This window comes from Spermophilus citellus, assembly GCF_964194105.1.
Source record: "Spermophilus citellus genome assembly, chromosome: 3".
Taxonomy (NCBI): Eukaryota; Metazoa; Chordata; class Mammalia; order Rodentia; family Sciuridae; genus Spermophilus; species Spermophilus citellus.
In genome coordinates, this window is record NC_138184.1 from 187,352,531 (window position 1) to 187,640,888 (window position 288,358).

General features: G+C 34.5%; 2 protein-coding genes across 2 annotated transcripts; one reads left to right on the forward strand and one right to left on the reverse strand.

Moving 5' to 3' along the window:
• Positions 1 to 37,481: 37,481 nt before the first annotated feature.
• CFTR (CF transmembrane conductance regulator) lies at positions 37,482 to 197,131 on the reverse strand (the record flags this gene model as incomplete). The annotated part of the gene is made up of 27 exons (XM_081286845.1): positions 37,482 to 37,682; positions 38,880 to 38,985; positions 39,844 to 40,016; positions 49,023 to 49,112; positions 58,543 to 58,698; positions 66,702 to 66,953; positions 80,150 to 80,250; positions 83,650 to 83,877; positions 84,497 to 84,647; positions 94,354 to 94,433; positions 99,865 to 100,115; positions 100,892 to 100,929; positions 106,725 to 106,853; positions 108,950 to 109,670; positions 112,264 to 112,350; positions 116,074 to 116,168; positions 136,716 to 136,907; positions 141,212 to 141,394; positions 147,205 to 147,297; positions 148,961 to 149,207; positions 152,487 to 152,612; positions 153,358 to 153,521; positions 154,401 to 154,490; positions 157,686 to 157,901; positions 169,210 to 169,318; positions 173,185 to 173,295; positions 197,079 to 197,131. The coding sequence occupies 27 exons, from the start codon at positions 197,129 to 197,131 to the stop codon at positions 37,482 to 37,484; spliced, it is 4,443 nt and encodes a 1,480-aa protein (XP_081142971.1).
• A 40,631-nt stretch (positions 197,132 to 237,762) lies between these two features.
• Positions 237,763 to 285,381, forward strand: ASZ1 (ankyrin repeat, SAM and basic leucine zipper domain containing 1; the record flags this gene model as incomplete). The annotated part of the gene is made up of 13 exons (XM_081285132.1): positions 237,763 to 237,879; positions 238,293 to 238,392; positions 242,196 to 242,318; positions 244,409 to 244,520; positions 259,404 to 259,515; positions 260,096 to 260,230; positions 261,919 to 262,043; positions 262,912 to 262,987; positions 263,921 to 263,977; positions 268,440 to 268,549; positions 280,801 to 280,906; positions 281,787 to 281,900; positions 285,077 to 285,381. The coding sequence occupies 13 exons, from the start codon at positions 237,763 to 237,765 to the stop codon at positions 285,227 to 285,229; spliced, it is 1,440 nt and encodes a 479-aa protein (XP_081141258.1). The 3' UTR covers positions 285,230 to 285,381.
• Between the last annotated feature and the right edge of the window lie 2,977 nt (positions 285,382 to 288,358).

The following is a 288,358-nucleotide window of genomic DNA, read 5'->3' on the forward strand; positions in this document are numbered from 1 at the left end:
TCAAAGGGTGTTTAAGCCCAAATATAATAATATTTTCACTAAAAATCATTTTAAGCAAAAGCAGCATGAGTTGGTTCTGTCAAACCAGTTTGTTCAGACCTTTCTGACAATTTGCTTTACCCTGGCATTTTCAAGATTAACCTTGTAAGTATTGAAATAGGAACTAGTGTAATGTGCAGCAACTGTGTGGTGTAATCTGAGAGGCGAGATGATCCTGCCCCAGTATCCCTCTCTTCCTTATTTCTGAATCATCCTATTAATATGTGATATTGTGGTAGTTTGTGATATGGTAAATAGAGCATAGCACTTGAAATAATAAAACTCTGTTTTGTCATTGATCATGTGACACGACCTTCCTGGACCTAGGCTTTTAATTTGGAATAAAATGAAACTTTCAACTCCAGAAATTCTTGCTTCTGTAATTCATCAGGCACCTCAAACAGTCCAGATAATTTTTTTTATTACCCAAATGCTCAGGGAATAGAATTAGAATCTCTCAGTTAGAAGGAAAGACTCTGATATGGTCCAGGGAGCAGGACCCTTCCTCCAGGGGCCATCCCCGCTGCATATTGCTGAGAAAGGAGCAGTGAAAGAACATGCTGGAACAGGCAGTGGGAGCACCAAGCCCAGGAGAAGATGGGGCAAAAGATAAAATAGTGGACTAGAGGGGAAAAAAAAAAGGCAACCAGGCTGAAGACTAGAGTTTGGGTGAAGGGACATTTCACCCAGCTAGTCCAGGAACATTAAGAAGGAAAAGTTACAAATGTTATATATCAACCAAATAGGAGGTAAATTATTCACTACTTGAAGGCTAAGCCCATTCGTGCCTTGCTCATTTCTTTTTGACTCCAATACTTCGTACTTCTATATACTAGTATTATAATAAATGATTGACAATAAACTATAAAAATGATGATGATAATTGATAAACAATATAATGATGGTGTCTTGGCCTAACCAGGAAGTTGAGTTCAAGTTCCTGACAAGTGAAGCTGAAAGAGTGTCCACCACCACCACCACCACAGCAGGTGGTGCCTTGTGTGCAGGCTTTCAGAACCCCTGAGTCATCACGTGGAATAGGTGGATGATAGGAGGGCAAAAGCCAAAGGAAAAAAAATGGGCACTGAGGGCAGTGTGAGGCATAACTTCCAAACATTTAATCCATCACGGGTTCCCAAACACCCAGAGAATGGCCTTCTTCCCTAGCCACTGGCCAGCACCCTAGTAGCAGCTTAACTCTTGACCATGCTTCCTAATGACCCCTCTGTCCTTGGGCTCTGCATTTCTCCAAATCCCAGACACAGCTCTGTCACTTCTTTCTCCTTACCCACATCTGCACAGTCTGACATGAAGGCTGGTACGCCCCTCCTCCAGCCCACACAGAAGGACCAGAACTCCACATCCAGCCCAAAACTCAGAAAACCACCATAACAGCTCAAGTCAGCTGGCTCTCCCTACACTCTCAGTCCACTCTGAGCCTTGCTTGGGAGCCTAGTTTGCTTTCCCCAGATGACCTTATATGAGAAATAAATCTTTAGTAAATCTTTTCATACCCTCTTGGGTGTGTGCATGCGTGCGAGCATTGGTTTTGATATCTGATAAGAAGTTCTAAGTTCCACTGGGGGGTTAGCATAATACTATCTTCCTTCTCATCCTTTGAGGTGCTAAATATTAAAATATGCCTTACTTAATCCTGTAAATAATCATACATTAAGTATCTTCACCTTTAAATCTAATATTTACCCAATGTACTTGAGCATTACTGTACCAACTAATCCTTTATACAATATTCATGTCTGGAAGGTCACGTCAATCTCGGAAGTCATATGGTTTGCATTTTTTTTTAATTTTCAGAATAAGCCTACACCCTATTAAGCTCCCATCTAACAACTTCCCCATGTGTTAGAGCATTTGTGCTACCAAGATGAATCATTGTTTGATTCCTTCTCCTAGTTGCCTTGACAGATGAACTTCATTACCTCTCTCGCTTTCTCAAAAATGAAGCCCAGATTCATAGAATAACACAGCACTTTGGGGAAAGACATAGTCATTTGAATGTCTGCCTTGAGAAATGAATTACAGTAGATGGGGTAGAGAGAGAAGATGGGAGGGGAGAGGAGGGGAGGGGGATAGTAAAGGATAGGAAAGGCAGCAGAATACAACAGACACTAGTATGGCAGTATGTAAAAACGTGGTGGATGTATAACCGATGTGATTCTGCAATCTGTATACGGGGTAAAAATGGGAGTTCATAACCCACTTGAATCAAATGTATGAAATATGATATGTCAAGAGCTATGTAATATTTTGAACAACTAATAATAAAAAAAATGAATGTCTGTCTTGTATGTATTTCAAATCAAACCATATTCCCCTCTGGGAATAGCCAATTTGTACATTGTAGTCTAACCAGCATCATCTGTTTTAAAGAGACATTGACGTATTTATGCTTAGGAGACATCACTTACATAGAATTTCATGTGAATGGTGCTTACATTGTACTGGGTAAAATGTTTACCTTTCCAGGGTATCTGCCATTCATATCCAAGCTAAGAGAAACCTCAGAGGAGTAATAGATCACACCAAAGCCAAAAGCCAAAACATGCATTGTCGAAATCACAAACAGATGAAGTATAAATGATTTGGTGGAAAATCAATAAACAGAATTCTTGATCTTGAAATGATACCAAAGTCTCCACAATCTGTGGGGAACTCATATTTGCCTTTTTATTAGACACTTGAAAAAAATAACATTCAACACCAGAAGCAAGAATTTCCATTTAAGGAAAGTCCTCTGCCACTCCAAAGATAAAGAATCCTTTCCCTCATCCAATGCCTCATTTTCCCACCTCATCTCAATCACCTTGAGCTAGCCCAACAGCCTACCTGACCTACTCATCATGGGACAAATCCATCTTCTTAACCTTTCAGCAGGACCCATTCATTTCCCACATCAAGGCCATAGTTCCTGATTTGAGATGATAATTTTTATTTTTTTCTAAGGATATCAAAGGGTTAATTATTCTATCTCATCTCCACCCTCTCCCCCCATGGGTTCCTATTTCCAGGAATTCATTGTTCTCTAACACTACATAGGTTAACATAAAAATAAATAACATGATGCAATCAACTTGATTTTGTAAAACAAAACAAAAAGCCACTACACTGAGTCCTGGGTTCAATCCCAGCACCATAAAAACAAAAAAAAAAAAATGCTTTTAAACTTTTGTGAACATCCAAGATAGCTCAAAAATAAATGATAAACCTTGCCCTCACCTGCCTCTCCTGGCAGGTGCACTCAGTATCAAAAGGACACACTCATGACTCCAGACAGCTGTCTTGCTGTGGGACACAGTGCTGACTTCTGTCAAAGTAATGGTATTGATTGCATCAGAGAAAAGCAGGATTAGCCATGTCTTCTCAATACCAAAATATCTAGCCAGTTTAATCACTAGATTAGAATTTTAAAGTAGCAGAAACCTTTGTGGACTTCTGCCAGTCTGTAGTTTCACTGAATTGGGAATCAAGACTGATGGAGATTAAGTGATTGGCTTCAAGTAAGGAAACTACATAGTGACCACATTAAACTGAAGTGCAGATTGTATGACTCATGCTGCAACACTCCTGAATCATGATCCTTTGCTTTTGCCTGCTCCAAATCCATCCTTTGTACCCACCTTGATTTTCCTAGGGGAAATAATTCCTTTCTTTCTAGACAAACAGACCAGGTAGAGCAAACTCCCCCTTGAGCATCAAGAGTTGGTATATGACCCAGACCAGGCCCATCAGAGCCAATGACACTCAATTCTAGGACTGCTTCAGGCCCAGCATGAGGCCTTTCCCCACTACTAATGTGGTTGAGAGGAAATATTCATGCCGCTGGCCCGGTCTTTCATGTCACGGGACAAGCCTGCCTGGAGTGGAGTCAGCACAGGAAAAACAAAAAGAAAGCAAGATCAAGCCTTAATGGCAGGGTCAGAGCACCTACTACCATAGGAACCCTAGGATCATCCCATGAGCAATACATCCCATTTTGTTCAAGCCAGTTTCATCAGTCTTTTGCCTCCTGTGATTGAAGTCCTGAGCAACACAGCTCAACTATACTATGCCACATTTGACTAAGTTTTATGAAATGGAAAGAAACTCAATCTCAAATCCAAAGACATACTCCAAGCACAGTGCAGATGAGATATTTCCCTTTTCGATGGTGTCCTTCGTTTAAGGAAATAAACGCCTGGTATATTATACTTTCTTTGTTCTGCCTAATTTTGAAGGAAATGGTGTGTTTAGTTATAGACACTAGACCAAATGGAATGTGCAGAGAATAGGATCCAAGGCCTGTTTTGGAAACAGGGGCATCCAAGCTAGGGAATCTGTTAAGAAAACTTTATAAACTTTCCCACTGCATGCTCTTTTACAAATACTCAGAGAAAAAAAATGTAGATTAGGTATTACTCAGGACTGGGACTGAAACAGAAAGTCCAGAGGTGTACCCAGTGTGGTGGCATACACCTGTAATCCCAGCAACTAGGAAGCTGAGGCAGGAGGATCACAAGTTCAAAGCCTACTCAGGCAACTTGACTTCTTATTAAAAAATTAAAAATTAAAAATGGGTGGGCATGTAGTTCAGTGGTAGAGCTCATGCCTATCATGTGGGAGGCCTTGGGTTCAATTTTCAGTATAAAGGGAGAGAGAAAAAGAGGATAAAAGTTGCAGTACAAGAGTTAAAAGTCATGAAGTTTCTTTTTTCTCTTTTTTTATTGTTTTAGTTAGTTGTACATGACAGCAGAATGCATTTCGGTTCATTGTACACAAATGGAGCACAGCTTTTGATTTCTCTGGTAGTGTATGATATAGAGTTGCACCATATGTTTTTTGTGGTGATGCCAATGCTCAAAAATTGTGGTGCTGGTTGTACCACTCGGAATATACAAAAAAATCATGGAATTGGACGCTGTAAATGGACAAATTATATGACATCCTTCTTATGTGTTCATTTTCTCTAAGTAAAGAGCTTAAAGGGGGAAAAAAAACTACCAAAAAATTGTATTCTAGAAATTGTAATGTATTTTTCATAGACTACACATAACTATTTTCTTCCTAATACAGCAATGATGTTGTAAAAGTAGATAATTCGATAGAAAAAGTAGATAATTCAATCTTGTCTCTAGTAGAGTTGTTCAAACTTTCTTTTGATTTTTAGTAGTATAGAAAGGATTTCTCAAGCTTCAATTGTTGAGCCCCACCTGTCAATTTCTTGCTAATATGGTGCTTCTTGTTGTGGACAAGGTGGGCCATATGGTCAAGTAGACTGAGTCCAAGTAGTCTGGATCAGAGACCAAAATCTGATTAATTCTAATTTTTATCCTTTGGGCAAAAGATATGGTTTGTTTCTGGATGAGGCCTACCAGGACCGAGCTGTAGTGGTGAGGAAGCAGAGCCAGCCTGGCACCTTAGAGGCTTCTGAAAAGTGTCCCATGTCTCTAGTATGTACTGTGGCCACTGTCTTATCCCACAGCCTCTGAGGAGAATGCTTGGAAACTAGAGGTCCAGGAACTTGAGCTTCATTGTAAATTCCTTTGGAAGATTCTTAACTCTAGACCTGAGAACTGGACAATTATCTAAATTGATTTTGAGAGTCTTCCTAGAGAGGAAGGGGAAAGGAAGATGATAAAGTTATCTAAGGCTGGTGCTATGAAGAATTTCAAAACTAACTTGGGGATAAGGTAGCCCATGTGCTTCAAAAGTCCACAGAGTGGGCACTTTGAGAAATAAGTCAGGTAACCTTTTTTTTTCTTTTCCTTGTTTGGTAGGTAAGAAGGAAGCCTACAGATAGGACATCAGCCCAATGTCACATGTGTTTTTACAATCACAAGCAAACTTAAGACGTGATTGAATACTGCTCTGTGAACTTCCTACAACCATGGGTCAATCAATTACTCATGTTTTAGATGTTTCCTTGCCAAGGCGGCATGGAAAGTGTTTTGCCGTGTTTATTCACCTGGCACTTACCTAGCTGTAGGCACCATTTGAAAAATATTTTGGAAAGGACTGCCAAATCCTGGTTCTAGAGGATTACTGGATCAAAATGCAATTGCTTGTTGAAATGGATCTCTGAATGACCACTGTGTGTGGATTTGGACAGCCAGAAACTTGGAGAATTGCAAGCTTAAAAAAAAAAAAAAAAACTGAGAATCTTACCTCAAAAGAGGGACAGCTCACCTCCCCAACCCTTAGAGAATAAATTGAATTGCAAAGAAAAACTGTGATTAAATACACAAAGAATGGAAAAGAGCTCTGGTATGAGTTGGAGAAGCTTCTCCCATACAAGACTCTACCACATCTGAAAGAAAAGAGTAAATTCCCTCAGCACCCGCTCCCTAGAAACAATTCCTGCTGCATGACATGAGGTTTCCTGCCTACTGTCCAGTGTTAACACACCACATACTTTTTTTTTTTTTTTTTTTTTTTTTTGCCCCAAATGGCAACAACTCAGCCTGCTGCCAGGGAGGACAAATACATCTTCATAATCCTAAAAGTAAATACTGTTAATACAAAAGGATTACTAAAGTAATCCACTGTGTTCTGTTGACCTTGATAAAGTTTCCTAAAAGATGATATCTGTTTCTGTAAAGGAAAAGTTCCTTGAGAGACCAATGGCAGAGACTTAAGTAGAGATTAGATTTGGCAGCCCTGTGCCCAAGTTTACCTCTAAATAGGGAGCAGAACTCCCACCCCAAAAAGGATGCTAAATCACTAATATGAAACAACTACGCATCCACTATGTGAGGGAACTTTACAAAAAGAGTTTTTAGGAGGATTTATAGTGTTGGACAGAGTTTCATGACTTTAATTTCATTCATAACTTTACTGATACCTCTGAACAACATTGTAAAGTCTGGAGCAAGTCATCTGTAAAACATTTTAAATGAGTTTTCTTGACTGAAGTTCACTGTGTGGCATTAGTAATGAGGGTCATAAAACTAGGCATAATTATTTGATGGACTGTGGTGAGATGTATCTAAAAACCTTAGTAATAGCTTTGAGTAACCTCCTTACTGTACAATAGGTGCATGTCCCCAAAAAGTAATAAATAATTTTTACTTTATAAGAGAGAGGCCCTGACTATGCAATGTTAAACTTTTTGTACCTTCTCGTTTTCAATCACAAGTTACTGAAAAGGTATAAGAGGAACTCATTATAGATTTATCACCAAGGTGGTGAAAATGTCATTTAAATAATTCATTTGAAAACAAGGATCCAGATGAAAAATCAACATTCAGGATTAGCTTGTTTACTGGTAAAGGAGGATTAGATAATATATCAGGGCCTTCTCTGTCCCCTCTCTAAACTGAGACCTTGACTGTGAATTACAGACACACTGGACTGTGAGAAAACTGAGTACCTAGACCTTGCACCAACACTTTTGCATTTCAAGCATGTGTAATGTCCTGCTCAAGATTATGACCCAATAGATGTACACATCTAGTGGAGGGAAACATTTTAGTGCAACAGACAGTGTACAAATGTGCAAGATTTGTGGATGTGACAAAAGGACATGATGTGGTAGTGTCCTCTGGGGGGAAGAGATCTCCAAAGCTTCTAGAGAATATGATCATAATTATTCAGCTATTTGCAATCAAGCATATGAGAGAGTATAGAGTGAGCAGTTCACTAGCAATCTAGTTATAAGGTGGCTACCATGCAGCCCAGATGAAGACCATGAATAGGAAGATTGAAAAGAGGGGTGGTGGTAACAGCTGGTATCTAGAACTATACCAGACAGGGAAGAGAACAAACCTGTCACAGTTATCTCCTCTCTACATCCCAAACCAAAGTCCCCTCAACGAAGGCCCCTTGATTCTCTCCTCCCCTTCATCTCCCACTCAGGTATCTGCATCTCTTCTGAAGTCCCCTAGACCTTCCTTATACCTCTCTGATGTTACCTGCTACAGTCTGCCTTGCAACCTAGACATTGCTGTTATCAAGTTACAAGTTCTTCCACTGCAGAAACCCATCCTTCTAACTCTCTGTGCTCTATACAATGGTGAAGTTCAAAAATGCATATTTTTACGTTCAATTAAAGGAAGGACAAGTGACTGAAAACTTCAGAATTATAAAATACAGGCAGCCTTGGAAGCAAGGGTGCTATTAACAGTGAAGGGAGGAGTCCTAAAGTCTACCACCTTTATTGCCATTAGATCTCTCTGGAAGAGAAGCATAAGCTCGCCTGGCTTGTGCCACTATACATCCCTGTCCACTGCACTGAATCCTTTTCAGTTTCTGCTACTCCAAACCCTCCTCCCTCAAGTCCTTCCCCCAGTTTTGTTATCTTTTTTTCTCTCATTCTAACCAGACCAAATAATAATGCTTCATACTTCAAAGATAAATGCCGCCACCAGCTGGGAACTTCCTTATCTTCCTGTTCCCCTTACTCGTTGATGGCCAGATGCAGCCGCGTGGGAAAATATACTGCTCAAATTTCCTGGTATGCTAAGTGTAATGGCTGGTGACTCCAGCTGCTGCCCTCTTCTGGGTCCACCTCTCAGATGCTTTGAAGTCAGGCCTCACACACGCTGTTCCCAGCCATCAACCAAGCGTGGGGACCTGACTTTCAAGACCGTTACAATGAGATATGAAACTTCTTTACCCAGGACTGTTGCATAGGCCTGGCCAAAACTTGCTTGGATCTGTGTTCCCCTCAAAACACTTCCTGCCTGACCCTTCCACAGATTTCAGACCTCCACTGAGGTCTGAAGTGTCTCCCCACTTTCTCTTTCTCTTCCTCTTTATCCTTCATAAATATTTTCCCCAGTAAGTCTCTTACATAGTCTCCAATATCTTCCTTCAGTGTGTGTGTGTTTTTTTCCCCCTTAAGCCTGCATGTAAGCTCAAAAGCCGCCCCCCCCCGCCCCAAAAAGGACATCTCTCTCCATGTCACTTCATCTAGGCTTTTCTATTTTTTAAATCAACTAAAACGTTCTTTGTGCCCACTCTATTGGCCAATAGAGCACCAAAATATGCCCTATAGAGCTTACAATTAAAATTGGTCACTCTTCTGTTTTTAGGCAGTATGGAAAACTCATCAAAACTCCTTAATTTAGAGATGTATAATTTAGAGATATATAATTTGGACCCAGAGTGATTAATTCAAGGTCACTCAGCAGATCAGTTGTAAAAGGAAATGAAGACCTAGAATTCTGTTTTCTTGGTCCTCATGCTACATGGACAGAGTAATGCAAGGAAGCTGGGACCTGCAGCAGAGGCCGCCCTGCCATGTGGGGAGCCAGAGACATCCTTCAAAGAGTTCCTTCTCTCTCCGTGCATCTCTGAGCACAGGGCTAAATGCAAAAATCTTGTGACTGTGTAGCATCTGTATAAACAGATCAAAGGGAAACTTAACCTCATCTGCTTGCCACCTGAAACAATACCATCTCCCTAGATGATAACCAGCCACACTACCACTAAGTCTGAGAGGTCTTCTGGGGCGAGTCATCTTCCTAACATCTGTGAACATTTATGAGCATCTTTTCTCCAGAGCAACTTTACTGCTGCAGAGAAGTCCTGGGGGAGGGAGTAGTGGTTGTCTCAACTCAGCACACAAAAGCTCAGAGAATTATGCACTAAACATGATAGTGATTCCACTGGGATGTTGGGGAGCATGCTGAAGTCATAGGTTCAATTTTTAAGAGCTTAACAAATCATAACAGTACCATACAGTGAGCTCGTAGCAGAGTCTCAATGTGGACTTCTTGAACAGCAACATCTAGACTAGTCATGCAGATGAGCACACTTAGCTGAGCAATATTCAAAAAAAAAAAAAAAGAATTTCCAACCTTTCCCCCCACAGTGGATATCATGTGCTGTCATTCTGTCACATTCCATCTGATTTAATCTTTATTGCAACCTTAAAGGGATCATTTTTGCCTTTGAGGAAACTAAAGACCACAGAGATTCTATTAATTTTCCAAAGTCACATCCAACTTGCTCTATCAGGAAAGGTAAAGGTTGAAATTAAAACTCAGGTATTTCTGACCTCAATGATCTTATTCTTCTGCTATCTTCTAAGATAGGCTATAAAAGGAAGTGACCTTTTTATTGCTGATCTAATCTGTGGCTTAATTTTAACATTCATGTATGAACTAAAATGTCACCTTCTCAGGGAGGTCTTAGCTACTAGCTACCTGAAGGAACTGGTTTCCTTCCTATCATTCCCTCCATCCTGTTTGTCTGCTTTTCAGCCCTTTCCACTATCCAAATCCCATTGCTTCTGCAGTCAAAATCCAACCCACAGTTGATCCCTTGTGCACTGTTGGCCCCTACATGTGTGAGATCAGCACTCACACAGTAGCCAGGTGCCTCTTTAAAATTCAAGTACATCCATGTTCCTCTACTGCTGAAAACCCTCCAGGCCCTTGGAATGATAGCTGTCATTGTGGCTTTCAGGTCTCTGTTTGAACCCGAGGTTACTGCTCAATCCCTTTCTTTTCTGGTTTATACCAAGAAGCCACAAGGACCTCCTGCTACACCTTAATACTCCAGCAAAGTGCTCTCCTCCCGGTCTTTGTCCCTGCAGTTCCTCCAAAAATCCTACACCAAGACAAGGACCATGCCCTGGCTTCCTTCATGGCATAGATCAAAAGATGCATATGTGCATATGCATATGTCCGGCATTTACAACCTGTACTTTCTTAATAAGACTCCTGAAGCATAAGAAGTAAAAATCAAGAATCAATAAATGGGATGGAGTCAGACTAAAAAGTTTCTTCTCAGCAAAAGAAACAGTCAAAAACATAAAGACAGAGCCTACAGAATGGAAGAAAATATTTACCACATATACCAAAGATAAAGCACTAATCTATATAAAGAACTCAAAAAAAATTTAACACCAAAAAAAGCAAATAACCCAATCAATAAATAGGCTAAGGAATTGAACAGACACTTCTCAGAAGAAATGCAGTCAATCAACAAATATATGAAAACAGGTTCAAAATCTCTAGGAAGTAGACAAATACAAATCAAAACTAATCTGATTTCATCTCACTCTACTCAGAATGGCAATTATCAAGAATACAAGCAACAATAAATGTTGGAGAGGATGGGAGGGAAAGTGCACTCATACATCACTGGTGGGACTGCAAATTAGTTCAACTATTATGGAAAACAGTATGGAGATTCCTCAGAAAACCTGAAATGGAACCACCATTTGACCCAGCTATCCCACTCCTTGGTTTATACCCAAAAGACTTAAAACCAGCATACTATAGTGACATAGCCACATCCATATTTATAGCAGCTCAACTCACAATAGCTCAACTATGGGACCAATCTGGATGCCCTTCAACAGATGAATAAAGAAAATGTGGTATATAGACACAATGCAATACTACTCAGCCTTAAAGAAGAAGGAAATTATGGCATTTGTAGGTAAATAGATGGAGCTGGAGAATATCATGCTAAGTGAAATAAGGCCAAATGTTTTATCTGATATGCAGATGTTACTTCACAATAAAGGAGATCAGGGCTAGGGAAAAATAGTGGTACTTTGGATTAGGCAGAGGAGAGTGAAGGGAGGGGAAGAGGCATGGGAGTAGGAAGAATAGTAGAATGAATCGGACTTTATTACCCTATGTGCATATATGATTACATGACCAGTGCGATTCTATATCATGTACAACCAGAAGAATGAGAAGTTATACTCTATTTGTGTATGATGTGTCAAAATGCATTCTACTATCATGTATAACTAATTAGAATAACTAAAAAGATATATAGTTCCTCAACCCTGCCTTTTTATTTCTTCATAGTGGTTTATCACTATCCAAAACTATTTATTTGTGTTCTTATTTACTTATTTGTGCACTTCCTGGACCAATAGAATATAAGTTCTATGAGGGCAGAGACCTTGCTCTTTTCTCATCCTCAGGGAACAATACCTACTCAGTTTTCAGTATGTGGTGCTTGAGAGCATAAATGAAATTATACTTGTTTAGCTCTCTCTCAAGTAGAAAGTAAGCTCCTTATAAACAAGGACCTTGCATCGCTGTCCCTTACCAAGTCCTCAGCACCCAGCGCTCCTCAAGAAATATATTTGTTAAATGAACCTGAGAATGAACATAAACATGGAACCAGTGGAGCTCGGGACATAGGGGACATGGTGGTGATTGTTTATATTCATATAAATATTTGTTTGAATATTTAATTTTGTTTACAGGAATTTAGTATGTTTAGAAGAAAATATTAATGACTACTTATAAGTTGAATAATGTCCCCTCAAAATGCACATCTACCCAAACTTGTGAATGTGACTTATTTGGAAACAGGGCATTTGTGAATGTAATTGCATTAAGATGAGGTCATGCTGGGTGGAGATATCCTTAAAGAAGAGGGAAACAGGTCCACAGGGATGAAGGGTATGTGATAGAGGAGGGAGGGATTGGAGTGATGCTTTTATAAGCCAAGACACACCAAGGATTGCCATCAACCACCAGAAGCAAGAAAGAAGTGAGAAAGAGCCTTCTAGAGAGCATGGCCTCATCAATACCTTGATTTTTGAACTTTGTGAAGGAATAACTTTCTGCCATTTTCATCTGCTCAGTTTGTGATACTGTACTTGTTAAAACAGCCCCAGGAAACGAACACCCTACCTCTCATTAAAAGTAAAATGTTGTTAAAAGATATAATGGGGGGCAAAAAAACAGTAAAATGTTGTTAAGATATAATGGGGGGGCAAAAAAACAGAAGTTATAATGGCATCAATGTTGAAAAGATGCTTAAGTGTTTGTTATTGATCTGTAAGCTCCTTCATTAGGAATGTTGAAGGTTTTATAAATGGCAGGATTGTTCAGGGTAAAAACTGACCTGAACTGGTCTTGCCTCTTGGGTCTTGTGGCCTGAAGAAATTAAATATTATTTCCCCATGCCGGGGAATAAGTCCTCGGTGAATACCAGATCAGGTGAGCAAGCACACTTTGCTGCTACCTTTCCTGACAGAAAGCCAGGAATATGTAAGTAATGGAGCTATGTGACTATATTCTGAGACAGCCTTTAAGAAATCCAAAATTTATGTAAGTGTAACATGTAACACACCTATACAGGTAAAACACATCAATCCACATTCTGTAAAGGATGATGCTTACTTGGCCTATGCCCACTGGGTACCAAACCTTAATTGAAATAAGTTGAGGTCATAGATACCTATCAATAACAACACCTGAAGGAGTTCTTCAATCCAAGATACTATGAAACAAGAATTGAGAATAAATAAACACCTTATGAACAATTAATTTTATATATATATATTTATATATTTATATATATAAAGCATCCCTACCTCATCCCCATCTTCCCTTTGTTCCAGTAAACTTTGGAGCTTAATTAGGAGGGAATGTTGGGGTGGAGAAGCCTGGATCCCAGGAGAGAGCAGGCATAATATTGAAGTTGCATGGGAAACTCCAAGATATTTCTTGATACTGTAGAAGGATAGAGGAAGAGAAAATAATGTCCTGTCTGAGACAAAGTCAGGTTTACTCCCTGCTGGGAATTTCTGCTCAGGTACAGGAAAAAGAAAAATAAGAAAGGACAAAGCCTCCCTTAGAAGGAAGAGTTGCTAATTCTATTGTGTTGATCAGTAAGAAATGGATGTTTATATGGGGCAAAATGATCAAATATCAGCTCTTTCATCTTGTACATTCTGCATGGAATTTTCTGGTAGGTGGGTTCCTTCTCTACTCTTTTTGGTAGAAGGACTAACTTACACATTGAGTCCAAAGTGAGAAGAATTCTCCCAGTATGCAGAACACTATTCAACCAGTCCCTTGACTTGGACTTTGGGGGTGTGACTCTTACCTGGGAGTCACATGAGCAGAATTTAATAGTTAAATCTAGGAATGAATATCCTTAAATCAAACCTAGATGGTGATGGTATTGCTTTATATAATTTTCTCTGATTTGTATATGTATTTATTTTTAATGCAAATTTTTAGTTTATTGTGCTATTTTCATTAAAATAACCCTTTAGGTTTTAGGAACACAATAGATTATGCTCCTTTTTTTTTTTTGGAAGACAGAGAGAGAGGATTTTTTAATATTTATTTTTTAGTTTTCAGTGGACACAACATCTTTATTTTATTTTTATGTGGTGCTGAGGATGGAACCCAGCGCCCCGCGCATGCCAGGCGAGCACGTTACCGCTCGAGCCACATCCCCAGCCCCACCCCTCTCTTTTTTAACTAAAGTAAGCCAAAACAGGCACCACCATTCACGTGTGGCAGCACTGTGGGATGGGAGCTCCTGTGGCTGGTACATCTGGTTACACACAATAACCTCATCCAGAGATGTATAGTCTCACTGGTCACAACTGCTCATGAGAAGAAATAAAACATCACAGAAATAACATGCAGTTGACATAGGTATTTCTATTATTCTTGTTTTCATAGCAAAAAAGCTTGACAGCAATAACCCATCTGACCCTGAGGAAGAAAGAAGGCAACTTTCTATACTCTGAAAAGATGTAGATGGAAATCAGAAGGGTAAGTGGCACCCAAGAAGTACCAGTGCATAGTTTCACATTTATTAATAAATTCAGCCAGCCCCTCAACTTGGTATCTCTCTGTCCCTGAGCTCGTTTACATGGCTACTCTGAAGAAAAACCTGTTCCTTCTGAGAAACCCTGTGCAGGCCAATCCACCCTCTCCCTGCTGCCTTCCCAAAGGCAAAGATTCACAAGATCCAGGGCAGTGAGCTTTCAAGAAGATGCAGCGCACATTCTTTGGGGGACTGTTTGCCGTGGGTTCTCCTAACCCAGAAAGCAAAACAGTGAAAAGACAATTTGGCAGGAGTTGACAAGATAACTTAAAGGAAGTTCTTCTAACAAATGGGATACAGGCTCAAAGAAAATGAATAAAACCAAGCCCCTCTGAAAACAAATAGAACATAAAAAAGACCAAGGCAAAGGCAGAGTGAAAAAGTTAAAATCCAAATGCGAAGATAATCGTGTCGTGTCACCAGCTGCTTGAGCTGTGTCCTTGGTCCTGGCAGTACTGTCTTCTTAGAGCTGCAGTGAAAACATTCTTCCAAGCTCTTCAACTCCAGAGTGAAGTAAAATATAATCACCAAGCCTCATGTGCCTTTCCTGGCTTCTATTCCATGTTTCTATGTAAACTTTATTTAAGACTTTTATAAAGCATATTATAGAATTTTGTCTTTATTTTTACCCTCCAAGGACAAAATATTATATTAAAGACTTTGATAAACACAGGAAAAAATCCTCTAAAACAAGTGCAGAAATTACACATAAAAGCACTAAATACCCTTTTGATAAAAATTTATTTTCATTCCCCTTTTTAAAAAAGCTCAGCTTTCTCCAGGGAAGAAAACTAAGCATAATTTCCTACAAATTGTACTGATCTTTGCATGAGAAATGCCAGTGAAATTGTGTAATGTCACACCTGTTCTCAACATTTTTTTTTCCAAAAATTGTGAGCCCCTTGTGATATATGCATGTTATCAAGTCTCAGAAGTCTTTTGGTGTCAGTGAACTGGAAACTTTGGTGAAATAATTTCTCTTTACTGATCAACTGTTAACTGTGCTACAGAACTAACGAATGCTAACAAAATGAGGTTTAGTCTGAACTACGTATTGCAAACAGCACCCAACTCTCCTGTTTTCTCTAACTCGGCACAGAAACCCAGACAGTCCCCCAGCTGGGAAGGTCAGTCATTACAATGAAAGGTAAGTGGCTCTGACTTAGAAAATCTGACTTTAAAAAACAACATGAGGCATGTCACTTGAGTCAAATCAGTGATTTGAGAAGGGCATTTGGATTTTCCTTTCAGACTTGACATTGTTTTAATATTGCTGCTGATTGGGATTAAGTTAATGCTGGAAGTAGTAAAAACCCTTTTGGAAATAGTTAAAAACATACCATAGAGATTTCTGTTTGGATTGACTGGAATTCTTGAAGTTTTTATATGCCATTGTAGAATATTTGTTATTGAAGTGTGGAAGATTAACATTTAAACTGTCTGCTTTCTACAAAGTAAAAATCCTGGAATAACTTTTATTTTAACCTCAGTCCCTTAGAATAAAAACAGGATGCAAAATGCCACACTATGGAACCCATTGGTAAGGGTCTATTTGAAGAGCATGAAGGAACTTATTTGGTCATGGAACACATAAGAAATCCCGTCTACATTCTGCCACTAAGTCAGAGGTGTTGTGCAAGGGCTTGGAGACAACTAGAGGAGGATGAGGTCATTTTTGAGATGAACAGGAGGACTGGAAAGAGGTATAGAAATCAGTGTAGGGAAATGAGAGTCACTTCACACAATGTTCAGACATGTGACCAAGTGCCACAGCCATCGTCAACCTTTAGTTCAAAAGTCTCCAGCATATGGATCCCTTTTTATGGCAGTTCCTGCCTCCATTGTCTTGGGGCATGATTAAAATACAGATATGCTACACTAGCCACAGTGAATTCCTGCAAGGACTGAGGTGTCTCTAGATGTGCTGATATCGTCTTGTAAGGAAAGACCCTCCTGGCATATCATTCTGGAGGACTTGATGCATCCTCCAAGCTTCAAGTTAAAACTCTTTTTGCTAGAGAAGCTGACCATCACTGGGGTGGTTTTGGGCAACCATTTCCAGTTGGAGAGCACCATAGTGAGGAGCTGAAATTTGACTCAAATACATACTCTCCCATGTGTGAGGGAAATGAAAAGAAGACACCCTACTTCTCTGTTCTTTGACCTTAGTTGAGAAACCTGTTGTGTACCCTCCCAGCTCTGAAGTCCTGGGAATAGGAGGAATGCACAGCTGATGAGGCTATTTCCCATGCTACTTTTTTTTTTTTTATATTCTTCAGCTAAAACAGCAGAAGGGATGATTTATTGTACATGCATTACACTGGCTGTAACTGAGAAACTAATTAGTCCAGAACACCCAAGGTCCTGGGCAAAGGACCAACAGAAGCTCTTAAGAACAAGGGTGGGGGGTCTTCTCTCAGTAGTGTTCTTGGCAACAGGATGTTCATGTACATTCTAAATTCACCAAGACAAAAGCTGGACAGTAGCAGGCTGTTCAACAACTTGTACCAAAGTCCCTGGCCTCTGTCATTTCTTATTCCTCTCCTTTGGCCTCCATGGTGGACAAGCTAGTTTACTTAGATTTCTGCCTCATCTTTCTTCTTTTGTGCATCAACCTGTGCATTCCATTCACTTCTCCCTCTTCTTGGCTGTCATGGAATGGAGGTTTCCAAGAAGATGGCGCTAAGGCTGAGAGACCCATGATACCACTCTTATTGTTAAGAGTATTCTAATAATTCCTATCACTGACAGTGTTACATACAGGACTCCTTCCTGTGACCTGGAAGAGCTCAACTGTTTCAACTGTCGAATGTAAGATCGGGCATCCCCCCTGGAGTCACCAACAGCCTGTGAGAAAGCTGGCCTCTCTCTTCCCTTTTCTCGGTAGCTTCAGAGCAAAGATAAGACCAGCCCATGTTTTATCCTAGATTCTGATGGTCTTTGTTGGGTAAACCTCTTCTAGGCATGAAAGTGGGCAGTTTCTCGGCAAGTGAACTCTGAGTAAGTGATCTGGTAACTTGGAAAACAAGTGCTAACAAAAGTTGTCTAATACAAGGTTATAAAGGAGGGGGATCACATCTCAGAACTTGGATAGAATCCTGGAATTTTCTAGCTGTCCTTCAGTGCACAGTGTTTTTGAAATGCATATTTGTCCAGATGAGTCACAACCCAAAATCATACAGGTCACTGGAAATAGAAATATTATGAAGAGCCACGAAGACCAATCTGTCATATCTAAAGGACAATCAGGATACCACCAGGCCACCCACCTATACCCTCACATCCATAGCAAAGATTTGTGCCCTGTTATGTAAGATTAAGATGGACTGAGGGGGCTGGGGATGTGGCTCAAGAGGTAGCGCGCTCGCCAGGCATGTGTGGGTCACTGGATTCGGTCCTCAGCACCACATAAAAATAAAATAAAGATGTTCTGTCCACAGAAAACTAAAAAATAAAAAATATATAAAAAAAGATAGACTGAGGGCTGCTTATGATTTGTATCAATATTCAAATCAGAGAGAAGATTCAATGAAAAGCTTTTAAAGACAGTGCCTCAAGGAAAATGAAAAATCATTTTTTTCTGGATGAGTTATCTTTTTTTGGCAGGGGACACCAGGAATTTAACTCAGGGGCACTTAACCACTAAGCCACATCCCCAGTCTTATTTTGTATTTTATTTAGAGACGGGTCTCACTGATTGCTTAGCACCTCACTTTTGCCGAAGTTGGCTTTGAACTTGTGATCCTACTGCCTCAGCCTCCTGAGCTGCTGGGAAGAATGACTTATCTTAAGATAGAGAATTAGGACAAGATTTTCACATTCCTCACTTCTGGATGTGGTTATTTTGTGAAAAGTTTCAAGAAAAGATTGATTTAAGGAAAGTCTAAGTGGTTTTCTAAGTAGTTTACAGGGAAAATATTTTCTGCCAAGATATGCTCTCTGAAAATTATATTAGATAATCCAAAGTTACTTAGGCAGGAAACTGAATCTGTCTGGAGTTGTCTGCTCACAAGTAACCACAGCACAGCAACAGTAACAAGAACCTCACCATCTTGAGCTGGGCCTCATTCCAGCATTTCACCCCGTTAATCTGCATGTACCCCAGTCGTATTCCCTCTTTAAAACAGCTCAACTCCCCAGCTCTTCCCTCCTGTTGTGTCCTCCAGAGTCATAGCCCTTTCAACAAAATCTCCTGCATCTTCAAACACATGGCTGACTCTTCTCTTCACCTTGTCCTGATGAAGGCCCAACTCCCACTAAGGACACTTTGTTCCTGGGAACCCTCTCCAGTGGGCTGCGTTCTTCCTCACACATGATACCTCACACCTAGAGGCACAGGATGATGTCCTCCTCGCTCCTCGGTCACTTCCACTTATTTGGCTCTTCCTCCCCTACAAATGCCCCTCTTTAAATTTCAGGCATTAGACTCAATCATCAGACCACATCAGTCCTCTTTTCCATTGTCATGTTCTGTGTAATCATTGGGGGTTATTCCTTCATTTGTTGAAGAGTTTATTTTCAGGTTCACTGCCATGCTATGGTACTATTTCTGATTGTTTCATGAATGTAAATAATTCCTTTAATACATTGAAAAGAGTTCCTTAGCCTCTCTTCTCCCACCATCTCTCAGCTTCCCACACCCTTTCAGGTTATCACTAACCTGCATTCCATCCATGACGTCAAATTCAAGAAGTTTGTTCTCCAATTATCTTCCTCCTTCTGATATCCCAACTCCAAAAAAGCAGGGAGATCCCACCATGATCCATTGAAGGACAGGTCTTTCCAGTATTTCCTTCCTATTTCACATCCTTATTCCCCACCCAGTTTAGATTCCACGATCTTATCACTCTTTTGCATCTCTCTACTTCCTCCTCCCCTCTCCTTTCTGTTGTGTTTGCTAGTCCTGTCCCCAAACCTAGGTAAATCCAGTTCCTCACCCATTACATGACTGTACCTGTGTAGCTGAAGATGGGTAAATGTACAAAGCTATTTCCCATGCTATTTGGGAATGAGAATGAAGAGGAAATATTAAGGGTTAAAGAGAAGGAAGTATGAATTATCTTCAAAGATAATTTCCTCCAATCTTTATAAGTCATGATGCATAAAAAATGAGAATATTTGGGTGGCAATTGTCCTTGAAGTCCTGGACAAGGGACAGGAGGCATCTGGCCTGACTTGGCTCTCTCCAGATACATGAACTCTACTGACATGAAGAACTTGCTGCTACCTGGATATCTTCCTTCCCGTCTCTTATTACAAATATCCCCAAGTAATGTGCCAAACAGAGCCAGCATAGATGTAACTTTCTTCAGCCACATAGACATGTAGGCATGGTCTATGACAATGAGAATCTTGAGCCAGATGCCTCCTGTCCCTTGTCCAGGACTTCAAGGACAATTGTCAACCAAATATCTTCACTTTTTATGCATCATGACTTATAAAGATTGCAGGAAACCATCTTTGAAGATAATTCATACCTCCTTCTCTTTAATCCTTAGTGTTTCTTCTTTATTCTCATCCCAACTGATTACTTTCTAATTACTCCATCAAAAGAAAATCATCCAAAATAAAGTGTATTTATAGTCAGAAAAAAACTTCATAATTTCCCAACCCCACATCTATCAACCTACCCTTTCTCCTACCTATTACTGTAACTGTCCATCATCCACACTTAAGTTGTTCCCTCCTCTTGTTCTCTGTGTCTCTTCCCTCTCACCCACTCAAGGCATTCTTGGACATTCTTCAACTCTTCCCAGTTCCACCAACTTCCCTCTCCTGGTAACCGATTATCCTCATATTCACTATGCCAGCCAATGTTAGCTCTCCCTTTTTACAAACAAACTTCACTAGACCTCACTTTCCCATCCAATTACCACTCATTTCTCACCTTTCTTTTAGATAAAATTCATGAGAAGCAATACTGTCTCTAGCTTGTCTCTTCTCAGCAATGTGGGATCCCATTAAAATGCTTTTATAAAAATAACCAATGGCAGGCTTATTGCAAAATCCAGTAGACAGCTTTTCTCAACTCCTCTTTTTAATTGACCCATATAGTGTTTGCCTAAGTTGATTACTCCACTCTTCTCAAAGCTTCCTGGCTTGGACTAGAACACAACCCTGTCTGAATTTTTCTTTTCTATATTGTCTCAGTCTTCATTCCTTTCAGCAAGACCTCCAAGTTAGATTTTCTCAGGCTGTCAGTCCTTCTCTTCTATGTATTCATTCAGAACCTAAGTTATCTAATTTATGCACCTCAGAATTTAAAGTGCCTATAGATCTCCTGGGGATCACAATAAAAATGCCAACACTGTCAATAGTTCTGGAGTAGAGCCTGAGTTTCTGCATTTTTAATGAGCCCCCAAGTGATGTTGATGATGAAAAAAAAAAAAAAGAACCCAGTTCACCCTGGTGATGTTGGGCATCGTATATTATAGAGAGCAGGTTGTGTTCTGCTGGGAATTACTCCTTGATCTATACAACAGTAGTTTTCAGGCTGTGTCTAGCCCTTAATTACTCCATTTTATAAAGCAGCAGTTTGCCATGAGTTACTCCATTTTTATTATAATTGCTTAGACAGAATGACTCTATGCCCTGATTGTATATTGTAAGCAACCACCACCTGCCTAGCACAACCATAGGCTCAAACTGGTAAATTAATCATGCTAATAAAAATGGCTACCAGTGAATTTATTGAATTAATCAGAAGCACATAGATGCATGGACATATTCAATATATGGTGCGAACCAGGTTCATGAGCTTATCAAACCAACCACCAATGAAGCAAATCCCTCACCTAAGACTCATAAAAGGAGGAGCATCCCAAGGCTGGACACCCACTATGGCACAATGACCCTATCACCTGGTTACTTGTCATAGGTCCCACCAAGAAAATACACCACAGAAACCAGCAATGAACCTCTGAATCTGTTCCTTTGGTTTTCAGAATAGTGCAATTTCTCTTGCCCATGATGACCACACACAGTCTACTCTAAGCTGACACTCTGAAACTGTCTTCTGCCACATCCCTGGCTCAGGGTCTGTGCTTTGACAACTCTGTAGCCTGAACAAGTTCAGCTGGTAATCTTATCTGATCACCTGCAGTTACTCTCATTATAATTATCATTATTATCTGCTCTCTGCCTTTTCTCTCAGTTCAGCCTTCTGAAACCCAGCCTTAACCCTTTCTTAGCCTTTCATAGCCTTTTATTCACTTATATGAATAAATTACAATTATAGATATTAGTAGTTAAGACTGAATAAAAATAAACTGATTGCTTAATTTATGACCAGTAGGTAATCACCAGTAGTCCATGAACTATAACAGCTGAAAGTGATATAACCTATTAGAATTTACTGAACAACAATAAACTAACACTGTAATCGAACACAAACGTGTTTAGTCTATGTTAATAGCATTGCTCACTCACCACATCTACATTTTGAGGATTTCTGTATTTCTGTCTTTAACTCTTCAACTCTTTCTCTTGAACATCAGATTTGTATGATAAACAGCTCACTTGCCATTCCTCTTGGATGTCTCAACCTTAACATGTGTCAAACATTGCTGAATCCTGACCCCCAGCCCCAATTTCCCCTCCACTCTTTCCAGTCTCCGTAAAGAATCTCAGACCAAATCTCAGACCAAAATCTTCAGCAGCATCCTGGAGGCCCCTTCTCCTTTCCTACCCTACATCCAATTCATCAGCAAACTTTGTCTCTCTGTTCTCAAAATACATGCAGACTCCGACCACCTCTCTGACCCACCACTGTCACTGCCTAGGTTCAAGCAACTTGCTCTCTCACTAGGACTATTGCAATGGACTCCTAGCTGGTCTCCTTGCTTCCACACTCCCCCCTTGCAGCCTGGTCTCAACATCAGAGTGACTCTGCTCAAATATGCCCAATCACATCACTTATCTCAAAACACAGCAGGGGTCCAGTGGACTCCTGTATTATTCCCAGTAAAAGCCTCTTACAGAGACCCTCCTCCGCCCATGATTGTGTTTCACTCTCTGAGCTCCACACAGCATCTCCTTGCTGTTCCTCCAACCTACCAAGCACATCTCTACCTTTGCTGTTTGGTCTTCCCTTTGCTTCAGGCACTCACCAGGACACCCACAGGACGGACTTTCTCACTTTCTTAAGGTCTCTGTTCAATGTCAACTCACTAACAAGGACTTTACTGACGCGCCACTAGGTCAAATATCTCTCTGTTTCTCAATTTTTCTCAATCACGATTATATATTTTAACCACTGACTTTCTGCACCCACCCACTAGAACCTAAGCCTCATGAGACTGAGAACTCTGCCTCCTGCCTGGTTGCTGTACCTGAACACCTAGAACACCCAGGCAGCAATCAGTTTTCAAAGGTCTAGTTAAGAACTTTCAACTGATATCACCGCCCCCCTTTTAAATGAACACCCCTGAAGTGCCCTCAGGTGCCAAGCACTAACCTACTGTTCTTGTCCTCCGCTGACAGATGTCCATCTCCCTGCTCAAAATCCTGCTGCTTTGCATCAGTTTCCAAGCACCACACTCTCAACGCACCTTAAAGACCCAACCTTGATCAGGTCAAGGGTTTGCAACTGGCTCAGCCTTAGAATCACCTGGGGAGTCTTTTACCCTATCAAAACCTGTGGCTCAAGCGGTAGCGCGCTCGCCTGGCAAGCGTGCAGCTGGGGTTCGATCCTCAGCACCACATACAAACAAAGATGTTGTGTCCGCTGATAACTAAAAAATAAATATTAAAATTCTCTCTCTCTCTCTCTCTAAAAAAAGAAAATTAAAAAAAAAAAATAACCTTCACTCTGTCCTCCCGAGAGTCTTCTTCAATTGGTTTGGGATGGGGCCTTTATCAAAGTTTCTTCAACATTTCCCTGATGTTCATCCAAGTTTCTGAATGATTTTGACCTCAAAAGGAGAGTCCAATTCACTGGTTTTTTTTTTTTTTAATTAATGTGAATAAGAATGCCTAGAGAGTTTGTCCAAAAATACTTCCCTGGGCAAAGCTGCAGAGTTTGATTCAGGAGTTTGGAGGAAGAAGAGCATGAACTTCCAACAAGGTCACAGGTGCTGCCCGATGCCTCAGGCCACTCTGAGAATACTCTTCTAGTTCTTTCAGGTTGATTGATACCTCCTCTGGGTGGAGGAACTTCCAGCAAAACCCCAGCCCCAGGGTCTAGGATTAGGACATCTTCCAAAGTGTTGGGTAGGGCGACATCTCCAGCCCTCATGCTAGTTTTTAATATTTTTAAAATTTCCTTATCTATTTACAATCAACAGTAAGAGAGTTTAATACTTAATATTTTTAAGGTTATGGAACAATAACTTTTCCCATTTATTAATTATTTAAACTATTTTGCATGGTTGCTTTTACAAGTCTTAAGCAAAGTAGCCATTTTCTATATAAAAAATCAAGACTATAGCATTTATATAATGAGTAAATATTTGAGAATGTTGGACACCTTATATTTTTTAGTAATGATAATGTGGATGTGTGTTTTAAAAGACCAAGAGAAAAAGCTTTGGCTTTTAGAAACACATACAGTTAAAATAATACATTGTTTGGATTTATTCCAAATAATATACAAGGGAACATTGATGAAATAGACAGCCATGAGTTTATGACTGCTGGAGTTCAGCAAAAGGAACATAAATCTGTTATCTATGTCTACTATTGCATATACTTGAAATTTTTCAAAAAATAAAATTTTAATTGACTGAAGAATGTAAAATAATGTAATAGGCATCTCAGGCTCACTTGGAATGTTTAATTTTTCTTTTGTGGCACAACAACTACCTTGCTTGGCTCAAGTGCTTCCCAAATAGAAGGAAGTTGTGTCTGTATAGGACACTCTGCCTCCTACTTTGGATCCCTACTAGGAGAAAAGAGAAAACAAAATAAAAATTTCTTCCCTACAACAGGATCACTCATGATCATAAATTTGCCCACACAACTCCTTTTTCTAAGATAGTAATAACCCCCTGGCACCTATTTTATATAAAAGCCAAAAATAGTCTTGTTGATTTTGTTTAGGTTATAAAACCTTGGTGATAATGATGGCCAAACAACTATGGCCAAATATATCCACTTTTTTTTTAATGAAACAAAGAAAGCTTACTTTATTATAGTATAATTTCTGATAAATTATTACTTTATTTCATAGGAATTAGTTCCAGAGTAGATTTGTGTCTTTCAGATTTTAAAAGTATTTGTGTCAATATTTGTCAATCAAAAAACAATTCAGTTTTAGTTCCATTGATCAGAATACCTATCATTGTGGTAGTTAAAAACCATTTCTTTTATCACTATATCCGTGACAAGGATGGATGATAAAGAACACAGTTAAAGAACTACAGGTATCACCAAGATATTCAGGCTTAATTTTTAATAATAAAATGGCTTAAGGCTAAAATGTCATGACAATTCATTTAAGTTGGAGTGTGAGATTTGTATGTACTCATTTCTATGGTTGGATTGTGCTTATTTGGGAAATTGACTCCCCTCACAATACAACCAAATCTCCACAAGAGGGCAGTTCTTGAAGGGAGAGTTACACTTTTTATACAGCTTTTGTACTTTGATCAATGGACCATGTATTGGAATTGTATCAAAACTTTCAATCTAAGCAACTATTTAGAATTATTGCTGCATTTATTTATTTTGCTACATGGAATTAAAGGTCAGTAGTGGTGTATCCATTTAAAGATTTTTAACCACATTTCAACATACATTATGCCATTTTACACCTAGAGAAAATGAGTTATTAAAAAGCAAATGAGTGTTTCCATGATGAATCAAAGATAAACTGAAAAATTTTCCTGAGAAATCTTCTTTCCTTGAGAAAGTACACAGGAGTTGGTTCTCTGGCCCTGTCAATTGACAGTGACTCAGGTCCCAGACTTTATACACAGCACTAGCTTATAATTCCCAACCTATTGATTTGGAGTTCTTATGCCCCAAAGTATTTGTCTTGCATTTATAGGTTTTTTTTTTCATAACAGCTTTTAATAGGGAATTGTGATTGTCCACACCTGTTTTAACAGGTCAAACAGGTTTTTGTGCTCTTTATAAACCTCATTCTAAATTGTCTTCCACATAGTATTTGAGGATCTTTTTTTAGCCAACTACTAAAATATTTACTTTGGGGATTTTATTAGTCTTTCACTCTAATAAGTAGCCGTTTCCCAACCCTGGAAGTCCCCTGGTTACTGAGGGAAATGAACCAGTTTCAAACTTTTGCTTTTGGCATACAATAAGGATCCACAGAGTAAAAGGACTGAGAAATACATTAAGAAAATGTGTGTCAGAAGGGACTGACCACAGACTGATCAAGGAAAGCCTAAAACTCAGGACTTGAATGTAGACTGCAATAGAAAGTCTGGGGTTAAAATCATTCATTTTTTTTAAAAAATGGAAAACCTTCTTATTCCAGTATCTTCTTTGAGTGGGTTTTCATTATTTGGGCTTTCTTTGTCCCACTCAGTTTGCACTTGATTCCTTTTTTTCAACTAAAAATGAATGAAAAGGACTTACAATTTCTAGCCCAGAACTTAAGGAGTTCAGAGAAGTCATGCCTCCAATCTAACAAGTAGAAACCTGGACAAACTGAAAAACAACTCTTCTGAGGGCCATCAGAGCTCTGAGGTCACAGGACAAACCACTGCCCACAAAATTGGAGAGGCAGACAAGTGGATAAAGAGAATCACAAGTTTCCAGAGTGGAAACTACTGAGTAAAAGAAAATCTCCATAGGAGCCAGTGCCACAGTAGGAAAGCATTCACCATAATTGCTAAATTGCTGGAGGCTCAACTTCAAGGCTTAGAGTTAAAGACACTAGAGTTAAATGCGCTAGTGAAACCTAGTAGAGGGGCACACTTTCATGGGTATTGGCTCTAGGAGGTCTGCCAGGAATATTGGAGAAAAATTCCCTCTTACTTTTGCAGGGCAAGAGGAGAAGTATTCATGTAGAAATACCCCACAGCACTCTGCTTGAGGCCTTCCCTCAAGACAAACTATTATGCCAGAGGCTAAGCTGCCAAGGTTTAATCAGATCATATCAACGCAAAGAAAGGGAAATAGCAAATGCCAGCACCTTCTAGCCATCCTGCCCCACCTAAGTGGAGGAAAACCTCTGAAAATCGCTGGTGAAATTTGGTCCAGGAGCACAGTTTCACCAAAGACCAAGGCCCATTCATGTGACTATAGAGCGGCACCCCAAGTTACCACTGCAGGATGAAAGGCCTTTTTTGCCACAGTTCCTTTTTCCAGCAAATAGGAGCCTCCTCTCCACCACAACAACAAAAATTGCAAGTCTTACTAAAAGGAAAAAAGACAATTTGAGCAATGAGCACAGAGCCAGAGTCAGATATGGCAAGAATGTTGCCATCATCAAACCAGGAATTTAAAACTCTGATAAATGTGCTGTAGCTCTCATGGAAGGAGGAGACATCATGGAAAGAATATGTGGATAATGTAGGCAGAGAGATGGGATTCTTTTTTAAAAACTTTTTTTAGTTATAGTCGGACACAATATCTTTGTTTTACCTTTATGTGGTGCTGAGGATGGAACCCAGTGCCTCAAGCATTCGAGGTAAGCGCTTTCCTTCTGAGCCACAATCCTAGCCCAGAGAGGTGGGATTGTAAGAAAGAATCAAAAAGAAAATCTGCAGACCCCCCCCAAAAAAAATTCACAAAGATGAAAAAATGTCTTTGCTTGGCTTACTCATGCACTGGAAATGACTGAGAAAGAATCTCTGAGCTTCAAGATTTGAGAACAGAAACCTAAAGAACCGAATAATGAAGAGAAAAGAGAATGAAAAAAAACATCAGAATAAAATAGCTCTTTTCAGAGCTGTCCTAGATTTTGTGTTTGTAAGTAGCTTATGTCACCTTTAATAACACTATATCCATTCACAGATAGTGTAAGTACATTAAAAAATGAAGTATTTCTAGTTCCTCCTTCCTGTCTGTAGGACAGGTACAAGTGACATAATTTATGGGAGAAAGGAGGACAAGAAATATTTGAAGAAATAATGACTGAGATTTTGCCTCAAATTCATGTCCAACAATCTCTGGGTATTGTGTCTCAGGACTTGTTCATTAGGCTGGCAGCAGAGAGGCAGAGGGAAACACAGGGAAAGATGGGAGCAAGTGCTCAAAGATTTACATTTTGATGTGAGCCACTGGTGTGTGTGCATCTTCTGGCTGTACTATTGGAATATTTTAATTCACTGGGAACATGCATTCTTGCTAATATTTTAGTAGTAGAAATCTGGTAATGAAACAAGCTTGGTGTATTCTGTTGCTGTTTCATTTTAAATTGAGCATTAAGGGAATGAATTGTTTTAGTTGTAACTCTGCCAATATGTCTATCTAGAGGCCTGTTGCCATTTCTGTCTTCAGGGAAATTTTTGTCCCCAAGAAAGGATAACAGATTGAGTTGGTGTAGTGTATTCTTGGTTATCAAAAAATACTCATGTAGCTTTGGGATTTTGAATTGGTGAATATTCATGATGTGTGGAAAAGCATGATACACACCACAATCTCAATCACACAAAATGGGATATTGTGTATATATGCACACAATCTAGAGGGACACGTCCAACTAAGCTTCTTGTGACTGGATGACTTTGTTCTTTGCTTGTGTTTTTTTTTTTCTGTAATGTACAATTTACTTTTAAAAAATAAAAATTATTTTAAAAACCTAAAAAAATAATTTATGTCCAACACCAAAATACAGATCCAGCAAGATCAAAGAACAGAAAGCTGGAAAAAGGCCCCAAACTAACACCTAGGCCTTCTATATTTAAACTGCAGAAAATCAAAGTAAAGACAAAATCTTGAAAGACACCAGAGGAAAAACAGTTTATCCATAAAAGGCCAAGGTAAGAATTATATCTAACTTCTCAGAAACCATGCAAATAAAAGAGTGGAACAAAATATGTAAAGTGTTGGAGAGGAAAAAGCTACCAACCTAGAATTCTGAACCTTATGAAATTATCCTTCAAGAGTAAAAGAGAACAAATTTTATTAGACAAACAAAAATTGAAGGAACTTATTGTCAGTAGCTCTACCTTGTAGGAAATGTTAAAAGAAGTTATGAAATTAATCTACATATAAAAGAGCAAACATAAGGGAATTAATAGTGAAGGAAAAATAATAAATATAATTTTCTTACTCTTAATTAATCTGATAGATAAGTTTGTTCAAAATAATAATCATAATAGCATATTCATATGTATATATGCACATATATAAATGAAATTGATAATAGCAATGATAAAGGAAACAGGAGGGAAGGTTTAGGAATCTTTCTTTTTTAAGGTACTTACACTATCTGTGAAGTGATATAGTGTTAAGGTGACGAAGATTAATTAAAAATACAAAACCTAGGGCAACTCTAAAAAGAAATAAAAAGTAAATAGAATTGTCATGCCAAGAAAGGAGAGAAAATAAAATCATATAAAATCCTAACAGAACCTCAAACTAACCCCCACCCCAAAAGGGGGGTGGTGGTGGAAACAAAAACAGGAACAAATATGGCCAAAAATAGTAAGTTTATCAATAATCACTTTAAATGTCAATGGTCTGCATATACCAATTAGAAGATGTATGGAAGTATGAGAAAAAGAGGAAAAAGGGAAAAACTGGGGAGTGATATTTGCCAAATTATATTATTATATTGTGTGCAGGTACAAATATGTAACAATGAATTGTACCATTATATACGATTCTAATGCACCAATAAAAATATGGAAATAAATAAAAAGAGATTGTCAGGGTGGATTCAGAATCAAAGCCTAGATACATGTTGTCTATGAGAAGACCACTTACATTAAAAGCCACATATAGATTAATCAAGAAATGAATGTAATTGTACCATGTTAACAGTCATCAAGAGAAATGGAAGTAGCTATATTAATTTCAAACAAAGCAGACTCAAATCAAGAAAGTCATTAGAGATGAAGGGGAGCATTACACAATAAAAATTGAATTAACAGTCCATGAAGACAACAATTTTAATGAGTATGCACATAACAACAGTACCAGAATTCATTAGGCAAAAACTGACAGAACTGTAAAGAAAATAGACAACTCTTACTATTAGTTTACAGTTAGAGATTTAATTGAAGGAGAACAAAGTCAGAGGATTGACATACCTGACTGACTTCCATGTCTGTGGCTTAAAAGATTGAGGGAGATTATGGCATTTGCTGGTAGGTGGATGGATATGGAGAATATTGTGCTAAGTGAAATAGGCCAAACACAGAAATTCAAAGGTGGAATGTTTGCTTGAATGAATGCAGAACCCAGAGTAAAATAAAGAAAAGCAGGAGGGAAAGATACATAAAGAACCCATCAAATACAATTTAATAGACAAGAGAAAGGAAGCCTAGTAGAGTTGAGTAAGGAGAAGGCATGGGGAGGATGGGAGGGAAAGGGAGTAGGGAAAAGGGGTGATCATGAACCAAAATTGGTTTCCATGCAAGTCCAAGTTTTTCAGGATGAAATAAAGTGCTATGTATAAGCATAAAGATCTAATATTTTTTTTAATTTTAAAGAAAAGAATTTAACAATTAAAGAACAAAAAGGTTGAGGCACCATCAGAACTTTAGTTGGCAAGTTCAGTCTCCCAACTCTGCGCTTTGCTCAAAAATTCTCCCTAACTCCACTCCTTTCCTTTCCTGCAGTCTCAGAGGAAATAATTCCTCCTTGGTGTGGAGGCAAATGCCTTCAATTGCATTTGATCCCACCATCCCCTCAGACCAGTGTTCATGTCTTGTTTCCCACCACTAGCATTCTACAGAGCTTCTCACTTTCATACTCAGCCATCCATTGACTCCTACCAGCTGAATTCTATGCTCACTCCTCTACACCAAGAGACTCTCAGTCAGGGTTCTTACAGTTGGACAGGAATGCATCAGCATCACCTGTGAGGGTCCTAAAACAGACCACTGCCTCACAAGTGGCGTTTGTGATTCAGTAGGTCAGGACAGGGTTCAAAACATACAATTCATACAAGTTCTCCAGAAAGGCAGACTATACTGGTCTGGGGACCACATTTTGAGATCCATTGCTCTTGATGATGACCAAAGACTACTTAGTAGCAAACCCTACCAGGATTTTTGAGGTGTTTAACTCCCCACATTGCTTTGACTTTCAAAATTCATAATCTCTATTATCTTGCTCCAGTCTTATCTCCTTTTACTTCTTCTAGTTATTCTCCAAACTGACTTAACTAGTCATTGCTTTATTTACATGCTAATGCCTTATGTTGTATTCTTTGTCTGGAGCACCCTTGTTCATCCCCTATTCATTCAGATATACAGTTCAAGTCTCAAAGTCTCATTCTAAATGCTACTTCCTATACAAAACTTTTCCTGAATAGCCCAATTTCTACCAAGTGATACTAACTACTTCCTCCTCTAATTCCTATGGCATTTTACTGGTATATATCTTCTTCAACGGCTTACCAAGGATTTTTTGAGCCTGAACTTTATACATGAGAAAGGTAACTCTTTTCAAATATTATAAAATTACAAGTACAAAATTACTCCCACAGTCTTGGAAAGTACTAAGGACAGAGAAGTTCTTTGAAATATTAGCTTGTGAGCCTCACAGTAAATCCATCTCTGGTCTCACTGCATCTTCCATTTCCCATTTTAGATTGTCCTTTACTGACATAGACATGTTTTTGCCTGACTATCTCTTTATCTCTGTCTCTCTCTATTTCTGTTTCCCTCTCCCTCTCCCCTACCCCTTCTCTCTCATTCCATTCCTGACTGATACTACCTATTAAGATTTGGATATGAGGTGTCTCCCACAGAGCCTGTGTGAATGTGGGAGTGAGATGACTGAACTGAGAGCTGTAACCTCATTAGTAGATTAATCCATTTGATGGCTTAATAATTCGAATGAATCACTAGATGGTAACTTTAGGCAGGTGGGGCATGGCCAGAGAGGGTGGATCACTGTGGATCTCTGGGGATTATATCTTGTTCCCTGGTTCCTCCTTCTTTGTCTCTGCTTCCAAGCTTCTGTGAGCTGAGTAGCTTTCCTCTCCCTCATCCTTCTGCAGGGAAAGTATTGTAGCACCTTGGGCCCAAAGCAATGGAGTCAGCCAATCATAGACTGAGACCTCTGAATCTGTGAGCCCCAAATAAAATGTTCTTCTTTTCAGTTGTTCTGTTTGGGTATTTTGGTGACATCAACAAAAAGCTGACTAACACAGATGTTGGTGTGGAGAAGTAGGGTCATTGATATGAATAACCTGACCATGTGTTGCAGAAGGTTTTGAAACTCTTTTCCAGGGAAGCCTGGAAGTTTGTAGATGCAGGCTAGAGAAGACTTACAATACCATAAGCAGAGCTTAATGAGTGATTCTGGTGGAAACTCAGAAGACAAAAATGCTGATAGGATGTGGACAGTAAAAATTGTGCTCCTGAGATTTCAGAGAGAAATGGGGACTCTATTGGATTAGAATAGAGGTCATTTATGTTATATCCTGTCTTGCGACTTTGTGTCATGGACTAATTGATATGACAGAGGAAATTTCAAAGGAGCACAACATTCACACAGTGGTATGGATATTGCTGGCAGCTTTTAGTTAGGTTTACTGTGAGAACTGGAAGAAGATAGCAGAGAATAAGAATTTTTAAAACTTGCAATTTGGCCAGAAAAGTGCACGTAAAATGGACCAAGGAAGGTGCGGTTGTTGAAGAGATCACCACTTCTCCTCAAGAGAAGTAAAGTACTTTGCACAAAAATAATAGGAAAAAATCTCTTAAGGGCAACTCAGGAATCAGCAAGACCACACACATTGCAGACTCAAGGGCATATAAGAGGAAATTCCTTTAAAAAGAGACCCTGGGATTTGTTTGCCCAGAATTCATCTCACCATTCTTAGATACCCACGCACTCAAAGGCCACTACAGCCATAGTCCAAGTGGGCCCGGCTACTGCTCAATCTGGTGGCAGGTCTTGGTGTCATATACATGACGCTGGTTTTGCAGAAATGCAGGATGCTGTAGTTAAGGTGTCATGGAGGCTTCCACTGAGATTTCAAAGGAAGACCTGGAAGGCCAGGCAAAGTGCAGTAGGGTCAGAATACCAGCAGGCAGCTCCTGGGGGGGCAATGCATAAAGTTTTGACAAGGAAGCCAAATTTGTAGTGGAGACTCCAAAGATTAAGAGATGTCAGTAATGTGGAAGGTCTGCCAAAGAAAGCTGCTGGATAAGGACAGAGCCAGCCTAAGAGATAGGCCACGTGGGCTGTAACTGGCAAGACCAAAGGGAAGAACTGCCCAAGAACTTTGGAAATCACATCTCATGTCTTTGTGCCCAGAGGCTAGACATGGAGCTACGGGACTTGTTTGCCCAGATGAAGTTCAGTCTTGCTTTGGTCCCATTCTTTCTTTCTCTGCCACCATTTATCCCTTTTTGAATGGGAATGTTTACTCTGCCATTTTATTTATTGAATAAATGTAACTTGCTTTTGATTTTTTTATGGGGGCTCACAGCCAAAATTGTACCTGGATTCTCAGAAGAGACTTCAGACTTGTACTTTTGGGCAATGCTGGAACTGTTAAAACTATGGGAATTCTTAGAGATGAACTACATGCATTTTTGCATTGTGAAATGGACCTAAACTTTTGGGAGCCAGGGGTGGAATGTTATGATTTGGATATGAGGTGTTGCCCAAAACTCCTGTGTTAATGTGGGAGGTAAAATTGTTGGATCATGAGAGCTGTAACTTTATCCATGGATTAATTCATTTGTGGTTTACTAATTTGAGTGGATCACTGGGGGTTAACTGTAGTCAGCTGGGGCATGGCTGGAGGAGCTGAACCACTGGGCATGCTATGGGGGTTATATTGTGCCTCCCTGGCTCCTCCCACTCCCTTTCTGCTTCTCCATCACCCCGAACTGAGCAGCTTTCCCCACCCCACCCTTCCACTTTGCTGTGCTGCCTTACCTCAGGTCCAGAGCAATGGAGTTGGCCAACCATGAGCTGAGACCTCTGAAACTGTGAGTCCAAAATAAACTTTTCCTATTTTAAGTTATTCTGGTTCCATATTTTGGTCACACACTGATGAAAAGGTAACCAACACACTGCCTGATCTGACTTCAAGACTTACTATAAAAATATAGTACTAAAGACATTATGGTACCAGGAAAAAAATGACAAATAGATTAATGGAACCAAATAAGAGTCCAGAAATAGATTTGCACAAACATAATCACCTGATCTTTGACAAAGAAATAAAGATAATACCATGATGAAAAGATGATTTTTTTTCACTAAATGATGCTAAATAACCTGAGCATCATAAACCAAAGAGTCTAGATATAGACCTTAAGTCCTTCATGGAAATTTAAAAAATGAACCATTGATCAAAATACAAAATGCATGAGTATAAATTTTCTGGAAGACAATGGAAGAGAATCCCTACATGACCTTTGGTATGTCAATAATTTCTTAGATGAAATATCACAGCCAAATTCCTGGAAAAAAATAATGAATAAACTGTGATTCATTAAAATTAAAATTTTGTTTTGCAAAAGACAAAGTCAAGAGGATGAAAAAACAGGTCATATACTGAGAAAATATTTCCAAAACACATATCTGATAAAGAGCTGTTATCCAAAATACACAAAGAACTCTTCAACTTCAACAATAAGAAAACAAACAACCCAATTGTAACATGGGCCAAGAAACCTTAATGGGCACCCCACCAAAAAAGATAAACAGCAGGCAAATAAGCACAAGAAGATGCTCCAGATCACATGTCATCAGGGAAATGCAAATTAAAACAACAATGAGATACCATTACACACCTATATCCAGGTTAAATTCCAAAAACATTAACAGTGCCAAATACTAGCAAAGATATGGAGCAATAGAAACTCTCACTCATTATTGGTGGGAATGCAAAATGGTAAGCCACTCACAAAAAGCTAAACATATTTATATTATATGATTTATAAACATGCTCCTTGTTAGTTAGCCAAAGTTGAAACTTACATTCACATAAAAACCCAAACATAGTTGTTTTGGCAGCCTTTTTAAAATTGCCAAAATGAATAAGAATAAACTAAGACAAACCAAGATGCCCTTCAGTAGGTGAATGGATGAACTGTGGTATATCCAAACAATGGAATATTATTGAGCAGGAATAATAAATGAGCTATCAGGTCACAAAACAACATGGAGGTAGATTAAATGCATATTACTAGGTGAAAGAAGACACTCAGAAGAGGCCACACACTGCATTACTGAATGTCTAGATGACACTCTAGAAAAGGCAAAGGCATTAAGGTAGTGAAAACATCAGAAGTTGTTAGGAGTTAGGTCAGGGGAAGGGAGGGATGAATAGTGATGGCACAGAGGATTTTTAAGCCAGCAAAATCACTCTATAAAACGCTACACTAAAAGTAAAAGCGTGACACTGCACATTATTAGAAATTTGTCAAAACTCATAAAAAAGTACAACACCAAGAAGGAAGTCTACATGTAAACCATGGGTGATAATAATGTATCAATATAGATTTACTAATTGAAAAAATTGTAACACACTGGTGTGGGAAGTATTAACAGTTGGTTCTATAAATCATTTGCATTCTATAAGCTTCCATTTTAAAACAAAATTAACTTCAAAAGTGTCATAAGTCATTAAAATAGGGACATGGAAAGATACTCATATACCATGTTCATCGAATTAGTATTCACTGTATCCAAAAGGTAGAAGCATCGCAAGTGTCCATCTACACAGAATGCATAAGCAAAATATGATATGTATATTGTATAAAATGATATGTATAATGAATATTATTCAGGTTTTAAAAGAATAATAAGTTCTGTCATATAAAATAACAGGGATGATCCTTGAAGACATTATGCTAATTGAAATAAGCCAAATGCAATAGGATTAATGTATGTTTGCACCCCTAGAGTAGTCAAACATCACACACATAGATAGCACAATCATGGTTTCCATGGTTGGGTGGAAGGGAGAGTTATTGTCTAATGGACTTTTTTATTGTAAGGATTTTCAGTTTTTTGAGTTAAAAACTATTCTGTAGATTTATGATGGTGGTTATTTGTGCAACAATGTGAATTCACAAAATATCTCCAACCTGTATTTTAACATGTTTAAAATGGTACATTTTATGCTATGTATATTTTACCACAATTTAAAAAGACAACTTCATAATTTGTGTGCTAATTCATGTGAGATTATACAAGTTTATCTAATATATATTTAAATTAAAAATATAAAAATAAAATATATAAATAACTATCTAAAAGAAAGACTCAAAGTTTTATGTTCCATGAAGAGACTGGAGTAAGAGTTTGAAGAGATATGATTAATAAACACATCTGAGAATAGATGAGTTTCACACAAATATAAGAATTTTATTGACAATATGACATTTTCTTACAGTAATAAATATTGCAATCTTCTTGAGGGTTAGTTTGGAGTCGGGAAGTCAGTGTGCCCTTGGTAAAAACAATCAGATTTCTGGTACCACCTGCATCAGAAGGCACCTGTGTGTGGGTGGAGACTCACACAGATATGTGAAACATCTGCATCTGTTTCTCTCTACACCACAAAAGTGATGCATGGGCCCCTGATCCACATCACCCTAGGTCCCCCCCACCTCAGTGTTAACATATCATAAAAAGAGCTGGTGCCATAAAAAGTTAACATTTCAAATATAAAAAATTCTTTTATACAAATATAATTCATAATATAATCATTCTTAAAATACAGCATTGTTATATATGAGTTTGAAACATTATTAAAATAAATATTTCCTAGAGAAAATTTCATTTGCATCACAAAATTATAAAATAGAAGCATATAAAACTATTTCATGATTTTAATCTTCTTCGGGGTGTCTCCTATTTTCTCTCCCACTCAGTGTAGACAGTATGAAGCACGCAAAGCTGGCCTTGAAACACACAATATCTATAGGCTGGGATTTCATGTGCACCTCTCTATAGCGCCCATGGATTATCTACCAATGGGCTCTGTATCTGGAGCGTCTGTGGTACGCAGGGTGTTTCTGCACCATTTTGCACTCACAAGCTTTTCTAGCTGTCTTCCAGGTCAGAGGTCCTAAGACCTCAGTATTCTCAGGTGTAGGAGAGGCATGTCAATTTCCACATCAAGGGATCCATCTCATCCCTGACATGGGACTACAACAGTCCTTATCTAGGTAAAGAATGTAATCTGATACTCTGAAATATTTAAGTGTTTGGTAGATACAGATGGTACTAACCCTGATTCCCAGGATCTGGAAGTTTCTTTCTTGACCAATCATTGGATATTGAATGGAACATAACTTAATGAGCTCTCTTGTGACTCCTGCAGTATTCTAAAACTTGCTTGGAAATGAGACAGCTAGAATGCTTAGCAGACAATATATTTGTCTAAATATCTTAGAGAGGGGAGAGAAAAAGGGATATAAATTATATAATCCACTAAAATTTCCAGTTATCATTATTTAATCATATCTCTAAGAAGTATGATTTCAGTTCTTTGTTAATACAAATTAACCAGTTTCACTAAACGGTAAGGTGAACAACGAGGCTGGTTGATATTTAGCTGCCGTTCCAACAACTACCAAAAGGCAAGTGTTTTCAGGAAAACCTGTCTTGCAAAATACAAGTGGTAAAACTTCAAGAATTTGAAGTACCTTTCACACAATTTGATGACTGTAGGAAGCCATTTATCCAGACCTATATGAATGCCCTCAAGTCCTCTTAACCAAAATGTTTCATTTTTTTAAAGCATTCTCATCCTTGCTTTCTAAGGCTAAGGCAGCTGATTTCTGCTCCAGTTCCATCAGTAGATGTCCCATGTCATCATCATTTTTAATTGCTCTCTAGAGCCTTGTTTCTTGGACCTCTTCTTCTGTCTCCTCCTTCAGAGAAGCAATTTGGGACCGAGACTTGTGCTTGCTGGAGTTGCGGTGGGGGAAGAGCTTCATCCTGTCCGAGGAGCTGATCGCCTGTCGAAAGAGGCTCTTCTCACTCAGAAGCTTCTGGATGGAATCATACTGCCGCACTTTGTTCTCTTCTATGACCTGGGGAAGTGGTCATTAGTGAGATCTCAGACAGGAGTCAGGTCACACCAGAGCAGGGACAGAAACTGGCAAAGGCTCAAAGGAAAATAAAAGCTAAAAGAAAACACAGTGTCCAGAGCCTGGCATTTTGAACAATCAGGGACATCATTTAATTATTACATTTTCTTGATTTAAGGAGCTCCTACCATCTGTGAAATTAACTGTAATTTTCTATGGAGCAGCTGGAACTTCTTAAAAATTAGTATAGTACTGAGCAATGCACTTCTTAAAAGAACTTTAGATGAATTGAGGGTGCTTTGAAAACAAGAAAGATTTATCAGAGATTCTTTACATACTTTGTAAGTGAGTTAAATGCACAGCACCATAAAATACCAAACTTCTTCAACAGTGGACCTGAAGCTTAACAATTCCAAATTGGTCAGGATTTGCCTGAGTTTAATATGCTGCTGTTGCATGTTAAAGTGAACTCAAGGCCAGAGAATAGAGGGCCTAACCCAACCTGAACTTGTCTATGAAAGACAGAGGTTGTCTGCTCCCTAAATTGTCATTTTCAAGCTTTTTAATAATAATGATAATAAAAACTCACTAGTAAGGAGAGTATTTTACCTCCTGAGGGCTCAAAAATGACATGATATATTATCCTCAGAACTTCCTTGTGACTAAACCCAAGAGAATTTGTAAACAACACTTGACGGGCATCTGTGACAGTTTTGGAAGCACGTTGAGAAGGGGATTGAGAAAGGCACCCTGAGCCCTAAATATAATCAGAGAAATAAGTCTCTCAACTACCACACTAAAACCATAAATCAGATTATAAGACAAACAGGCCTGTCCCCATCCTATCCAAGGGAGATTGTTATTGAAAGAGTCAGAAAGACTTTTTATTTTTTAATGGTAGAGTGCTTTTCATGAGTTGGTCTCTAGTTAAAGGCCTCAAAAAGCATAGGTATCAGATTTATTAATTAACGTAACTTGGTCACATGCCATTGTTTTAGGAGTACTGAATTTCAACCTCAACTCATAGCTCAACTCACAGTGAAAAACTTGTGCAGCTATTTTGAGTGAAGTCTGAGGGATTTTTTGACACATGTTTTAAGTAAGAACTTGTACACTGTTGCAATTTGCAGTATCACATGCAAGATTGTTATCAAGAATTACGAGAGAAATGAGATCTTAAGTAAATGTATAAAGACTCACCAAAAATCGTTGACATTCCAACATTGCTTCTATTCTGTGTTCACAGAGGATTACTGTGCAATCAGCGAATGCTTGTTTCAGAGTTCTTCGAATTATTTGGTATGTTCTAGAAAAGAAAGAAAATACCACATACAGAATGTTTGCATACCACTTCACAGAATATGGAAAATGTGCCTTTATCTTTGATAACATGCCTATTATTCAATCAATGTAGTTCTTTAAATCACTTTTTTTTTTCTGATACCAGGGATTGAGCCCAGGGCTGTTTAACCACTGGGCTGTATCCCCATCCTTTTTTTTTTTTTTTTGAGACAGGGTGTTATTAAGTTGCTTAGGGTCTCATTAAGTTACTGGGGGTGGCTTTGAACTTGTGATCCTCCTGCCTCAGCCTCATAAGCCACTGGGATTACAGGTAAGCACCACCAAGCCTGACTAAATCACTTCTTTCTTTCAATACTTTTAATATAGCACTGGTCTAGAGTTAACTACAATCAGCTTTCCAACTACATGGGTAGATGTTAAAGTACCCATAAGTAAATAGGACAAATATTTTGAAGAAAATTTCATAAATAAGTGATTTTTCATTGTTAGAATCAACAGCAGTTCTTCATTTTTTGCATTAAAATATTTATGGTATAAATGGGATAAAGGAAAAAAGTCATAAGGATCAGAGTAGGACCATGTCTCTAATAATTCATCTTGTGTTGACAAGATGGAAGTGTTTGTATGAAATTCCAAATCACATTTATAAGAGAACCCAGAGTTCTTATCAAGGAAATAAGCATTTGTGCTCACACCAAATAGTGACTTTTCCATTGGGCAATTATTTAATATTGGGGGGAGGGGGGTTCCCCACTTGCAGACATGGCAACCTTATGGGAATTTGTATACATCTGATACAAAGGTAGCTCTCAATGATTCTATTCCCACAGTGTTATTAAGGATCAGGGTTTCTGAAACTCACATGGGATCCAAGTGAGCACTGGGTTCATCAAGCAGTAGGATCTTTGCCTTACTGAGAACAGATCTGGCCAAGCACATCAACTGCTTGTGGCCATGGCTTAACACATAACCCCCATCCAGAAGGACAAAGTCGAGCTTCCCAGGAAACTGCTCTATCACAGATCTGAGTCCAACCTGCAGGAAAGAGAGAAAACACTGTTTTGAAAGGGTCCTTGAGACAATACAGGGCTAAAAATCTCCCAAGTGTTTGAAAATATAAAAATACACATGAGAGTTCTGAAAGCTTCAGTTTCATATCAACTCCACCCGAACTCACACTATTTGGGTCTGATTGACCAAAAGTCTATTTATAATCTTGGCAGCAATAAAGGATCACTTGAACACTTGTTTGAGCCTGGTACCACCTTCATTCAAGAACATTTCAGTGAGTACCTACTTAAGGTCCAGGTACTCTCACAAGCACTGAGGAAATAATAAATGGCAGATGGCTCCTTCAGGGCTCAGGATTTATTAAATTGTATATTCTAATTACAACACAATTGAATACATGCTGGGAAAGATGATATGTACAGAAATCAGTTATTCACTCTATCATGGCATCCCTGTGCAGCTAGTCCTATAGAGGATAAAAGACAGCATAAAGGGTTAGAAGGTTTGACATGACATGGATGCCACCTTGCATTTCCACTCTGCCATAAAAGGGAATAAAAGATTTTTAAAATTACATGCAGCAATTTACTACTCATCTCTTTAATTCATAAAAACCATAAGAAAAAAAAACGCCTACTTGGAAAAACAAATGAGGTATAAAAACCCATCCTATCAAAATAAGACAAAAAATATTGAAGTCTTGGATCATATCGGTTTTTTGAATAAATGTACATTAAATGTTTCTTCACTGCCAAGTATTGCTGAGGATAAGGGACCTAAGATACAGAGATGATTGTCTCCTACCCTTGAGGAATCTGGAATTTGGTATGAGGAGCAAGATATGTCAACACCTAACTATAATACAGGCAAAATGATATAATGGTCTTAAGAAAAAATTTCATGTTTTCAGAGATGAAACCATAAATGCCCCACATTGCTGTTTATTCAACAAAGTCTGTGTGCTCATGATGTGTATTGCTGGTGATACTGCTTTCCCTGAGTAATTTCTCATTAAGACAATCTCAATTTGTGAGAATTCATTAAAGGTTGAAAAGGGTTTCTGAGATTGTAGGCAATGTAAACATGTTAATTAGACAAAGATGATTACTCTGATGTATTTCTTTTTTTTTTCAAAGATAGAGTGAGAGGGGGACAGAGAGAGAGAGAGAGAGAGAGAGAGAGAGAGAGAGAGAGAGAGAGAGAGAGAGAATTTTAACATTTATTTATTTTTTTCTTAGTTCTCGGCGGACACAACATCTTTGTTTGTATGTGGTGCTGAGGATCGAACCCGGGCCGCACGCATGCCAGGAGAGCGCGCTACCACTTGAGCCACATCCCCAGCCCACTCTGATGTATTTCTGCAGGCTCCAACATAAAACTACTTTGGGGTGCAAGTATCTAAGAACATGAATAAAGTATATTAGGCAGTTACAGGACCTGTATTCTTTCTGTCTGCCACATCTTGCTTTTTATTGCTTCTGCCTGTGAATCTGATATGGTCTTTTCCTCTTAAAATAAAAGCAAAATCCTCATTTGCCACCAGGGTCTCCTTTGGCAATCATTCAATATTTACCCACTTTGTCATCCAGATATTTCAAAAATTTAGTATGTATATGTTGCCCTATACCACAGAAGATTTTCCTTTCTGAAACATTTTGCCTTGGCATCTGAGAAATTACACCATGGTCATTTCTTATTATTATGTGTGGACAACTTTCTCTTTTTCTGTCCCTGGAATATTAATTTCCATCCCAACTTGCCCGATTCTCCTCTAAGATTTCAGTCATTTTCAGGGTATTGATAAGCTAACAATTTTCACATATTTATCTGCAGTCTTGGACTTTATCCAAATACTTCTAAAATCCTTCTCTTCCATGCCACCTCTGTTACAGTGACCTAGTCTGGACCATCATAATTTCTTCAGCATCACACCACAAATGTCAATTGATTGAATTATCAATCCATCATGTGAACACTCCAGAAATCTCCCTAAGATGCAGGTTTGACCATAATTTTCTCTGTCTTAAATCCTACAGTAGTTGTCTTTTTAGCAGAATAAAATATAAGGATCTCACATGGCACACAAGGCATCCAGAATAAAGCCTTCTCTACACTTGTTCCAGCAGAACCAGTTTTTAGTTTCCTATAACCTTGATATTCTCAGGTTTGTGCTATTGCTTAATCTAAAGTAATACCCCTTATCATCCCTTAGGGCACCCAGGCATCTACTTATGATAGTATTCGTGCAACTTTTCTTGTAAGACAGTAAGCTTCTTGAAGGTAGAAAATGAGCTCTTCAGCTCAGCTCACTGTCAGCCTCAACACATTTACTCATTCATTCAACAAATATGTACTGAGCTCCCAGAATTCCTCATCCAAACTAAACAGAGATTTGATGAAACAAAACTTAAGGGTGAATGGATGAGTGTTGGTTTCAGCTCTGCTATACGTAGTGTGATCTAAAACTTATCAATTTGCTTGTAAGTCTTGTAAGACTTGATAAACCCCCCAAAACAAATTATAAAAATAGAAGTTACCTAAAACTGATAGAGAAGTTGTTACTTTATTTCAGATCAATAAATAGGTGTTTAGTCAGTAGGATTTGAAGCTTTATTTATATATTTATGTATTTACATATGAATGGGTATTTTTTGTAGACAAACAACAAGGAAACTAATGGTTAAAGACTGAAGCAGAGAAATGAAACAGAATTGGTTTTGAACTTCCACTTATTTGCTCACAATGTGAGGCATGTTATTTTGTTATTTACCTTGCATGTAAAAAGGTGTAAATAATAGTATTGATCATGAAGTGTTATTATGATTAACTGGGCTTATTGGTGGAAAGAGGCTTCTACAGAGTATAGCGCACATGAGCTGTGGTTACCTAACCTATGGCAACTACTAGCAGAGCCTGGAAAATCCCAAGAATGCAGGCTCTGGAGAAGAAACACTACATTAGTGTGACAATGAGGTTCCAAGGTTTTCTCTTCACAAGTGGCCTCAAAAAGTAAGTTAGCAGAAACTACTACAACAGTATTCAGTTAAATCATGCCCATAGTAAGGAGCTGGAATTTGGGTAAATGTGGAGTTGTCTCTCTCTAGATTCACATAGATCATATACTAATTTCCTAACGCCACACTAGAAAAGCTATTTTACTATGCTATACTTTGTACTTGCCTGTGGTAAAAGATGATCAAAGTATGTTCTTTACTACAAGTAAATAATACTTAAACATATATCACTGTCAATATTTAGAGAACATAATTTTAAAAATGAATGTTAGGGAAGACTGCCCAATCTAGGTATTGTGCAACAATACTATCTCAGTATTTTGTTCACTGTGAAGGACAGGAAAAATCTTTTAGAATCATTGTTACCAGAGAAGTCAACATAATTTAGTGACAACTTTTTGCAGTTAATAAACATTGAGATTCTATTTTCTGCCAAATACCGTGATAGACTTTGGAGAGAAAATAAGAAACAAGATAGACTGGCAATTGGTTTGAAAAGATACAAAGATAGTGCTGATAAGAATGGTTTGAATGTGTTTACTGGTCATCTGAATTTAAATGACTGCTTAATCTTGTATTTCTTCAATAGACTCTTAATAAGAGTTTATTAAATTTGAGATACTATGACAACCTGGGAATTCAAAGATCAATAACACTAGGACCTACTTTGAAGAAACACATAGTCTGAATGAGGAGAAAAATAATTAGTGTGAAATTACTGTTCAAGAATTATGGGCAAAGAACAATATGGGCAAACAAGACTGAAATGGAAATTATTATACAGGTTATTAATTTAGTGATATTTAACAGCAGAATCACCCTCTCTCTCACACACACATGCACACACATTTATGCATGTATAATGCATGCATAAACAAACCTCTATTCCAATGTCATCTTTTTAATACTATCATTACGAATGATTTTACAAATGGTTAAAAATAAATATAAACTTTAGCTTAATTCTTCCCAAGCCAAGATGAATTCAAAACAATTAGAATCTAGAAGTTTTCAATTATTTTCATTCTACCCAACACAGCTTTAAAAATAAATACATACATACACACATCAATAAGGAGCCATACATCAAAAGAACTTTCTAAGTTATAGTTACCAACTAAGTATATGTGCTGATAAATTAGCAAAAAGTACTACAATAGTATTCAGTTAAACCATGCCAATAGTAACAGGGTTACTACTGAACTGAACTACTAAATTACATGTACTTCCCAAACTCCTATTAATTAAGCAGTATTTTTTGAAATATCAAAAAAAAATGTTTAACAGTCTGTAAAGGACCGCGTATTTTATTCAAAATGTTTGCTTTTGCTATTGGTGCACACTGGAATGTTATTATGGAGCAAGAGGTTTCTCTTGTGTCAGGAACATTAAAAAAAAATCAGAAACATGAACTGAAATTTAACTGAAGGGTCCATTAGTGTTTATAAAAATAAACACTTTTAACTCTTTTTGATACTCCTTTTGTTCCTACTCTGCAGGCCTCCCTGGACAAAATTTTCACTGAAAAGGCCACTATTTTTGCTATTTAGCTTTCTTCTAAAATGGCTTACCAGACTATCAATGTATAAAGATGAAAGCTTCTATAAAGTAAGCTAAAAAGCAAATGATTACCACAAAAATAAATAAATAAATAAAAACTAACAGCCATAGTACTTAGATTATGAATAATGCTAACATGAAAAATAGCCTGGGACCCAGAAGTCAAGGCTGTGGCTCTGGTCCTGCATCTGCCAGCAATCCCAGCAAGACCCTTGAATTTCTCAAGGCTCAGGATACTCATCACTAAAGTAGGGATGATCATACTTGTTGCATATCAATCACAAAGCTGTTTCCATGTGAAATGGAAGAATTCTTTATACATTCATTCATTCATTCATTCAATTAATATTCATTGAACACTATCTATTTGTCCAACACTCCTTTTGATACTGGAAAAACCACACTGAATAGGATACAACATCTGACTCCGAGGAACTTTTGGTACCATGTAGGGTAGGTGGTCTGGACAAGATGAGAGGTAAATCTCTATCTGCTATGAGGAGTGCTATGAGATAGGTGGAGGTATAGAACATGCTTAGGAAAGGCTTCTCTCTTGGACCTGAAGCATGAAGGCAAATTTCTAGAAGAGATGTGTAAGGAGAGTCCTGAAATTAGGAGTAGAAAGAGGCCACAAAGGGCTGGGTGGGTTTCCTAGGTACACAAAACAGCACGTGAAAAAGCCCCTGGAGATCAGAGTGTACTCAGTGCTTTAAAGAATCCAGAGAAATTCAGAATAGCTGAATCATGGAAAGCAGGCCTCATTGGAAAGCAAAATTAGAGAGGCAAAGACCGTACCATAGAGGTCCCTGTAATCCACTTTAAACAGTATAGACTTGGTCCTGCAGGCAATAAGGATCCATATATATGAAGGAAAGAGACAAGTAGTCAGAAGTAGGGTTTAGAAAGTTCACCAGGGCTGCAAAGTGGATGGAGCTGCAGTCTAATGAATAAACCAGATTCCAGGGTCTTGTCCAGTTTCTGGTCTGACACATCCAAAAATGTTACTGTTTGCACATAATAATATGATCAACCATATAGGACTAAAACTTGGGCCTTATAATCTTTAAATTTCAATCCTTTTTCTGCTTCTCTGGGCTACTGCTTATTTGCTGCCTTTGGGCTTCTTGGACAAAAATGTGTCACTAAAACTCAAAGCATATCACATTAAGATTAGGATATCATCATCGTCTTTGCTTATGAATAGCAAATTATTTAATAAAAGAATATCAGCAAAAAGACAAACCTAAATATGAACAATCAAATAAAAATGTGAACATGTAAATATCTATATTGTAGGAGTACTTTTAAGTTTTAACCACGTCTTCTAAAATTTTAGATTAGTTTATGATCCTGCTTCCCTGTAAACTTTATTGTAACTTGGCATTACTAGCAGATTTTATAAAGTCTAATGTCTTACTTCCTAAGTTCTCTCCCACCACACTGTGTTCCTATAGTTAAATCTCTGAAGTCACATCAAAGGTCTTAAAATGTGTCACTTGCAATTTAGTTAATGTTTTCTTTAAAATCCCTGCATTTGTTGGGTAATAAGGAAACTTTGGTAATGAAAATGGTTAATCTAAGTACATTTTATTAGGGGCATGTTAAGGTTGGGCACTCAACGAGTAAGTGTTTAGCACTCAGAGACATTACAAAGCTCCTGGCAAGGTCTACTTAGAAGGGAGGCAGAAAAGGGAAGAGATTTAGGATAAACAGAAATCAGGTGAGAAGGACCAAAGTACAGGAAATAGTACTATGAAATTGTTCTCTAAGAAGACCTTTGAGTCTCCACAATCTTGGATCTCATGATTCTATTCTGCCACCATTTAGTTCTATGGAATGAAACTTCAAGTTTAACAAAAGAGAGCAATTTATGGTCTATTTCTCTTTAACATAATAGCTATAGTTCTTTCAAGAAATTATCCATTTATAGAGAGGGTGTTCTGATAAAGGGATCAGGAATTTAACTAGTTCTCCCCATTCACCAATTCATCTGTATAATGCTTTCAATTTTAATCAGTCATCTGTTGAAGAAGCATAGAATGCTATTTAAATATTTTGATTCCTTTTTAATTGATACATTTCCTACAAGGCATCCTCATGACTTAAAGAGATGGCATAAGCCTCATCTAAGTCAAGTGGCATTTTGCATAGAAGTACTCATTACCACATCTTCTGAAAGCAGATGACTCCTGCTAACTCTCAGAGAAGATTCTAGTCATTCTCAAAACCTATACTTCTCAGGGAAGTGTATCCTGTCAAATTACAGCCTTCTCCTTATGCTGTGAGGGATTCAGAACTTACGGGGTACATGAGAAATGTGGAGAGGTGATCAAGGGTAATCCCAGGCACAGTAGGTGCTTGAGTGTTTCCTGGATCATGTCTCTGAAGCAAATTACTTCCAAGTAATGTTATCTATGGGTTCTGCTATAGATTGAATGTTTGTGTCCTCTTGAAATATTTATGTTGAAATTCTAACTCCCAAAGTGATGGTGTTAGGGGATGAGGCCTTTTGGAGGTGACTAGGTCATAAGGACACTAGCCTCAATCCATGATTTGGATTTGTGCTCTTGCAAAAGAGGCTCTGGAGACCTACCTTTACCCCTTCTGCCCTGTAAGGACACAGCGAAAACCCAGCCATCTATGAGGGAGCAGGCCCTCGTCAGATATTGAATCTGCCTGGGCCTTAATTTGGGATTTTTCAGACTTCAAAACTATGAAAAATAAATATCTGTTGTTTTTGTGTTATCTAGGCTATAGTATTTTGTTTAGCAGCTCCAAGAGACTAAGACAGAAAATTGGTCCTAGGAGAGGAATGCTGCTGGCAGAAATATTAAAAATGTGGAGGCAGCTTTGGAACTGGGTAATGAATAGAGGCTGGAAGAGGTTTGAGGTGCATGTGAGAGAAAGTTCACATGGTTGCCAGTGGCCCATTGGAGGTTATACTGGTGAGGGAGAGGGGGAAATTGCAAAGAAAACTATAATTATCTTAAAGATAATTATATGTCTGTCCCATCAATTTATTCTGGAAGCACACAAAAGGTCAGATTTTACATGAATGAAATGTGAGTAGAAATATGGATGGTGGTGGAATATGATGATCATTATGATCCAAAGTACATGTATGAAGACTCGAATTGGTGTGAATATATTTTGTATACAACCAGAGATATGAAAAATTGTACTCTGTATGTATAATAGGAATTGTAATGCATTCTGCTGTCATATATAAATTTATAAAAGTAAAAAAAAAAGAAATATGTATGGTAGAGGCCATTTGGATAATTTCTCAGTCACAAATGAGGAATACAGTATTAGATAATGGAGGAAAGGCCATCCTTCCTATAAAGTGGCACCTGTAACTCCCTCAGGCTAGAATCATCTATCATCTACCAGCTAGATTCTAGCCCGAGGGAGTCACAGGCACAGAATTCAGGCACAGAGCCACCACAGGAGTGAGCTGTCAATGCCATGGGGGTAGGGTCTCCACACTAGTGTGTCTGAAAGGTGGGACACCTACCTAGTGAGCCTGCAGGGCACATAGCATTGAACCAAAGAAGATTATTTTTCTTGGCACTCCTTTTTTTTATACTTCTCCCTTTTGGAATGGGAATGTCTATCATATTCCTGTCCCATCAAATTTATTCTGAAAGCATATACAAGGTCAGATTCTATAGGTGTATATGTAGAAAACAATTTACTTAAGGTCATATCATATCTTAAGTCTCACCATATATATATATATATAAAATCTTTTAGATGACTACCAGCTTTAGATTTTTAAGTTGATGCTAGAATGATTAAGACATTTGGGGTTATTTAAATAAGTGCATTTTGTATATGAGAGTAACATGTATTTGGGGGGAACAAGGGGAATTTTAGGTCTAAGTGTTTTGGTCTTTTAAAAATATTATATGTCAAAATCCTAACCTCAAACATCATGGCAGTAGGAGGTGAGACCTTTGGAAGATGCTTAGGTCATTAGGACAGTGCCCTTGTGAATGGGATTAGAGCTATTGTAAAGACCTCCCAGAGAGATCATTCACCTGTTCTACTACACAGAATGAAGCCACCATCTATGAACCAGGAAGCACTTCCTTACTAGCATCAAAACTACTGATACCTTGATCTTGGATTTTCTGGCCTCCAGAACTGTGAGAAATAAATTTATGCTGTATATATGCCATATAGTCTATGGCATTTTATTAACCTAAATGTACTGAGAAAGGACCTGAGTCCCTGGAAGAGAGAAATGGGTTAAATCCAATATATAAGGTGCTCCAGGAAGATTAGGATACTCCTGTTAAAATTGTGTATACTCACGTGTGCATTCACACACACACACACACACACACACACAAACACACAGGTGATTGCGTAAAATTATCTCAGTTATGACAACCATTCTTTTACATGTATGAACTACCACTTTCAAAAATTTTTGAGTTAGCATCCTTACCTCATCTGCAACTTTCCATATTTCTTGATCACTCCACAGTTCATAGGGATCCAAGTTTTTTCTAAATGTTCCAGAAAAGATAAATACTTTCTATAAAAATAAAGAAGAAAACATGAATGACCTAAATATCTTTTCACTTTTTCTTTATTTTAATGTGAAATGCATCACAGGAAAAAAAATATCTTAAAACAATGTATCAAACATCCATGTACCTACCATCTGGTTTTCTTAAATTTTAACATTTTATTATGCCTGCTTTATACCATTTGTTAATAAAAAATTATAGCAATATTTAAAGCCTCTTATGAACATTTCTCTAATGTCCCAAAGTTCTTATAATAAAGAAGTTGAGATCATTGTAAGTTGTGGAAAATTAAAATTTTTTATTCCTAGAAATATTCCTTATTATAAGCAAAAATAATATACAATTTTGAAGTTTAAAAACATTGTTTATGAGTTATAATTAACTTGTCAGAGCACATTCCTAAATTGTTAATGTATTTTCCTTGGATTTCTTTGATAAATCTAGCTTCCTAAGGGATTTTGAAAATGCTCGAAATTACAGGCATTTATTCAGACCAACATGTATGTCTGGTCTACACATCAAGGCACATCTCTATTTTCACCACCAAACAGGAGATGACCATAGTTAGGAACTGATGATGAAAGAGTGGAAATCAAATATTTGATAAACTTCATGTGTGTTACAGAAGGAAGACAAATGAGACTGATCTAGGTGAGGTGAGAAATGAGTCTAATTCCCTGTAAGAAGCAATGCACAGCTTTCTCCTTGTGACACTTTACTTGCCATATCACTGTCTATTTGGGTTTGCTTATGTCATAAAAGAAAATCACTGTTTTGCTAGGAAATGCTCATGTAATAAATAATAACAACAATATAAATAATAATTATTATTCCTTTGTACATATAGTTGAGCTGAGAAAATAATTTTATGTTAACGTTTAGAATAACTTTCTTTCCTTTTGCCTTTGATTGATGACACTCACTAAGGTGAATTTAGAACTAAATTTCTCAGAGTCTCAATTTTCACAAATTGTTTTAGACTAAGACAGTCTGCTCAGTGCCCGTGTAATCTGTAAGGAACCACACAAGACAAGCTGGCTCCAGATTATGGTGGCTGTACCTCTCAGGCAGAAAGAATGCATTCTCCCCAATGTAATCAATTTCAAGGAGAATCATATTAGAGGCTAATCTTTGGGAGCATAATTTATGGTCTAAAGAACAATGTTATTGCTAAGTATCTCAGGAAATTTCTAGAGAGGGCAACCAGAAGTCTTACTGTGGACGTTTCCTGACCTATATTAAAATCACCTTTCTGAGGGTGATACCAACATTTCTCTGCAGAGGTGAATATGAGATGAATGTATGACCCATAAGATCATAATATATGCGATAGATATATCTGTGCATCCACCTCCATGCTTCTAAGTACAAGAAACTAATGTACAAATAAGCTAAAGAGAGTAGACAAAGACATTTTTGGAGAATTCTGACAAACTAATGAGAATTAAACAAGAAACGGTCCTGAGAATTTGAATCAATTCATTATTTAAGCAATTGGGTCTATTTAGTAACAAGAGTTCAAAAGCTTGCCAACAGAATTTAAGATTTTTAATCTATTTCTTTTTATATTGCAGTTCCTGATTTAGAACATTTCTAGGCTTACTGAGAAGGAAGGAACTAAGAATTGTGTTGTCCAACCAAGTATCAGACAACATATCAAATGCTGCAGAAAAGTTATCTCGACCAAGTGGCAGGCAGGACACAGAGCTCCCGTTTGTAGCAGGCTTACCATGTGCCACACCTTGGGCAGATTCATTACATTTTTTTCTCATTCTATCTTCATATCAACCTAATGAGATAAAGCCCATTACTGCATATAAAGAAACAGCAGCTTGGAAAATAAGTTGAGTGACTTGATCAAGGCCAATGAGCAAGTAGGTAATAGAAATTGGAATTCAAACCCAGCAGGCAGCTGTGTTTGTCTCCAAATCTGTGCTCCTCACCATCGGAACAAGATGCCTCAAGTCCTTTTGGAGCTAGGCTAGTCCTCCATCCCCAACTCGATTTGGAGCCAGCAAAGATTAAAGGTTGGACAGGGGTGCATGAAAAGCTCATCAGGGCTTAGGAGCATACTTTTATTTAAACACAATAATCATCCCTCTAGCCAGAGGCTCAGTTCCTCTGGGGTTATTAGCTTCCTCTTCCTGTGAGGGCCTGAGTTGAAGAGCTTCAAATGTGCTATAGCCTTTTTCATAATTTTGAAGGAGGCTTATACATTCAAAGGAAGCCACAACAGAAATATTTACTTTGGCCAGATAGAATAACACCATTATCTTGGAAGACTGTGGATAGAGGCCAAAGGGGTTATAGCTTCAAAGCAGACAGTTATTAAAAGCATTGTGGCTTGCAAAAGTGCAATGCAAGGTTTGATTACAAACAGGGATCCTGCCTCTTTCATTTCCATGTTTCCTGAAATGAAAGTACCACCTTTCTTCTGAAGTTTGCTCCATCTCTATGCTTCTCATCTCAGTATATGACATCTTCATTTCCTCAGTCCAGGAACTTGAGACTCATCCATGAGTTATCTTTCCCCCTGATCTTCCCAAATGAAATTAATAATCAGTACTATGATTTTTTTTGCAAAATTGTATGTCAAATCCATTTATTTTTCAACTTACACTGCTATTGAATAGTTCAAGCCATCAGTATCTCTCTCTGGACCACTGTAAGAGCGTCCTAACTGATTTATGTCATTATGTTCCTACTTCCCATCCATTCCAGTCTCTCTTAGCAACTAAAGCAAGACATTACAAGTATAAGCTGGATCATTTCATTAACCCTTTAAAAATGACTTTCCATTGCACTCAGGGCAAAATATACCATCCTATAGATGGCCTACAAGACGGTATGTGACTTAGCCTCTTCTACTTCCTTCACCTAGTGCTCTTCTCTACTCCTTTTCCTTTTGTCACTCCAGCCACTCTGGCATTCTTTCAATTCCTCAGCTTCTTCATATATTTCATTTTCCCTGCTTAGGAATCTCATCCTCTATGTTCAACCCAGGGACAACTATATCCTTTAGATTTCAAATTAAATGTCTTTTCCTTAGGATGTCTTTCTTACTTCAAAACTAAATAAACCTTCTCAAAATACCAAGATTAAATATACATCTGTGGGCATTTTGTTTTTAATATCCATCTCTCCTATTACATTATAACTTTGTTGGACAGCCTGTACACCCTGTATTAATTCCCAAGACTCAGGAAAGAATAAAGAGATCACTATTGTTCACCACGTGGCTAATCTCTTTCCTGTCATAAGATTTGGACATAATATATAATGTCATAAATGTTGCTCGAATGAATGAGTGGGCAAAGGTAAAAATAAGAAGTAAAAATATAAAAAAAAATCAAAGTCAGATTTGGACTTCCACATAAATGTTAATTTCTTCCATTTTGAAAAACCGCTTCTACCAGCTGTTTTGTTTTGCCTCAAAGGGTGTGGGGAGGTTCTATTAAAATGTGACCTAACTGCTTACAAGTATCATAGTCTTTTGAAGAATAACACTGACAACCTAGTAAAACTTTGCTGGTTCCTTATAATAATTTAATAAATGGTTTATTTAACTTTTATTCATAACAGTCTAATAATTTATATAAACTATTTAGCAAATATTATTTATAACACATGTTATATATATTAATTTGTAATATATATGAATTAATTTTATTTAAAATAGATACATATTCACAATTATGAAGGAAGAAAGCTGGTTGTTGGAATTAGGCATCCAAAAGTTTTAAGTGTGGTGGATTTGTTACCATTCAGAAATTCTATAGGTCTTTTGTTTACAGTTTATTGTCTAGCATAAGGCAATGAGCTGAGTATTACTTTAATTTTAAAGAAAATCGAACTTAACAAACTGGTTTAGTTAGAATTCAATTTCATACGATCAATCAGACATTCCATTCCTGTAGTACAAATAGGATCTGGCACTCTCAAGCTTCCAGGAGTGCCAGTGGGTGTCTTAGTTCTGTTTTCTAAATGCTGTGAACTTTCCACAAATTCTTCTCTGCAGCTGAAAGGTCCTTGGAGGTCACCTAAAGCCTTTTCCTCTGGTTTATAAATGAAACAGCCAGGGCCTGAGAAGTTACATGGTTTGGCCAACATGGCACAGTCAAACCTATTGTGCACCCAAAAAAAAAAAAATGCACCTGAAACTATCAATCACAATGATCCTCTATCTCTCTTTTAAGAAACTATTCACTAATAAGAAAGTTAGGGTGTGCAAATATTTGATATTTATTTAATGTCATGTATGGTATAAAGAGCAATTCTTGAAAATAAGGGAAGAATAAGAGATCACCATTGTTCACCACATGACTAATCTTTTCCCTGGAACTCACTCCTCAACCCCTCTACTCTGGGGAAACAGCTGAGCCTACATGGAGTTCTCAGAACTCGTCACGTATCACTGAAACAGGCATTGTGCTCTATCACTGGATGTCAAATGAAAACAAAAAAGCAATTTGGCTTCTGTGGTGACTGAACATAATATAAATTAAATAAGTAGGAGGAATGTCTTTCTATCCTTAAACACATAATGCTATTAATTTTTGTTATATATATTTCCCTTTGAATCAGAACTCATATATTATTATAAATTAATATAAATTTTTATATATATGTATATACACACACCCATAGAGGAAGAGAGAGAGAGGAAGAGAGAGGCAGACATATCATATAAAGTTCTGTTAAGATGTGGCCCAAATGCTTGCAGGTATCACAGTGATCATGAACTTCTTTGACAATGTCTGCAACATTTTCTGATAATTTGAATCAGTACCATTAAAAATAATCTATCCAATGTAATCAATCAAGAGCCACAGTTTGCATTAGAGAATGTTTAAAAGTAGGCAAAAACAAAATACCACTTTGCTTTTAAAAGCATCTGTTACATAGAATAAGATGAATAATGTATTTCCGAGTCAGAACTATTAAAGGTTTATAAAAAATACAGACTAACTTTATAATATTAAAGTGCATGTCATGTCATATATTTACATGTAAATGCTTACAGGTAAGATGATCAAATTATTATTTCTTGTAAATAACTTGTCACATATCACTGTAGTAGGCATTATGCTCTATCTCTTTACAACAAATACAGACTAATGTTATAATATTAAAATGCATGTCATATATTTACATGGAAATGCTTACAGATAAGATGGTCAAATTATTATTTCTTGTTAAGTTATTCAGTGTTTCAGAACTTTTTTATCCTACCAAATAATAAATTTTGCTTGTTATTATATACTTTTTCAGAGATAGTATTCAAAATGTTTTCCTGATTGAAACATAGTATCAGAAATTTCAACTTTTGAGGCTCAGAAATAGTGAGACTGTGTTGCACTTTTACCTTCAACAGTTATTTTTCTCTTCTCCCTTGAATTTGACATCTCATTGTCACTGTCCTCATGTTTAGTCCAGATGCTTATCACAACACAGCTGGAGAGTTTTGGAGTCTCATTACTGCTTCTCATTACTTCCCCCAAAGTCTGTCCGCCATCCATTAGTGCTCTATTGCCCTTTCACTCTAGAAGAGTGAGCCCAGACTTTGCCTGGACCATGTCAATAATTGTCAACTCTTTCTTCTTTCTTATAATACCCCTACATGTGGCCTCTGATCTTTCTCCACCTCTGAATTTTTCTAATTCTCATCTTTGTGGTTGTTCATAATTTCCCTGCCTGGAAGCCCAAACACCCAATTTTTCTAAAACCTACACATTTTTGACACTAAAGGGCTCATTTTCATTTATCACTTTCTTTGTGAAACTATCAACACTTCATTCATCCCTACAGAACATACTATACCTTTAATCCAATACAAAGATAAAGGAGACATGATCCCTTATCTCAAGGAACTATAAATAATAATCACCTCAACAACTACCAGAATGTGGTGTATTTATATACTCAGTATGTGCCAGGGAGGAGGCAAAAACACTTGACCTCAGGTTTTATGGTGATTAGCATGATACCTATTTTATAGAAATGAAACTAAGGCACAGAGAAATTAAATAACTTACCTAAATTACGTGGATTAAAACCCAATACTGAGTGAACCACAACCCCTTGTAAAAGAGATCAAGAATTTAGTGACACAACAATATTGAGTTCCTATTGGGCAAGCTATTTTATTATGTGCCTTGTAAAAAGCAAAAGTAGTAAGAAAAAATGTCGTATTTAGCATTTCTATTGTATTTTTTGTTAGCCTGCTTCCATTTTTGATGATTTTGTTTAAATTTTGCCTCTTTAGCTAGAATGTCTACAAAGTATTTATAATACTAAGTAGAAATTAAACAAATACACAGATGATTGTAGCATATGACACTTAAGAAGTGCCAGGAGAGATATATAAACAAGGTCTAGATCCCATCTGGGACTGGAATGTGAGTGGAGTATTTTGAGTTGGAGTAAAAAATTCCAAATTCACAGAATCTGAAGGGTAGTTTAAAAAGTTTGGTTTATGGGCCACATAGAATGGAGAGATACAAGGAACAAGATGAAGAGGAAAGCCTAATACAGTGGGGGTAGAGAAAGGAAAGATACACTGATGTGGTGCAAGTGTGACAGATGGCACAGGGACTGGGCTTTCTGTCAAGAATTATCCATAGCACCCCTGATTGGCCCATGCCTTGACCAAGACTGTATCTAATTATCTATATTTTATTTGTCATTTAGTCAAAATATTTCTTCTTTGATCTGAAATATGACAATGAGGGTTACTTTGCACTATTCATTAAAACTTGTAGATCAGATTGGGACTTTACTGTGACAGATCAATGACAAACATTACCTATACATTTTATACAGCTATAGAATCTATAATATACTTAATTTTATATAAAATGGGCTTCACAATTAATTGCTCAATTGTTAATTATTATTAAATGGTGACCATAATCCCCAATTTCATCCATCATATCCATAGACACATATTTTAGCCCTCCTGACATCCTACAGAACAAAAGACATGCCAACTCTGTGGTAGGAGTCTTTAGTAGGCATGGATTATTTTTGGATCATAAAGTCTATGGCAAGAATAGGTCTAGTCATTTGCTCAGAATACCTTGCAGCCTTTCAAACTTATACCTGAAGCTTTAATTATAAATTTGAAAATTATTGTCTTTTTTTCATGAATTAAGCATTAATAAGGTCCAGGACTAATGAGCAATTTTAATCCTTGGTGTTTTGAACTGCCTAAACCATGAGGACTGTTGTCTGTAAACCTCACTGCCTCCTCTTCATGACCTCACGGCTCCACCTTGAAATCTATACAATAGCATTTCCTCTGGGCTGACGTGTTCGCCAAGATTTCTTTTTGTTGTAGGATAGAAAAATTTAAAAAAATTAAAAAACAAAACTGCAAAGACTTGCCAAAACTATTAGCATTCTGTGATTCCATAGCAAATATTTCAAGATCACTATGAGACAGAAGGAAAGTTTCTTGTTCAAAGTTCCTTCACATCTCTGAAAACCAGGGTCAAATTAACCCAGCAATCTCTGATAGGTCAATGTCAGAGATCTTCAGAACGATGCCCTTGCAGGGTTGGGAAGACAGGAGGATTTAAAAAGCAAATAAAATTAGCTTTCCTTGGATATTTAATTCCTTCTTTTCTTCCTAAAGATTAAATTCCAGGAAAGGAAAAAAAAAGTTTCTTAATTTGGACATTCCAAAAATATTATGAAAATAAAAGCATCTCTTCGTTTTGATATCAACAACATAAGAGGATTTCATCCTCTTTCTTTAGCACATAATAGCCAAAAGCTCTCAGTGTGGAAGAAATAGTACATTCTGTCGACAGTCATGCTTGTGATACTGGGAGTTAGTTCCAGAAATTAGGGTCATAAACACATATGTGAAAATATCTAGGTCAGCATTATCAAGCATCTCAGAAGGAATCTTAAAAGCATTTATTGCTTAGTTTATATAAAACTTAAAGCCTTGGAAAAGGAAAAATGAAACAAAGGCAATTTTGAAAGATTTCTTTTAGCAGAAAGACAAGGTAAGCAATTTTATAACACTGGTCCATTAGGTTCCTCCAGGTCTTGGAATATTTAGTTTCCTAAGTAGAACATGTAAGAATAAAAAAAATGTCTGCTACATGGCAGACAAACCAAAGGATCCCAGTGAGACTGAAATTGACTTTTAGAGCTTGGCTGACTCTAATGGACAGCTAGCTATTCTGAACAAAAACAAGAAAACCAAAAGCTTTATTATTGTTAGTTTAAAATGGGATCAAAAGACCTAGTTAAACTGTATAGCAACACTTCTCTAACAACCAGATTCTATTCCATGTTCTTCAGCATTTTTATTTTGTCTAATGCTATCACCTTGGGATACTTGTATTTCCAGTTTTCCTTTATCTTTAGGCCATCCAAAAATCCACTTTTTATTTTTGAGAAAACAAAACTGTTTTCAAAACTCCAGCCAGGATTGAGTTTTTGGCAACATGGCAAAGTCCAAACAAATGAATTAAAAGCATCAGTCTAGCATTTTTGATATTTAGTGCCTCATTAGTTTAAAGGAACAAATATCCCCCAAAGGTAATCTATCAAGACATACAAGCTTTTTTTCTCAGTTTAGATTTGAGTCAATCTACCTGGAGATGCCCCTGGCATTTTAATTTTGAGTTAAAAATGAAGAGGTGTTAGAATACTAGAGCCCACTAGTACTAAGGGACAAAAGATTGTTTTAAATGAAAACACCCATAGAGATGAGCAAATGCCTTTTAGTTTGGGCCCCCATAAAGACAGTTTTTGGTTTCCATTCAGATCATTTTAAAACAAAACTGTTGCTATTTCTCTCTGATACAAGAAATGCTTTTGTACAATAACACAGATAAAATAGTACTAAGCCAATGAGACTAGAAATTCTTTTTACCCAAATCAAAGAATGACATTTAAGAGGGGGAAAAAAAGCTAAGTTTAATCTGACATGGTTCTTCCTATCCAAAGAACAAAAGCAGCCAATACATTTTCTTTTTTCAATTCTACTACCTCAAGCTTCCAAGTGTTTACTGTTTTCAGGAGCACCTTTTATGCCTTACAAAGCATTTCTCAACCTGCTGTGACTGTTAATCTGGAGCTCAGACCTCTGAAGCATTGGGGGGGAAAGCTGGTAAAAGCAAAAGCCCAGGCTATTGCTGTAGACTATCTTCTGAGAAATGCTATCAAAAACTATGGGCATTTTAATAACTACATGTCGTAGAGAATTCCAAACTTCTGGAGACATTTTTTACTCCTTATGATATCTTTTTATGTCATTGCAGGGGAAAAAAAGACAACAATGAATAACAAATTGATTCCACAGACTATTGTGACTTTCTTGAGTGCAAGCATCAACTAATGGTAGACCTTCACTGCTTTCCTTCTGGAAATAATGTCACCTTCATTGCTTTCCTTCTGGCTACATCTTACGCTCACCTGTGGTATCACTCCAAAGGCTTTCCTCCACTGTTGCAAAGATATTGAGTCCCAAGATACACCATCAATCTGGATTTCTCCTTCAGTATTCAGCAGTCTCAAAAAAGCTGATAACAATGTGCTCTTTCCTGATCCAGTTCTTCCCAAGAGACCCACCTATGGAGTAAAAGTGATGGAATTACTCTCAAGGCATATAGATGCCATACTATAAATGCAATTCAGGATTGTACTTCAATAAAAACCAGTGGAATTTTTTTCTTCTGTTATCAAGGGAAGATTTTTGCTTACTCATTCAAGCCCTTTTGAACATTCCTAATTCTGATCAATTTATGGAGGGAAAAGTAATCCGAGAATGAAATGTAGAAAAAGCACTATCACAAGGAATTAGACACCTTATACTGGTTTTTTATGTCACTGACCTTTACTAATGATAAAAAAGGTTGACAACGCACATTCAACATTAAGAAAAGCAAAGTCAGAGTGTCTTAATGTACATCATTTCTAAGGATGGGCTTGAGCCAGAAGCAGAGACATATATACCCTGATCTAGTTCCAAACATGGATATAAACTTGAAAGTTAGTTAATATAAAATAGGTCTAATATTTAGATACTCTTTATAATAAAGTAAGCAAGTATCAACTTCAGGTCTGACAATAAATACGAATATGTTCAGGGAGCTATATATTCCTAAAGGAGGCGGGTGAATCCAGGAATAGATAAGCACTGGAACAGTCATCAAATCAAATTCAGGGAGCAAAAAAGACATTAGAGAAAAGGGGAGGGGAGTTATTCTTGTTGTCTAGTCTGGAAGAGCATAGCATGAAATTGAGGATGTTACACATTGTTGGGGGAGACAAGTGCTACAGGTGACCCACGGAATGCTCCAACTCTGTATTCTAATGTTAGCTCAGATTCCAGCTCTTGAGGAAGAGGGTTGGGTTGGGATGGAATGTTCCTTCAGTCATTAACTGACTAGAGAATAAACTGCATGACATTTAGTGATTGGTGATGAGATTTAATTAACTTCCTTCTCTTTTCCTTTTCTTCTTTTAATCAATCATATACCCTCTTTACAATATAGCTTAGCAAATGGTCTTCTAGAATAGTGTTTATCACACTATCTATAATGAAGAATTGTTTTTAAATTCCCAATTCATTGCAAATTAGTACTTTAAAAACATATAATAAAAATGAATTTCTAAAAGCTTACTCTGAATATTTGTACTTATTTCATCATAGACCAGTAACAGTTGGTAAACCAGAACCAGTATGTGGACCACAATAAATGTTTTAGAGTTTATAACCACCCATGATTATGATAACTTGCTGAATATTTATAGAAACTTGCTAATAAACTAGGCCTTTGGGATAAGCTGGTAAGCAATATTAACAGTAACCATGCTCTTCCTATCTACTATAGGAGTTCTAAACTAGGACTTTCACAAATGTTTTTCTCTGAGAAAACTAAATCAAGCAAGTGTTATTCACAACACCCTGCTCTGTTTCTTCACAGTATTGATTAAAATTTGTAATTATTTTTTCTTAGTTATTGCTTGTGTTCACACCAAAACGGATAAACTTCAACAAGAGTAGGGTGTCTATCTTGTTTTCCATTCTCAGCACCCGGCAACGTGGTTGGCTTATACAAAATTCTCAATTAAATACCTATTTAGATTGACTTCGAGACAGATGGAAGGACTTAAGCTGATGAATGAACATACATATTTAGTTGTTCTTACAAATAAATGGATTTAGTTAATTTTGGTCAGTTGCCAGACCACCCTTAATTTTAAACCTTGTGGAATTTCATATGCACATTTCTGAATAAGCCCATGTTGCAAAAGTACATGATTTTTCAAACACAGCAGTAGAGCTTTGTGTAAGCAATCTGAATACACACACTGCAGGTGAGATAGAAGGTAAGAGAAGAAAGAGAAGTCCAATAGGTGACAGTAATTTGCTCTAAGTTCATACCAAGAATATTGGCTCAAAAGCACCCTGAGGTCTAAATCCCCAAATTATTAGTCAGGATCCTAATGCATAGGATAAATGACCATGTTGCCTTTCCTTCTGTTTTTATGTTGGGATAAGACTGGATTAAGAGTCAATTTATAAATGTTTTGTTTAGCTTTAAAGCTTTTAGCTATTGTTCTGGTTTCCTCCTATCACTGAACTTCGAGTAATGCATTATGTATGACAAGTTTTTCAACAGCAAGAATTCTCATTGGTTTGTGCCTACCGCAATTTTCTTGTTTATATAATTGGCACATCATAATTCTTTTCCAGGATTTGTAAGAGTACGTCCCATAAATATGCTTTGAAGACATATCCTAATTTCAAGTCAGTATTTTCAAGTAACTTCAATATGCCTCCTCTCTGAGAATTTTGGATGAGGATAAATCAAACTATTATGTGGAAAGTCAAAACACTGTTGAGTTTAGTGCTAGTTGTGATCACATTATACCATGAATAGTCTCAGTACTTTCCTTATTAGTGTCTGACTTGCAATTTTCACACTGCAACAGATAGAAGTATGTTGTAATTATTTTTCATTTCCTTGTGGTCTCTATAAATCAAGATACTAAGTCAAGTGAAATTTAGATCCAGGGCCTCTGGCATGCCAGGCCAGCACTGTACCATAATTGAAGATTTTATGTGTTCCTATACCTGTTTATTAATAATAAAACTTATATGCTGCTCAAATTATTGAATGATTCAGCTATTGCGTACCAATTTTTCCCAAGACAAAAATGAGATATGTGTTAACAAACCAAATAGGCAGTTAAGTGTTTGTGCTAATTTGATCTAGAAAAATTCTCCTATGTTTCAGGCAAGAAGAAGACAAAAGTAACCATTTTGAGATAGACTAGGGCATTCTGTTCTTAATAAGGCCTTGCTCTTCTATGAATCACTTTGGATACTAAAGTATTTTGAAGGGACTACAAACTGAGAAAGCAGCTATAATCACTCCCCCAAAAAAATAGATATTAAAGAATTATTAAATATCTCTTTAATCACTGGACTTTCTAGTACTATCATTTAAAACATGCCATCTGGAGAATTAAGTCTAGGTTTATCATGAAGGACCTGACTCCAAATTAAAACTCCAGCCGACATTTTCAGGAGAGAAAGGAAAAGAAAAAAGCTAGAGGTACTCTATTTGGGGGAAGATAATCTGGTTATTAAAATTTAGACCAAAAAATTAAAAAAAAATTAAAAAGCTATTTGAGATTGAAAAAAATATTTTCAAAGTAACAGCTATATGGAAGGTGCTATATTCCTCATGCATTAAAAATAAAAACTTTTAAAGCATAATTTCTGTGAACTAAAGGTGTTTAATAGCAAATAAATTTGTAGGATATCTTTTCCATAAAGCAATTCCTATGGACAATGTGTTTTAATGTGAAGATTGAATAATTTTTCTGCACAAAATATTGATTTTTTTCATCTATCCTCCCTAGAGCCACAAACATTGAAATCCATTAAAAATTAAAGGATATGTCCATTTAAACTTTGAATTTTCAATTGCTTCTTTTTCCAAGAAGAGTAATTAGCACACAACTGAGTTTGAAGTATTTTTAGATACCCAAAATAGCACACTAATTTGAGATTGCTTCTTAATTCGGTATATAAGAAATATATTCTGTTACAGTTTGCAAGATGCTGTTACAACTCTAAGAACAAGGCAATAGAAATGGCATTTCTAAGAGAACTGCCCATAAGACATTTTAAGAATCAATTCCTATTCTAAGGAAGCATATGACTTAAAAGAAGGAATAAGCCATCCATTCATTTATTAACTATTCATTCATTCAAGATTTATTAAACTAGACAATGTGCTCAACAATAGGATAAAAAAATAAACGACTTCCAGATTCCAGTCTGACATGTGCAGAGCTTGGAACTGGTCACTGCATCCAAACAAATGAAGACTTCAGCAAAGTAGAAAATCGACAAAACTTTTCTTGGATCTACCAGAGATATAAGGTCACAATGGGAACCATGATTACCCCAAACAGGAGAGATAGACAAGCAGACACAGACAATCACACAGAGAATCAGACAGAAGCCACCAAGCAGAAACCTGAGGGAGCCAGCACACCAGGGTAGGAAAGACTAAACTATAACTGACAACTTGCTGGAATCAGTGTGGGCGAGTCTGAAAGCAAAGCAATTCTAAGGGGACCCAGTCATCAGGAAGCTCTAAACTTGCATGAATTTTATCTCCAGGAGTTCTACCATGTTCTCACAATGAAGATTAAAAACAAAATTCTCTTATGTTTCAGGCAAGAGGAGGACAAAAGTAACCATTTTGAAATAGACTAGGGCATTCTGTTCTTAGTAAGACCTATACTTAAGAAAAACTATTTTACCATGTCAAGCCTATTTATGATTTTTTTTTCAGAGCCTAACTGAACTAAGGTAAGGGAATACTTAACTCCAGTCCACTCTTGTCATTCTGTCCCACCTAAGTGTGGTGGGAAAAGCTAAGTGAAGTTCACAGTTCAAGGACACAAGTTCAGTAAAGCTTGAGACTCAGTCATAGGACTATTAAGAGGCTGCCCTCCCCCAACACCTTACCACTACATTACTAAAGGCCTGTTTATCATGGCTCATTTTATCTAGCACATCATGTTCAAGTTTCAATAAAAAATTACAAAGCAAATTGAAAATCAAAATAAATAAACTAACTTTAATAAAAAAACAATAATTTGAAGACAAGTATCAGAACCAGAGTCAGATATGACAGGGACGTTTGGAATTAAGAGAGTCAGAACTTAAAACAACTATGACTAATAAGATGAGATTTTTAATAGGAAAATACATAATCTGCAAAAACAGATGAATAATGTAAACAGAAAAGTGGAAATTCTAAGACAGAATCACAATAAATTCTAGAGATTAAAAAAAAAAAATCCTGGAATAAAAATGAAGAATTCCTTTGATGAGCTCAGTCATGATGGACAGAGGCTAGGAATGTAGTAGTGCACTTGCCTGGAATGCTAGAGACACTGGGTTCAATCCCCAGCCCTGCAATAAGCAAACACACAAACACACACAGACAAAAAAACAGAATACCCAAGAACTGTGAGACAACTACAAAAAGTGTAACATCTGCATAATTGGAATACCAGAAGGAGCACGAGAAAGGGGGAGGGGAGGGGAAGAAAGGGAGGAAGGGAGGGAAATATTTGAAAGGATAATGACTGAGAGTTTCTCCAAAATTAGTGTCAGATGCCATACCACAACTCAAAGAAAACCAAGCAGAATAATGTCAAAAGCAAACCAATAAATAAACAAAAACCAAAAAGGTCTATTGAGGCATAGCATAGTCAAACTATAAAAAAAAAAATCAAAAAGAAATTAAAGCTCTTTAAAAACGCTAGAGGAAAAAAAGTGTTTTATTTTTTAAGAAACAAAGATAAAAGTTACATCTAATTTCTCAGAATCTATGCAATCAAGAAATGGAGTGAAGTGAAACATTTAAAATGTTGAGAGAAAGAACAAGTCAAACTAGAATTGCAGAAACAAGAATTTACCCTGTGGAATTATCCTTCCAAAGTGATAAGGATAATTTTTGTCAGACAAAAATTGAAGGAATGTGTTCTTCAGTAGACCTGTCTCACAAGAAATGTCAAAAGAAGTCAGAGAATGTAAAGTCAAAAGAATGTCAGAGAAAAAAAAAATGAAACTTAGATCTATATATAGGCAGAAACTTGTATCTATCTAAAGAAAGAGTATCTAAATAAATAAGTGAAGGCAAAATGAGAACTTTAATTCTTATTCCTGGTTGATCTAATGAAAAGTAGTTTGCTCAGAATAATTATAACAACAATATATTTGATCATATACATTATATAAATGTATACTTTTATATGTATATATAAGTAAAATAAAATATAACAAGAATACTATATTTAAAGGAGCTGGTAAAATTTTGTTATTATAAGGTACTTGCACTCCCCGTGAAATGATATAGTATTATTTGAAATAAACTTTGGTTATTTGTAAGTGTATATTGCAAACTTGAGGTAAACCATTAAAAAAAGAGAATTCATTTAAAAAAAATAGAATTATTATTCTAAGAAAGGAGAAAAAATGGAATCATAAAATGCTTAATTGAAACTACAATGTAAAGGAAAAGGGTTAAAGATAAAAAGGAAATAAAGAAGAAAGGCAACAAACAGAAAACAAAAACAAATATGGCGGATATTTATCCAATTATATCAATGATCACTTTCAATGCCAACGGTCTAAATATGACAATTAAGTGAGATTTCCAGAGCAAATTAAAAAAATAAGACCCAACTTATTTTCCACAAGACACCTACTTACACTTAAGACCCAAATAAATTAATAAAGGGATGATAGTTACACCATGCTAAAGCAAATAATTTACCAAGGCATTTGTCCCAAGTTTATATCAACCTGCTGTGCTATTGTATTTAACAATTATTGCATTTTTTGGCATCCATCCTGGTGGTCCCAGCAAAAGACACTCTGGATGCCTATGGTATTCATTGATAAGCAAAGCAGAATAGAATAATTAATTATGTTTTTTCAAGGCAAGGGAGGAACCAAGGCAAATGATTAATTTTACATTATTCCAAACCATAACTAACATCTCATGTTCAGTAATGAAGAAAAAAATGTTAAAAATTTCAGACATTTCATCAGGACTCCAATGTAAATTTAATATCCATAAACAATTCCATGAATAACCCCATGCTAACACTAAAGACAAATTCAATCATCTAAAATCTTTCCATTTACACCAAGTTAAAACTGTTTTTCCGGCTGGGATTGTAGTTCAGTGGTAGAGCAGTTGTCTAGCATGCATGAGGTACTGGGTTCGATCCTCAGCATCACATAAGAATAAATAAAATAAAGGTATTTTGTTCATTTCCAACTAAAAAAAATTGCAACAAAAACTGTTTTTCCTCAAGAACAGAAAAAATAAAACAAACCCCATTCTTGATGAATTGAAAAATAATATTTTAGTGATATGTGAATTTATTTATCCCTAAGATTAAGAGAGAAATCAAAATTTCTGGTGTTCCATCTTAAGTCAGTTAGCATCACACAAGGACTTTTTGTTCATCCTATATTTATTTTTAACAGAAATTGGTCTAATGCATTAAATGTTTATCAAGTATTCTGAAAAATGAGTGCTAATAGTCTGTTTTTATGTCAGTATTTATAATTCCTAATATCTTTCTTTAAAATATACTTTTAGTTGTAGATGGACACAATACCATTATTTTATTTATTTATTTTTATGTGGTGCTAAGGATCAAACCAGTTCCTCGCATGTGCCAGGTTAGTACTCTACCACTGAGCCACAACCCCAGCCCAATTCCTAACATCTTTATCGACCATAAATTTACTTTTTGAAATCTCTATTTGAAGTTAAACACAAAACGATGAAGTTTTCAAATTCAACTTTCTCTCTTGATTAGAAAAAGACAATCAATCAAAAATATGTGATAACTTTGTTTAGATTTATAGAGTAGTACAGAATAAGGGATTTGAGAACAATATAGAACTACATTTATAAAGCATGAACTATACAGGAAACAACCATTCTCTTCTCCAAGAATCTATTCAAAAAATCTGTACGTAATGAGTTCCTTCTGTGTCCAGCACAATGCTGGGATTTATAAGAAACATTTCAAAATAACACCGTTACTTATTTCTGTGTGGTAAATAATAAAGTTATTACTTAGTAAGCAAAAAAATTACTGCTTAGTAAATAATTCTTCCATCAATTCTGCTTAGTAACAGTTGGGGAAAAATTAAATATATCTTTATGAAAACTAAAAAAAAAAAAAAAAAAAAACTGAAAAAAGCTATGAAAAAAGTTCCATTTGACAGAACATCAACCAGATAAAATTAAAGACTAATGATGGAGTCAGCAATACAATATTTCTCTTTTTGAAATATATTTACAAGTAGGAAAATTTAAAACATGTTATAATTTTGATTTAGTCAATCGCTTCCACAGTTGGTAAACTAACAATTAATTAGATATTCTGCAAGTACAGTCATTTAAAATCAGGCTATTATCTAGATTCAGGACTCTGCAAATTAAATTTCATATAGAAGTGACTCCATATAATAACAACCTGAAACAAAGCAAGCAATGTTTATATCTCACCCTCTGGCCAGGACTTATTGAGAAGGAAATGTTTTCTAATATGGCATTCCCACCATCTATATATTTCGCTGTGAGGTCTTTGACAGTCATTTGGCCCCCTGAGGGCCAGATGTCATCTTTCTTCACATGTTGATTCTCAATAATCATAACTTTTGAGAGCTGGTCATCCTTGGATGGTTTGATGGACTTGGAGGATTTACCGTCTTCTGTTGGCATGTCAATGAACTTAAAGACACGGCTCACAGATCGCATCTGAAACAAAAATATTTTATATTTGTTTGCTTAAAAACTGTAGACAGTATCATAATTAGTTTGATGTTTGCTAAAAAATAGCTTGTGAGATGTGATGCTGGCTACTCGTCACTCAGTTATTTGTCAGGTCTTTCAATGAACCAACAGGAAATAATTGGATATAATCAAAGCTTAACCAAAGAGAATTAACTAAGATTTGTAAAAATGGGCTCTGGATAGACCTGTTTATCTTTGTGATCACTTAATTCTTAGTTACGCAAGCCACACATAAATAGCCAACTATTCTCAAGAGAATAGATGTTGTCAGAAGGATTTTTTTCCTACTAGGAGGAGTACTGCACAATGCTGTACAGATGGTATATTATAATAAAATGTACCATACCTCAAAACCACTGCTGAAGATTCTCATTTTTCTTTCAAACTACTTCAATAACTATCTACAATTCTCTATGTCAGCTGGGTCATAAGTAGACTCTTGATATTTAATCAGTTTTAAATAATCTCACAATAATCTTAAAACAGATTTAAGGCATTGGCATAAATCTGTTGTTAAATATTTACATTTTCAATCCTAATTATTTAAATATCAATTTCCAGTGCTATTCAGAATGCAACTATACATAAGGGTTATATTTGAAATAATATATGCATCTGCTTTATAAATTCATTGGTATAATACTTAATAAAGTATATCTTTAATATACACAAAAGTAAAGGAGCTCTACTATTTTTAGAAGATATTTAATTAAATTTTTTAACACAACCATATTTCTGATATTTATGATTTATTAGAATTTATAATATAATTTTTAAAACAGCCTATTATAATATGTATTCAATAGATATTTAACAATGAATGAGTGAATAACATGAGTAAATAAAAATTAATAAATAAGAATTTAAAGACAGAATTCTCTCAATTTTTATGTTTTTAAAAATATCCTTTTCACTTTTTTATCATCATCTTTATAATTTGTACATCTTTATAGGATACTTTATGGTCATTCGATACATGTCTACAATCTGAAATAATTAAATCAAGGTCAGAAGCACTTCCAAAAAGATACCCTTGATCCTGTTGTTCAGCCCTTCTGAGATATTAATAGCTTAGAGGACAGAATTTTACTGCTTATTCTGAGCCTTGACACTAACTGTTGATGTTGACTTTATTTACCTTTACAACATTAACTAACTTTCTTCTTTAAAGTATTAGTATATTATCCTCTTATTTATAACTATGGCTTAGACTGTTGAAATAATTCTTTTTTTTTAAAGAGAGAGAGAGAGAGAGAGAGAGAGAGAGAGAGAGAGAGAAATTTTTAATATTTATTTATTTATTTTTAGTTTTCAGCGGACACAACATCTTTGTTTGTATGTGGTGCTGAGGATCGAACCCAGGCCGCACGCATGCCAGACGAGTGCGCTACCGCTTGAGCCACATCCCCAGCCCTGAAATAATTCTTTTTAAATAAAAACAAGTAGATAGAAATGCATTGGGGCATTTGCCTCTTTCACTTTTATTTTTTATCATGAAAAGGTGAAAATGGAAAGTGTCTTCATTTTTAGTATGGGCTGAAACATAGCAGTTCAGACATCAGTCCTTTACTGAATATTGAAAGTTCATCTTCACAATTCTAACTTTAATGCCTATTTTCACATGCCACTGATCAAGCCTGCTTTGTTTATAAAGTTCTTTCTTCTGTATAGTAATTCTGTGTTTCAGTTTCCTTCATCTTGAAAATATCTGTAAATTACCTTCAAGATTGCCTTTAAGAATTACTTTAAATCAAGATTGAAGAAGAGAATCTTTTTAAGTCAAACACACTGTTAATGGAAATAAAAAGGGTCCAAAGCCCACACCCATCATAAATAACTCAAGAGAAAGCAAATGGGATATAATTACAATTCTTCCCACTTGTAATGTTTTAAATTCTGAATTACAAATGACTTCAAGGAGCTGTGAAATTCTGATTCAATCATTGTTGATTACTTTGGAATTAAACTGTACCCTTGCATTTTACTGTCAGTAACTTTTATAGAGCTGCTAGTCTATATAAGGTCTGATAGATAAATTATGGCTATAATTATCATTGCAATAAAACTTCCAGAAAACTAGCTCAAACACAGTTAAAACACTTACTATATTTATCCTGTATAAGAATAGCATCTTTCTCTTGCAATGACTTAGAGAAATAAATATACAAAGATAGCTTAACTTTATAAAATAGGAACTGTTATTTTTGTTTGTCAATTGTGTGCAGAATTATAAACTAATCTTTGGTAAATACTATATCAAGCTTTCTTTTATAAAGAGTATTATATACCCTTTAATATTCCCAAGTAATCAATAAAGCATTTAAATATTGCTGTCTAAACTACTCAAAATTATATAAAGAATTATTTAAAAAACAAAGATTCTCCCAACCACATTTTGGCCATATTGCAATATTATACACAATTTAATAATTTTTTTTTGATCTAAGGACTTGTGTTTGAGCACTGTACATTATATGCACCATTACTGAGGCTCACTACTGAAGGGGAATTCAGAACTTTTGATGTCCAATGTGAATAATGATATGTACCTATCAAATTTAGAAAATGAAAATTTCCAACTCGAATGACCCAAAGACAGGCTATTATAGTCACTCCCAGCACGGTCAAACATGCCTGACCAAGAACGTGTTATTTCTTAACCATGGGCAATCATCCACAGCATACGAGAAAGCATTCATTCAATCCAATGAGTTAGAACATTTTCTGACAGGAAGAAAAAGTGACTAGGCAGACACCTGCATTGTGCTCACTTCAATAGCCACTGGAATACCATTATTGTATAGATGATGTGGCCAGATAACATGAATTACTCGCCAATTCCTCATACCTCACAGGCTCTCAGCTTGACTATTCTACCTCCATTGCCTTTGGAAGGAGAAGCCTGCTCAGAGCCAGAACACAGAACATCAATTATTCCAAGTTTCAAAAACTGACTTTTGAAACTCAAGGCAGATATTGATAGTTTGACATTTTGGGGTCATAGAAATATTGACTTTTAAGCTTCAAATGCCAAAGCCCAAGCTGGGCACAGGCCTGTAGTCATAGGTCCTTAGGAAGCTGAGGCAGGAAGATGGCTTGAGACCAGGTATTTGGGGCCAGTCTGGACAACAGTGAGATACTGTCTCTTAAGAAAAGAAAGAAAAATAGAATTTAAAAAAAAAAAAGAAAGAAAGAAAAGAAAGCCATAGCCTGAGACAGTCAAAGCATAGTGTCTATGTGAAAAAAAATTATCATAAACAAATTTCTGATGCCTGAGAAGCAACTACTCTCTTCACCCTACAATCTATACCCATGAGTAAGGGGAACAGGAAAGTTTAGACACCAGATTCTCTGCAAAGGAGTCCGATCTTGTGACTAAACCCTGGTTCTATCCTAAGTTGATTTAGGGAATTTAGATCACAGGAAGCCTGTGTCTCAATTCTGAGGCAAAGTCCAGGAAAGAGGTATGTTACAGAGAAGCTTCTAGTGCCCCACATGACATAGGGACAGCAGAGTGAACATGGTTGAATTGTCATTTCCAGGCACAGACCATTTGAGGAAGTTTTAGATTTCCCTGTGTTTCCATAGTGGAATTGCTAGGTGGAAAACAAATTAAAGCTTTTGACCTCTCCGGGACATGGAAGAAGCTGAGAAAAAACACAGCAAAAGGGAGCTTATGGTGGAGGCAAGAACAAAAACTCAGTCTACTCGGACCACACACCTCTAGGTCAGATAGAAACATCAGTGATTCAGAGACAGCAAGGCTGGGCAAGGGACAATGTAGGGCCAGATGCTCCCCCTCCATCCTGGTACCTCTGTTAGTTTGTAAACTCTACTAAGAACCTGGCAAAATCTCTAAATTAACTGAGATTGTTTCTTCCACTCAGTGAAAAATGTGTGTTCAGATAGTAAATGAGTTCAAATACAGCAAAGTTGAAGTCCTATTTCTCGTATGTGTGATTTTATTGCCAAAGATTCATGGCTACAATCAGAAAGGGATCTTGGCTTTGGGGATCCTAAAGTTTAGGTAATTTAGGAAGAATTCAAAATCTGCACATAACATTAAGTTTAGGGCTTTCAAAGGGGTTCATGCAAGTAAGAGGACCTGTAGTTTATGTCTCCTAGATTTGGTGGTAAACCATTCAGCCTATTACAGTAATTTTCTTCAAATCATTGCTTGTTGTATGCAACAATGGAATATTCACAGCATTCCTCTCCATCTACTGCTTAGCATCGGGCACTCAGTTCATAAATCTCTATTTAAAATGACAGAATTCATTATTTCACTCCCATGCAGAAGGCTGCTTCTACGCAGTGGGAATGGCATGCTGTGAGGACGTCAGTGTGTAGCCCAGGCTGGGATTTCACCTCTCAGCTTCTCAGCTTGAAACTGTACATTGTTAGAAGTTACAACATCCCAAACTATTTTTAGTCCAGCCTATTGTTTGCTTTCATTGAGCTCTTTCACTTCACTTAGCCCTTTTGTAGAAATATCTTCTATACATTTTTGCATAAAACATAAAAATCCCTGTTATTGTCCAGTCCCCTAAATAGTGCAAGATGTAAACTCAGAGTGGACAATCATCAGTGACAGTAGACTCACTCCTTAACCTTAGGTAGCTGCTTCCTGTGCACAGAAAAGATTTGCCAGGGGAGAAACATGGGGGCCTTCTTGATAGGAAAGTTTCATTGCAGCTCCCACCAGATAGAAGGTAGCTTTTTTCTTAGACTTTGAGAAGTAAAAGATAAAGCCAAATCAAGAGTCAGGTACTGAAACACTAAACCTATTCTTCATTAGTGGAGAGGAAAATTTGACATAACTAGTGCAGATACTATACAAGTCTATAAAATTGGAATATTGCCAAAATTAGATGAGATTGTTGCTTAAGAAGCACAGTTTAAATTCTTGGGTTCATTATTTAATTTTATTAGGATCTAAAAATTCCCCTGAACATCTTGAGAAGGAATTAATTCTTAAAACTGAATACCATTATCTTTATAAGAATGTTTAAAATTGCTAATCTAAGCATGAGTAAAACAAAGTCTTTTGAGAAGATGATGGTCTTAACAAAAACAACACCATAGCCTAATCATACTCAGCTTTACTTTATGAGGGATGCATTTAAGTCAAGAAGCAAATGATTCCTGATTTTCCTGCTCATTCTTTGATGACAAAGATGGAAGAGTTATCTTCAAAGCCATTTTTGGAATCTAGACTCCTCTCATAAATATCTGCTCTATTTTCTTACATTCTTTGGTTGTTTAGACTCCAGGATATCAAATTAATGCAACAACACATAAACATGCCATAATACCCCCAAAACCATACGATGATAGCATCACTTCTTATGCTTAAGATCTAGCTGGCAACACTGGAAAGGATTTCATAAATAGTTATAGGAGGATTGTGAGAAAGAGATGTGAAGTGATTATCTGGGAAACTGTCACAATGTGAAAAATGTTACACATTTCACAGGAGACATTCTAAAACTATAAAGTACTTAAAAGGAGAGATTAAAATGCTTTTAATCATAGATCCTTTTAGGTAGGCCCAAATTAAATGTTTTTCAGTATTCACTAACACAGATCTGAGCCCCAAGGCTGTATAGATCCAACGGCATCATCTTTAGGTCATGCATATAGATTTAAGAGATGATGGTTATCAGAAAAACAGATTTTCTAAAGGTGTGGTAGCACATGCCTCTAATCCCAGCAGTTTGGAAGGCTGAAGTAGAAGGATGCAAGTTCAAAGCTAGCCTCAACAAAAGTGAGGTACTAAGCAACTGGGTCTCTACATAAAATACAAAATAGGGCTGAGGATGTGGCTCAGTGGTTGAGTGTCCCTGAGTTCAATCCCTGGTGCAAAAAAAAAAAAAAAAAAAAAAAAAAAAAGAAAGAAAGAAAGAAAAGAAAAGAGACTTTCTGCCCAAAATATATTCTTGAAACTCGAGGCTATCTTTCTGCTTCTATTAATTATGTTCCTATAACACATAAAAAGTCAGCCAAGTATCAATTTGGTGTTAATTAGCAGCATAAATGAGTTTCTCATACTACATTACAAATTTGTACCCTTTAGTAAACTTTTATAGCTTGCTTTCAACAGAAATAGGTTATATACTCTAACTTGTGGTAAATTACATGGCAAGACAGCGTCAGAAGCAGTGGATATCATGATCTTCACATAAGGGAGAAAATATGCTGCAACTAGAGACAAAATTCATATCCCAAGCAAACATGAACCTTTCAAATATGTCACTGCCCACTTTTAATAAACATGGTACACCAAAGCCATATGATGATAGCATCACTTCTTATGCTTCAGATCAGCTGATAACACTTGAAAGAGATTTCATAACTAGTTACTGTGCCAACAAGCAAAGGAAGACTCTTAAATTTACCCTTCTTTGTGACATGTCTGACATCACTCATGGAATCTTCTGCTCATATTGAAGCTTGTTTGCACTCTACTGCTGAGGGCCATTACCAAGTAGGAATGACGCATTCGAAATTTCCTTGCCAGCGTACCCCATGTTAAATGACTTGCCTTGGAATTTCGCTGTTGACATTGCATGTAAGGTGACCTTGCTCAAGGAAGGCGGATCCGGGTTTAGAGCTGATCAGGTTTGAGGAAGTATCCCGGTCCTTGGGTTTAGGGCGTTCCCGGTTTAAGACCTTGGGTTTTAGGGAAGTTCGATGTTGAGGATTATTGCTGCTGGAAATAGGGCGTTCCTGCTACCTGAGCTCCCTTTGAGTTCTCGTGAGATTCAGAGAGCATTTTGAGAAAAAGCCTCGTGTAGTAGGTGAATTGGGTGGCAGCAGAACTGGGATTGCCCCAGTACGTGTGTGGAGGCCGGTGTGAGTTCGGGAATAAAGAATTGCTGTTTGAATCTACAAAGCTGTGTGGTGGCTCGTGATTCTGTGCCCAGCCAAGACTGCGGCACTCTACCATGTTTCATTATTTTTAAAAGCACATGATAATCGATCAACAATTGCTTGTTGAATTCAGCTAAAGTCTACATAGTTTCTACCAAAAAAATTTCAAAATAAATATCAAGAGGAGGATTCAAAAATAACATATCAAATATCTTCTCAGGGTTTTATTATTTAATAAGATATTTCTCTGAGGATCTTAACTTTGAAATATTGGGGCTTCCCAATATTTGTATTGTCATTAAACATTATGCTTTACATGTCATGTGTGTGTGTATAATTGATTGACATAGAAACAAAACCAATTTGTTGGTGATCCATCAATTCAAAAATTAATTATAGGGACTAGGGTTGTGGCTCAGCAGTGGAGTGCTCACCTAGTATGTGTGGGGCACTGGGTTCAATCCTTAGCACTACATAAAAATAAATAAAATAGAGGTATTGTGTCCATCTACAACAAAAAAATATCTAAAAATTAATTATATGACATAGATCAGAGATTAGTAGAACTATGGCCTGCAGGCCCCATTTGGGCACACCAATGTTTATATTCTATCTCTGGCTGCTTTGTCCTCAAAGGCTGAACTGAATAGTTGCCATAAGACCATCTAGACTGCAAATCTGACAGTATTTCCCATCTTATCCTTTACTGGAAAAGTTTGCTGACTCACCTGCCATTGCTCACAGAAAATCAGAGCTAAGAAGACTCTTAGAAAGCATCTAATCAAGTGATTCAGAAGCCTGGATCTCCATAGAACCACCTATTGTATTTTTAAAAATATAGTCAACAGGATCCATCATCCTGCCCACCACCAAAAGGAAAGATTTCATTGGTCTTAGTGAAACCTGAATAATCTTTGTTTTCATAAAAGGTTTTTCATCCGCTATCAGGTTGAGAACCTGTGATTTAATCTATTCCTTCATTGTTCAAACAAGAAAATATAAATACGGGAGGTTAAAGTGACAGGCACCAAGTGCGCTGAATGTTCTGAACTCTCCAAACTTTTTTTACACAGCAATCCCTGAGGGTTCTCATGTCTCAAATTAGTTCTCATGCCCTGCATTAGTTCTCTTGTACTAATTCAAGACATCTAGAACATTACCAAATTTTCTTTCTCTTTTTGGATTCTAGAAACACACTGTGTCAGAGTCCTTTGATCAGCTCTGATAAATGTAAAGGTCAAAAAAAATTATAGACTTTGGCATTCAGGGGGCAGGTATGTGACTTCTACAAAGGTCTGGAATAATGCCTTCATACTAATCAAGAGTTGAAATCTTTCATAAGAATAGGGTTCAGAAGAGAGACAATGCTAGAGATGGAAGGAACCTTAGAAAATTCCTAACCAAACTGCTTCAATTAGTAAATGAGAAAAAAAAAACCCTAGATGGTAGGGGCTATGACTTGCCTAATGCCACACAACATTCAGGTGGCCAGAGTGGAATGCAGGACTCTTCCCAACACAGCCACTCCATGGGATGGAAGGACAACGAACAGTTGGATGGAAAGAAGTCTTGAGATAGAGGCCATGAGAGGAAAATATACCACAAAGACTTGTGAGAAGAGAAATCAAAGGCATGATCAATAACCCATTAAAAGGAAGAAAAAATGAGAAATGAATTTTCTCCTCAGATTCTTACAACAGAAACCACTTTTATTACAAGGACATTAGGCATCAGAAGCTGCGATGAAGAAAAGCCAGATTCCCCTTTTCTCCTCCCACCAGGTTTCACCTGGTCATTGTACAATCAGTCACTTGATCTTTACTGGAACCCAAAACAAACACAGGCAGTGAAAGGACAAAGGAGAAACAGAGAGAGTTTCTATTGACAGAAAACTCTTCTGGATTGCATCAATCATGCAAGAACCTTCTGGAGCCTCATTAACAGGAATCTAAATGTGAGCCCTGCAGGTTCACTGTCCTCAGGCTCACTCTGGTGGCTTCCTTCCTCTTGTCTTTATTAGGGACAGACAGGCAGCTACTGGAAACAGGGATGGTTATCTGCTGCTTCCCTTGGAAAACTGAGGAAGCAAGATTGTATTCGCCTCCTGAGAATATTTCAACTATATTCACCCTGTGGTAGACAGTATTAAAAAGACATGAGTTGTCAACTGCCTCATTCAAATCAGGTTACTATGAGTGCAAGCAATTTCATAGTCACCAGATCGCTTGACATGGCTGAGTTTGAAACATTACCTTTGGTACATTTTCTGGCTTTTATTTATTTATCTAACCTCCCTGGCAAATTAAGAGGTAGAGTAGAAGCTCTGTGTCATTTTAATGGTCCCTTATGACCTGTGTGTGTTTAGGGCATGGTAACTCATGTCCTAAAATGTCAAGTTTACTGGAAGACATTTTTATGGGTGTGATTAATGAACACATGGAGGTAAGATGGTAGATGGATACATGTTCAGAGAGCAGGAGAGGCCTTCACTAAAGATATGAATTTATGATTCATCAAGAGATGGTTTGTGAAGCATGAGATTAGATAATAACAGATAGAGGAAGCATAAATAGGAGAGCTGCAACATAGCTTTTGGTTAAAAATCTGCAAGAGAGAAATGGCCCCCAAAAGGACTACAGAGGAATAAGGAGGTATCAGGGAAACAAAGTGGGAGTGGCAACCGGTTTTGCCCACAGCAAATACTGTTCAATAATTGCAGGAGGCAAGGACTCTGGCATTGGCAAGATATTGGTCATGAGTCAGGTGAGTGATGGGAATACAATAAAGCAGGCTGTAGGAAGAATGGGAGGAGAAAACAGAGAAAGGCAATCTCTCAAGAAGTTTTGCTGAAAATAGGTCAAAGAAATGATATGGAAACTGGAGATTAAGGGTGAGTATTTTTCTACTAGTGCGAAAGGCCCCACAAAGCAGGAAATTGTATATTATATGCCTGTGTATAGGAGCAGGGATACAGAAGAGAAGGCTGGGAATTGAGCAGAGGTGCAGTAGGCTGGTGCCACTAGTGGAGAGAGGTGAGTGGATTTGCTCAGATTACACCTATTTATTTCTACAAGGTATGCAGCGAAGTCATGGATAAAAGCACAGGGGATAGAATTATTGGAGAATCTGAAAGGAGATAAGAAGGTGGGAAACAGCTATCTTTGGGAATACAACAAAGAATTAATTAGTAAAACACAATAAAAATGTTGTTGTGTAGTTTTGAGTGCTGGTATTTGAGATGTGTGATCATAAATACAAAGTCATTCAAGTTATTGTTATCACCTAGATACTAGTTGAAAACTAAAGAAAGTTAGGCACCTGGGTATAAGCAGCAGGTGGGAAGTAGAAGTAAAACAACACTGCCATTTTCATGACTTCAGGTCCTGTCAGTGTTTCATTTTATGTCCATGTTTAAATGAGGCCAGATGGGTAAGGGTGAGTGAAATATTTCTTGTTCTTATTTCTACAAGGTATGTAGCAAGAACCCAAGGATTCTTTTTCCTGACAGCCCTGCACTTGAAAACTAAAAGTATGTATTAAAAAATTCCCATTTACTCCAATTTAAATTCAACTCTAAATTCAGTGAATAACTTAGTAAAGTAAAATGACAACACATGAAGTTTTCACTTGGGAAGTTCAAGGACCTTTGGTGTTAGCATCACACAAACGTGAAATCTTAGGACATAGCTCAATCTATCTCTTCTCCTCCCTCACAGCATATGCGAGATGAAAATAAAAAGGTGACTCTATAACTTTAGTAACTGTGTGGGTGACAGCAGTATAATGTGAATTGATAACTAGATAAATGCTCACAGATGCCTGGGAAAGACTTGTGCTATTTGGCAGGCACATGAAAACTCACATATTCACTTTGATATACAAAAGAACATGACTTTCTAAAAGTGAAATCAAATGCAAATATTGATATGGTTGACAGGCTATATCATAACATAATACAATCTTGCAAAGCCCTTTTATACCATGAGATGAAAGACACAATGTCAAAACACAGGTTACAAATCCCAGGATGCTTATGTGTAAAACTAATACCTTCAAGCAACTCCCATGAGATTGGACTTGCAGAATAAAAACGCACAGAACAAAAGTTTGACATCATCATGTAGAACTTCTTACACAAAGCAAGAAAATGAGTAAGGCAAAAGAAGGGAATTTTTCTACACAAGGTAAAGAGATGTTTTTAAATAAAGAAACAGGTAAAGTGCGGAAGAATTGTAAAAGGTAAAGTCAACGTTGTAAGAGCTGAACAAAGAATTTTTGTATTTGTAAATATTGGTATTGAATAAATACAAACACAATATATTTTATATTCTTCTGCTACTTTCCAACAGAAACCCTTTTACATAACTTTATGAGACCCAACTCCTAAAGCATAATGAAACAGAAGTAAGTGAGAAGAATGGAGACACTAAGAAAATGGACAGAATTTGTGACCATTATGTTCAGCAAAATATGTCAAACTCAGAGTTTCAAGGGTCCTATTTTTTCTCTCATATGCAAAACCTAGAGGGGAAAAAGGAAAAGAAAGGTCGGAGCAGATCTCCTAAAATCAAAGGGAGATCAAAACAGGAAGAGAACAAAGGATGGAAGTTGGGAAAGTACTTGGGAGTGATATTGGTAAGTACTGGGGAGTGATATTGGTCAAATTATATTGTTATATTGTGTGCATATAAGAATGTGTAACAACAAATCCCATCATTATGTACAACTATAATGCATCAATAAAAAATATGGAAAAAAGAATGGAGATACTAAAAGATCTAATCAAGTTTAAAAAAAGTAAAAGAAACTCTATGCTAAAGGTATATTACATTTTAATGAATTATTAAGATACTTCAATAAAATACAGAAAGGGCAAAAAAAAAAAAAAGGTATTGAAAGGTTTTTCCCCCTAGAGATATTGACATAATGATTTTTGTTCCAAATGATTATGCTGATTTAGATCTCCCATCAATGCAATAATGGATGAATAATTTTCAATGTAGTATTCCAACAAAACCTAAAGAAAAGTAAATCATGAAGTACCTAGGACAGCTATATAGTCTGACTAAAAATTATGTATTTGGTCATTAAATAAAAATGGGAAAAAAAATCTCCCTCTCTACTCACTCCAGATGCCCAGGGGATTTTGTGTTCCTGACATATTGCTAGTACATAAGCAACTACAGGCTCTGTATTCTATGGAACAAGAGAAAAGAAAAACAACAAAACCAAAATATGGTCTGTAGCATACTAATAATGAATATAAATCTGTGGCAAAATTGATCAAACAAAAAGTGAGGAGATAGTGATAAACACTTAAGAAATAATAAAGCTTCACTAAGACTGGAAACTTTCTAAAAATCAGAACATTAGGGCTCGGGTTGTGGCTCAGTGGTAGAGTACTTGCCTCACATATGTGAAGCACTGGGTTCAATTCTTGGCACCGCATACAAATAAATGAATAAAATTAAGGTCCATCAAGCATTAAAAAAATTAAAAGTTTTTAAAAAATCAGAACATTATGAACAAATGTTATACTATTGAATTTGAAAACCTAAGATATGGGCAGAACTTCTTAAATAAGACACTAAAAGCACAATCCACAAAGGAAATGATTAATAAGTTTATCTTCAATAAACTTAAATTCTTCTTTTCATCAAAAGACATATTCAGCCATGCCACTGACTGAAGGACTATGTTTAAAATGCACAAACTGACAACTGATCCAGGATTCATAAACTCCTACTGACCCAATTAAGGAAGAAACAAGCCAGTCTAGTTCAGAACTGAGCAATGGATAAACAAAAAATTAACAGAAGAGGAGCCTAAATGGATTTTAACATGAAATATGTAGGCTGCCCTGTCTTCCACATCCACTTAATGGCCAAAATTTAAAATTCTGACTGAACAAAAGTGTTGCTAAAGACATAGGGCTAGGAGAATTCCTGCAGCCTCTTTATGGGATTGTACATTGGAAGAACAGATTTAAGGACAATTTAGCATCATAAAGTTGAGCATGGGTGAATTCCGTCAATTCCACACCTAAGTATCTGTCCTAGAAAAATCCTGGGACAGGAAACATGTGCAAGATCTGATCTTCATAGTGACTATGTGGAGAAAAGATGAGATAGGGGCTCATTGAGAGATACTAAACAGTCTTTAATTTATCTGTAGGAACGTATTTCTTAAGCTCTGTCATGGTATATAGTTATTCCTTATGTTCTTACCTATACTTTTTGTTTTGTCTGAATTTTTTCATAAAGTAAAAAAAAATAATAATAACTTACCAAGCTATCCACATCGATGCTAGAGTTTACAGCCCACTGCAAGGTGTTCATGATATTCATGGCTAAAGTTAAAATAATACCAACAGATCCTTCTCCTTCACCTGTATGTGGAAAAAGCATATTTAAAAAACATGTCATTTGTCTCTTCTGTGAACCACTTTGTGCAGACCTCTCTTATGGCACAAATCACGTTAAATTCACATTTCAATTTTATGCTGATGTTAACCATCTTTCTTTCCTCTTAATCCACCACCACATATGCCAGTAGCAAAAATGCCCCCAGATAGTAAACTTTCAATGAATGTTTTAAATCCAAGATGACTGAATATAAGGGAAAAAATTGCCATTTTTATTTTTTAAAAAAGCTTCGGGTAGTGACAGAGTTGTTGGTCTTGTGTACACAGCATGTTTTTTCTCCTCTACTGTTGCTCTGAATATAACATTAATGACAAATATTAGAATGGAACATGGAAAAGGAAATCCTGGGTCCTTATGGGTTCCTGTACAAAGAAAGAAAGAAGGAAAGAAAGAAAGAAAGAAAAGAAAGAAAGAAAGAAAGAAAGAAAGAAAGAAAGAAAGAAAGAAAGAAAGAAGAAAAGAAAAAAGAAAAAAACAAACTCAAATCTAAGGAAGTATACATTTGAATAGCATCTGCACAATGTTTAGGTGTGCTTTATATTTTTGCAAGGATGACTTTCTCTGCTGCTCAAAGGCGGTTGGAAAGAAAATGGACTTAGCATTTGACCAGGAAGTCAGAAACAAATGGGTCTGTCATTTGGAAAGAAAGAAGCTGCTCATTACATTTTTAAAAAGAAAAGAAAAGAAGAAATAAGAAACTAGCTCACTAGAAAGAAGAATGCTTAAGTGTTTAATTAGAGTAAATAATTTTGCAGGGCTAGAAAGTACAACTAATTAACATTTATAAGTATTCAGTATTTTGGCTATAAAAATTTTGAGATGTTCTTAAATTATTATAAATTTAGGTTATCAAGTCCTAATCAATTTTAGTTCTTGAATGCATGATAACATTGTTGTAAAGTTCAAAAATTGGGAGAAATAATTCATCCTATTTTTTATATTTATTTTTTAGTTGTAGTTGGACACAAACCTTTATTTTATCTATTTATTTTTATGTGGTGCTGAGGATTGAACCCAGGGCCTCGCACATGCTAGGCAAGCGCTCCACTGCCAAGCCACAACACCAGCTCTCATCCTATTATTAATTTTAAAAGTTTTTCACAATTCCTCTAACAGAAGGTATTCCATAGACAGCAAAACTCTGCTGTTGTACTAAGTAACTCACTTTAAATATTTAAGATCCATCCAAGTCTCCAATATATTACTTGTTTTGGAGGCTAAGAATAAGATAAAATTTTAATAACATCAAGTAAAATAGCAGTTATAGAGTATTTACTGTGGACTAGGCACTATACTGATGTTTTACATAAATTACCATCTTTAATACTCACCACAAATCTAGGGAGAGGTACTATTACTGTGCCTTCTTACACATGAGGAAAATGAGAAGCTTAGAGAAGTTAATTTATGTATGAAAGTTAATGTAGCTGAAGACCAGTTGAGCCCAGATTGATAATAGCTGGGTGGCCAGTGGTTGGGCATGTGATTGGACTGGGAGGTTCTATATTATGCTGATTGTTATATGCTTTGACTACTTCCTTGCTAAACCAGAATTCAATCAAACTTTACACCATCATAATATAGCACATGATATATTGGGTTGACTTATTGTTAACAAATCCTCATTTATGTAATTCAGTCATTTTTGATCCTATTTGATCATTTAAGTTATTAAATAAAAAATTTAAATATTCTGACTCTACAAGAAACTCTACTTTTAAAAATTATTGCCAAAAATTAGTGTGCTATGGGAGATTCATTATTTGCCTGCCCATTTATCTTCTTTTCATGGAGTCACTTCCCACTGTCCAGCTGAGAGAAAAACAAATGTGGAAAAGCAACTAGCCTCATTACAGTGTGGATTGCAGGTGGACCCTGACTCAAAAAAACAAAAACAAAAAACAAAAAACAAAAAACCTGTTTTCTGTTCCCTCTGGGACTTTTTAATTAGATGGGGGAATGCTGCTGTTAATTCAAGAAGGAAAAAGCCACATAAAGTACATGTGCCCTAACCCTGGCACACCAAGAAAACCAGTCTTCAAAGAGAAAGGAATGACAGTTCTGGAATGGAATGGACAGAAGCCAGCAACTGGATTCAAAAGATGGCAAGGTCTCTGGTGCCTGTTCTGGCCCCTCCCAGGTACAATAGTGTTGCTTGCCCTTTGGATCCATAAGATTCCTGTAATTGTCCATTTGGGATTGAGAAGGATTCTGGTTTTACAACCAAACAATCCTGGATATTTGGCATTGAGTGGCATTTTCTCTCAATCTTTGTCTATTGTTATATATATAATACATATAGATGATATACAGCTCAGAAATTAAACTTCTTAAAAAACTCATTTATCTATATAGATTTGTATTTTACTTATTATGAAAAACTTAGTGATTTTTTTCCAAAGATCCTAGAATTCAGAATCTTAGCATTTGAAAACTATGGCACTTTTATCTAAAGTATTTCCCTTCTCTGGTAATGTCTCCTCATGTGAAATTAATATTAGATAAAGAATGTCATAAACCAGTGGTTAAAAGAACAAAACTTATCAGGATGGGAGAAAGGCAAGAGAGGGAGGGTGAGAGGGAGAGGTAAAGCAAGAGAGAGGTGGGGGGAAATGCTTCTTTCACCCTATTCCAAGAGCTGTTTATAAAAGAAATCTATTGATTTTGAAGCCAGGACCCTTTACCAATATCAATATAAGAAGAGTAATTTTTTTCTACCAATCACAAATTTGCTGCTAACTGACGCTCTCTGTGTCTCAGTTTTTTTCTAAAGTGTGAAAGTAGGGATAATACAATATATAGCTCCAATGCAAAGAAATTATTTGCTCAAAAATAAAACAATATAAATTAAAAAAAAATCATTTGCTCAAGAGTAAACCATCAAATTTCTGATTAATAAACTGAAAAACAAAAACCTTTTAAAGGGCCGGGGATGTGGTTCAAGCGGTAGCGTGCTTGCCTGGCATACGTGCAGCCCGGGTTCGATCCTCAGAACCACATACAAACAAAAATGTTATGTCCGCCGAGAACTGGAAAATAAATATTAAAAAAAAATTCTCTCTCTCTCTCTCTCTCACTCTCTCTTAAAAAAAAAAACTTTTAAAGACATCTACACTCTTTAACCTATAAAGAATGTCGCTTTTTATTCATTGACAATATTTTTACTTCAATGGCAGAAAAAACAAAAAAGGGAAAGGATTAGCAGGTAGGGAGAGGAAATGGGAAGGAGAGATACTAGGGTCTGAATTAGAACAAGATATATTCTATGCTTTCATAATTATGTCAAAATGGATTCTACTGTCATATATGAGTAAAAATAACCAATAAAATGTGTAGTTAAGTAGTTAATGAGTTCATAATACCTGTTGTTAAAATGGAAATGAAGGTAACAGCAATGAAGAAGATGACAAAGATAATTTCTATTCTCATTTGAAACCAGCGCAGCGTTGATAGATACAAGAACCAGTTGGCAGTATGTAAATTCAGAGCTTTGTGGAACAGAGTTTCAAAGTAAGGCTGCCGTCCAAAGGCACGAAGCGTCCATAGTCCTTTTAGACTTGTAACAAGATGAGTGAAGATTGGACTCCTGCCTGTGAAATATTCCCATTGAAAACAAGGCAAATTATGTAAACACAGAGTGCAATTTCAGGCTACCACGTTCTTCAAAAAGACTTAGAATACAGCATGCCATAAATGTCACAGGTCAGAGAGATCTTTCACTTGGGTACCACACTTTGAATAGTAGGATTGTTCATTTTTGATGAATTACCCTTTCCTTTTTCGTTGGCTACCATGGATGGCAACATACTGTAAAATCATGACCATTATTTACTCACATTTCTTGGCTATCTTTGGGCATTGTTCCTGAGAAAATGTTTTGTTTTCTCTAGGTTCTATGAAAGTCTGTAGTAACCTTTTTGAAGTTTTTAAACTTTAAATGATACAAGTAAATTATGAATGACTGTCTTAGGCACCAACTCCGGCCAGACTATATGCTTGTTTCAAAACCAAAATAAAATCATGAGTTGGCAAAAATAGTTTATGTGTGATGTAGTTTTCTTCTACAAATATATATTTCCAAAAAAAAATCATTGTTATATGATGTAAAAGTTTAAGAGCAGGATTCTTTTTTTTTTCTGCAAAGTAGATTAACAATGGAGAATTCCCAAATGTTCTTTTGGTTTTCTCCCAAGGGGAGCACTGTCATACCTTCAGATTCCAGTTGTTTGAGTTGTTGTGAAGTTCGTAGGAAATATGCCCTCAACACAATAAAAGCCGCTATCACTGGCACTGTTGCTAGGAAGATGTAGGGTTGTAAAACAGAGACCACGGCCACAGCTCCAATCACAATTAATAACAACTGTAGGATCAAAGAAGACACTCCATGAGCAAACATTTCCATGTTGTAAAGTGAACAACACATGCCAGAGATTTCTACTTTTTTCTTCTTTACTTTTTTCTTTTATTTTCTCTTGTTTGTATGTATGTATGTATGTATGTATGTATATATTGATTCTGGGGATTGATTGAACCCAGGGGGTGCTTTACCTCTGAGATATATCCCCATCCCTTTTTATTTTGAGACAGGGTCTCACTAAGTCTCCAAGGCTGGCCTCAAACTTGTTATCCTCCTGCCTCAGCCTTCCAAGTCACTGGAATTACAGGCGTGTGCCACCACACCCAGCTCAGTGACTTATATTCGACCTGAACTCTTCCTACTCTTCTTAATAAGGGGCAGGTGTGTCCCTATTGTAGGGAAGACAACTATCTCAAAGTATACTTTTTTCCTCTAGGTTCTATGAAAAAATTTTAAAATGTTTAGGATTCTGGAAGTAACCTTTTTGAAGCTTTAGAAACATGGTGTTGTTCTATGATCTCTTGGATACACCCACTTCCCAGACAAATTTGAAATAGAGTACAATAAGTAAATTTTAAATGAATATATTTTTTAGCTTGGTCTTTTAAAAAAAATAACCTATTCTGAAATAATTTAGTCTAAATGTACATTTTAAAATTTTATTTATTTATTTATTTATTTAGGTACCAGGGATTGAACCCAGGGGCACTTAATCACTAAGCCACATTCCCAGCCCTTTTTATGTTTTATTTCTTTTATTTTGAGATAGGGTCTTGTTAAGTTGCTTAGGGCCCCACTAAGTTGTGGAGGCTGGCTTTGAAATGGCAGTCCTCCTGCCTCAGCCTCCTGAGTTTCTGGGATTATAAGCATGTACTACCATGCCTGGTTTGTTGAGATAATTTTGGAAAATTAAGAACTTGTCTTGAAATCTTTTGAGTGAGAAATATCTGTCTTAAATATAGGTTAAGTCATCTAACTTCTCTGAGCCTAGTTTTCTCCTGTTTAATATTGAAAGACATCATATTTTAAATTTCACTCTTCTCCCCAACTCTCCTCTTTCCATTCTTGAAATAATTGAACACTGTAACAGCTCAATAAAAGATTTTGAGAAAATGGCTAACTTAATGTGAAATGAGATCATTTTTTTTCTATATCAGGTGTTGCCAAAATGAATTCTGCACTTCACTTGAGCCCGTCCATCAGAGGCATCTCTTCTTATTACCCAAAATTTGAACACTGTTGATAATCTCAGAAACAGATATGCCAGATTTCTTTCTTCAGGATAAAGACTTAAATTCTACAGTTCTACAGGACATCAAATATATTTTTTAAAAGATAAAAGTCTGCTAATATTTACTACACAATAACCATTTGAATACAGTATCTGTCTGTTATAAGAATTAAAAACAAACCCATTATAACATTCACATACTACTCATAAGGCCAGTTTTCCAAGTTTCCATGAAAACGTGTATTTTTCCAACTGGTTCAGAGGGATGTATAGCAGTATAAATGGGGCAAGGATGGGGAATAGAATAAGTCTTTGAATGGGTTGCTATTTTTATCGGAAACTTCAAATGATCATATTTCAAGGACCTTAAATCTCCAATCATCAATGGCAGAAATGCCAGCCACCTATCATTCAACAAGTTCTTGAATAAATTTTTACTGTTATTGACCTAGGTACATTATGACTTAATGAAGTAAATCTTGAAGAGAATCTTCCATATTCTCTTTCTGGCCTACAGATGCCACCAGAACAATGGGAAAGCCCCAAGTACCCCCAATTACTATGTGGCAAGACAGTTCATCAATGGCAAATCATTTCATCAATGACAAATCACAGTTTTTCAAACCTGGGTCAACTATTTCTAAAAAAATAGGAGCTCTTGGAAAGAAAAACAAAGACTAAGTTCCAAGTATGGTTAAGGCAGGAATATGATTTAATTTAAATGGATCATCACATTAAATATCAGCATGCCTAAAATCAATTGCTGTTGCATTGGTGATATCAGGAATGGTCAGCTACTCCATCAGGATCAGGGTCTCTTATTTGCTATTGGCAGTCATAAATTGCACTGTGTTAATTTTGACTTATGCCATTTTTACCATACAATGACACTTTGGTGAGGTTTTCTTTAAACATTGGGTGGGAAAGTGATTCTGCTTGTATAAGAAACACACTAATCTTATTTTCTATTGAAAGCATTATTTCATTTTTAATGAAAGCTAAGATGGCAGAGATCCTTAGAAACACAATTGTAACTCTCTTAACATAGAACAGGTGGTGCTATAGTTTGGATCTTAAATGTTTCCAAAGGCCTCAGTGTTAAAGGCTCTGTCCCCAGCTTGGGACTATTGAGAGGTGTCAGCAACTTTAAAGATGGGACCTAGTAGAGAGCTTTGTGTCATCAGGAGTTGTAGCCTTGAAGCAGATAGTGGAACCCCAAACCCTTTCTCTCTTTTTAGCTCCTGGTCATGAGGTAAGAGATTTTGTTCCATCACACTGTGCTGCCTCACAGGCCTAAAAGCGACTGAGCCAACTGATCATGGACTACAAACTCTAAAACTGTGAGCCAAAATAAATCTTCCTCCTTCATAAATTGATGTATCTTAGCCATTTGTTACAGTAATAGAAAGTTGTCTAAGACAGGTGGGATTAGGTAGCTATTACACTGTGCTAGAGAAGAATTGAGAAGGTGGCTGCATTTGGAATTAATTCACACAATTATCAGATTTCTAGCAACTGTAATTACCCAGAGAACAGTGCAAGCCAAAAATTAATGAAAAATAAGACTCAGTCTTATGGACTGCGGAAACAAGCAGGAGTGTCCATACGCATATCAAATAAAATAGATTTCAAGCCAAAGTTAATCAAAAGGGATAAAAAGGGACACTGCATACTGCTCAAGGGAACCATACACCAACAAGACATAAGAATCATAAATATATATGCCCCAAACAATGGTGCAGCTATGTTCATCAAGCAAACTCTTCTCAAGTTCAAGAGTCTAATAGACCACCATACAATGATCATGGGAGACTTCAACACACCTCTCTCACCACTGGACAGATCTTCCAAACAAAAGTTGAATAAGGAAACTATAGAACTCAATAACACAATTAACAACCTAGACTTAATTGACATATATAGATTATACCACCCAACATCAAGCAGTTACACTTTTTTCTCAGCAGCACATGGATCCTTCTCAAAAATAGATCATATATTATGTCACAGGGTAACTCTTAGACAATATAAAGGAGTAGAGATAATACCATGCATCTTATCTGATCATAATGGAATGAAACTGAAAATCAACGATAAAAGAAGGAAGGAAAAATCATGCATCACTTGGAGAATGAACAATAGGTTACTGAATGATCAATGGGTTTTAGAAGACATCAAGGAGGAAATTAAAAAATTCTTAGAGTTAAATGAAAACACAGACACAACATATCGGAATCTATGGGACACACTGAAAGCAGTTCTAAGAGGAAAATTCATTGCTTGGAGTTCATTCCTTAAAAAAAGAAAAAAAAAACAACAAATAAATGATCTCATACTTCATCTCAAAATCCTAGAAAAAGAAGAGCAAAACAACAGCAAAAGAAGTAGAAGGCAAGAAATAATTAAAATCAGAGCTGAAATTAATGAAATCGAAACAAAAGAAACAATTGAAAAAATTGACAAAACTAAAAGTTGGTTCTTTGAAAAAATAAATAAAATCGACAGACCCTTAGCCATGCTAACAAAGAGAAGAAGAGAGAGAACTCAAACTACTAGCATACGGGATGAAAAAGGCAATATCACAACAGATACTTCAGAAATACAGAAGATAATCAGAAATTATTTTGAATCCTTATACTCCAATAAAATAGAAGATAGTGAAGGCATCGATAAATTTCTTAAGTCATATAATCTGCCCAGATTGAGTCAGGAGGATATAGACAACCTAAACAGACCAATATCAATTGAGGAAATAGAAGAAACCATCAAAAGAAAAGCCCAGGACCGGATGGGTATACAGCAGAGTTTTACAAAACCTTTAAAGAGGAACTAATACCAATACTTTTCAAGCTATTTCAGGAAATAGAAAAGAGGGAGAACTTCCAAATTCATTCTACGAGGCCAACATCACCCTGATTCCTAAACCAGACAAAGACACTTCAAAGAAAGAAAACTACAGACCAATATCTCTAATGAACCTAGATGCAAAAATCCTCAATAAAATTCTGGCGAATCGGATACAAAAACATATCAAAAAAATTGTGCATCATGATCAAGTAGGATTCATCCCTGGGATGCAAGGATGGTTCAATATACGGAAATCAATAAATGTTATTCACCACATCAACAGACTTAAAAATAAGAACCATATGATCATCTCGATAGATGCGGAAAAAGCATTCGACAAAGTACAGCATCCCTTTATGTTCAAAACTCTTGAAAAACTAGGGATAACAGGAACATACGTCAACATTGTAAAAGCAATCTATGCTAAGCCTCAGGCTAGCATCATTCTGAATGGAGAAAAATTGAAGGCATTCCCTCTAAAATCTGGAACAAGACAGGGATGCCCTCTCTCACTACTTCTGTTCAACATAGTTCTCAAAACACTGGCCAGAGCAATTAGACAGACGAAAGAAATTAAAGGCATAAAAATAGGAAAAGAAGAACTTAAATTATCACTATTTGCAGATGACATGATTCTATACCTAGCAGACCCAAAAGGGTCTACAAAGAAACTATTAGAGCTAATAAATGAATTCAGCAAAGTAGCAGGATATAAAATCAACACGCATAAATCAAAGGCAGTCCTGTATATCAGCGACAAATCCTCTGAAATGGAAATGAGGACAACCACTCCATTCACAATATCCCCAAAAATAATAAAATACTTGGGAATCAACCTAACAAAAGAGGTGAAAGACTTATACAATGAAAACTACAGAACCCTAAAGAGAGAAATTGAAGAAGATATTAGAAGATGGAAAAATATACTCTGTTCATGGATAGGCAGAACTAACATCATCAAAATGGCGATAATACCAAAAGTTCTCTATAGGTTTAATGCAATGCCAATCAAAATCCCAACGGCATTTCTTGTAGAAATAGAGAAAGCAATCGTGAAATTCATATGGAAAAATAAAAGACCCAGAATAGCAAAAACAATGCTAAGCAGGAAGTGTGAATCAGGTGGTATAGCGATACCAGACTTCAAACTATACTACAGAGCAATAGTAACAAAAACAGCATGGTACTGGTACCAAAACAGGCGGGTGGACCAATGGTACAGAACAGAGGACACAGAAACCAACCCACAAAACTACAACTTTCTTATATTTGATAAAGGGGCTAAAAGCATGCAATGGAGGAAGGATAGCATCTTCAACAAATGGTGTTGGGAAAACTGGAAATCCACATGCAACAAAATGAAACTGAATCCCTTTCTCTCGCCATGCACAAAAGTTAACTTAAAATGGATCAAGGAGCTTGATATCAAATCAGAGACATGGCATCTGATAGAAGAAAAAGTTGGCTACGACCTACATACTGTGGGGTTGGGCTCCAAATTTCTCAATAGGACACACATAGCACAAGAGTTAACATCTAGAATCAACAAATGGGACTTACTCAAACTAAAGAGTTTTTTCTCAGCAAAAGAAACAATAAGAGAGGTAAATAGGGAGCCTACATCATGGGAACAAATCTTTACTCCTCACACTTCAGATAGAGCCCTAATATCCAGAGTACATAAAGAACTCAAAAAATTAGACAATAAGATAACAAATAACCCAATCAACAAATGGGCCAAGGACCTGAACAGACACTTCTCAGAGGAGGACATACAATCAATCAACAAGTATATGAAAAAATGCTTACCATCTCTAGCAGTCAGAGAAACGCAAATCAAAACCACCCTAACATACCATCTCACTCCAGTAAGATTGGCAGCCATTAGGATGTCAAACAACAACAAGTGCTGGCGAGGATGTGGGGAAAAGGGTACACTTGTACATTGTTGGTGGGACTGCAAATTGGTGCAGCCAATTTGGAAAGCAGTATGGAGATTTCTTGGAAAGCTGGGAATGGAACCACCATTTGACCCAGCTATTCCCCTTCTCGGTCTATTCCCTAAAGACCTAAAAAGAGCATGCTACAGGGACACTGCTACATCGATGTTCATAGCAGCACAATTCACAGTAGCAAGACTGTGGAAGCAACCTAGATGCCCTTCAATAGACGAATGGATAAAAAAAATGTGGCATTTATACACAATGGAGTATTACTCTGCATTAAAAAATGACAAAATCATAGAATTTGGAGGGAAATGGATGGCATTAGAGCAGATTATGCTAAGTGAAGCTAGCCAAGCCCTAAAAAACAAATGCCAAATGTCTTCTTTGATATAAGGAGAGTAACTAAGAACAGACTAGGGAAGAAGAGCAGGAGAAGAAGACCAACATTAAACAAGGATGAGAGGTGGGAGGGAAAGGGAGAGAGAAGGGAAATTGCATGGAAATGGAAGGAGACCCTCAGGGTTATACAAAATTACATACAAGAGGAAGTGAGGGGAAAGGGAAAAATAATACAAGGGGGAGGAATGAATTACAGTAGAGGGGGTAGAGAGAGAAGAGGGGAGGGGAGGGGAGGGGGATAGTAGAGGATAGGAAAGGCAGCAGAATACAACAGACATGAATATGTCAATATGTAAATCAATGGAAGTGTAACTGATGTGATTCTGCAATCTGTATATGGGGTAAAAATGGGAGTTCATAACCCACTTGAATCAAAGTGTGAAATATGATATATCAAGAACTATGTAATGTTTTGAACAACCAACAATAAAAAAAGAATACAACAACAAAAAAAAAAAAGAAAAAGAAGTCTCAGTCTTGAAAAAAGTAACTTATTTTTCTCCATAAAAGGCCATCTTTAGAAACTGAAGTCAGAGCCTAATAATTTAGCCCTGGCAAAATTAAAGGCACTGACTGGTTTAATATATTTGATACTCTAGTTAGAGAAAAACTATTAAATTCCATCCTAGCTTTAAATTCATAATCAATTAGATAAAAATCATTCTAGGCCATGTATATTAACGAGAGGGCACCAATCAATTAAATAAAAACACAAATAAATAAATGGGGGGACTTTAGGACAAGATGAAATGTGAGCACACGTTTCTAAAGCCCATTCATCTTTACCAAAATCCTAAATGTCCCCAGCAAACAAACAAAATAAGAAAATAGAATATGAAAACCTAAGAGGTTTTCATGCTCCTAAGAAGTGGTAGCACATTTCCACTCAGCTCAAAGCATCCTGAGCCAGGTTTAATAGCATATACCTGTAATCCCAGCTGCTCAGGCTGAGGCAGGAGGATCAAAAGTTCAAGGCTAGCCTCAGCAACTTAAGGAGACTCTGTCTCAAAATAAAAAGGACTGGGGATGAAGCTCAGTGGTAAAATGACCCAGGTTCAATCCCTATCATCAAAATTTAAAAAAATTTAAAAATTAAAAACAAAACAAAACCAAAAAAACAAACAACAGCAAACATTCCTGACACTGAAGGCCACAAAGAGTTTCTTGCAAAGTAGGAGCAGCTTTGTCAGAACATCAACAAAAGTTAAGAAACAGAGTGATGAGACATTAAGGGATTTCTTTTTGAGAAAGGTAATTAATAGCTATGCTTTATTTTGTGCACCAGATCTATTCCTAAAATATTGTGAACAGAATGATTTTTATTTAAACATAATGAACTGTAAATCAGAGAACTCTCAACATAAGGGAACCCCTATGATAAATTATTTAACAAAATAAAAATTAAATTTTTCCTGCATTTAGATTGTTATATCTTTCCATAATTTCCATAATGGACATCTTCCATTATAAATAAAATTGGTAAATTACAATAAAAGAGCTCCACCTAACTAGCGACCATTATGTTAACTGAAATAAGTCGAACTCAGAAGGTCAAGAGTGATATTTCTCCTCATATGCAGGAGCTAGCAAGGAAAAAGGAGAAGAAAAGGAGAGGGAATCTCATGAAAATCAAAGGGAGAACAGTAGAGGAAAGGAACCAAGGAGTGGGGGGGAGGGGGGGAGGGAGTTCTTGGGAGTGACACTGGACAAATTATATTGTTATATTATCTGTAGACATGAATATATAGTAACAAATCCTATGATATTGTATAATTACCATGCACCTATAGAAATGTGGGGGAATGAAAGAGCTCTGCCTAACCACTTGTGAAGGAATAGCAAATGAAGCTCAACAGCATTAGAATTTGAGCCGAAATTATTCAAACTGACATAAAAGAAAGGAGTTGAGATTTATCACATATGTCAATGTTAATTTATAAAATAAATATTTAAAAATTAGCTCTCCCAGAGGATTTTTGTGGCCTCAAACTGATTTAGAAGATGCCAAGTAAACCACAGAAGTAGAAAAATAACTATCAAGAAGGCACCATGCAACATTCATGAACACATTTGTAATCAGGCCAAGATATTCATTCCAATCTGTACCTCATTTAATAAGATTATATTTGGCACCAGTGATTTGCACTTCTAGAATGAGGAACAAATGTCCAGCATTTTAAAGAAAGACACAGGAACATTCCTTTGAATGCCCAAATTCAAAAATGGATTAAAACATTCCAGCAGGTGCTGTTCAGTTATATCTCTAAACATAGCAACTGAAGGAAATCCAAAATGCAAAAGGTTACTTGGAACAGTAAAAGTATTTGATTAGCAATCATTGCAGATGAGGCATACTGACAGGATGACTTTTCTGCATCTGCCGATGTTGTTTATGTATACACACATGCATGGTAATCTTTTTTTTTTTTTTTTAAGTTCTTTTAATGCAGCAGTACTGTACTGGGGACAGAGAATGGAGCAAGAACAGAGGACAATTCATCCCCAGATGGGCAGCATTCTGTTCCAACTGCTTCCCTAAGCAAATGCCATTGAGGCCCATGGCATTTGGTCTCCAGAGCTTCAACTAAACCAGATAGAAAGCTATGTTCAATCCTGGTCCAAAAGCCAAGAGTATCAGCTCATAACACTCCTTAGTTCTGTCACTTTAGAGTCCTAATGTATCTGTAAGGTCACTCTTATCTCCATGTCCTCTTTCCTTCTTCAACTCTCACCACCCCATCAGACTCTCACCCCAGGGAGTCAGCCTTAGCCCAGCCACGCTGCAGGTCCATTCACATCTGTCATTCCTGGAGAGCCTTTTCCTCTCATCTGTTCAGAAACTTACTATACTTCTGCCTCTTCACTTGGGGAAACTGATTAGCTAATCTGTGCCAAAGTGTTCATATGGAGGCTGCTAATCCAACTTCATTTCAACATGGACCATTTGGAGGTAGGTGAGCTTCCAACAAAAAGTGATGCCAATATAAAAAAAAAATATCATGTTTTGTGGCCAGCAATGGGGTGGGGTAATTGTTTGTTAATTATTACAGCTAGAGGTTGTCTTGGGTTTGGGGCAGGTAAATAGGTTTGCCTTGTCACTGCATTTACTAATGTAATGTTATCTTGAAGAATGTTGATGTTCAAAAAATTTATATAATAAGCAGGACTTCAACTGTCAATCAAATGAAAACTGAGCTAAAACGTATTTATTTATTTTTGTAATTATTGAAAAAGCAATATGAAACATGCAAAGATAATAGTTAATTAATAATGAATTTTTACAAACCTGGATGAAGTCAAATATGGTAAGAGGCAGAAGATCATCCAAAATTGCTATATCTTTGGAGAATCTATTAAGAATCCCACCTATAATATGAAAGAAGCATATATCTCAAAAATCAAGTAATTTTAAAAAGCATATCAATATATTCAATACTAAACTTAGATCATAGCAGAAACATTCAGGTATCATATGAGAATTGGCATGTATGAAAAATAAGGACTTTCAAATTTTAGTCTTGTTCAATTTCTAAGTAAATATGTGTTCAAGTTGTTGTCCCCTACTTTCCAAAGTTTTTTTTTGGTGTGGGGAGGGTACCATGGATTAACCTCAAAAGCCACATTACCGGCCCTTCTCTATTTTTTATCTGAAGCAGGAACTCGCTAAATTGCTTAAGACCTCACTAAATTGCTGAGGCTGCCTTTGAACTTGCAATCCTCCTGTCTCAGCCTCCTGAGCCACTGGGATTACAGGCATGTACCACCATGCCTGGCCTATGTTTCAACTGTTATAAAACACAGCTTCCTGTGGGATGCAGATAAAAAACAAATGTCTTTAATAGTTATTTAAAATAGCTATTTAAATATTTATTTAAATACAATCTTATTTGTGCAATCTTGAGTTTAAAGATCATTCACTGGATATGCTATCACCATTTCCTTTATGTCTGTATCCATAACATAGAGCTCTCCCTCTCCTCTAACTTCTCCAGGCTACCTTTCTGACACATCTCTGCTGAATCCATGGTAGTTCTCCCTCTCTTCGTACCCACTCTGTGGCTCTCCTTTGCCATGTTTTCTTTCTATGCTCTTCACTGGCAATCTACGTTTCAGCCTGTCTTCTGAATTCCAGACTCACATGATTAAGTTGGATCAGTTGGGTTTTTTCCATCAAAAAAGTTACATATGGAGTGTCTACTATGTGTCAGGCATAAAGCCAGAAACTGAGATAATAGAGGTGAATAAGCCAAGCTCCCTGCCCTTGAGGAATACATTGTCTAGAGAGGAGTTAAACAAACAATTAGATAAAATGTAACATAATACTGTACAAACAAAGTAATTCTGAACTTTATCATTCACCCACTATTAACTGCAGGATAAAGTCCAAAATTCTTAGTTTAATATTTAATGCTTTTGGGAAAACTGGGAATCCATATGCAACAAAATGAAACTGAATCCCTTTCTCTCGCCATGCACAAAAGTTAACTCAAAATGGATCAAGGAACTTGATATCAAACCAGAGACTCTTCGTCTGATAGAAGAAAAAGTTGGCTGCGATCTACAGATTGTGGGGTCGGGCTCCAAATTCCTTAATAGGACACCCATAGCACAAGAGTTAATAACAAGAATCAACAAATGGGACTTACTTAAACTAAAAAGTTTTTTCTCAGCAAGAGAAACAATAAGAGAGGTAAATAGGGAGCTTACATCCTGGGAACAAATTTTTACTCCTCACACTTCAGATAGAGCCCTAATATCCAGAGTATACAAAGAACTCAAAAAATTAGACAATAAGACAACAAATAACCCAATCAACAAATGGGCCAAGGACCTGAACAGACACTTCTCAGAGGAGGACATACAATCAATCAACAAGTACATGAAAAAATGCTCTCCATCTCTAGCAGTCAGAGAAATGCAAATCAAAACCACCCTAAGATACCATCTCACTCCAGTAAGATTGGCAGCCACTATGAAGTCAAACAACAAGTGCTGGCGAGGATGTGGAGGAAAGGGTACTCTTGTACATTGCTGGTGGGACTGCAAATTGGTGTGGCCAATTTGGAAAACAGTTTGGAGATTCCTGGGAAAGCAGGGAATAGAACCACCATTTGACCCTGCTATTGCCCTTCTGGGACTATTCCCTGAAGACCTTAAAAGAGCATGCTACAGGGATACTACCACATCGATGTTCATAGCAGCACAATTCACAATAGCTAGACTGTGGAACCAATCTAAATGCCCTTCAATAGATGAATGGATAAAAAAAATGTGGCATCTATACACAATGGAGTACTATGCAGCAATAAAAAATGACAAAATCATAGAATTTGCAGGGAAATGGATGGCACTAGAGCAGATTATGCTTAATGAAGCTAGCCAATCCCTAAAAAACAAATACCAAATGTCTTCTTTGATATAATGAGAGCAACTATGAACAGAGCAGGGAGGAAGAGCAGGAAGAAAAGATTAACATTAAACAGAGACATGAGATGGGAGGGAAAGGGAGAGAAAAGTGAAATCGCATGGAAATGAAGGGAGACCCTCATTGCTATACAAAATTACATATAAGAGGTTGTGAGGGGAATGGGAAAATAAACAAGGAGAGAAATGAACTACAGTAGATGGGTTAGAGAGAGAAGATGGGAGGGGAGGGGAGGGGGGATAGTAGGGGATAGGAAAGGTAGCAGAATACAACAATTACTAATAGGGCATTATGTAAAATTGTGGATGTGTAACCGACGTGATTCTGCAATCTGCATTTGGGGTAAAATTGGGAGTTCATAACCCACTTCAATCTAATGTATGAAATATGATATGTCAAGAGCTTTGTAATGTTGTGAACAACCAATAAAAAATATTAAAAAAATATTTAATGCTTTTCATAATTTGGCCTTAAGTGACCTAGCAAGCACCAGCTTCCTCTACCCAAATATCCTATTTCAGCCAAGCTGGTCTATTCTTTTTTTTTTTTTTTTTAAAGAGAGAGTGTGGGGGGGAGAGAGAGAGAGAGAGAGAGAGAGAGAGAGAGGGAGGAGAGAAAGAATTTTTAATATTTATTTCTTAGTTCTCGGCGGACACAACATCTTTGTTGGTATGTGGTGCTGAGGATCGAACACCGGGTCGCACGCATGCCAGGCGAGCGCGCTACCGCTTGAGCCACATCCCCAGCCCCAAGCTGGTCTATTCTTGATAAACATGTTCTTCACTTTCCTTCCACTCTTCTTTTCCCCATTTGGTTCCTTCTGCCTGGAAACCCTTTCCCCTCATCTCTGCTTGTCAAAATCTGTTTCCACATGAACTCCCCTCCTGCAAGAAAGCCTCAGTGTGTGCTATGGCTGCAGGTAAACTCTTCACCCTTGTCTGCACCTCCGTGTCATAGGACTCCATGCATGTTGTATATCACAGTCGCTTGTGCACATCTGTCTTATCTCTTTTTTTAGGTTGTCACTGCTAGGGGTCAATGGGATCTTACCACATTCATTTTGTATCACCACAGCCCAAGACAAAAAGCCTTAAATGTAGGAATTCCTCAACAAATAGCTATTGATTAATATGTTCTTTTGCATATTTCATTAAACATGTTCATATATCTTTCCATAAATGTACAAAAAGTTGAAAAAAGAGTCCATGAGATTTATGAAAATTTGTTTTTGTGAAAAAGAAATATCCTGGTGCTTACTATACTTCAGATGGTAATATTCTGTCAAAATACACATTCACATTTTCATTCATTTGATGTACTTTGCTGAGCATCTATTATTTGTCTGTGTAGGCTTAAGGTCATTCAAAAGTGACATATGAAAATCAGACAAGGAGTCAGAGAAAATCAAGGTCAATGTACAATTGCAGAAGGGCACATCTGGGAGAAATTACAAGTCCCTTTACACTGGCTGTTGCCAAGTATTGCAGAGAATAACTAGGTGAAAGAATGGGAGCTAATGGCCCACGAGTCAGCAAGAGAGAAGGATTTTAAAAGAAAGCATAACCCTTACATACAAATACAGGAGGTGACAGAGGAGGGGCAGGAACGGGGCATAGAGATATTAAGGTCAACTTACTATTTCAGTTCTCAAGAGCATAAATAAGAAGGAATACAAACAACACAGTAATGTTGAGGAATCATCCTGTATGATGCAAGTTGGGAAAGTAAGACAAATGAGAAAAAGAAAATGAGTGGTGATCATTTAAATATGAAACCAAGAAGGCGCAGAACCAACCACAAGTTGTGTGTAAAGGAAAGAGGAAATCAGAAAAGTGAAGAGGGAGAATGGGAAGTGCAGCCCCCAAGATAACAAAACTACAAAAGAAAACTGTGATGGGAAACTAACATTGATTTCATCTTGGCTTGTTAATAGGCAAGTAACTTGTCCTGTTTCACTCTCACAAGACCCTCTGAGATAATTTTTCTTTATCCTGCCCTACAGGTAAGGAAGCCAATGCTTAAGAGTAACTTGCTCATGATCACTTTTATGGGGCCAAACCAGGCCTCAAACAATCCTCGTATTCTTTCCGTTGTATTTTATAGCCCATTTCTGATTCTGGCAGAAATTCAGGCAAATCCCCTACATTCTCTGGGTCTCAGATTTCCATAAGAAATGAACTCACTGGATCAAGTGAACTGAGCATCCCATTAGGTCTAAAATTCAGAATGCTAAAACATAGGATGCCAATGAGTATATCCAAAGGAGGCAAGCCTTTAAGTGACCCATAGCCTTCAAAATAAACATAAAGATCTTCCTATGTACCAACACTGAAATTTTGTTACCCACAAAAAATAAATCTTCCTTGTCTTGATACAAATCACTCTGTAAGGCTTAATCTTGAAACATATTCCTCATTTCATAGTCAAGTATTTCTGTGTCCTCCTCTTGCTTGTCCTCCTCTAAGGATGATGGCTTATTCATCTATGTACCATCTACTTTCTGGCTTAGTGCCACACACAGAAAACTTGACAGATGGCCGTAAGAATACAACTTATTAAATCATTAAGTCTTTAGGTGTGAAGTTTTCTAAAGGGGAATCAATGGAACTCATTAATTTCAAAGTACCTTATGACCCTAAGTTTTGAAATTTTGGGGGTCCTTTATTCCACTACCATTACTTTCTATGACTTTAACTATTATGGTATCAAAAATAGTTTCAAAATACATTTTTTTATTTCTACCCTGGAAAAAATAAAATGGAACAAATTCATGATTATTCCTAAACAGGTACATAAAACTAGATTATTCTGCCCTATGAAGTGAATATTAACTTTATTAATAGAAGAATTATACATTTTCCTTGATCCCTTCAAGTCTTCTCCTTCTTGAAATAGCACTATTTAAAGATGTCTAGAAGGTGACTAGAGCAAATATTTAAAAAGTACAACTGATTCAGAGAAGACTGCTGCTGCTGCTGCTGCTGCTACTGTTCTATCACATTCTAATAAACTAACACACTCTAATTGTCTGATCTAGAAAGCCACAGGAGCCACAATATATGATTGCCTGTTATATCTGAGAAATGCACATGTCAGTCATAAGGAGGCTCAACAAAGTATAGATGACACTCTGCAAAAGCCAGTTCCTCAGACTGGGGTTGTGGCTCAGTGGCAGAGTGCTTGCCTAGCATGTGTGAGGCACTGGGTTTGATTCTCAGCACTGCATACAAATAAATAAAAATAAAGGTCCATTGACACCTACAAAAAAATTTAAAAAAAGAAAAAGCCAGTGGCTCTGCTGGGAAGTCATCTGAGCCGCAAGCCCTTCTGATGATGGATTAGCAGTTTCATTTTGTAGACCTAGTCAAGTACCTGCTTTCAACGTGTTGAGGGTTGACATGGGTGCTTGTAGAACAGAATGTAACATTTTGTGGTGTAAGATTTTTGACACTGTGATTAGTGTATGCACCAGTGGCAAACCTCTGAATAATCCCAGAGCAAGCAAAGTGTCAGCTATTCCCACATAAATGTAAAAAACATAATAGAAGCTGGTGCTGGTGACAATCACAGCATAGCTGTTATTTGCAGTTTTAGTACTATTCCCTTCATCTTGAGGAGGATTGCTGTAAAACAAAAGGGAAAATGTTATTTGGCAACCAAACTTGTCTACGGAATTTCCAATACACACAAAAACTAAATTTGTGTCTAAAGAAACATAATCTATTGGATTAACCCTTAATCTCAAAATTTTCTATTGCAATAGAGTAGATTAAGCTTTTTATACCATTGAAATAGATATAATTGATCTCTATTAGATCAAAATATTTAGAGAAAAGTACTAAGTATATAATGTTGTTTCAAATATTTTATTGAATGTCACAAAAGTTGAACATAACTAATTCCTTTAGAAATGGCAAAGAGCTGCAGGAACTACACATACTCACAAAATACAGTTGACCTATGGAACTGTAGGTCACATATCCATGGATTCAACCAACAGTAGATTAAAAACATGTTTTAAATTTCATCTATAATGAACATATACAGATTTGGGGGGCATTATTCCCTGGACAATTCTTTCTAACAGATATTTATATAACATATTGTATTAGATATTACAAGTAATCTAGAGATTAATTAAAGTATATGAGAAGGTAGGCAGAGGTTATATGCAAATACTACATCATTTTACATAAGGAAATCAAGCATTTGCAGATTTTTACACCTGTGGGGGTCCTGGAACCCATTCCCCTCAGAAAGTAAAGGATGACTGAGACTTGTATTTTCAGTTAGAAAATACAGTGGGGAAATGAAACACAGGGGATATTGTAATATTTCATAAGACCCAAGTAATCGATGCAGATAAAATTTAATTCACAATAAGACATAAAATACTCACTTTTTCAGTAGCCATAACACAACCAAAGAAGCAGCCACCTGGAATGGAACAATACACAGTTAATTTTTTTTCTAACATCATTACTTATTCTTTCCATGTATGCCTCTATCTTCAATATGACTAGCAGCATGCATACAAACATTTTCATTATTGTTTGCTTTCCTGGGTCCAGCAGCTGCAATAAGGGTTCTAAGCATCATTATTTGTGGTAAGAACACATTAAGTTTATGGAACTCAGTTTTCACTGAGGTAAATAAAGCCAATTGTTTCCTTCATTCAACAGGTACTACTCATTGAACCTCACAAAAGAAGTAAGATTATAGCTAAATGTTTTAAATAATACACTTTATTTTTTATAGATGAATCTCAGCCTACCAGCAGATCATTTATCTCTTTGATTGCCATAAATAATTTCATTTGGTGTGTAATGATTATGGGTGCTTAATCCTTGTGAGAACAATTAATTATTGGAAAATATGAGATTAATACTTATGAAAATAAAAAGTTTGACAGTGTGTAACTGCATAGTTTATGAATTAAAATAAGCTACATTCAGGTTAAAACACATTATCAGTATGAGAATTTATTAGGAATTAGGACTTTCTCAAGGTAAAGACCTTCAGCTGAGGAATAAATGTTCTATACCATACCCCCCCCCAAATTTTTTTAAACAACTTTGATTTTTATAGTCTTTTGATATTTAAATTATCTGTGCTCTGCTCTATTTCAATTTGACATTCCATTCTCATAAACCTTGTGGAGAAATCTAATCTCATTCTGATATCATCACAATTGTCATGTTAGAAATGACTGAAATGTCAGAAATCATACAATTAGCTAAATATTAACTTTATCAGAGAATGAAATAGAAAAAGCAAGCAATTGTGAGTAAGGTGGTTTTGGAAAGGTGCACAGAATAAAAATAAAGTGGGGAGAAATAAATTCACTTGGAATAAGGGTCTAGCATTTCATTCTTGAATTTACCTTAAGGCCACTATATTAAAAAAAACTCAAGGGAAAAAATTATCATCAATTAAGAAATTACACTTTCAAGTATTATACTTTAAAAAGGTTTATGCATTTTAGTTAAATTTACATATCAGAGGCACATAGAATGATGAAAAGCCTAACGGTGTTGTTCGCACTTTCCTACTTTTCTTCATTGTACAAATAGCTTCCATGCACTCTCTCAAAAAAAGAAAAACTATCTTGCTTTTATTGAGATTCATAAAAATTTCAAATGACAAGAAACCCAGGATAGTCTAGACTTTACAAAAGCCTTTGTTCCCATACAAATGTGTTCCTATTTCTTGCAACTAATCAAATTACTCAAGATCTAAGGTAAGTGTACATGCTTTGAGTCACTCTTTTATTATTATAGTTCCCCCTTTGTTCCAATTAAAGGAGTGTCAATAATGCTGGCATTGCCAACTTCTCTGAATGTGAATACATCTCAGTAAAAATATAATATTTACTAATAGAACAATGCCCAAAGCAGTTTTCTAAAGAACTGGCCCAGTCATTGTAATATAAAGCTATCTCCTGACTCTATCCACATGGAATTACAAACTCACACTGCTTTTATTGACTACAGCTAAAACATTTTCAAGAACTCCACATAGTGGTTTTAGTAAAATTATTTGAGGCATATAGAAATATTTGAGTCCATTCTATCACTTCATTTCCAAAATGCTTAGAGTTTATAAAGTTAACACAATTTCTGATAGAGTGATAGTCCCAGATTATTAGCAAAAAGGTTTTCCATTTTTCAGGGTTTTAAACATCATTTCATACCAAATAGAATGCAGTATACTTTAATACATATTTTTCAATATTTTACTGGCCAAATCATTCCTTAAAATATAGATTCATGATCAGAAAAGTGCTCTAAGAGAATTGCCATCAGTTAGCATAGGAAGTAATACCATGGGATTTCTCTACATCCTCATAATCCTAACAATGTAAAGCCACTCAGAGATTCCTTATTAACAGAGAGAAAGGAAGTTATTTAATTAAAAAAAACATAAAGCAGTTCTCTGATACTTTGCTAAAAACCATCGAATAGAAGATCTGAAAAGGACCTTCAGAAGCTTCAATCAACTACACCCTCTGATAGTTGCAAAGGAAAGGAAGACATCTCCTAGTCTATTTTTGGCATTCTTCTCTATCAAATCAGTGATGTACAGCCAACCATGTCCACTAGAAAGACAAGTGCAGTAGAAATTTTAAAGCCTGTTTGTTTGGTGTAAATATCTAAGAACTTAACAGAAGATATTATTCTGTAGAGGAGAAAATGTTACAAAAATAGAAAGGGAGACTGATTCCTTCTTCAAAATGACACACTCATGTTAAAAGTTAGCAAACTGAATGAACCAAACAAATACATTCAGTTTAGCAATCCTGAAAAAAAGAATTTTTAAATGTAAAAATAGGGGGAAGGTTAAGTATATCATATTGCAAAAGACAAGCATATTGAACCTATTCTGTAAAAACATAAATCTAAATTAAAATATTACCCTTATTAAAATTTTAAAAAGTAAGTCACTTCCATGGAGAAAAAAATATATATCTTAACATTTCTTTTCAGTTTTTCAATCATAAATATGGTGCCCTGAAGAGAGTTTAAAAGAACTACATTATCATGCTGAATTAGCATCTGTACCATGATATGGAGTATCAGTGAGATGTTCCAATGGTAATAAGAAATGGACACACTAGAATTAAGAAAGAAGCTTAGGCTAAAAAAAAATTATGTAAATTTTGATTCACAGAAAGCAACAAAATTGTGAACAATATTGAATGATCTTTTTAGATGTATAACTGTGCACATAATTTAAAAATCAGGATTTTTCTCTATTACCATGTTTTCATTATTCAAAATTTTAGAGCTAGATAACTAGCAGTGCCTATAGGATATTGGCCAAAAAGCCACAAGATTTATTTTTTTATTTCTTGTCCAGAAAAGAACACTATTAATCATTTTTCCCATTAAGAAGTAAATTTTTATAATAATTGTGAAAGGTTAACTAATATGGGTAATAATATAGCATTTATATCTTCTTTCATAATTTAGTTTCTTGCCCTAAACTTCTCTTTTGTTTTTCTGGTCCTGGAGGGAATTAAACCCAGGAGTGCTTTACTAATGAGCTACATCCCCAGTACTTTTTATTTTTTACTTTGAGATAGGGTCTTTCTAAATTGCTGACACTGACTTTGAACTTGTGATCCTCCTGCCTCAGCCTCCGAAGTAGTGGGGATTACAGGCATGCATCACCATGCTTGGCATTGTCTTCTTAAGTGAGTTAATACTATTGTATACATGTGTGGCAATTAGTTAATTACACATCATTCTGTAAGTAGTTAATTACATATCATTTTGAAAGGTACCTAACTAAGTTCAATATTATGGAGCTGCATGAGGCTCACATCTTAAAAATTAACAGAGATTACCACCACAATCAGGCACTTTTTTCTTGCATAAGTCTAAGACAATCAAGTAACGTGATATTTCAATATGGAGAGATCAAATCATTAATAAGGGCTGGTCGAGATTAAAATAGGGCACAGGCTGGGTTCCATTCACATTAATGTTAGTCATTTGGCAGGACTGAAATTAATGAGGTGCATTTGAAGTACATTTCAATACAATATTTATTACTCATATGTGGGCATCAAATTACCCAACCTTTTATTTTTGTTAAAGAGTAAAAGGAATTATTGGAATTATATCACTATTATGGACTTGTTCACCTCAAACTATCTTGAGATTTATAATGATATTAATGGATAACAGCAATTAGCATTGCTCCCTCTGTCCCAAGCCCTACATTAAGTATTTAATAATCACAATGTCTCCCACGAAATGGCCCACTTATCTGGTATTATTTCAATATCCATTATACAGATGAGTAACTAGAGTCTCAGAGAGCTTAATTAACTTTTTCAGTTTCATAGTATTAATAAGACAAATTTAGGAGTCACACCCAGTCATTTTGATTCCAGGGTTGGCACTATACTACATGTTAATTTAAGTTTCCATTTGGTTAGTTAATTTAAAACAGCATGGCAAAAAAAGGGATAGTACCAAAACTCAAAAGTCAATTGGAAACCAGTGGTTTTCTGTTGAAGCAGTATGTACATTTTTTTTTTTTGGTGTATACCTTTAGATATTTAGCACTATTTTACAAGATCATGGAAGGTAATGATACTTTATGTAGCCTTCTTAATTGAGGATGGAAGCAGACAAAAAATAGGGGGAAAATGAACAATTATAAGTTTGCGTTTCAGTTATTTACACATTTCTATTGTGGTTCTTCACCAAGGCCAATTCTTCCTCGAAGGCAGAATGGGGTAACAGGTTAGATCTACACTAAGACATATCCATGTTCTCCGGAATAAATGTTGGGGGTAATCATTCACAAGAATAATCCAATCCATAAACCTGTTTTGTCATGTCTACATGCTGTTCCTTTGTTGGTTCTTATTTAATCAACTACTCACATTTTGGGGGAGCAGGTACTGGGTATTGAACTCAGGGTCACTCAACCACTGAGCCACATCCCCAGTCCTATTTTGTATTTTATTTAGAGACAGGGTCTCACTGAGTTGCTTAATGCCTTGCTGTTGCTGAGGCTTTGAACTTTCAATCCTCCTGCCTCAGCCTCCCAAGCCACTGGAATTACAGGCATGCACCACCAGACCCAGCTAACTACTCATATTTTAAAGTGGGAAAATTTTACAAGAAAAAAATATCTGGATCTCCATCTTCACAAATGATATTTGTTAAATGAACACATGGTAAGCCCTTGGTGCTGAGTTATGTTTGTCCTCTTCAGACAACCAGAGGGCAAATTCTCTCTACTCAACTTCTCTGTCACTTCCCCCACTGATGTCTCCTGCTAGGACCCTTTGGTATTTCCATGGGTGTCCAAATCTTAAAAAAAAAAAAAGGCCTCATCCTCCCCCAGGTTCAGGAAGTGCTTGTGCTGTGGCCTGCCATGCTATTTGTACCTCCATCTGACTTTTAACTTGGTGATATGAAGCCCAACAGAAGCCTGGCAAAGAAACTACAATGAGGGCCTTAAAGACAACACAATTTCTACAAGGAAGTGTGTGATTTGAGTCTCTGAAAAGGTTGTTTAAAATTATTCCTAAGTCATTAGTATATATTTACCTTTTGTGTGTGTGTGTGTGTGTGTGTGTGTGTGTGTGTGTGTGGTGTGTGAAGACAGTTAATAAATTTAGAATTTAGTGAAGAATTATTTTTAGTACTTAATTTCAAATTATATAGGCCATCTACTCTGATCCTTTGAATTATTCTATTAAAAATTCTTCATATCTTAAGATATAATGCACAAAATGAAATTTATAGGTAAAATTATACTATTTGGGGGGTCCATGCTAAATGAAACCTTAGTTATTCTTTCCCCCTCTATCCACACACACATATACACACACACATAAACACAAAACTGCTGGGTAACTATTTGAAAGAATGGATATGCTAATTTGCTACATGATAGTAATCTTGTTACAATCTATATGAATCCCATAATAGTATGTTGTATATCTTAAATATACACAATAAAATGTATTTTAAAAATACTCTGCAATTTCAGTATGTATATTTTGGGCACATTTTATTTGCTATGTATGAAATAATAAAATACCAACAGTGATTATAATTATGGATTTTCAAAATCGAACAATAACACTATATATCATAATTACATATATTATATAAATGTGTAGACATGCATTTATATGTGTGTGTGCACATGAATATATGTACCTCTTGAAACTATTCTTAATTTAAATCACAGAATATCCTTACCTCAGCCAGAAAAACAACTAAGCACCAAATTAGCACAAAAATCAAGCTCTTGTGGATAGTGATGTATCGAAGATATGTGTTCCACGTGGTCACAGCAGGTATGCTCTCTACATCATCAAAAAAGCATTCCTGAAAAAGAGCCATGATTATTACAATGAAACAACATCATTTCATAGCATCACTGCAGTTTTATTTTGAATGTGTGGAAATAAAGGAACATTACTTGAAGCTAAGTGAATTAATGCCACATGTGATATCATACCATAGCCAATATGAAGTCCATGGAGCAACAAAGCTTTTGAGAAACTGTGAAACACTGTACTTTTTAAAAATTCTACAAGTATTTGGTATATAACTGTATTATTGTAGGATGATTTTAGTAGTTAAATGCTCAACAGTGTCATACCTTTTTAAAAAATGAATGGTATCATCAATATGAAGCTTCACAGATCTCTCCTTGATTTAAGTTGTTTCTTCCAGTATTCATGGACAAGTCATTTGGCATTTTCCTAGATACAAAGGTCTCCCAATAGACTGAAAATCAGCTTGGGTTTGTACATTTTTCAGTGGCAAAGAGTTATACCTCTTTATGGATATGATTTAAATTATGTAATTCTACTTCTGTTATATTCCCCCAGAAATTTTTAAAAACTTTTGACAGATAAATTTTAAAAATTGAAAAAAATGGGATTCCAGATAGTCCTAGAGAAATCACAGGTTTTTTTTTTCTCATGAAGTCCACATAATTTGTAAATGAAACATTAGATCACAAAGATAGGTCCGATAAAATTGTAATAGAGCATACTGGCTTGAAGCACAGATTTTTAAAGTCAGATAGGTCTGTATCTGAATTCAAGCTCCACTTCTAACATCTGCATTGAGGCAAGATGCTGAAATTCCATTTCCTCATCAATAAATGAGGACAATGATTTATACTTTCTAACATAGTAGTGGGGACTGAGTCTACACTGCGTGGTACTAGAAGTAATCAATAAATAGCAACTATAATTAGTCAAATAAATCATTCTTTCAAATTAACTTTGAGGACTCAGGTTTGAGAAATCTACTTAGATAGCTATTAAACCATGTGGATGACTTATCCATTAGAAAACATGTTTAAAATTATAGAAATACTAAAAGCATATATTTTAGGGATCATCTATTCCTTCATTTCACAATGAAGGAAACTCTGGCCTGGAGATGTTAAATGACTTGTGACTCACCAGTTCATTCTGTTCTTAAATGATCTATGCTATTAAACATGTTAATTCATTCAACTCTACCAGTAGTTAACTTCATCCAAGGTACATAAGTTTTCTAGTAAACAACAAGAAAAATCCTCCTCTTTTATATTGCTTTCTGTTTTAAGAATGAAAGCATTTTATTCTTTGAAATATAACAGACTTTCTGTCTGAAGATTGGCACTAGTGTACCTATACTATTTTATATACTTTATTTCACATATCTTCTTTAAAAGATCAAAAAGTCAGCTGAGCATAGTGGTGCATGACTCTAATCCCTGTGGCTCAGGAGGTTGAGGCAGGAGGATCACAAGTTCAAAGCCAGCTTCAGCAACTTAGCAAGGCCCTAAGCAGCTTAGTGAGACACAGTGTCTTAAAATAAAATATAAATATGGCTGGTGATGTGGATCAGAGGTTGAGCATCCCTTGGTTCAATCCATGGTAAAAATAAATTCATTAATAATAATAATAATAATAATAGTAATAATTTTAAAAAGAGAAAAAAGCCCATACTGTTAAGAATGACATCTAAGTCAGAATGTGAGTTGGTTCTGTTGAAAGACCAGATGTTTATACTCCTTATATAGTTTATGTTCATTCAGACATAGTTCTTGGTTTACACATAATTGAAGCTATTTGTTTATATATTTATTTATACTCCACTTCATCCCACAGAGGTTTCAAGCGGTAATAAAGCAGATTCTTTTTAATGTATAATAATGAATAACACTGCCTAGTAAAGAATCTAATGCTAAATCCTTGCTTTGGCTTATAAAATCTTTTATGGGATGATGGATATATATCCACTGCAATTGGAAATATTGATTGTTTTATATTTTGAAATTGCTTACATATGGACTTTGGACTTCCTAAGTCTTAAGATAAAATCCCATCCTAACCTGATAATTTGAGTAAATTTTGCTATGTAATACATATCATATTGTACCTGATTATATTGGAGGGGCACTAATGATTTATGCATACCTTTAAATCTTCTTCATTAATTTCTTCACTGATTTCTAAGCCACTCTCTTGAGACAAACGTCTTGAATAAATATCCATTTCAGTGAAGTTTGTCTGAGGGGCCAATGACATTTTTCGTGTAGTTGTTGTCCTCCGGTGGATGCTTGGCCCCTGGTTCACCGAGTGTGTCATCAGGTTTAGAACAGACTGTCTCCTTCGGCCCTGAAACGTGGGGCCAGTGTTGATCACATTGCAGCGAGGCAGGATGGCCTCCCCCTGCTCAGAATCTGGAATTAGGGACAGCCTTCTCTCTAGGGGCTCATCAGATTCATCTTCCATGCCATTTCCTTGTAATGGGGTCTTTTGTACAATTGAAAATTTTCTCATTGAGTTGATTGGATTGAGAATAGAGTTCTTCCTTTTTTCCCCAAACTCTCCAGTCTGTTTAAAAGATTGTTTTTTTGTTTCATTCCAAGAGACAGAAGCATCTCCTTCTAATGAGAAACGGCGCAATGTCTCTGTTAGGATTGAATTTCTTCTTTCCACACTAAACTGGTCAAAAGAATCATATCCCATGAGCTTTGAACTAAAGTCCGGCCGTAGATTTTGTAGTTCAGAAAATGTCCCATAAAAATAGCTGCTACCTTCATGCAAAATTAATATTTTGTCAGCCTTCTTTAAATGTTCCATTTTAGAAGTGACCAAAATCCTAGTTTTGTTAGCCATCAATTTACACACACAGCTTAAAGAACATAAAAAGATAAAAATATCAATTTCATAAATAGTTTTATTATAATAACATGAATTTCATCTTAGCATTTTATTAATGTTTCATTATATAAAATCTCTACCATACCATTTTATTATTATATGAAAAATGATTCTAAAAGTAAACATAGTAATTAATTTGGTGCCTATTGAATTATTACAGCATGAAATAGCATGCCATATTGTAAAGTTGAATGTTAACAGCTCTAGAATAAAATTAAATTGCTGATATTTACTAGACATCTGAATTTGAGTAAATCACTTACCCTCTGAGTCTTTATTTCTCTTGAAAATAGGAATTTTTTAGATAACCTTCGGTGTCTCTAGCAGTCTTTATTTCTACATATCTTATAAAGTGCCAAAGATTTCTTGTTGTTTAAATTTTCTATTAATTGAATTCCTCTTATATTTTAAATTGACCATATTAAGACTAATATGATGGTTAAAACAAGTGAAAATTAGATTATAATAAATTTGACCCTCTTCTAATAAAAATTTCTCGCAATCTAGAAATTAATCCTGACTGCAGTCTTCCAGGGGAATCTCAGTTACTTTTAACTACTAAAACCTTATATATCATACAGAAAGAGGCATCATTATACTCTCGTGTATGAAGACAACACAAATGTCGCAAAGTTTATAATGGTTAAGAGATTACTTATCATAGTCACAAGATTATCAAAATAGTATTTTGGGTGTTAATTTAACCAAATTTTGCTCTTCCTGCCATGTTGGAGTCTGGAGAGGCCTGCAGGGAACAGGATTTCTAAAAGGCAGACATCCTTGGAAGGATATGGTGCAAGGGCATTTTGCTGGCTCTAAGCGGGGTCTCCAGAACAAACCAGAACATCCTGCTCATTTTAAAGTCAAAGGGGTGTTTATGCCTGAAATGAAACTGATTTCTACTGTGTATAAAGCAAAGAAGAGCACAGTGACTTGTGGCAGCAAACTGAACAAAACCAGAGGAATCTGGGGAAAGGTAACTCATGCTCATGGAAACAATGGCATCAATCATGTTAAATTCCAAAGCAACCAGACTTCTGGGTAAGGCCCTTGGATACTAAATCCTTATGATGCTATACCCTTTAAGGGTTTGAACGCATAAAAAGTAAAATTAATTAACTTATTAATTAAGTGGGATTTATGTTCTTATAATTTTGTTGAATAACAGTAAAAATTTATTGTCCTAAATTGAGTTGCTTTATGCTTAAAAATGGTGGAGGTTATCTAACATTTTTAAGAGTATAGAAGTCAGAGCACTGTACATAATGGCCATTGAGGATAATTATGGATATTTAGAAGATAACTGGGATTTTAATGTGAGATCTAAATACAAGACCATATTGTAAGGAGTGGCTTGAATAAGCTTTAGGAAAAGTAGAAAGGTGATTGCCTTCCTTTTAGGTTAAGAATAAATGTGAGAAACTTAAAACAAACTCAAAGTGCTTTATGATAGCATACACTTTTCCATACAGATTGTGTTGGAAGTGAAAATGGGAACTGGGAATAGTTTGAATGGAGAGCATATTGATTATACTTTGCAATTTATTTAGAGAAGCTGAAATGAAACCGCCTTGGGATTTGTGAATGGACAGACTATTCTAGTATATATCACTTCACTGAGAGTAATGTAAGTTGAAAGTGTCTAAGAGAAAAATGCCACATGATTCCTCCTCAGAAAACCTAATGCCTGGACAGGTAGCTTTCCTTGGCTTCATATTTTAATATAATAAAGCATAGGGTTGAAGTAGAAAAATTTAAATGGTACTAAGCAGATATCCAGAATATTTCAAAGGTTAAGTTTGTGCTAAAATAAAAATTTGAACACAAGCAATAAATAAATAAATTTAACTAAATTCTAGAAAAGATGCTTCTAAAAATAATGCAGACTTTTACACAAATACACACACACACAAACACATACCTTGCTTTATTGCTTAAAATCTTTGTTTCTAAGAGACTATAATGACTATTTGCCCAATAAATTACTTTATAGTACATGAAATCATTTTGAAGCTTTGAAATCAAGTCATATAACTAACTGTTATTCTTAGGAACTTCAAGGAAATGTAAGTTCTAATCTCTGCATGACTGAGGAGGAGATTTTTTTAAGGAAGCACTGAGATAGATGCAAAGAATACGCATTCATCATTCAACTATTCCACGTGTTTAGTTCCTTGAAGAGTTCACTATTTTACTATTTACTGAGAAAACAGAAAAAAATCACTAAGATACAAAAGTGAAAATAAATTTTTTAAGTATAATAACAAATTAAAACAATAGAAGATACATTGCAGGCAAAAATATTGTAAAATCTACATAGACAGCAGATGTTGTAACGGTATAGCAAAGGAATAAATTGGTTTAGCATGTGATAATTAGAAAGGTTTTAAGGGAAGTAATTGCCAATCTAGGCCATGAGTAAGCTCCATGTTACATTCTGCCATCCTGAGCTGCAACAATGGTGGGTGTATTTCTCAAGAAGTAATCTGCCATCTACCATGGTATAGTCATTTTTTCTTGTCTTTTAGCATGAGAATTATAAGTAAGTTATTCAAAGAACATACCTTTCAAATATTTCCTTTTCAGTTAAAACATCTAGGTATCCAAAAGGAGAGTCTAATAGGTACAAATCAGCATCTTTGTATACTGCTCTAAAAAGAAAATGAAATTTAAATTAATTTTCTCAATAGTTTCCATGTCACTACGTATAGATGATTAAAAAAAAAAACAGTCAACTATTATGTTACAGTATGGTCATCACTTCTATTCACTGAAATAAAACTGTTTACAACATAAGGCAGATGTAGCATTGTTAGAGAATTTTTTTATTTATGTGTCTTTAATAGTGTAGGTTATTTTAAATGAGGAATAATAAGTCACAAATGATTTTGTGGCTTTGTTATAGTACTTCAAAAAATGATGAAATATTTTTGCTAACTGCAAGTGATAAAATCATGCTAAGTGAAATAAGCCAATCCCCGAAAACCAAAGGAGAATGTTCTCTTTGATGTGTAGATGCTAACACACAATAAGGTGGGGGGATTTAAATTCACTGGATTAGACTAAGGGGAATGAAGGGAAGGGAGGGAGGATGGAAATAGAAAAGACAGTAGAATGAATCAAACATAACTTTCCTAGGTTCATATATGAACACACAACCAGTGAAACTCCACATTATGTCCAACTTCAAGAATGGAGTCCTAATTAGAATAAGTCATACACTATGTGTATATAATATGTCAAAATACACTCTACTGTTGTGTATACAAAAAAAGAACAAAAAAAAGTTATAAACTAAATAACACCATATGGTACAATTTAAAATATTGTCTTAAAAAACTTTTTAACAATATTATGTATTTAAAGCCAGGGATCATGCTATGTGCAGGAATACAATTTTAAAATTATAGTCACTTCCCTAGAAGAGCTTGCATCTTGGTGGGGAAATAAATAAGAAGGTAAACGATTTTAAACTGTAAAATGTCAGAGACAGCAAATAAATTACAGTAGTGTTGTGAATTTTTAAAAAAGAAATATTTTTCAAAGTGTTCACTGCTATCACCAAGTTTATACCAGTGCTGTCATGATTATATAATTGATACAGCTTTTTGCACCTTTAGTCTTCATCTCTGAACCACATTTATAAAAGTTCCAAGTAAGGAAAGAAATATTCACAATACAAATTTTTGTCCATATTCATTTACTTTTTAAGTTAAAAGTAAAATTTTTAAGCAAGTAAAATCTCCATCAAGTTGATTTATAACAGTATTAAGATGTAGTTCCTATGTTAACAAACATGAGATGATTTCATCATAACATTTAAATGTTCAGGTATGATTATAAGTAATTATATCTCTCACCTAACTGTGTGGGATTCTGAGCATATATATGTAATTATAGAAACTTTTATAATAAAGAAAATGGAATCCAGTCAGCAAATAATGAGAGAAATAATGGAAGAATTCAGAAATAGCAAAAACTCAAAGTAAAATCTAAAATAAATTTTATATTGTAAACTATATGTTATGGTTTAGAAACCAGGTGTCCCCTCAAAGGCTTCTTTCTGTGTTAATGAAGGAATATTCTGTAGTGAAACGACAAGATTATGAGACCTGTAACTTAATCAATCCATTCTAGTTCGAATGCACTAACTGGGTGGTAATTGGAGGCTGGTGGGGCATGGTTGGAGGAGGTGAGTCACTGGAGATATGCCCTGGAAATGTGAATCTTCCCTGTGGCCCTTTCCCTGTCTCCCTCTCTCTTTGCTTCCTGGTCATCATGAGGTGAGCAGTGCTCCTCCACCATGCCCTTTCTGCCATGATGTGCTGCCTCACCTTAGCCCATAGCAATGGAGTCGGCTGACTATGGAGTGAACCTCTGAAACTACGAGCCAAAACAAACTTTTCCTCCTCTAAGTTGTTCTTCTGAGGTACTTTTGGTCACAACAACAACAACAAAAAAGTTAACACACTAAGTTTGAAGACAATGTGAAATAACTAAAGGACCCAATCAAATGTACACTTACGGTGCATTGCAGATATTTATACATGACTCTTACTTCTGTCTTTATGATAGATGGTCTAAATTTGTTTTGTCCACTCTGAAACTTTGGAGCTTAAGTTAGAAATGGAGTGTTTAGAAATGGAGCTATTCAACCGTGATTAGAATTAGATGCAGTTATCAAGGTTGAAATGTATCTAATTCTAATCACTTCTAAATAGAGGCTTAATGGGGGAAAAAAAGAGGCCAGATCATGCATTCATACACAGGCTCTCTATCTCTTGCCATGTGAATTCCTATGCTGCCTCAGATTCTGTCAGCATCGGGTCATCACCAGACAGAGGTGGCCCCTTGACCAGAACTTTGAGCCAAACCTCTTTTCTTTATGACTTTCCCAACACATGGCATTGTATTATTAACAACATAGAATGAATTAAGACACTCTCCTTCATATCTATAACCACAGTTTCTCAAGAGATTAGAAATAATATATTTATTGTCAAAAACTGGACAACACATTTTACATACAGATCAGAATTACAGAAGACATTATTTTTAGTAGGATCTCAAACTGTATGTGCCTTACAATAAGACCAAATACGCTGGTAAATACAAACTCTACATTGAATGTCTAGAAGCCATATTCCTAAGCCATATTCCTTACCTAACTCTTGGATGGAATGTTTAAGTTAAGTTGTTGATTCACACATAAATTAATCAACTTGCCATTATTCAGAATTCATTATCTTGTTTTTAAATGTCCATATCTACTACTTCACCAGTGCAAACCCAAGATAAAGGAAGAGTTTAAAGCAGAATCAGGAAGACCTGGTTCATATTGTGACTCCACCATTTCCCTGTGTGGCTGTTGGCAAGTTAATGTCTAATAGACTCAATTATCTCATGATTTCTTCTGAAAAGCAAAGATCAAATTTCTTTCTTTGCAAGGTTGGAGATCACATACATGTAGGTGCGTGCGCGCACGCGCGCACACACACACACACACACACACACACACACACACCTAGAATGGTACCAGGCAACTGAAAATGCTCAGTGTTAGTTTCTTGTCTGTTTTTGGAAGTAGGAGAGAGTGAAGGAAGGGAGCCAACACATTAACAAAGCAATGAAATTGATTTCTTCTTAGTAACTTTTGCAACACGGTAAGAATTTGTTCAAATAAAACTGGAGGAATATTTGACATCCCACATCACTAATAAAATTTTAAACTGAAAGTTATAATTTAACCACGTTTTCTTCTTGACACAAATGAATTATATGTACTTCTCTGACAGCTTCTAGATGCTTACTCCAAGAATGTCTCTATCAAGGTAACTTCTACACCCACCATATCAGATGTGTTTGTCCTATTTTACTTTGAAGAATAGACTTTAAGCCAATTGGCATAATTTGTCTTATTTTTATTGTGGAAATGATAAATTATGTTGAAAATTTTTGAAGACTTAGGTTTAGTTAAACCAAGAAGCATAAACAGAAGCCTAAACTAGGTGTATAAATTGTGGAAATAGGGGCAATGACAGAGTGTTTGATAGAATCAACAGAAATTTATATCATCTCTTTCCCTGTTTTATGTAGGATTCCAGAGCCTTCTATTTATAGTAAACTATACCATAAGACAAACAAGTATACACACTCTAAAATAAGGGAATTCATTTTGATAAAGTCATTATTTTCAACAAATGTGAACAACTGTATCATCTATATCTCTTAAAGGTGACTCAACCCATTAGCCATAGAAGCCCCCATTTTTTTTCAATTTCAGAAACACAATATAAAGCAATAGAAAAGTTTCTATAATATTTTACATCCAATATTACATCAAATAGTTTCTAGACCAACAATCAGATACTCACCTTGCTAAAGAAATCCGCGCACGTTGACCTCCGCTCAGTGTGATTCCACCTTCTCCAAGGACTATGTTGTCTTTCTCTGCGAACTTGGAGATGTCCTATTATCAAAAGCAAAAAATTAGAGAGGAAATTTGGTATGTTGAGTTTGAAATTGAAAAGTATATCTCCTTTCAAATAAAATCAGATATCAGACTACTAATTTAGCCAAGGTTGAAATTCTGAATGCTGCATCTCAATTATTTCAAATGCAAGTCATTTAGTTGTTTAAAATAACATACCTATTTTTTTAATTTCTTAAAGTAATTTTTCTTTGATTTTAAAAATTTCATTCATGATCATTAAGTAAGAATTGAAAAATATTAAAAAGTAAAATATATGTGCATTCCTAGACATATACATATGTGTGCTGATCACCCATGGGACCATTACACAAACTCAAGTGCAATTAACATCTAAATAAGTATACTTCTCTCCATTCTAAACTTAATCTTTACAGAAAATCACCAAAAATAAATCAACCTTTTACTAAGAGAAACTAAAATAACATTATATGCACCCTTTGCAATAGTGTCTAAGCATCTTCAAATGGGCTGCAATGGGTACAAGGCAATTTCTTTCCATAGTTTTTTTTCTTTTGTTTTTTTTTAAAGGAGAGAGAGAGAGAGAGAGAGAGAGAGAGAATCTTTTGTGTAGATGGACACAACACAATGCCTTTATTTTATTTTTATGTGGTGCTGAGAACCAAACCCGGATCCCGCCGGTGCTAGGTAAGCGCTCTACCATTGGGTCACAATCCCAGCCCCTCCACAATTTTTTCATTTGCTCTCTTTTTCTTTCTCACCCATCCTCAGCAACTCATTCCTGTATCCTCTCCCCCTCCATTCTGCCTCTACTGTCACATTCCTGCAGTTCCTGTCATCCTTTCTCCCAGCTAATGAACTTTCCCGTGGAAAGCATTGTAGGCATTGTATCAGAAGGTCCTTAACTACAGACTTTATAAATCTAATTTAGAAGGTAAGCCATAATCCAGGAGAAAGCAATAACAAGCCTAAAGATTTAATTAAGCATTTTAAGATGAATTCTAAAACAGTACATAATTAATTAGCAAATTAATTGTACAAATAACAGAAGTATCTACACAATAGATAGAAAAAACTGCTTGAGGTTTTCTGAAAGCGATGAGGTTTCACCTTGGCTGTGAAGAATGAGAAGAGTTAGATAAGGTCTAATCTCTCTTTAGTCCAAAAGAAGCGCGCCCTCTCTCTCTCTCTCTCTCTTCTCTTTCCAACCCTTTTGTTTCACCTCCTTCTCTTTACCCTCCCCTTAAAGTTCTTTTCCATCACTGTCTTTTTTTCTTTTGCAATGCAGAAATAATTCATCAGTGATATCTGTATTTAAAGCATTAGCAAGGTTACTTTTATTATTCATCTATTCCTTTTGTCTACCATATGAAATTAAGTAGAACCTCACACACAAAACTCCAAACACAAAGCAGATAAATTAATTAATGATCACTTGTGTTAAGAACTACTTGGCAGCTCCTGCAGGCTAGAACCAAGTCACTGCCTCCAAGGAACTGTTGCTATCAACATTTCTGACTTCAGGTGACTAAAAGCTTGGGATCAAAAATACTGGAAGTTTGAGAAGATGCAGCAGAATTTTTGTGGAATCTGACACATAGGTGCTGGGGAAATGAGTATAACAGAGAGAACATCAAGACCCATACAGCCCTGCATATGAAGAGGACCTTCAGAGATAATTAGATATGTGAAAGCAAGTACTCTTGTTGCCTTCTATCTGGACTAGTGGTCAATTATTTCAAATGCAAGTCATTTAGTTGGTCATTTAGTTTGTCAGCTCATAAGTTGGGCCACAAACCTATGGTTCCATCCAAATAAAAAGAATCGCAGCCAAATCTCACACTTGTGACTGAAATCTTTAGCTCTACTAGAGAAGCACTTCCATGAACATCTAGTTTTTTAAGCCTTTAAGTTTTTTTTTTCTTTAAGTTTTATTGAAAGTAGCAAGCCAGCTTACATGTTTATTTCTTCACCCCTGCCCTCATGTTTTTCTTCCTCCAAATCCGTTTCATTTAAAATATTTTTTTAAAAAAAATCTCTTTAAATCTTTTAGAGGGGGGAGGGAAGGAGGGAGGAATGAAGTGGGGAAAGAGGAAGGGAAAAAAGAAAAAAAATCATTCTCATATGATTAGGTTAAGAGCAATCTTTTATAAAAGAGGTAAGTTTTCTAATACATTTTAAAAGCCTTGCTATTTTTGTTATGAGGTTTTGTTCAGAAATTGCTGAAATTACATTTTCTTTATTTTCAAATATAAGTTCAACATAATACAAGTTAAATCAGTTTAAAATTTTTAAAAATTAAACTCAAAGTATCATTACTTATCCTGAGAGTATGATTATGACACTGTGAAATTCAGAGAATGGATTATGGATTCAGAGATGAAAATTCCCAGCATGATGCAAGCATTTAATAAAGATTTATAGAATAAAAGATGATGAAAGGAAGAGATATGGGAAGGGAGGTGACTCAGTCATTAAGTCACAAATAAAGAAATGTATCTATCTCTCTATGTATTTTGGGTGAGGAGGTGGGGAGTGAATCCCACCATGTTCTGGAGATCCTGATTTCCCAGGGAATACTTCTCTAATAGATCACATACCAAAACACCAATACAAACAGAAGGAGCCAGCCCCTAGCAATCTGCAAACAAAAAGGAAAGAAAAACAAAGAAAGGCATACAGAGAAGAGAAAGGAAATTGGACAAGAAAAAATTGTCAAAAGGAGTAGATATATATTTAAAAAAAGCAAAAGGATATTGGCAGAATAAAAGAGATAAGAAAACTGAAGAGGAAGAGACAAAAACAAAATAAAGATAAGGAACTACAATCTACACTTTAGTAAATATCCCTGCTGAATTTAAATGCCCAAAGACAACAAATATAATTTTATTACATTAATTTTCTTAAGATAGTATAAACAAAAGGTTATTATAAGCCAAAATTCTCCCTTAGGAGATTATATAATATCTGTATTTTAAAGAAGTCAAAATATTCACTAAATACAAAGCAATGAAATAAAATATGATAATTTAAAAAAATATTTTAGATTATAAAATAAAACTTTAAACAAAATAGAAAATATATGTGGCAACCAGAGAACAAAATGACTTCTTTTCTAGTCCTGTCTCCATTATCAACTAACAAATGGCTTGAGGCAAATCTGTTTTGGATCTCATTTCTCCATTTATAAAATGGGGATAATATAGCAGTATCTTCCTTTAACAGTGGTTAAAAAATGAGCTTAATATAAAGAAATTGGTACATAATATACACTCAAACATTGGTGAGCTTTGCAGTTTTTAAATAAGATCTTTGTCAATGATCTGAATATGACATTCCCCTTTTGCCTTGAGTAGAATGCCACACAGTGTGATAATATGCCCTAGTCTCCCATTAGAGGAAAAGCAGATTCTTTACATTGAATTACACAGCCTTAATTAGAATGTTATTATAAGGACTTTATGAGGGATGATCAATGGAAAAAGCTCTGGACTTAGAATCAAAAGGCATGGGTATAAGACCCAGGTTTGCACAAAGTTGCCAGATGAACTGTTGTTGAAATTATTATGTATATGGTCTTGGACTTTCAAACAGAAAAGAAGATATCACCACAGACATTTCAGAAATCCACAGAACTATTTTGAAAACCTGTATTCCAATAAATTAGAAAATCCAGAAGATCTTGATTAATTTCTAAACACATATGACCTAACCAGACTGAACCAAGAGGACATACAAACAAAAAGGTTGAAGCAGTAATGAAAAGCTTTTAAACAAAGAAAATCCCAGGACCAGATAAATTTTCAGTTGAATTCTACCAGAACCTTTAAAAGAAGAACTGAAACCAATCCTCCTCAAATTCATAGAAAGGGAGTGAAGACACCCAAATTTATTATATGAAACCAATATTACTCTGATACCAAAACTAGATAAGGAAACATCAAGGAATGAAAACTAGAGACCAATATACCTGATAAACATAGATACCAAATGGTACTAAATGTGAAAGGAAACATGGAGATAGGCAGGGAAGACGTGAGATTTCATGCAAATCGGAACCCCAAGCGAAGGAAAAAGGAACAGAAAGTTGGACTGGGCAATTAGAATTCCTTTTCAGTCTAAGGAAGGGTTGGAAATCTGTGAGCCAAAAATTAGCCAATAAAGTCTTGCATCTCACATTACAGATATGCTTTTATATCCCCACACACTCATTCATTCATGTGGAAGAAGTAGTCTCATGATAAACTCAGTGAAGGACTTCAATACATAACTGGAGCCTTCTTGTAATTATGTACCCTGTAGCAGAGGTTGGTAAGACACACTTCATGGCCACCACAATAACTTACATGCACACACACACACACACACACAAATAGCAAAAAAATGAAATCGGAATGGTTATCAAACATGAAAAATGTATAATCTCTCATGTAATCACAGAACTTCAAATCAGAATGATAGAGGTAAAGAAAGAAATCAAAGTTTCAACAATTAAAATCAATAACAGGAACTTTCAAAGATATGAGGAATAAAGGTTGGTAGTGCTATACATAGGTTTAGCTGCTTTAAAGTTTAATTTGGTAGGACTTAATTAAATTTAAATTTGTGTATTCTCCTGTGACATGCAATTCCACTGAGAGGATTTTATGCCAAAAAAATCTTACAAAGATTTTCGTTTCAGTATTGAACAACCTAAATGTTCGTCAATAAAATAAAATGCAATGAACTATGAGTACAACACAGTGGTGCAAAAAAGCAATGAAATAGATTTCTATATATCAGTTAGATCTCAAAAAGACAATAAGAGCCAAGAAGCAAGGGAAAGGATGATGTACACAAATTATACCACATGCATAAATTTTAAAGCTGCACAAACAAAACTACTAAATATTGTCCATAGATAACCATATGTATATATGGTTGTAAAATAATTTAAGTAGATTGGAAAAGTATATAGTTCATTCATAATGGCAACTGACAAAGCTTGGAGTTCTGTGCCAGAAAGATGATGACAAGGACAGAGTCCTACTAGGAATTGTGTAGACCCCTAACAATGTAGTTAAGAAAATAGGGATGCTAGGAAAGTTTCCTGTCTAGAATACACATTAGTAGCATTACCTTTTAGAAGTATGAATAATGACCTTCAAAAGTATAGAAATAATAAATTCCTGCATCTGAAAAGATTTGATGTTCTGTGCCAAGTGTCTGGCTTCTTTTTCTGAACTGAAACCATTTGTTAAGGGAAATGTATACGTTTGGATAACTTAATATGTATCTCAGAGATCATAATTAATATGAAATTGTTGAGACTGAAATGAAACCATATAGTGGGGGCATGGAAAACTGTGATTAAGTCCATTATTTTCAAACCAAACACATTAGTAATACCAATATCCTGCTATTAATATGAGTACATGTTCTGATTACCTAGTTTATTGTTCATTTGCAGATTTCTTTATTAGTGTTTGGATTTCTCTATTTGATTTAACATAAAGCACTCTGTCTTGTATGCACTGTTAAACATTTATCTTTGCTGATTACTAAGGGCACTCAAATCTGGTAATATATTTATCTAAAGGGTGTTGGTTTTAGACTTCACAGTAGATTTTCATTATGATGTAAGTTATAATTTAAAAAGAGTTAATGATGCTTGGTGCTATTACAAGTTTTTTAAAAGTCCATATAAGGGCATGTGCCACTAAGAGAAGCCTTACACATAGAGAAAAAATTTATATTTCTCTTTGCTCGCACTCCAAATTAACTTGAGTTCCTTAAGAGCTACCCACAAAAATTGTGGGGGGAAATCATCCATTGGAATTAAGACACTAAATATGATTTAAACTCTTATTAAAAATCAAACTACTAGGATGTTTTAATGAAAAAAATAAACATATAGTCACAAATCAAAGTCTTAAATTTCTGTGATTAATTTTTCTTTGAAAGAGACATATTTAATATTTATATTTTCACAATAATTTCATTTTCATTTCCTCAGCATAGTTTGTCTAAGGATAAAATCAAATATCTAGATTGTTAGTCCTTAAGGTATGGTTCTTAGGCATGTTATCAGAATCACTTGGGAGTTTTTTGTTTGTTTGTTTTTTAATGCTGTACCTATTTTCACTCAGAAGAATGTGGACATGGCCCATGAATCTACGTATTCCCTGTAATGATGATGCCCACCAGGGTATGAGGTGTTCATCTAGATACTTGCTGTCTGGGTTGACTTCCTTTACAACATGCTGATCAGAAAGGCAAATACCAACTTCAAAGGATTCTGTGCATGCAACACTGTGTTTGTTTGACATTGTAAAACACCTGAAAATACTTAGATAAAGAGTACTAGAGCAGGTCAAAGTAATAATATAATAAGTATGCAATAAAGATTAACTTGTTTTATTATTAAGGAGTGTATAACATATCCAATGTGATATGTGCCCTTTTCACATATTTTCTTTTTTTCTTTCCTTTTTTAATTGCTTTTATTTTTTAAATACATGACAGCAGAATACATCACAATTATTATTATACGTATAGAACACAACATTTCATATCTCTGTTTGTATATAAAGTATGTTCACATCAATTCATGTCTTCATACATGTACTTTGGATAATGATGTCCATCACATTCCACCATCATTGCTAACCCCCTGACCCCCCCTTCCCCTCCCACCCCTCTGCCCTATCTAGAGTTTGTCTATTCCTCCCATGCTTCCTCTCCCTACCTCAATATGAGTCCGTTTTCAATTTTACTTTTTTTTAAAAAAATACTATTTTATCATTCTAACATTATTCAACTGGACCAAACAAACATGAAGTTGTTCAGGAGGAACTGCTAATATAATGCTCATTAACTCTGAATTGAACATACAGCAGAGCAATGATATGTGGTATTATTAGAGAGAGAGAGAGATGAAGGAGAGAGAAAAAAAGAACTTTAAAGAAACAGTAGGGTGTTATATTTAATAGGCCTGTGTGGTTTTGCAATATTTACAGAGTACATTTGAGCTTCCTGAAACTTTGAAGGTAGGAAAACACCATAAAACTTATTTTATGGCTAGCTTATCACTTTTAGAACAACCTTGACAATACAGATGCTTGTGGCAGGGGAGGAGGGTGAGAAGTTAGGGGTACAGAGATATTAACTTGAGAGAATTGCCATTTAATATATTAATCAATGCACATCTTTAAGAGTGAGTAATTGGCTGGTTAATGCCATTGTTATTAATATTTAAAAACTACTGAATGTGTATCATGCTTCATGTACAAGGAAATTGGGCAAGAGAAGAGAGATGTGTCATAGGAGTAAAGGAAACAGGAAGATAGAAGAGAAGGATAGAGAGTATAAAAGCCAGAAATGTACTGGAAAGAGAGAAAAAATGAATTAAGCTTTTTTTCACATAGCTATTGTGTAAGCATGCATCTGTACAAATATATATACAAGGGAGAGGGGCAAACTTCCATAGCATTTTGTTATCCTAATCTTTGGTATGATAATCTCCTTTACAAATGGTAACTTCTTAGTCTTAGTGGTTTAATACTGTTATAATCATTATGAAACTATCTAGCATGAATTCCAACTAATGAATTCACAAATTAAAATTGAAGTTCTAAGCTGGATGCAGTGGTGCACATCTGTAATCCCACATACTCAGAAGACTACAGCAGGAGGATTGCAAATTCAAGGCCGGACTCAACAACTTGCTGAGATCCTGTCTCAAAATAAAAAGGGCGGGGTACCTGGTAGAGCACCCTTGGGTTCATTCCCCAGTACCATAAAAGAATGAATAAAATTGAGGTTTTATTTATAAGGGTAAGGTAATTTGTTAACTTAAGACTGAATATAAAGAGCTGTAAATAGAAATATTGGTTGAAGATTAAACCCTGCTATACAGTATGAAAAGTAAGACTTCTTAATCAACTTGAAAAATGAAGATTTTCCTTCACTGATGGTCACTAGCCAAATTCATAGCAGAAAAACTAAATTTGAATACATTTTTTGCTGTAATCAACAAAACTACAAAAATGAATGTTATAGTACTTTTGTTACCAATGTTAAACTCCTGTTTATGTGTTTGTTGTATGTGTAACCTGTGTGTATATATGCAACTCTACTAATATCTCTATATCTCTTTGGTACGAAGGTGTGTATTTGAATTTACTTGAACACTTTTGAAAGAAAAGCTGTAGAGTACAGTGATTTAGATGTTTAGGATAGGATACATGTCCCCAAGGACAAGAACACTAAGCTTTATTTTTCTGGGACTTCTCAGCAGCTAGAGTATTAAATGAAAACTGTTATATGAAACACACAAAAAAGATAACTGAAACAATCTTTCTTACTTTATTCTGGCCTGACTGTAGACTGATTTAACTATAGATTACTGAACACCATGATTTCATATCTCAAATTCCCTTTAAAAATCTAGATTAATTCTTAAAGTTTTGAGGGATGATTTGATCCATCTAGTCCAGGAACAGGTATTTAGGGGCTGCTAATTCCTTAACTATCTCCTTTAGGTCTGCCTACCCAAAATGCTGGGACAAATCCAATGTGTGAAAAAAGAGCTCTTCTCAGTACTTCACTAGAACATTACTGTGTTATCTTGAACTTGGTTCTAGTCTGAATTTCCTCAAATCTTTTCCAGTTCCCTAGTCACTAAGCCTCCTGCTTTAGAATTCAGTTCCTTGGGAGGAGTAGCAGATGGGCTTCACCCTTACCCATCCATTACCTCTGAAATTCCTTGTTCTCTCAAGAGCTAACTTTGAACTAGGAGCTGCTCAGCTTGCCCTGAACAGGCTTTAGCCCTGTGATGACTGTCCACCTGCTCGTAGACTTCCATATTTTAAATTTAAGGTTATGAGGCATGAAGAAGAGATTCTGCCCCAAAGGGAGAGGAAAATAGAATACAATTTGGGAGCAGATCTTGAAATAAAATTCCTGACTTATTTAAATTTCCAATATGTTAGAATAGGTGGGTAGTTTTCCCCAGATATACTTACTCAGTATTGTGGTAACTTCAACGTGTCACTTTCATGAAAATAAATATGCTACAAATATTTTTCAAAACTATGCCATGGAATTCTCAATACACATAGTTTACTAATCTTTGTTATCATAATCTCCTTTGCAAATGGCATTTTCATAGTCCTAATGGTTTAATACTATTGTAATCATTATGAAACTAACTAGCATGAAATTCTAACTTAAAATCAATAATGTCAAAGGATAACTCATTAGTCCAGGAGTTTATTTTCAAATACACAGCACTAATAGACCATATAAAAAGATAAATAGAAGATTTGGATTATGTTGCTGGTTCTGTCAATTTCTCTTTTTCTTTAATATGAGATAACAGTCTTTCATACACATCTAACCATAACATCTTAATTATTCTTTAGTTAACATACTGATTCTATATTAACCTTCCTAAAATACTGTTTAGGTTATGGCACATCCCCAGTAAAGAAAAGCTACTGCAGATTAAAGATCCACTCACTCCCCTCCCAGGGTACTTTCCTGTGCACCAGCGTTAAAATGGTTTTTTAAAATTGAATTTTTAAGAATAAATGGCAGAAGAATGCATTACAATTCTTATTATACACATAAAGCACAGCAGTATGGAGATTCCTTGGAAAACTGGGAATGGAACCACCATTTGACCCAGCTACCCCTCTCCTTGGTCTATACTCAAAGGATTTAAAAACAGCATATTACAGGGACATAGCCACCTCAATGTTTACAGCAGCACAATTCACAATAGCTAAACTGTGGAACCAACCTAGATGCCCTTCAGTAGATGAATGGATAAAAAAATGTGGCATATATATACAATGGAATATTAATCAGCAATAAAAGAGAATAAAATCATGCCATTTGTAGATAAATGGATGGTATTGGAGAAGATAATGCTAAGTGAAGTTAGCCAAACCCCCCAAAAATAGGGTTAGAATATTCAACACTGTTTCCCAGACTCCTCTGTTGCTAGAGTTCTATATGAGAATTGGATTTCACCAATTTTATAACGTGTGAAAGTGAAATGGAAGGAACCTGAAAGTGAAGTGGAAGACCTTCTGTCTTTCTACCTTTTTTATTGTTTGTTTGTTTTTGTTTTCTAGAAAGCATGAGGACAAACATCAGCATTTTCATTAGGGAGATGATTATGATCATGTGATGTGTACTACCTTTAAGACATAAATGAAGAGAAATAGTAACTCAGATGTTGGAGTAGAAGGATGAGGTCCAGTGAAGCATTTTTCTTCTCACTCCATACATCACTATCTTTTACTTGTTTTTACTGTACCATCACTAGAAAGAAAGAATTATTGATTTTTTATTATAAACAGTTTATAATAGTTTTGTTATAAACTATTATAAATTGTCTCCTCTAAGTGGAATGTAAGTTTCATAAGAGGAGGTACTACCTTGTCAACTTCTAAAACAATTCTTGACACACAGAAGTAGCTCAATAAACACTTTTTAATAAATGACTGAATATGAACTCACTCAATTTCCCAATACACCCTACCTCAAATTTGCATCCACAAGGACTTTTCTTTATCCATTCTAACTCATAAGAAGTGGGCTCCATGCACCTGCCTGAGTCTAGACCTCTGAACATGTTCTATGGTTTGGGCCTCCTCATGCTATGTATAAGTCAACCTTTTCTCTTCTGCACTGAATCTTCAACTGCTCCCTCTCATCAGCCTCCCTTCTATTGTCATTCAGGCATGTTGATGTTTTAATTTAATTATTAATCTGATTGAGCATTTTTTACATATCTTAATAAAATTTCTGCTCATGTACATTGTTCATTTTTAATGTTAGATTATCCATTTATTTTCTATTGTTTTGTACAAGTTTTGGAAAATTTAAAATAATGAATCTAATAAGTTCTTACAAATCTCACTTGACATCTCCAAAGAAGATGCCACTATTAAGCATTCCCTATTACTTAAAATATATTCTCTTTCCTTCCCTTCCATATTCACCCCTTCTCCTAGATCCATCCCCTGTCAGTCTTACCCTCCATGTCCTCCATGGACCCCTTTCACTCTACTACCTCACAAATATTGGTATTCTGTCCTCAGTCCAGTCTTCTCACACTATACTTGTTTTGGTGACATCATCTACTGTTATAATACCATTTCCAATCCACAGGGTAAGAGCTCCCTCATGTCCAGCTCTAACGCCAAAGATCTAGACCCATAGGTCCTCTCCAGAGTTCCCTAATCACTTCAGCATTCCAAAAAGAAGCACCTGGTTTTCACCTTACCAACATACCTCAGCCAATGCTATTGCTGTCTACCCAACTGCCCACAATAGAAACCTGACACAGGCAGGGGAGGAGAATGGGAAGGTGTTGATCAAAGGGTACAATGTTTCAGTTAAATGGGATGAATAATTTCTGGAGATCTATTGTACAGCACTGTGACTATAGTTAATAATAATATGTTACATACTTGAAAAATACAAATCTTAAATGTTCTCACTACACATACACACATGCACAAATGACAACTACGTGATTGGTGGATATATTAACTAGCTTGCTTGTGGTACTCATTTCACAATGCATATGTACATCAACACATCACATTGTACATGTCAAATATATACAATTTTATGTGTCAATTATACCTCAATAAAGCTGGGAAAATTCAAAAAATAATTAAATAAGTTTTAAAATTGAATTTTTACAAACTTGGCATCATCTTTGATTTTTTTTTCTCTCCCTAAATATCTGTAAGCCAAAACCTCATTATAGACAGGGGTCCTTGTTATATTTCAGGTAGATCTAGAGTTAACACAGAACTGTTTAGAATAGGAACTCAACAAATATTTGTTGAAACAAATTTTTAATTCATCAAATTTGAACCAAAGATTTATTTAACCCTGTAAACTAAAAGTTGGTATTATAGATGTGGTTCTGAAAGGCAATAATGATAATACAATCTTTCATTAAAGAGCTATTTTGTTTAGAAAAGTCTTGTACTCATTTTTAGAAACACCAAATTTCCTTCTTGGGAAGGTCTTTATGAACATTTCTCTGTGGCAATAAGGTCAAAACATAATGAGAAGCCCAGAACCAGATACTGATTTTAAGTTCAGCTAGGGATTATTGAGGATGCTTCTATGTCTAAGGTCTATTAAAAAACAAGGGTAAGATTTTCTTAATTTACATATATCTAAAATATGTAAAATTATTTGAGTTTAGAATCCTAATTCTTCAACTGATTGAAACATCAGGCATATGTAATATACACTTTTTATAATACAGCTTTGCTCTTTGTAAACTTCATGATTTTTTATTTTGTGTTTTAAATATTTAGGTCTGGCTTTAGTGTCCTAATTTCATTATCGTAGGATAGTTTGGTCCCAGACAGTTATAATTATATTTGTATACTACCTTTCTGTTGACTTGCCCAAATCTTAGTAGGAGGGGCAGTCTCAGGGCTATTTTGGTTTTAGAGACGTAAGAACTCTCATTTGTTAACCTAATAATTAGCTCTAGAATTTTCATCTTAACCCCTAATATATAGCTCACACTTTTGGAATCAGCAAATTTCCACTTGGACTACAAACTCTATGCAAAGTTGACACTACATAACTGAAAGTGAGGGTTCCATGGATCAATTCATATAAAGTGCTTAGCACAATACTGACACGTGTACTCTGTTCATAGATGCTAATATTTATATTTAACTCCCATGATTCAAATGAAGCAAGGTAGCAATTTAGTTCATGAAACTCTATGGCATTCTTGTTTGATTCTGGTTCAATAGTTTTACAAAATAAATGTTCTAGTTCCATATTATACTAAATAAGTATTAATGCTTCAAACTTTATTATCTATCAGTGGAAAATTAAAGTTAGTTCAAGGTAGAGTCAATGTGGTTTATTCTGGTTCAGGTAACATAGTTCAATGTGTTTCAAATATCCGTTTGAGATATCCATTATTTCTTAGCTGATACTAAATGTAAATGCTAATTCCTATAGCACCTTTATCATTTCAGTTATTCCAATTGAAAAATTGTGAATTCTCCTACAGTGGTGGGTTGACCATTTAAAGGTTAAGCCTCAAGCTCCTACAGGTTAGTTTTGCCAGACCTGAAGATCCAGAGGTCAAATTCAAATTCAATTAGTCATGTGGTATCTGCATGATGGAATTTATTTTCCAGAACAGTCATTAACTCATTTCTTTGCCTACTTCCCTCCCGAGGTTTTTCATATTCCTTGCCAAATTCCCTCCCAAGTTTTTTTTTTTCCCTTTTAGTTAATTCTTGCCAACTTCCCTCTCAATTTTTTTCTTGTAACTTAAATCTGAAAACTCTCAAGGAACATTGAAATAAAAAACACATTCAGAGTTTACCTTTTTCAACACACAGTAAATATTTTTATTACAATGCATATGTAATGGCTGTCATGGCAGATAATGAAGATCATTTTGTGGTTTCAAAAGTATCGCAACAACTTTGTGAATACGAATTACATAACCCAAGCCCCTGACCTCCTTCTCACACTCCCTACCCATGTACCCCACCACACACTATCATAAAAACCAATTACTTCTCCAGGTCCAGGTACTCTTATAAGAGAGTGAGTCACTGAATAAAGACAGTCCAATTACTCATTACCCAAACACTGGATGCCTAGAGTTCTCTTCCTCTCAGCTCTGGAGCTATGTGGTAGACTGTGATAAAGGTGACATGCAGGAGAAGTGGTGTTCTGGAAATAAAAAGGGCATAGAATAGTGTGTCTCTTCTCTCTTTATCTCTCGCTCAATAGTGAAATATGATTATAATTTTATAAGAGAGAAGTACGTTAACCAGGACTCAATTAAGTTGATTCCTCTTTTTAAGCTAGTAAAGTCTCTAGTGCTGGTTACAGTAGCTACAAATGTTTAGGAAGACTCTAAAGATAGTTTTTGTACATGGGGAAAAATATGGGAGAATAAATTAATAGCCACAGGGATGCAAAATAATATTTTTAAAATAATTATAAATTTTCCTAGGAATCCACACTGGTGCAATTGAAGTTCAAAGTAGGTCTTATAAAGCAGGACATGGAGATATTTTCAAAAAGGAGGGAAAGGAAAAGAATCTGAACATGGCTTGCCCATCTGTGGCTGCATGTTACAAATTATTCCATCATCATAGAACTATCTCTATGCCCTTCCCTGTGATAAAGTCTTTAAGGTATCTTACTGAGTGAATAATTTCCAACAACAAACTGAAATCAGAAAACTATGTGAAATATGTTGTGCATGACAAATTTACACAAACCTGCCTACTCCTGTGACACTGAGCATCATTGCATACACAAGAGCTCTGAAGATATTAGGGCTGAACAAAAACAAAAACAAAAAATTGAGGAAGAGAATATTCAGTTCTCCTCACCAATTCCAAGTCTAGGTGTAACACATTAAGAAACAGACCAGCTTTTTCATTCAAAATGAAAACAGATTGAATCATGAATGTTTGGAGACAGGGACAACATAAAGATTATATTTAGGGATCGTTCAGCCCATTACCAAGGACTCTGTAATATCTCCTTTTCCAGTGATCAAAATTACTCTGCACTTAAAATATAAAATCTTCATTTGGCACACAGGGATTATATTTTATGGAGATTATAACTTAACTTTATCAAAGTAGAGAATATTTATATAATAAACAAAAATACAAAAAATAAAAATCCTCAAGTTACTGAAAATAAGGAAAACTTCTGATTTTTGACTGTGAAGGTAGAGAAAACCTCCAGTTATGTTTGTGTTACTCCTGTCAATCGTGTGCTGTTGTGTAATAATCTTCTCAAGCTCCAAGGGTGTGAGGCACACAGAAGAACATTTTCCAAGCAAAATTCTTGTAGGCAACATGCAACTTCAAAACATTTCCAAAATAATTATCCAATAAAAATTTACTATTCTATCAATGTACTATGCAGAATAAACCATAATAATGTCTTTGGAGTTGCTGTTCCAGAGGAATTTGCCTTTTATTTGGATAGATAAGAACAACATATATGAAACATTCAACACAGAGAAGAAAATGGCATATATTAATTTACTCATTATGTACACTACATTTGCTAGTTTGAAGGACAAGTAATTTAATAAATTCCTGGGTGCTTTTGCCTATCATAGAAGGAATAAGAAGGCAAAATACAGTTGCAATAATCAGCTTGACAGAAAGGAGCAAAGATTTAGGGATTCTTTGAAATAAAAAAACAAACAAATATATCTTGACACTTTAGGCAAAGAATAAAAAAGAACAAAAATGCATACATTTTTGAAATGTATAATTGAGATTATACATTTCAAAAATAATCATAGCCATTATTAATTAAATCCCACCCAGTGACATCCTCCATTGGTTCTTTCTCAGCTAAACTTGGATTTCCCTGCCTTGATCAGATATCTCAGTTTGTCCTTCCTTTCTGAACCCATAGCCTATTTACCTGTCGCCCTCTTTGATTCCTCTTGTACAAGAAATCCTTAATCTTGAACCAATTCCTCTGTTCCTCTAATTTCTTGAGGAAACAACTCACTCTTCCCTGAAAGGCCATTTTCCTGATATCTTTCCGTATTGATTTAAATAGTACTTAAATATGATATTCCTTGGTATCTCACAATTCCTCTGCTTAATTTTTATTTCTTCTTATTTATCATGAGCATTACTGAAGTGGGTTACACCTAGTCGGAGCAGCAAATAGTACTGGCAATAATAATCATAGCTATTTTATTCATTAAGAACTTTCTGTGTGCCAGAAAAACCCACAAAACTCCACAAAAGATGTAGTTCACTTAGTGTTGTAGAGCATAAAAGTCAGTATATAGCAAGGTAAAATGACTTTCTTTAGTAACCTGGTCTTTCAGGTTTTAAGACCTATTCTTTTTTGCTACTCCACAAACATTTTAATTCTGCTCCTCATTGTCACAGTCAAAGTGATATACCTAAACTTCAAAGGGATTACATTGTTCCCTACTTAAAACTCTCCAAGACCAAATTTCTGAGACTAGTTTCCATGATATGGCTCTCTAACTCCATTCTTGCCCAGTCATTGTTCCTGCATTACACTCTGGTTTTATCAATATGCTTGAGGCTCCCTGAACAAACTAAGTGACTTTATGTTCTCTATTTCTGTTCATACAGTTTCCTCTGTCCAGAATATGCTTCCTATCTTTGACTCATCCTTCAAAGTGTCCACTTTTGGGGATAGCTCAAGCAGGCTACAAGCTACTGGGATTCTGCAGTAATTTAAGAGTATTTCAACATGATTCAAATCATTCAAATCATGATTTGAATCATGTTGAAATAGGCCCTTAATGTTCATTTTCCCCCAAATCAATCTATAAGCCCTTGGACAGAGGGGGGATGATAATACTTTCATTTTATGTCCCCGCTGCTTACATGACAGTGAACAGTGTCTGAGATAACCACACAAGCAAATTGACATAGAAAGTAGGATCACTTTCCAAACCCATCATTAATTCTTCATTGTGCCCTCAATCGAAACTTTCAAGATCTTATGCCATCTTGTCTCTCTCTCTCTCTCTCTCTCTCTCTCTCTCTCTCTCTCTCTCTCTCTCTCTCTTTTTCTCTTCCAGGAAGCCATTGGTTTCTTACAGAGAACATCCCAACTTTTGTGGATTGGGTCATGCAGACCAATTACCATATTTATAAATGAACATCTTTATAATTCTCTTATAGCCAGTTTTGTCAGCAGCAAAATTCACATTGATGATGAAAATAAATGTTTAATATCTTTAGCAATCAAAATTGAAATGCAAATCAAAATTACACTAAAATTTCATTTCACTCCAGTTAAAATGGCAACCATCAAGAATATGAATGCTAATAAATGCTGGTAAGGATATAAGAGAAAAGGAATACTTATACATTGTTGGCAGGATTGCAAATTAGTACCACCACTACGAAAATTAGTATAAGGATTCCTCAAAAGTCTAGGAATGGAACCACCATATGATTCAGTTTTATTATTCCTTAGTATATATCCAAAAGAATTAAACTCATCATACTATAGTGATACATGCATACTCATGTTTATAGCAATGCAATTCAAAATGGCCAAGTTTTAGGAACAGCCTATGTGCCCAACACCAGATGAATAGATAAAGAAAATGTAGTATATAAACACTATGGAGCTTTATTCAACTATAAATAAAAATGAAGTTATGTCATTTACAGGAAAATGAATGGAATTTGACAAAAATTGTGTTAAGCAAAAGAAGCCAAACTCAGAAAGTCAAGGGTCATGTGTTTTCTCTCATATGTAGAAGCTAGAGATAAAAGGGGGAAAATGTGTGTTTGGGGAGACTTCATGAAATTAAAAGGGAGACTAGGACAGTAGAGGAAGGGAACCAGGAAGAGGGAAGAGGAAAGGGAAAGGGAAGTACTGGGAATGATTATGCTATGTGCATGAATGGGCATTCCCAATGAATCCCCCTATTATGTATAATTATAATATGCCAATAAAAATTGAATTTTAAAATCATTTTGATGGCTTTTCATTGTTAGGCTTTCTGGTTCTCCTTTTCCTTAAGGATGCTAATCTCCATCTTATCTCTATAATAGTCACTCACTCACTGAGGAATTCCCTGCCATCACCTCCCCCCATCCCCTGGCTCCTGCCCTCATGCTCTGTAACAGTATTCTCTAACTCAAAGGGAAATGGCAACTTAATATTTACTAAATGGACTATAGTGCCAGAAGCTGTGTTAGGCACCCTATATGTATATATCATTTAATCTTCTCAACAATTCAAGAACATATATTCATTAATCTCCTATTTCTGTACATCAACCCAATCTTCACTCTACTTTATGGGTAGCTCTAATGTTCTTAACCTATTAAGTCCCAGTTTTCCATTCTGAGAACCTAATAATCATTTCAAAATTACCATAAGTGGTACATTTGTTGCTCAAGTTAAGCTTTTATAGATGTTCTACCTCTTGGACAATGGGACTAAATGGATTAATCAAAGATCGTTTAGAGACTATATATTTTATTCTTTCACCATTGCAATTCCATGGTGAATCATTCTGTCAGAGGAAATTAGCTTTGTATCCATCTGGAGGTTATTGCTTACCACAGGCAGACACAAATGGAGTCCATGTTTCTTCATTTTATTTCTACAAAAAAATTTCTCTTTCAATTTGTATTAGGGTACTAATAATATTCTTTTATTAATATTTTTTTTTAGTTTTAAGTGGACACAATATCATTATTTTACATTTATGTGGTGCTGACGATCGAACCCAGTGCCTCATGCATGCTAGGTGAGCACTCTATCACTAACCACAACCCCAGCCCACTAATAAGATTCTTTATTAATATGTTTCTCTCTTCCCCCTAGTTCATCAACTCCTGAAGCAAATCATGTTCTATTTGCATCCATATTCATCTCCCGTTCCTGCTACACTGTAAAAAGTTTAGCAAGTCTTAATATGTGTTTGCTAAATGCAGACATTACCTTCTCTACTTTAAAAGTTTGTTTAGACACAGAAGATCTATCGCACATTTTCATTTATGTGAAATGTTAAGAACAGACAAATTGATAGAGACAGAAATTAGATTAGTAGTTGCCCAGGATGGAAGGAGGTAAAATTAGGCACAAGAAATGTGAATTGATTAGTAATGGATAAAGGGTATCTTTTAGAGAGGTGTGGTAGTAGTATAACCTGTGAATATGCTTTAAAAAATTAAGGCTGGCCATGCACTCAGAAAAAAAGGAAGAATATGTCCTGTTGTTTCTTCTTCTTTTCATTATTTTCAATAGCTTATTGAGGTACAAGTCAAATGCCATATGATCCTTCCTTATTAATACAGAGCAATCTGCTACAAACCTTTCAAAAATAGACTGTTGTATTTAATTTAGTACCCAGGGTCTAGCACAGTATTCCAAAGTTGGCAAATGCTCACTTCATGAATGAGAGACCCACAACTCTGAATTTATTACTAGTAATATTCCTAAGCTATATTTGGGCTAAATATATTTTGTTTACTTGGGGGGCTCAAACCACTATTTATAAAATAATTTCTGTAGTAAAATTTATATTCAAAGCAAAAAAATAAAATCTACCAGGAATCTTCTAACACTTTCTACTCGTAAATAAATAATTTATTACCAACATCCCTGCTACCTTCCAGATAAATATCTGTGTTCTTTAAAAACACTTCATTTTTTAATTAAAATGTCCAGAATGTTCTACCATCTGGGCTGTGAAAAACTATTCCTGAATGAAGGACTTTTGAGGATGATGGACATCTTCAAGACAAATTTAATACTTTTATAGGATAGCTTTTCTTTTCATTAAGCTCTCAGAGTAGACAGAAAATAAAAGATTTAGAATTTTAAGAAAACTGCTGTTGAATAAGTCAGTACACCCATGGAGAGCCCCTTACACCAGTTCACAGCTCTCTCTAATCCACAGGCAGCTTTTTTCCATATTTTGTATACTGTACTTTAAGTTCCATTGCAATTTGTTTCATAGAAGGTGATATAAATGAATGCATTAGTGTCAAATGTCATCTATCAAAGATACCAAGTATTTCATTAAAAAATTATTGGTGCATTATATTTATACATAATAGTGGGATTATTCATTGTGACATATTTGTACATGTACTATTGAAGTAATATTTACAATAAACCTCATAATAATATATTCTATGGCCTAATGTTAACATCAATAATTATTGAACCCAGCATCAAACAATTTTAAGATCTATATATTGGCTTCACTTGGAATATGGAATACTTATGTAATTTCCAAATAAGTAGCCCATTACTCAATTCCTAGGAACTAAAACAACAGCATCATCTTTACTTTGTTTTAGAGAATTTCGGTCACAAGGGATTACATCAAGAGATTATATGGTTCCTTGTCCAAAGTCAAAGAAAAAATTTTAATATCATTTGGCCAAGCACAATGGCCCATGCCTCAAATCCCAGAAGGCTGAACCAGAAGGATTGAGAGTTCAAAGCCAGCCTCAGCTGCTTAGCCAGGTCCTAAGCAACTCAGCGAGACCCTGTCTCTAAATAAAATATAAAAAAGGGTTAGGATGTGGCTCAGTGATTAGGAACCTCTGGGTTTAATCCCTGGTACAAAAAAAAAGGTAATTTTGTCTCTAATTCTCTACTATCAGATTAATATTCATTTCATTAGGTGATGGTGTTATTAAAATTGTTAAAATCCTCTTATGTAAATTTGGAGCAAAAACACATGCCATATAAAAGTACACTGAAGATATTTATCTCACTGATGTGTGAATACAATTCTTACCACTTCATAAAGAGTTTTTAATGTGACAAAATTAGTCCATCATTTAGAAAGTAACTTTCATCTATTTGATGTATTTACAAGCTTCTTCAGGCAGAGTTCATGTGTTCTATTGATCAATTCACCTACAGTGGCTTACTCCTAGACAAAACTTTAATGTATATAAAATGACTGATTGAATAGATAAAGAAAGAAATAATTTGGGTACTTTGAAGGTTTAAAATGCATAATTGGCCATTTTTCATGTAATTGCTTACCTCTTCTAGTTGGCATGCTTTGATGACACTCCTGTATCTATACTCATCATAGGAAACACCAAAGATAATATTTTCTTTGATGGTACCAGGCATGATCCAGGAAAACTGAGAGCAAAATGAAATTCTTCCACTGTGCTTAATTTTACCCTCTGAAGGCTCCAGTTCTCCCAGAATCATCATTAGAAGTGAAGTCTGGAAATAAAAATCATTGTTATTAAGTTACTTGATCAAATCACTATCAGTATTCACTTACTTTCAAATGATCATACTAAACAGAAATATATATTCTGATTTCTAAAGATTCAAACACATTTGATTTAAAATGTTCTAAGTACTACCTGTTTCAGGTAATCTGCTATGCACAAAAGATACAAAGGAATGAAAGAGACAATGACAACACACAGTGTCAGTGTTGTGATAGAGGATCTTGTAAAAGGGGCACCTACTTCAGATTACTGGAGGAGGTCTAGGAAAGATTAGTAATAGCTGACACTTATTGAGTGCTCACTCTACTGGCTGCTGGCTTTAACCACTTGTGCTTTTAATTTATTCATTATTTGCAACAGCATTACAAAGTAGATGCAGTATTATCATCTCATAAAGGAGAGACTAGGCAAAAAGAGGAAGAGTCAGGTAATGTTGTTCCAAGAGACTTCTCTGAAGTATACAATTATTCAGAGATGGTAACCCAAAAGAACTATCAGTGAACAAAGATGTGAACTAAAATTGAAACTAATGGGAAAATTAGAGTTGAAGAACAGAAATCAAGTAAGTTATACACCCTGACAATAAGTTAAAATTAAAAAATATAGAGAGATATAAAAAACAAAGGAAATAGGGCATATAAATAGGGCAAAGGAAAAGTAGGGTATAGGGGAAATTTGCTGATTGCCTTATCAAGTAAAGCTGCAAGTCAAAGGATATCACTTAAAGTTAACAATTCTAGTCATACAAACGTATTTATCAATACAAAAAGAAATGTTTAGATAATACTATTCACTACAATCAAGTCAGAGAAAAGAAGGTAGCAGAGGAAGAAAAAAACACTGATTTTATCAGAGCTCATCTGAGTGACATAGAATAAAAGATTTAACATGAGTTCTTTTTTCTTTCGTTTTTTGTACCAGGTATTGAACCCAGGGGTGCTTAACCACTGAGCAACATCCACAGCTCATTTTTTAATTTTTATTTTGTGACAGGGTCTCATTAAGTTGCTTAGGGCCTCACTAAGTGGCTGAGGTTGGCTTTGAACTCACAGTCCTCCTGCCTCAGCTTCCCAGCTGCTGGGATTACAACCATGAGCCACCATGCCCAGCCATAAAGTCATTCTTATAAATATAACTGCTAAAACAAATATACACATTTTCTTTGAAAATCATAATATAGTCCTCCCTTGGTATCCCAGGGAGATCAGTTCAATAAACCCCTGAAAACAACAAAATCCACAGGCACTTAAGTCCCTTCTATAAAATAGTGTAGTATTTGCATGTAATCTACACACATTCTCCCATATACCTTAAAATCATTTCTAATTTAATACAAATCCCATGTAAGTAGTTGTTACACTTATTATTGAGGGAATGACAAGAAAATTTTTATACATGTTCAGTAAAGACACAACATTTTCTTTTAATGTCTTTGCAGTTGTTTGAATCCAAGGGTAAAGAACCCACAGATATGGATGGTTGTGTATGTATGTATATTCAATTATATTTTTATTCAATTTCTTATCTCCTAAAATTTCAAAAGGCTGATAAAACCCTTTGCCAATTTATATTTTTGTTTAAAAAGTACAAATATATGAGCTAATAGCTTGCTTTATTCATCAGATGTCCAGTTACAGGGTCAAGCTAAAACTCAGTACCAGAGCTGGATAAGGACGCGTGATATAAACAACGGGTTGTCAGGGTTTGTCAACGAGGCCAAATGATTGCTTCAGTTATTGTTGAGAAAAAAAGAAGGACTAAAATCCCCAGACCCCAGGGAGTCCCTATGCCACCTTCCACTCAAAGGCAGTGGTGGTATAGACTCCTACACCAGTGCGATTTCATAAAGTAAACCAAAGTAGCCTACAAAATACAGGATACTTTATGTGGATTGGAATAACAACAAAAAAGCATTTTCCTATAGATGTTCAATTAAAATGGTGAAAAGCACCTATTGTGTGCTAAGCACTATGATGATACTTGGGCTAGAAAAACGAAGAAGTCATAGTTCCTTTCAGTCTAGATGATTATAATAGAGAAGTGATAAAATTGAACATGAATTTATCATTTAGTCAATAAAATAGTATCTTAATTTGCTTAAACTTCGGAAAATTCAGAAATGTAAACTGAACCTCAATCTCAGAGATAACGACTTGATACGTGCTTTTCTTCCCACTATTTGATTACTAAAAGCAATGCTGTGAAGTCAGTCTTCTTGGTGTTTTTAGTATCTCTCCAGAAATGTTTTAATATGTATGTAATCAATATATATTTTTATTGTTCCCCACCTTTCTTTTCATATAAAAAGTGCATTATATATAGACAGTTTTTTCATTGCTTTTCTCAATTATATATCCTGGAGAACTTTTCATACTTAATACATCAAGAACATCCACATACATAGAGTGTGCTATGATCAGGAGAATTTTATGTAAAATCGCTATAAATATACTAGGATATGTCATACAAGTGGAAGAATTATTAGGTTATTTTAAGGCTTTTGGTACAAATTACCAAATTGAGTGAGATAAAATGTAACTCAAAATGTTAAAATTTTCAGTTATTCGATCTTAATTTTTATCTAGAACTTTAATCCAAATGATAAAATATCCCATTCTTAACAGTACAAAAGGCAGCCTTCTAGGTGGGATTGGCAAACTATTTCTCAGAAGTGTGCAATTATTCCTAGGATACCACTGGCTTCCTCAACTGTCTTCATAGTTACTCCCTGTTAAGATGCAGCTGCAGCTCCAGCCAGTAATTATCTGCTCATCAATTTTTAAAGGAACTGCCTGAAATTTATTTGCTGGTAAGTCTTGCAGTTTACAATTCCAAAGCTATTTTTGTACATCTTTCATGGAATTGATCTTCAAAACATAAACAATTAATTTTTAAAATACCATGAAACACACATTCCATCCTGTCACAAGCAAACTTCCTTGTGGAGATCATCTCTAACCTCTCTAGTATCAGTTCCTCCTCTGGTGTCATTTTCTTTTCAGAGTGAAAATTGCAATATTATATAAGAAATAGAAGAAAAAATAACATGCTGAATTGACTTTTTTAAAGAAGAAAATGCACAACTATAACTACATTATTTAAAAGACCTGTGTGACATGTAGGGAAACAACTGGAGAAAAATAAGCAAATGTATTACTAACACTGTGGACACTACATACATGGGCAAGAAGTTTTCTGTGGATCCCCCCTGCAAAATCTCAGACTGAATTCTTCAAAATACTGCTCTCCCCATCCTAAATATTAATATATACTTGCCTTTCAGAAGTCTTTAATTTCTATTTTTATTGACATTTTTACCTTGTAGAATCACCGCTCCTTCCTTTTATACTTAATTTTTTTTTTCTTTCTTTTCTTTCTGACTTATGTCCTTGTACAGAATTCCAGGAGGTATTTTGAAAAGCTTTAATAAATCACTAAACATTTTCTTATATTTCTATAAAGTACTATAGCTAAAATAACAATCAAATGAGAACAAGAAACTATTTTTGTAGACTTCCAAAGCAAATACCTATTGCCCTTAGTAGCTGATTCCAGTATTAGAAAGCACTTTATTATCTTTCATTTTATTCCTTCATGTCCTTTAAATTTACCTCCTCCATGGTTAAAAGAAAAACAGTGTTTTTCTTTAACTGCATGATAGCTCATACCCTTGAAAATCACTATGTCTCCTCCTGGAAAATAAAGTTAAATCCTTAAGCTATTTTTCCTTCTAACATACTAGATTTTGTCAGATATATTTCCAAATATCCTGAATTTATATAAGTTGTTCTTGGGGATGGGTGGGGACTGGGGGAGGATGACCAATGAAGAAATTAACATTTTCTCAAAAGAATCATTTTTTATCACATAGTATAAGCAAATATGAATCATTTTCCAAAATTCTAATGTCAACAAAATGGAGACCTTTTTAAAAATTATGAGTTTAGTGAAGTCAAATTTAAGAGGTGATTTTTTTTCAGTAGTTCCTAAACACTGATAAAATATATGGTTCATTTGCTCAATAAAGTTATTGAAACCTGTCACATGTGTTGAACACTATGCAAAATATAAATATGTAGGAAAAGTTACTGGGAAACATAAGAGGAAATTAAAAGCAAGAGGAATTTATCAATTAAACAATTTATATTATAAGAGAAACTACACCCAAGTATTCTGATTCCCTTTAAGAATTTCTACAGAATACCTTCTTACACTACAAACTAGAAAAAAGTAAAAAGAAGAAATGCATGCCAAATTAAGTTGTTAACATTGAGGAATAAAAGAGACTACCTTGCCTGCTCCAGTAGATCCAGCAACTGCCAATAATTGTCCTTTTTCTATCTTGAAGTTGATATCTTTCAATACAGGGGCACCAAGGAGGGAGAAGTTACTGAAGAAGAGGCTATTGTCACCATTGGAAATTTTTCTATTGTTATTATTTAGTTTTGCTTTCTCAAATAATTCCCCAAATCCCTGTTTAAAAAAGAATAAAAGACATAAAAGATAGGCTTTTTAGGTAATTTATGAGTACTTTTATGTATGAGTGGTTTGAAAATCACATGGCACAAAATCCATTACAAAGCGTACATTATTACTTAATAGTACATAATTGCAGAGAAATTTTCCTAGAGTACATGATTCCAAACATCTGAAAATTATAAGCACAATATTTTTTTTCTTTTATATTAAAGTTTATTTTCTCCATCTGTGAATTATTTTTATAATAATAGTTTTAAGGGCATTTAACAGTTAAAAATAACAAAATATTTGTAATGTTTTTTGAGATAAATATTAAATATCACATAGTACTAAAGAAAATCTTATTAGCTGTAAGCACAATATTTAACTGGAACAAAATTGCCCTTTCTCAGAACTTCGCCTATTATCAAACTTCAATGTCAATTTAAATTAATTAAAGACTGAATATACATATACACACATCCCTTCTCCTTTAGGCTGTACACATACAAGTTATTATTCAATCCTCAGCATAATATATAGAGTAGATTTTATGATCTTCCTCTTTCAAAGCTGTAGGCACTGAATCAGAAAGGTTGAATAACCCAAGTCACATAAACAGTAAGATACAGGCAGACTTACAACCCAAATCTGACTTCTATCACACTATCACACAGGTAGCTCCCCTCCTCTGAGAAGCTCAAAGGATTATTTAATTGTGTTGACTATAAATGAGATGAAATTGAAAGGTGACTTGAATGGAACATTTGCCTCCATGGAACATTTGGGGTAGTGGTCTTCAAACCAATGTAGACAGACCTAAAGATTGATCAGGAGAAAGCTGGTGCACCTGGTTTCAAGGAAATCTATTTTCAGAACTCAACATCCAAAGGCATTCTTTCCTAAAATTAAGTTGCCTGAAAATTTGCCTGCTGTCATTTCTCCTAAGCCACTTCCATCTCACAATTGTCCTTCCCTCTTTATTCATAAGCAATAGCCTTCTCACTAAGCAAGAGTGTGCTGGTCTTGCTATGTTGGACTCTCCAGAGCATAAAATCGTCTGGGACTGAAAAAACAAAGGATCCATAAAGGAAGGGTTTTCTCTTGAAAGAGGGTCAGGGTCCCATAAAAGCAAAGCCAGAAATATTGAAGGAGGCAGCATTTTATTTCACCCAAATTTCAAACTTAAGTCAATCAATGTGTATTATCTTAGAATCAAATTTCGGAAATGAGTGAGGAATAAGGCATCTTAACTAATTGTTTAACTAATTATTTAATTTTATTTAGCACTTAATATAGATTATTAACTATCTGTAGTTTCAAGTCACATTTTTTGGATAAAAAACAAGTCATATTTAGCTAACTGGCTTGGTAATTTCATAAATTTATTTATTTTCCATAAGTTGAACACCCTAAAGCTGCAGCACCAAAGTGCTGACAAAAATCTATTTAATATATTTAGATAATATACAATAAACAGGAAATAATATCCTTCACTACCACGTAAATCTATGTTGAAACATTTGTAAGTCAACTTAAAAATTCATCAGATGTGTACAGTTTTTCAACATTCTTTTAGGGTACACAAAAGCAATGAAGCTCAAAGACTATTGCTTCTTGTTTTTATATAAGTGGCTAATATCAGTCAGCACATAATTAAAAGCAGAGCTTTCATGGAGTGGTCAGTGAAGTCTTTTAAAATGAGGCAAAGACATCTGTTAATCTCTTATTCATGTGTATCTAATAGATATTTATCGAACACCACCTCTGCATTATAGTCCACTTCAAAAATCTCACATGGGAGAATGACATATAAAATAGATATTAATATTTTGGTGTGTGTGGTACTACAATTAAAAGGCACATGAAGTACCATGGGAATACATCTGAGAGAGCAAACAACTCAACCTTGACCAAATAAATGACATATGCACTAGCTATGAAAGATGGAAGTAGAATTGCACAAGACCAAGAAATGGTTAGAGGTGTTCCTGGAAGACAGATCTGAACACACAAAAAACAAAATATGCCTCAAAAATAGTGAGTGGATGGGTCACTAACAAAGGCTGTTAATGAACTTTGGGTAGCTATGCTTAGAAGCAGGACTTTTATCTATTAAGGACTTGGATCAATGGAAGATTGCTGTTACTAAAGTCTCTTATTTTGATCACAAAAGACAGTTATTTCAAGAAATTTGGAAAACAGAGGAAAGCAGAAAATAGAAACTGCTTGTCATGTACCACTGAGAAACAACCATATTTAATGTTTCAGTTGATAACCCTCTATTCTTTTACAAATATAAATATGGTATTTATTTACATTTATAAGCATATATATTATTTTCAGAACATTCATAAAAATTATATGTAAGGCTTGTGACCTATTTTACGATGTTATAAATCATAACTATTTTCACATAGCATTAAGTCTTCTTAACATACTTTTTAAATGCAGTATATGTCACAGAGTATAAACTATACACAGTTCTCTATTTGATGGTTTCTCTTTTAATTTAATACATCTGGGACACATTTACTTTGCTATACCTTGAGGCACATATTTTTTTTGTTTTTATTGTTTGATATAAATTCCCACAAGAAGAATTTCCAGAGCTAAATGTATGAAAAATTTCATGTCTTTCAAAAAATAGTTCCACCTTATCCTCCAGCCAACATATGAGAGTGCTAGTTTTCAGGAACCCTTATCAACACTTGCAGTTGGGTTTTGGTTTGGCTGTGTGTGCGTGTGTGTAGTTGTGTATGTGAAAATGGAATCTCACTATTGATTTTATATTTATTTTATTTCTACTATGACTGAGCATTTTCCATGTTTAGGGGATCCCTGCAGTTTGGGGGGAATGGTCACAGTACTCTGTGCCTAGATTCCAGCCTTTTCCTCACTTCTCAACTAGATGGGTAAAGTTTGATAAGCCATGACAGTCTTAGACATTACAGCTTCTGTTTGCTGAGCTGAATGCACTAAAGGAGGTGACATGTTTGAAAGCATTTTGTATATAGTAAAGCAACAGTCACTCCTTTTTTTTTTTTTTTTTTTTTTTTTTTTTTTAGTAAGCGTCAGAATGATGAGTGAAGAAGGGCTTTGGAGTCAGAGATGCCAAGGCTGTCATTTGAGCTATATGCTAGCTAGTTGAGCAACCTTGTTCTAACTATTCAAACTCTCTAAGCCTTGACTTCCTTATACATGAAAAGAAGTTTTTCCTACTCATAGATCTGGAGCAAGGGAGGAGTCATATATAATTCATCAGGGACTGACTTCTCTGGTGATGCCTTCAGAGGAAATGAAGAATACACTGGAACAAGTGGGTTTCTGAAGCTTGGGGAGTGGTGACTGTGAAGTGCATGAGAAGCAGGCGGGAAATTTGGAAACACATGTATGAACTTCAGGAAGAAACCTAGGCAAGAGATTTGCATTTGAGAAGCATCAGCACATTGATGTCAGTGAAACCTCAGTGAGGTCACCCACAGAGACCATGAGATGCCTGAAGATGTTTGTTGGGGTGGGAACACCAGTAGCCCATCACCACAGAAGTTACAGGTAGAACAGGCTTACATATCATGATCTTAGGCTAAAATAATTTGGATAGAGTAGCTCACTAAAGCTAAATTAAGTCATTAATTCCACAAGAACAGAACAGGCCAAATTGAGGTTGAAACAATAAATGTATAAAACTTGCAGTTGATTAGAGTATATTGATTTTCCCAGATAACACTTCCTTCTCCAAAGCTGATAAAGGGAGCATTTTAAATTAAAAAAAAAAATCAGCAAAAAGAAAAGGGAATTGAGAGTATAGGTGGGAGAAGCCCCAAAATGATTGGTCTTAGAATAAGCAGAAGATAAGCCAAGAGGGGTCCAAAGGGAGAACTAGAATAACTACAATCTAATGAAACTGAAAGGCTATGAAAGTAGACTTAAGAGACTTGGGACAAAGGTTTGGGAGTTTGGGGCTAAGAAACAGATTTGAGAATGTAACATTTCTAAAGCTACACAAATCTGAGTACTAACAAAGCTCAGGATATGTTGAAGAGAGAAAGTTTTTGAGGAAGTCATATAAGTTCTAAGGGTAGTGTTGAAAGGATCATCTATGTGGATGTTGAAGTCTCAGACAAATGGTAGAGACTTAACAAGCACCAACATCCTACAATGTGCCATCAAGGAGTGTCCGGGGCTTGACAAGTGATACAGACTGGAGGGAAAAATACAGCCAGATGGAAGACAATGACTCAGTGAAAGAGCTCTAGACTCTGACATTTGGGTCCAAAATCCAGTTTCAGCCTTTGTCAGTTGTGTAAGCTGAGGCAAGACCTTTAAGTTTTCAAAGTCTCCATTTTCTTATTAGTGGAATGGAAATATTTACATTATTTAGGTCACAGGAATGTTATAAGCTGCTTTAGTTTGGACCTGATTTATTTCCTCCATCTTGTTCCAAGGCTTGGTCTCCAGACTGTGATACTACTGGGAGAACATTAAACTTTTAAGAGGTGGTTGGAGGAAATGAGGATATTGAGAGTATGCCCTGGATATTGGGATCTGGGTCTCTATCTCTCTTTTTGTTTCCCACCATGAAGTGTTGCCTCACCACAGGCTCAAAAGCAATGGGTCAACCAACCATGGACTGAAACTCTGAAACTGGGAGCCAGAATAAACCTTGCTTCTTTCTAAGTTGATTATCTTGGGTATTTCCTCACAGTAATGGAACACTAACTAACCAAAAGAAATTAAAGGAGGCAAAACTCATAAAGTGCTTATCCTGCCACCTGGCACAGAGTGAGGGCTCAAGCATGTTACTTCTTTTATTCGATGGAGAAAGAAAGGAATGGAGGATTTTTAGACCCAAGTAGAAAAACAATAATCAGAAAGAAGTAGGGAAAATTTCATGTTTCTCCTTTATGTTCAGAAGGGCATTTGAAATTCCTAAATGCAAAGAACTAAAATAAACCTTAGCAACACACTTTTCCACAAAACAATTTTACTAGGCAGATGAAGAATTATTCTATTTCCCACATCTTTTAAAAAATACAGTAAAATGTATCTCAATGATAAAGTTATATATATAAATAAATCAAATTTACTATATTATGAGAGACTCAGAAACAGGACATCAGTTTTACTATTCCTATCTTTACTCAACTGATAAAAGTGATTAAGAAATAAGAACTCAATAGGTGTTCTCAGTAATCAAACATTGCTTCTTAGAGGATAAAGTTATATTTGTTCTGACTGAGAAAAATGAGAGAATTTTTACAGTGAATAAAATAAGTTAAAAATAGTGAAATATTTAAAAATCATTGGTATATCTCTCCTACTTCTTTCTGTTGACTGATGTATATAAACACATTGGACTACAACTTGAGGTTTGAGAAGTTAACGTTCATTGAGGAACCAATAAATTCCTGGTTCTCTAATGAATACTTCACACAAATCATCTCAGTGCCCTTCACAACAAATTTTCAAGGTAAATATTAATACTCTTCATTTTACAGAGAACCAGAGGCTTCTCAAAGTTAAAGTAATTTGATTTAGAATAGATGGAAGTAAATGGCAGAGCCAGGATTCAAACCCAGCCTCAAAGCCTTTGATCTCTGTACAAGTTCCTGGTCTGAGGTGAAACACATCTCATGGCTTTTTTCTACTGCATCAAATATTTCTGGGCTTCTCCTTCTTACTTTATAAAATAAGAGAAGTGGTCTCTCCTTTTAGTTCTATCAATTACATCATCATTGTGATCTTACTTCCCATCGGGATGAAGTGTAGACTCTCAAAGAAAAACCTCTAAACATGATCTTTTAAGAATTAAGAATTCTTACCTCCTCCCAGAAGGCGGTTACATTCTCCATCTCTACTTCTGTAGTTGTTAAGTTATATTCTAATGTCTTATACTCTTGCTTTTGTAAGAAATCCTGTTCATGAAAGAAAGCAAAATGATAGTGTAGTTATTAAATCTATGTTATATTCTAATGGTGCTGCATCTTAAACACTGATATTAACAACTAAATTAAAAATTATTTCTTAATAAAAACAATTTTATAATGGTGTACTAAACTTAATTAAATCATCAGAATACATCATATTTGAAAGACTTTCTTTAAATATTTGACATTTTATGCAACTGTCTTTATGCTTATATTTCAACATATAGCTGATTCTTCCTCATACTATTACATATTTACTTTAGTTATATATTTATAAAGCAACTCTGAATTACCTACCAATGTGCCTTTGTTCAACAACAGAAGAGATAAAAATAAATATCTTCGTCTTTACAACACCCTTATGAGAGGGAGTGTTAGCATCAATTCTCTGGGTTAAATAAAGATGTAAAGATTTGATGTAACTGGTTTTAAGGTGGCAAACCTTAAAGAGTCTAAGAGAAGGATTCTATTGGAAATTCCAAACCTATAGGGAACATGAGGAGGACTTAACTCCTTCGATCCTGAAGTCTTTACCACTAGAGTCATAAAAATATCTGGTTCTTTCATAGTTTCTTCCCCTTCCTCTCTGCTTTCTTCTCTTTCTCTCTTTTGATTTCTCTCATTTTCTCCCAGTTTTGTTTTCCAGATCTGTTTATCACAGATCTCAAACTCACTCTCAGTGATATAATCAGAAGGGAGCTGATAGAGATTGCAATGAATTGGTAGGTGCTCTTCAAGGGACCAGTTGCCATAGCTTGTGGGAACGAAGACAGATTACAAGATTTTTCAAGTCTTTGATAAGAGGCTGAACATGACTGAGGGGGTGCATGTACACATGAGAGAGACAGACAAAGAGACATCTCCCGATTTCTAACTGCTGATAGCTAATTCAAATTTTTAAAATGTGCAGTCCAACTAAACAGATCTAAGAGCGAAAATTAGGTCCAATGGGCCACTATTTGCAATCTCTGACTTGCATTAAATAATGGTAGCACAACATAAAAGTGGAGTTTACCCTTCACCCTGAACTTGTATTTCTGTCATAAGGGTTTATTTTATGGGTTAAATAAATAAATATTAAAAGTAAAAAAGACTTTATCTGCTTATTAATAAAGCTTATCCAATTAGCTCTCTATAAATTTACTCTCATCACCTGACGATTTTAGAACTCTTCCCAGCTGCCAGCTACATCAATATTGCTGGGATTTTTAAGGTAATTAACATGGCATGAGATACCATTCTCATCCATTATACTGCTCTTGGAAATGCTAGGAAAAGTTTAAAGTGAACATTCCTGGTATTAGTTGGAAATTTTATAACTTCTTTGTGAAGGAAATTTCCTTTTCAATCTTTTTTTCACATTTACAAAGTTCACTAAGAACAGATATATTCACGGATCACTCGGATGAAATTCTCAAGATTACAAAAATGATTAAATTCCTTTGGGTTATGAGAATATCACAGGTTTTCATTTTATTTCACCAGACTTTCATTACAAGGACTCATTACATCATGTATATATGTCAAGAGAAGAAATCTCATGCATTACATAGGTCCAAGACCAAACATTCATCTCTAGAGAGTTTACTTGCTAGAAAATCCTGAAACATTTCAAAATCACACTATCTGACACACAGTTATGATAAATTACCTGTATTTTGTTTATTGCTCCAAGAGAGTCGTACCATGTTTGTACGGCCCAAGGGAATTGCCGTGTGACCGCCATGCGCAGCACAATGCAGAATGAGATGGTTGTGAATATTTTTCGAAGGATGATTCCTTTGATAAGTGCATAGGGAAGCACAGATAAAAACACCACAAAGAATCCTGAGAAGAAGAAGGCTGAGCTATTGACGTATCTCACATAGGCTGCCTTCCGGGTCAGTTTCAGTTCTGTCCTATAAAATAAAATTAATTATAATAATAACAATAAAATTCACGATGTTATTTTACTTTTCAAATATCAGGCCACTTGGAACGTAAAATCTGAACATGGGGTCTACATTCTTCCTGTTGTGTTCTGACCCTGGCTCCACCCTATGAGTTGTGTGAACTTGGGCAAGTTATTAAACCTCTCTGGGCCTCAGTCATCTTATCTGAAAAAGGGATAATAATGCATGTACCAGTAAATACCTATAAATATTATTTTTAATTATACTAGTCATTTAATTATTGTTATTTTATATCTTTATTCACTTCATTACTAACGTGTGAGATTTATGATGCTGACAATTTTTTTGTTGTTTCTTATTTTAAATAATTGAGGAAAATGTTGCTAGATTTATAAAAGAAAAAGACAATTTTGTGATTACCTAATGGGATTCTTAACATTTTAGAAATTGTAGCTTGACTGTGAGAAACAGTGAAAAGATATACATGCATATATATGTATGTTATGTGTTTATTGATTTATTTATTTATATGACAGAAGAGAGGTTCTCAAACACTAGCATAGGCAAAAATCACCCAAGAAGCTGTTAAAAATGCATCCTCAGGCTATCTTCATAGATACTGATTAAGTAATCTCCACTATTTCCAGATCTGTTTTAGAAAAAGAAGCCAAGTGATTCTGTTGCAGAAGGTTCTTGAAAAATTTTGGGAGTAGACACTGTATCCTCTCTATCTCTGTCTTTCAGTGTAATAATTTGCATTCACATTACATTATTATCAGTCCTCTAATCTGAACTACAAGTGTGAGCTATTTTAACACATGTATGAGGGCTTAAATGCTCCAACAGGCAGAAAGCAGGGAGGGAAGAGGCTATGGAGAATAGAGGACAACATGGCCTTCAACCTTCCAGAAGCCATAAAAAATTGAAGTTGCTTGTGATTGTCCCCATCTAGTCCTTGGGTAGTCAGTCAAAAAGCACTATAGATAAATAGAGAGCTCTGGAGGGAGGGAACAATAACTGTGCTATGGCAAAGCACTGGAATTTGGTGCAAGTTCCACAGACTTGTATAATTAAGAGAAGCAATTCTCATTAACTTGATAGAATTCAGAGGGAATAATTTTAGGGCTTTTTATTTTTTTTTATTTTTTTGTCTTAAAGGAAATGTCATCTGAGCACACCAATGAAGAAAGTGAAGTTCAACGTGTCCCATGTGCATTGTAATCAGTCTAATAATGTGCAATACTTGCTACTTCAATAATTTGACTTTGAAGATGGATTATAATTTTGGGAACTCACCTGGGTCTAATCCTGGCTCTGTCAATTTTATCTATGCCACCTTAAGCATGTCACTCTTCCTTCTAGTTTTATAGACTAAAAATCTAAAGAGAAACACACCTTCCTTGTAGAGTTCTCAAAATTAAACGGCAGCATAGCAGAGGGTCTACTACTAGAATCTAAAGTATGTGTCCTTTCCTCTAATAGGAAAAAATATTCAGGTTGATTAGGTTGGTATTTATAAGATGGCAGAAAATACTGTTTACAATGTTAAAAAAATTGTCAAAATGTTGAAATATATTAGAAACAATTGAGAAAAATAAGAAGAGGTCAAACACGAAAAGAATAATGGATCCAAGAACACTTATACAACTCATCCAGAAAGCAATACTCAGCATAATAAAATCACTAACAGTTTAGGAGTCATAAAAATATTTTATCAGGTTATTATAAAAAATGGAAAGTGACTTTATTATCAAAGAGCAATAAAAGAGTAGATTTCCAAGGAGCTTTGCACAGCCTTTTGCCCAGTTCTCCAATGGCCCAGGCTAGGGTAATCACTCCTTTAAAGTGTATCCTGTCAATCTCTTTCAGAACATTGTATTTGCTCTCTTGAATAGAAGCAATTCTTGCTTTCCCATATTTACGTCAGTACTTTGCAGCCTTTTCAGGTAACAATTTCATGCTGGATTATACTAGTTGCAACCAGACATTTGCTATTAGAATTGGTCAAACAGGAATACGGAATAGAGGGATAAATTTCATTTTTTGAAGAAGGAGGAGAAAAAAAAAACAATGTCAAGAAAAGTCAGCCTAAGAATGACCTGGCCATGAGTTTATCTTTAGGGCTAAGAAAACCAGATCCTCTGATAATCTCCTATCAGCCTGGCGATGTGATGCCTCTATGAATGAGCCTAGGGTGATACAGCACTCCCTTGTTAATGAGAAGAACAACTTCTATCAACTGAAAAATTCCCCCAAGATCTTTAAGGATGTTTCTGGAAAGAAAATGCAATTCTTTTCCTGGATTTGTCTTGAAAGGCAAAACAAAAGCAGGTGACCAATAATGTTTGGGAAATAAATATGCTTTTACTCTTTCTATTTACATGGCAAAGAACTTTACATTTCAGCATTTCATTTGTTGTTCCAATCACACACCTGCAGCTCAGTTACCATTGTCTACTGGACTCAGCAGCCTAAAATCCTAATAATCCATATTCATGCCATCCAAGAGGTTACTCTCCTTTTTAGTATATTTTTCCCTGTGAAACTCTCATGTGACATACATCTTGAAATTACTTGTCTCCAGTGGTGTTATCAACAACCACAAAGTCTTCTAGGACCTTTTTTTGATAACAGTTTGTAGAACACAGAACTCAACTAAAGGCAAATGTGTTTAGTTCATATTTTGTTCAAAATTGTTTCAGTAATTGTATCTCAGTCTGAGCTGTACATTTTTTTGCTAGATATACTCTTTATTAAAAATCTGTGAAAGGTTATATAAGATAAAAGAAGACCAGACATAGATGTCAGGTACTGATTGATTCTATCTCAGGAGGTGGGTTTCATTTTAATTGACCTGACTTTGCCTCACGTGTACAGTTTATAGGAGCAAAATATATGGGTATTAACCTGTGTCATTTTTTCTATATTAATGAAGAATCAATATAATTTTTCCAAATAGAGTTATTTTCATTATCTTGTGGGTTGTAACATATAAAGTAAGTAAAATGTCATAATAGAGAATCATTTACACAGTATGGGATTATATGTAGGATATTCTTTAATAAGGTATAAATATCCTTGTAGTGAAAAATAAAATTCTGAATCAACTATGTAAAACTGCAGCACATCAAAATAACTTATGCAACTAATGCATGAATATTGATACATCTCAATACACTTGTTTGTCAGAAACTTCAAATATGAGGTGGAAATTTACTGTGATAGACTTTTTAAAATATTAAGGGTAAAGTTATTAACAGTATTATAATTATCACAACAACTTACTGTCTTAGGTTTTCAATCATTTTTTCTACTGCTTCTTCCCAGCAGTATGCCTTCACAGATTGGATATTTTCAATCATTTCTGAGGTGATCACAAGTCTTTCATTGATCTTTCCAGCTCTCTGATCTCTGAAAATCAATTGATCAAGTTGAAAAAGGTGGGAGGGGGCAAGAACTGCTCAAACTTTTAAGAAAAGCTACAAAAATAATAGTTACCGTTTAGTAAATGCCTCCTAGGTATTAGTCACTGTATTACATGCATTCCATACACTATTCCTCAGCCTTATGAAAGTCTACGAGAAGTGTTTATCTTCATTTTAAAAACCAGATGAAAACAAGAATATAGTCTGAGATTCAAGCAAAGACCTACATGACTCCAAAATTTATATAGTTTCTTTCATACTGTAGCTGAAACTCTAGAATTCCTCTAACCTAAGCAGTAACTGATATCCCTGTGGTTTTTTTTTTTTTCTGTAATAAAGAGATTAAGGGGCTGGGGATATAGCTCAGTTGGTAGAGTGCTTGCCTTGCATGCACAAGGCCCTGAATCCCCAGCACTACCAAAAAAAAAAAAAAAAAAGCATTTAAAGTCAATAAACTACACAAAATTTATGTATTGCCTCCAATTTATACAAATGTCATATCAATTTTTACCTAAACCTTATGAATTATAAAAATGCACTGAATCTTAACACATTTTAAAGAAATTCTATAGACTTTCAAGGAAAGAAATGTCCTAGTGGTATATTTACACCACTAAAATAATTCCTTCTTAACCCCATAATTCAGTACATAGAAAACACTTGATTTTACTAGAAAGGTCCTTTTGAAAACCTGATTTAAACACTTTCAAGCTATGATGATAGATTCTTACCTGTACTTCATCATCATTCTCCCTAACCCAGCTTGCACAAGGGCTACAACTATCAGGAAAGCAAGGCCACAGAAAGCAGAGGCCTGTAACAAGTCCCAGAGCAGCCCCATCAAGAGAGTCACTTGTAAAGGAGCAATCCATACAAAATGTGCCAGTGCAAGTCCCTAGAAAATAAAAGCACAAGAAAAAAAAAATGGTATGTTATCCCCCGCTCCCAAAATCAAATAAAATATAAAACAAAATAAGCACTCAGAACTTATGTAATCAAACACTTCATGGTCCTTAGCAAATTAAAATTTAGGGGTCCATTACATGAACACAAAGCAATGAGCTCAAATATTCTACACAGAGACTAGATTTTCCCAAGAACAAACTCAAGTCACCACATTTTTAAGCATGTTTTTAACTCAGTGAAATTGAGACTAGATATCTTAAGTATTGTGTCCACAATTTATTTAAATAACATCTCGTTGGGAATAAAGCAAGAACCATCATAGAACATGAGAGAATAAAGGACTCTCCTCAAGGCTCCATCCACATAGAAATGCACAACTCTATTACCTGACAGGTATTCAGAAAAATATCTGCTCAATTCAGCAGTGATTTATTTAGCATTTGATTGGGTCCAGTGCTACAGTAAGTACTGGAAATGCAAAGGTAAATAAAACTCATTATCTGTCCTCAAGGACCTTGAATCTGTTTGTCACATAAGACAGCACAGAAAAAGAATTGCTCGCAGTATCATATTTAGCCAAAGTAAATAATGAATTTAGAGTATTAAAAGGAAGCAAGGCCTAATAAGAATTAAGTTTTGAAAATCTTATTAAGAGCAACTTGAGGTGACTTTGAGTTGGACAGTTCCACCAGACCTCGGAATGGCACTCTGCTACACAATTTAGCTTTCTCAATTCCCAGAAATAGCCAAGGCAGGGATAAATAAGACTTAAATACTTATTACTGTTATCTGACACAGGAAAACTCCATCTTTGGGGTTGCATGATTTCTAACATATCACATAAAAGATTTAATCACCAGGTACATACTTCATCAAATTTGTTCAGGTTGTTGGAAAGGAGACTAACAAGCTGCCCAATACTTATTTTATCCAGAACACGGCTTGACAGTTTTAAAGTCTAAAAGAAAAATGGGAAGTTAGGTAATATCAACCAAAAAAAGACAAATACATTTATTAGTAACATTATAATAAAGATGAGGAATTAGGCTATGTGTATGCAGTTTTAAGTAAAGGTAATGAAATTTATTTACTTATTTTTATCTAGCTTTGGATCTTCTCAGATTTATAAATATTTCTCTTAACTGAAAATATTATACTGATCCGGACATACATCTATTTATTTTCTAGTGTATAGATGGTAGTAATACTTTTTTTCTCTTTTATAATAGGAATGATATTGTTCTTAAATATCCATGTACATGATGTGGGGTTTTTGATTTTTGTTTTGTTTTGTTTCATTTGCTTTTATTTTTAAAAAAATAAAATATAAGGCAGTGAAACTTGAAATTAAAAGCTTGGCCTTGAATTTTTTATGAAGTCTTATACTAACTCTTGTATAAAACTACTAATAGGGTCAATAAAAGTAATTATGAATAGTTGAATTATTAAATATTTTGTGAAAGATCATATTAAAAATACAAAATCTTTAAATTTTATAAAGAAAAATGCAGCGGTACGTGAAAAATACTTAAGTAGATAATTTAATTTTTTACTTATTAAGTACAAGCTAAATAATTAAAATAAGTAAATCAATTCTGATTATGAAAGAGCATGGTTAAAAGAAAAAAAGATCCGAGTAATGCTTTGCCTGCAAAATTTAATAAGAATTGATTTGCTTTTAGATGGCTTTGACTGGAAAGCATCTGTCTAATATTTCTTTCAATTGAATTCATTACAAATTTATTGAGCCTTTAGTAGATACAAATCACTATACTTGATATCTTAGGAATTAAAATTTATTAAAACATAATTCTTGCCTCAAAGCAACCTAGTAGATAAATAAGTATGATATGATGAGTTAGTTAAGGAAAGTAAAAATTAATAGAGTAGTTAAGAGAAAGTTCACAATTCTGGTTAGACAGTCTAGAAATATTTTCTCAGATTCATCTGGAATCATGGAGAGTATCTTAAAGAATCAAGGAAGTTAATACTAAAACATTATCAGAGCAATACTGGGGGCAAGGATCCACTGAGCTAGTTTACATATGGCTTGAACTTGAGTTCTACACAGGGTACCCCACTGAGCTTTGTGCACAGTAAGCATTTAGTGAATATTCATCAATCTAGTTATTTCTGCTTTCTTTAAATTCAGAGGCAAAACTCAATTTTGCTTGCATTTACATTCATTATTTCCAGTATAATGTGCTATGGTTACAGAATTTGGAACAAAACAAAAGGCTTTAGTACAAAATTTGAAATATAGAAAGGGTCCAACATGTCTCTGCTGTGAAGATGAATAGCTTGGCCATAGGTAACAGTGAGACCTGAGAAGAGCCAAGACAAGGCTTACTTTAGGGGCCAAGTCAGAGCAACATGGAGATGAAATCACATTCTTTGGTGATGATGCCAATGAAGGACACTAAATAACTAGCAAGATAAAGCAAACTGGTTAAGGACACATGCATTCAACATTGAGAAAGAATAAATGCAATAGCCTTTAATTTTTCCTTCATGCATTTTGAATCTGAAGCACATATATTTTCATTAAATGTTACTTGAAGAACATATGTTTGACAACTAGCCTTGCTCTTTATTTGACCTTGTTTACCTTTTTCTTCATGATTATATTCCAATCCTTATTTCATTTGCCCTAATGGTTGGAAACCCTTCCACTTCAGACAATGTGATTTATCTATCTTGATATTTGAAAGTAGTTTTTGAATAACATTCAATGCTTCCAAGTCTTTGTTTCCTAATACATAAAATAGGGATAATAGTACCTACCATATGGAGTTATGGGATGGATCAAATGAGATCACATCCCTCAATCATTTAGAAGCTTATTGTGCATATCATTAGCTATTATGATTATGATAATAAGTACTTTTTAGAAATATTATTAAGCTAAATTCAAATTTTTAATAGCAAGATATATAGGTACCAAATAATGCCTAATAATTTTTGAGTTATGCAAAATTTCTAGATCAAAATAAACATTTTATTATTTTGTCACCCATGTGTTTCTGGGACTTGTGAACTTATGAGATTGCAGTTAAGGTGATTCTATTAAACCTGACTCTGTTTTTTTTTTTTTTTTTTTTTGCCTCTGCCTCCATAAAAGGCTGTTTTGAACAATAAAGTATGGCTATCAAGGTTTTACAGCACAGTTGACCTTGTATGTGTATCATGGAAGTGTTATGGGTTGTTTGCTGCAGGTGAATTCCAGATCCATACCCCTTATAAGCCAAGTTTGTAAAGTTTTTATACTGGGGGAAGAAAAAAAGAAAAGAAGAATAAAGCAATATATAAATGATTCAATCAATACAGCTTTCTTTAATGGCCTGATAGAACCAAGCAATCACATATGGTATTGCATCAAATTGAGGAAAGCATGTGCCATTGAAATGACCTTCAATTGTGTTTAGGAGATAGTTAAATGTTCATTTGAATTCGCCTAAATCATGCCTTAGCAACTTGGATTCTTGTCTGGATACTACACACAGAAAAGCAGAGTAAGTTCTTATGATCTCATGCATATGCTGTTTCAAAAACTTTAAAGTTTCAGATTCATAGGATAACAAAGATCCAACTCAAAATAAAACGGGATAAATATCACAACTTGAAACAAGGTCCCCACTGGTGACAACTGGTTAAGGTGGAAATTCATTGATTGGTTTATCAATAATGATAGCACATTATACTCTTGTTAGTGAACACAAAGACAGGCAAATGGCATTTTACCATCAAATGATATGTTGGCATTGATTTTTATGCACACTATGTGCTATTTTAGCAAGGAATCATGGATTCCAAGAATATTGATAGATAGGAGTATAGCTCAGTGGCAGAGCACTTGCCTAGCAATTTGAAGCATCGAGGGGAAAAAAATCCAAAAACATGAATAACATGACTAAAACTTAAACCTACAATACAGACAGGTTATAAAAGATGCTTAATAGATATCAGTTGAAGTAACTGAATTATCAAAGAAAATTAAAAACATTAGTTATTCCTGTCATTTATTTCACAGGCATACGAAATTAATTTCAGCATTTAGCCCTTACTTGTATCAGCTCATTACCTACATTGTGGCATTTAAGACACGTGCCAAGGAGAATACATGTACTCTGGGGACTGTGCAAGAAAGTATTACCTTCTTATAAATCAGGCTAAACATAGCTATTCTCATTTGCATTCCAATGTGATGAAGGCCAAAAATGGCCGGGTGAAGGAGCAGTGTCCTCACGATAAAGAGCAAGCATAAGCCTATGGCTAGGTAAATGGCGATGGAGCGTTCCACCTTGTTATCTGGATCATAAGAAGCTATGATTCTTCCCAGTAAGAGAGGCTGTACTGCTTTGGTGACTTCCTGAAGAAGGAGAGAAACAAAGAAAATGAAGTTAATTTCCATTTCATAAAATGCTCTCAACAATTTCAACATAAAAGATTTAATCGTTACAGAAGGACTTAAAATGGGGTTCCAGAGAGGGTCAAATGTCTATGAAACTTCGGACACTGTCTTTATATCTGGATACTTTCAAACAAGATTTTTGAGCTGGGCATGATGGCGCCCACCTGTAATCCCATCTACTTAGGCTGAGGCAGGAGGATCACCAGTTTGAGCATAGCCTGCACAATTTAGCAAGACTGTGCCTCAAAATACAAAATACAAAGGGCTGGGGGTATAGCTCAGTAGTAGAATGCTTGCCTAGCATGCATGAGTCCTGGGTTCAACCCATAGTACCCCACACACACATGCACACACATTTGAATTTTGGATCATAGAAAAAGTAATTTGAAGACAAGTTTATGTATATTTTTAACTTAAAGGTGGATAATGACTACAAAGTAAAGGTATACTTTCTGAAATGATTTGTTAGTCACTAACACCTACACGGTGCTGAACAGTTCCTAAAATATTTCCCACTTAATTTCATAAAACTTTTGGAGTCAAAGTAGGTCTTTTTATTTTTACTTTACAGTTGTTGAAACTGAGTCCAAAGAGTCAACATGAAATAATACAAAATAGAGTTTTCAAAAGTGTTTTGAGCAATGGCTTCATTTTCAGGATGAACACAGCTACTCAAGGCTTTCTACCACATAGCAGAACTGGTGACAGGAGGGAGGAGCATGTCAGCACCAGTGGAATTTAAGGCCAGCCACCAGGGATACCATTCCCTTCTCAACCTGGAATAGCATGGACTTCAGTGAAGAAGTCTGTCCAGTTCCTCCACCTTAGGCCAGTTCCCAACAACTCATCAACTCCTCAAGAGTCTTCGATCAACTACAAAAACAAATTGTCCATCCAATTCATTATCCTTTCTCCTGAAAATATAGGAATAGATTTGTAAAAGGAGGCCTAATTCTTCTTACCCATCTTGATAAATTTCCTTCATAAGGAAAAAATGTGTAATCCCTCATTTTGTCTAACAATGACCTAGTAAAAGGAGAATCTGGGGTTAAATTCTACAAAAAGATGTTATACTCATTGGTTTCATTTCAAGCGATATTTCCAATCCTGACTGTCCCCACCCTATTATTGCTTAGCATTACTCTCAGCAATATCCACTTATTCCCTAATTTGCTTTTTTCCCCATTCTCTACAATGTCTTTTTTAAATTGCAAATGCCCGGTACTAGCCCTCACATTCTCAACAGATAGCCATGTTTTCTACATCAACTTCATTCCCCATAGACAATTATAATCTACACATAGCTTTGTGTAGCTACTCATTCTGTAGTTCATACTTTATTTCATAACTGTATAAACTAAGACTCTGAATATAAAAAAATTGAAACTCTTAAAAAAGTTTCCAAAGTCATCACAAATGTGAACTATTATAATTCTTTTCTCTCATATAATCATATTTTAAATATGAGCTCGATTACCTCAAACAGGTAGATACTGAGAAGAAACTGCTAGCATCTTGGCCAGATATAACCTGTTAATAGTCTACCAAATTCACTGAAGAAAACTTGTTTAAAAAAAAAAAAACTCTTGGAGCTGGGGATATAGATAGCTCAGTTGGTAGAGCGCTTGCCTTGCATGCACAAGCCTGGGTTCAATCCCCAGCACCAAAAATAAATAAATAAAATAACTCTTTTGAATTGTATGTATGTGCTACTCATGTTAGAAGTATTCTGTTTGGCCATAAAGCAGGGAGCAGGGAACATTAGTGTTTCCCATACATACAAGATAAAGCATCATTTCTTGATCATTGTAAGACAATAATTGGAAGAGTATGAACCATGACTGCTGTTTATGAAATCAATTGCTTATATCATGTATAACAAAAAAAATCTCTCTTTTTCAGAACCAATTTCAAAGAGAAAGAGGTTCCTCTTAAAAACTATATCAAAAAATATAGAACCACTTATAACTACATATTGCAGCAAAAGTACTCAAATACTTCTAAGGAATAACTCCTTTCTATGCAATGCTAAAAAGAGCAAACTGAGGTAAAAGAGAAATATTTTTAGCTATCGAGCTATGGCACAGAATTTTTCAAATTAGAAATGTACAGTTTTGCATAAGTTTTTTCCTACCAAATGATTTAAGCAAAACTCCCTGCTATTGAATCCCCATTATAATTTTTCCCTGCCACCTCTATCACAATAAAATTATTTGCTGAATTTTTATTTGGTCACAACTTATGACAAAAATTTAAAATTTCATTCAGTATTAAGCTGAATGAAATGTCAATTTTACATTATTGTCATTTTGCCTCAACCAAAAGAGGACATACTCATCCTACGAATGACAGTGACAATTTCACAAACATGCTGATGGTATTACTCTGGGAGGGCACATGTTCATAGAACAAAATACAGTTTATTTTTTGTAGAAATATTCCAATAAAAGGACCATCTGCTAATAGCAAATCAACACAATCCTCACCACCACATAGAGTTGTTACAATTCAAGGACAAAATCAGCACTTCAAGTATCCCCCACCCTCCTATAGTTTTCACTAATCTGTTTTATGCAGCATGTTCTCTAATATTTACAATAGAACCATTACACATATCACCTGATTTTTTTTATTTGGAAAAGAAAACAGAGGTAACTGATATGCAGCTTAATCTATGAAGTACAGTCTTTATAAAAATCACCCCTGGAGAAACAGCCCTATATTCGTGGTGTATACAAGCTGCAAGTTCTCTGTCACTTAGACTATTTTCAGAGACACAAAAACTTTCCTGATTTGCCACCTCATGAAACAGTATGAATAAACTAAGCCTTGCATGAATGAGGATAAGTGTAAAGTTATTTGAATATTTAATAAAATATTTTATTACTTCTTATACAAAAACCAAGATGGAATTCACTTAATGATTCACTTAAATAATAATAATAAAGCCTAATGGCAATGTTTACATCAACTTGACAGTGAAATAAGCAATGAATTAAGGATCATGAAACTCAAGTTCTTATCCTAGTACATTAACTACTCCCTCTTTGTCACCTTATCCAATTTCCTTCCCTGGATAGTTTTTCTCACTGATAAACTGAGAGGTGGAGCAAACAGATCTTGAAGATCTCCTCCAGCAATAATATCTCTGAATATATGATCTGAGTCTGTGTAGTACCCTGGCACAGGTCAAGGATTCCTTAGCTAAGTGTGATTGCCCACATCCATATGTAGAATCATTTTGGACATAGTTATATTAAATAATATGAGTTTATCCCAAAATAAGTTTGTATTAAAGATTACCACTTTAAACCCAAAGCATAGTTGTTTCTAATATAAGTACTATGATTAATTGAAGAACCTCTAAAATTACGTTGTTTTCTCTTGGGTGTGGTTACTTAGTAATATCATCATCATTATGTCTTCTCATTTTAAATATACTTTATATGTCTTTGTCTCAAGAATACTAGAATAGCTTAACAATCAGAAATTAATTAATAGGATACCAACAGACTAGAGAAGAAACTATGATTATCTCAATAACAATGAGAAAGAAATCTTAATAAATTTTATATCTGTCTGATGAATGTCCTTAATAAACCTGAATATAAATATACTTCATTAATATGAGAAACAATTTCTCCCTCAAAACAACACTTAGGGTCATAGTCAATAAAACTCTAGGAGCATTACATTTAGATCCAGGAAAACACAATAAGAATATCAGCTATTATGACCACTTAACATTTTGAGGAAACTTCCAGCTAATGCAATTCAGTAAAAAAAAAAAAAAAAAATGACTGGAATATGAATAATGGAAAGGAGAATAAAAACATATCATTATCAGTGTAGGCCATTGCTGCCTAAATACCTTAAGTGATCTAGACTGTATCAAGAAAATAGATTCTTAAATACCAAACATGATAATTAGTGTGATAATTATCCCATTCATAGAAACAATATGACAAAAGAGACATTGTAATGCCAATTTTTTAGATATTTTTCACACAAAAAGAAATTTATAATAAAATTTGAGAAATAAGAATAACATGTGTTACTGGACATTAAATAAGAGTTATAATAAGATATGACAACAAAGAAATAGAGTGATTTACCTGAAAAGTCCAGAAACGAGTCTAAATGCATGTAATATTTTAATCTATATTAAATGTCATATTTAAGTATGACATTTTAATTTAATAAAGAAAGAGTAGATTATGTAATAAATGATGGAAAAACTCAATAGTCCTTTTTCAAATATTAAGTTTCTATTTCATATACATCAAAATGACTTCCAAATGGTTAGATATTTAAATGTAAATATAAAATAATAAAAACAGATATGTGCCTGTATAATATTTGACCTTCATTAAAGTACAGTACCAAAGCAGAAAACAAACAAAAAGATGCACAGATTTGGCAACAAATTTTTCTTTAAATTAAACTTCTCATGGCTTAAAAAAAAAGAAGCAAAAGATTACTAGAAACAAAATTACAAGTCAAAGGAGAGGCAAAGAACATGAAAAGACAACTCATAAAAACAGAAATGCAGTTAATATAAAAAATTTAAACTCACTAGCAACTAAATGTAACGCAAATAAAAATATACACTCTTTCAGTTAGTAATTTAAAACATTTTTAAAATAATAACATCTATTGTTGGTGAGAACTGACTTTTCACACTATAGTACTAGGAGAGTAAATGAGCACCTCTTTTCAATTTATTTGTACTTGGCACTTAGGTTGGGTCTAGAAGATCTGGTAAGATTTAGGTTTTAGTTAAAGGGATGTTTATTAAAGGCTATTTACAGTAGTGAAAAATGTAAACAATCTAAATATCCAAGTAGGAACTAATTAAATAAATTATGCTACAGTCATATAATTTATTAAATAATTAGGTGGAAAAACATCTACTGACATTGAAATCCATTTATAATACATTAAGAGCAAAAGCAGATTAATAGTACATTATATAAAGGAATGATTACCTTCCTTTTATTAAGTATATATTCCCATGGAGGAAAAAAATGGAAGGATAAACATCATTAATCTTTAGTGCTTATCCCATTATTTCATAAAATGTGATGAAAATTTGGGTAGAAAACTTCATATACTTATGATAATTAATAAAATATAAAAAGAATTAATGTATACCAAATTGGAAGAAAGTAAACATATTAAGATATACTTATTAAGATATACTGGCTTATATATCAAAGTCAAGTCTTAAAATTCTGATTTTGACAGGGAAAATATGAGAGTCAGATTTTGATTTATCTTGATGCACTAGAGTCTTATGGTAATTTTTGGATGAAGGAAGAATTCCCCATATTCTGAATAGTAAACAAAAACCTACTCATGCTTACTGAACTAAAGAGTTGCTCAAAATTTATATTTTTAAAATATTTTCTTTACTTTGCCAAAACTGTACTTTCAAATACATATATACACCACACCAAGAACACAGTTTCAAAAATACACCTTTGAGTTATGTTTTAAGATTCAATGCCTAATTCAAAAATTATTTTTTGTGTGGGTTTTTTGTTGCTACCTTTTTGTGTCTATTTAATTTCCTTAATGATTACTGGTGATGTCTTCACTAGAAATCTGAAAATAGCCTTTGTATTCTGTAAGACAATGCTCCTGGGTTTTCAGACATAGCAATGAATGGGTATACAATAATGGAATATGTGTTAAAATGTTAAGTTTAATTATATTTCTGAAGTAATGCTTAGAATCTAGCTATCACTTTTAAACACTGGTAAAATATTCTCATGTGCACTATAAAAATCAAATTGTTGCTTCAAGATTTGCTTAAAGCATGTATGTAAAAATAAGTAAATACAAATAATGAGTATTTGTGCACTTAGGTAGAGAATCTGTTTAAAAATATAGTAATGATGACATATATATTAAACATTTGATATATAACAGGATCTATTCCATGTGCTTAACTCATTTAATTTTCATGACAACGCTATGAAATATATGCCATCATTTGTCTTTACTTTATAATAAACAAAGACTAACAGTTTAAATAATTTGCCCAAAGCCACACAGCTATTGACCAGCAAAACTTGGATTTCAACTAGAGACTTTGGTTCCAAAGCTCTCACCTGTGTATCCATAACCCTAAATCAACATGAAAATGTTACAACACAACATGACTGCTGAGAGCCATAGCCAAGTAGGAATGACACATGGCATTTTTGGTTGAAATGTGACTCCAGCAAGCCATTGAGATGATATGATTATGTTAAGATCTGCATTCAATTGGATATTAGACCCCTGCTGTCCGCCTCAGCCTGCTACTTTGGAGCTCTAGCGGGACTCCTGGAGAGTTCCCATTGGTTGGGGAAATGCGGTAGGAGGGATTTCCGGAGGAGGGACCTTTCTGTTTGGTGTAGTGTGGCCCGGGAGAAATATGGCCGCGTGTGTGATTCGGCATATTTCCCAGGAGCTCGCGTGGCATTGGCGGGAATTTCAGAAATAAAGTTTGTTCCTGCTTGAGTGGCTCGTGATTTTGTGCCCAGCCAGACTGTGGCACATGACAATCTCTTATTTGTTTACCAATTCATACGTCATGATCAATTCAAAATTAATCTAACAAATCAAGGTTTAAATTAATATCAATATAACAATATGTGTTCTATTTCTCTAGGCCCATCTCACAAACACATAATTTAAAAATGGAAAAGATTCTAGAGATGGCACACTGTACTATCACCCTTGTTACTGTATAGTTAAAGAAACTTGAGTTCCAGACAAGTTCTTAGATTTTCCCAAAATTGTCAAATGGGTTTATGTCACCAGAGCATAAACCTATCTCAGAAGAGTCAGAAAAATAATGCTGCACCTTTGGGAAAAAAATACATACTTGATAGTATCATATGTAATATATGTTGTTTGACCATGTCATATCCATCAGAAACCATAGGACATAGATGTAACTTCATATGCTACAGACTACTCTCTTTCCTATGGGTGAGATAAATCATATCCCAACCTCCTTTCTGATCCCAATTCTAAAAACACAATCACAGCCAGTTCCTAATTTACAAATATTATTTGTTCTGAAATTTCAGATGTAAGAACAGGAGATGTCTTTAGCCTTGGACACAATCTTCTACTGAACATGGTGTTGGATCTCTTGGTTAGCCTAGGTTTGCCCTTAAATGCTCTTAAGAGCACCTTTCCATTTCAGTAGTACCTGAAAAAGCCTAACCAACCTTATAGCAAAGTTTCCACAAGAAAAGATGGAACATCTCTCCCTGTTGCAGTCTTGGAAGAAAAACATAGAGCCCCTCTTAGCTATAGCTTTGCCCTCTCATGCCCCTGACATCTGCCCCTCTCCAGTCTTAAGAGGGGGTGCTGGAGGGAAGGAGCACAAAGTTAACAGCTAAGGTTGCAACTGTCAGATAAAAGGCACATTTTAGTCTCAGTGGGATGGCTGTCACTTTCATTCAGGAATCTTTCCCCATAATTAGTCTATTTTTCGCACAGCTACTCTTCCTTCTAACTTGGCCTTTTATTCTACAATGACCCTCAAAGATCTAGCTACTCAAAATGTGGCCTGAGGGCAAATTTCTCTGAAAGCTCTTAGAACCAGATCTCAAGTCCCAACCCAAACCTGGTGAGCGAGACTCAACTAGATCCTTGGGTGAACTGTCTGCATATAAAAGTTTGAGAAATGCTGCCTTCTGTCATTAAAAGAGTTAAAATTAATTTTGCTGCATTTAAAAATTATCCAGAATTTTCATTAAGAAAACAAGCAAAAATTTCTGTGTGTAACACATTGAATCCCATCATTTTAGATCTAATGAATGTTTTGTCATTCAGGGTACATACTGGTGCTTATCTACAAGTGGTCCTTAGCCCAGCTGGATAATTAGAATCACCTGGGGAATACTTCAAAAATATACTGTCCCAGATCCGATTCCAGACCAATTAAGCCACATTATCTGAGAAGCAACTACTTGTTACTTTAAAGGTAAGTAAAAATCTCCTACATTTCAAAGAATAAAATTCTGACACACTTTGAAATGCCAAGTGTTCTTGTCACAGGATCTGGTAGAAGATGTGGAGAGCAATGGGCAACACAATCTCTTAAGGATGGGGATACCAGTTTTGGTAGGGAGTAAAAACACTGAGGATATAAGAGGAGTGGAGGGTGCTCAGAGTGCAAGTTACCACCAGGGTCAGAGAAACAGCCAGATATGGGGTTATGGGGTGATGACAGAGAAAGATGAGAAAGGAATCTCACATGGCAGGACTCTAGAAGATTTGCAGGAGAGAACAGTCCTTAGGGATCTAATCACATGGAAAGGATATCCATAAGCCAAAATGCCTAAGGCAGGGCCTGTCCATGTGAAGAATTCCCCCAAACACCCTCCCTTCTTTATCAGTAGGCTCCTTTTCAAGTGCCTGTCCAATGTTTTGTCCAAACATAAGAGACAAAGATCTTTCTTTACAATGCAGTCTGTGGGACTTGCGGACCCTGACAATATGATTACCAGGACATTTTTATGCCCTTAAACTTCCTGGGACTTAAGAAAAGTAGTCTGACCTACGTTGCACTGATAATATACTTCATTTCTCTGGTTGTACACGATGTAGTGTTATACCGTATGTGCAGTCATACAAGTACCTAGGATAATGACGTCCATCCCAAGTAATATCCTTTCAGATGCTCTCTACTTAGCCTCCCTCAGACTATCCTTAAATAACTCTCAGAACAGCCATCTTCTTTTCTATGCTGGGAGTCTTAAATGTTAAAACACAATGTTGTATCTGGCGGCTGAGTCAGATGAAGAAAAAAAAAAAGTGCCGAGTTAATGGTGACAAGCGGTAGCTAATATGATTAAAATTATATCAGAATTGCAGAAAGATAAGCTCTTTCATGATGGCATTTCCTTTTTCTTAACCTTTCACAATTAACAGCAAATGTTAGAGTACTTTTTTGTATTCGTCCTGAAAACAACCAAATATTTATTTTACCACAATTATCATGATGTAGAGGGACTAAAAATAGACATATGAAAGTGATGGCCATCTATTTCCAAGAATAGTGTTAGAGCCATGTCAATAATCCATGCTTCATGATCCCTGCTTATTTAATGAACAGGAGGAATGCACAGAAAGAAAACAACAGTCAGGCACTGGTGTCAGTTCTTAAAAGGATAGAGGTCTTTTTTTAATGGCTGAATCTTTGCTCCTTCTTTTTTTCCTCTAAGGAACAAAAGAGCAAAGTTAACGAGGCTGAGAAGGGTAGGGGAGAAGAGAATGGGGAGAGGTTGGTTAATAGATATGAACTTACAATTAGGAAGAATAAATTCTAGTAGAGTGACTATAGTTAATAATAATTTAATGTATATTTGAAATAAGTAGAAGAGAAAATTTTAAATGTTGTCACCACAAAGAAATAATAGCTGTCTGAGGTCAGTACCCTGTTTTGATCATTAAATACCACACAAATGTATCAAAATATTACCCCATACACTCTACATTGTGCAACTTATTATGTGTCTATTAAAATGTTAAAAGTAATTATTAGATTAATTTTTTAAAGAGATCAAATATCTGGAAAAATTGCACTGGTCTAAATAGCTAATGTGGTTATCTAAATTCTTTGAGACTTGATTTTCAATATTTTTATGACTGAAAACTGTCTTGACAAGACTAAAAACCTATAGCCTCTCCATATCTTCTCATCAAACACACTTCACAGCTGCTTTTCCTACCAGAATCATTTTTCTAGTAGATAATCAGTTGGTTACCAGTATGAATTGAAATATATTTTGCCCTTCAAATTCTCTGCTGCTTCCAGAGATGTAGCCTAGGACTCAGGATAGCTCAGAAATGCCTTCTACCTCACTTCATCCATGGATAATTAATACATTATGTATGGTGTCATAATCTCTTTTTTAAATGATGTGACATTAAGATCTTATCCCCTCTTTACACCTACTCCATTCCTTTCCCTTAGGTTTCCCTTAGCACTCTAGGTCTCAACTGAATAAAAATTGTTTCCCAAAGACCTCAAAGATATAATGAAGATAATTAATTCTTGAGTTAGCTAAGTCATGTTAATTAACAAATTATTTTTCCCACAACTTTTTCAGGATTCTGTAATATATGTATTTCTCTCTCTCTCTCTCTCTCTCTCTCTTTCACACACACACACACACACACACACACACACACACACACACACACCTCCTAGGAGAAATTCTTTTGGCTTTTTAAATGACAGATCAACATATATGACTCTATTTATATTTTATATATATATAAAATCTGTAGATCTATAAAAGCCAGAAAGTTTTTCTAGAGATTATCAAGACCATTAGGAAACATTCTGGACCTAACTGTACTCATCTTTGTCAAGAAAAATTTTAAATGAATTTTCCCTGGACTGTATGAAATAAATTCTTAAAGCAGTGTAACTCACATGGCATTTCATTGGGACAGCCTATGACACTGCTACCTCCAGGAAGCAGAAAGACATATGAATAAAACACAGGTCAATTCATATGCTCTGTAGTATCCCAAAGCAATATTGTGCACAGCCATCCCTTGAAGTCTGGACACATTTCCCACTTGTCACCTCCTTTTTCAGGTTACAACTAAGGATTCAAAGTGCCATTTAGATTATATATAAAATAATAGAGTCACATTCGAGAGCAACTGGGGAACATCCAAGGTCCTTAAAAACCTGGGTTTTCAATCATGCCCCTCTTACACTGAAGAAGACGACACAGAATATTTAGAAAATACATTGCAAGTGTATCTCATTGCCAAATGTGAAATTGTTGCTATGTTTCTTTGAAATAATTCAGTATATAAATATGATTTGAAAATATTACAAATATTCCTATGCATAAATTACTGAATTTGACCTAATTCTCCTGACATTGTCTCCTGAAAATCAATGTTTCCTGACATTCTCCTATTGAATACAGAAAAATAAAGGCACTGGTAATCTCATGGACTGATAAGACAACATGATTTGAAATCATAAAAGAAAAAATTTTAAACAAGTAATTAATTTTTCTGGACCCATTTTAAATTGTAAAGTGCCACCTGTGTTCAGGAACATCTTAGTTCCAGAGGATTTTCACTAATCTTTTTTAGGTGGTTTCTTTGTGTTTGAAGTTGGATTAGTCCTTTGTTTCTTTACCCTGGCTCACCAGATTGCCTTAGTTCTTCTATAATCACAAAAATATAATTATTTTATTCATCATATATTTACAAGAGAGATTCTTACCCCTAAATATAATAAGATTCCATAGAACATAAATCTCCAGAAAAAACATCGCCGAAGGGCATTAATGAGTTTGGGATTTTTCTTTGAAGCCAGTTCTCTATCCCATTCTCTGCAAAAGAATAAAAAAAATGGGACCAATAAGTTGCATGTGCAAATATTTAAGTTGTCCTCTCTCCCTTAACATACCTTGTTTCACACAAGTGTATCCAAGGAGATTAACCCGAATGATTAGAGACAAAACTTTGTGGAGACTCTCCAATACCAACTTCTCAACTACTTATGTGGCAGATGCATCATATATCATTCTTCAGGGATTTGATTTCATGAAAAGGCCATATTGTGTGTGTTAAAGAAAAGTGGTGGGCTTTTAAGAGCAAAGGAATGGTTGGACAAAGAAAGTACGACACTTATGAATACACATTGCTGTGCTTGGAACAAGATAAATAAATTAAACATATAAATACTCTAAGTTTTTCTCCCTCATTTCTTAATCTTATCTTTTTAGAACTGTGGTAGATGTTACAACATTTAAATGTCAAACCAAAAACAAGTTAGAATGTCAGGTGGATTCTTCTGTGAATTAACATGAGAAAAACTTTAAACTTTGTTTCTAAAAAGTAGAGGCATAAAATCGAAATCATCAAACTTCATTTTCAAGTACTGAAGTCATTTATCAGAGTAAAATTCTTTGAAAAATGAGGAAAGAATACCATAAATTTTGTAGTCAGAATTAGATAATCTGAAATCAATACATTTTTATTTAAAAAAAAATTATAGGAACATCAGTTGACTGTATTTATTTTAAGCCACTGCCACTGATCTCTGTTAATAAAACTCCTGTTTTTCTTTGCAAGAGAATAAACTATCTATTACTTTCATCTTAATTGTTAAACTAGATGGTAATGAAAAAAATTTATGAACTACAGGCAACAACTAAAGAAGTAGATAAAGGCTTTGCATTTTATCAATGGCTATTCCCATTACTATCAAGTTACCATAAGTAGACATAGTTCTATTTCACTTTAAAGGGAGAAAATAGCTAGATCTAAAGACAAGCTTGGAAGTCTCTATGCATAAATTGTGGCTTCCTCCAAAAGGTTGCTAAACTACCACTCATCTATAAAGCCCAGTCACCCTTTCCCATCTGCCTTCCACACTCATTCCCACTTTTCATTCACACGCGTGTATCTTGCCTCTCATCCATAGTATATGGTAACTAAAAAAAAAAAAATAGGGTAAGATATCAAATATGGAGCAGAATCACCTTCTATCTATCAAAGCAGGAATGTATCCAATGGGATAACCAGGAAGGAGGGTTGGAATATAAACCAAAGAAATAGCTTCAAGATGAAGAAGTGAACAACAGTGAAGTAATATAGAAAAGTACAATTATATTCGATGAGTAAAGGGTTTCTGCTGATTCTGGTCAATGTAGTTTTAGAAATATGATAACAGTGGGAACCAAAGTCCTAGAAGTGGGGATGTAAATAGATAGTAAAGAAGTATAGAGACTAGAACAGAGAAATGTTAGCTATGAAAGGAAACAGAAAAAGAATGGAGTGGTAACTGAGAGGAAGGTCAGGTTGGGAAACTTTTCTTTTTTTGTAGTTGTAGATGGACATAATGCCTTAATTTTATTTGTTTATTTTTATGTGGTGCTGAAAATCAAACCCAATGCCTCACGCATGCTAGCCAAGGCTCTGCTACTGAGCTATAGCCCCAACCCAGGTTGGGGAACTTTTTAATGTGTAGGACTTGAACAATTTATAGACTGAGAAGAGTTAGCAGCAAGACTAAGGTGGTACATTCCAGCAGCACCATAGTAGAATCAGGAGGGCAGAAGTTCTATAGTTATAAAGTCCATATGTTAATTACAATCACAGAATGAATATGTGGTTTGCACACTGCAGTGATGTAGAGGTTTCAGTTCCATGGTCACAAAATTCAGCCAGAGGGGCTATTGGACCTCAACCTCAACCACAACCACATGGCAACCATCTGGGGGTCTTGCTCACAAGACAGATACAACTTGTGAGGCCAGGGTCACTCCCTAAGGTACAGAGGTAACAAGTAGTATAAATGGTATATCGTTATTTCCAAATTTCAAAGTTTGAAAATTCAACATCCCAATTTTATAAGAATAACAAGGTGAAGAAGTGATTCAAAGAGCAAAGCAAAAATAGCAAAGGTAGAATTTATGGACTTAAACTGGCATAGAGTTGTTGAACTGAAACAAAATTGCTTAATTCAAAGATTGAATTAAAATAGGAGGTGCCATGAATCTGAAAAGAAAAGAAATATTAGGCCAGATAGTCTGTAGATTTAAGTATATGTCCTCTTCAAAAAATTTGGCCATTTCAAAAAATATATTTAGATCACACATTTTCAATGAACCTAACCCTACTCTGATTGATATTTCTTTCAGCATTCATTTAGGATTTGTTGGTTGATCTACTGTATAATCTATATTATTTTGAACTTGCTAATATACTTATACTGTGTTCTTTATATATTTCATCTCTCCAACAATGTTGCTGGTTTTTTATATAATGCTGCATTTCACATTCTATCATTCATTTACCCAACAAATACTTATTAAGTAGATACTTTATGACAGGCTCTATTCTATGCACTTGGGGATGCATCATAAACAAAACAGAAAAAAAACAACAACAACAATGACAACAAAAAAATCCATACCTTCATGACACTTATACACAAGTGTTCAATAATGGAAGTTGACCCTTGGTCTTGGAAATATGAATTTGCTACTCCTACTAGATATATTTTTTGAAAAAATACAATCAAGAAAAATGTTTTGATATCTTACTTTTCCATGAAAATATCAAAAAAGGGGAAATAAATCTAATTAAAATAAGGTAAACAAAGCATAAACCTTATCAAACTTTTCAATTTTGGTCAATAAATTGGCAGGTACATTTTCCTTTTTAATTCCATTTCCCTTTCTGGTATTAGACACTGGACTACTGGCACAAGACCCAGACTAATTCATTCACTACTGTGATGAGTCCAAGGAGTGAGCATGTCATTCTGGAGTCTCTATATTTTCCCTGTTCAGCCAAGGGCAAAGTGCTCTTTTCTCTCTAGTGTATAAAGGGGGAAAGCAATGAGTTTTTAGTAAGGACCCATAACATGGAGAAAGCCATTCTGAGAGACTAAATCAGCATAAGGCAAATGCCACCAGGTAATATTTGAGACCTTGGTTCCACAGATTCCCTAAGGCCAGGTAGCTAACTAGATGTTCACATGGTTTGACTTCATGAGCCAATAAATTCCCTCTATTTACTTAAACTTATTAATTTGGTTTCCATCACTGGCAATCAAAAAGGTCCTAACCAATACTCATCAAAAGGGGAACTCTAGGAAGTTCTTCACTGTAGGCAACAGTGTTTCTACAGGTGGACAGTATAGACCTAGGTTGGAATCATGGCCTCATCATTTATTCATTGGCAAGTGACATTATCTTTTCAAGCCTCAGTTTTCTCTTCTATAGGATGGAGATAATAGTGCTTTTTTGGTAATAGGTACTCAAAAATATGATTTCTTTTTACATCTCCGTATCCAATAACCATTGCCTTCAGATTTCCCAGGAACCATGTTGGAATTCACATATTAAGATTTTGGAAGCAAAAATACATGATTTGCTTCATAATGATGTTGCTTTAGTCTTCATAAAATCCACTTCATGCTCTTCAAAGAGACATAAATTCTCAGAATGTAAATAATGTGTTTTCTGCAAAAATAAGTCATTTCTCAAGCAAATACTTAGCTTTTCTGTCATGATTTCATTGTTTAATTCTTGAACTGGTCAAGATTTTAGTGAGCCTATAAAATGTTCTGATTTTAAATGTGCCAGTTTAAGAATTAAGTCCTTTAAAATGCTAGTTTTATATCTCTAAGTAATTAATAATATGACTGTATCTCTTCAACTAATAACAATCTTCATGTACATACCTTTCCAACTTTTCAGATAGATTGTCAGCAGAATCAGCAGAAGGAATTTGGTATATGTCTGACAATTCCAGGCGCTGTCTGTACCCTTTCCTCAAAATTGGTCTAGTCCAGCTAAAACAGAAAGAGGCAGAGCACATATAAGTATTCCTTTGATTTGGTTTCCAGCATAAACATGGAATCTGATACCAATTTAAATCTTCTAGCATGTGAATAGTACCAGAGGCATGCATAAATATGACAATAAGTCAATTCATATAAATAACAGAATTCATATCCTACCAGATACACCTGTATAAAACATCAACACTGCTTAAGTAATGTGACCATCTCTTTGTCAAAGGGATCAGGAATAATGATGGTACGATACTTCCCAAAGGAAAACAAAACCTGACTGATAAACAGACAACAGATACTTAATTATCATCTTCCATAACTGTCATTCTAAAACAAGGTACTCAGCAAAGACTTATATATAAAAGGAACAGTCTATAGCTAGGAGTGAGTAGTTTATATCAATTTGTGGACTTACTTATCATGTCTGAATCATCATTTGAGAGTAGGAATTGTAACTCTCTTATGTTTCTTTACCTCACTCCACTATAGTTACATGGCTGTCCTCTAGGCATCTAATAAATAACAATTTGTGATGAAAATTAGTGATAGTGGTGTGGAAAATAATTAAACAGAATACCCTAGTGTTTTCAGATATATCATTTCTAACTATTATGGATAAGGCAGAATAATCTTCAGAAATAAGAAAATCTAAAAAGAAAGAAGAAGAGACAGGTGAAAAATTTGAAATAAATCATGGACAAAGAAACATTTCTAAATAAAATTTAAGAGAATGAGAACTCCCTCAGGTGAAATTTCCCTTATCTATTGAAGAAAGGAAACTTGCATTTAATTATTCCCCAAATTATGTTTTCTCCCTCAGCATCTTTCTTTGTTCCAAAGAATTGTAAAATCTGGTGTCATTGGCACTTCATTTAATTATGCATCAAAATGCCCTGTTAAACCACCAAAACTCAAAAAGGAGCATGTTAGCCCTGAGAGGAAAGATAAATTTATAATAGGAACAAATACTCTAACGAGGCATTTCAGAATTTTTTAAAATCGAGTGTAATGCCACATTCAAAGATTTTGATATTATTACAGAGCAAAACTTTGCAGATGGCCTTCCATGTCTGACCTCATCACTTCGACATTAAGGGTCTGGATTCTTCTTCACATTTCTTCTTCTCTGGCTTCTTTTTGCAGGGACCACTCTATGTTCCTGATATTTCTAAAATTTGTCTTTCAACCACACTTTTGGTGCAATGCTACATCGTTTACAACTAGAGAAATGAAAAGTGGTGTTGAAATTGTGGACAATGGATCAAAATGCATTCTGCTGTCATATATATCTAATTAGAATAAATAAATAAATATTTTTTTAAAAAAATTTTAAAATAAAATATTTAAATGAATTAAGGCCCAGCTCTAAAATTAAGTAATTCTATCAATCATTTCTTGCTAAGATATTAATGAGGATATCAGTGATGTGATGCTTAATGTCACTTTTTTTCATTAACTTGCAAATATGCATTTAAACAAGAGCTTTCTTTAACAAAAGGTGATAATTAGATTCAGTCTTCATTGCTGGGTCTGATCCATTGGTCATTTTTCCTGGAGAAAAATAATGAAAATAGATGAGGCCCATCTGAATGCCGTAGGACAAGAAGCACCAGGATCACATCATGTCTGCAGTTGGCACCATCTGAGAAAGGCATGGCACCTCCACCTAGTGCTCAGCATCCCAGCAACCAACATACTGGAGGGTGAAGTTGGAAATATAAATGACAGGCTGGGGTAAACAGAGACAGACATTTAGGATTGGATTTAGGTTATGATCCTTGGTAAACTTAAGCCAAGAAGTAAAAAAGGTAAAACAAAAGCTTGCTATTAGTAAAACCTTGCACAGCACTTTTCAAGTCTCTTTCACAACCATGAGTACATTATGACTTTAATGTGAAAAGCTTGTCATGTGAGTAGAGAAAAAAGGGAGAAAAATCATGCTCAGGTATGTTAAACTTGTCTGAATTACTAAATGTCAAAGCCTAGATTTTTTCCACATTCTTTTGACTTCATTCTTTCCTTTACCATGTTTAGCTTTTGCTATTTAAGAAAATTAAGTATGATTAGTTGTGCTAGACATACATTTGGGAAGAGGCATTGAAAGCAGAGAGAACAAAAGCTAGCCAGCTGCAAGTAGTGGTATGAAGGCAAATATTTAACAATTCCTTCTTCAGAAAGAAAGAGAAAAAAAAACTGACCTATGGCATTGGCCATTTTCTGTGATGTAAATACTCTCACTAGGACCAATTTCAAGTTACCAATATGAAGTCATTGAAAAGATTGGAAAGAGATATGCAGTTGCATATTATAATATGGTAGGTTTACCACTCAGATACTTTGAACATAAATAACCTCAATAGCACAGATAATAAAATAATTAGAAAGTGAGAACTTCTGAGGTTTTAATTTTTTATTATTTATTCTGAGGTTTTATAACTTTAGTGTAAGTTTCAACAATTTAATGTTTAATAGTGGTTATGTTAAACAACAAGCTTACAAACTTCCTAAATATGTTAACAATTGGCTCAGCTAGAAAAAACCAGCTGCAGCAAACCACTGTCAAATGTCTGAATTTTTGCGAACAAAGGTAAGGGCACTGAGGACAGAAACTAAAGGACTTGTAGATTTATTGAGAAAGATAATGTGTTCTACCTATTAGTAAACTTTGTATTTTTAACATGTTTGAAATTATTAAAATATAACACTGACTTCACAAGCAAGTAGAATTTTACTATATATCACTACCATAACAAAAAGCATTTTTTTAGAGAGAATTTCTAATATTTATTTTTTTTTTAGTTTTCGGCAGACACAACATCTTTGTATGTGGTGCTGAGGATTGAACCCGGGCCGCACGCATGCCAGGCGAGTGCATTACCGCTTGAGCCACATCCCCAGCCCACAAAAAGCATTTTTAAGAAACTATATCTTTTCAGTCTCCTAGAAACAAAACTCTTTGGTTCATATCTAAGATCTGGTGAGCATTCCCATAAATGAATTGCTAACTCATTTCAAAGTAACGCAATTTGTGGGTTGCTTTTATAAAAAGCTTCCACTGTTATCTGTGCCATTTCAATAAGTTAAATTACAACATGATATCTGATTTTGGTCATCAAGAGTTCCATAACCCAGCATCATCAAATCAAACAAATTCGGCAGTTTAAAGACCCAAGGTTGCCATCTATAATCATTACTACTAATTAGTATTTCCTGGCAGCTTCACCACAGTAAACCTATATTTGTGTCCTAAAATAGACACTTAGCTTAAGATCATATATAAAAACTAAAATTCATTAACCTTAGGTTGCTTGGCAGACACCATTAAATCACCCTAGAGAAAAATTTTATTCTCTGAGGTTAAACCAGTAAAACTGAATGAAATCTGGCCTATTAAGAAGTTCTCCAAGCCTACCTAAAGCCAGTCTTGTAAATACAAAACAAACAAAACCTCCAGACATCTGTACTTAAACATTTTATAATATTAATTAATGCAAAAATCCAGCCAGTTTTTCTTTTAAACAATCCTGGGTACAAGAGTGCAGAGTCAGGAATTTCACCTCGATATTCCTTTCATTAGAAATCATTGAACATCCTGGTATATCTGAGCAAGTATACCTGAAACAACCAAAAACAACTGTTGCTTGGCTTTCCTCTGCCTTCCATATCCCCATCATCTTTTCCTCTCACCCCCAGCTGACCTTGCCTTCTCTTTTTTTCATAACCAGCACTGTATATGGACAATGGATTTATGTTGCTACTTTGAAATTGTGACCGTTTTCGAAGTTCTTACTATCTCTAAGAGAAGCTAGCTAATTATTAATGATGAGGTAGAAAAGACCCATAAAGTATACAGAACGTTATAATTTACAAGGGTTAAACTAATTTTGAAAAAAATCCTAGCAATGCAGACATACTTTCCTGTTCACTTAACTATAAAAGGTTTCACATTTATTGGAGGAAAAATAAATTATCACATTATTTAAAAAACACACACACGATATTATATTTAATTTGTTTCATTTCTTAGAACTTTCATTTTTTCTTATAGAGTTCCTTGTTATTGCTTATAATGAAAAAAAATTGTTAATTATGGCCACTATTAAAGCTTTGATTTTTCATAAAACTTGTCCTCTAAAAGCAACATAATTAAAGCTTATAATCATCTTCCATTTGACATTTGACTTATTAATCCAACAGAGGCATCTGACATTTACATCTGCTAAAACTTCTGAAGGTCATATATCAGATCTTTTCAAAGTCAAAATGATTTTGTTTGTATAAAACAATCATGTTCCCATGGTATTTAACAGTACTTTATATTTCACTAGCCAAATAAAAGAAAATGAAATAAAACAGCACATTCAAATCTCCACTTGTATGACACTTCTTCCAAACACTGACATAGTAATACACCAAAAGACTAGTAGCCTTTTTCATTTTCCCATGAAATAGTTAATAATTAAGGAACAAAGGAAATTACTCTAAACTACATTGGGTAGACTAATTCAAATACACTAGAAATTTTCTCATCTTCCAATAGATGTACATCTCAGTTGCAGATCCTCTAAAGGTAAGTACCATGACTCTCTACCTGGCTTTCATGGAAGCCAAACTCAATGCTGACTATAAAACATTACAACTGTACATTATTATGTGCTTTTTTATATATACTGCTTGGCTTTACTTTAATTCTCAGAGTAATAGAGTTTATTATTGGGATTAAAACAGTAATAATAGTTAATATTAATAGAGTATTATGACATCCATAAAAAATTCTATTTCATATACAATATTTCTTCCAATATCCATAACAATAACTCCAGAGATAAATCTTGGTACCAAATTTTGGTAGCCAATTTACAGATCAGAAATTGAGGCTGAAGATGCTTAAATAATTTATCAATGACAGAATTAAAAAATAAAACAGCAAAATAAATAACCAATACCATAACACCAAAGCCTACTCTTGTATTCAATATGCTATATTAAAACTAATCTCAAAAGCAGCATATACTTGGATATAACAATGAAAGCACAAGCAATATTAACAACAACAAAAAACAGATAAGTTGGACACTATCAAAATGTAAAACTTTTGTACTTAAAAAAATTTAAAAAAGTGGAAAAATAATCCACAGACTAGGAGAACAAAAACGTTTCCAAATAAATATCTGATAAGAGACTTGTATATAAAGGACTCAAAAATCAGTAATAAAAAAAATCCCAATTTAAAATAAGCAAAAGACATGAATAGACATTTGTCCAAAGAAGAAGATATACAACAAAAGGCCAACAAGTACATGAAATGATGCTCAATATCACTAGACATTAGAGAAATGCAAATCAAAACCACAATGAGAATCCACTTCATTCATAATAGAATGGTGTATAATAAAAAATAATAATAAGTGTGGCAAAGATGTGGAGAAAATTCTAACCCACATGCACTGCTGGTGGGAAAGTAAAATGATGCAGATATCCTGGAAAACAATTTTTAAATTCCTCAAAATAATAAACGTAAAGTTTGCTAAGAATCATCAATTTCACTCCTTGGTATAGACCCAAAAGAAATGTGTTTACCCAAATATGAAAATGTATGCCCATAAAAAAACTTGTACCCCAATATTCATAGTATTATTATTACTTGACAAAAATCGGAAAAGTCTGAATACCTATCAACTAATGGATAAATAAAAGGGATATTTCAACAAATGGAATATTATTCTACAACAAAATGAATGATGAGCTAAGTATAGTGACACACACCTATAATCCCAGCTACTTGAGAGACTGAGCTAGGAGGAGCTCCAAGTTTAAGGCCAGCCTGTGCAATGTAGAGAGACCAAACTCTGTTTCAAAAATAAAATTTAAAATAGGCTAGATGGTTTTGTTCAGTGGTAGAGCACATGCCCAGAATGCCTGAAGCCCTCAGTTCAATCCCCATCACTGCAAAAAAGAAGAACGATGCGCTGATACATGTTATAATGAGGATGACCCTTGAAAACATTGCCCCCAGTGAAAGAAATCAGTCACAAAAGAATACTTTATTCAATTTATGTGAAGTTTCCATAATAGGCAAATCCATAGACACAGAGAGTATCTTAGTAGTTGCTTAGGGAAGAGGTAGAGTGGGGCTCCAGAAATAGCTGCTAATGTATATGCAGTTTCTTCCTGGAGTGATTAAAGTGTTCCAAAGTTGACTATGGTGGTGGTGAACACAACTCTGGGGAACTTACTAAAAACTCATTGAATCTTATACTTGTAAATTGGTATGTGAATTGCATCCCAATAAAGCTATAATTAAGAATAACATTGATGTGGCTGTGTCACTGTAATATGCTGATTTTAAATCCTTTGGGATTTTAAGGATTGGGATAGCTGGGTCAAATGGGTCAAATGGTAATTCCATTCCAAGTTATCTGAGGAAATTCCATACCACTTTCCATAGTGGTTGCACCAATTTGCACTCCCACCAGCAGTGTATGAGTGTACCTTTTTTCCCACATCCTTGCCAACATTTATTGTTGCTTGTATTCTTTTTTTAATATTTATTTTTTAGTTTTCGGTAGACACAACATCTTTATTTTATTTTTATGTGGTGCTGAGGATCGAACCCAGTGCCTCGCACATGCCAGGCAAGTGTGCTACCACTTGAGCCACATCCCCAGTACCTGTTGTTTGTATTCTTGATAATTGCCATTCTGACTGGGATGATATGAAATCTTAGAGTAGTTCTGGATTGCATTTCTCTAATTGCTAAAAATGTTGAACATTTTTTCCATATATTTGTTGATCGGTTGTATTTCTTCTGTGAGAACCAACCTAGGTGCCCTTCAACAGATGAATGTATAAAGAAAATATGGTATATGGAATGGAATATACCTCAGCCTTAAAGAAGAATGAAACTATGGCATTTGCTGGTAAATAGATGGAGAATATCATGCTAAGTGAAATTAGCCATTCCCCCAAAAAACAAAGGCTAAATGTGTTCTCTGATATGTGGATGCTAATTCACAATAAGCCGGGAGGCTAGGGAAGAATAGAGTTATTTTACATTAGGTAGAGGGGAGTAAAGGGAGGGGAGGGGGTTAGGGGTAGGAAGAATAGTAGAATGAATCAGACATTATTACCCTATGTACATATGTAACTATATTACCTGTGGGATTCTACATCATGTACAACAAGATGAGAAATTATACTCCATCTATATTTGATGTATCAAAGTGCATTTCACTGTCATATATAACTAATTAGAATTAAAAATAAGAATAACTTCACAGAGAAATCAATTGTCAGTGTTCATTTTGGAATTTTTCTAAATGTTTGATTTGATACTTCTAGAACTGGTAAAAAGAATTCTCTTTACAGTAACTTTGACACTCTAAGTCCTTTCAAATATGTTAATGCTTATGTGGCTACTGGAAAAGATTTAAGGCTATGTACAAAGCTCACAAGAGATTAAAGAATTGGTACCATGAAACATGAGTTGTGTAAGTGGTTTATTTCCTGACCCGCAGAAGCAAGGAATGTAACTTCCATAACTATTGTGAATTGAGGGGTAGGTAATGGTGATAGTATTCTAAAGAAACAAGGAATATGCACCATTGGCATTGAAGGCCACTTTGAACAGCTATGCCTAACTCATTCTATGACTTGGATTTAAGAGACTCAAGGAATTAATGAAGCAGTGAGCAATGCTACCAAAAAACCCACCTCTCATGAAAGACAACAGAAGGTACAACCTTGTGATTTATGGTCTCTTCTAGAAAAGTAGATTGAGTGTCTTTCCATGATGTGAGTTTGATTTTTAGTCTATTTGGGCATGAAGCCACTAACAAAAGCCACAAAACTGACTGTAGCTGGAGCAACTGGCAAGACAGAATGATTAAATGCCCTATGAAATTGCTGCATCCTGTCTGAGTTCACTTTCAGGAGCTCTTTACTAACCAAGAAAGACAAGTGATACCATGGCTCTCTAATTTCTAATTTGTATTTCCATTGGCAATACGAAACATATTTGAAACCAAGAAAATAAGGAAGAAGGGAAATAGATTGGCCTTAAGATTTTACGGTAGAAATGCCACTGGGTAATAACTGGCAGGCATTTTTAAAAGCTTACAGAGGGAAACTTGTGTGACTGGCAGGACATCAGCACTGTTACTGTTAGTCACATTCTAGAGGACAGTTTCAAGCATCCCCAGTGGAAGCTGAAAGGAAAAGAAGAAACATAAGTTCCATCTGTCTTCTACCTGAGGTAGGAACAAAACATACTTTACATGAGTGATAGAGAGAGCTTCCACATGATGCAGAGATTTAACTTTGCTGGCATTTGCTTTACAATTACTCCATTTATTTGGCCTTGTTCCCTCCCTTTTTCCAAAACTCTAAATTCTGTATTGAGGCTCTTTGTTCATCTAACTTGTCCAGACACCATCACTAACACCCAAAATAAACACCACTGGAACTTCTCTGTCCCTTGGTAGAGAAAGACCCACTTCTTTTTCAAGCCATGATTGCATTCTGGAACTAACTCAACATCTGGTATTGAAGCTACTTCACTTTTCTCTTCAAAGGTGTTTCTCACACTGTGGAGATCATATCTCTTTTGGGGAGAAATCCTCTAAAATGATCTGGAAAATGAAGTTAGGTATCTGATATAAGCTCAAGAGACAAAACACATGCTAGACTTTCTCATGGCCTTCAACATCCAAGTGATTTAATGATCTCTTGCCATGTGTATTTTAAAAATCACTAATTATTAAGTCCTTTATGATGCTTGTCATGCAGTACCTCAAGGTTGCTTTTCACAAACTTAAAAAAAATTAAAAATACAGTAATTCCAAGATAACTTGTTTGTAGATTTTCATTTATTTACTTATTTTGCTTGATGGTTAAAATGGTCAAATGGAGGCTAGGAGCAACTTCAGAAATGATATAAGATAAGTATGATTAAGAACTAATACTCCAAGGATGACCATGATACAGAGGATACATCAGAAGACAAAGTTGATGAGTTTAAAAATTTGGTTGTAATAAAGATGGTCTCTCTAGGACGCTACTTGGAATCATCAAGCCATATGACCAATCAGTCAATTCTGGAATTTTTCTCATTTGTGTTATTCTCTCTTGCCCCACTTTGTGTATGTTCTTTGCTCTGTGATACCCTTGTATAACTATTACCCAGGATTATTTTTCAGAAGGATTTAAAGAGCACCATGACTTTTGGTTCAGGGTTCTCAGCTGTGGCTGATTTCCCATCTTCCAACTAAACATGGGATTTGATTAGTGATTGCATTTTAACCCTTTGCATATTCTGCTGTGATTGTATCATCTTCTTGAAAAATTGCCAGTTTTGCAAATTAAAGGTAAATTTATCATCATTTTTCATTTCTTCCCCTTTCAGGAAAGAGAAAGGAAGGATATATATGGATACATTGCATGGTTCAAAACTTAAGTTTCAAATCCCTGTTTCTGAGTTGGAGGAGCAAAGCTATACTTTCATTATCTTAAAGTCTTGACATCACTGGGAGAGGCACCAATAATAAAGCTCCCCAGAGTTGTGGGGAAGGAGAGCAGCAGCAATAACCTAATCCTTACCCAACCTTGCATCCTTCTGAATTCCAGAAAAAAATCAAGACACAGTCAGGGAATGGATATAGAAATTAGTCCAAGGCTTACCATAGAAGTGAAATGATATTGCAAGAACCTTACTTTAAATCCCCCTCATTTAATCTTTATGTCTTCTTTTAATAAAAGCAATATATAGCTGAGTAAAGATCTATTTAAATAAAAACTAAATTGCTATATTTTTCAAGAGAAAAACATACAATAATGAATGACTGCTTTGTTAATTGCTCCTAATAAGCAATCTAAGAATTCAAAATGGTCACCTTGGCAATCAGGTAACTAAAAACAAAAATCGTAACACAAATTATGATGGTTTAGTGTATCATTTTTATAGCCATTCAGGAAGATTTTCTGACCTCAAAATGTCATGATCTCTTACTTCCATTTGTGCTTTAGGAAAATGAACTTTAAAGAAAACACTGAGCCAGATTCTCTTCCTCTTGAACTCTGCAGGAGCTCCCACTGGATAAAACCATTGATAATAAGGTGGTTCTTAATTTTTAAAAGGATTCTCCTATTGCCATCACCAGGCATGGCATTCTTTGGTTCAGACAGGTCACACTGAAGAAAAATGCATGACTTCCTTGAGATAAAACCTGACCTCTATTTACAAGAAACCCCCAATGAGCCTATCTTCAGTCTAGGTTTAGCCTCCCTCCCATGTGCACCATTCTGCACCATTCTGGGGGCTCTTCCACAGCTTGTTTATTCCTTTGTCCACCAATCCTCCATGCTCCCCCCACCCATAACTATAAGGCTACAAGGAGAAACACCTCATAGATCAATCTCTCTCTGTCTTTCTCTCCCCATATCTCTCTCTCTCTCTCTCTCTCTCTCTCTCTCTCTCCAGGTCTGTCCCTTATACCTACCATACAGCATGGTGCATAATTGTGATTCAGTTTTTTTTTTAAAGTATTGGATCTATGTAACCACAGTATACTTTGTTTACAAATTCCCTCATAAAATGGAAATCTTTTTTTTTTTTCCTGGTATTGGAATGAAACTCAGGGGCACTTTACGACTAAGTTACACCCCAGCTCTTTTTATTTTTTTTCACTTCTGAGAAAGAGTATCACTAAGTTGCCCAGGCTGGCTTCAAACATGTGATCCTCCTGCCTCAGCCTCCCAAGTTGCTGTGATTACAGTTGTGTACCACCACGCCTGGCAAGACTATATTCTTGAGGATAAAGTGGGTGTAATATTTATCTTCTTACTTCCATTGTCTTGTTCAGTGCCTTGGACAGACTAGAAACTGAATGAATTAAGTTTTTAATTTATTCTACAAACATGGTATGTGTATGCCCCATGTGAAAATACTCACTGCAAATAGTTTTTTTTTTTTGCCATTACTCCTGATCAAAGATGTTAAAAGTAAAAAAGAAAAAAAAAAGTCAAAACATTTTTTAAGACTATAGTAAATGTGATGCAAATGTGAGGTGGTCTCTACTTGGTCAGGGGCCATTCTTTGATAACATTTCCTCCCCTTTTATGAGTTGTAACTTAAAGTTCATAATCCTAATACTTCCCTTCAACACTAATTCTCAATAAAATGTTTTCATATGTAACACTCTTCATTATTAATATGTGCTTCCTAATATTTGACCCTCATCCTATTATTAATAGATTTGTACAAAAATTTCACTTCATTCTTCTCAAGAACAAATGGTCCCCTTTATTATGACCCTCCTTGATAGTTTCTGTATCATGTCTCTTGACATTCTCTGTATTATCTACATTTTATTTATGTACCATTATATATGAGATACACACAGTTTGATAAGTTTCACAAATTACTGTAACCTGGTATGTGTATGGAACTCCACAGTTTCAAAATACTTCCAAATCTCATTTTGCTCCTGAAGACAGTTCTTGATTGTTAAACATGGAACTGTCTCCCATAAAACGTTTGTGACCTTATTTGGATATAGGATCTTTACAGAGTAATCAAGTTACAGTGAGGCCATCAGAGTTTGCCCTTGTCACCATGATGGCTACTTTTATTAAAAGAGGAAATTAAGACACAGATATGGGCGCACAGGGAGAACACCCTGTGAAGATGAAGGCAGAGCTCAGGGTGATGCCTCTGCAATTCAAAGAATGCTAAAGATTACCAGAGACCTCAAAAGCCAAGGGAAAGACATGATACTGACTCTCCCTCACAGCCCTCAGAAGTAACCACATCTTCCACCACCTTGGTCTCAGATCTCCAGCCTGCTGAACTGCAGCATAACACATTTCTGTTGTTTAAACCACCCAGTTTATGGAACTTTGTTACAGCATCTCTAGCAAGTACAATATATTGGTCCTAAGCAACATGGAAATTCTATATTGTCCTAAGACAATGCAGATGGGATAATCTGAATATTTAAGATAAATTTTTAAAAGCTGAGGATGAAAGTCAGTGGCAAAGCAAAAGCTAAAATATGCAATTGGCAGAGGCCAATATGATGTCCATAAATTACAGAAGGTACAGGTATAGTTCATAGGAGAGGAGAATTAAAATGAGACAAAAGAAATACTTTCTTAGAGCCTAAACAGAGAGTTCAAAACATGCCAACTACAAATGTGGGGCTATGGCTGATATTAGTGTTTTCCATTTACTAAAAGTTACTCTGTATTTGGCATTATTTGTTGCCACTTAAGACATGAAAAGTGATCACAGAAGGTGATGGGTAATTTTGTGTCAACCGTGAATATATTTTGGGATCAGATAATATTTAAATCAATGAATTTTGGATAAAGCAAATTTCCTTCCCTAATGTAGGCAAGCTTCATCCAATTTGCTGAAGGCCTAAAACAGACAAAAAGATTGGTCTACCCAAGCAAGACAGAATTCTACAGCAGACTGCCTCTGAACCCAAACAAAAACATTGGCTTTCCCAGTTATCTAGCCTGACAGCTAACCCTGCAAATTTTGGACTTGCCAGCATGCATAATCATATGAGCTAATTCCTTATAATAAATCATATATATTGAGTATATTTATTTACTATAAATTCTGTTTCTCTGGAGAAACCTGCCTAATGTCTTCATTGTTTAATCTCTACATTATATAAGTAATCATGTCACTACAATACACATGGGCAAAGCTCAGTTAACAACCCATTTTTCCAGCACACCTGTTCACACAAGCTCTCATCACAACTTAACAGAGAGTTGTACAACACCCAGACAATAGATAACAAGCTACAAGACGATACCATGATGGTTTTATAACATCTTAACATGCTTATACACTCTAAGGTGACATTGATCAAAAGACTTGCCATCAATTTAACACTCATCTATTCAAAAAGAAACAATATGCACAGCTTTTAGAAACTAACAGTATTATATACTTAGGCATGCAATTACCTATCACTTTCTTCTTTTGTGTAATAATTAAAATCTTAGTCTAAGCCTTACATTCAGGTACAAATATATATATATATATATATATATATATATATATATATATATATATATATTCTTCTGAATCACTTTTGGCCTTTCACATCTATGAATAGAGGTACAGTGACAAGCTGAATTCATAGCACCTTCACCTGTGGCATAAGCAGCATAATTTCAAGGCACAGGGAAGTGCTGAGTTTTAGCAACTTCTACTATAATTACCTTGCCTGGTATGCCAGACAAACTTCAGACTAAATATTATCTCTTTCTCTCAAAACTAGATCACAGAGTAACTTTTCTCAAAAAATAGCAAGCAACAAACTAAACTTAAGTTAAAAGTCAACTTTTTGAGGTGAAACCAATGCAAAAAAATAAATACAAATGCAATTATAGGAATATATATATATATATATATGAATATATGAATACACACACACTTTTTTATGTATTACTAAGTATCTATATTACAATTTATTCCTAGGCCCTTTGGCTGACAAGTTTGTTTTGATTTTGTTTTTTAATACCAATTGTAAAGGGCACCTCAATTTCAGAAGTGTTACACTGTAAAAACCATAATTATGTAGGACCAAGAAAATGGTTCATACAATCATTTTAGAATAACTTTATTTTCACCTTTATTATAAGGGAGAAGTTAACTATATTTTCAAATTGATGGAATAGTTATTGTCTTTTTGTTGTTGTTGTAGATAGATAGACACAATATCTTTATTTATTATTTATGTGGTGCTGAGGATTGAACCCAATGCCTCACACATACAAGGCAGGTGCTCTACCACTGAGCTACAGCCCCAGCCCTAGTTATTATGGTCACTTCTATTTGTATATTCCATGGAATATTTCATTTGAAAACTAGGATTCACTAATAAAAGTAAGTATTGTTTTTCACAAAAACCATTATACTAGAAGAATCTAAACTCAAAACTCAAGAGAATTTATCTAAACTCAAGAGAAGAACCATCTGCCAGGTGGCCCAGCCCCTTCCTTCAGCTCTAAGAAATAAAATAAATAGAAAAATGGATGACATGAATGATGAAGACTTGGTATCAATGGTCATAGTGTAACACCAGAGAAAGGTAGGTGGACCTATACAAAGCAATAACAGTGATTAAGTGCAAGGCATGCTTCTCTGGCCCTTCCAAGAACTAAGTCTTATGTCTTATTTAAATAATATTATTTATACTTATGACAATTTAAAAGGAATAACTTTTGAAAGAATAAATTTCTGAGACAAGAAGCTTTCTAAATCAAACAAAGTGAAACTATGTAATTCAAGAATCCCATTCTAGATTTGTGGCAATATGATATACTGGTTAAGAACAGAGATTGGATTTAGACCCATCTAAATTCACATTCTGATTTCACAATAATTAACTGGGTGAGCTTTTATATAAATTCTTTAACCTCTCTGAACCACATATTTCCTACATGTAGAATGTATCTAGAATTGTTCAAAGAATTCATTGAGATAGTATGCATAATCCCTAGTTTGTAGAAAGTGCGTAAGAAATGTTAGGAGGCAGTGGAAGGCAGAGCTGAAAGCTTCGGGGACCACTTAAGGGAAACTAGTCAATCCTGTGACAAGTTGAACTATTTCTATTGTTAATTTACTAAAGAATGGCTAATTTTTACAACTTTCTGCCTTGAACTCTAAGACTCGTAAAGAGGAATGCTGGGAGAGAAAGAAGGTTAATGGAACTGGGAGAAGATGGAAACCACTCCATACCCCACATTTTATGGTGCTTTTTGTTTTTGTTTTTCATTTTGTTTTGTTTTTATTAGAATCCTGTATATATATTTTACCTCTCCCTAGACTTTGTCCTCAAATCTGTTTTCTAATCTTTTACTAATGATCTAAGAAATGAAGAATCTATAAACACATTAATAATGGACAATCATTTCACTCTTGCTTTATTTGTTTTGTTTTCTTTTAAACTAAAACCATGGATCAGAATCTTCTGGAAGCTTTTATGAACTCTGTATCAAGTCCTGTCCTAGACTTTCCGAATCAGAAACATGAGGAAGAATTGAGGCCTTAATGACCTACTGGTTCCTAGATTCTTGTAAGCAAAAAGAATCCAATTTTTCAACTGGAAAGTTGAAATTTTTTGAACAGATTCTGATTTAGTAGGTATAGAGTAGAACTCAGGAATCTGCATATTTAACATAAAATATATACCATGTTATATATGTATTATATTGCATATATATACATAAACTACATTGATATTTAGTATATGTTTTGAGCAGGTGATCAGCAGATATTTCAGGAGCACTGAGCCAATACCATCGAAAATACTGTTAATTATGAAGTGAGAGCTCCTGACTTTAAAAGCCTAAGCATTTACCTCAAGAATTTATTTATCACATTTCAAGCTAGATATCTCTTTTCACAAAACAACTAAATTTCGAGCAACTTTTCATCAATGAAGACTTGGTAGCTCATTGTTTTCCTCTAATAATTTATACATGTCCACTAGCCCAGAATCTGACCCCATTCTACATTAGTGACTCAGTGTGAACCAGGAAAGACAAAAGTCTTTCTACTTCCTTTCAAGGCAGAAGAAACAATGGAATCACCAAAGACTTGCATAAGTTCAAATAGTCTGCAGTTACTAGGTTAATAATTCAGTGAACACAAAAACTGTGTCCAAGATTAAACCAAATATATGTTTCTAAATGAAATGAACTTATATTTACATTTCATAAGAAATTTTTAATTTTTTCATAATACAGTAAACAATTTTTATTGTCAAAAAATAATATTGGTGACTTTGGAATAGCTTGTTATATGAAATGTACTTTGCAGAGTAAACAATTTTATAAACCAAAACTTTTGGTTCCCTTCAAAAAGTGGGCAAAGGTAAAAATCTAATCTGTTAATGATGGCTTTGTATTCCAAAGGGAAAAAGATGTATTGTTAAAAATATTTGAAAATTCTAGCAAAAGCAGAATAATTAGAATGTTTAATAAATTTTTATGTTTTTTTAAGTCTTTAAATCACTATATCCCTGGCAGGTATCAAGAGCTTAATATGTACTCTAAATAAATACATACACACATGCATGTGTGCATAAGTGAATGAATAAATAACTAAAAAATCACATTTTTATTCCAAAGTAATTACTTTCACTTTAATGAGTTCATTTTATAGTGATTATCTTTCTGGCTAATAAAACTACATTGCATAAAAACTTAGCTCTGGTATTACAGGAATTACTACCTCTGAGTTTCAATTTCAACAGTTTAATAAACTCAACATAGTGAATAAAATTTTAAATCCCATTGTAGTTATGTCTTCTATGCACTGAATTAAATAATTTATGTAAATATCTACTGCCTAACTGTACTACTAATGTTGGTCCAAGTTGGCTCCATAATCTAATTAATCCATGCAGGATTTATTTGCTTTGATTACTTTTGTTCACAACACACATATACTAGCTATACATTGACTTTTATGGATAGAAGAAATAAATCTATCAGGCATCAGATGAAGAAATGTGAGTTTTTACATGTCAAATCTATCTTTGAGCTGAAAAGTAGAAGTCCCTTTGGTAATAAGTATTTAGTCAATTTGCTTATAATTTTGAGAAAAAAAAATGTATTCAGAGGTCCAAGACTTTTTTCAAATAACCATATTATTACCTGGATTTGAGCCACACATATAATTTCCTTTCTCATTTTAAAGAGATATAGAGTGTTTGCATAGGCCTCCACTCCCACACCAAGCCTTCTCCAGTTAAACTTCTTCACTCATTTACCTTGTGGTTCAGATCAGCAAATCTAGATGTTCTTCTCTCCCCTTCCCCTTTCACCTCTAATCAATTGTCTTTCAGATCCATCCTTCTATCTTACTGCCATTCTTCCAGGTTATCATTTCTTTTGCTGAAATGGTCCTGTCACTCCCCTTCATAAATTTTGTGGCTTTTCCCTTACAATATGATAAGTCTCAAACAAACATTACCATGCCTCTTATGATCTGGCCTTTGCTAGAGTTTCCAGACCCATCACCCACAAATTTCTGTCACTCATTTCAGGAAGAATTCAGGATCAGAATTCTCTGATTTCTTTAAAGTTGCCTTACTAACTCTTTCTGCCATTCCTACACACTATTACTTGGTTCTGCATTTAAATTTTCACTAACTCATCACCACCCTCTGTCTGTATAACTCCTACCAAATACCATCTTTCAGTGTGATACAAGAGACATTTCCTCCAATAAAACCTTGGCAATCCTTGGTCAGGATTAGGTCCCCTTGCTGAGGGTTTCTATAAGCTTGAGATTCTGGGTGTGAGAGAATTTGTCACATAAAGACAACAGCAATTTCTTTCCTATCCACCTCTCCCTTCTTAATGCCTTGCATGGAATACAGAAGGTAGTGAATAAATGAATGAGAGCATCCCCCAAGTTGTCCCTGAATCATTTGTACAAAGGAACTCTGTTCGGACTCAGCTCCTTTGGGAAAATATCTGAGTGTGGCTTCAGGACTGAAAGTCCTAACAGTCCTAGATAGCAAAAAACTTCAGATCATTTCCTTACATTATGAGCAAGAAATTAGCAAATATATTATCTCTCAAAGACTGAGCAATGAGGGTCACAAAGAAGATGATGGAATAATTGCTGTATTAAAATTTTGCTCATAGTTCTGCTTCCTCTTCTTTTATCAAAATGATGCCTCTGTTGCATTGTTAATGTTGTCATCAGTGTGTAATATATGTATGTCTCTAACATTGGTCGTGGAATCATTCTTACCACACACACACACAAAAAAAAATTATTAAACCATTTTATATGAGAGTCCAAAAATGGTATGAATATTGCACTAAACAATTTGGAGAAGACCCTAGCATTCAGGACTTTACAATTTAAAATAGTTATTGATGTCAAAAGGTAGTAATAAGCGTGCTGCACAGAAAAAGAGCAAACTTGAAAAGCCTTACAACTTGGATACAATTGTGAAAATCAGATCTTTCCAAGCTCTGTAGGGATATAATTCTCTTCATCAGGTTGTCTAAAATTAAATTGAATTTTTTTAGGCTTCTTGCTAAAGGTACCCAAGCTGTCTGGTGACACAAAGCTCTATAGTAAAACTACTTGGTAATGATGATTTCTCACTGAAACAACTACATGGTACATTCATTCTGAGAAGCAACTGAAATATTTATAAAGTACTTGACATATTTACAAAGTAACCTATCTGTCAGTGTCCCCAAACATCCAAACCTCTATTATAATCTGTTTTCCCATTTTGACCTCATTGTATCATAGGGATTTTGATCCAGGGAAATGCCCTACACAAGATGCGTCAGGAATCATTGGATTAAAATGACCAAAATTGCCGCTGAGTCAGAGGTGTTTTTAAAGTCTTGACAAACAACATATAACCCCATGCTAAATGGTTAACACCCTTCCCTGATGGTTTGGCAATCCTATACTTACATTATAGCTCTATCGTACTGAAATTACAGGTTCTTACTAAAGGACACTAACAATAATAATATATTTTATAGCAGTGTTCATTCAAGGACCTTCTAAAACAAGTTTCAACATTTATGTATTGAATATTATCACACTAAGTCCTACTTCCTTCCATAAAACATAAAGAACAACAACAACAACAACAAAAACCCTGTAAAATCATGTTTTCTCTTGTGTTATGAACAGGCTCTGATGGATATTTTGACTACCACATCAAACATAAAATATTGATGAAGCAGTTAAGAAAAATAGATTCCACTGCTCTCTTTAGCAAGGAATTAAATATTAAAAACCAGCCAGGCAAGGTGGTACCCACCTGTAATCCCAGTGGCTTAGAAAACTGAGGCAGGAGGATCACAAGTTCAAAGCCAGCCTTAGTAACATAAAGAGGCCCTAAGCAATTTAGTAAGACCCTGTCTCAAAATAAACTGGGCTGAGGATGTGGCTCAGTAGTCAAACTCCCCTGGGCTTAAGCCCTGATACCAAACAAAACAAAACAAAACAACACTAGATTGTATGCTTCCTGTTCTAAGTATATAAAAACATTCACTGGAATACACTTGAAACCAAGGGGTAATTGTTACAACTTGTAAAATTAACTAAAAGAAACAATCATATAACTATGTATTTACATACAGATGCTTCTTAGATATACCTATATATAATTACAATTTTACTTAGACTGTGTAGAGAAGGTATTTTAGAATTCTGAGTTAAACCAACCAAAATTGACATGTATTCCAAGTTGAAAAAATCTGAGCAGTGTTATAACAACATGGTCAGCAAAATAAAGATGGGTGGAAAGAAATACTGAGGCACTGGTGTAGAGTCAACATTTGTGAGTGTTTGGGCAACACTGATGAAAACAGAGGGACCCCTATCTCAGAGATGGAAACTTGGAACAGTCTTCATTGGAATGGCATTTGCCCACACTCAGTGGATGCATGGTATTTAGGTCCCCTTGGTGCTTTACATCAGAATACCAATTATCCATCTCATATTGGCCTTATGATTTTATGATTTTTTTATTTTTTAATTCAGATAGCCTAACCCTGTTAGAGTCAAACCTTCGATAATGCACAAGTATCGGTCAGAACCAGACTAGACTCTGGCTTGAGTAGCTAATTGATTTTCCTTGGCAACATTGTTATAAACACCCCCAAAAAATTGCAAAAAGATTCATGACACAGCCATAATTAGAGCTTTATTCATGTATTATAACAGAAATAAAATTTCAATATAAAATAATTATAATGGAGGTTTTTACAATGTGCTTTAATTTATATAATGTATTTTTATCTGCTTCAAAAATTATGCTCTATGAATTTTTTTACATTTATATAATTATACTTTCATTGCTCCCTTCTGTAAGAATTGTCTTTAAAGTTTTAAATACATTTTTTGAAAGACAATATCCAAACTTAGGTAGTACTTGACTGTTAACAAAGTGAATTATGATGAAAACTTGATTTTTGAAGTATAGCCGAAAGTCTTGTAAAAACTAAACTAAATGACCAGTCTGGGTAATATGATCTTTAATCAAATACAAGTTATAAGATAATAACCAGGGGCTGGGGATGTGGCTCAAGCGGTAGCGCGCTCGCCTGGCATGCGTGCGGCCCGGGTTCGATCCTCAGCACCACATACCAACAAAAGATGTTGTGTCCGCCGAGAACTAAAAAAATAAATATTAAAAATTCTCTCTCTCTCTCTCTCCTCTCTCACTCTCTCTTAAAAAAAAAAAGATAATAACCATAAAGAATCAAAGTTAATATATACTTATGAAAATAAATTTATATATTATTTTTAAAGGTAATTTCATAATAAAAGATGCAAAAAATATTTTGATCAAAGGCAAAATGCTTAGGAGTGTCATTTTCACTGTTAGCCACCACACCCATTCTGAAAATTCTAGTGTGTCTGTTTTTAAATTTCTCATTGTTTTCTACTTAATAACTACTAAAATGTCTTAAAGTTTTTTACTATTAGCCTGAATCTTATGATATGCAATTCTTTGTGAATTTCTATCTTAGATGTTACTTTTCAGTCTGGCTTGAGATTTATCTGTAGAATTTATGGAAGGCCCTGGTAACCAGTCTTTGGACTTTGGACAGTTGGCTTCTGTGGGACTTCCACAAGTCAAGTAGATTATTTAGGTATGGATACAATAACCAGAATTCCAATTATGTCATCCAACACATGGTTTGATGCACATTATGACAATTAAACAGAATATGGGAAATTCAGGGAATGGAGAAAGAGAGAAGAAAAAACTGAATAATTATAATAATGTTATAAGAAAATATAAACTTGAAAAATTGCTCAAAATCAGAAAACATAACCTCTGTAGGTAAACATTTATAAATTGATCCCACTAGGATATGAATCCAATTCTATGAAAGTATATCACCTCCATTTATAAACATCTTTCTTCATAAATGTTGTTTTCATAAAAGCTTCAACTTAGTGAACTTATTTCCCATAATATTCATAAACTGCTTGAATTTTTGTGATAAAATCTCTTTTATATTATGCATTATGACAGTTCTAATATCTTTCAAAATTTGTATTTGATGTGAAATCTTTGCAAAATTAAGAAAATAGGTTTTTCTCAAACATTTTTGTTTCCAATGACAAACTCTAGATAATTAAATAAATATTTGATAAAATCTATAACCAGACCATAATATTTTTATACTTTTATGACTCTGAAGTCAATGGGATCATATTCAGAAAGTTTAATTCTAAGGGACTGAAGAAGATATGAGTATCTGACTTTTTTCCTAAATATATGTTAAAGCCATGTTCAATGAGATTTTTCCTAAGTTAAATTCTCAAATAGGCCCATTCATTGCACATACAGACTGTTAGTCACAAAATTATGCTCAAGAGGATGAATTGATCATCTTATACAAAGAACACTGTGCTATAAAGAATGTCAAAATGTGGTAAATAATAACAATAATAATATTACTCATAGCAGCTAACATTTACTAGGCTAAACACATGTATTTTCTCAAAAGATTAATCCTTATTAATCTTCAAATTTTAAAGGTCAAGTCATACATACACAGAGATGTTAAGGGACTTGTCTCAAGTCACAAAGTTACAAAGCAGTAGAGTCTGAATCTAAACAATATGAATCCAAAGTCTACCACCCTTGACCACTAAGCAATACTGCTTATCCCAATGCAGAAAATAAGTTTCTACCCTTATAGTCCATAGGAAGTTTATAATCACTGGTACTTTAGGTGATTGTCAATTCCTATAAATGATAGGAACTTAATTTTTAAAAATACACCTATTCTTAGAGGAACTTATTATGAAATAGTTTAAAGAACAGAAATGAGTAGCTTTTAACAAATTTAGTACTCATTATAATACATTTTCTTTCCAAATCAATTTAAGAGCATTTCCCAAACTATACTAAAATGTATTAGGTAATCTGCAAAAGTAAAATTTAAAAAAAATACTTTGTAAATGACTAATTTTGAAGTTCTTTCTTACTTAGAAGTAGCCATGGGAAACTGGGTCCGGTGATACATGCCTGTAATCCCAGTGGCTTGGGAAGCTGAGGCAGGAGGATCAAGAGTTCAAAGCCAGCCTCAGCAATTTAGCAGAGCCCTAAGCAATTTAGGAAGACTGTCTGTAAATAAAATACAAAAAAGGGCTGGGAATGTAGCTCAATGGTTAAGCCCCCTGGTTTTAATCCCTGATACCATAAAAAGAAAAGAAATAGCCACGGTATATTCCTTCTCCTAAAAGCTGCCTTTTGACTGATTAGCTTTAGGCTCCTCAAAGTGTTCTAATAAAAAGGCTATAAATTATGCCAATTAACATTGTGATTTTGTAAGTAGTAGGAAAATTGATCAACAGATAAGCCAGTTTTATAAATAAAGTAACAAAAGGCTCTCGAAATGTCAATTCAAAAGGTAATTGCAAGCCTGTGGTGGTGGCACAAGCCGGCAATCCCAGCTACTCAGATGGCTGAGGCAGGAAGATCTTAAGTTCAAAGCCAGCCTGAGAAACTTAGATTCTGTCCAGAATAAAAGTTAAGAAAGGTCTGGGGGTGTAGCTTAGCAGTAAAGCAATGGGCTCAATCCCCAGATGTGTGGTGGGCAGGTAATAGTGAAGAATAAGTAATTCCAAAGAGTAAAGTCCTTCTCTCCCATACACAGGGGAGGAGTCTCCTTCAGTGGCCAATGAACTCTCCTTAACACCTGAGTTCCAGGCTCATTGTACATACAAAGAATTGAACATTAGAGACATGTGAAAGCTGAATATCTTCCCCTCCACACACACACATATATAGGCATATTTATAATATGTTTGACTTTTCTAATACTTCACTAGGCTGATTCATTGGAGAATTATGAGTCAAGTAAAGGTCCCATGAGAACTGTACCTATTCATTGATTCATACAAGTATAACAGGAACAAGGTAGATGTGGTATCCAAAGAACACTTCAAATATGAAATGCTACATTTAATTACACTTTGCCTAAGACTCTGAACTATTTTTAAAAACCTCATTAGATGAAGTTTGCAAGCTTTTATTGCACATCACATGCAAAGTAGAACAAGAGTACAATTTATTAATTGCCAGTTGCACATAACTTCAGTACCTATACCCAATGCTTCACATTTCCATGACTGTTCTGACCTCCCTTAAAAGTCCATCACTCATCATGTTCATGCTTAAGATAAATACTTTGACAGATTTGTTTTCATTCTTAAAAAGAAGAATAATGAAATTGTGGCAAGTACTTGTTAGACTTACTCAGTATCATAACAATAAAAACTTTAGGCACATAATTCCCACTTTCTCTATCCCGTTTTTTCCCCAAAATTCAGCTAACAAATAACCATTTATTACCTGTAGTATGTGTGCCAAGAAGACAAGTTTCCAAGGCATGGAAGGGGAAAACAAAGAACAAACTTAAGAATTTATTACTAACAACTTTATAAATTTCTCAAAAAAATTTAAAAAAATCAATTTCATCTTAGCATATTTGATTCTTGGGAGTCTGACTCTCAGTGGCAAATAGATTTTGCTCTCTATTCAAACACTTGGCTTCAGCTTATTCTTTTTTCTCTTAATGAAATTTTATTCCACAATATCCATGTTTTCTTTCAAAACAATGAATGATAGTGCATCTCTTTAAAAAATTATTCCTCTTTCCCCCAAAACTCTGCCCATATTCACTCCCTCTTCCTTTCATGGGCACGTGTCCTTCCAAAGATCCGCTGGACACCCTCTCACCTGAAAAAAAGTTTGGAGATGACGCTGGCCTTTTCCAGAGGCGACTTCTGCATGGTCTCTGGGGCACTGGGGACCCTGCCAGGGCAGGCTGGGCTCGAGCTCCTAATGCCAAACGCCCTACTTCTCTCGGTGCCTGCCGCTCACCCCTTTTTCTCTGACTCGCTGATGTCACTTGCTTTCAACTCCCGCTCACCCACCCCTCTCCCACACACCTCCCCTTTCCTTGCGTTCCTTCCCCCGCCTCCACTGCCCAGGTTAAAAGCCCAGCGCGCCATAGTCCAGCCCCAAATTTGCTCCTGTGGCTTTCTCCACCCCCTCTGCACCTAGATCGCTCCTTCCTTCTGGCCTCCTTCCCTCCCTCCTGCCCCGAGTCTCCCTTTCCCGATTCTGATTCCCAGCCTTCCCGTGTCGCGCGGTCCTGTCGTGCAGTCCTTCCAGATTTGTGTCCCTACCGTCCAGCCCCAGCCCTCCCACAGGTGGGAGACAATCGTAGCGTTCTCCAGGTCCGGTCCACGACACTCGAGGATAGGAGCACCGGCCCGAGCAGAACCAGCCCCCGCTGGAGCCTCAGGGACTCTCCTACGCACCAGGTTCTTCAGGACCCAGGACCTAGGACCCGCAGCCGCCCTCTTCCCGGAGTCTTCCTCCTCCTCTTTCCTGAGATCCTAGCCTGGTTCGTGTAACATTTGCAAGGTGCATTTTGAAAAGGGAATGAAAATATGCTCCTCCTGTATCAAAATACAGCCTTAGAGAGCTGGAAAGTTCTGTGGCAATGTCTGATGCGCTTCCTCTGAGCTTCCTTTGCGTGTCAGAGGGAAGAACCAAGCTTTGTTAATTTCAGGCGTAGGTGAACTCAAGTGTGGCAAAGACGCCTTAAAAGTCGTATTTGCATATTAAAAAAATCTGCAAAAGGTAAGAGGAGATATTTCTTTGCCCATTACTTGCCCAGGATTTGTTCGTGGCCTGTCGCAAGTACTTCAGCAGAGCTGTGTTTTTTAGGCGGCTTTGTGTGTCTTAGAGACAATGACAAGCGGACAGTGTGTAAACTAACCCGCCCTCCTACAGATTTCCTAGTCTTGGCCAGCAAAACATCTTAACTAATACACTGAAAGGAATCCAGTCTTTGAAGCAAAGTAGTTCACTTTGACCTGACTCAGGGGGAGAAGGAAAAAAAAAAAAAAAAAAAAAAAAAAAAAAAAAAAAAGCTGTCTTGAACTCTCTGAGGGCATTTAGGCTTTCCTGGGCAGGCAGTCATCTGGGTGCCTTCTTTCCAAGTTTTCTGTGTGAAGACTGTGTGCCTGGCTGCTGTTTTTTTTTTTTTTTTTTTTTTTTAAAGAGACAGGCCTTTAATTCCTGAATCGTATTGTGTAAAAGCAAATGTACATTGAGTTTGAATTGAAAATTTCAAACAGAAGTAAAAATTTTGGCCTGATCATTTAAAGGCAAGAGTGTTTTTCTTGTGAATTATCTTATTGTTGACTTGTAGTCACCCAAATACAGTACATATAAAACGTGTATTCCATAATGCTACAAAGAGCAAAGAGGAGAACATGCATTAAATTAAATAAATGTGTCCAGCAAGTTTTTATATCTCTGTTTTATTTTTCAATGTCATCATTTTTCCTTATCTTAAAGTAAATTTTAGAAACATTTTTATTATCTTAATTATAATAGGAAAAGAAGAGTGAAGATATAAAACAAATTATATAAAGTTAGAGACCAGGAAAAAGCTTCAGTGTTTCTAACTCATAATCCCTTGCTTCAAATCCTGTGCCCACATTTTTTCTTCTCCAGCATGACAAAAATTGAGGCTGTATCTTCACTATTGACTTTTCCCAGGTATGTGATTGAACTCACTCCATCCACTCTCCACCCCCACTGTTTGCTTTATAACTGCTAGTGTGACCCATCAAATATAATACACACATTTTGAAATAAATTGCTAATCAGTTCCTCTTTGTTATCAACAAGCATGTGACAATAAAGAGATTAAGAATTAAGTTCCAAAGATTATAGAAGCTGACTAAGGGCTATGACTCAAGGAGACCCCACATATTTGTCAAGTAATCTCAAGAATAAATAAAATAGTGACAAGTTCTTACTATTTGCCAGGCATCATTCATATAAACCTTAAGACAACCATATAAATATGCATTATTATCCCCAGTTTTCAATTCAAGAAACATATAAGAGAAGTTTAGTAAATGCCTACAACAGTGGAGTTAAGATTCAAACTCAGGTCTGACTCCAAACCATCTCTTCTATCAGTAATTTATTTCTAATCAAACAATCCTTCCTGTATTTATATATTTATATATTGTCACTTAGACCAGCCCATTTTTTTCTGCCCACATTAGTTTTATGAAGTCAAAACTCTAGCCCTGTTCAGCAATGAGACAGGAAAGCAGAAATCTCAAATCACTGGAGTTACATATTTTTGATGAATGACATTTAACTATAATATTTTATTTTAAGCATGTACATACACACATACATAGAAAGACCCTAGATTTTTATCACAAAGTATCCCAGTCTAAGTTTGTTTGGTCAGAAAAAGACTTCACCATTTAGAACTTTAACATTACTAGAAGACCTGTCCAAATGAACTAATTGAGATATGACACTCAGGATTTGCATCTAGGAACATACCTAATGTGGTAATGCAAATGTATGTACCAGAAACGTGTTCAAATAGGGCTGAAGGTCATGACTGAAATCCTAAACGTGGATCTCAGAGGAAATCAATAGGCCAGGTGAGGGTGGATGGTGGTAATAAGAAACAGAGAAATTCTTCTTTCCAAGTTACTGAAGTGCCAGCTCATATCATTTTTTAACAATATTATAATAGCTTTCATTTGTTGGAAATTTGCCATATATGCTGGGCACAATGACAAATACACAGCATGATTTTCCTCTTTTAATCTTTATAAAACCTTTGTGGAACAGGTATTTTTGTTATCTATATACTGCAGATAAAGAGACTGAGGTACAAGAAGTTTATTAATTTTCCCAAGCAAGTTTCAGAGAATATAATGACAGAAGAAACTGGGGTTTGAACCTAGTCGATTGCCTGAGCACAAGCATTTAATGACTACATACATTTCTACAGAATTTCCTAATGCTTTAGGCAGCACTGACTTTAAATATACAAGAGTGAGAGGCCACGTGTTTGACATCATTTTAAAGATATGTTAGAAGCAAGCAAGGAAGGAGGAAAAAGAAAGAGGAAAAAGGAAGAAGGGAGAGAGAGGGAAGGAAGAAGAAAGAGAAAGAAGAGGAGGAAGGAAGAAGAGGAAGGAGCAGAAGGGGGGAAAAGAAAGTAGACACCTATTTAGTACCTACTGTACATGCAGCAATATGCAGGCGCTTCCTACAAAGGATCTCACTGTATGAAAGATTACAATAGACAATCTTCCTTTCCCATATTGCTCATCTTACCAGATGATAACTCAATTTTCTCCACTAAAGATCACAAGAGTGAACTTTCACTACACTCTATTTATTCATCACGTTCAACTTAATTTGAGAGTGCTCCTCAGATTCTCTCCTGAGTGAGCTGTAATAGTGTTAAGTGGGTAGCAACCAGGAGTGCACTAAAAACTAGAAAAGTAGAAGGAGGATGAAAATGTCAACTCACAGGGAAGAAAAGCTCATCAAAAGAGAGAAGGCAAGGCCTCATCAGCTTCATCTGAATATGCAGCATGCTTATAAATTTATCTAAGCTGGACAGGTAGGAGCAGTCACAGCTATTCCACAGTATGCCACAAAAAATAACAATGCATGTTACAGTCTTACAAAGATGTTTCAGGACCCAAAAGATGTGCCCTGGCCCATGAATAGGCCAGTTTCTCATTTACTTTTACTGCTTTCAATATTATGTTTGGTCTGACAAGTCTGTTTATAAGCACCTTCATAATACTATATATATATATATATATATATATCCTCTCTCCAACAACCTCCTTTAGACAGAAATAGTGCCTTGTTTTTCTTTTAACTTACACCTTATTTAGTATTTCAGTATATATAATCTTTTGAGTTACTGACCTAATGGTTGAAACGTCATCCTAAATGGAAGGTCTGATGATGCTCTAGAGATGAGTCGTTGCTATTAGTCTCTTAGCAAGTGAGAGCATGGTGCTAGGGCAGATACACAGCAGGAGAGCATATCTCTACCCTTCAAGACTCAGAATCTATTCATGGTCATCAGAGCTTTTGGAGATGATAGCAGAATATAAAGAGAGGGTGGGTTTTAAGGCAAGAAAGAACTAGGTTCTCAATCCTGAAACCATCACTTATTTAGTTCTATGATCTTGGGGATAATTTATATAATCTTTCTGTATCTCCATTTCTCTTTTCTGAAAATGAGGCCAATGATACACATCAAATAAATTATTGAATGGGAAGATTTTTATTATGTCAAGCACTATTGACATTTATGATTGAACAATTCTTTGGATGTGGGGTTGTCCTATACATTTAGTAGCATCTCTAATTTCAAACCACTAAGTACTAGTAGAACTACCCCTACCCTCAAGTTGTGACAACCTATACTGTCTTCAGAGATTGACAAATACCCTGAGTAAGGGGATGAAAAATCACCTCTAGTTGAGAACTACAGGATAGAATTAGTTAAATGTGATATATTTAACAGGCATAAAGGGTTTAAAACCTAATAAGAATTCAACTAATGTTATAGATTATCATTATACATTATTAGTTGTAAATCAAAAAATAGTAGCATTGCAAAATGGTATGCTAGAGAAATCTGAACTCAATAACGGCTGTCAGAATTTTCAGGAACACTGGGCTTTTCTCATTCACTATGAAGTTATTTTCTTGTATTGAACTAGAAGAAAAAGGGGTAAAGTCAAGTAACTAAGATGATTTTGATTTAGAGGCAAAATTCTATACTATATGGTGGAAATATCCTTACTCCTTTTGCATTTAAATGACATTTGAAAACTCTCTTTAGGTTCCTCTAATTTTCAGCTCATCAACATTGGTATATTTGTAACAACTGTGTCCAGATGGAAATTGGCACCCTGATGGTTCCTCTGTAACTTAAAGGCAGTTCCTCATAAAGGAAATCTTAAAAATCCCCAAGCTGCACAAAATGGGGACTTTATTAGTGCCACTAATAACTGGAACAATTTACAAACAATATCCTGAATGCAACTTTGCTATAAATGTAGAAGCTAACAAATATTCTGAGATTTCCTAAAGCTGCTGTTCATGAAATGTTTCATTATTTATATTGGTTCTCTTCTTATTTTCCTACTGAAGCTTTTTTAAAAACAAGAGAATCTATAACACCAAATTAAATTTTCATTGGTGATATCATGCTGAAAGCCAGATGTTATCTGTAGAATTAAAATAATGGTTTCATAAATTTGACCCCTAAGAGAAGTGGTGATGTTTTTCTTCAGGTGAGTTCTGTATTAATTGATATGCTACATCAAAGAGAAAGTTGCATTTAACAAGGCAATGGAGCACATTAAGTAATAGATTATTTGCTTATTTATAACTTTTCTCTCTAAACAGGGTGCCAGATTTCATCTGGCCACAGTTGTAATCATAATAAAAACAGGTAACACAACATTTATTCTATAGTCATTTCTTACACCAACCTATTACAAACAAATAAAATCAAAACAAGAATACGATATGAATTCATTTCCCCAAGGCAGGATTTGAGGCCTAAAAAGCTAGAATTTAAGGATTCACAGATTTAGGTTTTCCTTTTTGATCTGCTTTAATTACCCTGAATAGACAGAACCTAGGAGATGTTGTTTTAGGGCATATTTATTGATCTCAAGTTCAATGTGATTGGTGCAACTATGGTGAATAATCCATATGGTCAAAAGGACAACCAGTTCCTCATTCAGTGACTGGCCTCTCTGCATCAGTGGGTCTGACAAAGTGACTGGGATCTGCTCACTTCCAAGACTGCCAAGAAACAACATTGACAAAAACACTGACAAAATGATAACAAAACACCTTGGAATTCATATGTGTGGTGTGTGTATGTGTGTGTGTGTGTGTGTGTATATAATAATATTTACATATTTATAAATATTATATATATATTTATATTATATATATGTGTATATATATATATTTTTTTCCCAAAGACAAGAAATATTTGAAAACATTTGAAAATTGCTTTCTGGAACGAAATCTATAATACCAAGGAAATAAAATTAAATTGATAAATTTGTATCCTGATTTTTATCTAAACAAATTTGACAGTTATGAAGTTTTAACTAAAAATTAGATTTAATTTTACTAAAAGCAAATTTAGTATGGTATACTTTTGCAAGAAAAAATTGTACATTGTTTACTTTTTTCTGTATAAATTGCATTATACACCTGGGCAGGGAGGAACCCTGCATATAAAAACAGCATCCCATTAAACAAATGAAAAAATTGAGGTACAAAAGGCTAAATGCCACATTCAAATTCAAAAAAGAACATGAATGTGAACAAGCCCAGTGGCGTGGCTCCAAAGCTAGACACTTAATTACTATGCTCTGCCTATAACTAGACCACATGGAATGGTTTTGTTTGTTTAACATGGAAAAGAGAGAGAGAGAGAGAGAGAGAGAGAGAGAATATCTCCCTTTTAGAATTTGTCTTCTTGCTTCTCTGTGTAGGTGAAAACAAGACTTATTGCAAAGGAGGTTTTTCTTCTTTTTCTTCATTTCTTCTGACTTCATTGAGCGAACCCTTTTTATCAGAGGAATGGAAAGTAGGGACGTATCCAGGAAGAGTAAAAGAGGAATAAGGTCTTTGCTGTGACTTGACAAAATCTACTTCTTGTGTTTCTTTTGAGGTTCAACATAGTAAGAATCTAATTTGATGGACTGAGATGATCCCAGTTGAAGTATTCAAATAGAGAGACTAAGGACCACCAAGGAGAACACATCCTACCATGAGAGGAAAAATTTCATGCCATGATCTACTCCATGGTGGGAGATAGGTTGCTAGACTTTGTAGCTGAAACTGGAAGCTTGCCTTTATCCCACAGATCTTGGAGTGGGCTTTGGAAACTACAGTAGCACCTTTGGAAGTCCACTTATAAAGCAGTACTGACTGAAATTAAAACAGAATGAGAGAAACTGCTATGACCTGTGCGGGGATCTGTTCCAACACTGTGCTAATGGTAGCAGTGACCCAGTATTCATTCAACTCTGTGGGAGGACCTATTTTCATCAGTGACACAATGCTGTAGTGACAGAAGCTCCTGCAGCAAAAAATGGGGTGGAGCATATGGCAGTAAACTGGCCAGATTTTCCATAGTCTTCACTTCCCTGGTGTTTGGAAACAAATTACCCCTTTGGACTAGGAAAATCCCAGGGGGTTCTTGGAAAACTGGGGGGGGGGATGAAGGAAGTCCTTAAGAAAAAATTTCTAGACTTCTTGCTAACTTCAATATTTAAATGTTAAAAAGAGATATGACCATATCTGTAACCCAAGAAGTAGTTGCATACATATGTGTGGATAAACACTGAAGAAGAAGAAAAGCCCTCTTGGGTGTCTGATGATATCATCATCTTATGACCTAAGTCTCTAAACTTTTAGAATATATATAATATATATTTTCTTTTTTTAAAGATTCATTCCATTTAATAACAAATGTAAAAATAGAAGCCAAATGACATTTGAAAAGCTAGCTAAGCAATAGATTTAAAAAATAAAGGGGCTGGGTAGCTCATTGGTAGAGCACTTGCACAGCATACATGAAGCCCTGGGTTCGAACCCCAGCACTGTCAAGCATACAAAGGCCTACAGTTAGATGCTAAGGGCTCCTGAATTTTTTTTTTATTGGTTGTTCACAACATTACAAAGCTCTTGACATATCATACTTCATACATTAGATTGAAGTGGGTTATGAACCCCCAATTTTACCCCAAATGCAGATTGCAGAATCACGTCGGTTACACATCCACAATTTTACATAATGCCCTATTAGTAATTGTTGTATTCTGCTACCTTTCCTATCCCCTACTATCCCCCCTCCCCTCCCTTCTTCTCTCCCTACCCCATCTACTGTAATTCATTTCTCTCCTTGTTTATTTTCCCATTCCCCTCACAACCTCTTATATGTAATTTTGTATAGCTATGAGGGTCTCCCTTCATTTCCATGCAATTTTCCTCTTCTCTCCCTTTCCCTCCCATCTCATGTCACTGATTAATGTTACTCTTTTCTTCCTACTCTTCCTCCCTGCTCTGTTCATATTTGCTCTCATTATATCAAAGAAGACATTTGGTATTTGTTTTTTAGGTATTGGCTAGCTTCACTAAGCATAATCTGCTCTAGTGCCGTCCATTTCCCTGCAAATTCTATGATTTTGTCATTTTTTATTGCTGCATAGTACTCCATTGTGTATAGATGCCACATTTTTTTATCCATTCATCTATTGAGGGGCATCTGGGTTGGTTCCACAGTCTAGCAATTGTGAATTGTGCTGCTATGAACATCGATGTGGCAGTATCCCTGTAGCATACTCTTTTAAGGTCTTCAGGGAATAGTCCGAGAAGGGCAATAGCTGGGTCAAATGGTGGTTCCATTCCCAGCATTCCCAGGAATCTCCAAACTGCTTTCCAAATTGGCCGCACCAATTTGCAGTCCCACCAGCAATGTACAAGTGTACCCTTTTCTCCACATCCTCGCCAGCACTTTTTGTTGTTTGACTTCATAGTGGCTGCCAATCTTACTGGAGTGAAATGGTATCTTAGGGTGGTTTTGATTTGCATTTCTCTGACTGCTAGAGATGGTGAGCATTTTTTCATGTACTTGTTGATTGATTGTATATCCTCCTCTGAGAAGTGTCTGTTCAGGTCCTTGGCCCATTTGTTGATTGGGTTATTTGTTGTCTTATTGTCTAATTTTTTGAGTTCTTTGTATACTCTGGATATTAGGGCTCTATCTGAGGTGTGAGGAGTAAAAATTTGTTCCCAGGATGTAGGCTCCCTATTTACCTCTCTTATTGTTTCTCTTGCTGAGAAAAAACTTTTAAGTTTAATTAAGTCCCATTTGTTGATTCTTGTTGTTAACTCTTGTGCTATGGGTGTCCTATTAAGGAATGTGGAGCCCGACCCCACAATCTGTAGATCGGAGCCAACTTTTTCTTCTATCAGACGCAGAGTCTCTGGTTTGATATCAAGCTCCTTGATCCATTTTGAGTTAACTTTTGTGCATGGTGAGAGAAAGGGATTCAGTTTCATTTTGTTGCATATGGATTTCCAGTTTTCCCAACACCATTTGTTGAAGATGCTATCCTTCCTCCATTGCATGCTTTTAGCCCCTTTATCAAACATAAGATAGTTGTAACTTTGTGGATTAGTCTCTATGTCCTCTATTCTAAACCATTGGTCCACCCGCCTGTTTTGGTACCAGTACCATGCTGTTTTTGTCACTATTGCTCTGTAATATAGTTTGAAATCTGGTATCGCTATACCACCTGATTCACACTTCCTGTTTAGAATTGCTTTTGCTATTCTGGGTCTTTTATTTTTCCATATGAATTTCATGATTGCTTTATCAATTTCTACAAGAAATGCCGTTGGGATTTTGATTGGCATTGCATTAAACCTATAGAGAACTTTTGGTAATATCGCCATTTTGATGATGTTAGTTCTGCCTATCCATGAACAGGGTATATTTTTCCATCTTCTAAGATCTTCATCTACTTCTCTCTTTAGGGTTCTGTAGTTTTCATTATATAAATCTTTCACCTCTTTTGTTAGGTTGATTCCCAAGTATTTTATTTTTTTTGAGGATATTGTGAATGGAGTGTTTTTCCTCATTTCCGTTTCAGAAGTTTTGTCACTGATATACAGAAATGCCTTTGATTTATGCGTGTTGATTTTATATCCTGCCACTTTGCTGAATTCATTTATTAGTTCTAGTAGTTTCTTTGTAGACCCTTTTGGGTCTTCTAGGTATAGAATCATGTCATCTGCAAATAGTGATAATTTAAGTTCTTCTTTTCAAAACAAAGACAAGATATGCACACTGTGAAATAGAGTGGCTTTCTGATTCCATTCTGCAAATGTTTTTAGAAATCCTTTTATTCTCCAGCTCTGTGCCAGGCAGGGGACACAGTAAACAAGACAGAATTATGCTACAACTTCCAACAGTCTTTAGATCTAAATATGACTAATATTTTGAAAAAGAAAAGCATTAGTTGCCTGAGCCCAAAGGAAATTATCAGCATCAGTGTCTCTTTAATTTATTCTGGATTCAACCTGGCCCTGCAAAATTACATTAACTTCCTAGATCTCCTTTAGCTTTCTCTTCTGTTCCCCATCCCAGGCCTACATTCTTCTCCTATTCCTGGTTTTAGAATTGAATACCAAATGTTCACAAGCACCATTAAATGTAGTCACAAAAACACTCTATTTAGGAGGAAGTAAAATACAATAAACAAAAAATACTTTCATCAGGTAACTTTTAACAATCCTGTGAATCTTATGTATTTTGCCTAAGTGTCCGAATTCTACTGCATTTCTTTTCTACATATTAAGAACATTAATTTTAAATGTAAAATGCAGAACAAAACATAATTTTTAGAACATATTTTGTCCCTACCCAAAAAAAGTCTAGAAGCCTCAATCCTGTTTTGTTTTGTTTTTTTTTTTATTGGTTGTTCACAACATTACAAAGCTCTTAGGACTCTGCAAACTCTTGTTCATCTCAGAGTCAGATTGAGGCACCTTAAGAGGAGCAACAGTAGGTTCATCAGCCTCTGTCAATGCGCAGCCCTCTCCCAGAGCAAAGCAGGAACTCCACTCTGCCTGCCCCTCATGTCAGATGACCTGACCTGCATTCCCTCAACACTAATGGGGAACAGAAACCTTGAACCTTTCTGCACCTGCCTCGTGCTTGGCACTGTGGGAACCCAGCGACTGACAGCTCCCTGGAGGAGTGCCAAGCCATGGTGGAACATCCAGTCCCATGCTGCAGGCTCATGGCCAGCCACCAACCCAGCCACCAGCTGCGATTGCACTGCTCTGTTTTTCAAGACCCAGTTTGGTCATGATTCTAATTGTCTTTAGGAATTTATTTTGTTTGTTACCTCTCAAATAACAAAGCAAACGACTCTTGGAAATTATTCTTCTCGTCTGAAATGTGGTGGGAAAAAACAGTTTATTTGTTTATTACATTTTATCTTGCTTGTTTTCGGGAAAGTAAAGATGTAAAAAAAAACTATGCAAAATTTAGATTTAAACATCTGAGGAAAAAAATATAGAACTCTACTTAATCAACTAAATGTGTTCTCATGCAAACATGAATAGATTTGGAAATTTTAGCAATTTGAAAATATATTGTCTCCTGGCTAGCCTGGGTAACACAATGTTATCTGGTCTCAAAAAAAAAAAAAAAATCTGTCTATCTATCTATCTATCTAAATACACATATACATGGTCTATCAAACAACATGGCACAGAGCTTTAGAACTCTTCTGCAGAGTGTGAACTGAGGTTTTCTCAGTTGTAAAACCAGAAAACAAGAGCTTCTATTGCATAGGGTTGTAATGAAAATTGAGTTGATATAAAAGCTAAAAATTGAGCATGTTGACTGATACAGGTAAATGCTCAACAAATTGTGCAATTGTGTGTTTCAAATTTTCACATCCTCACATTAATGAGTCACTGAATGCTGAACTTACTCTTCCAATTATTTTTTATTTGTATGGTAGAATTAAATAAGTATGGTAGAATTCTTTATGATTTTTAAATGCTTATGTTTTCAACTACTTTTATTTTTGTTTATTTACTTCCTTCAAAAACAAGGGAAAATAAAGTTCAACAATAAGAATACAGCCCAATTAAAAAGCAAACAAAACATCTGAACAGACACCACCTCAAAGGAGATATACAGATGGCAAATAAGCATATGAAAAGATACTCTTCATCACTTGTCATTAGGGAATTGCAAATTACAACAACAATGAGATACCCTTACTTATCTTTTAGAAAGACTGAGCTCCCATCCCCCCAAGAAAAACATTCCTTAATACCAATTGCTGGCAAGAGCCACTGTGAAATACAGTTTGGCAGTTTCTTACATAGCTAAATGTAGTCTTACTACTACAATATAACAGCCATGCTCCTAGGTATTTACCCAACTGATTTGAAAACTTTATGTCCACACAAAAATCTAAATGCAAATGTTTAGAGTAGCTTTATTCCTATTTGTCCCAAACGGGATGTAAACAAGATATACTTCAATCAGTGAATGAACAAACTGCTACATCTATGTGACAGAATACTAACTTAGCAATAAAAAGGGATGAGCTATCAAGCCATGTAAAGACAAGATGTCCCACCCACAGCCTGTGCCAGCTGTGGAAATGGGGTTCCCCTGGGTGGAATGGGCTGGCTGTGCAATAAAAGCTAAGAAAAATAGAGCAACCAAGAAACCATAGACACAGAAAATATTTTCAGAAAGTGGGGTCAGAATAGGCTAGCCAATCACACCATGGAGCTTCCACACCAAAAAGAACAAAATGGAGCCTGCACTTTATTTATATCAGGGAACATCAAAGGCCTTCCATAGAATGTTCTTTAGCAAAAAAGTAGTAGGTGGGCTATTCAGTTCCCTATGGGTTATTTCCATCTCCAGAGCTACTGTAAGAGATCTTCTTAGTAAAGCAAAGATAAAGGTCAAGTGCATTGCTCAATCAATTGCATGGGGGGAGCCATGGGTAGTTCACAATGCCAAACCTAAAGTCTCCCTGATTGCCATACCAAGTAAAGACCCTCAAGTAATTCACAGTGGCTTCCTGCAATGAACCTTACATATATGCCGCAGTCTTGGCTGGGCACAAGATCACGAGCCACTCACAGCTTTGTAGATTCAAACAGCAATTCTTTATTCCCGAACTCACACCGGCCTCTACACACGTTCTGGGGAAATCCCAGTTCTGCCTCACAATTCACGTCCCAAAATACTTTCTCAATTCCACGAGAACTCAACGGGAACTCAGGCAGTAGGATACGCCCTATTCCCAGCAGCAATAACTTTAAACCTGGAACTGCCTTAAATCCAGATTGTCCTAAACCGGGAACGCCCTAAACCCAAATTATCCTAAACCGGGATACTTCCTAAAACCTGCAGGATACACCCTAAACCTGGATCCACTCTGGTCCTTGAGCAGGGTCACCTTTCTCAAACACACATGCAATGTCACAGCGAATTTCCAAGGCAAGTCCATTTAACATGGGGTACGCTGGCAAGGAAATTTCGATGCGTCATTCCTACTTGGCAATGGCCCTCAGCACATATATATTGGTAATGAAAGAATCCAGCATGAAAAGTCTACATACTGTATGACTTTTATTATTTGTATTCTGGAAATGGCATAACTTCATAGAGAACGTAAAAAGATCAGTGGTTGCCTGGAGATCAGGATGGGGAGAAGAAGGGTTAAATAGGTAACACATAAGGAATGTGATATTTTTAGGCAAAACTATTCTATATGATACTAACTGGATATGTGGCACTATGCCTTTGCTAAAGCCTATTGAACTACACAGGACAAATAACAATCTTTAATGTATGTGTATCAAAAAAAAAAAATAATTTGGGACATCAGAGAAGTGAGGAACCCCAGGACAGAATTCAGAATGCAACAAAAGAATTTGTGTTACGAGTGTAACACTGAAAGAAGTGGAAGGGAAAGGTTCTGGTCTAAACAATTTCGAAATGAATAATCTATGAAACTAAAGGTAAGAGAACCTACATGAGCACTATCCCAGTTGATAAAGGTGTATCACACAGGGTAATATTCTGAAATTACTATACACAATACCAGAAATAAAAAATCAAGTAGATGGTTGATGGTAGAAACCAGGTTTATCACTGTTGGAACAGGAAGCTGTAGATAAGTGAAGGAAGAAACTAGAATGATCTATGTAGTACTAGATTAGAATTGGAGACACTACATAAATTCATATTTAACTTGATTAAAAAAAAAAAACAGATGACTTCCAATACCAAAAAACCAAAGGCTGAATGTTCTCTCTGATATGCAGATGCTGACACCCAATGGTTGGGAGGTGTTCACTGGATTGGACAAAGGGGAGTGGGAGGTAAGGGAGGGAGGATGGGAATGGGAAAGACAGTATAATAAATCACACATAACTTTCCCATGTTTATATATGAATACACGACCAGTGTAACTCCACATCATGTACAACCAAACAAATGTGAAGTTATACTCCACGTATGTATGTCAAAATACATTCTACTGTCATGTATAACCAAAAAGAACAAATTAAAAAACAGAAAAAAGAAACAGATGGCTTTATAATGAAATATTTATAGAGTATATGTATGTACAGGTCAATATCCACACATATATCTTGTTCTGTCAACTGAAAAACCTAAAACTAATAATTTATCAGCGACAACCAGCAGACCACAATGCCCAGACCTTGGTTTCTAATACTGTTCTCCAATCAAAGGGACCATAGCTCCTTTCAGGACTGAAGCAGGAATATTCAAGTTGAGCCTAGAACATCTGGTATTGTCAGAAAGTAGGAAAGTAAGAAAATAAAAAACAATCAAAAAAAATTTTAAGGGATATTTCAAAGGAACCCAAGAACCATGTAAAAGTGACCCTCCAATAACCAAAGCTGGAACAATTTGAGCAATACAATAAATAATGTAATAACATAGCTTTTAATTATAACCCAAAGCATAAAATAACTATTCAAGAGACAATATTGACATAAATTATGATTAAATAAGTAAATGGAAGAGAATAAACTAATTTCTAGTACAGGAGAATTCTAAATAATTAAATAGGTACTTCACTATCAAAGAGGTAAGACATTTGTCTGTCCCATTACTTAAGTGTGAGCTGCTTATGGTGATTTCCTTCCATAGAGTACAGTACAGTACTAAGGATGTTGGAAGAAAAACTTTATGGTGGAGAAATTCAAAACACTTCCTCTTCTAGGTTACCAAGAGCAACATGAACAGTAATAGGTGGTGTTGGTAGTATGCCTCCTCCATATGATGTGATAAAAATGGCTTTTGATCTTTATGGTCTTCCTATATTCAACTCCCATCTAATCATGATGAAAACATCAGACAAATCCTCATTGAAGAGTATTCTACAAAATATCTGAATAGATTTCCTCAAAACTGTCCAGGTCAGCAAAAATACGAAAAGTCTGTGAAATAATCCAAGCTAAAGAAGTCTAAGGCGATATGAGGACTAAGTATAATGTAGTATCCTAGGAAAGATCTTTGAATTAAGTAAGGATGTTAGTTAATGCTAATATGTCAATATTGGTTCATTTATTATGACAATGTAATAGGGGAAACTGAGTGTGAGCTGTACAGGACCTCTCTTAGTGTCTTCATAATTTTTCTGTAAGTCTGAAACTATGCTAAAATAAAATTCTTCTGTGGAAAACAAGGGAAATCATTTTATTGATCTTTGGCACATTTTCTATGCAACAAGAAATTAATATTTAAATCTTTAATAATATTTAATAATAATATCTCAAGCCAGGCAAGATCCCTTTGTTTCATTTTTGCAGTTTAAAAATTAATACTCTTCACACTTAAATTTCTTAGTTAATTATTTCTCTTGCAAAGATGACATAGGATCTAAGGCTTAGAGCAGGGACTGCATAAAACTAGCTTCAAATTGGGTTGCTCTGTGACCTTAAAAAACTTTCTATCCCCAGTGGGAAACATTTCATGTAAAAAAAACACCCCCAGAACAATCAAACTGGTCTTCAGTTATTTTAAAAATCTGTAGTCATTATTCAGAAGGTGGAATTCATCAACCATGCCAAAATTTCAGGAAATATTAACTACTCACTGTAAAAGTTTTATGACTTATAAAATAACAGTGGACTTAGCCATTTATTTTCATTGTATTCTGTAAAAAATATTTGAATTCTAGAAAAATATTGGTTTAAAAGAGACTTCACTTTAAAGTTCTCTATAAAAATTTTACCTAAATAATTGTATTCCATCTATGTGATTTCCATTTCTCCACTCTACACTCTAGTTCTTCTATATTTACCAGTATTGACTTGCAGTTTTAAATATTCAAGTAGGATTGCTAAGAATTAACAAAGAGGTGTCATATTTTGCTGGATGAGGGTAAGGGGCACTTTGAAAGTAGTTGATGTTGTCCAAAATGAATGAAATTTTACACTTCTATTGAAAACCATTTAGCAAAACATGTTTTAAAAATAAAACTTTTTTTTTGCAACAATATTTTTTTAGAGGGGTAGGGTTTACTGGGTAGTGAACTCAGAGTCACTCAATCACTGAAACACATCCCAGCCACTTTTTTTTTTTTTTTTTTTTTTTTTTTTTTGAGACAGGGTCTCACCATCTTACTGCATTGCTGAGGCTGGCCTCGAACTTGCAATTCTCTTGCCTTAGCCTCCTGAGTCTCTGGGATTACAGAGACACATGTGCCACTGTGCCTTGTTATTTTCCTTTAAATTATTAACGAGAGATCTTAAATTGTATAATACCTAGGAAATAATTTGCACTAGAAAATTCAACTGTCCCCTTAACATTACACAGATTTTTTTTTTTTTTTGGCATTTAGCAAAGGTGACTTTGTGGTTGGTTCCCTTAAGTCCCAAGAGGTTCATACTACAGGGCAAAGGGTAAAGAAGGGAGGAATTAAGGAGCAATACCCTCTTCTTACTATTCTAAAGTCAATAGGAGCCCAGCTGATGGGGTAGCTCTTATTACAAAGTTCAGATCAGAGATCAAGTCATTGAGCTGTGTTCAGACCAGAACTCAAATGATTGTCTGTGGTTGGCAGAAAGAGTAAAGGTTAAATTTTATAAGTGGAGTGTAATTTGAAATTTTGTTGGGCTTGAGTATGGAATTTCATGTAATTATCTATAAATATACATACTGGGTTTTATTTTGTGACGTTGCACAGACATATTAAAAAGCTTATGGTATTTTAAAATAAATAACTTTTAAATTCATGTTGAAATTTTGTTGTCACTATGTTGTATATTTCATAACAACATAATTAACAGGATTTTATATAGAAATAGATGTGTATTTTCAGATACTTGTTGATAAGACAAAGTCCCTATTCTCAAGGAGTTTCCAGTCATCATAAAAAGAGAAACAAATATATAAATACCTGTAATACAAGAGAGAATAAGATGAGGGCTCTCTAGAAATAAAAATAGCCACAAGAGTCAGTGGCACCAAAGACAATTTCCAATTAAGAATGTCTTCAAGAGATAATGATATTTAAGATAGATCTTGAAAGAAAGGGGTCATTGATAGGCAGAGAAAATGAGAAAGATATGATCAAAGTGAGACAGACTTCAAGAACAACACTGCTATTGGTGAGTGAAAAGTAGAGGAGGAAGTAAATGTGGAAAATCAGACTGGGATTATATTGTTTGGAGTCATAAACAACAGGGTAAGGAGTCCTGTTCCTTCTATTGCTTGCAAAAGGAAGTCAATTCAAATACTCCTGGACTTGTGATGGGATCATATACAGATAAACCCATTATAAGCTGAAAATATTGTAAAACAGAAAAAAATTGCATTATTATATCCATCTGACAGACATTAGAGCTTATCAATATGGTGCACTTAAAAGTACTGGATGTTAGAGAGAAATGATGGAAGAAGAGTGGAGGAGTAGGGGGGATATGAAGGGCAGCAGAATAGAATAGATATTATGATTGATATATGTACATTATATGTCGAAATACATTCTGCTGTCATGTATGACTAAAAAAAAAATAAATCGTATGGCAAAAAAAAGTACTGAATGTTCACATTCATGATCTCATGAAGGTGATGGAGCTCACTGCTGGTACCCAGCACCAAGAGAGTATCAAAAACTTCTTATCCCTAACATGAAAAAAAAAAAAGAAAAGCAAAATTTAAAATGCAATTTGTGCTGAATATATTGTGTTTATATCATTGTAATGTCAAAAAAATTGTAAGTTGAATCATCATAAATATGAGACTGTATGGATTTCGAGTGAAGAAGGAACATTGGATTGCATTTTAGAAAGATGAAGTTGGAATAAAAAGGGGCAGTGGCCTAGTAGAACAGGAAGAGATTGTTCGCAAAATCAGTAAAGAGGTTGGGACAGCATTCCCAGGCTTGAAGCCTTCTTACTCTTTGCCTAACCAGAAAATTTTTATTTTTGTTCAGTCCTGAAGATCCCCTTTTTGTGTCCTCTCCCACTTATGTCCTAAGCTATAAGCATGTCTTCAGCAGGTGATCAGAGGAAGTTCTTTTTAGTTTAGTATTTTGAAGTACTCCTAATTGAGACCAATGGGATTCCTTATTAAAGGTAAAGCTTTGTGGCTGGAGGTTGTGGCTCAGTGGCAGTGCGTTTGCCTTGCATGCATGGGGTACTGGGTTCAATCCTCAGTACCACATAAATAAATAAAAATAAAAGTATGGTGTCCTTAAAAGTATGGTGTCCTACAACTAAAAAAAAAAAAAGGTAAAACTTTTTGATCCCATTCTGTTTTACTCCCTTTCAAGAACTAGATCTTACCCTGTCACGTAAGTTGTTAGTTAGAAAACTCAATACCCATTCATCATCTGGAGCATTTAGTCTAAGCAAATTAAGTGACATTATTTCTCCAGTTTGCTCAATAATGTGTTGAGTCACCCAAGTCAAGAGATTATTTTCATTGATTAAATTTAAAATAGAATTCCAAAGCCAACCCTCACCCCCCCCCAAAAAAAAAAAAAAACTACCAGAAGACTTCTAGAGCTGATAAACAATTTTAGTAAAGCAGCAGGACACAAGATCAATACACGTAAATTAATCACTTTTGTATACTCCAATAACACACCTACTGAAAAAGAAAATAGGAAAACTATTTCACAATGAACTCAAAAAAGTAATAAAATACTTAGGAATTAATCTAACAAAAGATGTGAAGGATCTCTACAATGAAAATTATAGAACACTCAGGAAAGAAATTGAAGAAGACCTTAGAAGATGGAAAGACCTCTTGTGTTCTTAGATAGGCAGAATCAATATTATTAAAATGGCCATACTACCAAAAACATCATACGGATTTAATGCAATCCCCAATTTACCAATTATGTTTTACACAGAACTAGAAAAATCAATTCTAAAATTCATTTGGAAAAATAAGAGACCTAGAATAGCCAAAAGCAATCCTGAGCAAAAAGAATAATGCTGGAGGCATCACAATACCAGATCTCAAAATATACTACAGAGCTATAGTAACAAAAACAACATTGCACTGGCACCAATACAGACATGAAAACCAATGGAATAGAATAGAAGACACAAAGATAAATCAACATAAATACAATTATCTGCCACTAGAGAAAGGTACCAAAAACACTCATTGGAGAAAAGATAGCCTTTTTAACAAATGGTGCTGGGAAAACTGGAAATCTATATGTAGAAGAATCAAACTTGACCTTCATCTCTCAACCTGCACAAAAGTCAACTCAAAGTGGATCAAAGACCTGGAGATTAGACCTGAACCTCTGCAACTGCTAGAAAAAAATGTAGGGTCAACAAGCCAATATGTGGGCACACAAACTGACTTAAAATGACTCTTAAAGTATAATAAATAAAACCAAAAATCAATTAAAAAGTTGAATGGCATCAAATTAAAAAGCTTATTCACAGCAAAGGAAACAATTAAGACATTAAATAGAGTGCCTATAGATTGGAAAAAGATCTTTTCCAACTGTTCCTCAGACAGGACATTAATATCCAGATTATATAAAGAACACAAGAAAACTTGACACCAAAAGCAAATAACCCAATTAATTAATGGGCAAAAGAACTAAAAAGACACTTCTCAAAAGAAGAAAATCAATGGGATAACAAAATATGAAAAACTGTCAACATCTCTCATAATCAGGAAAATACTTATCATAACTACGCTGAGATTTTATCTCACTCCAGTCAGTATGGTAATTATCAAGAATAGAAATAAATAAGTGTTGGCCAGGAGGTTGGGAAAAAGGTACACTCATACATTGTTGGTGAGACTACAAATTAGTGCAACCATTCTAGAACACAGTATGGAGATTTCTCGCACCACATGATCCAGAAAGTCCACTCCTTGGAATATATCCAAAAGACCTAAAATTAGCTTACTACCATGATACAGCCACATCAACATTTATAGCAGCACAATTCACAATAGCCAAGCTATGGAACCAATTAGGTTCCCTTCAACAGAAGAATGGATAAATAATACACAATGGAGTATTACTTAACCATAAAGATAATGAAATTTTGATATTTTCTGGTAAATGGGTGGAACTGGAAACTATCATGCTAAGTGAAGTCAGATTCAGAAAGCCAAAGGTCAAATGTATTCTCTGATATGTGGAAGCTAGTTCAAAATAAGGAGGAAGAAAAGAGAAAGGGAAAGGGAGAGGAGGGATTCCATCAAAATAGAAGAAAGATTTGTGGACAAGATGAAAGGAACTCAGGGTGAGGGAGAAAGGACGTCAGGAAAAGTGAAGAACAGAGGAATGAATCTAACCTAACTTTCATATGTACATATATGAGCACACCCAATGAATCTTAATTTCATCTACATTCAGAAGACACTAACAAAAAAAATCTAAAAGTAAATAGCAGAAAAATCAGTAAAATAGAGAGAAGGGAATGGGGTTAAATACTAGGAACTGAATTTGAGCAAGTTATATTCCATGCTTTTTGAAATTATATCAAAATGATTCCTAATGTTATATATGACTAAAAAGGAACAATAGAGAAGATTATCACTTGAAGAATGAGATAGTTTTTCTATTTTCCTTTTGTTGAAGAATCCATTTTTTCAACTTTATATGATTCCCCAGGCTAGTTCAATAAATGGACTAAACTAATGGGGCCTGGTGGCCCATGCCTGTTATCTAAGTGACTTGGGAGCCTGAGGCAGGAAGATGAAAAGTCTGAGGCCAGTCTTGGCAACTTTCTGAGACCTTGCCTCAAAACAGGATTTAAAAATGGCTGAGGGTTTAGCTTTGTGATAAAGCAACCTGGGTTCAATCTCCAGTAATGCCACATAGTGAACTAAACTAAAAATAAGTATATGGCTTTATAATAATAACTCATATTTATGAAACACTTACTTTGTGCTGACAATGTTCTTAGCACTATAAGTACCCTTCTGTGGGCTTAAAAAAAAGAAAGATTCTTAAAGATAAGGTTTTCAGTAAGAAGAGGAAAGAAGGAATTGCTAGTACTTGGAGTAATGTCAGGGAGATATATCTTTCCAGCTATGGAAACTATTCAATTTCTCCCTTCTCTTCTATTTCCACAACAATGGTATTATTCAAGAAGAAAAGTCAAGATCCTTGTTGCCAGTTTACTTTTGATTTTACATGGATTACATGCAAACTGTCCTGAGCTGTTGAATTTTGGGATATATCATACTATCTAATGTTTTGAAAAGGATGTTTTATTATTGATTAAACAAATTTAAAGTTTTAAGAGAAAATATCTTAATATACCCACTAAAACTGTATTTAAACATTCCTATGGGATACACTATTGCAAAAGTGAAAAAAATCTATTGCATATCATTTGAGCTTCCTTCAGTTGTTTAAGAGACACATTACTTGATTAATAAACTTCAAACCATGATTAAGAACTTTGAATGTTAAAATAGATAACCAATTTTCTATATTAAAATGTATATATTGTCAAGATCTTTGTAATGTTGTGAACAACCAATAAAAAAAAATGTATATGGGCAGGGCATGGTGGTGTATACCTGTAATCCCAGCAACTCAGGAGGCTGAGGCAGTAGGATCAAAAGTTCAAAGTCAGCCTCAGCAACTTAATGAAGCCCTCAGTAACTTAGTGAGACCCTGTTTCAAAATGAAAAATAAATAAAAAGAACAAGGATGTGACTCAGTGGTCAAGAGCATCTGGCTTCAGTCTCTTGTACCAAAAAAAAAGTATATAGAAAATATTCACCTAAACGTATCCATAATTGAGCTAGAAAATATAAAAGGAAGGTGTCTAATTAATAGATGTTACCTCAAATAAAATGGGATATTTTAGACATCACTTCAAAATATAAAGAAGAGTCTGATTTTTTAATGCAATTCTATTTATAAACTTAGTTAAAAATTCAAGGTCTGGCAATAAAATTCCATGTTAAAGCACTTGTCTAGTATGCACAAAGTCCTGGGTTCAATTCCCAGAATGGCAAAAGACAAAAGAAAAAGAAATTCCAAGTGCTAATTTTTGGGGAGATTCAGTAATTAAACCAAATGTATATGTAAGAAATTAAAATTTATGCTTAGATCAATTGTTTTCAAATTCATTAAAGATAAAACACAAAAATAATTACTTTGTAAATATTTTAGAGAAGTGTTTGAATCAACCCAGAGAAGAGGCCTTTTATTTGGTTCTCTTCTTTATCTGCCCTCTGCTGGCAACAAAGAAAAGTGAAAAGTAAAGAAGCTTTAGATGCAGTGTATTGTGAAAGCACATTCTGAACAAGATAAATTTAGTGTCATAAAATTTTTCATTAGGGACTGGGGATGTGACTCAAGCGGTAACACGCTTGCCTGGCATGCTCGGGGCGCTGGGTTCGATCCTCAGCACCACATAAAATAAAGATGTTGTGTCCACCAAAAACTGAAAGATAAATATTAAAACATTCTCCCTTTCTCTCTCTCTCTTCTCTCTCTCTCTCTTTAAAAAATAAAAAAAAAGAAATTCATTAGACCACATTAACTTGCCATCACATCATACACTATTTATATTAGAAGAAATATTCATACATGAAGCCTACTAGTTATATGAGTTAGAACTGGATTTTTAAAAATGGAATTTGGAAATATTTTGGTATTCACACAAATGTCCAAATTAAAATAAGGATACAACATCTAAAAATGTCATTATGAGAGCTTTTTATGTCATTTTTATTTTTACATTCTTAGTAACAAAGTAAATATAGATCAAATACGAGTTCCATTAGTAGTATTTATAATTGATTGAATGACCATCCAGAAGGGTCTGATCACTGGATCACTGTGAGCCAAGATAGAATAAGGATGGTCTATAGGTCTTTAGCTTGAATCCTCCCTGAACAACATTTTCACCAATGCTTAAAATGAAAATCAATCACAATCCATAAATATCCTGATAAACATGGATCAAATTCTACCACAATAAAATAATAGGAATTCCTACACAGTTTCAAAATTTACACAAGCATGAGATTCACAATGGTAACATTTTTGATAGACTTTGATGTTTAAGTAATTAGCAAACTCAAAATAAATCTATAGTGTAAACCAAGTCCAAAAATAATTTAACAATAGCTGTCTTGATTGAGTGCTCCAAATGTGCTAAAACTACATTGAGCATTTTGCATATATTATAAAACCCCGGAATAATGCAAATTTGGATCAGTAATTGGCTCATTTATTGCCAGCTCTCATTCTTAAAAAGGCTGAGCTAGAATTCTTTTTCTAGGGGAAGAAGATGAGAAAATGACAATCTCTTGTTTTCAGACTCTCTTGCTACAAAATTCAAATTGTTGAGTATAGCATAAGTTTCAAAATCTTTATATTGTGTTTATTATAAATATACAGACTCATTAATTGTACAACATGGCAGTGCAACATATTTAAGTAATTGATATTTTCGACCAAATTGCAGGAATTATTTTTCATTGTAAAATTCACTTTTTTATGCCAGGGATTTAACCAAAAAGTGCCTATCCACTATATATATATACAGAAAAGTGTCCGATTGATATGTATGTGTTTTAATGAATTTTTGCATGTAGGATGCAACCAAGTAACTATTACCAGATGAAGAAATAGAGTACACCAGCAAATCAGAAGCCTTCCTTCTGTCACTTTTTTTCTCATTAATTTACCCTAAAAGAACTATTTTTACTTCTAAGACTATAGATTTGTTTTGCTGGTTTTTAAATTTCAAGTAAGTGAAATCACAGTATGAACTCTTTAGTTTCTGGCTTCTTTTGCTTAATTTATGTTTGTGAGATTCATCCATGTTGTTGTATGTAAAATAGTCATTTCATTTCTACATAGTAATCCATCGTTTATATGCAGTGGATACATATATCCATTCTACTCTGTCAATATTTGGATCATTCAGTTTTTGCATTTTTAGGGATTATCTAGAAGTTAAAAAATCTTTGTTATGAGATTTGCATATGTTCAGTTTTAGTAAATATTGTCACAGTTTTCAAAGGTGTTAGCATCAATTCATAATTTACATCTTATCAAGAAAATATGGGAGTTCTAGTTGTTGCACATCCAAGATAATACTTAGAATTGTCAAGGCATTTGTTTTGCTTTGTTTTAATATTAGCTATTGTTTTAGGTAATAGTATCTCATAGTTTTAAAATTGTTTTCTGATGATTAATGATTTTAAGTACATTTTTATGTTTATTGGCAACCAAATGTATTTATTTACAAAGTACTTTTGCAGTTAATTTCATTTTCTGTTATAATGTGTGTTTCTTATTCATTGACTTTTAGGAATTTTTCACATATTCTAAATACAAGTCCTTTATGAGATAAAATATACTGCAAATATTTTCTTTTCCTCTGTGGGTTGGATTTCCATTTTATTAATGGTATTGCTTATGTGAAGAAATTCTTAATTTTAATGAAGTACCCATGATTAATCTTTCCTCTACAGTTGTAGAGTGCTTGTAGCTGTTTGGAAATCTACAAGTATCTTAAGGGTTTAATTTGGGCATAACTTCTCTATCATTTTGGCCTTTCAAGTCCTATCTGCTAATCATCTTGAGCAGAGAGAAAGAAAGTTGGCAATAACATGGTGTTGCCTCCAAATATTTGAAAGGCTACCATAGGGATGAAAACATTTGACTTATTCTCCATAGTCTTGTGAAAGACATAAGACCATAGCCTGAGAAGTAAATGGAGGAAGAAATAGTCTCAACATATAATTGGATGACTGTATTATCCAATGACAACAGGAGATTATGTGTCCTTCTCTCACTGGAAATGTGAAAGTACAGATTGATGGATTTTTGAGGGAGATGAAAACCATAATAGGTAACCTTTTAGCCAGTTTATTTGAATTTAAAGGTGTAGCTATAGTATGTGATATGAGACAGTATAGTTGCCTATTAGCATAGGTAACTAAACTTTTCGGGTTGAACTCCCATAACATAATTATTTTTCTCTTAATAAAATACATGAATAAACTTTTATTTACAACCATTTCTATTTTAACTCTGTATGATCTCTACTTTTAAAATAATATAACAATTCCTTTTGCAGTAAGGAAAATTTTTATGGGAAGATTTTATGTTTCATATGGTTATGTTTATCCTAAACATAGCCTTCAGGATTCAGGATCCAATCTTTGTCACTTTCTACCTTCATTTATCCAAAAAGAAAAAAATTATTTATTGATAACATGACAGCAGCAAAATCCTTCAATTCTTGTTTACTCTAAGATGCCATTCTCTACACCTTCTACTCCAGCTTTATGTGTTTTCTCAAGTTCAGGGATCAAAACTATATGAGTATTTCAAGAAAGGACATATGACTAATGTGAAAGTAAACAAGTAGACACTAAAGATAGACCTGGTTCAGATCCTAATTATACCACTTACTCAAGCATGCTACTTAAATTAGGCCCAGTATTCTAATGTATAAACTGGAGGTAATAGATCTCCTATATTAGTTTCTGTGAGGATTACATGAGATATTTACCATAAAATACTCAACATAATACATAAAACTCCATTTATGTATTATGTATCATAGAATTACTGTCATGTTTAACTAATTAGAACAAATAAAAGATTTTTAAAAATACTCAACATAGTACATGTCTGATGTTATACACTTTCTTTTTTTAAAGTACATATAATATTATTCAGCCATGAAAAGGAGTGAAGTTCTAATACATGCTACAACATGAATTAACCTTGAAAAAATTGCTTAATTAAATAAGTCAGACACAAAAAGACAAATATTTTATAATTCCACTTATAAGAGGTAACTAGATTAGTCAAGAATAGGTGTTACCAGGAGCTGGCAGGCAGAAGAGTGAGGAGATGTTGTTAAATGGATAGAGTTTCTGTTTAGAAAACAAAATTTTTGGAAATTCATGATGGAGATTATTGTACAACATTGTGAAGGTACTCAATGTCACTGAAATGTACTTAATGCTCCTAAAATAGTTAAAATGGTAAATTCTGTGTTATGTATTTTTACCACAAAAAATAAAGATAATTTAAATGTTAGCCATTATTTATGGATTTTTTATAGCCATATAATTTATCTTATGCTTAGTCATACCAAAGTTCAATTCTTCAGTTCTCTCTCACAGCATTTCAGAATTTAAAAACTTTTTTGTTAATTTTTTCATATCCGAAAATCATTTGTATACCATAATTGTTAACTCAGAAATTTAATATGAGTACCTGGTCTATAAAAATTCTAACTCATATCAGCACTATTTACTGTGGGAGTCAAGTACAATCTTCTTTTTAATATGTAAGTAATTTTTAAATAAAACAAAGCTTTTCTTCCCCCAATCCTGTAGTTAGTTTATCTTTTTAAGGTGTAGTGGGTTTTTTTTTTGTTGTTGTTGTTGTTGTTTTGTGCGTGTACGTGGGTTTATGTCGTGTGTGGGGTTGGAGGGGCACAGCAGAGGAAAGGGAGACTGTCAAAGGTATTTTTTCTAATGTTAATAAGTTACATCTACTTGTTCCTCTTTTTTTCAGATAGTTATTTATCATTTCTTGAACTCATGTTGATTGGTTGGCATGACTTCCCATTACGTAAATCATACTGTTCATTCCCAAGCAAAATTATGTTTACTTAAATATTCAACAATTACACCATTCATTACAAATTCTGCCTGCTTCCCTGTTTTTGAAGTAAAAATGTACAATCCGTAATCAACAAGGACTTCCACTGGAATGCTTTGTGTGGATCAATTACACAGAAGTTATTTGTAATGATAAGATGTACCATTTCCAGTCAATGGTAGTCCATTAATGTGTGTTTGGAAAAAATAATACCACCTAGGCAGATCATTTTGTTTCTTAATCTTTGGTGTTTCCAATTGCAAGCCAGGCATTCTATATTATATCCTTATTTCTATATACATTTTAAATTCTGGATGCACATGCAATTTACTTAACAAAAACTATATTTTAGAGGCAAGACCCTTAATACTCTGTTATAGAGAAAATGTATACTATTCCATGGAACCTAGTTTTCTATTATGAGAAAATATTCAAATTTTATTTCTAGTGATATAATTTTATTATCAAAAAAATGCAAAACATTAAACCTAATACTTTTCAGAGGAATATATTCTTAAATTTTCACTGAACATGCCTGAGCCAGCAAATTTCATGATTGATTACAAAAATTTATCCATGTTCAACTTTAAAATAGTCTTGGTGAAAAGAATATAGTTTAAGTTCAAATGAAGCTGATCATAAGAAGCATTCATCATTAGGATTCACTTTATTGAACTATTCATTTACATGAACAATTGGGGAATTTATCCTAAGGAAAAAGAGAACAGAATAAAGCTTGGTTCAATTTAAAAAGGAAGGCAATGTATTGTAGTGGTTAAAAAATGGAATCAGGAGTCTACATAAGTCAAATTCCCTAGGAAAATTTGATATGATTTTCTTGTCCAAGAGATTTATTGGCTGCTCTCCCAGAAGAAGATAAGTGGGGGAAGTAGGATAGGTCAGAAGAAGCAAGTATGCTGCCCAGGTAGACATTAGTTTTATTTTGATCCCAAAGGAAAACCATTAAACACAAATTGAACCACAGAATTATCCCCACCTTGAGTCAAGTGGTCAGCCCTTTGTAACCCCCTGTCATTCAGTCATTGGTTAAGACATATTGGGGGGAAAGGGAGGAATCATAGTCTCAGGAGATAGCAGTTCTCTGAGTTATCAGCCTGCAGTCATATTAGCTGGAGGATGGAATTGCCAGCAGAATAAAATGGAGCTAGTTGTACATCAACATCTACTAAAGAGCCCAATTGTTTTGGCTGTGAATTCCACCCTGTAACCATTAGTCATGTGACACTTGGTAAATATTTAAGCTGTTTGCTCTTGGGTAACTTATCTATAAAACCAAGAATTACCCTCATTCCTCAAAGCTGTTCTAAGTATATAAAAGGTAATAATACATATATTGCAGTTGAGCTGATGCTGATAAAAGTGTTCAATAAGTAGATGCTTTAAATAATCCTAATGGACTAGAAGGCAGGAATGATGAAAAGAATGGTATGGTTTCTTTCAATAAGATATAATTCTTGTCAAAGTTTCACAAGTAAGGAAATATTTGGGAAGCCTGGCCAGCAAAGTATTACACAATAAAGACATTCTCTCTCTCTCTCTCTCTCTCTCTCTCTCTCTCTATATATATATATATATATATATATATATATATATATATATATATATTTCTAGATACTTAGCAATTATATATATAATTGCTAAGTATCTAGAAACACAGGGATGAACTTCAGTGACAAAGCCTAAGTGGTCAAATAAGTGCCATAATTCCTATGGGAACAGCAGCCTGGTCCAGAAGATGCAGAATCACTGGCAGAAGTGCCATCACTTAACATAAGAAACTAGAAAGGGAAGAAAGAAAAAAATGGTGGAATCCATGAGGCACCTGACCAAACTTATTTGTGAGGCTAAGGTGATTAGGCCAGGGTGTGGGGAGGCAGCTGATGCATGATATTCAAGCCCTATAATAGTAAGGAGAGTGACAGTGAGAGTTAGCTAAAAGAGAATAGGACTAGATCCCTAGAAACTACTGCTTTGTCATTCATATTGATGCTACATATGTTTTACTAGCTTAAAAGAATAGATACAGGCTCAGAAGTGACATTTGTGATGGGCATCAACTTTAGTCAACTTGCCTAAAGCACTTTTCTAGGGTCTTAAGATACATCAGGGGACAAAACATAAATGTCTGCTATTAGAGCTTATATTTCAGTAGGGGATAAACATAATAAATAGCAAATAATACACTGTAGTATGTTCAAAGGTGTTAAGAGATATTGAATAAGAAGACAAGGATGTGCCAGATGGTGAAGGAGCAGCTTGGAATATTAAATACGAGGGTCATGATAGGCCTTATTGAGAGGGTAAGATGTGAGAAAACACATGAAAATCATGAAAGAATTAGTCTAGTGAATATCTTTGGAGACTATTTGAACAGAAGGAACAGCTAGAGCAAAGGACTTAGGACAGGAGAGAATCTAGTGTGTTTAAGAGAAAGCAAGGAGAGGATGAGCAAGGTAATATGAATAAGCTCACAAGGGTAACAAGAAGAAGAAGGAATGTGTGACACAGGGGATTAAAAGTGGAGGAACATTGCCTAGTTTTTGCTCATCCTCTCCTTGCTTTCCCTCTGTTGTGGCTTGGCTCCTGTTCCCCAAGCCTACCAGATTAGAAGAAGCCACCAATGTTCACCTATTGCTGAGTATCACCTGTTGCCTACAGTCATCTTTTGTTGTGCCTTGTCTCAATATCCTTCATTTCATTTCCCTGGCTAATTCCTATTCATGTTTGGGGTATTCTTAGGATTGAATATTCAGCTCAGTCCTTCAACCTCAGCCCTTTCTCTACCATAACTACCAGTATATTTTATGCATCACCATGATGTTGAGTAGAACCTGTAGTCTGATTCTTGAGGATACATCAATTAAGATATGTTTCACAGGGATTTTATGTTTCTTACAGGTATCTTCAACCAGTATGTACCTATCCTTTCTAGAAAATGAATACTTTGAAGGAATAGTAATATTTAAAGCACAGAAAATATATTTACAACATAATATTCCTCCTTTGTTTTTTTCTCAAATGCTAGTAACTTAGTGTCAGGCAATATTAGTTGGGTACCTATGGATCAAAAGAGATCCAGTGAACATGCAAACATAGTGATTCTGGCCAAGGTAATTAAAATCCCTGAACCTCAGTTTTCACAACTGCGAAATGAAGATGATGTAAAATTCTCACAGTGTTTTGCAGACTTAAAAATAGCAGGAAAAATATCCTACATTTATTTTGTGGGTGTTTTATGGTAATCCCATTTCACTATAACTGTTTTTCTCTTTATTTTGCTATTGTCAGCATAAGCCTATGAAATGTCAGAAAATCTATTCTTTACTCATGTCAATTTAATGATTTACATACATCTGATCAATCTGGCTACTGTAAGAATGTAAGAAAATCCATGACCATAAATCTAGGTCAGAGCAAAATATAATAAAATGTATTATCTCACCAAAATATACTAAATAGTATTCAAATAGCACCCTTTTGAGGACTTGTTTGTTCTATAAATAATGAATCATATGAAACACGTTTCTGAAAAATTTTTTGGAGGTCAAAAAATTCCATATATACCACTGTTCTATTCTATGTGACAATTCCAAACATGGCTTTAAAGTCAAATACATGCAGGTTATAATTAATTTCAATTATTGTATACATATAAATAAATATAAGTTATTTTTGTGCAGAGGTCACTTTCTTTGGGTTCATAAAACTGTCTTATTAGCCGGGTGTGGTTGTTCATGCCTGTAATCCCAGCAACACTGGAGACTGAGGCAGAAGGAATGCAAGTTTAAAGCCAGCCTCAGCAATTTAGCAAGGTCCTAAGCAACCAGCAAGACCGTGTCTCTAAATAAAATACAAAAAGGGCTGGGGATGTAGCTCAGTGGTTAAATTCCCCTGGGTTCAAACCCTAGTAACCTCTCTCTCCAAAAAATAACTATCTTATGAGCATTCCATGGTAGTAATAAGGTATAAATCCATTTTCTAGAGTTAAATTGATATCTTCCACGCTCTTGCACCATTGAAAAATTAGAGCTACAGAGCTATTTTGGCATGATGGTATACATCTAAGAGAATTCTCTTAGACAGAAAAAAATTATCTCAACTTTGTGTATTTACAAAACATTGTAGAAACAAAAGAAATAAATGTTGCCTATTATAATGTGAAAAGTAATGTAAAATTAATTTCAAGAAACAAAAGATTCATTTGAATAGCAAAAATACTTGACATGAATAATATTCATAAGGTTTTCATTTCTTTCAAGCAATAACAACAAAGTCTACAGCTTATAGACTTTACAATTACTCAGAGCTCTACTTTATAAAATAAAACTATTAAAATACTGTGTCTTGCCTCACCACCTCTCCCTCATTTTCTTACAAACTTTTAAGTAACCAATAAAACTAGTTTTCATAAAATGTGGTATCTAAGAGATTATTGTTAAGAAATTGTTGAGAAACATTTAAATGCTTAGTTTTAAACTTTTTATTATAGATGTATGGAAATTTTATTTTTAAAAATTTTCTTAAAATTTATCATAAAGAATATAAAGAGAACCCTAGCACATTATTGGTGGAGATGTAAATTAGTATAGCAATCATGGAGAATGATATAGAAGTTCCTCAAAAATTTTAAAACAGAATTACCATAAAATCTAGAAACCCCACTCCTGGGTATATACCCAAAGAAAATGAAATCATTATGCCAAAGAGACCCCTATAGTCTCGTGTTTCATTGTTAGTACTATTCCCAGTATCCAAGAGATGAAAACAATTTACGTGTTCATCATCAACTGGTAAACAGATAAACAAAGTGCAGGACATATACCCAATGGAATACTAACAGAAATGATTGAAGTGAACCAATATAAGCTATCAGACTTCTTTTAACATGAAAAAATAAACCATTTGTTTTTAAGTGAATAATATTGAATATTGTTTCTTGCAGCTAAAAGCATTCCTAACTGATACAGGGTTAATATATATAAAATGCGTGGAATAATCCCCAGCCATTGTAAATGCTAAATACATTTTTAGCTACAAGTATTATAGCTATCCCTTGGTATATAAGGAGAATTGGTTCCAGAACTCCCTGGATCCAAAATTTGTGGGTGCTCAATTCCTTGATGAAAAATAGAATAATGTTTGCATAAAACAAATGAGAACCCTCCCATATACGTTAAATCATCTCTAAATTACTTATATTCTCTAGTACAATAACAATGCTATATAAATAAGTTCTATGCCATATTGTTTGGAGAATAATGATAAGGAGAAAAGACTATACATGTTCAGCACAGAAGCAATTTTTAAAATTTAAAATTTCTATCTTCAGTTGGTTGAATCCGCAGATACAGAATGTGGTGATAGAGAACCAAATGAATTTTCCAGTTAATGACATAGTTAAGTTTTTAATTTTATTCATTAATCTGTGATATATATTAGTTTAATACCTTGTCTTATAATTTCAACAGTTATAATATTATTTAGAATACATTGTAAATACTTGATTGATTAATTTGATTTCTTGTAGCAAATAATTTGTCAAAAAGCCCATATTTTAGTATCTACTTTAATTCAAGAGCCAGTTGTATGTTTTGAGCTCTCCTTGGTGTTTTTCAATACACTACTAATTTTAAAGTGTCCTGTATTCAAGAAAATTTTGGAAATAAGTTTATAGAATTTCATTATTAGTTGCTTTTTAATCCAGTTTTTAAACTTGCAATTTTTTGCAGTGTTTTTCACCACAAGAATGCCTTTGTATTGATAAGCCATTTCTATTCCTCAGAGTCTACAATTATAATATTGTGGTTAAATAAAGGTTAGCATAATCTTAAGAACTGTCTTCTACCATATGTATCTATAAGGCAGCAGGAAATACATTAAAAATCTCAAAAGAAAATAATGAATAAAATGAAATAAAATTCTACAGACAGTAAAAAGTCTAAGAAGGTTGCCTTTACAAGTGAAGTAAATAAGTAAATATTTAGTTAATTCAAACAAGAAAGAAACATAAAATCAAAGAAACTTATTCCACAAAACAATTCTTTCTAATTGTGAATCTTTATCTACCTTTCTATTCAACATCCATTTTAGAATTTAATTAACATCTTCTATATCATGAAGTCTAAATTGGTACACTTTTTTTTGGGGGGGGGAGGGTGGTACTGGGAAATGAACCACTAGGTACTTGACCACTTAACTATATTCCCAGCCTATTTTTTCCTTTTATTTAGACACTGGGTCTCACTGAGCTGCTTAGCATCTCGTTTTTGCTAAGGCTGGTTTGATCCTCCTTCCTCAGCTTCCCAAGCTACTGGAATTATAGTAGCCATTTGGAGCCACCATGCCTGGCTCCAAATTTGTACTCTTACTTTCAATGCCCAATTTACCCCATGCATACATATTCAACTCTGCTTTTTCATCCATTTTCCACCATTGAACACAATCATCACTCTCCAAATTGTTTAGGTCTATAATTTGGATGTCATCCTGAACTCTATTTCCCTATCATCCTACTTCTAAGTTATTAGACATTCTTATCTGCTATCTCTATAGAACATGCAAATATCCTGAATTTGACAAGTAGACTCCATTAGATAACTGAGAGCCTGCTGCATCCTTCTTCAACAACCATTTTCAACTGTGAGATCCCTACTAGAAAATTTGAAGAAACAAACATAGCACAAACACTTTTATTAACTTGATCCTCCATACTGTATTACTTGATACCCTTAACCAACATCCATTTTCATAAATTCCAGGTGAATTTTTTCTACTTTACGGATTTAGTATGTGCTCTCATCTAAGAATATTCCTTAAAGAAGCAGATAAGAAGTCACTCTTGTTTTAATACCTTAACTTCAACATTCTAAATACTTTTTACAGTTTCTTATTAAAACTGCCCTAGACCCAATTCCTGAAATCTTTCTTTATATTCACTAATTCATGTGATTGGTATGCTTCTATACATATAGCCTTTTCTCCTTTCAAGCCAGTGATATTTTTTATAATGGTAAATCAGATCCTTATTATTTCCCATCATATTAAGAGAGCAGAAAACATACATTGGAGAAAAGATAGCTTCTTCAACAAATGGTACTGGGAGAACTGGAAAGTCACATGCAGTAAAATGAAACTAAATCCTTATCTCTCACCATGCACAAAACTTAACTCAAAGTGGATCAAGGATCTAGGAATTAGACCAGAGACACTGTGCCTAATAGAGGAAAAAGTAGGCCCAAATCATCATCATGTCAGATTAGGCCCTGACTTCCTTAACAAGGCTCCCAAAGCACAAGAAATAAAATAAAAAATTAATAAATGGGAAGGAATAAAATTAGAAAGCTTCTTCTCAGCAAAAGAATAAATAATCAATGAGGTGAAGAGAAAGCCTACATTTTGGGAGCAAATTTTTGCCACATGCACATAGATAAAGCACTAATCTTCAGGATATATAAAGAACTCAAAAAGCTTAACACCAAAAACAAACAACCCAATCAATAAATGGGCTAAGGAGATGAACAGACACTTCTCAGAAGAAGATATACAAATATATGAAAAAATGTTCAAATCTCTAGTAATTATAGAAATGCAAATCAAAACTAAGAGTTCATCTCACGCCAGTCAGAATGGCAATTATCAAGAATACAAACAATAATAAGTGTTGGTAAGGATGTGGGGGAAAAGGAACATTTATACATTGCTGGTGGGAATGCAAATTGGTGCAACCAATCTTGAAGGTAGTATGGAGATTCCTTAGAAAACTTGGAATGGAACCACCATTTGAACCAGCTATCTCACTCCTCAGTCTATATCCAAAGGACTTAAAAACAACATACTATAGTAACACAGCGATATCAATGTTTATAGCAGCTCAATTCACAATAGCTAAACTGTGGAAGCAACCTAGATACCCTTCAATAGATGAATGGATAAAGAAACAGTGATATATATACACAATGGAATATTACTCTGCATTAAAAGAGAATAAAATGATGGCATTTGCAGGTAAATGGATGGAGTTGGAGAATATCATTCTAAGTTAAGTAAGCCAATCCCTAAAAGCCAAGGCTGAATGTTCTCTCTGATAAGTAGATGCTGATCCATAATTGGGGGGGGGGGCATGGGAAAAATGGAGGAACTTTGATTAGGAAAAGGTGAGGAAGAGGGGGGGTATGGGGGCAGGAAAGATAGTGGAATGTGACGGACATAATTACCCTAAGTACATGTATGACTGCACATATGATGAGACACTACATTGTGTACAAAGAATTGAAAAGTTGGGCCGCAATTGTGTACAATGAATCAAAATGCATTCTGCTGTCATATATACCTAATTAAAATAAATAAATAATTTTCTTTAAAAAAACAGAATATACCTAAGAGAGGCCTTCCCTGAAATTCCTATTTTAAATTTCCATTTGCCTCTATTACCCTCTATCCCCTTTACCTGGCTAATTTTGCTTAATAGAAATTATTACCTGATATTTAATATACTTATTCATTTGGTTCTCTGGCTAAACTATAAATGTTCTGAGGTCAAGAATCTTACCTGTCTTCCTTACAATTTGTTCCCTGATGCCTAGAAAATACAGTAGCAGCACAGTAAGTATTCATGGACTCAACTAATGGTATATAATAAAAAGATATTAACATAAAAGATATTTCTTATCTTTTACCTTAATTGTCTTGAGAACATAAATTCTAGTAATTGAAAAACTATGTATTTTTGCCATTTTATGCCTGCAAAATTATCTCCAAATGAGAGAATTAACCCAACTGAAACTCATACCAGATTAAGATTTTAGGATCCCCATAGGATATTTTCAAAATTTTGAAAATAATACCATACATACGCCTATAGAAAATAAGAAAGAATTATGAAAATGTGATAGAACTGACAATAAGACAAGTTCCCACAAAATACAGCATCATCATTTGTTATGGCAAAATTAACTGTATTACCTAATCATCACTAATGTCTGAGTCAAAGCTTAAAAGTTAATAAAAAACAAACTCAAGAACTAGGAAAAGCCTAAATTTGAGTAACATTTACTCTTGTGTATAGCTGGTTTCTTGCCCTCTTTGTTTTACCAGTTTCCTGTCATCAGTGAACCAAGCAGAACACTGCAGTCTTTAATGTAGTGGGTAGGTGGTTTTCTGACCCATTCCAGGAAGTCACACTTGGGAAATTCCCAAATGTTTTCAGACAAAACCAAATTACCCATGTCTTATCTGGCCAGGAATAAAACTTGTGATTTACCTGTAAATGAATCATAGTTTATTCTGAGTCTGATTTTCTAGTAAGAAGATGAAATCTTTGGAAAGGAGTGCTTCCCTCTACAGTGTGGGAATCAAACAAATGGTACAAACAAGTATCCCCAAAGGACAGAGTGCTTACACTGGCATTATACTTTCTAAGTTAAACCTGAGCACAACTCTAGAACCAAACAACCTGTACAAATTCAGTTTATCCTACTTATCTGATCTTTTACAGTTTACATAACCTTTCTATACTTCTGTTCTCTTATCTGTAAAATGGAGAAATAATGGCATCTGAAAAAGTATACTGAAAATTATATGAATTAGTGGATATAAAATGCTTAGTGAAGCATTAGAACACATGAAAGTACGGAACCTGCTGTGCCTTCATTTCCCCTCCTGTTACATTGTTTTTTTTTTTTTTTTTGGTAGGGCTGGGGATTGAACCCATGGCCTTGTACATGGGAGACAAACACTCTACCCAACTGAGCTATATCCCCAGCCCCCCTTCTGTTACATTGATACAGCATTTACTTCCATAGGATTCTGTGAAGTTAACTAAGTTAATATAGGTAAACCCTTAGGATATTAACTAAAATATAGGAAGCACTATCATATGAATATTATCATTATTATTGATATTATTTGGGTTATAATTCAGTGTAAAATTTTTGAAGCACTGATCTCTCCCTTATCTTCTGCTTATTTGATTACAATTTCTTAAGCCCCTTGTATTGATCCCTTTCCTTTGGTGGCTTCCTAAAGGAATAGAGATCCCTAAGGATATATTCCCAGACCCCAATCTCATCTTCTTTCTTTCTTGGTAATCATCACTTTAATATATCATTGCCTTTTAGGGAGATGACTTCTTATGTATAACCAACAGCCTAGGACTCTCTGAGGAACTCCACATTTATCTGGACATTAATGTTCCTTAAACATTCATGCTCTTGCCACCTCTGTATTATTTGTTATTTTATTATCTACTTTAACTTCTCTCCTCATCAGCCTTCACATATAATTACCAAATCCTATTGATTATAATTCACAATAAATTTTGAATGCAACCTCTCCTCTCCAGTTTTCTTGCCATTGCTCTATTTCCCAATTATAATAACCTTGTAATTGGACATGCTACCTCATAAAATCATGCTCTGAAATTAATACCACACATAATTCAGCATAAGATGGATATATATTATGACATGGGTCTTGGAAACATTATGCTAAGTGATATATATGGTATATTGAATTGAATAGTGTCATCCAAAAGTTCATGTCCACCTAGAAACTATAAATGAGACATTTGGAAATAGGGACTTTGCAGATGTAATCAAGTTAAGATGTGGTTATGAGAGATTAGGGTAAATCCTATACACTAATCTATACCCTAATATTACTGGTATTCTTATAAGAGGGAAGTTTTGATACACAGAGAATGCCATGTAAAAAGGGAAGCAGAAATTAAAGTGATGCATCTACAAGCCTGCCAAGGGTCTCCAGCAATCACCAGAAGCTAGAAAAAGACAAAAAAGTTAAGTATCTTTCTCCGGAGCCCTCAGAAGAAGCATGGCCCTGAAGACACCTTGATTTCAGATGTCTACCTTCCAGAACAGTGAGAGAAAAAAATGTCTGATGTTATAAGCCATGTCATTTGTGGTCATTTATATCAGTGGCCATCGGGAACAAAACATATGATGTGGATATAATACTTTTAATTACCCATTCATCATTTAGTGAATATTTGAGTTGTTTTCTGCTTTTAGAAAATATGAATAATGTTTCTATTAACATTCATGTAGATTTATGATCAATTTGAGTTAATTTTGTAAAAGGCATGAAGGTTATGTTGATATTCTTTTCATTTTTAACCTATGAATATTCAATTGCTCCAGCACTACTTTTTGAAATGACTATACCCTTCCTCCATTGATCTTGCATCTTTGTCCAATTAGCTATACTGTAATTGCATGGTGCCATTTCTAGGTTCTCCATTCTGTTCCATTGATCTGTATCACAAAGTCCTAAATCAAAAGCTACACATCTTGAAATAAAGTACAGTAATGCCTCTTACTTCATTCTTCTTCTTCAGAATTGTTTTAAGTATTCTAGTTCCTTTACCTTTCCATATAAGTTCTAGGATAATGTAATCTGTATTTACAAAAGCTCTTGCTGGATAAATCCCAAGGTTTAAAAAAAAATACTTGTATGTGGATAACTCCCAAATGCATATATCCAAGACAGGCTCTCTTGAGCTCTTTACCTCTAAACACCCACCTGACAATTACCCTTGGTTGTCTGGTTTTGAATTAATTTTGAGATGTTCATTATATTTTCAAGTTTATTGTGTTATCTTCCCTCATCATAATAAATGATACCACTACTTATCCAGCTATTCAAACCAAAAGACTTCTCTAAAAAAGAATGTCTTTAAATTCTCTCTCTCTCTCTCTCTCTCTCACACACACACACACACACACACACACACACATTTTCAGGAAACATCTTTCATTAGCTTAAAAACGTTTCATTTATAAGTAGCTCTTAACAGTAACACCCAAACTCCTTACTTAAGGCCCACAAAGTCCTCTTATCTCACACTTCTTCTTTCATGAAGCTCCAAGAAAAGCAAGGATTAGGGTGCCCGAGATACAAAGTTTAAGGGGGCCCTCATTGCATTTACTGGTGAGTACATCCTTAAACTTTGCCCTTTGGGCCCTTATTTGTCCACCATGTTTCTAGACCTGGATCTCAACTTTTCCCTGCCTTACAGACTTGCCTAGACATCTCTATTGCCAGGCAAGCTCTACTCTGCGGTTTTTTTATGACTAACTAATCTTTGTCATTTGGGACCCTCTTCAAACTTAACTACCCTATCTAAACTTATAATAATAATAATAATAATAACAACAACAACAACAACAGCAGCAGCAGCTAGGATTTATTAACCTTACATTGAGATGGGCCCTATTCCAAGCCTATTTACTTAATCTGATCTTCATAACAATTATTTTTGGTGAAAATTATCAGCATCTCCATTTTACAGAAAAGTTAACTGGTACTGAGTCAGAAGCAAAGTAAATTGCTCAAGGGTTCACAGCTACAACTAATGATTCCACCAGGAAACAATCTAAGTGATTTGATTACAGAAACTGAGCTACACTAGTTTATTTTCTTTAAGGCCCTTACTATCTGAAAGTCTCATTTATTTGCATACTGTCTCTCTCTCATTAAAATGTGAGCTCCACGAGGGAGCTTGGTCTGTCTTTGATGTTGTCTAGTCAAACCTAGGTGTGCCTGGCTATATCTAGTGATCCATAACATGTACTGAATGAATGCATTTAGAAAGACAAGTGTGAGCCCAAAAGAACTTACTTAAAACTACTTATCTTTGAGAATCCCTCAAGTAAATAATTTCAAAATTTTGTAACAAAGAATCTTCAAGGAAAATAATATACTGCTTAGAACTTTTTAAAGAATGGTGCATGGCTATTTTCCTTTTAAATAATCTTGGTGCATAAATGTGCTCTATTCCCTGAAGAATCGACTTTTCTGTGGTGGCAAGATAATCAATGTGTTATCAACATTCCATCTAGAAGTTAGAAGTGGAAACGTTTTTGACCTTGGGCTTCTTTCACCTGAAGTTATTTGAATTATTTACTTCCTGTCTAGTTGTTTAAATCTTTTCATTCTTTCCAGCTCTTTGGATCCACTGTTCCCCTACACTCTTCATTCATGGCTGTTTTTTCCTCTGGGGCATCTATATTTCACAGCAGCCAAGTGTTCTCATGGTCTAAAGTTTCTAAATCTGAGATCAAGTGAAGTGTAAAGAATTCTTTGAAGCTTGGGGCAGCAGCACAGGCTTGTAATCCCAGAGGCTGAGGCAGGAGGATCATGAGTTCAAAGCCAGCCTCAGCAAAAGCGAGGCACTAAACAAATCAGTGAGACCCTCTCTCTAAATAAAATACAAAATAGTCCTGGGGACGTGGCTCAGTGGCTGAGCGCCCCCGAGTTCAATCTCTGGTACTCTCCTCCCCCACCGCAAAAAACAAAGAAAAACAAACAAACAAACAAAACTTTCTCCTGGCTCCTTGTTGGCTGGCATTTGTCTGACGGCATCTTGAGCGTGGGTGGCGCACCACCAACACGAGTCCTCTCCCAGGGTATACACGTTTAACAGCAGGTTTGGCTAGGGGATGGCGAAAGACCAGGAAAGCCTGGTCGTCTTTGGCTCCAACCACAACTGGGCATTCCACGCCCAGCAAAAGCTTCGTCAAACAAATACGAAATGGCGGGAGAATTCCTGAAAGGAATTGGAAGTCCTGGTCTGGATCCTGTCAGCCTGGCTGACCAGACGGACAGGCCAAGAGTTGCCACCCCTGATCTCCACCCCTTTTCTCCCTTAGTCTGAGCCCCCAAGGTGAAGTGTGGGCTGCGCGCAGATATGCGCCTGCGCCCGGAGGCCTAGGCGCTCGCGCGTGGCTCCTTCCTGCGCAAAGCTTCCCGCGCATCCCTGTGCGCACACACTGCGCAGGCGCTGGAAGAGCGTCCAGGCGGGAATGGCGGCGGGCAGTGCAGCGGGTCCCCTTCGGGGCATGGCGGTGGCGGGTGGAGGCGAGAGTAGCGATAGCGAGGATGACGGCTGGGAGATTGGGTACCTCGACCGGGCATCCCAGGTAGCAGAGGAGGCCTTGTGTTGACAGCAGCTGTTGTTGGCTCCTGGCTTTCGAAGGCCAGGCCCAGCCCTGGGAAACTTACTAACTTCCTTGCCAGTGTTTCCCTTTTTACCTGTGTTTCTAAATTGGGGAGTTTGAACCGAATCGAACCCGCACTTTTCCTTTTGTTCCCCAAATGTGGTTTTCATCGGATGCACTGCTTTGTCTCGTGGATGGAGCTCCTTGCTTGGGTTTGGACCTATCATCGTTCACTCCCTCTAAAGATAGTTTTAGACATGGAGTCTTCGCTAATGTTATATGTCGACCAAAACCCTGACATACGGTGTACCTCATCAGACATTACAATTTCCTGATGTACTGGAAATGAAAAGATGTCTAACACGAGTTTCATTTTGTGCTTTTTTTTTTTTTAGAAATTAAAAAGGCCGTTGCCTATAGAAGAAAAGAATGAAACGTTTAAGAAAGCATTGACCACTGGAGATATTTCCTTAGTGAAGGAGCTCCTAGATTCTGGTGAGAGTTAAGGGGTAAAGTCAGCTGAATACAGTTTTCTAAGTTCACAAGCATTCCTGGTTTCAGGAGGCTTGTGTTGCTTTCCAACGAAAACGCAACCAATAGTTAATACATCAGTTGTTCTTTTGAGTTCTGTCTGCCTTATTTTCTTTGCCCTTACATTGAGAGTGCCACCCTAATTAGCTTCCTCGTTCAAGAAGTGGTTTTTGTTTTTCAGCATTTACTTGGCTGTAATTTACAGTTCTCAAGAATTGTTTCTATTTATATATTTTGTAGTTTTATGGTTTTTCCTCCTCCTGTATTTTTGTTGTGGTGGAATAAGGTCTGAGCTTAAATATTATTTTTAAAAAAATATTTAAACCTGGATATTTGTTCCAGGTTTATTGCCCACTCACTGTAGTTTCTTAGGAAAATTAAACTTGTGGAACATCTGTTTCTTTATGTAAAACATCACAATTCTGTCCTGGGTTCCATTATACTCTTCTGTGAATTAAATATTTTTAAAATTACTTTCACATACAAATGTAAATTGTTGATTGAAATGGTTGAAATTATGCAAAGATATAACAGGAATTTACCATCTAGTTATAGCTACAAAACATTCACACACAAAATAGATGAGATTTTATATAGCAAAATATTTTTATTCAGTGTTAGAGATGATACATGGTTTTTGTAGAAATTAAAACCTTTTGGAAACAAGTTGGATCCATCTTTGATTACTAACCATGAGAATGCATTTATAAAAAAAGGTTGTTGGGGAAAGATAATTAAAATAAGATAACGTGTAAATTAAGGACATAGAACATATAAACAATATATAAATGTTAGTTATTATTCTTAGCAAATGAAAAAGATGTTTGATTTGGTGGACAGATGGTGGAACTTGGGTTTCTATTTGAAGAATGAACTTGAATGAAATTTGAATAAGGAGAAAGAGGCCAGAATAACTAATATGACTATATGTATGGTGTTTGTAGTTTTGGATGGAGTAGAATAGGCGATTTTTTTTTTTTTTAAGAGAAGGAAATTTATCCTGGGAATAGTGGGACTAGGCACAATGAAGGTGATGGAGGCTCTTGGAAGATTAGGACTGGATATGATTGATAGCAAATATGGGTTTTTGAGTCTATTGAAAGAGCCTACTGCTAAGTTTTTAGTCAATCATTTGAAATTTGGTTTTAATTATTAAAACTGAAAACATTTAAAAAACCAATAATAAATATATGGGTATAAGGTAGACAGATACCTTTTTGTCCCTACTCTCACCCCTATTACTGTTGGTTTTGGGGTATTTTACTCTGCTTCTCCTTATTTAACATTTTAAAAACTATTTCTGTTATTTTGCCTTTGAATTTATTTCATTTTTTTGAAACATATTTCAACACCATTGAAAAACTTTAATTAAAAGTGAAATCATGCTAGGCAAGATGGCACAAACCTGTAATCCCAGGAGCTCAGGAGGCTGAAGCAGGAGGGTCATGAGTTCAAAGCCAGCCTCAGTAACCTAGCAATGACCTAAGCAACTCAGCGAGACACTGTCTCTAAATAAAATATATAAAAGGGCTGGGGATGTGGCTTAGCGGTTAAAAGTAACAGGCATTTACTAACATTTTTAGTTCTCCATGAAGTATTTTACATATTCAAGAAAGGTACAGAAACACCCTTCCACCCACACACACAGATGACCTCTTTTCCTACAGTTGAGGTGTATTATTCCTTTGAATTTTTATATTTTTATGATATATGTATATATCCATAAACAATGCAGTGTTATTTTGGATGTTTTTGAGTTATATAAGTATATTGTGTTAATCCTTTAAAATACCTGTTTTAAACACTATACCTAGAACTTAATAATTTAAATATTAGAGGTGATGATTGATAAGGATTTTTATACCAAAATGCATTATTTATTTTTGTTTCATGTCTTTTCCTTTTTCTACATTTACTATCACAATTCAAGCAGTACTATCAATAAGAAAAGAATGAGAAAACAATGATTTTTTTTTTCTGAACTCATCATATGCTTTCAGTTGTAGTAGTTTATTTTTATTTTTTAATTGGTTGTTCAAAACATTACAAAGCTCTTGATATATCATATTTCATACATTTGATTCAAGTGGGTTATGAACTCCCATTTTTACCCAGTATACAGATTGCAGAATCACATCGGTTACACATCCACGTTTTTACATATTGCCATACTAGTGACTGTTGTGTTCTGCTACCTTTCCTATCCTCTCCTATCCCCCCTCCCCTCCAGTTGTAGTAGTTTAAAGAAGAAAATTTGTTAGAGGTGACCAGTTGGGATAGCATTTTATGTAGGTACTAAGATGGTTAAGTATTATTTTCTCCCAGTGTTTTTCATTTACCTTATACCAATTAAAGTGAGACAGTTGGGAATTGGAGATACGTGGTCTTTCAGTGAGTTGATGTTTCAACAGAAAAAAGTGATCCCTGCCCCAAGTTTGTATTTTCTTGGTGATAGTCCCTTCATCTTTGCAAGTGGAATAATTTATAGCCACAGACTATAAAATCTGTAAATTATACAATGTTAAAGCCAAGTCCATATTCAGTGGTATTTCCACCTACAGGTACTCCTTTTTTGAAATAAAAATGTTGTTTTCCTTCTTGAGACTAACAAATACTACTTAGGTTGAAGAGAGAGATTGCCAATCAATCTCTACGACCTTATAAAAAAGGTTTTACCTAATTGTAATGGATTATGTTCATTACTTTATCCTTATATTACATTTTCTATGCTCTTTCCCAGTCCTAGAACACTTTTTTCTTTTTTCTTTTTTTTTCTGTGAGTGTGTATGTAACCAAATCAATCAGTATTATTAGGAAAATCATATAATTTCAAGGATTTTTATCATTAAGTATTTAAAGATTTGAAGGTCATTGGATTCTTGTCCTAGTTAGTATCTATCCCTAATTCCACTCTGAAACTTTATCCCATTCCTAAGGCCTGATATCTCACCTGTGAAGAGAATTCTAGCTCATTGCTTATTATTCATTTTTCTAAGGTAGAACCTGATAGTAATTTTCAATTTGTTCTTTTTTTTCACTTTCTCAAAGTAATGTTAAATTCTGATGACACTACTTTTGAATATTCTTTATACAACCCCCTACCCCATCTTGCTCTTTCTCTCTCTCCTGTGCTTAGTTTGATGTTTGTAAGTTGGTCTCCCTGCATTCTGCCATTCTCAACAGTGATATATCTGTGTTGTCTTTATAATACCGATATAATGATGTTAATCCCTTGTTCACAAAGTATAGTTTTTATTTCCTAAAAGAGATTTTATAATGTAACCTATCTTTTTAACTTCATTTTTTATCTGATTACCTATGGGTAAGTTTTGTGTTGAAGGGGAAGTTAGGATGTCTTAGGGAAATTTGTGGTATTCACAATCTTGGATATTGCCCGAGTATAATATTCTAATCTAAAAGACATACTCCCTCCCTGAAACCTTCCCCAACTCCCCTAGAGAGAAAAAGGTGGCATAGAAAAACTTATTATACTATAAACTATTTTATATTTATATTTTATAAAACATTGGACAGGTCAGGTCTCTTAGAATATAGCGTCTATAGTGAAACTAAAGTTAACAAATTTATTAGTCACAATATTACTATTTTTCTAGGACCATTATTACCAAGAAATCCTCTTCTAGAATAAACTATATGGTGTATGTCTCCATGCATATATATGTTTCACACACTACAGTGAGGGTCTTCTTGCTATTGTTTTGTTTTTTTATGGTGAGACTTTTAAAACCTTGTTTTTGTGTTGACAGGCATTAGTGTAGATTCCAGCTTTCGATATGGATGGACTCCTTTGATGTATGCTGCTAGTGTTGCCAATGTAGAGATGGTTCGGGTCCTTTTGGACAGAGGTGCTAATGCAAGCTTTGATAAGGGTAAGATGTTTGAGATAACTTAACTGGTTATGTCTACCGTGAATCTTTGAATCCCAAGCAACAATTAGGCAAGGGGGGAAAAATCTTTCTGTTAGTTGAATTGGTTAAATAATATGCAAAGTCAAATTAGAAACCTATCCATTTTGAAAAAGTCTTTCCAAGAAGATAGATTCCATATATGTATTTTTTAAATTACATATAGGTATGTATATCTAATTTCTGAAGTAGAAGGTTTGGCTATTTTTAAATAAAAAATACATTGAAAAAATCAAAAGACTGCTAATTTTTTGGAAAATTACCTGAAAATTAGTTTATGAAATTGTAAACTCAACTTTGAATTATATCACTTGAAGTTGTTTCAAAAGTAGTTTATTAAATATATTTATTTCTGTTTTTCTTAGTAAGTAATTCCCACTTGGTAGTTCTTTGAATACTCTTAAAGAACAAAAGTATATATACAACTGGGCACTGTGGTGCATGACTGTAATCCTAGAGGCTTGGGAGGCTGAGACAGGAGGATTGAGAGTTCAAAGCCAGCCTCAGCAACAGTGTGGTGCTAAGCAACTCAGTAAAACCCTGTCTCTAAATAAAATACAGAATAGGGCTGGGATGTAGCTCCATGGTTGAATGACCCTGACTTCAATCCTTAGCAGCCCCCTCCCCAAATAAATAAATAAATAAAAATTTTAAAAAGTATGTATGCAAATCCAGTTTGTTATATTTATTTAATAAATCACTTTTTTGTTGTTGTTTTTGGTTTGCAGTCCTGGTGATTAAAGTCAGGGTGCTCTACCACTGAGTTACATCCCAGTCCTTTATGTTTTTTATTTTGAGACAAAGTCTCACCAACTTGCCAAGGCTGGCCTCAAACTTGAGATTCTCTTGCCTCAGCCTCCAGTTCATTGGGATTGCACACATTTGCCACTGTACCTGGCTTAACTTGTTTATAATAGGCCGTTGAATTTACTTCATAATTATTTTAGAATTGATTTTCACATTAGTTTTTTTTGTATGTACATTAGATACTTGTAAAACTATAGCTATCGTTTCTTCTTTATTTTACAAAAATCTTTCTTATTTCCATGATTAATCAGGTTTTTTATTTTGTTGTTAAAAATACCACTCAAAGCTATACTTAAGCTTGGGATTTTTAAAAGCATAGAAAATTTTCTGTCCAAAAACTTCTTTTTCTGCTTCTCTTCCTTGTAATTAGAGGAATACATACAGTTATAAAATACTTTCTATTTTTCTCAGAATGTACACATAAAGATTGTAGGTATTAATTTCAATTTACTTATGAATTAGATCTAATGAGATATTAAGACATGACTGGACCCACAGTTTATCAGTGGCAGAGCTAGGACAGATGATACTACCTTTGAATATCCTTTTGTTATACAACTTGTCATATGCTATGTTGTATGCTGTGTCACATGCTATGTCTAATATAAATCATAGCTGTGGTGACCTTTTTTGAATTACTGAGTTCTTAATTGAGAAGTGGTTTTTCTTTTCTTTTTTTTTTTTTTTCTTTTTAAATCTATCCTCTTTCCCATTGATGCCATAGGAGCCAAGGGAAGAACAGTTTTAGGGAACAGGGTGAGTTCATACAGATCAAGAAGACAAAGATTAAATGTGGCAGTTGTATCAGTTTCAATAGGAAGGTTATAAGCTAGATTTCAAGAACTGTCAAATGGGTAAGAAGTGAAACTAGAGAGTGCAGCTCGTTTTCCAGTCATAAGTTGAGGAAGGCAAATTTTAATGAACCAAAAATTGTTCATATTCAGGCAGTGTGGCACAGTCATGTGCCTCATCACTTGCTATTCTCTTGAGGAAATGGAATAGAGGAAGGAAGTTAAGAAGTGCATTGTGCATATACTAAATGGGGATGAAAGGGATTTATCCCTGATCTCTTGTTTTGGTGAATTAATCTTATGCATGAGATTTGGGAAGAGTTTATAGAATTCTAGAGTGCAATAAACATATAGAATATTTTAAAGGTAAAGAAGTCAATTAGATATACTTTCTAAAGTATGAGGATATACTTCCTAAAGTATAAGGTTATTTCCTTGTTTTGTTATTCATTGTAGATAAGCAGACTATTTTGATAACTGCATGTTCTGCTCGTGGCTCTGAAGAACAGATCTTGAAGTGTGTAGAGCTGCTACTTTCAAGAAATGCTGATCCAAATGTAGCTTGTAGGTAAGAGCCTTACTATTGGTTCAGAAATGTTGAAGATACTTTTCATTATCATGCTGTTAAACACTTCATAGTATGACTTTTTAAAAATCATAAACAGTGTTTGTTTACTTGGCCAAATAGTTTATGGATGAAATTAGGTCATAAGTTTCTAGTTCCAATTATATAAGAGTACCAAGAGAAGAGGATATCATAAAAATTGAACTTTTAACTTTTAGAGGAATATTATAGACATCTGGACTGAGAAGGACCAGTTGACATCAAACAAAAGTTTTCTGTTAATACACTCAAAAGAATATGATGATCAAGGTACAGAAGTAAAGCCTGTTAAGAACTTTCTCTGTTTAACAAGTTTTACACAAATACTGACAATATATTGAAAGTGTGTATATATGCCTAAGACTTCACCAATTAATTAGGTAATAATTTACATGTAATAGTGTCTAGATACATAGAAAATAATTTTGGATCTGTTGAAACTTCTGTAATAATAAAAATGAAGAGTGTACATCTTTAGATAATTACCAGATGAAAACGATTTTGATCTAATTGGAGTGATTTCAAGGGTGGTCTTTGGCTGCCCAGGGGCCATTTGGCAATGTCCATTTGGCAATTTTTGCTTTTCATACCTGACAGACATTACCCACTGTGTTCAGTGGGTGAGGTCAGATAGGCTGCTAAATATCTTGCAGTGTATGGGACAGCCTCCAAAGAATAACCAATCCCAAAATGACAAAATTGAGAAACCCTGATTTAGTATGAAAAAGGCCAAGACTTATACAGTAGATAATCAATGTTTAAACAAAAAAAATTACAAAGAACTGAAAAAGATTCTATTTATATATTTTTTAGCACATCAATTCACAGAAATTTTTATTCTGTCATTTAATATATCCCTGATTAGGGCTGGGGTTATGACTTGGGAGTAGAGCACATGCCTAGTTCTTATAAGGCACTGGGTTCGATTCTCAGCACCACATAAACAAACAAATAAAGGTATTGTGTCCATGTATAACAAATAAAGGTCTTATGTCTATGTATATCTGAAAGATATTTTTTAAAAAAATTTAAAAAGATATCCCTAATTAGGTGTAACTTGCACCTTGAAATTGGGACATGTACTTCACTAGCTAAAGTACACTTCTAAATCTGTTGTGGGTTTGATTTATACTTTTTGAAGTAGCATAAGACTTGCTTCTCTGGGTTCAATGGAAAATTGGTTTTTGCTTGATGTATCTCAGATTTTAAAATTTCTTTTACTGTTTTCCCCAAAGTATTATAGATAGTCAGGTCTTTGCCCTCTCACTTACTTATACCATCTTCTAAATACTTAATATGAAGTTAAGTAAGCCAATGTCATAGGTTTTAGACTATTTTGCCTCTCAAGAACTAGATGCCATCTTTAAGATACATAGGATATATCTGGTAAAACAGATTACATTTGAATTAAAATGACACAAGATTAGTATCTCATGCTAAAAATCATAAAGCTATCATGCTGTAAGGCAATTTTAAAGCTGAAGACCCTAGAAAAGCTAATGAACTTGAAAGAGCACAAGATTTAGATTGGTATGTACTCAACTAAAATAGATAATTTTATAGCATGGTTAAAGAAAGAAAGCTATGTATTTAATAGATATGAGAAATAACTTGAGAAGTCAACTTTCAGCTACTTTGTCTTCTTTAATGTTCAAAGCTTGAACCAATACAGTTACTGAATTGTATTTTCTTCCTTGTCCAGAAAAGAAAATAAGTCATGGTAAATAGTGCTTTTTAAGCTGCAGATTTTATAAAGATAGTATTAATGAATTTACTGGGGTAGGCATAACATACATCCATATAAAAGGGAAAAAATCCTAGAGTACAGTGAAATTTGTGGGATTATATAGACAAATCATATTATTTTTATTTAGTTTCATGTAATATGTGCCAGAAGTTTTTTAGGGAACCATTATTTAGATGTGAGGGAGAAAAACATCTTTAGATTAATTTACTTTCATTCTGTTGACATATTCCTTTTGTTGAGCAACTCTTTTGCTGAGAAAAATTATCTTTCAAGAAAAACAGCACAAGTAAAGAACTGGCCATAAAGCTTATAATTTTAATGAAAGCTACATGGTCATATACTTACTAGTTGCAAAAGACATTGAACACTAACTTTTTTTAAAAAACTAAAATGAGACCCATAGTCTTTCTTCATAAAGTGAAAGTAAGAGCAGTCTTAGCAGTCAACCTCTAAACTAGGGACAGAAGTCCCAATTCTGATATGTAAAAGTAGCATGAAATTCTTCATTCTTGGAAATAGTTCAAAAGACAGGGTCTTAGTTTGTAGATAAATTGAAAGAAACAAAAGAGAAGGATTTACGTGTGTTAGGAACAAAAAGATAATTCTAGGAATTTGTAGATTTTGTAGTGAAAATGAGTTATTTGAATCAAATCACTTGTTTCAGTTTGTACTAAAAGCTGGTAAATAGAAAAATAAAAATTAAGAGGAAGCTGTTGAATTTTTTATACTTAATTAGAAATTTTTCTGAGTGGTACTGAAAAAAATCTGTAATAGTTTACAATTTTTAAATTGTATATAATTTATATACATGAAATATTTATATTTTTATTGTTCAGCTAGATCCCTTTTGAATACTGCATACAGTTCTATAACTCACACCTTCTAATCTGTTGTTAAACTCACCAATTGAATCAGACTTTTTACTTTCTAGAACTGGTTTGCTTCTTTTTAAAATTGTGGTGTCACTTTATAGCTCATTTTTTTCCCTGATACTATTTTCAAGCTTTAGATTACAATTTCTGTAGCCAGGCTTGGTGGCCATGCCTATAATCCCAATGGCTCAAGAGGTTGAGACAGGTCAGCAAAAGTGAGGTGCTAAGTGACTCAGTGAGACCCAGTCTCTAAATAAAATGCAAAATAGGGCTGAGGATGTGGCTCTTGGATGTGGCTCAGTGGTTGAGTGCTCTTGGATTCAATCCCCACTACATCCTGCTTCCCCCCAAAATTTCTTTAATGTGATAAACATATCATTTAGATTGAGCATTTCCATTTCTGAAATCTGTTTCTATTAGTAATGTTTATCAATGCTCCTCATTCATGACTAGCTAGTCATTAGGTTTAAAATCTGCTTATAGGACTAATTATAAGGCTTAGGAGGTTCTATGAGAGAGAATTTTGTATATTTTTAAAACATGTTTGGGGTATTATCAATCCAGGACTTGTGTAATCTTAAATTTGGGATGGAGGTTCTGGACCATTTTGGAGTATACAACACAAAGAACTGATTTATCCTTAACCCTGGAGAAACAGACCCTTGAGTCTCAGCTTAATTTGTCTTTATGGTTTATCAAGCTTTCTACCTCCTATAGGCCCAGGGCTTTCAGTTTTGTTTCTCCTGATATAAAGGCCACCAAAATGAACTTTCCATCTGAACTGGCAGATGTCCTCAGGGAAAAAACAACTGTGAATTTAACCTTCACCTCTCTGGCTTTTTGCTATCTAGATTTTGGTTCCTTGGTATCTTAGTTCTACAGTTTTCAAGAAATTGAAATTTGTTTTCATCCAGCTCTTTTAGATGCATTAAAATTTTGGTCCAAATTTTGATCTAACTTGCTATTACTAGAAGTAAAAATCAGTATTTTGGACATTTTTGAATTGTTTATTTGTTTATAATTTTTTTGTGTGTCAACTCTGTTATTCTTTGTTTTCTATGGAAACTTCTTTTTAAAATTTTTGTTTAAAATCTCTTTGGAAATAACATTAATTTAATACCTCACAATGGGCTTTTCATAATTTGTACATAGGTATCTAGCTTGTTCTTTTAATCTTATTTTCTTTTATTTTTATTTTCCCTCCTGTGTGACTAATGTTAAAGAACTGGCAACTTGAAATCCATTTTTAAGTTAAACTTGCTGGGACACAAATCACATCTTGTGTTTCTCTTAGATCTTTTTACAAAGGATACTTAGCATAGTATACTGTGTCAAGCTGATATGGTAATTTACTGGTTTATTTATTTTAGCTTTAGAATTTTTCTTTGAGGGCGTTAGGTTTTTTGTTTTTATTTATTTATTTTTTTAAATTTTAGACAGGGTCTCACTAAGCCTTTTTTTTTTTTAAGAGAGAGAGAGAATATTTTAATATTGATTTTTTTTTTTTTTTTTTTTTTCAGTTTTCAGCAGACACAACATCTTTGTTTGTATGTGGTGCTGAGGATCGAACCCAGGCCGCATGCATGCCAGGCGAGCGCGCTGCCGCTTGAGCCACATCCCCAGCTCGGTTTTTTGTTTTTAAATCAAACTTTTGTTGAATATTTTCTGTATACCAAGCCCCATGTTAATTGCTTTTAAATATTGTCTAAATAATTCTTATAACTCAAGGGTATAAGGTATGTTATTTGTACAGAACAGAAAATTTGTGCTCAAATATGTAAGTGCCTTTGAATGTAGCAGAGGTTTCATAAGGATATTTACAATAATTTAATCCAAACAGCATCTTTCAATAGAATGTACCTATGTTTCCCATCTTTTCTACCTGTATTTAGGAGTTCTCAACACAAACCAATTAAACAGCATGACTTTTTAATTGTTACAAAACGCATATTTGTGTTAAGCTGCCTATATCTGAGTATTTTGTTTGTTTTTATTGTCTTTCTGTAAATTGTAGTAGGTAGTTGAATATTTTCATTTAAAAAGTCCACAAACTGGATAAGGAAGTATTGAACAGAGTAATGTTTTTACTTAATTTAGCTTAATCATATTCAGGCCTGAAAACAAAGTGGCCTTGATCAAGTTAATTGGAACTTGACATTTATGATGTTGTATGGACTTACCATTTCTTATTTTCTTTTTATATTGACAATGCAATAAAAAATGGTATTATAAGTTAAAATTTTGAGAAGGTCTATATTAGATTATTGAATACACAACATAATTTGAAACACTTCAATTTAGCCTGAAGAATGAAGTTGGCTTTCTTCTTGTTAGAGTAATAATATTTTTAAAATTGCATGTAATTAACATTTTATTTTTAGAATTTTTGAGAGTTTATTCTTCTTCCTCACTGAAATCCTGTATTAAAAAAGAGAGATTTCTTTTCATTTAGAAAGCAATTTTTCTAGCATAAGAGTTTGTTATATTCATATTGTTTAGTCATGAGATAAGAGTTTTGTAAAATGATATGACATTTTAATTTCAATAGATGTTTTATTACCATTGATAAGATAGCACATGTTAACTAATGCCCAAGGTTTTGACGTAATAACTGTGTGGTTGTTAACTTATTGAATATTATTACCTGTTTTAATTGACAGAAGATTCCCTGGGAAAAATGTTCCTTTCTTTCTTAGAATATAAATTTGATTGTAAATGTCACTGGAGCAGCTTGGTAGATTTACAGTTTTGCTTTCAATACTAACTTGTTTTCTTTCTTTTTTTAATTTTTTGTTCTTTTTATTTTTTAAATATATAATAGCAGAATGCATTACAATTCTTATTACACATATAGAGCACAATTTTTTATATCTTTGAATATAAAGTATGTTAATACTAACTTGTTTTCTAATTGTAGGTAAATATTTGTTACGTCTTTCTTTTCAAAATACAGGCAGAAACATTCTTTTGGAAACAGTTTTTTAAAATAACTTGTTTAGAAAATATTACTGGAAAATGTCATTTATTTTGTGATTTTATTCTTGTCCTACTTAAATGTATAAATAGTCAATACATTTTGTCATACAATATTAAAATAATATGTAGTCCATGTGGTAAAGTGTGAGCTTTCCTTGACTAAACAAATTTCTTGAACTTTTATCTCAGAAATATCTGCTTTAATCAGTTTGGCCAGTGTTTTCATTCTCTTTTATTATTATTTTAAATTACATACACACACAGTTCTTTTCACTCAGAAATGTGTTTGGGATCTTTGTTAGTACTTAGTAGTATTTACATTCTTGTGTTGTATGGTAGTTTGAGTAATGTCTCTTGAGTCGGATTGCCAAGGTTTGAATCCCTGCTTTATTATTTACTAGCACTGCAATTTCAGTTAGTTATTTATTTGTTCAGTTTATTTTTTATAATACAGACATAAAAATGTCACTCACTTCATAAAGGTGTTTGGTATTTAAAACAGTATCCAGTCACAGAGTAAGCCTTGAAATATTTGCCATAACAAATATGATGATGATGATATTCTTGATACATATTAATTCTGCAAAAGACTTGTAGAAATTAAAATGCTGAAAAATTTTGTACATTCAAAATTTTGCAAACGACATCCAAATAGTTGTCTAAAAAGTGTTTCCACTTTACACTGTGAACTATGTGAGAGAGCATCCATTTTTTGCATGCTTGTCAACCTATTAAACTTTGTGATTTTATCAGTCTGATGGATAAAAATGAGTCTGTGATGGTATAAGGTTTTTTGTTTGTTTGTTTGTTTGTTTGTTTTTGAGAGGGACTAATGAGCTACATCCCCATCCTGAGCATTTTTGTAGTTTTTATTTTCTAATTTTCAGTTCACTACAACATCTTTCCTTATATTACTAACTTTATATATATATATTTTTATAAATTGCCTATATTTTTATTTACCTGTATTTTCCTTATATGTTGGAACTGATTTTATCTTTGTTAGCAATTTTACATGTATGTAGTAACAACCTTAGTGTTCCATAGCATTAACCCGGCTATTCATATACTTAGAAATCAGCTGGTGTTTTTGAAAGCAGAAAATGAACAGGACAAAGGTAAAAAAAAAATTATTCTACTAAAATGAATTCCCTAAAGAATTATCTGTTGAAGGCAGGGAACTAGCATATGAGTTCATAATTTATTATTTATAAATTATCTAGATTTAGTATATTGATTCTCAACAGTGTAATAATAATCAGAAGTTTTTGATGAGAATACAAAAAATAAACTTAATAAGCTTTAATAAAGTTATTTGTCCTTCATTTGTCATTTTTATATTGTTTTCCTAATTGTAAAATTATAGTATGAGAGTAAGAGTCATAATTTTTCATTATTAAGAAAAAACTGTAATTAGCTACCCTATTTTTGGGTGAGCAGGGTACTGAGCCACATCCCCAGCCCTCTTTTTTATTTAGAGACAGGGTCTCACTGAGTTGCTTAGTACCTTGCCGATAATGAGGCTAGCTCTGAACTTGCGATCCTCCTGGCTCAGTCTCCTGAGCTGCTAAGATTACAGGCATGTGCCACCATGCCTGGCAGTTACCCTATTTAAAAAAAATCAAAAATTATTTGTTTGTGCAATATCTTGGTATCAGAAATTCATGCTCGAAATCCTGTTACTTATTCTTTTTATGACCTTGGCAATCTTGTGAAGCTCTGCAAACTTCTCAAGTTTTGGTATCCTTGTTTTTTCTCTTATACCTTTGTATAAGTCAGTTTTGGTATTTTTAATTAAATTCCTAAGATAGGCTCCTTACAAAGTAAAGAGTCTTATTTAGCTCACATCTTTGGAGGTTCAAGGATATGGCACCTGTATCATTTCACTTATGGTAAGGACTTACGGAGTTTATGGCAGAAACAATGTTGGGAATGTGTGAAAGCAGGAGTCATATCTCACACAGGACCAGAGACTGGGTGAGGTGAGGCTTGGGCTTTTATTATAATCTTTTTATGAGAGCTAACCAGGGACACACAGAATACCTTTCAAGGGAATTCACCAATTGACCCAAGGACCTCTCACTGTGCCTCACTTCTTAATGTTTTCACACCATCTCCTACCGCCACTTTGGAGACCACACTTTCCACACATAAACCTTTAGTGGACTTCCAAACTATATCCAAACCATAGCAACCTTCAGACATATTTTGTATTTTGCTAGATTTTATATCTTTTTTCAGTGTTAGTTTAATAAAATGACTGATGGCTGGAAGTGGATTTCTAATTCCGAGCATTTTATCATTGTCAATCATAGTTTATCATAATTGTTTCATTAATCTCCCAGCTATGATTGTTTTAAGCAGATTAAAAAAGAGTACATAATACTGAAATGTACATAAATACAAATTAACTATTTTACCCTTAGATCAGAGAAATTACACCATTGTCAAGTAATGTTTTTCCCCTTGCCAGGTTGAGAATTTTGTTTTTACTTTTCTTTGAATGCCCTCTAGTGGAGGTTTTATTAGAATAACCAAAAAAACTTTTTATTAAAGACTGTATCGTCCAGGAAAAAGTTTAATTCTGGTTTTACATAATGTACATAAATTTTCTTTTAAAACAACACTTTTTAAAAACTGTTAACTAAAAATTTTAAGGAAACATGGTAGAGGAAGAAAAAGTTACTTAATATCACTAGCAAATTCAGCTGGTTTTTCTTAAACACTTAATATATGTTAAGCCATAGGGACAGAAAATGGAAGAGCCAGTCCCTGCTTCAAGAACTTGACAATACAGTAGAAAAGATTACCATAGAATAGGCATTTTCCACATAGTAAGACATCCGTGTAATAGAGGATGTCTCAATGCACAGAAAATAGGAAAGCTTAACGAAACTAGATAACAAGTGAAAGCTTCCTAAAAGCTAATTTCCCAGACTTTAGTTTTGGAGAATGAATAGGAGTTAAGTCAATTAAAAGATGGTATGAATGATTATTCAGTAGAGAGGGAGGGGAAGTAGAGAAAGAGGAAAAATCATGTTTCTTTCAGGCAGTTTTAAATAGTACAACCAAAAATGGGTCAGAATTTGGCATTGGCTAGATAATTACCTCCCATTATCCAAGCTACAAAAAATAGGAATTTGATCCTGAAAGCTGTTGAACAATTTAAGAAGAATGAACTTATTAGTGTTTTTTAAAGGTTATTCTGACAGCTGTGAATTGAAACCAGAAGATTATTGCGCTTGCCAAAGCCATGGATTGTATATTCAGAATTGTAAACAGCAATTAAATTTGCATGAATATGAGCAACACTGGTTTCATTGGTTCCACTGTACTTCAAAATAGAGTTTTTTAATTTTCATTTTTTATTTAAAATTCTCACAATAAAAAATTTCTATTAAAATTTTGAAAAATGTTATTTTTCAAAATTTTAATGACATGCTGATAATTAAAAATAAAAAAAAACTCTGTCTTGAAGTACAGTAGAGCCAATGAAACCACTATTGCTCGGGTTCACATGGTTTTACTTGCTGCTTACAACAACTTCAAATACACATTTGGATGGTTTTCAGTTTTTTAGTGTTACACGAAAGTACTATGGAGAATTTTTTGGCACCTTGCATGGATTTTTTTTTTATGACACATTTATAAAGTGAAATTACTGAGACAAAGGTTTATGCATATTAAAAATTGTGAGAGGTATTACTAAATTACCTTTTTAAAAAAACATTTCTTTTGTTTTATTAAATTAAAAAAATTTTAGTATCTTTAGTTTTAGATGGACACATTATTTTGTTTTAACGTGGTGCTGAGGATCGAACCCAGTGCCTCATGCATGCTACATGAGCGCTCTACCACTGAGCTACAATCCCAGCCCACTAAATTATCTTCAGAAAAAGTTGAGTAACTATCTGCAAGAGTAGTTGAGAGGCCATACATAGTGACAGCACTAGATATTTTTTTATGCTCTGTTTTACAATCTGATTTGCAAATAATGATGCCTCATTTTTTTGCTTACATGCTTTTCAGTAATCTTTAATTGATCAGTGTTAGACATTGTTACATATTTATATTTGTGTATTAATTGTGCATTCCTTTGGGAGTTTATTTGGTGGTCCAGATGTATTTTACTTATTTACAAGATCTTTCTGTATATTTCATCTTACAGAATTTTTTATTGTTATATGTGAGGAAGATGCCGTTTCTAATTTGTTTTGTATGTATACTTTAAAAGAATTTTTATGTTGTGATTTTTATTCATCTTTTGAGAAAAAATTTTAGAGACCTAATTTCCAAAAAAAGTATCAGACTCAGATGAAAATTTAACAAGTTACTTCTTTTAAACTTCCAAGGAACAGATTACACTAATTCTGTCTAAATAGTCCTAGAACATAAAAAACTAGAAGCCTTTCAGTTCCTTTTTTAATAAAACAACAACACTGTTCTGAGACTCAATTTTAAAAATTATCTGTCCCCCAAAAAACAAATACATCAATCTCAGTTACAAACATAGATACAAAATCCTAAATCCTTAATGAATTATCAGTAAATTTAATGTTATCAGTAAATTAAATTAATAATATACCATGATCAAATAAAATTCATGTCAACTATGGAAAAATGGCTCAATATTAGGGAAAATATTTTAGGTCAAGGTATTTTTTGTTAAGATAAGGAAGGTTACCATTATAATATATGCCAAATGGCATTTTATGAAAGTTAAAAATCTATTTCAGATTTCTGTTTTTCTAACCTTCATAAAATTTGATTAGACGAATAGTTTTTTAATTTTATAAACCTATATCTGAAGCCAAAACTAGTCATATGCTTAATGGAAAAACACTACCAGCACTTGCATTGATGTCAGGAACAAGACAAGATTCTTATAAGCAGTCTTTGTTTTTGCTTTACCATTGTTTTAGGAAAGATTAAGCATTCTAGTTATGCAAAAAAAAAAAAAGAAAATGAAATGTAGTTAATAAAAATAATTAATAATAACAAAGTGTTTTTTGGTGCCTGGTAGTTTTCTTACTGAACATTATTATTCATTATCACAGATTATGGTAGTATAAAAAATAATTGCCACAAGTGTAGAAAGTATTTTTTATGCATATGTGTAGAAACTGAGGCATTAAAAACTTAAGAAACATGCTTAATATTATTCACCCAAGAAAGGCTGAAAGTTAGATTTGAACCTAGTATAAACCATAATTTAAACTCTAAACCAGAAGTTGGCAGACTTCTAAAGCTTTATTGGAATACAGCTGTGATGATTCATTTATGTCTTGTCTATGCCAATATTCATGCTAAAACAGCAAAGTTGAGTGGTTGTGGCATGCATATCCCAGTGTGTTACACCAGCCCTAAAAGGTATACTCTCTTGCCTTTTACAGGAAAATTTTGCTGACCTCCATCTTATGACATTAAACTCTGTTGCCTCAGATTAAGCCATTAGGTCTTTTTTTTTTTAATTAGGAAAGAGAGTATGAAATTATAGTTAAGATTATATTGATTATACATTTGGTAAACCCAAGATAATCAACTCAGAAACTGTTAGAAATAAAAAGTATAAAATAAGATATTTTTTTTAAATACTAAACTTCAAATTTCATTTGGTTTTCAAATCACAAATAATGACCAGTTTGGTAACATAATGATATTATAGATCCCATTCTAAAGAGCAAAACCAAATATGTAGATACAAGTGAACAACGAACATGAATGACATGAATGGAAAAGAAATAACTGATGAAAGAATCAGATGGGAACTCTTGCAATATCTAAAAACTGCATTAGTAATAGGCAAAGTGAAGGTTTGTGACTTGAGTCTTCTGTATTTAGAGGATCTAAATGGTGGGTGTACAGCCATAAATCACTAAAATCTAGGCAAGGTAAGCATCATGAAATGAAATGGGGACAATAAATTCTACAAAAGATTGACTTAGATTAGTGAAAATAGAATCTAAAAAGGACTTTATTGCTCTGATGAATAAAAGAGGGATTTGCCTTTACAAATAACAAATAGGGATTATGAAACAGGTACAGTGAATTATGAAAACCATTGTTGACTATTAAAACTAAATAAAATGAAAAATTGCAGAAGAGACTCAACTGAAGGGTGTATTAATGGACTAGAAGCTAGATATGAAGAAATTGCCTAGAATACAACACAGAGGGTAACACATGGAAAATATAAAGGAAAAGGTAAAAGAAATGAAAAATCTTGGCAGAAACTCTAACATATATCTAATAGGAGTTCCAGAAGAAGAAAATGGAAGCTATGCTGTATTTGAAGCAATAATGGCCAAGAATATTCCCAAACTGAAGACACAAATCCTAAGGGTTAAAAGATCTATTGTGCTCATGGCAAATTAATACACAAATAGATAGCATATACATTTTAATTAAAAATTACAATAAACACACATTACAGTGAACTTCAAAATACCAAGAATAAAGCAAAATTCCTAAAAGTTGCTTACTAAAGACACAGTTTACCTAACAATACAATTTCTATACAGAAATTTCTATCGTATTTCACAATATAGAAGCTATATATGGAAGGAGACAAATAGTCTGAGAAATAAACTTGGGATCTGTAATTATATCTTTAGTCATTCTGCCATTCAAGAGTAAGGGCAAAATAAAGACTTTTTTGCATACACATGGGAATGTAAAGTCATCATCTTGAGTAGAGGCACAGCTAACATTTTGAGTGCAGTTGTACTATGTGTTGCAGGATATTAAGAGCAAAGAAAAATATAATGCTTAGTAGATTTTTTTTGTTAAGCATAGAGTCACCAGATTTTCAAGAGGAAAATGTAATGAGTAGTAAACCAGCAAAAACAGAAAAGAATTTTGTCAAGTATACCAGTCATTATGCTAAATGTGAATGTAGTGGATTTATCACCTAAAAGACCGAGATATTGCCCTAAACAACAACAACAACAACAACAAAAAATATATCTAAATCCTGATCATTAGAATGGTTGAAGAAAAAGAGTGTGAAAGTCACTTTGATATTAAACATTACTAGTGTTAAGTGAAGTAAAACAAAGGAAAATTTCTGATAATGATAAAAGTCAAAATTAATGAAAATACAACAAGCTAAAAAAAAGTTGTTTGTTAGAAGGAGCAAGCAGAACCAAATTGCAGTAGTTTGAAAAGAGTAAGACTTCTTTACATTGAATCTTTTTTAATATTTATTTTTTAGTTGTAGTCAGACACAATATCTTTATTTTATTTATGTGGTGCTGAGGATTGAACCCAGGGCCTCGCACATGCTAGGTGAGTGCTCTACCACTGAGCCACAACCCAGCTCCTACATTGAATCTTAATAAGATGAAAAGTAGCATTGAAAGAGTGTCAGTAGCACAAATAGTTACCATGTTACTTGAATAGATCAGTTAATATAATTTTTAAAAATATTCCTGTGGAGTTAATGAAATTGTTACTTCATTAAATTTTAACAAGAAGGAAATACTAGAATTACTCTTTTTCCTTTCAAAATTGTCATGCAACATTATTGCTGGTTTCACTTAGCATTAAAAAGTCAATTAATTTTGGATAAGCTAGGCTGGCATAGGATTTTGCTGTTCCATTTGATAAATTCAGCTTTTCTCAGTAGTCCAAAACCAGTGTAATATTGTTCCCCTGAAAGGGAACAACTTGGCATTTTTAAAGAGAATTAAGTGGACAAGATTAAAAGCATAGAAAACAATTATGAGGCTCTTACGATAATACAGGTCAGAGAAAGATGATATGGTTTGGACTACTGCCATGGCTAACAAGGTGATGAGATGTGCTCAGATGCAGAATATATTTTGAAGGTAGAGCCCGTGGGACCTCCTGATGACTTATATATGGAGTGATAGAGAAGACTCATTACTTAGTCCTGTGCCTGAGTAATGGATTTACTGATGGCTTAGTGAAATAGGAAAGATTTGAGGAGGTACAGATTTGGGCTTTGTGAGGGGGTGTGGAATGGAGGAGAGACACCGGGAGGTCTCGTTTAGATGTAGTAAAGAATTAGAATAATTAGTTGATTCGTAATTTCATAAAAAGCATGTACTTTTTATGTTTGCTTAATTATCCAGAAAATCCTATCTTCACTTTATAAAAATGGTCTTTCTTAATAAAACCACTAGGTAGGGAACATTCAAAGTAAAGGAGGGAATGTTTTAAGTTAGCATATAGTTTAAAATAAGACAATCGAATTATACTAGGAAACAGAAGAAACAGATAAATGTGTGAATTGTTTTGTGCTATAAACATTGGTATGAAATAATCAAATTCAGAATATACCTAACACTAATAATCCTTATAGAGAAAAATTCTGTTTATAGGTATTGTAAGTAATAGGAATATCCAACATAAACTTTCTTAGATAAAAATGCAGAATTTTGAACTTATTTTATTTGTTGTTTTCTGAAGTTATTTGTTTTTAAATCAGATATTGAGGGGTGATTAAGGAAGATTGGTACCAGAATATCAATCCCCTTTGAAAATAGGCCATGCGTTAAATTCAACCCAAGTAGAACTGATAGAATATTCTAGTGTCCTTTTGAATAGGACTAAGCTGACTACTTCCATGAGTAGTAGAGGGACTGAATTTCTAATTTTGGGAAATAATAAACTAAAGAGAAACCATTGTTCTCTCCCAGAAAGAACTTTAAAAAAAATGTTAGGCAGGCTAAATTATTGGACTGATCTCTTTCTTGATTAGAGTAAGCCTTCAACTCAGAATAAAATTATTTTAGTCTTAAACTAAAATAGAATCATGATAAAGATACATTAAAAAATAAGGGAAAGTTTTAAATTTTACATTTTTTGGCAATTTGCCAAATAAAATGTAATAAGCATTTAGAATTAGCAAATCCAGTGAAGTAGGAGCCTTATTTGTGTAATTCATCACTGTATCCCCAGCATAAGCATAGTGCAGGTAATCTAATAATTTCCTAGGTGAATATATAAATTAACAAATCATTAGAAAGTGTGGTTTAGTGATATTTTAATGCTTTTCTTCACTAGAGGGTGCTGTGTTAGCATTCAGTACTTTAAGTGTCATCTCTTTTTTTATATTTACTTTTTGCTAGAAATTAAATTTTTAAATCACCTGACTTATTAAATGCTTTTATGCCTTTTTTTGCTTTCAAAATAATACTGATAGTATTGTATATAATTAAATTTATGAAATTGAGCAGTTGTTAATGGCAGTCTTAACACAAATTTTCTTTTTTTCCTCCTCCTTAGAAGACTTATGACTCCTATAATGTATGCTGCACGGGATGGTCACCCTCAGGTTGTTGCTCTCCTTGTTGCACATGGAGCAGAAGTTAATGCCCAGGATGAGAATGGTTATGCTGTAAGGAACACTTTTACAATATTTCTTTTTAATTTTTGCTATTTTGTTATTATTGTTTATAATCTACAAAATACATATTTGGTTGTTTTATTGCAAAGAGGGTTTTTAAGAAGTAATAATTATAGAAGAGCTAGGATATTATCACTGGTGAAAAACAGCAACAAATGAATAGAAAAAAGGAATTATTTGACTCTTGTAGTCATTATTTATGACAAAAGTTATAATGTACAACAAAACCTGGACTCTAAATATACTAAGGATTCTTTTTTTGTAGAAAACATTTTGGTGATTGGCAAATAAATCATTTTGTTCCATAACAGTGCCTAACTTTAAAATATTATTTGGTTTTATAAAATCAGTGAATATTGCAATCTGCTTTGCAATTATAGTGTAGGAAGTATGTTTACATTACAATGTGGGAAATATGTTTACATTATACTGTTAAATGAAAAGATTGCGTCATCCTGTTAATTAACCATTTTCTCTTTTTTATTATGCCATTAATACTCTTGGAAACATTTTCTATCTATCTCATGTACACTCCTTCTCTTTAAGCAATCCGCTTTTCCTCCCCTTATAGGCTTTAACATGGGCAGCACGTCAAGGTCATAAAAATGTAGTTTTGAAGTTGCTTGAACTTGGAGCTAATAAAATGCTACAAACCAAAGATGGAAAGACACCAAGTGAGATTGCAAAAAGAAATAAACATCTTGAGGTAGCCATAAATATGTTAAAGTAATTTTTCTGTGGTATGTCACATTATCTTATGTAGAATTTTTATGTTATTTTGTTGGAATTCACAAGTGTAATAGTAGTTTTTCAGATATTATTAAATGTATAAATAATTTTTTATCCAACCAATTAATATTTTTCTACTATTCATCTACTAAATTAAGACATTTATAATGTGATAAGTTATATAAAAAGATATTGCTCTTACTGTGTTGCTAGTAATGAAATTAGACTAACATTACAAACTGGTTTAGATCTTTTAAAATTAACTTACATATTGCAACAGTAAAGAATGGACTTAAAACATTGTTGTATAATTTTAATTTGTAGATGTTAGACAATTTAAACATCAAATCCTTTAAGCAACACTTATTCCTATATGTGTGACAAGCTATGTGGTAAAGTGATAACATACTCGGGTGTATGATCTGCTGTCATTCAGATTTTAAAACTCAATGATAAATATTTGCCATATATTAAATTAGTTTATGAATACAAACTTTTGGTTTGAATATTAAAGCTTTAGCCAGAGGTCTGTACTTTCTAAGCATAGATCAAGTACAATACCATTGTAAATTAAGTTCAAGAGTTCATAACACTGAGATTCTGAATTTTAAAGTATATGAAATTCTGCAGGTTCTATCACATAATTGTCAGACCATTCCACTTACACTGCATGTAAAATAACTTTCATTAATTTTTGAGCAGTCTAATAAACATGCATATTATTTTCCAAATAAAATGTATATTTCTAAAATTATTCTAGAGACCAATTGCTAAAGTCTTGCAAAATTTCAAAAAGAAAGCCCACAAGGTAGTGCATGCCTGTAATCTCAGCAACTTGAAGGCTGAGGCAGGAGGATAGAGTTCAAAGGCAAGCACTGCAGATTATTGAGGCACTTAGCAATTCAGCAAGACCTTGTCTCTAAATAAAATATAAAAAAGGACTAGGATGTATCTCAGTGGTTAAGCACCTCTGGGTTCAATCTCCAATATACTAAAAAAAAAAAAAATCAAAAAGCTGTTTGTATTATTTCTTCTAACCTTTGAAAATTTGAAGACTAAAAATCAGTTTACTACATTAAATTTTGGGTAGATGATACTGAATTTGATATAATAATTAAGAGCATCACAGGTTATATTGAATCATAAATCATTTATTAACATGAGATTTGATATTATATTTTGACTGATTACATGACATAGCCTTGAAGTTAGATTGTAAAATTAAGAAGTTAGATTGTAAAACTAAGAAATTTTACCATATTGCTTTGAGGTATATAGTTGGGATTTGTATATATTTAAGCAAGTTTATTGCTTCCTTCCCACTTAGCAATGTATTTCAAGTACTACCTTACTACTTAATCATTCTGAGTCATTTGTTAAAATGGTGTTTTAGTTTTGTATTATGTATTACTAAAAATACTACTTTCTCTAATTTTACTATTTTGAATTAGTTAAAACTCTTTTCTGGTTATTTTAGGTCAAGAAAGCATTTACTTGATTTTATAAAAGTTATTCTCAGGGCAACAGGTCATGAAAGTTCTGACCCTTACACCTTGCTAAAATTTTATTTTCCAGTTGAAAAGTAATCATATGTCATTCGTTTTAAGTGCAATTATAGTATATAAAAATATTAACTGTATTTGACTAATTTGTGAATCTTTTCAGATCTTCAACTTTCTTTCGTTGACTTTAAATCCTTTGGAAGGAAAGCTTCAACAGCTAACTAAAGAAGAGACTATTTGTAAACTATTAACAGCAGATTCTGATAAGGAAAAAGATCACATATTTGGGTAACATATTTTAGTTCAATGGAATTCCTATACAGAAGTTAAAAATGCATGCTTTTTCTACTTATAGTAAATGTGGTGACTTATTTAAGATATATGATATTTTAAACTTTGACAGGCATTTTTAAATATCAATTGGAAATGTCTGGATTTTAAGCGCATTGTTCTTCCTAATTTTAGAGGATTTTATTTATGTGTACTAATATTAATCATATAAAGACTTTGGCTTTAAATGTAAACTTTTAGTAAAATACCAATAAAATTTATTTTTAAGGGATTCAGCTTCTGTGTTAGTATTCAAACTGTATTATCCCTTGCTTCTGAGTATTTTTAGTGTATTACTCATTTTTTAAACTAAAACTAAAAATATTTTTTCCTGAATACTATTTTTTGGTATATGACCATAAGTCATGGGTAAACATTTAAAAAACATGGGGTAAACATTTAAAGCTGATATTTAATTTTTATTTATCACAATTGAAGAGATTTTTACATGCATAAATTTTACAAGGAATATATGTTAATGAATATTTTCATTCTTAGGAAAGATGAACTATATTTTACCATCAGCATTTTCTCTCATATCATTGTTTAGGAAACCCTGCTTTGGGTTGAGGGTGTAGCTCAGTGGTAGAGCACTTGCTTAGCCTGTGCAAAAATTCCTAGATTCAATATCCAACCCAAGGGTGGGCAGGAAGAATTAAGACTTGCTCATTCCTTTGATACATCATCAAATCTGGAGTGTAAATTTACAAATATATTCTATATAGACTCATTCTTACTATTCTATTTTTTTCTGTAAAATATAAGTATATATTTATTGTACATTTATGGTCTGTTCTGAAATTGACATTGCTATAAATATGTATAGTTCATACACAGCATTTGGAGATCTGGAAATATTTTTACACGGTCTTGGACTGGAACATATGACAGACTTATTAAAGGTGAGATTTTGGGTAAACTACAATGAGTTTTATATATATGTTGATTTGTTGTTTAACCTAACATTAAATTTCAGTTCATAAAGATGCCTATGAATTAATGCTATACCTTTTCTGCATAATTTGCAATACATCTCATTTTAAACTTACTGTAGTAAGTATCCCCAAATTTTATTATTATAGATATTTAAATAAAGTTTATGCTGGTTGAATTTGACAACCTTTGCCAGCTATCTAAGTCCTCTGTAAATACGTAAGCCATTTGTTTTTGAAGTTGCTGATTTTCTTGTATAAAACACTAGAAGCATGCTTTTAAACCAAACAAACCTGATAATCAGATTCTTGCTCTGGTTATTGACTGAAATACGTTACTTAAACTTTTTTTTTTTTCCTTAAGAACAGTAGTAGCTAACATAAGGTTTCTTGAAAGTTAAATTAGATCATATGCCAACCATTACCTAGGTGCCATAAACATACATTGTGGATTTGAGTAGATGAGAATTACTGTGAGGATACTGAAGTAGTAAAGTAGTACTTAAAATAGATTCCCCTTAGGAGTGTGCACATTCTGTTCAGGTGTTTTAGAGTTGGGTTTTATTGTACAATTTTGAAACTTTTTTCTATTTGGAGAACTCTTCAGTATAAATATAATTTATATTCCATTTTATAGATCTGTTTTCATGTAAGCAAAATTGAAAAGTAATTTGAAAGTAATCATTTTATTTGAATCTGGAATACTAGTTATATTTATACTTTTTTAAGTGAATATATACCATCTACCCAATAGTATAGTTCTCTGTCTACATCTCTATCCCCTCTAGAAAGCTGGAAGTGGTTTAAGAGTACAGCAGTTAACTATCTTATATACACTTACCTACTTTGCTTTTTACTATTTATATTGAAAGGTTATGGGGTTTTATTTTCCCTTTTCTACAGGAAAGGGATATAACTTTAAGACAACTTTTGACCATGAAAAAAGATGAACTTGCAAAGGTTAGTATCATTTTCAAAACTCCAGATATGTTGATTTTTTTTAATTGGGCCTCCTTTTATTTTCTGTTTCAAAAATTCTAGGGTTACAGACTGTGATTCATATTTTATTAGGTTCTTGATTAAATATGATTATGAATAACCAATTGTAAAATCTGATTACAGTATTGTTACTTTAGAAACATTCAAAGACTTAAAGTTTTGGTTTTGTTCCTCTAGGTGGCCATGATATCTCAATTAAAACCAGTGTTTTATTTCCAAATGTGAATAGATTTGTAAAATAGACTTCTTAGAAATAAGAGGGTTTTTTTAAATGTTTGTAGGCATAGGTATGTGTCTTCCAAATAGTACCACTATTGTTGGTCTTTCAAAACTATCAAGACATTATTTTGTTCATATATGAATGTACAACCAGTGGAACTCCACATCATATACAGCTACAAGAATAGGATCCTAATTAGGATAAGTTATACTCCATGTATGATTAATATGTCAAAATATACTCTAGTGTCATGTATATCTAAAAATAATTTTTAAAAGACATTATTTTCACATCTAATAATATTAAGTAACAATTCAAAAGTAATGTGAGAAATATTAAAGATACTTTAATAGGCTATCTAAAAAGCAATGATTTTGTTCCCTGAACACATTAGAAACTTGAAATTATTAGTATCACTAAAAATCAAAACAAGCATACTACTTAAGTAAATCAACTTGTATCTTGTTGATTTGACCATTATGTATTAAAATCTAGTAATTGATCAAAAAATTCTTAGAGATAAATGAAAATACAGACACAACATATCGGAATCTATGGGACACAATGAAAGCAGTTTTAAAAGGAAAATTCATCGCCTGGTGGTCATTCCTCAAAAAAAGAAAAAACCAACAAATAAATGAGCTCACACTTCATCTCAAAGCCCTAGAAAAGGAAGAGCAAAACAACAGCAAATGTAGCAGAAGGCTAGAAATAATTAAAATCAGAGCGGAAATCAATGAAATTGAAACAAAAGAAACTATTGAAAAAATTAACAAAACTAAAAGTTGGTTCTTGGAAAAAATAAATAAGATCGACAGACCTTTAGCCATGCTAACAAAGAGAAGAAGAGAGGGAACTCAAATTACTAACATACGGGATGAAAAAAGGCAATATCACAACAGATGCTACAGAAATACAGAAGACAATTAGAAATTATTTTGAAAACCTATATTCCAAAAAAATAGAAGATAGTGAAGACATTGATAAATTTCTTAAGTCATATGATTTTCCCAGACTGAGTCAGGAGGATACACACAATTTGAACAGACCAATATCAATGGATGAAATTGAAGAAGCCATCAAAAGACTACCAACCAAGAAAAGCCCAGGACCGGATGGGTACACAGCGGAGTTTTACAAAACCTTTAGAGAGGAATTAATACCAATACTTTTCAAGTTATTTCAGGAAATAGAAAAAGAGGGAGCTCTTCCAAATTCATTCTATGAGGCCAACATCACCCTGATTCCAAAACCAGACAAAGACACCTCAAAGAAAGAAAACTACAGACCAATATCTCTAATGAACCTAGATGCAAAAATCCTCAATAAAATTCTGGCAAATCGAATACAAAAACACATCAAAAAAATTGTGCACCATGATCAAGTAGGATTCATCCCTGGGATGCAAGGATGGTTCAACATACGGAAATCAATAAATGTTATTCACCACATCAATAGACTTAAAGATAAGAACCATATGATCATCTCGATAGATGCAGAGAAAGCATTTGACAAAGTACAGCATCCCTTTATGTTCAAAACATTAGAAAAATTAGGGATAACAGGAACTTACCTTGACATTGTAAAAGCTATCTATGCTAAGCCTCAGGCTTGCATCATTCTGAATGGACAAAAGTTGAAGGCATTCCCTCTAAAATCCGGAACAAGACAGGGATGCCCTCTATCTCCACTTCTATTCAATATAGTTCTTGAAACACTGGCCAGAGCAATTAGACGAAAGAAATTAAAGGCATAAAAATTGGAAAAGAAGAACTTAAATTATCACTATTTGCAGATGACATGATTCTATACCTAGAAGACCCAAAAGGGTCTACAAAGAAACTACTAGAACTAATAAATGAATTCAGCAAAGTGGCAGGATATGAAATCAACATGCATAAATCAAAGGCATTTCTGTATATCAGCGACAAAACTTCTGAAACGGAAATGAGGAAAAACACTCCATTCACAATATCCTCAAAAAAAATAAAATACTTGGGAATCAACCTAACAAAAGAGGTGAAAGATTTATATAATGAAAACTACAGAACCCTAAAGAGAGAAGTAGATGAAGATCTTAGAAGATGGAAAAACATACCCTGTTCATGGATAGGCAGAACTAACATCATCAAAATGGCGATATTACCAAAAGTTCTCTATAGGTTTAATGCAATGCCAATCAAAATCCCAACGGCATTTCTTGTAGAAATAGATAAAGCAATCATGAAATTCATATGGAAAAATAAAAGACCCAGAATAGCAAAAGCAATTCTAAACAGGAAGTGTGAATCAGGTGGTATAGCGATACCAGATTTCAAACTATATTACCGAGCAATAGTGACAAAAACAGCATGGTACTGATACCAAAACAGGCGGGTGGACCAATGGTTTAGAATAGAGGACATAGAGACTAATCCACAAAGTTACAACTATCTTATATTTGATAAAGGGGCTAAAAGCATGCAATGGAGGAAGGATAGCATCTTCAACAAATGGTGTTGGGAAAACTGGAAATCCATATGCAACAAAATGAAACTGAATCCCTTTCTCTCGCCATGCACAAAAGTTAACTCAAAATGGATCAAGGAGCTTGATATCAAACCAGAGACTCTGCGTCTGATAGAAGAAAAAATTGGCTCCGATCTACAGATTGTGGGGTCGGGCTCCAAATTCCTTAATAGGACACCCATAGCACAAGATTTAACAATAAGAATCAACAAATGGGACTTAATTAAACTTAAAAGTTTTTTCTCAGCAAGAGAAACAATAAGAGAGGTAAATAGGGAGCCTACATCCTGGGAACAAATTTTTACTCCTCACACTTCAGATAGAGCCCTAATATCCAGAGTATACAAAGAACTCAAAAAATTAGACAATAAGATAACAAATAACCCAATCAACAAATGGGCCAAGGACCTGAACAGACACTTCTCAGAGGAGGATATACAATCAATCAACAAGTACATGAAAAAATGCTCACCATCTCTAGCAGTCAGAGAAATGCAAATCAAAACCACCCTAAGATACCATTTCACTCCAGTAAGATTGGCAGCCACTATGAAGTCAAACAACAACAAGTGCTGGCGAGGATGTGGAGAAAAGGATACACTTGTACATTGCTGGTGGGACTGCAAATTGGTGCGGCCAATTTGGAAAGCAGTTTGGAGATTCCTGGGAAAGATGGGAATGGAACCACCATTTGACCCTGCTATTGCCCTTCTCGGACTATTCCCTGAAGACCTTAAAAGAGCATGCTACAGGGATACTGCCACATCGATGTTCATAGCAGCACAATTCACAATTGCTAGACTGTGGAACCAACCCAGATGCCCCTCAATAGATGAATGGATAAAAAAAAATGTGGCATCTATACACAATGGAGTACTATGCAGCAATAAAAAATGACAAAATCATAGAATTTGCAGGGAAATGGATGGCACTAGAGCAGATTATGCTTAGTGAAGCTAGCCAATCCCTAAAAAACAAATATCAAATGTCTTCTTTGATATAATGAGAGCAAATATGAACAGAGCAGGGAGGAAGAGTAGGAAGAAAAGAGTAACATTAATCAGTGACATGAGATGGGAGGGAAAGGGAGAGATGAGGAAAATTGCATGGAAATGAAGGGAGACCCTCATTGCTATACAAAATTACATATAAGAGGTTGTGAGGGGAATGGGAAAATAAACAAGAAGAGAAATGAATTACAGTAGATGGGGTAGAGAGAGAAGAAGGGAGGGGAGGGGAGGGGGGATAGTAGGGGATAGGAAAGGTAGCAGAATACAACAATTACTAATAGGGCATTATGTAAAATTGTGGATGTGTAACCAACGTGATTCTGCAATCTGCATTTGGGGTAAAATTGGGGGTTCATAACCCACTTCAATCTAATGTATGAAGTATGATATGTCAAGAGCTTTGTAAAGTTGTGAACAACCAATAAAAAAAAATCTAGTAATTGGATTTGTTAGTCTATTGCAACTATTATGTATTGCAAAAATATTATTGTAATTAACGATATGCCTAAATATTTTAATGATGTAAATATCCTCATTAGTTACACAATCAAACCATGTTTTAGTATATTATTTTCTAATATGTCTGTTTTTCAGGATGCAAGTTGAAAACTTCTTTAATAATTTTGAAGATTAAATTATTCAAGTATAATTATCTTAACTACACCTTAAAATTATTTCTACTTAGAATGGAATTACCTCTAAAGATCAGCAGAAAATTCTGGCTGCTGTTAAAGAACTGGAGGTAGAAGAGATAAATTTTGCAGAGTTACCTGAAGTGGCAAAGTTGGAAATCAGGTAAAATTAACTATCAATTTATATTAATATTATTTAGACTCAACTGTTCTTTTTTAGTTTAATTTTGATCATGTCTATGTCATTTGATTTGATAATAATATTTTCCCAAAAAAAACAGATTTTGGAATATTCTTTGCTCAGAAATAGAATGCTATGCTTTTCCTGGTATAGTTTTTACTCCCTTTAAATTATTTTAGATGTCAAACTGAAAAATTCAAAGTAGTGATATTTTCTCTTATGTTAATAAGAAAGCATTTATCATATGAGCATGTTCAGCCTTTACTATGTGAGAAATTATTGTCAAGCTATAAATTTCATTTCCAATAATATAAATTTGTTAAACACTGATTGTTACTAATCCAAAATCTACTTTGAAAATAATATTTGATTTTATTAATAAATTTAGAGAATTGAATGTTTTTTAACTTAATGTTTTATTTTAAAATAATTTAGATTCACGTGATATTTCATAGGTACACAAGGAGGTCCCATGCATCCTTCATGCAGTTTGACCCTCTGTTAATTCTTACATAACTGTAGTACAATATCAAAACCAGAATATTGATATTAGTGCAATCCAGAGTTTATTCATATTTTACCAGTTATACATGCTTTCATTTATTTGTGTGTATATATAATTCTGTGTGATTATATCATATGTAGTTTCATGTAACCACTCTCAGTACTTTTAATATCCCTATACCACAGGCTTCCTTATCCAACCCCTTTACAGCGATGCTCATCCATTTCTCCATTTTTAACCCTGAGCAAATGATGATAATTTGTTATGATGATATTATTTCATGACTATTATATAAATAGAACCGTACAGTAAATGTCTTCTTAAAATTGACTTCTTGCAATCATTGTTAAGTTTAGTCAGTATTTTTGCATGTATCAGTACAATAGTTTATTCCTTTTGTGAATGAGTAATATTCCATGGTATGCATTTACCATAGTTTAACCATTTATCCATTGAAGGACATTTAATTAGATTTTAGAATCTGTTTATTCTATGCTATGAATATATATTTATACGGCTGGGGTTGTGGCTCAGCGATATAGTGCTTGCCTGGCACACATGAGGCCCTAGGTTTGATCGTCAACACCACATATAAATAAACAAATAAAATAAAGGTATTGAGTCCAACTACAACTAAAGAAATATTAATTATATATATATACATATATGTATATATATATATTTATAAAATTCTTTTATAAAGTAAGTTTTCATTTCTCTGGATAAAATGTTCAGGAGGGCATTTTAAAGGTTGTATGGGAGCTATATATTTGTTTTGTTTTGTTTTTTAATTAATCAATTTTTTTTTCCAAAATGTCAATATTCTCTTATATTCCCCAACTGTATATTAGTGATCCAGTTTCTCTGAATACTCATCAGCATTTGATGTAAGCACTAATTATTTTTAGCCATTTCTATATGTGTATAGTGACAGATCACTGTGATTTTATTTGCATTTACCTAAAGGGTAATCATGTTGAACATCTTTTCGTGTCTTATTTGTCATCTGTGTATCCTTTTTGGTGAAATGTCTCTGTCTTTTGCCCAATTTATATTGGATTGATTGTTTTTTTAATATTGATATTGGGGCGTGGTCTATATTCAAGTCTTTTGTTGGATATGTGCTAATTTTTTTTTAGCCTGTGATTTTTCATCTTTCATAGAACAAAACTTAAATCTTCAGGACTAGCTTATCACATTTTCCTCTTATAGATCATACTCTGGTGTCAAGTTTAAGAAATTAGGTTCTAAATTTTTTTCTATCCTTTTTTTTCCCGGGAGTTTTAGTTTTATATTTAAGTCCATGGTACATTTTGAGTTCATTTTTGTGTTGGTACAATGCAGGCTGAAGTTAATTTGGGGGTTATAGATGTCCATTTGTTCCAGCACTGTTAAAAATGTTATTCCTTCTGCAGATTTGATTTTCATTATTTGTTAAAATTGAATTGGACTATTTGTATAGATTGTTCTGAGTCCTCTATTCTGGGTTCTTGCAATGTCTATCCCTCTGTAAGTATAGATTGAGTATCTACTTTTATCTGAAATGCTTGGGATCATAACTATTTCAGATTTTGAAGTTTTTCGGATTTGGGAATATTTGCATGGACTATACCTGTTGAGCATCCCTAATTCAAAAATCCAAAGTGCTTAGAAATTTGATTCAGATTTCAGATTTTCCAATTAGAATAATCGTGATGATACGGTATATAGTAAGTCTTAACATCAGGAAGAAAGATTCATCTCATTTTATTCTTTCTCAAAATTGTTTTGGCGATCCAAAAACTTTTCTTTTCATATATATATTTTAATTAAGCTCTTCTACGTCTACAAAACCTTTTTTGAAATTTTTATAGTAATTGTACTAATCCTACACAAAATTGAGAAGATAACTATGTTAAGTCTAGTAAATCCTTGAACATAGATATCCCTACAAGTTTGAGATCTTCATTTCATCAACATTTTATAATTTTCATTACATAGGCATAAATCTAACAAACTACAAAACTTAAGCATTTTATTATCTTTAGAGCAATTGTTAATGATATTGGATTTTTATTTGTTTCCACATGCAGTTTATTTCCATGCTCTGATTGTAAGTACTTTATCATTGCTGAACTCACTTATTAGACATAGTTTTTTCCAGGTTCTTTGAGATTTTCTACACAAATCATGTAGTCTGCAGAGAAATAGGTTAATTTCTTCATTTCCAATCTGTATGCCTTTTATTTATTTTTCTTGCTTTATTATAGTGGACAGAACTTCCAGTATTTTGTTGAATAAGAGAGGTGAAAAGTGGGCATTCTTGTCTTGTTCTCATTCTTAAGGGAAAATCACTCTACTTTTATACTATTAACTATGATTTTAGATACATAGAGATTTTTGTAGTAACTCTTTATGAGAAAGAAAATTTAGCTCGGTTCCTATTGTAAATATTTTTATCATGAATGGTTGTTGAATTTTATCAAATGCTTTTTCAATGTCAATTGACATTGTTACACAGATTTTTTCTGTAGTCATATAAATGTGGTAAGTTGCTTTGTTGGATTTCTAATTATTGAACTAGCCTTTCATACCTGGTATTAATCCCATGTGGTATGGTTTATTATTCTTTCTATGAATTGTTGAATTTAATTTTGTCAGTATTTTACTAAGAATTTTTGCATGTAAGTTCATGTGAAATATTGCTCTTTAGGTTTTATGCTTTGTCTAGTTTTGATATCAGAGTAATTGGCCTTATAAAATGATGTAGGAAGTTTTTCTCCTTTTCTGAGTTTTCCGTAAAACTCTTCAGTAGGTTGTGTAGGATTAGTGTTAAGTCTTTGTTAAACATTTTAATTGGACTTTTCCTGTGTACTCATCTGGTTCTAGTGAACTTTTGGAGGAACTTTTTAATCATAAATTTAATTTCTTTAATGGTTATAGGACTATTCAATTTTCTCTCTTTCATCTTGGCTAGGTTTAGTAGTTTGTAGATTTTGAGGAAATGGTTCATATCTTCTAATTGTTTGAATTTACCAGCATAAATTTGTTGCTAGTATTATTCCCTGCAATATTTTTGATGACTGTGAGATCTGTTATAATACCCTATTTCGTTCCCAGTATTGGTGATTTATGTCTTCTATTTTTTATCTGTACTTGTCTTGCTAGAGGTTTATTAATTTTATAAAGAACCTATCTTTAATTTGAGTAAAATTTTCTATTTTTAATTTTATTGATTTCTGCTATTATTGCTTTTTCCTTCTGCTTACTTTGAATTTTTTTTTTTGCTCTTTTTCTAGATTCCTGAGGTATAAGTCTAGATTATTTATTTAAGACATTTTGGTTTTGCTTATGTGAGTATTTAGCCTTTTTCATTTCCCTCTCAGGACTTCTTTAATTGCATTACACAAGTTTTAAAATGTTATATGGTCATTTTTATTCACTTCTATATATACTTTGATTTCCTTTGAGACTTCCTCTTAGATTCATGGATTTAAAAGTATGTCATGTGATTTCTATGTGTTTGGAGATTCTTGTTGTAGTTATTGATTTCCAGTTTGATTCCATTATAGTCAGAGGAAATGCTCTGTATGATTTCAAGGACTAAATAAGATTTTAAAGGTTTTGGCAGGTTGAGGCAAATTCCCCCAAACTTAATAGGATTATATTTAGTAAGGATAAATGAAGAGTTAAAAATTGACTATATTACTACAGAATGGGTTAGATATAACTAAATACACCTGAAGAATCACCACAATTTTAGTGGATTAGTAATTTATCTTGATAGTATCATATGCCTAGCCATGAAAAGCTATCACTCTTAGACTGCATTAATAAAAATATGATGTCCAGAATAAATAAGGTAATTGTTTCATTGCATATAATACTTAACATCTGGAGGTTTTTGCTTATAGAAGGATTTAAACATAGACTAGAAAACCCATAAGGATTATTGTGCTTTAGATTATGATTATATATTTAGTAATTTTTGTAAAAATTTTTGTATGTAGACATTCCCTATAGTAAAACACCTTGATTCTGGAATTCTAATAATCCATAATAATTGTGTTTCTTTTACCAAGTAATTTTTAGCTTCTCCTACTTAGCAACACTACCTGATAATCAACCTATGAGATTTTTTTTTCAAATTTTTTTAATATTTATTTATTTTTTTTTAGTTTTTTTCGGTGGACACAACATCTTTGTATGTGGTGCTGAGGATCGAACCCGGGCCGCACGCATGTCAGGCAAGCGCGCTACCGCTTGAGCCACATCCCCAACCCAGAGATTTTCTTTTTCCTTTTTTTTTTTTTTGAGTTTAAGCTATTTTTTTTATTTTTTTATTGATAATTTCAAGCGTTACATAGCTCATGATATATCATCTTTCATACATTTGACTCAAATTGTGTTTTGAACTCCCATTTTCACCCCAAATACAGATTGCAGAATCACATCTGTTACGTATTCACATTTTTACATAATGCCATATTAGTGACTGTTGTATTCTGCTACCTTTCCTATCCCCTACTATCCCCCCTCCCCTCCCCTCCCCTCCCATCTTCTCTCTCTACCTCCCCTGCTGTTGTTCAATTCTCTCCCTTTTTTTCCCTCCCCCTTGCCCCCCATGACCTCTTATAATTTTATGTATCATTGAAGGAGATTTTCTTTTTTTTATGGTATCTTTCGTCACTGTTTGGAGACTGCATACCAAATATGTTTTCCCTCATCTTCTGTTTCTCATTGTATGTGGTCACGTTAATTACATCTTACCCAGTCTCTTTTGCTTATGTGTGCTTCTCCTAACTCATTTTTTTCCTGTTGTTCTTTTAATAATTAGAAAATTCTCATCACCATTTCCCTTTTTGTTTCATCTGGGTCAAAAAATAACCATTATGTTGAACAGAAGTGGTGAGAGAGGGCATCCCTGTCTTGTACCAGATCTTAGAGGGAATGCCTTCAATTTTTCTCCATTCAGAATGATGCTGGCCTGTGGCTTATCATAGATTGCTTTTACAATGTTGAGGTATGATCCTGTTATCCCTATTTTTCTAGAGTTTTGAACATAAAGAGATGCTGTACTTTGTCGAATGCTTTTTCTGCATCTATTGAGATGATCATATGGTTCTTATTTTTAAATCTATTGATGTGGTGAATAACATTTATTGATTTCCATATATTGAACCAGCCTTGCATCCCAGGGATGAATCCTACTTGATCATGGTGTATAATTTTTTCGGTCTATTCCCTAAAGACCTAATAAGAGCATGCTACAGGGACACTGCTACATCGATGTTCATAGCAGCACAATTCACGATAGCAAGATTGTGGAACCAACCTAGATGCCCTTCAATAGATGAATGGATAAAAAAAATGTGGCATTTATACACAATGGAGTATTACTCTGCATTAAAAAATGACAAAATCATAGAATATGGAGGGAAATGGATGGCATTAGAGCAGATTATGCTAAGTGAAGCTAGCCAATCCTTAAAAAACAAATGCCAAATGACTTCTTTGATATAAGGGGAGTAACCAAGGACTGGGTAGGGACGAAGAGCTTGAGAAGAAGATTAACATTAAACAGGGATGAGAGGTGGGAGGGAAAGGGAGTTAGAAGGGAAATTGCATGGAAATGGAAGGTGTTCCTCAGGGTTATACAAAATTACATATAAGAGGAAAGGAGGGGTAAGAGAAGAATAATACAAGTGGAAGAAATGATTTACAGTAGAGGGGGTAGAGAGAGAAAAGGGGAGGGGAGGGGAGGGGAGGGGAAGGGGGATAGTAGAGAATAGGATAGACAGCAGAATACATCAGACACTAGAATGGCAATATGTAAATCAATGGAAGTGTAACTGATGTGATACAGCAATCTGTATACGGGGTAAAAATGGGAGTTCATAACTCACTTGAATCAAACTGTGAAATATGATATATTAAGAACTATGTAATGTTTTGAACGACCAACAATAAAAAAAATAACCATTATTATCCTGGTTACCCAAAGGCTAAAGCAGGAGGAACACAAATTGAGGCCAACCTCCTTAACTTAGTGAGGCCCTAAGTAAATTAGGGAGATTCTGTCTCAAAAAGGGCTGGGGATGTAGCTCAGTGGTAGAGCTCCCCTAGGTACAATCTCCAGTACCAAAAACATAAATAATGACCATTATTACAGATACTAAATATAGGAATAATGACTTGCAGAGGACAAATAAAAAATTTTTACCTCTAGAGCTCTTAAAAGTGTCTAGAAGTAGCTACACATGATTATATATCTGTAATCCCAGCTACTGGGAGGCTGGGACAGGAGGATCACAAGTTGGGTGCTAGCCTAGGTAACTATGTGAGGCCCTCACTTAAATTGGAATTTAAAAAAAATAGAAACATGTAGGTATATAGCTCCATGGTAGATGCTTGCCTAGCATGTAGAAAGCCCCAGGTTCAATCCCCAGAAGCCCCCATCCCTACCACAAACCCACATAAAGTGCCTACAAGTTCCCTTTAAGAAATCTTTACATTTTTCTGTTTCCTCAAGAGTCCTTTAATCTTGCATTTAATACCAGGTTAGTATTATTTACAAATTTTTTAAAAATTGAAAGTATAGTAACAATTTTCCTTGACAAGTACTATTTATTATTTCAACATATTATATTTTTATTTTCTCCCCAGAAATAATGTTATAACCTGGCCATATCATCATAATGACCTGCAGAACTTCTTGCATATGTTAGTCTTGTTTTTCATTGCCTGGGACCTAACTGTACAAATTTTATGGAATAAATTGATAGCCAATGAATTGCAGTATTCTGTAAAATATAACACTTAAAAATGGAACAGTATCATCACTAGGGCAGCCTGTCTAAAGCTAACATTATAACTATTATAAACAAATGGATCTCCATTCCATTTTGGAATTTAGAGAAGCCTTTCAGAGAATAATTTATCTTATTCAGATTTCTTAAAAACTTTATTATGAAGTTTACCTGACAGACATTTCCCCTTCCCTAAAATGCATTTCAAAGAATTCCATTTTTGAAAACTTTAAAATCAGCAAACTTTGATTATGTTTGTTCATTTTCTTTACTTTTTTTTCATTATTGTTTCTGTGAAGGAATATGCCAAGTTCTACAAACCAACTTGCAAATTAAATTTTCTGATATCATTTATTTGTATGCTGTCAGAGTTGCCAGTATGAATTTTCTTTGTGGGATTTAATAGACTTAAAGAATGTGCAGAATCCTGAATGGATCACTTATTAAAACTGCTGAATTTTTTAAAAAATAAAACTGGCAGACATATATTCCAGGAATTTGACCTTATTATTAAATCAAAGACTTTGTTTACATGCTGTTATGAAAAATGTTGTACTTCCCATTTGTTCAAAGTCATTCTTTAAAGAAGAAATTAGTCATTAAGTCATAAGAAAACTAACAGCAAGAAAAGTTGAATTGATTTATTATAATCTCTTGGTAATGTGACCTCAACAATTTAGCTACTGATTTATTTTAAGATGCTTTTCTTGTATGGGTAAAATCTTTTACAATAATTTCTGTTCCAAGAATGTATATGCTTACTTCATTTACTTTTTACTGCTTTAGTAGATTTGTAGAATAAAAAGGGCAATTTTAAAATGTTAGTAGCCATTCCACAGCAACTTTGAAATATTTTGAACAGAAACAATCAGTTTTCACATCTGAAATTTTTATCAATTTCTGCCCAGATCTTTCCTCTGAGCTCTGAGCTACCTGACATCCACTTGAATGTGTCAAGTTTCTCAGAATTATGGCTATTAAGAAACTGCTCCTTCTCCAAAAAGAAAAAAATCTACATAGATCCAAAATGTTACATGTAACATATTGTTCACCTCCATTGTTTATAAACATTCTAAGAAGTAAAGCGAGGAGAGAATGTGGAGGTAGGAGGATAATAGAATGAATCATACATTCTGACCCTTTGTGAATATATGATTACATGACCAGTATAATTCTATATCATGTACCACCAGAAGAATGAGAAGTTATACCCCCTTTATGTATGATATGTCAAAATGCATTCTACTGTCATATATAACTAATTAGAACAAATAAAATATCTAAACATTCTACAATTAAAACTAAATATTTAACATCCAAAAAGTAGTTGAATTAGATTATATTGTATAATTATTTTTCTTATCAAGATTATTTTGAACCTTGGTATCATGGAAAAATAGTTAAAATATAAGCATAAAAAGTATGATGTAAAAAACATGAAGTATAATGTCATTTATGTACATTTCTAAGAACAGTACTGGAATAAAATGTATACTATAAAAAATATTATGGTACAATATTTTCCACTTATTATCAATTATTAATACCAGTTATTATCTTTGGATGGTAAAAATGTTGATGCTTTAAGCTTTTTCAGATATTCTACAATGAGTACATAGTACCTGAATATAATAATTTTATTATAGATTTTAAGTTTATCTTAGTGCTTGACTTCAAATTTTAAATATGGACTGTCATATTAGTCTGCTTACATTGTGTTATAACAAAGAACTTCTAAATCTCTGTCAGTTTTAACAGTGAAGTTTATTTCTTAGTTGTTATTGATCAGCTGCAGTGGCTTTCCACATTATTATTCTGAGAACATGATAAAGGAACAGTCCAATTTTGTGATATGCTCTTTCTATGGCAAAGGGAAAAAAAGAAATAAACTAGACAATCAGCAGAACCAGTAGGTGACTTTTTAAGCTTCTGTTCAAAAGTTACATAGTTACTTCCAGTTATATTTTATTTGACAAAGCAAATCACGTGCCCAGGCTTCATGTTATGGGAACATAAAGTGTAATCCTCTGACAGGGATGGGTCTGGTTGTAGTTAGCTTAGTTAAAACACACACACACACACACACACACACACACACACACACACTTAATCAAATAAGCCATACTTATGTCATATTTGCTAATTTTGAATTCTTTAAATAGGTGCAAAATTATTTGGGCTGTCATGCAAAGTTGTGTAGGTTATACAACGTATGGTTCTGATGGAGAGACACCATTCACATAGTATAAGATAAAAAATGGTACTCTGAAGATTTTGTTTTGTATGATTTGGCTGTCTATACTCAGTGGCCCTGAAAATTAGTCACAAGATAGGTATATATTTTCTTTACATTTATTAAAACTGTGGTTTTGCTAATAATATTATTTGCTTATTTGAACTGAGCTCCTCTTGAGTTCCTTACTGTTTTTAGAATAAGAGCTGATAAATTAATATTCCACATATATATCTGCAAATCATCTACCGGAATTATATAACTGATATCACTTGATACTTTGAATGGCAGTTCTCAATGGATCATAATTTCCTTGAGTTCATGAAATATATATGACATTAATAAATTACTTGTTGAGTAGTTATTCTTTTTATTTGATAGTAAACAAAATTCGCATATTTAAAGAGCACTAAGTTCTAAATTGTAAGTATAAATAAATGTTACCTGGAAACAAAAAAAAGTAATTAGTGCTGTTGCTTGGGTAGAAGTAATGTCTTATAATCTTTAAGTTCTATATAAAGATCAGAAAGGAAATGGAATAAAAATTATATGTACTTTGAAAATACTTTTATAAATACTTTTTTTGCTAAATAGTATAAATTTTTAATTTGCAATTTGCTTATTGAAAGCAACCATAAGGTCCTTTTCATTGTTGGTGATGAGTGTGTGTGTACACCTATTATGTTCATAAAGCTTATATTTTATAAAACTTAATTTTTCAACCTAATTTTTTTTCAAGCTAAGAGATAAGACTTTTCCTAAATGAAAATATTATATACATTCTTGTAAGGTATCTTAGAGAAAAGTTTGCTATTAGTTTCACTTAAGGCTGACCTTGCTTGCTTTTTATAACCTTTTCTCCCAGAAATGGTGTAAAAGAAACTTTATATAGTTTATATTGAAAGAATTCTACATCTAAAAATTTCTGTTTGGATTTAAAAGTATCATTTGGTCCTATAGCAATAGATTTTGTGTCCATTTTTATTTTAGTAGATACTATTAAAGCCTTCTCCAGAAAGGTCAGGTCATGAATTTGTCAATTCTTGATGTTAATGATCTACTTAATTCTTGTCATTTTGGTAGAATGTAGCATTTTGAATTCCCATTATTTATTATCTTTTCAATTTTTGTTTCTTTTTCTCTGAATGAGCTGTTCACATCCTTGACTTATCTATTAAGTTGTGTATCTTTGTACTTTTCACTGTAAATTAGTTTGTTACTGAAATGTCAATAGTAGCATCTTCTCTTAGCCAAAATCAATGGCGTTACTTTATTTAATGTGCTTAACCTTTTCTTCTTGAAATCATCACCTTTACTGGAATTCATAACAACTTTTAACTCCTTATTCCTTATTCTTCTACTTCTAAAACTACTTTTCTTTTAATGTCTTTTTTTGTTCACTTCTATCAATTCTCCTCTCTTCATAGTATGCCCTTTTTCTCTGTCTTCTTTGTGACCATAATTTTGATTTCTGTTGTCCAAATCATTATGATTTGTTATTATGTTCACAAGAAAGCCTGAATTCCAATTAATGGTTAGTGAAAATAAAAAATGTAATTTTTTTCCCCCACGGAATTCGCTGAACCTCTCTCTGAATTATATCTAACCTCAGGAGTCCGTAGACCTCAGGATAAATACCTTGTCAGACCTATATTATCTACTACTTACTAGTGGTTGCCACCTGCCTGTCTTCATTATCATTGCAGTTATTAGCATAATTAAGTCTGCTTGAATACCAGCTGTTTGCTAGACAAAATGCTTTATATTGCCTCCTGCAGTCCTCCTGAAAGTGCTATTGTCACCATTCTAGAGATATGGAAACATTTGGCTCAAGATTAGGCTTGCTCAGGTTCATAAAGCTAGTAAGTATGGAAGCTGATTCCAAACAGGTTGACTCTTGATGCAAGAGTCCGTGCTCTTAATTATTATGCCACAGTGTTTTCTCTTCATCCCCTATTCTCCTCACCACGCATCCTTAAATTCAGTTCTCTGCGTGGCACCAACTTTCATCGAAAGCAAATAACTGAGAATCATCCTAGATTCTTCCTTTTATTTCACATGCAATCTATCATGAAATTTTTCAAATTATTATCTTAAAAGTTTGTTAAACTACCACTCAACCTCCTCCTTCCAATGAGACTGTCAGATCCTTAGTTTAAGCTTTCCTTCATCATCTCTTAGATATATCTTTCTATTAGTCTCCCAGCTATTCTCTCTAATTTGATTTTTGTGTTCCTTTAATCCACACCACTTTTTCAATAAACTTTCTTCTACAAAAGTCAGATTTTTTTTACTTTCTTGTTTAAAATCATTTAATAACTCAATTATAGATATCTCAGTTGTAAATTAGCATTAACATTAGTGGTTGTTTGAGAGGATTGGAAGAAATAATGCATGTAAAAATAAGTAGTAGAGTATCTTCATATAGTAGATATTCTAGTATTGGTTCCTTCCTTCTTCCTATAAATAACAATTTTATAGTTGTATGTCTTCATTCATCTTGAAGTATGAGATCCTTATTATTGAAGACTTATTTTTTTCCTCTTTTTTAATTGGTGTAATTCAAGGCCTAATTCAGTTCCCAATACATATTACCTAATCTATTTTAAAGAATCTGTTAATTTTATAACTAGATATTTTTTGTATCTAGCACAATAGAAGGAAGTATATTGCTCTTAAGTGATTTCTGTTTGTTCTCTTTCTTTAGTGGTGATGAGTTCCTCAACTTTCTTCTGAAATTAAACAAACAGTGTGGCCATTTAATTACAGCTGTGCAGAATATCATTACTGAGTTACCTGTAAATTCTCATAAGGTATTATACCAAAATTATTAGGTGAAAAAAAAAGTATGAATACTGGAGAAAGTTCATGATAATTCAATAAAAAGTACTGATCTGGTAAAATTATATCAGTTGTTCAATGTAATATCCAATTAAGTAAATTAGTTTAATATTATTCCTTTATGTACTGATTAATTGAAAAAAATAGTGTTCTCACCCTCAGGAAAAGGAAAATGAATCAGAAGAAAAATTAAACCAATCTATGTATTGAACTTCCCATTTGTTCTTAAAGTGGATTTAATTGTTTAAAATATAAAGTGACAGGAGACCCAAGTGAAAGTTGAAACAAAACAGTGTGTTGAGTGTTATTAAAAAACTATTATCAATATAAAGTTGTTTTAGTTCAGGGAGTTTTAGAGAGAAAGTGTAAGTGGCCAGCTAAAGCAAACTTATTTTCTAGAGTTTTTCACATGATTAAGGTTTTAGATGTTTGTCTTAGTAAAAAAAAAAAAAAAAATTAAGTGCATTTGTTTTCCTGTGATCTTATGTAATACTAGTATGGGAATCATTTCATGAAAGTTAAAAAACTTTCATGAATTGATTTGTTCACCAGAACAAATTACATTAATTTCTGTGTTATATGTAACTATACTTAGGAAATGCATTTAGCAATCTGATTTAACTATTTGCATAAAATTTCTGATTGTTTATATAAAATTACTATTATATATTATATATATTACTATTTATATAAAATTACTGAACTTCTTTTTGGTGTCAGGATTTATCCTGAAAAACAATCCTTCTCAAATATATAATGTAATGTTTAGAAATTCTGTATAACCATTGTGCATGTAAAGTTAGATAAAGTTGTTTCCATTATTTAAAGTGTAATTTTTGAAAATATTAACAGATAGTACTAGAATGGGCTTCTCCCCGGAATTTTACTTCAGTTTGTGAAGAACTTGTTAGTAATGTTGAAGATTTGAGTGAAGAAGTCTGCAAACTAAAAGACTTAATTCAAAAGGTATATACTTAACATTAAAAAGGGGAGCGGGTAATTATGGGAAATGTTTTACAACAAAAAATGCTTGACAATGTAGCAGTTCTGATAAGAGTAACACGTAGAATACTTAGACAAGTGGGAAAAGGACAATATTCAAAGTAAGAAATATATATGGAAAACAAATTTTGTTGGTCATTAAGGAAATGCATACTAAAGAAACAATATGTCCTCCTCTTGTGTTTGATTGCAAGGGAAAGGGTGTCACTCCAGGGATATTCTTTCTAAGTGGAGTTTACCAGACTGATATTCTCAGTGAAACTTGTGGCACACTTTTCAAAAATGGTCTGGTAAGATGTCCCAAAGACTCTAAAAATATTTCTATCTTCAGTAGTTATATAGTTGCAAAAAGGCCAAAATGAAATATAGCTCTGTTAATATAATGGTGGATGAAATATTTCTTCTATTGGCCAGACTTTCTATATTAATTTGTAATTTAACTTCTGTTTTTTAAAGAGTGTAGGTCTTTGGGGTTCTGTTTTTATATTCACATAGAAGTATATATCTGGTTTTACAGGCAGGTAATTTAAAGAAAATTAGCTATACCAAGATCTCAACTGCTAAAAATAGGAACCTTTATTGAAGGAGAAGAGAGTAAAGGAAAACATTTAGAGGCAACTAAGGAACTCATTTCTGACTTCTTCATGTCTATTTAATAAATAAATTTTATTTCTATAATGCTTTTGGATGTATATTATGTGAAAGTTAGGTTATATATTAAATTTTACAGCTTCTACTTATAATTCATTCAACATGTTCACTAATAGTATATCAAAAAAGGTATTTTCCTCAGGCTGGGATTGTGGCTCAGTGGTAGAGCACTGGGTTCTACTACTGTAGACACTGTGAGACACTGGGTTCAATTCTCAGCACCACATTAAATAATAAATAAATAAATAAATAAATAAATAAATGTCCATTGACAACTAAGAAAGATTTTTTTTTAAGAAAAAGGTATTTTCCTCAAAATAAACTTTATACATGTTCCAGGTAGTTTTTCATTCTGACTATAACAATGTTTAATCAATAGGAGACTTTTAAAAGTGAGAATAAAAAAAGTTATGAAGCAAATTTTCTACAAAATAATAGTGGGAAGAAGATATTTTAAATGGGGAAATAAGCAATAAATTTTATAATTTTCTGAGAAAATAACTCTTTAGTCATGAAAGAGGTATTTTAGAAGTTGTGTTCTGACTTTATTCATTCAACTAACATAGGAGTGCTTGCTGTATGTCAGCCACCTGTTCTGCACAAACTAGATAGAGCCTGAACTTGAAGACAACAAAAAATTATGGCACCATTCATATTCAATACCTTTACCTTATCTAGAAGAATATTTAACTTAACGTAATATTTTTGTGGGGATTCAAGGAAAATTTGGAAAACTTTGTGTATAGAAACTTCACAAAGCATCAGCTTTTAATGTAGGAAATTCCCTAAGACATATTTGCCTCAAGGTTGGTTATTAATTTGGTTTCTCCAATTCAAAGTTACAAAGATGGAGTGGATAAGTGGGGAGTGCATATGGAGTCCTGAGATAAAATTGGAAAGAGAGAACCAGAATTTTCTGAAATGAATGAAATTAAAAACCATGGCTTTAGAGACTTACTGACTTTAAAACATAGATAATACATTCAAGTACCATAAATTTTATTTTGATAATGTGTACCTTTAAAGAAAATTTTCATCTTTCTTTGACTACATAGAAGGCCTTTTTTTTCTGTGACCTTCTCTGTCTAGAATTTACAAATTTCTGTATAAGGAATAGCCTTAAGAACACACATTATTAGTCTATAATAATAACAGATACAGTTCTCTAGGCAGGAAAATCTTAATTGTTGAGCAAGCTATGGATTTTTTTTGAGATAAGTTTTCAAGTAATAATTATCATAATGGGATTTGACTTAGGAATTATTATGGCTTCCAGGTTTGGAATATATTATTATGCTTGTTAAGTTTGTAATATTTCAAAATTTACCAATAATAACTGAAGGGGATTTTTAAAAAAAGAAACACGAGTTATCACAGATAAATCTATGGAAGTAACAAAGAGAGAGGGTGGGAGAGGTCAAGGCTAGACTTTAACACCACATCACTCTCTTTCGAACCAACACACTGACAGCTCCTGTCAGAAAGGGTCATTCTAAGTAATTGGTTAATAAAAGGAATGACTGTCTCAGGATTCAGTAAATGGAGCATCAGTGTCAAAAAGGAATCTGTTGCTGAATGAAGCCATTTGGAAGTTACACCAAGAATACAGTCTTAATGAGATTGGCATTGAAGTCTGTTTTTCTGCTATAAATTTAAAATTAATTTTGCAGGCTTTTAAAATTAAATATTTACACTGTAGAATTTAGAAGTCGTTATTTCTGCTGATGTTGAAAGTATTTATATCACCACTCCAGCACAGGATGTTTCTAGTAAATATCACTCTATAAATGTGCCTGATTCTTTTTATCTCAAGGATCTTTTGGTTTCTGCTTATTCTCTTCCTCCTAACCCACCACCAGCAGCCATTTCTCCTTTCCTTTCTTTCTTCTCTTCCTTCCCTCCATCCTCCCTGCCTCGTGCCCTGTCTCTCTATTTCCCCACTCCCACACTGCATGAGGCTTCTTTAACACATTATTTGTAAAAGGACCACTTCAGTTTTTGTTGACATGTGTTTCTGTAATTATATTTAAATAAAGTATTAAGTTTCTAGCATAAGCATCTGATCTTCCAGTTTTTGTTACATTTCATCTATTGTAGGTTTGTTACAAGAATGGTTCACTCTTTTTTTAAGACATTAATTGGTATTTAATATGAAAGTAAATAAATATCAATTGTTATTCCTCACAGATAAAATACAGACTTTAAGTTAACATTAAAAAAACTTTATCTCACGACCTAAAAACACCATTTTAAAATGTGACAATCTATGAAAGCATTTATTTTTAAAGTAAAACTAATAATTTACAGCAATGGGATAATGGTGAAAGACTCTTTCAAGATATGTGTTCACTTTAAATATTCATTAGAATCTTGAGTTGCCCCCCCCAAATCAAGCAAATTAATATGGATCTATTTTTTCAGATCAAAAGATGTTTTATTTTCAGTTTATTGCATATTAACTCTTTTCTTTTTTCCATTCTAAATATTAGCTGCAAAATGAACGGGAAAATGATCCAACTCATATACCATTAATGGAAGAAGTATCTACGTGGAAGAGTAGAATTTTGAAGAGGACAGCTATTACAATTTGTGGTTTTGGGCTGATTCTTTTCATTTGCAAGCTAACTTTTCAGAGAAAATAACCCTAATATTTGTTTTAAATTATGTCTGTATGTCTTATTCAAACTATCCTCATTTGCTTTTAATAACTATCTGTGGTACAACATAACTTCATTCTTTGCCTGTACTCCATAGGAAAATTATGATAATATGAAGCAGAGAGTTTTTCTTTAGAAAGTGATTTGTCAATTTGAGTTGTAAATATAGTTTATAATTTTGTTAATTTTGATCAAGAAGTAAATTATACATAATTCTTTAGTTTGAACATATGACTAAATCACATTCAAAATAAAAGTTTTATCTAATATTCTTTATATTTTAAAGTGTGTTCCTTTGTCATTGATAGTCTTAGAGAATTTGCAAAGAGTTCATAAGTCAGTAGCTTTATTTTAGTCCTTATTTACCTCTTCTATTACTACATAATAAGGAATTTCTTACTGCATTTTTGAGATATTTTTAGGAAATTATTGATTTAAAAGGCATTTCAGAAAATGCAAAGGATGAAGGTAAAATGTCAAAACTTTTAATTATGGATTAAGTATGTAGGAAAAATATTTCAAATGCAAAGTACAGAAGCAGAAAATCATAATAGTGTAAAAAGTACAAAGTACATTAGAATTTTTAATGGAAAATATTTCTGAAATATGACAAATTAGGTATAACATTATGAAAGATATTATGAAAGTAGAATATGGCATATATTTCTCATAATATAAGATGTATTTTATCATAATCAAAATATTGATATTCAGATTTTTTTAATGAAATTAATAAATTAATAAAAGACAGGCACAATTTAGCAGGCAATATGGTATTTAAATCTTGCTTAATTTAGTGCCATACTTAAACAGATGCATTTATTTTAAATTGCTTGAGAAGTAAACATCAAGCAAAGGGAGAGAATTCTTGAAAAAAATTCATGATTTTAACTCATATTTCCATAACTTTATTCTGAAAATGTAGAAATTGTACTGCTCAAAAGGAAACTGATTATACTGTAAAAAACTATGGGGAGGGGACTACCAGGGGTTTTCTTGGGGAGAGATGAGTAGATCAATATCTGAATGTCTATGATAAGGTCTTCATAAACATTTTATTTACTTCATAGTATAGTGTTATGAGAAATACATTCCTATTTTACAGAAATTAAGTCTTAGAGACACCATTGAAGTAAATTGTTGAAATTCACACCACTAACAATACAAGCTGGGAGTTCAGTTTATACTGTTTAACTTAAAATCTCATGCTCTTTCCAGCATTCATTCATTCACTTAAATATTTACTGAACATTTCCCATGTACCATCCATTTTTTGATGTTAGGAAATCAATGATCCCTGCCCTTGTAGAACTTACATTTTAATAGAAATAAACTACAAAGCATAAATACCATAAATGCTTTTTTAAAAAAAATTATACAAGGTGAAACAGGAAAATACAAGATGAAATTAGTATTTTAAATAGCAGAAAGACCTCACAAATATCAGGTCTTTTGTGAAAAACAAAAGTTTACAAAGCAAGCCATACAGATATCTGGATAAATCCATTCAAGAACAGAAACTATCACTACAAGACCAAAGTGCTCCCGAAACTGCCAGAAACCCAGAATGGCTAGAATCAAGTGAGTGACTAAAGAAAATATTAACTCAGAAATAATAGGAGACTGGATTGCTGCAACCTCTTAGTTTTAAATTAAGTGAGCTGAAAAACTATTGACAGATTTTGAATGAAGAATTAATAGGATCTGATGTATATTTTAAAAGGACCTCTACTACTGCTATTTTAAAACAGACTAGGAACACAAAGTATGGAAGCTATGGGGCTATTTAGAAGGTTACTACAATGAGTTACCAATGGAAATAGTGAAATCAGTTGTGTTCAACACAGGTTTCTAAAGAACCAATAGGATTTACTTAGAAGCAAAAACCAATACCCAAGTATTACATTTTTTTGGCTTGAACAATCAGAAGGATAAAACTGTGACTTACCAAGATAAGTCTCAGAGAAAGGCAGAGCAATTAGAAGGGTAGAGAAGAGATCTGAATAAACAGTAGAATACATTAGAAATTCAGGAGCTAGAACAGATTAAAACTGGGGATTTATAACTTCAAAAATATGGTAAGTCTGAGTTAGATACAAGGGAATGATGTCGACAGAGAACTGAACTCAGGGCACCAACATTCATAGGAGGGGAGACAGGAAGAACTGGGAAAGATTGAAGAGTGGCCAAATGAGGTCAGACAAAGGTCAACAACTTCAAGCTCATTGGCCAAATTCAGCCCAACAGGTGGTTGGCAGTATTAGTCACAGAGAAATGTAAATTAAAAACCCAAGGAGATAAAGTAGTATTGATATAGAATAAAACTTATACATTGATAGTTAAACTTTAAATTAGTGAAAGCCATTTTTGAAAACTGGTGGTGTCTATTAAAACTTTTAAACATGTTTCCCTGATGAACCAGCAGTACTAATCCTAAATATATGCTCTAGAAAAATGAATTGTACACATCCAAAAAACACATGTACGAAAGTTTCATAGTAAGCTTCTCAGTAGCCCAAAATTTCTAACCACCAAAACATTCTTCAGCAGAAGGGATAAATAACAATATTTATACAGTGGAAAACTGCCTAGTGATAAAATAGAGCAAACTGACTACATATAAAAACATGGGTGAATCTTATGAATTTGTTTTAAAAGCCAAACAAAATTTTGTACTATATGATTATTTCATTTATGTAGAGTCAAAATAGGTCAATCTTAATTATGGAAGTAGAAGTCAAAATATTAACTAGGAAGGAAGAATGCTGGAAATTTCTGTATCTCAATCTTGCTGGGAATTACTTGGGTATGTGCACAAAAATTCAGCAATACATACAATATCTAAATTATTAAGACTTAAAGGGATTTTTAAAAAACTGTTAAAAGGGGTTATGAAGCTTAGTAGAGTAGAAATAGGGGGAACAGGGAGGAGGGAAGGGGAAAAGGGGGCATTAGGGACTTAAATGGAGTAAATGAAATTTCATCATGTGTGATTATGTCAAAATGATCCCAGTCCTTATGTATAACTTTAATGCACCAATAAAAGCAAAAAATAAAACTTAAAATATCTGCACGATATCCTGAATTTGAAAACAAGTTTAAAAGGTAGGTATT